The sequence below is a fragment of the Anas platyrhynchos genome, chromosome 3 (assembly GCF_047663525.1).
Source record: "Anas platyrhynchos isolate ZD024472 breed Pekin duck chromosome 3, IASCAAS_PekinDuck_T2T, whole genome shotgun sequence".
NCBI lineage: Eukaryota > Metazoa > Chordata > Aves > Anseriformes > Anatidae > Anas > Anas platyrhynchos.
In genome coordinates this window covers 74,978,645-75,260,221 of record NC_092589.1, presented here as the reverse complement: position 1 = coordinate 75,260,221, position 281,577 = coordinate 74,978,645, and the positions used below count along the sequence as shown (strand labels likewise).

The 281,577-nt window shown below is 40.6% G+C and overlaps 3 protein-coding genes and 2 long non-coding RNA genes across 15 annotated transcripts; 1 reads left to right on the top strand and 4 right to left on the bottom strand.

Annotated features, from left to right (window-relative positions):
• Window positions 1–7,885: 7,885 nt before the first annotated feature.
• Window positions 7,886–57,092, bottom strand: HACE1 (HECT domain and ankyrin repeat containing E3 ubiquitin protein ligase 1). Of its 3 annotated transcripts, none has more exons than XM_027454780.3 (24): window positions 56,830–57,092; window positions 53,904–53,958; window positions 52,709–52,798; window positions 50,982–51,086; window positions 48,252–48,327; window positions 47,850–47,981; window positions 46,723–46,805; window positions 43,883–43,979; window positions 41,316–41,417; window positions 38,257–38,363; window positions 34,086–34,332; window positions 30,343–30,680; window positions 27,251–27,319; window positions 26,723–26,810; window positions 25,545–25,656; window positions 25,348–25,445; window positions 25,070–25,157; window positions 23,819–23,968; window positions 19,692–19,888; window positions 14,985–15,116; window positions 14,264–14,362; window positions 13,878–13,948; window positions 9,247–9,360; window positions 7,886–8,810 (listed from the first exon to the last, which is right to left on the bottom strand). In XM_027454780.3, exons 1-24 carry the CDS (start codon window positions 56,903–56,905, stop codon window positions 8,708–8,710), a joined length of 2,829 nt encoding a protein of 942 aa, XP_027310581.1. In that variant the 5' UTR covers window positions 56,906–57,092; the 3' UTR covers window positions 7,886–8,707. The 3 variants fall into 3 exon arrangements, with proteins under 3 accessions (XP_027310581.1, XP_027310582.1, XP_027310583.1); XM_027454781.3 differs by having other exon boundaries at window positions 8,564–8,810; window positions 34,182–34,332; window positions 56,830–57,041; XM_027454782.3 differs by lacking the exons at window positions 53,904–53,958; window positions 56,830–57,092 and having other exon boundaries at window positions 8,564–8,810; window positions 52,641–52,780.
• A 27,710-nt stretch (window positions 57,093–84,802) lies between these two features.
• Window positions 84,803–94,170, bottom strand: LOC106018410 (uncharacterized). Its single transcript, XR_011808445.1, has 4 exons — window positions 93,163–94,170; window positions 89,978–90,049; window positions 88,930–89,069; window positions 84,803–85,811 (listed from the first exon to the last, which is right to left on the bottom strand). It is a non-coding gene; the product is annotated as an uncharacterized lncRNA (long non-coding RNA).
• On the top strand, window positions 91,236–188,736 carry LIN28B (lin-28 homolog B). Of its 7 annotated transcripts, none has more exons than XM_038177478.2 (5): window positions 91,236–91,524; window positions 100,760–100,808; window positions 105,346–105,530; window positions 144,492–144,676; window positions 183,902–188,736. In XM_038177478.2, exons 2-5 carry the CDS (start codon window positions 100,775–100,777, stop codon window positions 184,269–184,271), a joined length of 774 nt encoding a protein of 257 aa, XP_038033406.1. In that variant the 5' UTR covers window positions 91,236–91,524; window positions 100,760–100,774; the 3' UTR covers window positions 184,272–188,736. The 7 variants fall into 7 exon arrangements, with proteins under 7 accessions (XP_038033406.1, XP_038033403.1, XP_038033408.1 ...); XM_038177475.2 differs by having other exon boundaries at window positions 105,343–105,530; XM_038177480.2 differs by lacking the exons at window positions 91,236–91,524; window positions 100,760–100,808 and adding an exon at window positions 103,925–104,306 and having other exon boundaries at window positions 105,343–105,530.
• On the bottom strand, window positions 183,114–198,005 carry LOC119716551 (uncharacterized). Its single transcript, XR_005264744.2, has 2 exons — window positions 197,792–198,005; window positions 183,114–184,245 (listed from the first exon to the last, which is right to left on the bottom strand). It is a non-coding gene; the product is annotated as an uncharacterized lncRNA (long non-coding RNA).
• A 6,353-nt stretch (window positions 198,006–204,358) lies between these two features.
• Window positions 204,359–256,505, bottom strand: POPDC1 (popeye domain cAMP effector 1). Of its 3 annotated transcripts, XM_038176461.2 has the most exons (11): window positions 256,144–256,486; window positions 248,048–248,401; window positions 247,657–247,767; window positions 228,171–228,404; window positions 225,982–226,106; window positions 219,699–219,886; window positions 218,660–218,768; window positions 216,517–216,684; window positions 212,331–212,472; window positions 207,151–207,254; window positions 204,359–204,672 (listed from the first exon to the last, which is right to left on the bottom strand). In XM_038176461.2, exons 2-10 carry the CDS (start codon window positions 248,145–248,147, stop codon window positions 207,187–207,189), a joined length of 1,245 nt encoding a protein of 414 aa, XP_038032389.2. In that variant the 5' UTR covers window positions 248,148–248,401; window positions 256,144–256,486; the 3' UTR covers window positions 204,359–204,672; window positions 207,151–207,186. The 3 variants fall into 3 exon arrangements, with proteins under 3 accessions (XP_038032389.2, XP_038032388.2, XP_027310577.1); XM_038176460.2 differs by lacking the exon at window positions 207,151–207,254 and having other exon boundaries at window positions 256,144–256,479; XM_027454776.3 differs by lacking the exons at window positions 204,359–204,672; window positions 207,151–207,254; window positions 212,331–212,472; ... (3 more) ...; window positions 225,982–226,106; window positions 228,171–228,404 and adding exons at window positions 238,276–245,239; window positions 245,765–245,873 and having other exon boundaries at window positions 247,657–248,401; window positions 256,144–256,505.
• Window positions 256,506–281,577: the final 25,072 nt, after the last annotated feature.

Sequence of the window (281,577 nt, the reverse complement as noted above, 5' to 3'; positions counted from 1 at the left end):
CCCTTTCAGAAGCAGCTTAACTTGCTTTAGTAAATACTGCCCAGAAAACCTACCCTAAGGCACAGGGCAAAAATGATCAAAATGAAGAGTCAGCAGAAATCTCATTCTGGACTAGCACCAAACGTGAAAGAGAAAATTCATCACATCCACCAATCCTCCTCTAAACCCATCAATCCCCGTTGGTTTTCCCGGTCTTGTGGCAACAAACAGACCGCAGCCTTCAGATCAGGTGGGGGAAGGAAAAAGCATCACATCTCAAGGGGGCCCAGGTTCTTTTCCTACCTGCTTGCTGAATGGCATGCCTGTTGTTGGAAACACCCCTGTTATTCCATGTCTACACCCAGGACACTATGCACCTCTTTCCCAAAGATAACCTTAACTTTCAGAAGTGTGCTTCTAGTATTTATTTCCTCTTTTCTTTTCCTTATGTCTTACACCTAGAGCATTACCAATGAGTGCCACAAATCAGGGGTAAGTGCAGTAATCATCTCTACATCAGCCCACCAGGCCCAATCTGTCGAGGAATTTAGATTCCCTATAGTGCAATCCCTTCCTGGTGACACACACCTAAAAACCATGGTGCAATAACATAACCCAGGAGTCTAAATCCTAACCAATAACTGCATCACTTTATATCCACAAAGACTACATTAGAAGAATTAATCTGAAATAATGGTTATACATAGACTCACCTAAATAAGTCAGAATAAACTAACTAGCACAGACAAGCCATCTATTAGACACTTGTGTAATCTTCACCCATGTGCTTGTATACTAGTATCACTCCTCAAGTATTTGTTTTTCTTTCCAATCCACGTAATTTGTAGACAAAGGTGTTTTTATATACTGGACAACACTAAGGTTCAGTTTCCTTTTACCAGAGCTTTTAAATTTGACTAGACAGCAACAATTGCTTTTTAATCTAAGCAAACTGATCTGTCAGAGGCAATCAGTACGGTGAAGCTATCCCAAGAGAATCCTAATAATCCCGATGAATCACTCGGCACTGTATGAAACTCAATAGTTGAACTCTTGGCATAGATTGTCACAAGCACTTACTGCAGCAAGTACACACAGCTGCAAACAGCAGGCCTGGTTATGCATGCCTTAACAGCATTTGCACTCCTGCTGAAATTCTACACCTTTTTGGCATTAATCAGTTTCTACTTATATTAGCATAACTTTTTTTTTTAAAGCACAATTTCTCAGGAAAAAACCTGACGTGCATTTAGAAATGTTATTTGATATTCCTATCAACAGGTACCTGTTGCATTCAGAGAAAAAGTTCCAGAAAAATCTCAGTGAGAAAGTGGAACAGCTTGTAGGAGAAAATTTTGAAATTTAGTTGATGAAATGAGGCCAGAATGGAAGAAATATATTTCCTATGAAACTAGTTTTGATGGACTATTGCATGCCTTGTCACTGGTATTTTGAGCCTGCAGTGCTTGCCTGTCTGTATCGTTTATCACAGAACTGTAGAATCATCTAGGTTGGAAAAGGCCTTCAAGATCACCAAGTCCAACCATCAATGTGACCTAATGAATCCCACCACTAAACTATGTCCTTTGGTGCCACATCCAACACCTCTTAAATACTCCACCACCTCCCTGGGCAGCCTGTCCCAAAGCTTGACCACCCTCCCCATGAAGAAATTCTTCCTAAGATCCTGGCTAAACCTCACCTGGCACAACTTGAAACAGTTTCCTCACATCCTATCACTTGTCACCAGAGCAAGGAAACCAACATTGCTACAACCTCCTTCAAGGTACTTGTAGAGAACAATGAGGTCTCCCCTCAGCCTCCTCTGCTCCAGACTAAACAACCATTCCTCATAACTCATTTTCTAGTCAAAACCGAACAGAATATTTGAGGTGTAGTCTCAGTGCTACATACAAGGAGACAAACAATTGCTGGCCGTGCTATTTCTGACACAGCCAGAATGTTGTTGGCCTTCTTGTCCTCCTGGGCGCACTACTGGCTCATATTCAGCCAGCTGTCAACGAGCACCCCCAAGGTCTCTATGAGCTTCCCCAAGCCCACCCTGCTGCATGGGGTTGCTAATGACCCAAGTGCAGGACCACCAAATGCCATATGACTGGACTCAGCCCATCCATCTAGCCTTACCCAGCTCCCTCTGCAAAGCCTTCCTACCCTTGAGTGGTTTCAGTCCCACTTAACTTGGAGTTGTCTACAAACTTACCAAGGGTTCACTTGATGCCCTCATTCAGATCACTGAAAAGTGTTAAAAACAAAACTGGCCCCAATACTCAGTCCCAGGGAATGCCACTGGTGACCAGCCTCCAGCTGGATTAAACTCCTGTCACTTTGCGTCCAGCCACTCGTCAGTTCTTCACACAGTAAACTGTACACCTGTCCAAGCCATGAGCTGCCGGTTTCTCCTTGTGTGTGCCTTTTAAAATCACATGCTTTAAATTTTATGCCATGTATGGTAAGATGAGCGATAATGCCATTTTTCTTGCATAGTTGCATAGGAAGCCCATTCTATTTTAATTCAAATACCGTTAGTCATAGAATCAGATAATGGTTTAGATTGGAAGGGACCTTAAAGATAATCATTAATTCATTCTATTAACTCAAATTACATGCTAATTTTTATAACTGCAACTGAAACATTTCTACTTGCATTTATAAAGCAGTATTTCTAATCTACTTAACTGTATAGAGCTATTTTCAAATGAAACCGTGTATGAGAATAACCCAGTAACCTTATACTAAGTTTCCTTATGTGGTTTGATTCCTACTGTCTCTAAACTACATCTAGTCCCACAGAAGTACATTAACTCTGATATTGTCCTCAGAGAGTAAAATAATTTGTTGAAGTGGCAAGTGTCTATAAAACATATATCACAGCCTCTAGTCTATCAGCTGTGCGATTACCTATAGTAAGTCTGGGTGTAACAGATGTTCCGGATGGAAAAGTACTTATCTTTACAACTCAAGAATCCCCGAGGAAGTTTAATCCAGTTGATTTAAAGCTCTGGTTCTTTGTGTCAGTTTAGTACTTGGCTAATTCTATTTCTTAACTGGAAAAATACTTACGTATGGACACGCTAAAAATTCTTTGAAACTACCCTTGCATGTACCAGCTACTGATTTGCCAGTGATTTCAACAACCCAACTGAAAACCCACCCAGTGTTTGAAAATGAAGGTAAGGGAAATGCAAAGATGTATGCAAAATCCACGCAGCTGAAATGGAAAGCCTCCATTACTTAATCTATTAAAAAATAGCCCGGTTAGCAGCAGTAACAGAGGAAAACAAGAATTTCTAGGTTGGAAGAGACCTCAAGATCATCGAGTCCAACCTCTAACCTAACACTAACAGTCCCCACTAAACCATATCCCTAAGCTCTACAATTTCTACAGCCTAAAAAACTCTGGGATGTAGCATTCTACTGTAGTAGTACCAATAACATATATAGTTATATATATAAATAAAATCCTTTATCTAAAGCATGTATTTGAAGTAAATACTGACCATTGTTACACACTATTTATTGTTATATATTACATACAATAGGGAAACTATAAAGGAATAGAAACTAGCCTTAGAATCTGAAAAGCTCTTCTATCTTGGGAAAATGCCTTCTTGTTCTCCCACTCTTCAACATCTGCATCATGTTTCAAAAGCCTGTGGTGGAAATGAAAAGGTGCTAAATATAGCACCACTATGCCTGCCTGCTATGAATTAAGACAGGGTCACCCACTTCCTCTTAGCACAGTTCATGTTCATCAGTCTATTAATTAATCAGCTGGCTTTCTTCACGCAGTCCTTCTAATTTGCAAGGAAAAATTGCACAGCACACCACTTCTGTTTCCTTTCCTGATTTAGAATCATAAAATCATTACGGTTGGAAAAGATCTCCAAAATCATCTGGTCCAGCCATCACCCTACTACCAATGTCACCCACTAAACCATGTCCCTAAGCACCACATCCAACCTTTCCTTTAACACCCTCAGGGATGGTGACTCCACCACCTCCCAGGGCAACCCGTCCCAGTGCCTGACTGCTCTTCCTGAGAAGAAATGTTCCAACCTAAGAAATTTCCAACCTAAACTTCCCCTGGAACAACTTGAGGCCATTCCCTCTAGTCCTATCACTACTTACCTGTGAGAAGAGGCTGACCCCCAGCTCCCCACACCTTCCTGCCAGGTAGTTGTAGAGAGCAATAGGGTCTCACCTGAGCCCCCTCTTCTCCAGACTAAACAACCCCAGTTCCCTCAGCTGCCCCTCACAGGACTTGTGCTCCAGGCCCTCCACCAGCTTCGTAGCAGTCTCTGGACACATTCCAGGGTTTCAGTATCCTTGTGGCAAGGGGCCTAAAACTGAACACGGGTATGGCCTCACCAGACCTGAGTACAGGGGGACGATCACCTCCCTGGTCCTGCTGGCTACACTATTCCTGATACAAGCCAGGATGCCGTTGGCCTTCTTGGCCACCTGGGCACACTGCCAGCTCATGTTCAGGCAAGCATCAGCCAGTACCCCCAAATCCTTTTCCTCTGCACAGCTTTCCAGCCTCTCTGCCTCAAGCCTGTAGCTGCAGGGGTCTGTTGTGGCCAAAGTGCAGGATCTGACACTTTGCTATGCTGAACCTCATCCAATTGGCCTCTGCCCATCTACCTGTCCTGTCCAGGTCCCTCTGCAGGGCCTTCCTACCCTCCAGCAGATCGACACGTTCCCCCAACTTAGTGTCATCTGCAAACTTTCTGCAAAGGGAATTCATTATGTCTTACCTGGAAAAGAAGATACTGCTTATTGACTGCTTTTCTAATATGTTCAGTTTAACACTGAACATATTTGGCTTCCTGAAGTACCCACCCCAGAAAGACTTTCTGTAGAAAAAGCATCTCCTAGAAGATAATCTTGTATTGTAGGAATTCATACGAATATCGACTAGTGTAGAGAATCCTGAGCAAAGAGCTGTTCCAGTGCATCATATACTGACACCATTTCAGACTTCTAGAAGAAAATACAATCTCTCCTCCGCCCCCCCCCCCCCCCAACATCTCTGCTGATTAATCAAGAGACTTGAGATTGACATTAATCATAAACCAACAACTTCTGTGTAATATATATAAAAAGAGAAGTATGTAATACAGGGAAACCTTCTTTCCACCCTGGCTTGCCACACATTAGGCAGGTACCTGACATGCCTTGTGGAAGATGCCTTCCTTCTGCCTTGTGGAAGATGCCTTCCTTCTGAAACAAACACCATTACTGAATTTGATTTTTCTTTCTCATCTGCTTCCCCCACCACAAGGCCAAGCAGTACTCCTTTCCCTTTTATTAGGCATTATTGAGTTGTACTTGCAGAGCTGAAACAGCTCATTAGATTTCAAAAACAGTCCAACTACGCTAAAACTACAATTTTGAATTTAGTCTTTTCAATAGAGTTCACAAGCTTCCAAAGCAGATGTGGTCTTCATATTGTTTTTTACTGTACGCATGCAAGTCTCCAAGTCTCTGGAAAATTTAGGCCAACAACCTTCTCGCTCTCATTCTATTTTCAATCTTACTGACTATAGTAATTCATATGGAACATACAGTAGTAGTCATTAAACTACATTTCACAGTTTACGGTTTTAATGGTTTTGTAACATTAGATGCATAACACATTTTCAAGCATCAAAAACTAGGCTTTGCTATATAACATTTTATAAAGATAATAAAAGTTAATGAGCGCTCATGATCTATGATGTGACAAGACATCTGTTCTGTTCTTTTCTTTCCTAGATAAAACACTCACCCTGCCTTCTTCTGGCACAGTTGGAAAAAACAAATATAAACCAATTAATCATTCTAAACTATAAGCTATATTAAGTTATATTTTCTCAACATGCTTGTCATATCCTGTCGCTAATAGGGCGCAGGTGTCCTAAAAACAGTCTTTCAATGCAATAATTAAATCCTGGTAACTTCACATGGTCAACTGCTGCAGACAGTAACGTTTAAGTGTTCCAGAAGAAAATAAACAACTACTCAAAACTAGCAATAACAAAAATATGAACTCCTGGTGTAGAGGAGCCCAGCAAGCAGAAAACGGAAATACAGCTCTTATTTACATCATGCTTTCTCATTACATAAGTACTTTAAAAGAATTCGATTCTATCAAGAAGTATTTTGCACAAGTACTACAAGATACTTCATAAGGAATATGAGTAATATTAGTAAGAAGAAGTAGTCTGTTTCTGTACCATTTGTGATGCTCTACCAGGGAGATCTGTCAACAGAAAACTGTTCAGAAGATTAAAACTTTGCACTACATTACATGCCAAAATCAGCTGCAGAGCATCTTTGGCATACAGCTTGAGACCAAATTCAGCTTGCTGATACTTCTGCATTTGGACACCATGCAAGACTATGCAAGATTCCAGTTTCCTGTGAACTACTGGATACTACCACAAAACAGACCAGGTGAAATGCAAACAGAAAAAAACAAATGCAAATCGCAGTTAATTGATATAGTTAATGAACAACTGTATTTATGGTAAAACACCTGGATAAAGACTTAAATCCCAGTTCACCTAAAGAAAACAAATGCATAACCCCTGGAAAATATATTGTATTGTTCAAAATACTTTCCTGGTATCAAATCCACCTGGCAAAGGCACACAAAGAAATCGGATACACGGTCAGGGAATCAAGTACTGCCCAACCATGTAGAAAAGTGAAGTACTTCTGCTAAACTGATGAATCCAGGATAACTGGGATTTAGCACTAAAACCCTACATATCCTCAAACATCTAACCCATCTAAGTAAGCTCCTTAAGCTGTCCTAGAGGATGCTACAGAGGAACAGCATGTGCTTCTGCTGACTAAACCAACAGTCTGGCCAAGATTCACTGACTACCATCCTGGCAGAGCCTGCCTGTTTCTACTAACTAAAAGCAGAATCCTCCTTAAATTGCATGTCAGATGCAGGTTCACAAACACTGCAGAAGAATTTAAAGCACAAATGGAACAGGGCAAGAGGGGAGGGGGCAGGGACTCTACACGTTTAAAGTTTAGCCTGCAGGAAAATTACTGTGGCACCACCGAATCAGACAGTCCATGGATTTCTCTCCCACCCCCAAGAGAGGTTATATATGCTTCAGATTAAAATAAATACATACTTAAAGTACAAACAAACAAACCAAGAAAGCAGCCCATACAGATCAATTAGCAAACTTAGGCTACACCTATATTAGCACTCAGTGAGTGTACGAGAACATCAGTAGTGAATTGTTTGTTCTGAGGACATGAACCCTAAATTTATCACTTTGGGATGTTCACTAAGCCTAGACTCATTTACTTCTGATCACCTCTTCAGATCAATGCAGTCCTGCAGATGTAACTAGATGTTCATCTATTAGTATTTGGTACATTTCTGGATGCTGCTTAGTTTCAACTGGAAAGAATCCAGACTGCATTCTCTGCAGCAAAAGCATGACAAGCAGGGATGCTCAGATTCATTAAAACAAACAAACAATCCACAGAGCAAACAAAAATAATCTTAGCCTGATCCAAAGCAATAATGTAGACCTATTCTAGGGTCCCTAACAAAGTTTTGCAAATACATCATCTAACCCCACTTATCAAAAGCGCATGCTGGTAAACCACAGTTGTGCGTTTTTGCATGTTACTTGAGTAACATACCCTAATTCTACAGAAATTTTTATGTGAGATTCTAATTATTATAGTCTTGACAGTTAACCTTTCAATAAGCTCAGGTTCTTTCCATGTGCATTTGCTTATGACCATCCATATACTCTGACAATGCCTTCTCAAATACTGCTTCAATGGCAATTTAAATTACTAGCAAGATGAACGGAATCTTAAAAAAAACAAAAACACAAAACCACACACACTAGTCACATTCAAATTCTCGTAAAAATATTAAAATTTTATAATAACTTTTGAGCATACAATTATGTCAAGGAAACAGTAAAGGCATTCAAACAAACAAATGGATATAGAACTTAAATAATATTTACAAATTCTAATCTGCAAGTTGACTATAAAGTCACAAATACTTTAAATATTTAGTAGAATATAGTGTAAATTCTAATATAAATTAGATAGTAATTTCATCTGATATCCTTTCCAGTTGTAAGTCTAATCTTTACATATTATATACATTAAAATGCTAAAAAGTTATAAAACTTTATTTGTTGCTATGCAAAGAAATGGAAAATACATCAGATCTGTCTTACTGTACAATATCCAAATTGAACTTTCTATAGTGTTCTCTGAAAAAATAAATGGCACTTTCACATGCAACAAGGCAAAAAGTACATGTCTGTCCATTACCAGTATGCCATCTGAATGTAAAATAAACTATGACACAAATGTCATTCAACCATCTAGTTGAAAATCAAAAATAAGACTGTAGAAAGAGATTCTGACAAACTTCCTGATTCAGACTGAAGTAATAATGAAAAGCATGTAAACTGATTTCCATACAGACCTGACATTTAAATAAATGAAAATACAGAATACTGAGAAATGTAAGTTCTTTGACAGTATCAAAGTTACTTTGACAACATATAATGGAGAGAAAAACCTGATGATCCTGTGTGAATTCTGAAAATCAGCCCTGCCAATGGGCTGCAGCACCTAAGCTGCTTTTCTATTGACAGTTTCCAAAATTACTTCTGCCACTTTGAATTGCACATCAGTAGACAGATGAGTTTCCTGGACTTCATTATGCCATTGTGTAACCATAGCTTCCACAGTGTAATGCCACAAGAAGCCTGTCCTTTAGGATTTCTTTACTTGGGTATTCAGGTAACTTGAGCATATTGATGCTGAAAAGAAAAAGAAAAACAAAGAAAAAACATCAAAGAAACTCAACAGTCGTTTTCTGATTGAGAATCCTGAAGATGTCACATTTATGGAACAAAAAGCAAACAAATAAAACCAGTGCTCCATTACAACCCCATAAAGTATTCATGTATATTGCAGAAAAGTGAGCTTTTTTCATTCTTGTAAAATTTAATACAATAATTTAACTTGGATATTCCCTTATTGATCCCACCCCTTGTGGTTAAGCAAATGAGCAAAACAATGCAACTACCTCTAAGTAAAAACCCAACACTTTGTTGGCTAGAGAATACTCCATAAACTGTCTAGAGTTTTTTGATCTTTTTAATAAAAGCATTCAAACAGATTGTATTTTTGACTGACAATGATTTGAAAAAATGCCTTATATCAGATTATTTTAATAAGACCTAGTTAACATACCATGTGCTTGATGTTGGTAAAAGATTTGCAGTATACGGCACAGCAGCAATTGTAAAATTTTGCAACCCACTTCCACCCATTATATGGGCAAAGCCACCATGAGGCACCCTGGAACTGAGAATACTCACAGAAGTTAGATCATTGTAAGGACATCTAAAACATAATATAACATAATAAAACATATTACTGACCCTGCACATACTTTTTTTTTTTTTTTTTTTACTGTTACATGTGACCAGCTTTCATACAGGTTCTCCATTTCTCACCAGAATCAAAATTTTCACTGTCTAAATACTTTTAATTACGATATTGAATAATACATTTATTTATGTTAGACATCAAATTCTTTGAAGGCTAAGAGAACTGTGTCTGCAAAGAGAACTCATTCCTTTGACCAGTTTTTAGAACAAAACGTCATCTCAGTTTACTACAGTAATTTTACCTTATTCGATTTATTTACATTTACAGTTTAAAAAATAACTGCATTATTAAAAATTTTGTTCTCCAATTACTACCTGTGGGACAACTGACTATAGTGTTTTGATGCATCTTTTCATATAGGTTTTCAGTTTACTAATAAAACCAACATATCAGTTAAATCCTCATCTATGGCCATTCTATAGCAAAGCCACAGACACACACAAAATCAATGACATATTCAGGAATGCATTCTCACTTAATCATATTATTCAGATTTTTTTCCTTTTATCAATGTATTATTCAAGGATTACTTTAAATATAAATAGATAATAGACCTGCAATCTTCAGCATCCCTCACAAATTTTAATCAGAGAGGAATAGAGTAAAATTTAGATATAACATCAATGGAAGTTGGTATATGTTACAATGTCATACCTGTTGTTACTACAGCCCTCATAAAAAGAAAAAAAGACAGTCAAGAAACTATTAAAAGAAGGACTAAAGAAGTTGAATGTGAGCCAATAATGCATCCTTGCAAAGAACATCCTTGTTGAATCAGGAAGAACATTGTCATGAGGTGAAGGGAGGTAATCCTTCCCCTGTACTCAGTCCTGGTGAAGAAGAACTGACTCCAAACTCTCCAGTAGAAGAGAGACAAGGGCACACTGCAGCAAGACGAGCACAGGGCCACAAAGGGATAAGAGCACCTGACATGAGGAGATAGAGCTGGGACTGTTCAACCTGGAGAGTCGAAGACTCAGGGAAAAGTGATCAATACATTTAAATGCCTGAAGGGGAAAATGAGTAAGATGGAGCCCAAGTTTTCTCAGTAATGCCCAGTGAGAAGACAGGAGACAATGGGCTCAAAATGAAGCCCAGGAAAATCCATTTAAACTTGAGATTTTTTTTTATTTTTATTTTTTTTTCCTGCAAGGGCAGTCAGACACTGGATCAAGTTGCCCAGAGAAGTCATGGGGTCATCATCCTTGGAGACTGGACAAGACCATGAGCACACAGCTTCAGCTGACCCTGCTTTGAGCATGGGGTTGGATTAGGCAGTCCCCATATGTCCCCCTCCAACCTTGTCTATTTTATGATCCTGTATCTAGCAAAGAAATTGATAAGACAAAATAAACCTTCCAGAAAATATGAAAAAGCTGTTAGCATTCCAGATTTCAGATACTTACATTAAAGATAATGAAAAAACAAGATGACTGCAAAAAGCAGGAGCAAGTGAAAATCAGAATGAAGTAATGCTTCCACTCACGGTAAAATTACTTGATAAAAATGCAGCAGAGCAAAGGTTGCTATTGCCAGATGTTAAGGAGCTATGACAGAGGTCGCAACAATACTTTTTAAATATACCTGTAAGAGCTAGCTATAGTGTCCAAGAAAAAGCTATACCACCTGTCTTAATGACAGCACTATTCAGCAGGCAGTTCTAGCACTGGTGTATAAGGCAACCATCAAGAAGTGAAGTACTGATTATTTTCAGCATACTATTTCTGACACACAAATGTGATTATGTTCACAGCCACAGTTCAAAACAGTTGTAAAAGATTTTACAATGGTACCCTCTTTTATATGATGTTTTTGGCTTGCATTTCTACTACAGTGCTGCCTCCCCTGCAGAGATCTTTTGTTCTGTGAGCCAGGAGAATTCTACATTCAAATAAGCAATAAAATACAGACTTCACTCTGTTGAATATTTCTTATTCAGCCCACTATTAACTAACATTTTTACAATTTAACTTATTAGAATGCTTTTCATACAATAGGTTAAAATCATACAGAATGGTCGTGGATTTCAAAGCTTGAAAGTAACAGATGGCTGCAGCATGAGTACAAGGCTCTGAGTATGAGGTTTTATTTCAAAACAAAACACTGCCAATAACAGAAAGAGGGCCTTTCAAATATGTGTAAATAAGATCACGAGATCCTACCTTTCACTCTACAAGTGCAAACAGCCTTGAGCAAGAGCAACAATACGATTTCATAGCTTTGGAAACTTCAATGATATTAAAATGTTTAAACTTGCATCTGAATCTTGTCTACCTATTTTTCCATAGGCTATATTTAGGCTTTCAGAGTGCTAAGACCTCCAAACACATAGCATCTGCTACTCAAACTTTACATGCGATATGGAAAGTGTGCTGTTAAAAAAAGATGTCTCAGAATTCGTATTACTGCTGAACGCAATGCTGTATGCTCTGAACTACTAAAGTAAGACTTTACTACATGGAATAAAAAAATCTTTAGGACTGGGAGAAGATGAAAGGTAACACTTGAGAAATATTTAGAAATGTCAGAGAAACACTGAAGACATTGACATAAATGTAATTAATGTTATTCGACTCACTAAATTAATTTTATAGCCTTTAATTGGAAGGAAAGAATAGTACTACTTCATAAAAAAAATCAATTAAGTGGATATGTAGAAGAGACTAAAGGAAAAAATAATGAAAAATTCAAATGCAGACTACCAAGCAGCACACAGAGAATCTTAAAAGAAATTCCTCATTAAATAAATATGGAGTATTCAGTTAGAAAAAGATTCAAATTTGAAATCAGGTATACTTTTAGTGTAAAGTTTGATTTGAAATACCAGCCTGTACTAAACAAACTGGAATTTTAGCTCACAGACAACTCAGCATCTAGATCTTCCATGCCCAGAAACTATGACTTTCTAAGGCATTGCTGGATTTATGTGCAAAAATGCTAGGTGCACACCACTATTAGAGGTAATTTCTCAAATCTAAATGTTTGCAGAGAAATATCTGTTGCGTTTACCTCACTGGAGAAAAAACACAACAGGTTCTTGCTAGGTGATAGAAGAAAAAAATAATAGCAATTTGTTTCTAAATTCCAACTCAGAGTTCTTAAAAAAAAAAAAAAAAAAACGTATTTCCTACTAACAAGAAATCCTAGTAACAAAGTTGGCACATGATTTGTGAGCAAAATAATACATGTTTGAGCACTATTCAATCAGACCACGTAACTGTTTACTTGATAGAAAGCATCCCTGAGAATCCAGATTATCCCAAATGCCACGCACATAGTGAATGTCACATCAGCATCATTTAGAATGTTTTAAGCAGAATTTGAAAAATGACTTTATATCTTAAGTATCCTTATTTGCCATCTAGATTTAGAAATGGATTAGTCCATTAAAAGATGGAAGACCAGCAGCTGACACGCAACAGATGTGCAATCAGAGTTACAGATTCGTTTCCGTAGAGGACAGACAGAAAAAGATGGATGTGCACAGAATTAGCTTTTTTAATTGTCTGCGATCCCTAAAAACAATGAAATTTGTAATAAATCAAGTGAAACTAACAGAATTTGAAGACTGTGCCATTTGATGATACATCCATGACTGTGAAATTCCTTCCTATAAAAGACAAGGTTTGATGAACTAAATTTGCATTTTACCACCGCTTAATCACAAAACCTATAAACAAAGGAAAGGTCAACTGCTCCACTGATCCCAGAGTATGAAAGAAACACCAAATTAAGAAGACGGCATGATCTTTATCTGCTACCAGGAAAAAAGAAAAAAAAAGAAAAAAAAAAAAGGACTACAAAACCTAGACAGCCCATGTGTGTCACTCTGCAAAGTACCTGTATACAGATATCTGGCAACTCACCCAGCTCAAAGTGGCATTTACTGGTCAACCTGTCCCGTCCCTGCCCTGCACTGCCACCAAACCATAAAGGAAATTGAAGTGGCTTTCCCTGAAGACCAGCTTGAATTTAGGGCAGAAATACTACATAAGACAAACGGTCTTGCATAAGGTTACACTTTCATTTGATCTTGACATGCTGCACTAACGTTAAATCCAAATGAGCTTTAGTAGAAGGATATTCTATTTACACTGACTAAAATGATACCCATTTATATCTCATGTATTAAAGCCTTTATTGATTCCACCTTACAGTGCAAGGTGGCACAGCCCACCGCAGGAAGGTTAGAACTAGATGACCTTTCAAGTTCCTTCCAAACCAAACGATGATTCCTGGAGGAGCTAAGAGCCACATAAATATGCAATAGAAAGAAGAATATAAAGTGCAGTTAAATTCACTACTTCCTTGTTTAAAAACTGCCTGAAACAGCAACTTGTTTCTACGTAGGTGGTTTGTATGGCAGTCTGAAGTCTGTTAACTTATTTCAGAGTATCTAGCACATTTGTTATTACACTAGAGTTTCTCACCTGCCAGTAACAAACTGCAATAGTAATACTCTCTCTTCCTGAGTTAGTTCTTCCACAACATCCCAGAACCACTAAATGAAATAAGAAAAAAAATGTTAGTTTTCATTTTTTACTACTTACAGTACTTGAAAGGATAATGGTAAAACAGTAAGTTTGTGTTTGTATCTTCAATTATGGATATTTTCAGACCAAATTCATATATAACCAAATCATTTAATATACAAGAAGTCATTTAATATAGAAATATAGTATAAAAAAGGCTCCACAAATTTTAGTCAGTCAGCTTCCATGAAAAGAGAAAATGACAACAAAAAAAACCTTTTTGTTGATTAAATTACAATAATCTACATTATTCAAAAAAAAAAAAAAAAAAAAAAGAATTTTACCTGAATAACTTGGTCTCCTCTCTCATAGCCACTGGTGTATTCTGTATTTTTTAACCAATCATTCACATCAATTTCTGGCATGCCAGACAACAAAAGCTCCTTCAGAAAAAGCACATAGATTTGGTTAGTGCTGACTAACCATTAATTTAAAGTGTCTATGCTATTTTTAAAAGTTATTGCTTTAAAAAAATGCTGTGCATTTTCTGTTTAGTTTCAACCTTACAGTCTTGGATTATTATTACCATGACTAACTTTTAATACAAAAAAAAAAAAATACTTCAACTCGGATAATGTAACATGATCCGTCCAATTTAAACACAGAGTATCAAAGGGTAGAAATTACGATGAAGGAACTTAGAAAAAAAAAATCTGACTTTTAGCATGACTAGAGACAAAACTTGAGATATCTTAGTTACAAAAGATCAAACTACTCCAAAAACTTATTTCAATTTGATTCTCAAACTCGAAAGTGTGTCTCAAAGACAGTAGACAGCATCTCCTGACTTTAAAGAATTTTTTTTAAAGAAATGCCAGAAAGATGGCTATTCTAAATAAGTAGGAAAAGTAGCAATACTCAGATTGGGAACCCCACTGATTGATGCACAAAGAAAGACTGAAATGAAAGATACACGATTAATATCTTGTGGGTACTGAGCTTTACTTCTACATCATTACATTACTGATGAAGGGTGCTGAACAAAGTACAGGCATATCTGCTTACCAGTTCATATTCATCAAACAGCTGAATCAAAGACGGTGGAATGAACATATGGAAACCTTGTAAAAAGGCATTTATCTGAGGTTGAATGGCTCTTGTCATTCTAAGTTCAGTGACAAGCTGGACATACTCAGCCTGTAATTAAGAAAATGACATTAAGACATACAACAGCAAAAATACATCATGCTCACGCATACACAGATATGCATAAATGCAGTCCTCCATACATCACAAATATTATCTACTGTAAGGTGTTAAGAGTCCCCTATGAACTTTCCACCCACTGAAGCAACCTGAGATAATTCAGAAGACCCTTCAGAATCCAGAGCCCTTTCTGCTATTTCCCTTCCCTCCTTCCACCAAGACAATTCCCAAAAAGCAGGGTTCAGAGGCCAGTCAAAACAGACCTGGATCAAGCCCAAGGAAAATAATAGAATTTGGTTTGTCGTGCCTGCATCTAATACAGCCACCACTGGCATTTGTTGTTGCACAGTTAAGCCAACTGAACTCAGAAAAAGGTAAAATTCCAAAGCAACATTTGTGAGCCAAAAGCACTTGCTTGCTTTCCCACTGTCTCTGGAAGCCTAACTGAATATACTAACTACCCCTGCAAATTTTGTTGTAATAAACCCTTCACCACACAATTCCCCCCCCCCCCTTTTTTTTTGTAAGGTCTTAAAAGTCTTCTCAGTTTTTAAAAAAGGGGAAAAAACAAAAGCATTTATACAGTAAACATGCAAAAAGACAATAAAATAGTTTGCACGCTTGAGAGATTTGGGTACTCTGTCCCCTTTAAAGGACTCCAGTTTGAAAAGGAATCCACTAGGGCTCGGCTGTTGAAAACACAAAAGCCTAGGAGGCAGTTAAAGGAAGGCTTTTAGAAAAAGACAGACTTAAAAGTGCCTGCATTAAAGCTGTACAAACACATCTCATTTAACCTGACAGAACTTTGCAAGTCTAATAAACTTTCTTTACTCCAGAAAAGAAAATTTGTCCTCAAATAGAAATCTATTCCTGGATTATTTGAAGTATACAGTTTCAAAGTAATGCTTTTACTTCCTAATTGTGATTTCTAATAATGGAATCATAAAATATACCTCCCAATTAAACCATCTTAACCATCACCGTGCTTCAAGACAACAACCTTACAAAAACACCACGTGGATTTTTAAATTAAAAAAACTTTGATTAACATTTGGGCTTTGAACCTGCACAAAAGCAGGTAAGTATTCTTTCTCTCCTCCCTTTCTGAATAAAAAACAAACAAAAAAAAAAAAGGCAGCATCAAAGACAGCTCCTTACATTCCCAGAAGTATACAGGGGTTAGTCAACTGCCTCACGGTTGGAAGATACTTTTAAATGCATTAATACCATTCTATTAGAGTGAGAGGACGATTAATTTATGAAGACATTCCTAAGTATGTCTTCAACTGCCAAGCTGTTCCCAAATATCTAGTTTCAATCTAGCAATCTCCCTGGGTTGCTTTTAGTACCTCCCTTTTCTAACGAATTAGATGAGCAGCCAAAGGAGATTAACTGCACTAGACCAAAGTCAGCCTCTGCATCTACATTTTATAGCTCTGGGAAGAAATAAGAAACATTAGCTAGGATTAAAAGCAGTGTTAACAATGGTCTTCAATGATCAGATCAGAAATATTTGTTTTTAAGTCTCTGTTACTTACATTAGGCTATTGAGAAAGCAGGGTTGTAGAGAGAAAATTTCACAATCTTATTTTGAAAAATCCATTAGAAAAAATTATTACATACCTAAGTACCTATTTTCTGCATTACAAATATATTTACATGAAATGCTTGCTTTATGAAAAACAGTTGCTATGCTTTAGGTATAACAAGAAATCTTTAAACAGCCTGGTACAGCAGCGCATATTGACTATCAGAACTGGTGCATGCTGAGAGACCTTTACTACAAAATTTACGTAATGTATGACAGAAAAAAAACTGGTCAATTTGTTTTTCCCTCTGTTCACTTCATTTGCATTTTATTCCCTCTTAGAAGCCTTAGGAACACATTAAAAAAACAAATACCTCCAGAATTTCATGCACAGTCCTCCACAGTGCATAAAAGGTACAACTCATTCTGCATTCAGCAAGATGCACATCACAAATCTGACAACAACGTCTAGCTTGGGTAAGGGCTCGTTTTGTACTTTCCTTTGAGGTGAAGCAAGCAAAGATCACACCTCCCTGATTTCACAACCCCAAACACTGGGGTGAGGCTATGATCAATGTCCATTACGATGTTCAGGTTTAGGGGGCAGCCATATTCTAACACTGTTTGAAAAAGTTGTGTTTTTTTTATTGCCTAACAGCACAGCCAGGTCACAGACAGACAAGTCCCAAAGCCATATGACTGTGGAGTTTTGGACTACTTTTAAAAACAACATATGGTCATACTTTGTCTCTCTCTCATTTTTCCTAAAAAGTAAGTCGAAAGCTGCAGGAACATATACAGCAAAGAACAAAGAAAAACATATAGCAAGGTACTCGAAAAAGCAAGACTTCTGTTTGAGGTCTCCCCATTATCATGATAAAAGGCAGTTGAACCACTGCTATAATGGATACTTCATCTGGAACTACACAGACAGCCCAATTGTAAGATTGGAACATTTACATTGCACAAACCCACAAGCATTCACCTATTAGACAGCTGATGTAAAAAGAGAAAATTTGTTCGCTCAAAGAAAACAGCTTCTTACAAACAGCTGTTATTACCACTTCTCAATGGGGCTGGTGGCTTTTTTTTTTTTTTTTTTTTTTGCTTTTCAGTAAGAGGGAAATGGATTGTTTGGATGGTTTCTGTTGCTTTGGATTTGTTTTTTTTATCGGCTTTTTTATTTGTTGCTGGTTTTTTTAATTTATTTTTAAGGAATAAAGATTTGTTCAATTTCCTTTAAAAATATGCTGTCTTCAAACAGGTAATCTGCTGGTGTGCATACACAGCAAGTTCTTTTAGGAGCTATATTTCCTTCTCCCAGAGGTATTGCGAATACAATGAGTTTTAAACAGAAGTCTTTTATTCCTCAAGTAAAGGCAGAAAAAAAAGATATCTCTTGCAGAAAAGAGAGATGCATAAATCAGAGGATACTCTTTTCTGTTTAACCTACTAGAGCTGCACGTTAGAGAAATCCAAAAAAATTTCCCAACAGCACTAAAACCCAGATCTACAATTTTCAACAACTCAGTTCGTTGTGTCAAAATCAGCAGTATAGAGACAGTGTCATTCTTACAGATGTTTGTTGACTTTACATTTTGCAGCCTGCAAATTCAAAAATCAATGAATATTAACAGTTTAAGAGCCACCCTAACAGCTAGCTGTTTTTTTCCCATCCTTCAAATAAAAGCTACACAAACTCTAGTCCCCTCCTGTCACCCCAGAGGAAGGCTGATGAGCTAGCATGGGTGCATCTGTTCTACAGTGTTGCACAGGCAGAAGTTAAGGGAACAGCGTGAGCTAAAGATGTCTGAGGATATCCTTGCGTAGGCAAACTTCTAATTTCACGCTAACTGATAGCTGCCAACTGGTTTTTAAATGGTTGTTATGAAACCAGAATTTATTTCAAGTACATCTGTTTTATATACTGAAATTAAGACCAGAAACAAGAATCAACATCTTTGCTTTCTCTGATAGGTAATAAAGAAATTAATCATCCACTCCCTTCACAATTAGACTTGTTTTATCATCTTTACTCTTTCATGAATGATTATATTGCAGGAGACAGTGCAGAATCAGGCTAATAATATGTATTTCAGTTATTGCAATGGCACTCTGCCTTAATGAAAATGAGGATTAAGCACACAAGAAACCAGTGCCAATTGCGCCAAAAGAAACTAAATTTTTGTTAGAACAAATGCTGACACCAAGTGGTCATGTACCATTACGACAGCTGCCTATGCTAGTGATGAAGCTGCAGGAATACTGCATACACAAAGCAAGTTAGACTAGATCCACACTTAAGAAAACCAACACACGAAACAGACAAGGAACAGAAGAATCAATGATACAAAAAAAATACAGGTTTACACATGACACTGCTTTGGTTACTCAAAAATACCTAGTTATGAGCTGCAGATTTCAATTAGAATAATGTCGATCTTCATTTTCTGCATGAGTCAAAATCTGGCTGTGTTTTCCCATTTTTGTTTTTGAGTTAAAGCTGCAGAGAATTCAAGGGCTTTCCAAGCTTTTACTATTAAACTATATTAAAAAAAAAAAGAAGTAGATATATACTACTGATATAGATACATTCTGAGAAAATTGCAAATGGCTGAAAAGCTTCCTGCAGCTTTTTACTCTGCCAGTTATTCTGTATATTACTGCACAGCAATCTAGGGCCATAGACTGCCCTAGCAGGCAGGATGCTTTGTGATGTTACCTGTGGTTTTATTTTTTTAAAGCAATTGTTATCGTTTTACTCTCCTGCTATTTACCCATATCTGCATTTTTTGAAATAAACACTTTGTTTTCCTTCTGAGAGTTCTGACAGAAATAAGAATATCAAAGCTGAACACTTAATGGAGATTACTACTTCGATAACACATTAAGCTAGAAAAAGGGGGCTAAAACGTGTTGGCAACTTTTTAATGTACTTCCTTCAAAAGTGGTGTATCATTTATATTTGCAGTTATTCAGAAAGTCAGTCCAATTATTTTTCTTATACTGTCAGCTTCTGACTAAACCTGTATACTCACCTTGTTTTCCTGTGTAACAAGTATACTTGCACCCCCTGGCTTTAATGGCACTTCTTCCATTGCTCCAAACACATCAGTTTCAACAGAGAAGGTCAGCTCTAAACCCAGATCACTGATATCATTATCTAAAATCCACTGCAAGTTCTTCGCATACTCTGGATCAATAGATGCTACATCCTGATAATTTACAGGTATACCTAGAAAAAAAAATAATAAAGACAAATCCTCCAAATAAATAGGATAAAGTGAAAGGCATTCTAACTTAATTTATGGTAGAAGATTGCCCTCTAGAGAGGAACCAGAATAATGCAGTATTAGAAAAAGGGAAAAGGGATTCACCATAACTGTAACAGACCTGTACTTACTACATTTTAAAAGCATTGAAGTTTCCTCTGTATGTTTTTCTTTCCAGTGAAGCAAATGGCATACCATTCAAGCAACAACAGTTTGCACAATTTTACATAACTAATGGACATCAGTAGAAGCATCTAACCATACAGAACATACAAGGTTAAATACATTACCCTAAATAAACTCAAGTTTTCTATGCGACTTCTAGAAACTCAAACATAATGTTTTGCTATACATTATCTTTTCCTCCCAGAAAAGGATCTGGAAAAAAAGACAATCTTTCTGTACTTTGAAAATTCTTTCACCCTTCAGCTTTCTTTTTAATCCGTTGCTACAAGACCTACTGTTCAGTTGAGAAAAATAAAAATTTACAGAAATTTCACGTTTTCAAGCTGAATTTGCAAGTCAGTGAGAAGCAAATAAATAAATTTTATAATTTTTCAATTATAAAAAATAAATTAATTCAGAGCTGCTAGAAGTTTGGTTTCCAACCAAGTATGGAAACTGCCTATTTATATGCCCTTCACAAACACAGCACTCAAGAACAAATTTGAGCAAACATGTCCAGAACAAGTTGCCTAAGTTTGCACCAAAGAACTGCCTCTTCACTACACAAGAAAGCAAATCCAAATACCTTTATGAAGGCAGATAGTTTAGATAACTATCAAGATAGATAAATACTTGGAAAGAGGTTAGGGGGTGCAGGTATTAGTAGGTAAAGAGAAAAGCAAATGACTGGGAAGTACTCCCTCTGCTTCACCACCTTCCATCCATTTGTGAAGCGTTACACAAATGTTCTATCAGTAGAGGTCTTCACATGCTATGGACAGCAGAAGCAGCACCCACAACAGTTACACAGAATTCAAAGGTTAACAGCTGGTGCAAACATGTAAATGCAAAAACCATGTTACAGGATTCCACTGGAAGTTCTGACTTGTGCTGAAATGTTGCACACAAGAACTGTAAGGCATCGTTTTTTTCTGATAAAACTTTGCAACATTCCAGTTTAAGAGATGGGCAGATAATTAACTAATGGATTTTCACTGTTATCTCTCCAAAAAAAAAGTTTAATAGCTGTCTAGTAGCTTCTAAATGACTGTCTAGTAGTTTCTAAAGGACTTTCACTTTTCCCTATTATTAAGCATATGTGCATTTCACATATGAAATGTGGAAATAATGTCATCTCTGGGGAACATAAGCAAACCATGGGTAACAAAACAGACTGAAAAGCAGAAATCAGACTCCTTTAGACAAAAAAAAAACAAACACCTAAGTACAGTGTCAAGAGGAAACTACACTTGTAGTCAGCAAGTTGTGATACCAAAGCACTAAGCTCCCTCAACTGCTTGACAGATATTTTACCGATCAATAAAGACTCAAACCAGACAGCTACAAAGAAACTCCATCAGTTTCATCAGGACAAGATTCTAGTCCCCCTGAGATACGTGCATGAAGTATTCAAGGATTTATAAGGTCCCTAACTCAAAGTCCACTGACCCAGAAAATAATTTTCACTTTTGCTCATAATATTTCACAGGGTTTTTCTTAATATACTTGATTCTACCAGGAGATAGCACGGTTAGGAATTTACCAGTTACGTTCCTATGTGTCTTTGCAGGCTGGATATGGAAGTTTCTCTTTCAAAAAGGAAATGGAGCTCTCTCCTTAGAGAAACAACAAAGTAACTGGATAACAACACTAGTGAAATTATCTTCTCTTCCCATTTAAGTAGGGAGCATACAGACACAGAACAGGAAACCTAAGAGGCCTTATTAATTTCTGCCTATATTTCTGCCTTAGTTCTAGATCTGTAGTAGAGTGCAATCCTTATAAGCAAAAGAAGCTAGAAAGTAATGTTTAAGTTCTCAAACAGAAATCGCACCAACGGCATATCTAAAGTTATAAACCACATTAGCTGGGTTATCACTGAAGCTGGAGATCTCTCCTTGCCTACAAGCTATCGTGGAAAGATCTCATCAGGGTGAAAAAAGGTGCTGTCTCAAAAAGCAGGCCACATTTGTTCATGTAGGTTTCAGCTTCTACTTACGGCAATTCCACTTCACACCTTCTCTAGACACAGAGAGAAGAGTTCCTTTGAAAGTTCATAGTACTCCTTGGGTAGAGGTGTTACCACACAACAAGTGGATTCAGTGCTATCATCAGGAAAAGCAAGTAAAAATCAAGGATCTCAGTGTATGGTAAGAAACCAAAGGAAGGAAACTGGTCTCGTGCTTCAAGAGGAGATCTAATATTCGGTTACTCAGGGCCTCACAGATAGCTGAAGGGAACCTCTACTATGTCTGAAACCTGGTAACTTATATTTGGCGTGAACAACAGTAAGTATAATCCATAGCTGAGCCTGAACCAAAAAGTAAAGAAAACAAACTGAATGTACACAAACCTCTGGAGAATTCCAGGATGTCTGCTCAACAGAACAGCAAGGCCTTATTAAGAGGGACTTATTAACAGAGAGAGATCTTATTAACAGAGACTAATCACTAACGTTTGGTTTGGAATGGTGATATGCTCTGTTAGAAGACACACCGTCTTTGCTCTCAGCTGCCAACTGCTGATTTACATATTGTGCTGATTTCTCACTTCAGCAAAAATATCATTCTGCGACGTGAGTAAGAAGCAAAAGAACATATCTGGTAACCGGAGGTGACAGCCTTAAATTTCAGAAGTGGCAGACATCTTTAAATGGGGAAAATAAGAATAGGTTATTTTAGCAAAATGAAAAAAAAAAAAAAAGGAAACAGTGCATCATCTTGTTAATTCAGATACCACGAAACCTAGTATGTAATCAGAATTCAAACTACAAAAGAACCAAAATTAATTAGCAGTCATCTCCAAAAGAGGTCACAAGAGCAACACTTGACTATTCTCAAAGCATGTAAGTAAACAGCAAAAAAAATACTTTCATTTGTGAATACATCACATAGAGATTAGACTGTGATCGTTCTTCTGCTCATACACAGAAATCTCTTGATGAGAGGCCAACTCTTAAGTCAGTGCCAAGTTGTGTTATACAAAGAAATGTCTGCTTTGGAACCCTTCTCTTACATGAAGGATCAATGACTACGGGATCCTGATGGGTCACTGCCAATGTAATGCTGCTTCATGCTGGTGTCCTCCATCTCTTCTTGCCCAGTACAAGAATCACCATCCCACAGCAGAAAGCAGTGCTGAGGGAGGTAAGTAAACATATCCCTAGTCTTATGCAAGATCTTGACAAAAATGACTGCGGCTGCATCATGAGACTGCAACACTGTTACGTGAACACTTTCACGGAAGAGAAACAGTAAATCTGAAACTCCTTGATCTGTTCCAGACTCAGCAAACATCAAGAAAAAAGATTGCAGATAAACAGAGCGATTATAAATATATTAAAAAAAAAAAAAGAGACTGAGATCCAATCCCTTGAAAGCCTTGCTAAGACTTAAAGAGTGGCTCTTGAGGAAAAGCAAGACTCCTTATCCATGTTCTTCAGGAAAAGTAAAACACCACACTATCTTACACCTCCAAAGGAGATTAAGGAATAGCACTTAAAGAGAAAGGAAATTCTGCATGCTGTGGCAGTTCATGAGAGGCTCAGACTGAAATAGCAATCACTGCCATATCATGCTGTAACTCTGATGTTCATAGAAGATTAGCAAAACTTTTATTTATTTCCAAGACTTTTTCCCACTTTCAAGCACGCACACACAACTTAAAAAGGAAGTTTACTGCTCAGATGATTGTTATGACTAATAAACAGGATTAAAATAAAACCATACCAAGAATATGTTTGTAGAATGACCTAGTGAAGTAAATGTTCACCAACTGCCTGTGATTCAGAGCTAGTCCCAGGATCTGGCCTGCAAAACGGAAGTAGTTCAAATGATCTGGATTTACAGAAGAGTTGCTGTTTGGCTGGAAAGTTGTTCCTGTAAAATAAAAACATTACTCGTTTCTTCATCATCATCATCATCATCATTATTAAACTGAAGTTTGTATTTGTTGAATAAGCTAACCATCTAAAAGCACGAAGTTTTATTCTGCAGTTCTGGAAAACTGGTGTTTTTTTTTGTTTGTTTTTCTGTCAAAAACACATCAGAAGGAAATGTATTAGAATGCAATGCCATCATACTGTCACAGTGACACTGCTTAGCCACTCTCCAAGGCAACACTGAATTAATTATCATCAGCACAAGGATAACAGTCACGATCTGCTAAACTTGTCTTCCATCTTGTTGTATTTTTACATGCATTTTTTGCTCAATCTAATGGCCCACACTTTTACCAATTTGTACTCAAACAAAGGATCAGACTATATTCACTTTCTTCCACCTGGCTCCAGCCAGATGCAGACAAGAGATCATCCTGTCCTGGTCTCCTTGGAAGAGACATGCCTGAACTTTTAACTTTCAGAAACTGATCTATGCTTCTGCAGTTGACTGATATCCTTACCACTTCCTAAGACTCTGTAAGGTAGAGAGCAAAACATTTATCACTGCTGCTCATGTGAAATCTTTTATTGAGAAAGATTTGCTGTGCATGAAGCACCCAAAAGACAAAAAGTCAAATAAAAGGTAGATGCATGGAGACCAACATCTGGTTTTACCACAAAAGTGAACTGCTTGACTTTGTGGTTCTAAAAAGAAATAAAGTAATATCTCCACAGTTCCTTTACAACTGCAAGAGAAAGGAAAACATTTTCTATGCTGCTATCAAAGTGTTATGTCCCTCTAATACCAGGCAGAAATAGAATGGAATCATTAAACAGCATAGACTCATTAAAACTAACAACTCACTGTCCTCTTATAAAAGAAGAGCAAAATTATGGAATTTTCAAATTAAAAATCATTCCTATTTATAAAAATGTATGTTGAACAGCTCACTTCTCTATATATGAAAACAATTCTGTCAGTCTCACTTTTTTTTTTTAAAGTAGCAATGTTACATCCTGCAATCAATTGAGTGAGTCTCACATTATTAAGATGCTTTTATGAAAGATGCTCTAAAATCAGAGAAAAAAAAGGACATACCATCAGCTGACTGGGTAAATAAGGCATAATCTGGGTTAACTATTTCACTGGATAAAATATCAAACCACTCACGCACCACACCCTGTCCCTGCATGTCAAAAAAATAAAATATATTAGTATCTAGAACTTCCACTGGGTAGTTAAGCTAGGTAACTACATTTCTTAATAAAGCATAAAAGTTATTTTAAGCATGGATTTAATTCAAAACAATACTCATGAAAAACAAAATTAGTATTTCCATATATAGCAATAAAGGAAAACCATGACATTTTACCTACCATGCCCTCTTCTCCATGAAATCGCACAGCAATGCCTTGCTTTAGTTTTGCACAATTTGCTTTAGAGACAACTTCACAGCTACTCCTAAAAATAGAATCTGAATACAAAGAGCCAATTAATTTTATGTCTTAATTCATTTTATTTCAATATATTTCTGTATTTTTTAAGAGACACTCTTCTGTTTCTAGCACAATACCTCTGTGAACCAGAAGGATGTCATTTTCATTGACAGGCCTGTGCACCATGTCTGAATCTGGTTGCCCCGAATGCAGATGTTCATAGAACCATTCACAGCGATCTTTAAATGGCTGCAAAACAAGAGGTAAACCACATTACACAGATGCATTCAAATACATAATTCCTACCTCCTAAGCACAGCTAGAAAACACTGTTCCATCTACACACCAGGAAGCACTTTTTACTGCATGAGTGACAGAGCACTGGTACAGGTTGCCCAGAGAGGCTGTGGAGATGTTCAAAAACTACATAGAAACGGTCGTGGGCAAGCAGCTCTGGGTGTCCCTGCTTGAGCAGAGGGTTGGACCAGATAGCCTCACCTCCAGAGGCCCTTTCCCACCACAGCCATCCTGTGATTCTGTGAAAATGGTTATGCACACCACTGATGCATTCTGAGATGTGCAGAGAGTTCCTCAGTACTACCTTAGTAAGCCATACAGTTTTTAGGGAAGTGGAAAGGACTAGACTTGCTGAAGAAAGGCCAAGTGCTTGCTGAAATCTTGGATGCAGAAAGACTGGACCATCAGCTATACAGAAGTGGCTGTCAGACTACAAAACCCCTAAGAAAAAGACCACAAAACTTTCCCACATTAAACCAAAAAGTGAATTTAGGTTATCAATACATCAATATTTTACTTAAAAAAAAAAAACACAAAACACACCCATCCACAATTAACCAATGAAACGGTACGAAGTGCAACGCTACAACATTTTTCACTGAAGGAGCTGCCACTAATTAATTATGGCATAATCAACTAATAATGGTGTATTCACCCTGTGGTTTGTCTCAAAATTGAAGTCACTTAAAGAAGACTGTTTTAAAGCTCAATTTATTAGATGTAATTAAGTGAAGTTAACTTTCTATTATGAAATTTATGTACAAATTGGACTTTTGAGACACATTTAACACCGGTAATCTAAAACGAACTTGCACATAAATTTTTAAGAATTTAAAGAAGAGAAGTCTGTATGCCCCATGTCTATTTAATCTGATCTTTCAGCATCCCAGATTCAGAAGCACTGGAGGCCACATTTTGTTCTTCCATCCCCCCCAAGTGGATGTATTTACTTGTTTTTAAACCAAATTACTCTCTTTATACTCACAGAAATTTTAACTAAATATCTATTGACATTTACCTGAGCCTTTATGATGTGCATAAATCTGGACATTAGTTCAGGACACTCAAGAAGGAAATGGAAGTGATCAAAAATTATTTTGGGATTTCTGAAAGAAAAATACTTTAGGTTAGAAGCCTATTAGTCAGAGATCTAATAATAATGCTTCATGATACATTAAGTCTACATAAAGAGACAATGCAACTAGTCCTATAGAACAGTTCCAATAGACTCTCTATCTTGTAATGTTTTTTTGTTTCCAAATGACTTGTACTACCTCATCCTCTGTACACAGAGGATACAAGCAGCTCTCCAAATAGAAGACATGGTTATAAACTGGGTAGTCCCTGAGAAACTGAGAACAGCCAAGTGTGCTAAGATGGTGACTTCTCTAAGAAGTCATAAAATACATGAGGAAGAATCAAAGTTTTTATCTGCCTTGAAATAGAAGACTTTATTTGGAACAAAGAAGAAGAAATAATTTGATTATGAAGTTTGAAATACTTTGGACACACAAAAAAAAGAAACTCCCCATTCCTTGAAACTTACCGGTTAACAAAACACTTAAGGACATCATCATGCTTACAAACAAATTCTATAAAGCGAGGCGATGTCATCCTGTTCAAAGAAAATCGTAAGATACTTCTGTTTAGAGAAATTGAAAAGAATTTGAATTACATACACTATTGCAATCTCCTTTTTAATAAAATGCTATGCAAATAAAAACTGATGGTTTTAACGAGTCAATCATTAAATGAAATACTCGGCAGCATTAAGATTTCATAAACCAATGGAAAAGGCAAAAATGCCAATGATCAAGACAATCAAGCAACCTGCCAAATACAAAGTTCAAAGTAATGGAGATGCACAGCTTTGCATTGAATCATTCCAGCTTTCAGTACAACAAGGGAAACATTGTATTGAAACATATATGGAAGGACTAATATTATATGCACAATACATATTATACATTGTTCTATATTCTTGTTCATTGGGTAAAACTCCCACCACACACCTTGTAATTATAGTAAATGAGGAAAAGAGCGAGGAAGAAATAAAATTACAGTGAACTCATTAATAATGGGGGGCAAGGTGGAGTTTAATGGTTTCTTAAGGGAATAAAACTGCTTGCCATGTAAGCATCTTGTACACTAGTAGACGAGTTTATTTTTTCCTCCTATGTTTGGAGAACTTGGTTGCAAACTTTACACCATTTGTTTACATCTATGTTCTGTGCTTTTCAGAAAGAAATACTTAATTAGGTCCTTTAGTGTGTGCATGAGCTAACGAATACTTGCAACCAAGGCTAAAACCCTCTCATCCATCCAGTGCCTAGAAAGGTTGTGAAAAATGGTGCTTTAAAAAGTACAAGATAGCAATCCTAGAAAACCTCTGAAAAATTACTAGAGCTCCACAAGTTATTAAAAAAATTGACCACTAAACCAAAAAGTCTGAAAATAACTGTTCCACACATCAGTTAAGACAAAACGAGCCGCTCTTTTGTATTAAAAAAAAAAAAGAGCTATTTTCCTTTTTCTCCCTTATCCTGTTTTGAAAAAACAAAACTCAGCACATCCCTCCCCTAACTCCAAAAAAAAAACAACAAACAAGTGGAGAAAATCTTCCAGGCAGAGACAGAGTACGAACATTTTACAGACACCACTTCTGGTCTGAGAGATGGTCTGAAAGTATTGAACAACTAAGAGAGGGGTCTTCCCTGAAAGGAGATGAACTCTCTTTACACTCTGTATGGCGATTTATGGTTGAGATGCAATTTACAAAGAGGAAAAACTTTGTATGCATTCTTAGGGTTTGATGCTGAAAACATCGCTTTTCAGTATACTGACAAAGAATGCCTAGATTCAATAGCACCAGCAAAGCAATCATAACAAGAAAATAACCTTAATGTTTCTAATGCTTTCAAAGCTCAAGTGCTAACCCTCTATTTACATTCAGTAACTCGTCAGCCAGCTAATTTTCCATTTAAGCATGAAATATCTTCTTTATTTTATGAATATTAAGAACAATGGAAAACTATGGGCTCTGTTTATTCTCCTCGATTAAAACAAGACGCTCAAACTTAACAATAGAGCCATTTTCTATCTGAAAATGTCATTTGTTGGAATTTCAAAAGTTATTTGAAGATGACAGCAGGAACGACTTGCAGTGTTGTGCCATTTTACTATGCCATATTACTATGAAAACTTCAGTAAAGCGGAATAATTCTCACATTTCTACACCTCCCTACGAAGTTCTGAAAAACCCTAAAGAAACTCAGAATTTTGGTGTGCTCTACCTTACTTTCCTGCATCCCAAGGAGTCATCCCAGTTATCAATCAGTCACTGAAACAGTTCTTACTCTCCTGGCTTCTACAAATAACAACTCTCAATTAAGCCTACATAGTATTCACGTGGTTTTTTTTTCTCTAATCTGAGTGTAAAGCACACAGAGGGACAGAACTAGTGGGCAAAGCCCATTAGCAAGTCAGCATGGTAGAGGAAGACAGCCTCATATTTAATCTTGGTATAAACAGATAAATCAAGGGGAAAAAATGTACTTATTCACTTCCATAAACATTTCTGCTTTTCATTTGGCTGTCATAAATAAGCCTTTATTGTCATTTTATCTTAGTACAGTTTGATAGAGTTGTCAACAGAAATAGATTACAAGCAGTTTCTTATTTAAGGTGGAGTAAAATTAGAAGTCAAAGTACTGAGCTGTTCGTTAAATGTGCCACTTCCAGAGCATCTTCCAGAATGCCCACGGAAGGGCATACACCAGACAGACAGCACTGGCTGATTTGAGAACTTCTATTTCACTACATGTGGCAGAGAAAGTAAAATCCTTTCAGCAGCAGGCAATAACCAAGAGTTGTCATGTTGCAGGAACCTCACTTCAAGATTCCTCAGGTAGCTGATCACACCTCCACACTTCCCTACTCCTCCACTCAAGAGGGCCAAAGGATGTTTTCATTCACTTGACAAATATAATCCCTAACCAACCTGGACAGACCAAGACCTCAGCTACAGTAGACAGACACTACTTTTTTTTCCTTTTAAACCAGACGCTGATGGTATCAAACTTACATAAGCTGTGATGTTTGCTCCACACAATATAACATTTGCCAATGTGTTGCAGAATTCCAAGCCAGTGTTACTTTGAGATGAAGGGCTGCTTATTATAAACTTCTGCAATACAGGCAAATGAGTTCTGTCTCAGCTGTCATTTTCATATACAATGATAATCTGCATGTTTTCTGAGCTCAATGATAGCTGTTGTTGGATAATCACATTAAACTTAGGGATATTTTCATTTTAATAACCAATAGCGGAAACAGCTCAGTTTCAGGTGACCAAAATTACATTTCCTGCATGTATCCCACATGATTAAAAAGAGCTATTAGACATTCAATATGTATCCTGCTCCAATGCTGTTACTTTCATAGGTAGCAGCACTATGCAAAATTTGCTGTGCTGTTCGGTGCCATTAAAGCAGAGAAAAAAATAGACCTAGTGAATGCATTAGGAAGTACATCCTTGAGTGCCATTAATATCATCTGGTCAGCATGAACGTTCTTCCAAGAAAGTACATCTGATTCTAAAATCGTAATAGTTCAGTTAACAAACAAGATCTTCCTTACCCCTGAGGCATCTGACAGGAGCAGCACATATAAAATGCTTGAATGACAGCACTTAGCCTGTTTGCTGTCATGGAGATAACATCCTGGCAATCAGCACAAGCTTCCTGCTTCCCGGCAACTTCATATGTTTTCGAGTCCCCTGTGTCAGTGGATAGCTCTTTTGTGCTCTCAGTTCCTGCAGTGGCAAAGGAAGGAGTAGGAGTAGCATCCTGGTGATCTGGTCCTTTTTGCTTCAGCAAAATAGAAGTAATGTTGGCAGAGTCCCTTTTGTTTTTCATCAGCTCTGTGGCTATAAGAACTAGCCATTCATCCAAAGAGTGCCAGAGCAATTCTAGTGGCTGCAATAAATACATGCAAAAAAAAGACAAAAAGGAGCATGTTCACATTTGTTAAGACAATTATGACGTCATTAATATTAAGGCAAATAAATATCATGCACATTTAAAAGCTTTAAATGATATTTCAGAAGTCAAGTTAGAGATAAGACTCAAATATTCATTAAAAAATCTACTTGTAGCCACAGAGCACAGAGAGAGAATTTCATATATACTGAAAACAAGGTAGAGATGTAGTAAAGGTAAAATAATTTAGGAAGAGTAAAACACTGAGCTGCTTAACACAGTTTGGCCTCACTGCTGTTACACAGCACAGTACTGCCAGACAGTTGCATTCAAGCAGAGACAGTAATATACACCTTTAGTTTTAAGAATAAGAGCTTATCAGGTGTTTGTTGGGTTTTTTTTTAAGGTCTTGGTCAAAGAAGTTCACCCCACAAGGTGGATGGATGGAGCAAACCCTAGACAAAGCCACTGAGATTCAGATTCATGCACATATTCACTAAGTTGTGCTTTATGCGTGGAATAAGATCACACAGCTCTTTTTGATAGCATCCCAGATGTCTCAGGTTGGGGGGTCACTAATACCTAGCTTCATGAAATAGAAAGAATTATTAATAGAATCTCAGAGCCATTTTTAAAGTTATGCCTTTCATTTGAACAAAGTCACTCCTTACTCACTACCACCATCTTAGAACCAATATAAATGAAACCTAGCCCAACTGCATTGTCACACATCTGCTCTCAGGTGCAGACCTACTACAGACTGCAAGACCTGCGGCTTTCTTATAAGCATTTCAAAAGCCATGAGGACTGACTGTGCTGCTCCTTAACACTGCTTAAGGGGACATTTCACAAGCATACATTTTGAGTACAGGGAGACTTCTAACTGTAGTCTTCAACAGCATTTCACAAGCAAAAGTGAACATTAACACAATCCCTTTTTTATATATTACTGCTGCATCAACATTTTTCATCAATGAAAGAATTTAAGGACTTCTCAGGTATTGGAAAAAATATCTTCTAAACCTGCCTTTAAAAGTAGGAGTTATTTGCAGCATAGAGAAATCTAAGTATACAGTATTTGGAGAATTATCAGTATACCTAATAACCAACCATATGTTTTCAGTACACAATAAACGACTTCCCATAAAAGCTGTGTTGAAATGTACTGTTAAATGCTTCCATTGGAAATTTACTGTTAAATGTTTCCATTAAATGAAATGCTTCCATTTTCTCCAATAAGAAATTTGAGGAAAGAAAGACAGTCTGATCTCCAAGACTAGTAGGTTTTGCTCTAAGTATCATATCAAACTACCTTCTGCTTGTACCCCTAGTGACCTCCTGTTAATCTAGGTGATGATTTGAGTAACTCCAGCACACATTTTCTACATAAACATCTAACATACAAGATCAAGTTGGCTTCTATCTTAGACCTATCTGGTATATATGCCACAAGACATAACACAGAAGGATTTCCCTTATTTTCCAAGGGAAAATAAGATTCACTGAATATATGGAAGAATGAAGATACAGCTGTTCTTAATGTATGACAACTAGGTAGAGAAACTAGGTAGTTTTCTACTAGAATATTCCACCTCTCCAAAATGTATTTTCTTCTCCCAATCTTGTCAGATACTGTTTTGCTGCTGATATCCCAGCTTTTACTGCTAATTTTCCTACAGACTTAGTATGCCTTTCAGAATTTGCAATTCATTTTTTTTTCAAAGCTAGTTTTTCACTGATTCTGATCGCAAACTCATTCAGCGGTTTAGTCAAGAAAAAAAAGCCAGTAAGGCCTGACTAATGTTCCGCTGTGTATCTCACAAGGGTACCAGAAGAGAGAACCCCCGGCACTGCTACCCCAACAACCCCTCCAAATAGAAGTTTCTCGATCTCAATCACTCTTGAAAGGAGGCAGTATGGAGCAGCAGATAAGCATCCTATACAATAAGGCAAAGCAGTATCTGCAGGTCTTTACTTGTTCAAATAAACAGCATTCAAAGAAAGGGGGTGGTGACCTGTCTCACTTTGTGCTTTGGAAAGTACTGACGGAAAACCTTACATACGACATGAACCAGCAGTCTGAAAGACTTGTTTTCTCCCAATAAAAACTATCAAAACTGAGATTGTCTAGGACATACATCCCACAACTGAATCCTAAGATTAACAGTAAATTCCAATTTAAAACTGCTTCCCTTTACGATTTTCAATACAGATCTTAAGTTTAAATCTTTAAGTTCTGCACTGACTTTTGTTTAAATACAGATTTAACTTCTGGTCTGGGTCAGCAACCTCTATGGTTTCTCTACCAGACTGTACTTAAAAAGTATCTCTGTTCCACTGACCTGCAAATACTAGCACCAATGAAGGCATACAACAACCAGGTCTTCCAGTACCATTGTAATATTTATCAACATAATAATTCAGAGATACAGTGGGGAGTTTTCCCTTCTCCCAAAAGGAAAAGGGAATCACCAGTACCACATTTTCTTCCTTCTTTCCAAGGGAAGAAGTTTAAACAAAAACTGAGCTACTTAACTAAACACAGCTGGAATTAGAGCATCATCTTTCATCAACTTATCAATAGTTTTAAAAAAAACTATTTTTAGTTTTAAAAATACTGTAATAAAACTGTTTTAAAAATCGTTAGAAATAATCTGATAAACACACCAGACCACCAAAAAACTGCAGAAATTTCAAAATACCCTGTTTTCAGAACACCCTGAAAGAAATGCGAATGTTAAGGAAAATTGTTATGTAAACTAAGAACGAACCACAGAATCATTAGGTTGGAATAGACCTCCAAGATCACCTAGTCCAACCTATATGAACTATATAAGAACTGGCATCTAAATTTAAAAACAACTTTCAAAAATTAAATGTCTAAATGACTAAAGCCTAAGGCACATGTTTGAAAGCAGATAAAAAAACAAGAATCTTGTGAGGGTAATAGTAAGCTGGCACATTTTAAAGCATATAGTAATAAAATCAAGAATAACTTGGGGAAAAAAATCATCATCAGTAAGAAAAACAAAGAGATTAAGAATTCAATTATTTCAGTCTATTTTGCAAAGCTAGATAAAACTGAATGGTAAGAAACACCAATAAATAGCATTTTGAAGTTACAGTAATACATTATTTTATATTGCTTAATATTACCACATTCTGAGATTACTACATTCTTAAATAAAATACTACAACTTTTAAAAATCTTACCAAAATCAGCTGAGCAACTAAACCTTTAACATCTGATAAACAATACATTAAAATTAAACAAGAAATAAAAAGAAACCATAAGATGAAATGTGCATCAACGGTTAAATGAATCCAATGGAAAATATAACTAAAGAGAAGGAAAGAGGTAGGCTTAACTTAAGAAGGGGTAGGGACATCAACCAAACTTACTTCCTGTTCATGAGATGTCTGATTAATGAATGCATGCTTTGTGAAATTCATCTCTTTAACGTCTATCTTCCTAACAACATCATATACTTTTCTGACCTTGAACACCTGACTTCTTGGAGTTTTATTTCCATTGTAGCCCATGTCATTTCCATTACTGGGAGAGGATGGGCCAATGCGAAAGACATGGCAAAATATCCTCACGATCCTTAAGAGACTCTTCATTTGAGCTTCATAATTACTTGACAAGCTGGGGGAAAAAATGGAATATTTAAGTTTCTTTTCCTAGATGAAACAATGTAGTATATTAAGGAGTAAGCAATCTAATGTTAGGGTCTGATCACATGCTGAAAAAAACCCTGTTCTTTAAACCCCATTAAATTTACACTTTTACATCCTGAACCAGCCCCCAAAATCAAATATAAGCACTATAATTTTATGAACATCTACTCAAAATTTTAACTCAAAGTTAAATAAGACCAGCAAATTCCAGATCTTGCAAAATATTTTATTAGTTTTTATGCATATGTACACTGCTTATGAGCCACTGTTAAGAAATTGAGCTTACTACAGTAAGGATCTCAATACATGAAACAAATTGGGATATCCAGTTGAAATCATTTTTCAATTCAGAAAAGACTGCATGCAATGATAAATTGTACTGATTAATCAGATACGCTGCCACAGCCCATCCTGATCTAACTACTGTCCTAAACACTCATTAACTACCTTAATCAGATAAGGTGTCAGAATGATAAAGATGTTGCTGCTTTACTCAAGGAAAAACAAATGACCTAGAAGATATTATTTAAGAGTATCTTTTATTTCTAATTTAATAAATATATTAGAAGTTTTATGCCTTATTAACTGAACTGGCCAAGAATGAAATCTCTAAGAATTCCTTTACCACAAATACAGTGAAGAATCTGAGATGTTCATGAGTTCATGCACAGGCAAAACATTCTCAAATTCATCTTAGTTTTCTTTCTTTAAATCCCAAAAGGTAAGAATTCTTCAATCCTAAACACATAATAAAATCTGTAAGAAATTAAAACTACTTCTACTCAACTCTACGCAGTTCTGAGAGCAGCTCTGAGGCAAAGGACTTGGGGGTGTTGGATGATGAAAAACTCGACGTGAGCCAGCAAAGGGCACTTGGAACCCAGAAAGCATGCTATGTCCTGGACTGCATCAAAAGCTTTGGGCAACCTGCTCTGGTGGGAGGTGTCCCTGCCCACGGCAGAGGGGTTGGAACTAGTTGGTCTTTCAGGTCGTTTCCAACACAAACTATTCTGTGATTCTATTATATACATATATGATATTCATAAGGGTGTATATATTCAATTCTATCCTTAAAGTACTCACGATTTAAATGCATTCTTTCTAACTATAATACCACTACAAACCAGAAGATAGACACCTTAGAGGATGCTTTACAACTCTGATGCAATTACTAACGTGGTAATTCACAAATGTGAAATACACCTGGTTTTAATCTACCTAAAGTCAATCAACGATTTATACTTCTGAATAAAGCTCTTCCCTCAGTGCTCTACAGGCACATTTACAGAAGCAACTCAGACCTCCAAAAAAAAAAAAAAAAAGAAAACACAAACACCTAATGTAGTGCCTTTAAGTTTAGATGGCATTAGAGATTTTTAACATTAGATTAGTTATGCATAGTGTTGCTGGGCAGTCCCTAGGACAACTGTAACATCACAGTACCTTTATCATGACTTCGCTCTCCCTATGGCATGGGATAAAAAAAAGACTTGCTTACAGCACCACATTTTAAATGACTGCCAAAGAGGTATTAAAATAAAAAATAAAATAGACCCACACGGCTGCTAATATTTGTATATTCCTTACCAAACTAACATACAAAATAAAACATTCTTGTCATGATTTAGACTTAAACCAGAAAAGCTTCCAATAAATCTGGATGAGAAAGGAATACAAAGAGTAAAAATGGCAAGAATAGGAAAGTTTAATTTTTAATTAGGTAACGTAAATTCTCTGAGTGGGCCTTAATTACATTACCAGAAGCTGTGCTCACAACTTCAAATTAATGTTTGGAAAAATCTTTGCAAAAGAATCTATAAATACAGGAAATTAACTCAAGAAACTAAGTATTGGAAAAAAAAAATAAACATTTGAATTCAGGTTTATCATCAGCAACAGTGTTTTCTTGGTGTAAACTTCCCTGTTCTCTGGGAAGACAACTCATAAATAGAAAAAAAAACCCTGTTAGTTTACTGAAGTGTTTATAGCATATTTCACTAAGCCCAGCCTTCACCAGCAAGACCAAATCATGTCACATTACAATTATTTCTTGGAAAGAGGAAACAGGCAGTGTAGGTAAAGCTAACTTAACAGGCTCACTGCTGGTGTTCAAGGCAGAAGTCCTCTGACAGAACCTTATCACTCCAGGCTTCCTGCTAGAAGCATTACAAAAATTTACTATAGACACTTCCAAACTAAACAACGAACAGATCCAACAGCAGTGGTCTGATGGTTAACACGCAAGAAACTAACACTCCCATGCTCCTAGTTCAGCCATACAAGAGTCAGAGGTTTAAATGTAGGGAGTGCATTTTACACACTATTTGCTGGACAGAAAAGAGAGGAAAGAGGCCCATACTCAGATGTGCATACGCACCAAGTACTACCTTCATCCTCATTCTGATGATGATCTTTAAGGTCCCTTCCAACCTGAGCCATTCTATGATTTTATGTCAATGCTATGAACAACTGAGAAGTACTTAGCTGGAGCAGAGACTGAACCCTCTGACACACAACAGAATTAGAACAACCAGAGGTGCAGTTTTCAAAACCACATCTTGTAACAGAAAAACAAAATAATTCCATATCCCTTGTGACAATGTACCAAACAGAAGTGGGCCAGTAAGAGTCCTCAGCACACCCTAAATAGAGGCATCTCCAATCCAGTGCCCATCCAATGCAATGCAAAGCTTGTAATTTGTCTTCTGTCTGAGCTAGACAATCCACACTCAGCAAGTACAGATCACATTCAGAAACTGTACAGGTTGTTTCTACAGTCTGATTCTACAGCCATACTGAGAGAACGTTGCTCTATATAAAGGAGCAATGACAGTAATAAACAGAAACGCAAAATAATCAGTTTATTTATCTTTGAAGATAGTAAAATAGAAACAAACATTGCCTCATATGATCTAATCCAGCTGTTATGACTTCTGCTAACATCCACATACAAAGCAAGTCTGAAATCCTTTCCTGCAGAATGGTTTCGCACTTTATCATAGTTTATGTATTGGAGATCTATTGGCTCTAATGAAATCTGGAGACAAAAGGAATGTGTTACAGTAAGTTAAGCTGATTACACCCCAAGGCCCAACAACAGCTAAAGTTCTTTAAAAGTTATCTTACAGCAACAAAATGGGATTCACGTTTTCATGCTCTTGAGCAATTTCAGAAAGTAATTCCTTGGCTTCTAGTAAAGCATAAGGGTTAGAGTCAGTTCTGCTGGCTATTGAAAATGGTTAAATGTGACTGGAGTTCCAACACATTATAGATGATGTGTTTTGCACAAACTCCCTCAAGCAGATACCATAAGAATTAAGAAAGCATACTAGGAAAATATTCTTTCCTATTTTATGTGCTTTTCCAAGTAACTGGTGATTGCACTGCTGAGACAGCACAGTTAGACACAATTTTTGGTCTAGTGCAATACAGATGCTCCTACACATATATCAGTAACCACAGAAGACAATTAGAGACAGCAAACATGATAAAAGTGTCTGGAAAAAAAAAAATCCTTCTCAGACACATTAGGAAAGCATAGAGAATGCAAAGATGTGGAAGAAAAAAGGAGGGGAGCTGGGAAGTAATGACTGACAGATGGCTAAAAAGCTTCCCTTCCGAGAGCTGACATACCCATGTCAAACTAATCAAAAACACTTCTCTGCAACTCAATCTTCTAGGTGCCAGCAGCTATATAAGGGGGACACCAATTTTCTCTCCTGAAATCCTTGTGAAGACAGTGATCTAATCGGAACCTGTCATACAGAATCAGATTTGAGATCCATCTATTCCAGCATGTGCTCAACATCAGATGGTTTAGATTATTAAAATTATTAAGTGGCACTAACTACCTGGAAGCTTATCAATCAATTTATGATCCTCTCACACTTACCTAAGCAATTTATGACCATTTGTTGTAGCAACTTCAGCAAGACTTGTCAGGATTTTAAGATACTGGCTCTCGCTCTGCTGAGACAAATGTTCCAGAACTTGGCGCAACTGGGTTATTAAAAAAAAAAACACAACACAGTCATGGAGTGTCAGACCAAAATTTAATTTAGTTTATCATCATGCAAGCTAGCTGCAATTTCTGTAAGTGATAACGTATGTGCCTCTGCGCTGCCCAATGTCTAATCTAACCGCAGTTAAAGTTTCATTACAAATTACAAAGCTTACTGAAAATTTATATATTCTATTTATGCACTACAGGATATATAATATTAGAGTGCTATGAATGCAGATTGCTTAACCAGGTATTAATTCTTAAGAACAACTTATTTTCATCTGAAAAACAAAGAGGATGCAATTGCAACTTCTGAAAGCTAATTCGTAATTTACCTCTCTCTTCAGTTCATTTCATTGTTTATGAAAGTGTAGATGAACCCTGGATCCTAGAGTTTGCTCTCACTACTGTATTTCTGCTCAAGACACCGAACATCCTCCTTTGGGGAAGAAGTCACAACCTGTGAATCAATACTCATTTACCCTCTCCGCAAAATTGCCCTTTTTTCTTGCTAGTACCATCATCACCTGGCTCACAAAGCCTAGGTGTTACAAATACTGTCCTGTCTTCAACTCCTTTGTAATATGCTTTTCTCTCTCCTGCCTATTCTTTGGCAGATGAATTAACTCTTCAGTGACACTGTTCATCATGCTTTCCTACTGTCTCCTCATCTGCTTCCCTTTTGTCACTCTCACTTTCAGGAAGTTCAGCAATCCTCCTCAGAATTGTAGAAGGGTAAAACAAAAAAGAACCTCATATAGAGGTGATTTAACCCAACACTCTGCCCCAAGACAGGAGCTACTAATTACATCTGTGATCCAATATAGTTTGTCCAATTTGCCTGGTTGCTTTTTAAACTCCTTTAAGTTTGGAGTCCCTACAGTTTCAGCAAGCTTTCTTGTACAACTTCTCTATCGTTAACTATGTGAAAGTTTTTGTCAGGGCTAAGTTGCATCACTAGCTACAAGTGTCTAAGGCAAAACATCTGTACTGTTTTCTGTAAAAAAAAAATATATATTAAAAAAAAATATTGAGCAGTCTTTGACATATTTTAGATGGTCAGCAAGCTTCTTCCTATCCCAAATTTCTTTAAGCTACATAACTGCAATTCTTCCAGTCTTATGCTTCCAGTCTTCCATGCTTTCCTTGTGTTTACTATAATGCAAGGAATGCATGCTATGAAAAGACTGGAAGAATTACAGTCTTTGGAAGGGATACAGTCTTTGGAAAGGATTGGAAGAATTATATCTTTCTCTGAACATCATCTCCAAAGGTAGATGCAACTTTTCAACTAAGATAGCCAATGAGAACTACTGCAGAAGGATTGATTTGAGTGTCTTACAGGCACTTGTAACCTGCAATGAACTTCAGATCCTTTTCTACAGAGCTGATCCACAGGCAGCAGCTTCCTGCATTTCTGCTTGGACTCTGATTGTTCCAGTCTAAGCACAGTAGCATTGTACTTGTCCCTAGTGAAATCCATCCTTTCTCCCTGCAGCCTGTCAATAGTTTTTCCAGTTCACTGACATTAAAAATGACAGTCCTGACTTCTAATATACATCCAGTCTCTTCATGTCACCACTTTTAGATCGCATGAACTAGTCATTATCCAAGTCTCTAGACAGAACAGCTCAGACTTGGCCACAGAAAACCATACTTAAAATATGCTTTCATTTTTTACAATAAGGTATAATTGTTCCATGAATTTCTGAATATATTTTGCATGCACTTTCTTTCAGAACTGACTTTTGCACACAGACACCATTATTCAGACGAAACATCCGTTCTCTTTCCTTATTGTCTTCATTTCTGCAATATGAGTGTGCTGTGTCATTTACCTTACTGCAGTCATTTTTGTTCCATAGCTGTAATCCTTTAACCTCCTCCTCTATTTGAAATCATCTACACCATCTACCCACGTTTCTAATATATGCTTCGAGAATTTCATCTCTGAATCATTTTACTCAATCCTGTCTAAGAAATTTAAAGAGTTTCTATATAGACTTACAGGTCCTCAATCTTGTATTGGAAGTAATGGGATTACTGAGAACAATAAAAACTTCAAAAATCTAGCAAGCCAAGTTCAGTGAAGCAGCAGCCAATACCTTACTAAATATCTCTTTTTTTTTTTTTTTAAGCTTACAGTCTGTAAGATTGTTTGCAGCTATTTTCAAGCAAACAGTATATTAAAAAAGCTAGCTAGATTAGAATTGAAAAAGTCATCTCATACTTCCTTCCCACTATATAATCAAGAAAAAAAAGTTTGCTTGCTTTTTCCTTGCTTTAGATTGCACTACCCCACAGCAATAATAAAAGAAACAAGGTATAGAAAAAAACACTGAAAAAGGAACAGCTTAGAAATAATTTCATCTATAGCAATAGGAACCAAATGAAATTGTGGCTGCAGCCGTTTTACACTAATTGTATGTGGCAACTTCATATGAGTGAGCACTCACATTCTTAATGTTCAGTTAATCCTAGACTATTCAAGCCTTGAGACATATCCTAGAACAGGTATGCGTCGGTAACTATTAAAGTAAAACAGGTATCATCACACTAAGAAATTGCATGTATGAAATGCTCTACCAGCACCACTCTAACGAAGCTTGCAACAATTCTGTTTTTCTGTTTTGTTTGTTTTTGTTTGTTTGTTTTGTTTTGCTTTTTTTTTTTTTTATTTCTCACACTCTCTAGACTACTTTTCCAAATGCACAAAGTTAGGAGACTAAATTAAAATGGATTCTACATTTAAATCCTTTTTTTTTTCTGTTGAAAACTACGTGAACACAGTAAATTCTCCATAGATGGGAACAAATTACACAGCAGTCAATTACTTTATCAATAGTCAACTGCTGATAGTTTTTTATAATCCGGATGCTCCTATTAAGCAATATTATCTCCACAACACAGATAGTTTGGTAGCTATACAACACCTAATACTGTATTACCATGTTTTCCCGTAGATCTTCATTCTGCGTCATTTGAATTATTGTCTGGAAAAGTCGAGGATGGTACTGGATTAAGACTTCACAGGTCTCTCCATACCCACCCTAAAAAGCAATTGTTCAAAAAACATTTTTAATTAAAAAGAAATATTAAAATTGGGGTTTATACTATTATAGGCATTAAAACCTATTGAGGATTACAAACATTTAAAGAAAAACTATGCAGAAATCCAGTCCTAAAATAAACTGAAAGTCAATACTGTATCAACATTAGACATCACAAAGAGTTTGGGAGAAGACAAAATCAAATTCTGTCAGTACATCTACTCAAACATACCTACACCCTTCCTTATGTTTTTGGAACACTCTCCTACCTGAAAAACCAAAGTTAGCATACACTTGAACAACAGTTCCCCAGCAACTTACCAGAGTACTTAAACACAATACAACATTTAGCTTCTCATTCTACTAATGATGGATGACACCAGCCCACCGAATTACATCCTGAAACCAACCCTTCAAAACAAATTTTTCCCCAGAGGTTTCATAAGATACAAATCTGATTTGTTAAAGGAAAAAGAGGATAAATACATGAAAAGGTTATTTAACTTCAAAATTAATACATAAGTTTGATTCCACGTGTGCCCTAAATCAACAGCTCAAATTAACTTAAACTAAAACCTTTTCAGAAAAACATCCTTTGGGAAGAACAGAACTTGAATTTGTGGTTTCTCTGTATCAAATTGTACTTAACACAGCTGCATTTTAAAGCCAGAACATAGCAGCTGAATACACATCAAATTTTACACTGGAAAGATGCAATTTATTAAATGCTATAACTCCAGAGGATCCTTCTCTTTGCATGACAGTCTATAACTCCCTTCAGTGATAACAGATTCATTAAATTGCTCCTGTTGCCAAGAACTTAAGTATTAAAATTGAAACCATCCATAATCCTCAAGAATTAATGAATTTCAGCTCTTCAAATGAAAAGTTATACCATATTGGCAAGAAATATATCAATCTATAATTTCAATCTTCCACAAGCACACATCTACTCTGAAAAGCAAACCCATAAACAAATAATAAGATCATTGATATAAAAGAAAACATTTTCTCCCTTTTTACTCAGTATCACAAGCTTGTCTTGACAAGATGATCTCGAACACGCTATAATAATCATCACTACAAAACAGCAAACACCAGGTGTCACTACTCACAGCTTAAAAAAAGAAAAACAGAATCTTGATGTATGAAGTGGTTCCCATCTCTCTAGTTCCCTAGGGATCATAAAACTAAATACTAAAGAAGATATTTGAAACTCTGATCACAAAAAAAATTAAGAATAGTACCATTAAGTACATACTGTTATACTTTCTTACAGGTCTGTCACTGCAGGAAGCCTCGAAATTGAGCAGACTTCATGTGGTTTTATGGTAATGGTAAGTCATTATGGCATAATGAAGCAAAAAAAAACTAACTCTGAGCTTTATAGCAGAGACAGTAGTGAGAGAATGTAGTGACCTGGTACTTTTGAACAGTTCTCAGACAAATAAATATACCTCATTTATTTTTGACGACTTACATTGCTTTTAAAGCTTTGGGTTACAGAAGGCAGGAGCGAGTGATCTCCTCAAACAAACCTCACAATTTTCTAGAGATCTCCTCTTTAGAAAATGATCACTTTAAGCACAATTGGATCTACTACCCAGTTGTTCTTACACACTACAGGATAATTAAGACTTGAAATAAATTCAAAACTGTTACTTCAACAAAGGTGCATTATCCTTATTTGTCATTAAGTGTAGTGATTTTTTTTTAGTTTTCCAGTTTATAGTTTTCTAGTCTTCTGATACTACCAAAGGGTTCAAAACCTTCCTTTCCTTCCTTACATACCATTTACGTAGTAACCTCTATTTAATTCTACAGAAAACCATGCAAGTATTCACAAAAAAAAATAAAAGACACTAGCAAGCAGTATAAACAACACTGTATCAAACCAGAAGTGTACAGCAGTGGAAAATGCATCAGATTTTACAGCTTTTTCATCATCCAGATATAGCATTTGGAATACCTTTTAAAATTAAGAAAAGGCAGCACCATGTAAGTTTTGTTTGCGTTTTATAAATAGTGTCTCTCTGAGAGAAGAGAACATGTTAGTTGAGGTAATAAAACTCACTCCTTTCTGAATGCCTTTACCTCTTACTTGTTAAGATTTAAACACACAAACACCTAAACGGAGTCTATTACCACAGGACCAAGGATTCCAAACTTTCTAGTCAAACAGATTTCCACAAACTGTTTGCTTCTTGTCCTCTCCAATCCTGCAAAGTTTTCAAAGATGCTAATGATATCTACTAAAGACTTTTGCACTGAGTACCAACTGGGAACCTGCAAAAACATTATTTGTAATTTAACTGCAAAAAAAACAGATATATTTTGCAATTCTGTTTTGCCAAAGGACTACCTAAAGTCCTTCAGCCTAAAACTAAAAAGATAACACTGATCAATTGACATTGTAGTAACTGATAGAATTTCACAGGGGAAAAAAAAAGTATTGGTATCAATACCTGTACACAAAGATCTAGTGGAGTAACGCCATTTTTGTCTGGTAAATATTTGGCTCCTCTCATCAGAAGAATTTGTGCAGTGTCCCTTTGACCATGGCTATCCAAAAGAAGAGAAGTGAGTTAATACAGCGCTTTTGTTTTATTACAAGTGATAAGTTCCATTTTATTGCATTTCACAAATACAATCAACATAAACTAGGAGAAAACAAATAGCTACATTGTACAAAGCTAAGCAGAAACACAAGACAGAAAATAATGCTGCTCACATTCCTGCTACTACCCTTCCAGACCAGTGCAGAAGCACAGTACAAAATTAGATATGGTCCATTTATGCAGCCAGAGTCATCCTCATCATTCAGAAGTGAATAATCTTTGCCTAGCCTCATGAATATCTATGAGCTGCACTTCCTGCTCAAAAAGAATGCTTTCTCAATTCAAAACCCTGGTTTACTTCAGAGGAAATCTCCTTTGCTAAATGAGATCTTTGCTCACTCCTACCAGACTGGGGGGAGGAGGGGAAAATGAGAAAGGCTAATTATTAATCCATTATCTGGTTGTGCTTTAATGAACAAATCTTAATAATGGTTCACTGATATTGATAAACCATGTTTTGCACAAGAGAGAACCAAGAGTGATCTATTGAACTTACTTCTTTTTCTAACCAACGTGAATGTTTAGCTTTTAAATGTGAAGAGTAATGGTTTTTTCTTTTCTATTCAGAGTCTATTTCATAGTGTTACTGGTCTCTGTATATGGTATATAGACCAGTTATGTCTGCTCAAGTCAAGTATTTCATAAACAACTATCATAAACATCACTAACTACAAAAAATTAATACCAAAGACTATTTATATCCCTCAACACTTTGTGTATTACTTCCCATAACCTTTTTTTTTTTTCCATTTTCTTCAGGGGAAAAAAGAAGTACCAGTGATTAGATTTTGACTTAAAAACATTGGAAGTCTAGTTGACTGTTGCCTTCAACAATATTTAGTGCACGTACTAACAAAATGTAATACAGAAGTATCTAATGGGTAAAAGACCAGTACAAGGGACAGCAATTAAAGCTACAGATAGAAGTTTTTATATTAAGTTTTAGGTCATGAACTAGTTTGCTACTTGCCTCTTACAGAAATTTGTATTTATGTTTGCTGTAACGGAATACACCATGACTGGGATAGCAGTTGAGAAAGGCAGAAGAAAAGCAACAATTAACAGCTGATGAGGAAGAGATAACTTTATTGGTCATTCAACAGCCCGCAGCTGAGCTCTCCTCTTCCATATCTTTGTAGACCAGGGAACCAACAGGTTTTTCTAACGTACTGCTTTGCCCCACTACTACTGCTCAAGAGTCAGCTACCAGATCTCACCTAGGCTAAGACTAATTGCCTTATGAAGCAATTCTTCACTGTAAGTCTCTTTAGACACAGCCCATCCACTTAACACCTCAAAAAAGCATTAGAGTCAGACTCTGAGCACTGATACCCTTTCTCATCCTTAACCAACCACTGCTATCACTGCTCACCCCGTTATCAGGGTCCTTTCTTCCTGGGTGGCAGCACCATCAGCTGGCACTTCTGACAGTGAGACGTCTACTTCTACAATGCACCCCATTCACTCCACCCTTACACTTGCTCCTGTTGTTCATTTCTGCAAGAATATCACCACTGCACTGGTGATGTATTTGCTTCTCATGGAAAAGCTCCAAGCAAGGTTGCTTACTTGTTTTAAAGTGGGTGCCAATAGTCATCCCTGAAGGAAATACCAAGGTGTTCAATTAACTAGCAGCTATTTATTGTCTGCTTTCCTCCTCAACTGCCAAGAGTCAGCATATTCTAACTCCAGAGACCAAGGCTCCCACAACATAACTCTTGGCAGGCCACCAGGTCCATCCGTTTCTCCTTTTGTTTATATTAACATTTAATCCTAAATGAACTATTTAACCTATAACCAAAGCACAGGGATTACAGAACTGCAAAATATTCTAACAAATAGCAGAAATGCTCCAATTAGAACATGAAGTCATTTATCATATGCAATTAGTTTTGAAATAACACTGAACAACAAACAAAGCAGAATCAATCAAAGCAATAATATAATTTCAATCCAACACTATAATCTTACGGTATATATGCACATTTCATGTACACTATCATAATACCCATTATCAAATAGTCAAAATCGCCTTACAAAAACGTCCACTTCTGGAAAGTGATAAATATAACTATCATTAGCTTAACTACTCCTAGATCTCAACCTATGGGGTCTTCCCACGAAAGAAAAAAATATAATTTAGATAACATCTTTAAAACGTCACTAAAGTGATCTGCCTGGCAGACTGGTGGTCTACCAACGGCCTGGGAAGGTTATCAGTGCTTAGCCACCCACAAGAACTGCATGCAAAAATTGACCCAGTAGAAAGAGCTACTCAAATTACTACCGTAAGATACACTGTTTTTAAAAAGCTATTGAAAAGAGAAAAAAAATATTCCTCAAAATAACCTAAGCTGGTAGTTCTAATTTTTATTTATTTATTTTTTTAAAAAAGTTCAGTAGTCCTTGATTTATCACTTGGGCTATAACATGCAGAGCTATGTGTTTAGAAAGTCTGTAAGAAGAGGTATGTAAGCCTGCAGTACTGGAATAAGCATTTAGACATAGCTCCAAACTACATTCAAACACAAGGCAAGATTAATACAAGTCAGCTTTTCTGTTTCCTAATTTCTGTGCCTTCTCATTGCTGTTACTGCAGGGGGAAAAAAAACAAACAAACGAAAAAAAAACACACACACACCACAATTTCACTTCTAGCGTAATAGTCTAATGTTACTAATACACACCTGCAAGCAAAATAGAGTGGAGTTGCCCCTGAGACATTGGGCCTGTTTATATCTGCACCGCTGTCCAGCAAACACTGCACCGTCTGTAACAGAAGAAAATACCAGCATTAGAAAGTCAGCAGTGGAGAAGTCTAATGGCTTGCAACTAGTTCGCGTCATGCATGTCTCATTACATTGAAAGATTTAATTTCCAGTAATGTATACCAGCACTTCAAAACAAAACAAAAACCAAAAAATACTTTTTGAACAGAAGTAAACCTCTAGATAATGACAGACATGAACAGGCTTATCACAACCTTAAATTTAAACACAAAGAAGTAAAAAGGAAGTAAGCATAATTTAAAATATGACAATATTGAGCAAACTATCAAACAACTTTTGCTGTATTCTGTTCACATTTCTACAGATATCAGCTTCTCAGAATTTGGTCTTCCAAAGTCAAGATCTGTAACAGAAAGGAGCTGAGCAGAAAAAAAAAAAAAAAAAAAGATAATTTTGCAAACTGTAAGTAGTCCCAGAGATAATAATTCAAGATCAAGACTGTACATGGCTGTAATATAGCTCAAGTACAGCATCCAGACCTCTAGTCTAAGAATACATACTCTGTCCTAAAGAAAGGCCAAGACTAAAATTTAGATTTCATTTATTGACCTGTGTGAATATATGTGAACTTGTCTACTTCTCATCTTAAATAGTTATCAAATTCAACTCTGTTAATTTCTTATTCACAGTGTATTAAGATAATTTCAAAGTTCAAAAGCTCAGAATAGCTATTACAATTCTGAATCATTACACAGAACAAGAAAAATTTTGTTTAACATTGTATAAAAACAGCAGTCAACAAGGCAATACTACTACTACAGAACATCTGAGCCATCCATAGCAAGTCACTTAAACTAATAAACAGCAACAACCACTGCTATAAGAATAAATGAGTTATTCCCATGGATGGGTACACAGTCAATACTAAGAGAAACAATAGAATTCTTCACATTTCTAACCATCACCATACGCATGACTAGCTTGAGGTTTTAAAAAAAATACACAATAACACTGAAGCACTACCCAATTCTTTGGTATTTAAATTATAATTAAATTTAATGAGTTAATAAAGTTTAGAAACTTACTGTCTTGTGTCCATTTTGACAAGCTACGTGAAGGGCTGTCTGTCCCATTGCATCTTCAACATCTACGTTACTGACATGCTGCACGAGATCATGAAGCAATTCTGTTCGTCCATTGACAGCCAACCAATGAATCTAAGTTCAAAATGATGATATATTTCCTTAAGCACTGATGCAAGTATTTCAAAAATAAGATTTTAAATTGGACTGCATTATTGTCAAGATATTCACAAATAGAAGCTTTGTATATCATACACTTACATACTTTGTTCACCTTTTGATTCTTAAGAGAACTGGACACAGTAGCTTTATGTAGTTACATGTAAGATGGCAAAAGCCCAAGAAATCATGATCTTCAAATTCTGTGTTCGTTTCAAGATCGCCATGAGAATTAATAGTACTTACTGCAGTCAAGCCTTCATTATTACATATGTTGACATCCGCACTGTATTCCAGCAGCTTGCTCATACATTTCTTCTGGCTATAAACAAAATAAAACATTACAATTGAGGCACGCAAAATCATTTAGAGACCAAATTCTTCCTAAGGTCCGCTCACTCAATCTAATTCATCACTGTAAAAACCACAGCAGGTAGTTTTATTTTATAAAGACTATGGTACTGAGCATCTGAAAGAGAGAAGTGATTGTCAATAGCACTAGAGATTCACAGAAGTGTGACATATGACAGATAGGGACAAAAAAACCTGTGCAGCTGAAGGTTTTTATGGAAAGTGTAGAAGTACTCAACTACCACGCTAACAGCTTCAGTTCAGCACGAACCACACTCTCGAGACAAGACACTGGAGTCCAGCTAATGGAAATCCATGAAGTTCATCATCGTCTGTACACTTCAGTGAACACATTTATAGTATACCACTAAATCATTATTTAATGAGGTGCTCATTGTAACACTATGTAAATCTTTGGCAAGTACACAAACTGCCTTAATGAAAGTAGGAGTGTTTTTCCTACTTCATGTTTTGTTGGTCTTTTACTGCTCTCTAATGTTCTAAGTGCTTAACCCTTACTAGCTTATTCTCACTCCTTTTTATTTAGTACCTCTCACAACTTTCTCATGTTTCTCTTCCACATAACTGTCATAACTGTCTCCTGTGTTTATTTCTGCATTTCATTATGTGCCCCTTGGCCATTTCTCCTTTCTCCTACAGATATTCCTTCTGTGTACTAAACACTACCTCCCACTCACTTGCAGTACCAGCTATGATACAATTCAGTTACACATAACTCACAGGTTCTCTAAAAAGAAAAATGAAAACTATTACCATATGTGTGCTTCCACATACTACAGGTTGAGAATTATATTAAAAGATTTTTTTTTAAAAAGGCTTAGTAATTTGGACAAGTTTTACTGCAAGGGAATTTCACGTGTATTTCTTAAATACACTTTAAGAAATTTTCCTAAAGATTGGAGGAAAAAGCCATCACTGGCCTCAGAGATGGAACCTGGTTTACTTCCAGCACTGCAAAACTTTACTTTCAAAATAAAAATTACACAACTGGGAGACAGTTTATTCAGGCTAACGTTATTTTCTCACAAGAAATGAGAAAAGAATCTTTAATAAGGCAAAACAAGAAGTTGACATTTTTCACAAAAAGCAATTAGAGATAACAGTTAAGGCACATTCTATCAACACTAAGTGTTCTAATGCTATAAAAAAAATACTTTCCACAGTAAACAGCAGATTATCTCCCCTGAAAAACATTTTATTAAACATTGTCTCTTTTCATATGTGATCTCTTATATAATTAACCTATGCGAAACAACATCAGTAGTTGCTTCAGCTGACAAACTGCTCTAACTCAGATACTTTGCTCCTAAATTGATTTGCAGCAGTGGTATACTCTAAATATGAGCTAAGGGACTCAAGCTAGACTATGTCAAATTCAGTATACTTCTAGAAAGAGTTTACAGTTTCTGTGCTACCATTTGTCAACAGTAAGAATCTCTCAGTGACTTTTTTCCCTTAAATTATGTATGCAACTAAAATATTGAGAAAGGCTGAATACTTATTCTTCCATCTGCTCTATTTCACCTACATTTACCAAGTCATCTGAGAAACAGCAATGTAATAAGACTATTTGTGGAAAGTCCTTGCAAGTGAAAAGCAGTATCCTACATGTGAGATAAAGGTATGGGTAACACTCCAAATCACAAATAACTTACAAAGGAAGAAAATAGATGCTGGGTGGTATAAGAGTGGTGAACTGTGCATGCCACTATAAATCCTAAGTCACTAAACACTTAAATTATTTTTAAAAGAAACATAAATCAAGTCCTAGAACTATCTGATGTACTGAAGATAATATTGAAGACCATCTGCCACCATCATCTTCTGCAGCAATGTTTTCCTGCACTTCTAATTCTTTTGTACAGGGCTTCATGCTTAAATTGTATTCCATTCCTTTGCCAACAATCAGGTCGACCGCTTGTCATATACATGTACACTAACAACTTGCACATACTACTCTGATTCACGAGAAGTGTTATTTTCCTGTAACACTGGAGATGTCTCACAGGAGCCCTTACAACTTGGAACAAAGGCACTACAATTACAAAAGAGCAAGTAAATCGTTTTTGCTCTAAAACACTTTTTTTTTTTTTTTTTTTTAAGATACCACAGTATAACTGAAGCTCATTACCAAATACAAAAAGGTGTTTGTTTAATTCACCCTGCTTAATATGGTTTGTGCAAACTTTGTATTCCTTTCCTTGCAGTAAAACTTACCTCGAAGACATTAGCTGAGCAAAAACTTGAAATCGCTGAACCCTTCAAACCCCTTAGAGTATCATCTTTGAAATCTTACCTTATGTAGCTAAGAGGACCATACATGCACGTTTTATTTGACAACTGTTGTAAGGATTGTGGAGATGTTAAGTAGCTAAGAACCTGCTTAAAGGAAAGCAATAAAATGCCTGCCACTGAAACTGGCACTTCTGACATTATTTCTTGAATATTAAAGTAAGGATTTTAACCTTCAAGTTCCCTGTTTGCCATCCCCATTTTCAGGAGTGAAAGGCAAAGTATTTTACTGAACCATGCAAAAATATTACAGAACATGGCAGCTCAAGTGCACTATGTAAAACACCTAAAGTTTTAAAGATTTTTTCTTACCCATTCCTTGCTGCTAAATGGAGAGGTGTACATCCTGAAATGTCCTGATAGTTTGGATTTGCTCCTTTTTTTAATAGTAGAACAAGGCATTCAACTGATCCACAGCTAAGAACAAGATAACAAGGATATTTACAAACCAAGTTTATATCAATGTAAAAACAGTAGTACTATGTACAGATTGTAATCAGATAAAACTCACTAAATGGTTTTTACATCTTCATATTTCCAAGGTACACAAAGCTAAAGGGAAGACGCTTAAACATACTGAGATCTGACTGATCTGAAGTTGTATAAATGAATTCATGATAGCCTTCAGTGACTTTAAAATCCAACAGCCAATCTTTAAGATTACCAGTTGTTTAAAATATAAATCAAAATGTGCTTTATCCCTTCAGTGTTTTGTTTACAATTTCCTCTCATCTCCTTCATCCTTCATCTATTCACAGGACTGAACTTGCCATTAAATACTAATTCCAATATAATTTTTTCCTTACACTTCAGCATCTGAAAGTTGCAATTTTAAGTTTAAATATCAGAAAAAAAATCTAAGATTCATACAAATGCTTCTTTGCTATTCGATTTGAATCTGTAACTCTTTTTTACTTTTCGTAATAGGACAACTCCTCTGGACAATCAACGTCACCAAGAATATACATAATTTAGAATGTATGTTTATGTCACTTCTGAACAAGAAGAGATGAGAAGGAGGATAAAGGCATAATATTCTTGCATTTGTCCTCACCAGTTTATCTACTGTTACTGGTCTCCTCAACGACAGAGCCACTAAACACCAACACAAAGAAACTGTATAGCCTAACTGTACAGTAAGTTGCAAAAATGACATCTTGATGATCTCTAAATGATCCAATAAACAGGCAAGATAAAGGAGAATTCACAAACAGCATAACATAATTTGTTGGGTTTTGTGATCAACAGATTTAGCATTTCAAAGAAACTTTTAAGACACATGCAAAGATTTGCTTGCATTTTTTAAGCGCTTCTTTAAGTAAATTTTACAAAAGAAGCATGTCATTCGGAGATGTAAAGCTTGGGAAAAATAGTTCTTAAACAGCCTGCTTAGAAACACAGAATTTCTAACTTTATTGTGCCCAAATACCTTCTACTTATATGCAATACCACTACTACTTTTTTTTTTTTTTTTTTTAACAGTTAAAGCAGGACCCAAATGCAATGCATTTTTTCATTGAAGTTTAGTTTTTGCAATGGCCTTTCAGGAAACTATCTGGTTCATTTCTGTTAAGGATGTTAATTCAATTGTTTCTTGGCAATGAATATTTATCACATAGAATAGCAACATAAATAATAAATCCAGGTCACACATCTGAAACTTGCATTCAAGTCCTTTAACCGAGATAAATATTATTTAAAAAATACATTAGAAGAGAACGACCAAGTTATCTCCCAAGTTATCTGTTACAGTCCATGAAGAAATTTGGAACAGCTGCTTCCCAAGTGAGAAAGGAAAAAAGTATCCACCGAGGTGCTAGATATCACTAGAATTTGGAAAGCCATTTGATATCACGTGTAAAACCTGTCCTCTCAACGGACAGACATTTTTCTTGGTAAAAAGAACAAAAAAAAAATCAAAAGTAGTGCAAAAACAAATGTTAACTGATACTACAGAGTTTTCCAGCTTACATTGGTGCCTTAGATTTGTGGTATTACTTTCATTGTAAACTTCTGGTCTGGACTCTAATAAGTCTTACTTTGCTGCAATATGAAGCAAACTTCTCTTCACACGTCCAAATGCATAATTCACATCAAATTTTGAATTTGATAGCAGCTCCGAGACAGACCTTCAAAAAGAGATATAAAACGTTAATAAAAAATAGTTCACAGAATCCAAAGTATTTACTGCAACTTGTACGCGAGTACTCTATTTCATACTTGATCACAATTTGTTTCTCCTTTGACTGATTTCTGAAGAAAAGTTCCAAAAGCTTGTAAGCACCTGCACATTAACACTTTTCCACTTCTGACTTGTACATAAAAAAAATGAACTGTGACAGGGCAGAAGCCTCAAATGTGAACTACTTACCATTTCACTGGATGGCCAAATCATGTCTTCGCAGACAGAAAACAAATGTAACACTAGCTTTGGTTTGAAAAATCTACAAACTCACATCTTCTTAACTCAACACAAGCATCCTATCCAGATATCTAGCAGATTTCATAAACATAAAGTTCAGAAGGCAGACTTGTACACAAGATCACTATGATAATGTAGGAAGACTCATGATAATAGGCTAAGAAATTCAAATAAAACCCTTCAAGTCCTAACAATTAGTTAAGATAAAATATCTCAAAATAAGTCAGACTACAAGTGAACCAGTCATTCCAACCTCCAGCAATGAGCTGATCACATAATTTAAAGCCTATGCACACAGTATCAACATGGTATTATGCAGAACAAATGTTTATCCTGATTAGATAAGCAATTTACATTTTCAGCAGGAGGCACACTATCTGCTTGCCTACAAACCAGTGGCAATACCACTTCGCTGGCACTGCACAGCACCCAGGTTCCAAACACACTGAGGACAACCAAGTAAGAGAAAGAGCTGCTCATCTAAGGAATCCAAGAAGTATCACCCTCATTGTCTACATGAGACTAACAGCTTTTACATCATCAAAAAACACACACTTGAATCTATAACCTAGTTATAAAACAATGCTTTTCTTATCCGAGCACAAATTCCTCTCTATGCATCTATAGAACAAATCCCAGTTCTAGTCTAAGGTATAAAATAAAACAGGTTTCTCAGTTAAGGATACACAGTCGGCTACAGAAGGTATCTCAGTTCAGCAGCAGAACTCCTGAGAGTGCTCTAGTAGCTGCAGCAAACATGCTGTTTCTATGATCTTAAAACAAAAAACTAGGAAACGTAAAGAATTTCTCACCTGTGCTGGTCAGCCATCACCATTGGCATTAGTGTATAGACAGCAGTTTCATTATCTGTAAAGAAATTAAATGGCTCCATTAAAATAAATCAACCTTTAAAGCAAAATAAGTTCATCTGGAACAATAACACACTTTTTGAAGTGTCCATTGTTCAATAGCTCATTCTTATTACACAGGTTAAAGGTACCTGAAGTTACTTTATAAAGAAAAATACTCCATACTTAGAAGAGGAAATGAACATGACTGTAATACATGAAATTTTAACATGCTTCTCTCTTTTACAAAGTAATAATTACAGAATTTTCAATACAGCGTGCTTTCCATCAATTCTTTTAATTTTTAATTCTGTTAATTAAGTTAAAGTACTTAAGAAATGTGCATTAACGAAAATAGAACACAATTATTTTAAAAAGAAGGAAATTTCCAGTGTCCCAAGGTGACTAACAAACTCACAGGAATAACGACTGTGGAAAAGTAATTTCTTTAATCTAGGTTAGTCCACAACCATGCATATTTTTTGTCTCTCAACTTGAATACCTGAATATAATACATTTCATTTTCACCTGTAATCTGTTTCATAGTCCATGTTTGAATGCAATGAAAAAAGGCTAGGACACAATCATGCAGATCAGTGACAGAAACAGACTGAAATGAACGACACAGAATGATATTAGAAATTGAATGATACTGTTTCTGTCAGTATTACCACTTTACAAAGTGCACATTCTGTACAATTTCTGTACAGAGCTAATTAAAAGGGTTTGGGACTAAGGAGCTTTTGTGTCTATTTTTGGTAAATATTATCCCTATTCATAAGCAAACTCCTAGTGATTCAAAGTAAAGTACATCATACAAGGGAGAGAAAAAGCATCACATGCCTCATGAACTTAGAGATCGTTATTTAAGTTGTTTGCATCTCCAGTCACAAATACTGAAGGGCCTAAGACTTGCAACTTCAGGTGGCAAGGCCTAGGTTTCAGACACTGAGCCTTGAGAGCAGAATCCAGAAACCTGTGTCGAGCTCTTAAGTGCCCAGAGATTGTCTGCTGAAGGATAGTTAAGAAGAATGATAAAAAAACAAATGCTACGTCATGTTGGCAAGGTTAGCTCAGTGTATTCATCGGCATCAGACTCCAGAGCTCTTCTTTGTAAGAAAAAAAAAAAAAATCCCTTGAAATTTCATCATCCAGAATCCCGCCCTGACAAGAAGCACGTATTATTTTATTTCGTAACAGGCAGTGGCTTGAATTTGGCAGAGATCACAATCTCAAAGAAGTGTCTGCACCATCCATATAACAACTCCCTAATGGCTAGAGCACATGCAAAGGAAGCCAAATAACTAGATTTAGCACCTTCAGCACAAGCAAGTTCAAAGATACCTCTTCACTTCCTAAGAGAGCACTACAACTCTTAGCTTAAGGATGGAGAGCAGAGGTGGCATTCTCATCTTTCCAATTAAAGTTATTCAAAGAATCCTAATTGAAGCAGCCAGACACGGCACACGAGAAGCCACCAAACCACATGCCATGCTAGACTGACCAGGAGTGACATTTACTAAGCTGACCATGTCAGTACACATTTGGAGCAAAATACTACATCCCAAACCCGCTTTCACAGTTGTTTCTCAAGAACCGTTTGGGCAGGCCTGCATGAACCCAGGGAACAGGTCAAAAGAGAAGACATCTAATAAGGTGTACACAGAGCCAGATGGCACTGAACATAGGTTTACTTCGAATGCAATTTGGACCTTTAGTGCCTGAAATCCAGCTATCTCCTTATTTCAGTCCAGCCATGGTTTGTTTCACATAGTTCCTAGAGAAAAAGTAGGGCTGAAGTTCCTTCTGCACTACAAGGCAAGGGAATTATCTGTTGTGAAGGTCACAGGGCTTGCACTTGCACTGCCACAGACATGATTACCTCTGAAGAGCAAGATAATATCGCCCAAGACAGGAAGAAAACTTACGAACCCAAATTCAGCATGAATTTGCCTGCACTGGTACAGAATTTAAAATAGTTTCAACTGGTGTAGGTTGTGCTAAGTATTTTGTATTGCCATCATCAATTAGTTGAGCGGGTGCTACTATGTTATCCCTGGAAGTCTGAACTTATGTTAACAATTTTCACTGCCGCTATTCAAGGATTTATGAGAAGCTGTAAAATCCATCCGAAACGTGTCTGTCATTCCGGGTTACGTATGAGTAACTGCACAGCAGGCATCAAACCCGTCCTCAGGGGACAGCAGCCAGGCCAGGAAGTCTGAATGGGGAAAGCAGGGACAAAACAGGGAATTATTCCTCCCTTTCCAACGCTGGAAATGAAAGCTGGCAGGCTCATCTGCAGGAACAAGTCCCCGAAGGAAGTTCCCCCAGCGTCAGGACATGACTCACGAGAACTGAACCTCTGCATTTCCCAGAGCTTTCCGCAGCCGGACACAGCTGGCAGGCTGACCCAGCTGTCCCAGCAGCCTGCAGATGTTTTTTTTGTTTTGTTTTTTCCACGTCCACCCTGGTATGCGTGAGAAGTTTGGAGCCACACCAGCGGGGCTGTTACCGGTGGCTGCGACCTGGGGCAGCTTTTCAGGCGAAACTCGGCGCCAGACAAAGAAGAGGAGAAGAGGTTTGCCACCGCCAGCCAGCCAGCACCCAGCCCAGGACACAAATCCCGGCTGAAAGCCGAGGCCCGGTGCCACCGAGCAGCGGGGATAGGAAAAGGAGAAGGAAACGGGGAAACGGCCCCGGTTAGCTCAAAGCCAGACCTCCCCGGAGGGAGCCGGCTCCCGTTCTCCCGAGCCACGTCCCGGGGCTCAGCCCCGCGGGGCGCCCCCCGCCACAGCCCGGCTCCAGGCTGCGGTGCCCGGGCTGCGGGCAGCGAGAGGCGGCCGCTCCCTTCCCCTTCCCTTCCTCCTCCTCCTCCTCCTCCTCTTACCGTCCGGCAGCTCCACGGTGCGGGCGCGGCGCAGGGACCTGGTGAGGCGGTTGAGCTGCTCCATGGCTCTCTCCATCCTCGGAGCCGCCGCCGACAGCCGCCCCCCCCCTGCCGCCGCCGCCACCCCGCCGCCCTCAGCCCATGGCGGCGGTGCCGGTGCCGGCGCCCAGGCTGCCCGGGCCGCTGCCGGCCCCCGACCCTCTGCGCATGCGGGGCGGGCCGGGGCGCGCAGGGAAATGGCGGCGCGGGGAGGGCCGAGGGGCTGAGGGGAGGGTGGAGGGGTGGTGGGGTTCCTTAGCCCGTCTGGAGTCAACGCGGGGAAAGGGAGATCTAGGCGCTGTAAACTTAAAAATGATAACAATAATCGTCATTTAACGCTATCGATAACGTAGACCAAGACATCAGAAGCAATAAACAAGTGTGCATAAGTTATTGTGCCTTCCTTTTTAATTTCAGTTGTCGCTGCCAGCTGCAACGACAGATGAACACCGGGTAAAACAAGTCCATGTAACTTCGGTCCCAGCAGAAGTGGCAGAACAAGCTGCTTGTGGGCGCCGGAGCTTCCACAGGGAAACACCTGCAGCACGAGTCCGTCAGTAACAGGCGGTGGCACTTCATCACTGCACTTTATTACTTATTTCTGGCAGGACAATACCTGTTATCAAATGTGCAGAAGCATTAAAAGTTAAGTATTTCACCCTTACTAATGCTTCAGGTGTTATTTAATGTCATCTTGACAAACAAAGGAACTATGTGTTACATGAAAATGCCATGACATACATTATACTAAAAGGTGAGGTAATCACACCCCAGCAAGTTGTTATTAATGACTAACTTCCGTATGCAAGGAAGTGTATGGGAATCCACAGAGATCTATCATCTGATTCTGTGTAATTTTTTTATTGTTTCATTCTGTACAGTGTTTCATTAAGGTAATGGAGCAAAATACCTGTTACATGTTCCAATGACTCCACCATGATAAGTTGGAGAAAAAAATCTCTCAGCATTGAAAAAGGTTCAGAAGGGGTAGCAAAGACAGTCAGACATCAATTGGCTTCCAGGTAATGATAACTGAGTTAGAACTCTGCTAGCTAGGAAAAAGAAAAAGAAAAAGAAAAAAAAAAAAAAAAAAGAAGAAGAAAAAAAAAAAAAGCTGTGTCCTGCACCAGTAAGATCCCATCTCAGACTAATGTTGTGGTTGTTCAACTCCAGTCTACTCTAAGAAATTATTAGATTATCAGTTCCTTTATCAGATTCATATTTCATAGATCTTTAAAAGGCAATTGGGATGTTAATTGTGCAGACAAGACTTATGAACTGAATACACCCTGATGATGAATGAAAGTTTGTACTTCATCAAAATCAGTCTTAGTTTACAGCTAGCAGATGAAAACAGGGTGGTTGTTTAAATTCTGAAGACAGCCTTCAAAAAGAGGAAAAAAATAAATAAAACAAATCAAATGTAAGTTCAGATTTACTGATTGCTAACTTGCCAAATTATCTTAAAAAAAAAAAAAAAGATACAGTGACACTGTCTGGTCTTCAAAAATCTTCTAGCTACCCAGATGACAGCTTGAACTCCTCTGGCAGGTGATAGCTGTTGAGGTATTCTATCTAAAAGTGAGAAAGTTAAGATTTTTGAGGGCATTTAGATGGAAAGACCTTAATCGTTGGCATTTGTTGGCTGCATTGGTCTAATAGTCTGAATATCAGCCTTCAAGAGTCTTGCAAAGCCCATCTGGTTCTCAAGCCTTTTTTATTGGTGACGGAAAGAGTATTTTTTAGTTTTAATTAGGAATGACAGTATTTGAATCTGTTGGTTTTATAACTCTGTAACATGAAAAAAATGTTATTTCCACATAATATGAATGCTGACACATTGTAATTGTTCATGGTTTGAGATGATTTCTTTCTTTAGCTGTGAGTTGTACAAATATTTACATGTTTACTTTATTTTTGGCTTCTGGGGGGTGTCATTTTGTAGGTAACTTACTGGGTATCTCTACTTCAGTGACAGTTGCTTATTAGATGTGTTTCATCTCAGAAAAAAAATGCTTTGGGGCTTTCTGCAGGGTTATTTACATCACGTGCCAGTTTCTTGGCAATTAACACTGCCAATTTTCTCAGAACACTTGAGTGATGAAACTGATTCAGTGGTGTAGGTACTAACCTGAGGTTGATTCCTTTCACTTGCAAGACTTCCTGATTGAATTCATCTATGTTTACAAAATACAAAGGTAATGCTGACTTAAATGAAAGACAGTAAAACTCCAGCACTCAAGATTGTGAAAGCAGAAGATACAAGTTGCAGATCAGAGATAGGTGATACAGGCTATGAAGTATGTGACAGAGATTATGAGATACTAAAAAAGTGAGTTAATGAAAAACAAATACACCTCTGATGGAAGTGTCCCTGGATTTAAGACTTTAAGAACTTTGAAAAGAAAAAGAGTATAGTTCTATATTAAAGTAAGATGTGAATTATACACAATATTAGCAGTGACTGCATAAGGAAAGTACAAGTAACAGTAGTGCAAATCTCTCCAAAATATAATAATAGGACTATCTACTGTAGGCACACCAACTCTTATTTCAGAATTAAATATGAACTAAATATGAAGATTAGACTTAGGATGTATTCTCCGATTAACTCACTTGCAGGCATTCATGATGCAGGATGCAGAGACTAAAAGCAGTATCAGTTTTAATTCTTAAGTGCAATGGGCATCTCTTGAAAGCCTGAATGTTAGAAGGAGAAAAGCGAGACAAAGTTAATTGCTCCATATACTGTTGTTTAATGTTTACTCAAATGTAATTAATAAATAAAGCTCAGACTGTTAAAAGGATTCTCTAATGCAGTGGAAAACTACAAGTTTTGGCTGGAAATATTATCGGATGGTCTGGTAATCAAGCTAAAACATCCTGGAGATGCTTCAGCTAGGGAATGTCACAACCACAGCAGTTCTCAGTTATTACTGTAAAATCAGTGCAGTCTCGGTTCTTTGAGAAGTGCTTACAGTGGGGCACAGGCAGCGCTCAGGATGCTGCTCTGCTGCTATGTTCTAGGATATGTAATTTATAATCTATACCTCAGGGCTCACACTGACACCACCTGGCACAGCAATTTCTCTAGTACAACTAGTTGTCCTAAAGTGCCCTGTGAACACAAAGGTGGCACTTCAACTTCAGTTCCCATTATTTTAATACCTGGACAATGTCTGCTAGAGATCTTTCATACATACACAGAGGTTCAAGAATTTATTTATTTATTTATTTATTTATTTCACCAACTCCACTCCCATTTTCTAATATATTCTCTATTTTTGCTGCAAACTTCTTGTTATATTACCAGGATTCACACACACAAAGAGAGGCAAAAAAACAGAAATCATAAACAGGGTCTGAAAATTGTGACATAAAGTCCTGTGATTTAAGCAGAATCTCAGAAGCCAGGCATATCAGTATTGTTTTCTAGACAGTTTGAGAAGTATATCAATGTGTAAACATTCAGGAAAAAAATATAAAATATAGGAAAGAAGAAAGGAAAAGATGACTGCTCTAGAGATTACCAGGAAATGAATTAGCAGAAAAATGATACATATATTGAATACCGTGGACATCTCTGGGTCAGCACAATCTGGTTCAGCAGAAAGGTTTTATTCCTTCTGAGAAGCTACAAAGAAGCAAGAAGAATGGTCAGTTATGTGGAATGGCCTGTCTGTGAGAAACAGCAAACAAGTCCAGGACACTTTCATGTGAAAAGAGTAGGCTAAAGTGGATGTGATAAAGATACACAGCATGGGGAAGGGGACTAGGAAATGAAGTTAACAGGCAACAAGCTTAAAACAAATGAACTGTGGAGGCCAGTGTGTCAAGTGGATTCCAACAAAGATTAAGCAGTTCATGGAGTGCCGGGCCATCAGATTTTTTGCATGATGGGTTTCGGTGCAATCTGACTCAGTCGCTGAACTACAAATGGGAGAGGAAAACAGGTAAAGAATCACAATGTACATACCTTGCTCCATAAACTCCATCAGAGTACACGAGGGTTGGTAGGAGAACATATTCATCGTGGTTGGACACAAGAAGCCAGACAGAGACATGGTCTTACATGGCATGAAGGTTCCCACCTGGGATAGCATGTGCTCTCACCCAGCATTCTTAAATCCATGTGGGTGTTTTTCCTATCCTCCACAGACGAGCAAATGAGCCTATTGTTGTGTTCTAGAAACAATACTTTGTTCCTCCCTTGTTCATAGGGTTCAGGCACGTGGGTCTTTCTGCACTTTCCTCCTTCTTCCCTTCCATGCCTGCATGCCATCGTTGCCAGGACAATATTCACCTGCGACACTCATTCAGAGCAGTTTGTCTAAATGAGGAGGCTTAAGTGTAAGATGAAAAATGATTCCTATGCCCACTTTTTAAAAATATTATGTGAGAAATGTGTTTTGTTTTGCTGCAGATACTTCATGGAGTAGAGGAGCCCTTTCAACAAGTATGTTACCCCAGCTTGACTTTATCAAGTTTCTTCTGGCCAAGGAGAGAGAGAGATGATGGACCAAGCAATAGGATATAAAAGAGGTGTCATCACGTTATTCACAGAATTGAAATCCATCCTATGTCACAATCTACCTCTGCTGGTCCAAAATGGGTTATAACTGACCTTTTCTCTTTCTTATTTAATTGGTGTTAAAAAGGATCAAATGCAGAATGTCTTCATGCTCAAGTGTTTCTTAGAAAAAGAATCACATGGGAGTTCTTTCTAAGTAAAATAAACAGTATAAGGCAATTTTACCCTCAGTCTTATTCTGTAGAGAAGTCAGCAACACCAATCATTCAGCTTTGCCAAAGGCTGCTGATGGTGTTAATAGAAACAAACAGTATCAGCGTGCCATTAAACAGTGATGATGTGGTGATGATGTAAGTCCAAAGCTTTTTCCTTTTATTCTGAGTTTCATAGAACTTCAGGGCTAAGGTCATTCTACGTTTAGAACTTTCTCCAATTTCTAGGTAAAGGATGAATTAAATGACCTCTTGAGGACCCTTCCCTTGTGCATGTGATTCTGGATATACCTCATTACAGAATGAGGACACGTGGACAACCAATGTTTTCCTTTGCTCATCATAGTAATTGAAGCAAGGAAACTTGAGAATATATATCCTTTCTAAATAAATCTTTTATCTTTATCTTATCTTTTGAGACCCTCAATGGGTTCAGTGACTTAAATACAGGGTCTTCTGCTACCTATTTAATGATACCTGCCATCCAGCTAGGTGACTTGGACCTCATCAGGGTAGGAAGAACAAGACCCTTTTCCCTGACTCATCAGGGAAGATCACAAGCCAAGCTACCCTGACTTTAATTTTGCTCCTGCATTTTTTTGTCTCTGTTTCATGTTTTCTTACACAAACTCATTCTACTTGCCAAGACACTCCCAAACTGATAGGACGTGTTGCAGCTTTTAAGCCTTGCTCTTTCCACCATGGCAGGAAGAAGTATATAAGGAAAAGCATCTCCTGAAGTCTAACATCTCCTTTGGCTGACTATAAAAACTCAAGGAATGAAAATCCAGAGCAAACCAGACAGTAGTAATGTGATCTCAGTGTTCAGCATCAGCGATCACAAATTTCAGTATTGCTTTCAGAGGCTGCCTTAGACTCTAGATCCACCCAGCTGTTTTGAAGGGTGCGTAAATGGCCTCAGGGTCTTTTCTTTTCTTTTCTTTTCTTTTCTTTTCTTTTCTTTTCTTTTCTTTTCTTTTCTTTTCTTTTCTTTTCTTTTCTTTTCTTTTCTTTTCTTTTCTTTTCTTTTCTTTTCTTTTCTTTTCTTTTCTTTTCTTTTCTTTCCTTTCCTTTCCTTTCCTTTCCTTTCCTTTCCTTTCCTTTCCTTTCCTTTCCTTTCCTTTCCTTTCCTTTCCTTTCCTTTCCTTTCCTTTCCTTTCCTTTCCTTTCCTTTCCTTTCCTTTCCTTTCCTTTCCTTTCCTTTCCTTTCCTTTCCTTTCCTTTCCTTTCCTTTCCTTTCCTTTCCTTTCCTTTCCTTTCTTTTTCTTGTGAACTTCTTCAGTAGACCTCATCTCCCCAAATAAGACTCATCTCAGCCCTACAAGCTATTAGTGTGTCCTGGGAAATAACTAACTGAACAGTGTGCTTTGCCAGTGGTACCACTACTGTCCAGCCTATATTGACTGCCATAGAAAGGTCAATTAGGAACCTCTGGGTGGTAATTAACTCCATCTGGTGTAGAAATTGGTGTTATACGAGGAGGAAGCACCTTCTGGGGGTGTCTGAATCTTTCTATAGTAAGCCTAGGTTTCAAAACCAGAACTAACTATCAAGTAGATGAAATTACTTGAAAGTAGTAATATTAGCTAAAAATAGTTACACCAAGACAGCTGTCATCAATAATGCTTCTGTATGTTATTAATTTCCTTGGTGTCAAGCAAAATACACCATTCCAAGGAAATTTTAAGGTTCCCAGCTTACTGAAAGCCTTCGAGTCATTTATTCACTGAATGCAGTCAGCAGAGTTCCCATCAATGCCGAGATAAGCAGGCACGAGCATATCTATCGCATGCACTCACATATCTACGGATGCCATGTTCAGTCCTAAAAGCAGTTGGTGAAATTTGTCTTTCACAGCAAATGAAATCAAATCAATTATTACTCCTGTGAGAGAAGCAGTTTCCGTGAATTTTACAGGAAACTGACTGCCAGTAGCCTTCAGCATTCCCTGGGGAGAGCAGAGCTGGGCTATGTTCCTTTCCCAAAAGATAATAGCATCACAACAATTAAAGCTGTGGAGCTCACAGCATTTATTTTGCCAGGCTTTCTTCAGAGATTTTTTTTTTTTTTCTTTTCAGGATTTGGAGGATTACAAATTGTTGTCAGAAAGGGAATGCAAAACTAAATAAAAATAAAAACCTTCTGCTCTTTTGGTCTGTTTTTCCTCTGTACATTCTTGACACAGACATACCAAATTATTAAATCTCTAAGCTAGTTGGCCTACAGCATAGAAGAAAGAGAGAAATTGATATTTCTGTATCTAAATCCCCAGACAAATCTGTGGCACTATGACTTCGGTGTGACTTCAGTGAACCTTGCATCTCATTTTTATTATATCTTGAATGTCACTGGATTGTTAAGTCCTCACAAAGAGGCTTCTCTGGACAGTGCTAAGCCCTAATGTCCAATCCTAAACTGGACCTTTCTGGCATCTACCGGATGCAAAAAATTAAAGTGTGGGTAAGTGCATTTCAACTATATTATCTTTTCTCCGTTTACCAAAAAAAATATTAAAAAAAAATAAATAAATAGAAGGAGAATCTTCTAAAGTTCAGCTTCACTTCACCCTCTTTAATTATTGGCAAACTACGAGACAGGACTACTTGAGAGAAATGTCAGATCTCTTCAGAGGGAAAATATTATAAAATCTTTAAAATAAAATCTTTAAAAATAAGTAAAACAGTAGGATATTTTTTTATTTTTTGACTGCCACTCATACTGAAGGAGCAGATAGTGTGATTTGTCACATTTCATCAAGGAATAAACCAGAGGAATATGGTATTTTTAAAGGATACTCTGGATATGGAGGCACGATTGGATATGCTTCTCCCCTGCAGCTCCATTGGCCTTGGTTCACTTCAAGCTCTGCCAGCAGAGATGTTCTTGCCTGCTGCATTGCCGTGTTGGGAGCCAGCACATCTTCTGAATGTGGCTTGGAGCCACTTTCCCCAACAGCCACGTGCTCCCCGCAGGCTGTGCCACAGCCCGAGGTTGGAAACTGCCTGCGTCTCCTACTAAAGACGAAGGGCTCACAGAATGATAGCTGAGGACAGCTTAACTCAGAGACCTGCTCCTTCCTCATTCCTGCGGTGCTGCCAGGGAATATAAGACACTCATGGAAGCAAGTCCACAGGGGACTGAGGAAACCATCTCAGACCGCTCCAGACACAGAACCACGCCTAAGCCCAGTAGTGGAGGTGGTGACGAACCCATATGGACCTCTGGGAATCCCACTGCTGCATGTCTGTACGATACACGAATTCGTGCCACCACCTTTTAGTACATCTGGCTGTGTAAAACACTGCTACGGTTAGACTTACAGCAACCTAATTGGGATCTAATAGCTGTGTATCATGGGGTAGATAGGCTTTATACATATATAAATGAATCATTGCTTTTCCAGATGCTTTTCTATCACAAAAATCTATCTTTAGCTTTCTTGCCAATAGTATTGAGAATAAGAAAATGGAGCATTGAGTTGTTTCACTTTTGTCTGTTACCTTGACGGGAAATCAATCGTTTCATTTGCATATCCATCTTAAAAACAATCAATGCAGCCTTACTTTTTTGTCATTGGGATTTATAAGAAAATAGTAATAATATGGATTTTGTCTACATTTTTATGTCCACTGCCAAATGAAGTGTGAATTTGGCTGTGTTCATGTTTGAGTTCTGAGCCTCGCTGTTTGTGTTATAGGTGAAAAAGTGATAATAATAAAGGTTGTAGTAATAGCAATAATAACAACATGTAGCATATTTTACAAAATAAGGTATATTATTTCTATATCTTATCTTATTTTTGAGGAACATTGTCCTATGGAAAAATAAATAAATAAATAAATAAATAAATAAATAGTTTTATATTTCACTTAATTGGATTTCTTAAACCCCTTTTAATATTCTTTTTTAATGGATTAACTAAGTTCCCCAACAATACTGAAAGCCATGGTCTAGAAAATCACAAATTGTGTATATTTTGACTGTGTTTCTTTTCATTTTACTGTAAAGAGATTCACTGAGGAGGGAGATTTCCTCAGAGAAGGTTCTGAAAGCACTGCAGTTGCTTTGGTTCTGCCAAGTGGCAAGTGAGTAGCTGCGGGTCAGGACAGCAGAGAAAACCCCACTCATTTTTTTCAGATTTTATTTTATCTATCTGTACTCTTGAGCTATCGAATTCTATTTTTTTCTGCTGTGCTATACAAACTTTACTACCCCCTGGTTTCTCTTTCTGTGCAAAATACGGCAAAAACAGACCTTTCCTAATTTGTTTTAATTCTATTTAGAACTATTTCTGTAATAACATGAGGTTAAAATGTTATTATTTATTTTCAATATCTACATGATTTATGCTGACTCTCAACAATGTCTCTAAACTAAAAGACCATCGATTACAGTTTCCTCAGCATCCATTTCTATTCTCTGTGGAGCAGTTATTTCTACTTGACTCCTACCTGCATTTCCTTAAGGCTGAGTTGCTGGAATTTCTCTGTAATAAAGTGTCCAGACTTAGAGATATGTTTTTAGCTCTCTCTCTCTTTGTCTAATACATCCATGCTCCTGGTCTGAAGCAACTCTGACAGTTCTGTTATATTTCTCCCTATTAATTTTTCAAAAGGAAGTTTTATTCTGCCTTGAAAAAAATAAAATAAAATCAACAGTGCTCAAGGATCAGAGTGAACATACTTTGAACTATTTTTGTAATGCCATAGACCTTAACTTTGTGGGATCTTCACTGGGGATTGAAAAGATTACAACTATCTCTCATATTAAAAAACAGAATCATGTTTATTTTGGTAAAACACATCTTCTGCACAAAGCCTTTTTGAGCAGAAAATACCACAGGGTGAAGAAGACATAGGCACAACCCTTTGTTCTGCTAATCCTTGTGCTCCTCTCTCTATCAGCCTATGCGGAATCAGCGAAGAGCATATTTAAACAACTGCTTGGGCAATAAGTCTATAATTATTCTGTCCTTGTCTGTCAAACTTTGGTGATACTGTCCGTGTGACAGTCTTGCTGTCTGTCATGTCAAACGATCTGTTTTCCCTGCCACATCTTTCGTTAGTTGTGTTCTCATCTTTATTCTGTGCAGCTGCATCTGTCTACAGATGTGAGTTTTTCTTCCTCTAGATAATTATAGCAATTTCTTTATATTCTCTCATGTTTCTAGAACATGCATATTTGAAGCTCTGCAATAGTAATCATGACTTGAGGTCCTGCAATTAATGATCTCTATACTCAGCAGAGGTCACAATAAGGAAACCTGCAAGGTGAACACGGAAATGCTGTATTGCATCCTGAACAACAACCTGAATATTTCAAATGAACAGGAAACTAATTGTATGGTTGGTTTCGCTACAAATTTAGAGCTTACAATACACTGAGATTTTCATTATCTATCCCTATTTCAGGTCTTCGTCAACGGTAAAAAAAATGCTTTCAGACTGACAGTATTTGCTGTCATTCTAGAATTAATTTTATTTTGAAGGACAGCAAAATCTATTCTATTCCCTTTTTCTCCTGAACAACTAATTTCCATCTTGGAAATATATTAAAACTGGACTGATTTTACTTGTCATTCAATTCTGTCATGCAGAAAAGTTCAAAGAAATGCAATCTTTTCTTTTTTTTTTCTTTTTTTTTTTTTTTCTCAAGCAAATAAATGAATGAAATACTCATCAGAACACTCATCAGAAAACATTGGGTTGATCTTACATGTACTTAACACAGAAATAAATGAAGACAACTGATCTGTTTTCTCTCTGATACTTGCTGCTTGTGCTATGCAGGTGGACTCCTCTTGGTATCCCAAGCCTCCTGTAATTTGTTGCTGCAGAAGCTGATGATGTCTGTGAATAAGCTAATAAAGTACTAATGGGAGGCTGCAAAGCTTTAGGTAAATGCCCAAATTTCTTTCCAGCTTTGTGTCAACATAGTGAGAGTTGCAAATGCCTGTCCAAGCAAATCTTACCTTTAAATTCAGTAGAGTATGAACATTTAGCATTATATTACTAAGCCATCCCACAGTTTCAAAAAGTTCCAGCAATTATTCTACTGTCTGGACTGTAAATAATAGTATTTTGTGCTCTGAAATGGATTCTATTTTGAAGACATTGGCAGTGCATCTTTTACTCTGACACCACAATAAAATACACAACGAAACCTTAGGGAGGGAGCACCTCTGTGTCCTTCTCTTGACGAATTGTATAGAAAAGGCAGGGCTCACTACATACATTCTGCTGCTCCAGCTGGGCTCTGGTAGCTTTTAATTCCCAAGAGACAGAGAGCATCACTTAAGAGACTTCCAGGCTAAAGCCTGCTCCCTTTTTACCCTAGTCATTGGCCTTTAAATTTGTTTGGTGTACAAGGGTAGGATCTCTAAGAGTTTTAAAAATATTTGAGCTGTTAAATACCCACATGTTAAGAGAGACACGTGAAGGTGGTCTATGACCACAATGGTAGGAATGCTCTGGTATGTTGGCAAAACAAAAGTATGGAGCGATGAAGGGAAATGGAAGTAAGTTTTGATACTAGCACTGCTTCTTTTCTCAGCTCGCTGTTGGGGATACTGAGTAATTCTCAGAATCGCGTAGCTAATGCACAGTCAGTGACAGAGAGCTATTTAAGTCAAGGGAGAAATTCTGTCTTTTGTAAGAAACTCTGAAGGCTGCATACCAAAAGCAACCACAAGATGTCAGCCTTAATGAATTACAGTAGGTTATCCTGATTGGCTCTGTCCTTATAAGTAACTAGATACGGAAAAACTGCATTTATCGGGTTGGAGATTTTGTGGAGAAAATAATCTAAGAATAATATTCCTAGTCGTACAAGCATTCAGAAAAAGATTGATCAGCTCCAAATACAGTCCCTATGCACGTTTGTTTCTAACAGAAAAATGCTGAGGGTTTAACCCTTCTGCTCACAGCGAGGACAGACCAGGAGTTTGTCACTCCACACTTGCCCTGTTTTCACACTCTCTCCCTAAGCATCTGTTGTCAGAGCTGTCAGAGGTATCAAACTAGATTGAATTCTGGCCTCATCCTCTGCAACTATGTTTATTCTCCTAATATTTTTGACCACATTCCCATCCTACAGTTCTGAATGCTTGTGAGACAATGAGAAAGTCACGGTGTCCCATTTCCAGTCCAGGTCTGGAGACGTTCAAGCGACAGATCCATCGATTGCTGTTCCTGGAAGGCTTTGCAATCTGCTCCCCCTTGCATCGCCTCTGTAAAGCTGCCTAAGGAGTTGTGCTCGCCCATGCTTTTTGTGATGGATGCTCTACTTGCCTTTAGCTACTCACACAAGCAGTGTTCTTGTATTTGCTACCAATTGTTCACATTAGCCGGGTTTAGCATTAGCCACTGCCATCAGTTACAACCTCCTGCTGTTGTTCCTGCCGGCTGTTCGGCTGTTCGTGCTGTGCTGCTTTGCTCAGCTCTGTTCAGCCAGCAAAGCTGCTGACTGCTTCAGTGTCTGCCCAGCCCTTTCTTTCTGCAACCTGTACAGTCTTTCAGTTGTGCTTAAGAAGCTCAGGTGATACCCAGGATCTGCAACAGGCAAATTTCCTAGCAGTATCTCACCTATGCTTTGAAATAATAATAATAATAATAATATATAAAAAAAAATACCAAAAGATGCTTTTCCCTGGATCTGCTTTTGGTTCCTTCATTGTGAGATGCAGCGACCAGCTGCAGCACTGCTCCCTCAGCTGCCACAAATAGGTAAATAAGTTGTCCAGGACACAGTTACATGTCAACGTCAGAGCTTAGCTGAAATACCCCAAGGCACCACAAAACTCACCAGGAGTTTAAGCCCTAAGCTTTAGCTCCATCACTGGCTCTCAGCTGGCTGTGGGCAGGTGGGTTGCAGGCTCCCATCTTGCAGGCTCCTCGTGCTCTCTGTTGTTCTCCCCTGTACCTCCCACCACCAATCCGATCAACCACAGTGCTGAGCCTGGCTGACTCTCCTTGTTCAGCTCTTTTACTAAAGTTACTTTGGCCTTAAAATTTAATTCCCCTGCTGGGTCTTCAGGTTTCATAACGCATTGTTTGACAGTTGTCAGTCTCCCTTAGGGCATTTGCTTATGCTTCCTTAGGAGAACAAGCATCCTAAGATGCAGATAAAAGGTGCTGTGGCCTTGGTTCTGGGCTTTCTAAGGGTACAGAGCCAACAATGAGCAGAGACAGCACCCTGCAATGGCTTGATACTGCCCACACCAGGAACAGCCAAACAGAACATGTTCTGGGGTATTCGGGCTTGTTGTAACAATATCCTTTACTCTTACTAATCCCTTGCAAATAGCAAAATTAAAAAGGTAAATCATAGAATCACAGAATCACAGACTATGCTGAGTTGGAAGGGACCCCTGAGAATCATTGAGTCCAAACCCCTGGCTCCACACATGACTACTCAAATTATCCTTGTAATTTGTCTGGAAGCCATCTCCTTTTTGTTAGAAAATCAGTTGCCTTCCATGTACTTCCTACTCTGAAAAGCAACTAGACATATTGACCACTGCTGCTGTCACCGGGGATATAGAATCATAGACTCAGGAGTTAGCATACATTGATTTAGTACTCATCAATTATTTTGTAATGGGCACTACTGGAGAAATACAAAATGTCAGCAAGACAACGAAATAGCAGAACTTATCTAAAAATATATCTGACACAGGTACTTTCTGCAGAAAATCCAATGCTTCCAACTTAAAGATTCAAATTATCAGACCTGTCAGTTCATTGTATTTGGATTTTTCAACATTTCTAAAGGCATTCTATTAGAATTTGCCCTTTAAAGAGCTTGTTTGCAGCACAGAATTGCTTGCTGTAGATAACCTGGTTCTCACGCCAGAAGCTCCTCGAGCGCTTGGTTTCATGGGTACCTTTACATTAGTCAGTACAATACGAGCTCAAGTTTCGTGGAAGACAGCTAATAGTTACTGGATTCCATTAAGAAGAGTTTTCTTTCCTTGTCTGCTGCTTAAGTGGCTTCAGCATGACTCACTTGTTCACCTGTTCTCAGTATGTGATTTTCTAGCCTTAACATTTTAAGACAAAATTATAGATCGATGTTTCCCTCAACATCAGTTTTAACCATTGACAGTGACAATGACGGATGGTGTATGCCTTCCCCCCATTGTCAAGACACTAATTCACAGTCCATTTCCTGCCCTGCATTCCTAAGCGTACCCGTCGCATTCCTTATCTTCCTGCTTGACTACTTTATTTTTATTTTAAAAACATGCCTTCTCGCATCCACTGCCCTCATTCCCCTCTGCATCATCTTCTAGTATCACTTCAGATCTTCAGAGTATGCACTTACAGGCAGAAAACAAACAAATCAAAGTCCAGTAAGACATGCACACTTACCAGTTTTCTGATGCTGGCTCATTTTCTTCCACGCACTAGAGTGTTTCCCAGAGATCTAGATGTGGACTATTAGTGTGCTGTCAAGAGCTTGTCAAGGGACCTGGGAAGATGTACACTTAAGATATGGGTACTCTTTACCAAGGCCACAGAAGGACAGGAATCCTGGCGTGAACCTGACTTCAGCCTTCAAACAATCGCGAAATGCTGTTTTTCCCAGAATTCTTTCTTTGTTCGCCTGTACTGCATTAAATCCAATTTTGGATTTTGAAACTTTCAGACCTCTCGCCATCTTCATCACCCACTGCTTTGTCCCTGAATCTGGACACGTGACAAAGCTCCTGTGGCCCATTGCCTCCTCGAAGTAGTGGATCGGGGGACAAGGGACCTGCTGGGATGCAGATCTGCAGCAGGGGAGTCCACTTGTCCTGCTGGCTGCTCCTCAGCCTTGGGGCCTCCCTTGTCCTCCCAGCCAAGACACAGCTGGTCAAGGGGCCTTGCAGCTACACCTGGGGCATGGGATCCTGGAGCCAGAATAAGGGTGTGGGTTAGCTGGATTTGAGAGGAAAGATCATTCATTCTCTAATACTTCATAAACACCTAACAAACCTTAAGCACTAGAACACAAGCAATAATAATAATAAATGGCAACTTCATTATTCATTATGTATTTTTTTTCTTAAAATATCTATTATTCAGAGGGGTTTATTTTGGGGCATATGCCACAGAATTTAACTTTATCACGGAAAACAATTTCATAAATGAAGAGTTAATCATCCAAAAAAAGTATGGTTGGGAAAAATAGCTGTATGGAATATGCAGTCTTGTCACCCATGCTTATATCACAATCTCATGAACTTCCTCTGAGCAAGAAGGGGCTGTGGGTCGTGGGAAGGGAGGAAGGGGTGTGCAGGACGAGAAGCAGAATGTTTTGCATCACTCTGAACTATTATTTTAGGCCGTTAGTCTTTTCCCTGGGCTCTTTGGGGCCACCTAGGAAAAATCCCATTGAGATGAATGGTCTACACTTGGAAAAAAAGCCTCCCTATTTATAGGTCAGCTCTGCTGAAGACAATGGGTGTATAAAAAGATTAAACCATGGAAAATGAAGCTATGATAAAAGCAGCTCTGGTAAAATGCTAGGAGACCATAGCCATGGGCAAAAGGTAGCAAACAGCCACTGCCAATTTGGCAATGTTTTCTCGTATTTTCATTATATGTAACTTGAGTTACAGAGGCGAGGAAAAGCGATGCTCCCCAGCAAGGAGCAGCACAGCCAGCCCCAGCCGTGGGGTGAGGGCACAGGAATATGGTGGGCAGCAGCAGCAGTGGCTGTGGGGAGATGCATGCTACACAGGAGCAGAATGTATTTAATGTGTTGTCTGGAGGTCAGGAGCCTGCTGAACTGTCACGGGAAAACTTGCTGAGACAGCCTAGCACCTATAGGCTGTGCCTGGCTTCTGCCTCCCACCCGCAGTCCCCATGCAACTTTTACAGCTGGCACAGCTGAAATAAGGCTGGACCAGAATACAGCGTGCCAGATCTCACATTCACCATAGTACATAGACACAGAAAAACATGGAATATGACAGACCTATGACAGAGCGCTGGGATGTTTTCAGTTCTTGTAATGACCTTATTTCTGAGTGTACATAAAAGCAGACCGTAGCTATTTTAATCTGAAACTTTGATTTTTGTAGCATAACTAAATAATAAAGCGTCAAAACTACCATCTAAACATATTCATCTACAAAGGTACATGGAGCCATAGACACAAGATAAAGATGTTATCCTTTTGCCTCTGTCCTTAAAACAAAAAATTCCCTCGATAAAACTGGAACAGAAGTTGAATAATACTTTTTGTCAGTTTTCTATTTATAGCAAAGGCATCATAAATGAGCAGAGTATTACTCATTGTGAGTAAGGGAATCAGAATCCAACTATAAATGAATAACTATTTACATATAAATTATGTAAATGTACACACTTAAGTAAATATGTGAATAGAGACTTGGGGAGATATCTGTCCCTATACCATGTAATATTTCTAAATGAATATGTATGTTAAATATTTTTAATATATTATTAAGCAAAATCTGATTTTTGGATATGCTAACTCTGAAGGACTTGTATACTGCAATGGTTTAATGTCAGTATCTAATCCTGATTAGATCCTCCCCTCCTCTCTGCTATCACCTGATCTTGATTCCTGGATTACCTTATAAATACCTAGTTGCTCATGAACATGAATCATCCTCTTTAAATATATACTTCATATAAATAGGACATATCTTTCATTTTCTCAGTCCTAAGCATTGTTCCCATGCTATTATGTCTCTAGGTAAACCATAGAAGAAAACACTTGGAATCATCCAATTTCGGAACGCTTTTCCCCTGTTCCAAACACAGCACACAACCTCGAGGAAGCAACAGCAGAGCATCACAGAATATCCCCGGTTGGAAGGGACCCACAAAGGTCATTGAGTCCAACTCTGGGCTCCACACAAGACCACCCAAAAATGAGACCCTGTGTCTGAGAGCATTGTCCAAATGTTTCTTCAACTCCAGCAGGCTCAGTGCTGTGACCACTGCCCTGGGGAGCGTGTCCCAGTGCCCGACCACCCTCTGGGTGCAGACCCTTTCCCTAGCCCCCAGCCTGACCCTCCCCTGTCCCAGCTCCATGCCTTTCCCTCGGGTCCTGTCGCTGTCCCCAGAGAGCAGAGCTCAGCGCCTGCCCCTCCGCTCCCCTCGTGAGGGAGCTGCAGGCCGCCATGAGGAGGTGAGAAGGTGTATAGAACAGAGATCTGTAAAGTCAGGAATAGCAGTGGAAAGGTGTACACAAAGTGATGATGGACATCAAGTGCATCCAGGCAGCAAACTGAACGAAAGGAAGGATTATTTCATACAGCACATAGAAAACTGAAACTAATTGCCACAGGACGTTGTGGTATAGATGGTATAGTGGTATAGAGCATAGATGGGTTCAAAAAGGAGCTAGAGAAATTCCTTGAAAAAATTTACTCCAAGACAGTTAAATACAAAGTTGTGGATACAATTCTAGCCCTAAAATGCCCATGGATAAGACCAGGGAAAGTTCCTGGGAGCAGTATCACTATACGCTTTTACATGCTGCAATGAACCATCCTGGTCATTGCTTGAGATTCGGTTATTCAGTTGGATGGACTTTATATTTAAATCAGTGAGATCATTTTTATTTTCTGTTCTCCAACAGAGTTAACACTGTTAATTACTGCCAGACCATAATTTGCATTGCCTATTATATAAGGACTTGCCACTGGCTGTTTCATAAACTTTCAGTCTGTTTTAATGTGTGTTAATTAATGCAAATGTATGTTAATTAATTACAAATTATAGTGTAAATGCTATTTACATACTTGTCCCATGACTCAAAGATTTGGTCCTTAAACATGGTTAATCAAAAATGCATGTGTCCAGTCTATGATATAATCATCTTGGTTAATTAACGTTCATTAACTAGAGCTTAAACACAAATGAAATTCCATGTTGTCCTTCTCCAAAAGAAAACTGCTTTGGATCTTTGACTCATTTAAACTATGAGATAATTTTGAGCAAAGATGGTAGCACCCCATCAGACGCTAGCCTGCCCAATATCCAAGATATGCAATGGGTATTCACCTGGTAGGTATTATAAATGCTGGGGACAGTCTTAAAATGAAGAGAGTAAAGCTTCCATGCCTGCTAAAGGGATGTGTCATCATTACCGTAGCTCAGAGCTGGATTAACTTTGGACATATAAAAATAGCTTCAGAGGCTGTGTAAGGTGAGTTTTGACTTTGGAGATTAGTGTTTCATGGGAAGAAAAGGTATTCTAAAAAAGTCCCTACTTACAACCATGTCTCAGGAATTAATAGTTCTTCTATCAAGCTAAATAAACTGATGAATCATTTCAGTAACCACACTTAAAAGGCTTCATTTTACATAGATCTATACCCTATTTCTGCTAGACAGTGAAATTAGATGATTAATAAGTGAGTTACAGAAGAATGAGCACCAATGCAGCAAGTTCTGGGCAGAGTTGCACAAACATTTTTTATTTAATAATGATCTATCTATTCTTTCATGACAGACCTATAAGTTGGGCAATAAGAACAAGTCTGTCCTATTTCTTTCTATCTATTCATCATACATATTTTTCTCCTTCCTTCAAAACTTAGCAGAGTTACAGAGTCTGACAGGAAAAGCAGTACTCTATCTAAAAATAAAGATGTACAAATGAAGGTTTTTTATTTTGTTTTGCTTTTTTGTTGTTGTTGTTTTTGTTGTTTTTTTTTTTTTTTTCTCTGTAACCACCTAAGAAATTGGCCAATGAGCTTGTGCAGATTTGCATTTTTAAGTATTTTCCCCTCAGTAAGATATAAGTTTTAAGTTTTTGAAGCTCTAGGTAATAAGACATTACAGTTACAGAAAGGTCTACACCAGCAGTCAGTCAGCTAGTTTTCATTTCATCAGCTTGCTTTTGAACAAATCTGTCCTGTTACTGAGCTCTCAGCCCATAGTGGAATAGCCTGGTATGTGTGCACAGAGTTGTTATAAGGTGTATTAGTGCAAAATACCTTGGTGGAAAAAGTAATCTCCAAGTTAAAGAGATTTTTTTCTCTTTAAAAGTTTTGCTCCCTTCCAACCCCTACAATTCCATTCCAACCCCTACACAGAATTGTAGGGGTTGGAATGGAATTGTAGGGGTTGGAAGGGAGCAAAAAAAAAGAGGAGGGAGAAAAAGAGATAAATGTACATAAACGAAAAAAAAAAAAAAAGTAAATGAAAATGAAAATGTACATAAGAAAATGAAAATGAGAAAATTAAATGAGAAAATGAAAACGTACATAAATGAAAAAGAGATAAATCTACATAAATGTAGATCTATGAGGTTTTTGTTTCCAGATATGACACAAACTTGTTTCTAGAAAGTTATACTGGAAATGAGTCCTTCAGTTTATTCTGGTTTTGAGTTCATTTTAATCTTAGTATCTTAAATAAGCATACTAGAAAAACATATATCTCCCAAATTAAGTGCCCACAGGCACTGAGGGCAATGCCATTTTCAGTGAGGTGTAAATACTGGCTAATTCAGAGATGGGTGAAAACAACTGAACTGGCAGAATTGCCCGAGAGTACAACTACCATAGAGTTACAGAGAGCAGCAGGAGGAGCACTGAGTCTTGAGAACATGTAGACCTCCAAGGACATCATCTTGACATCCTGAAGGCATTAAGCTTTCAATTCTCTTGCATCTTCCTTCAGCACATGTTGTTTTCTCATCCCTTTGTGATCCATGATGCATAAATCAGTAGCCAGCCCTAAATGCTTGTGTGTACATGAGTCTGCAGGTGGTGTGTGCAATGGCACAAATGAATCTTCTTAACTGTGTTGCCAGGGAAGAGCTCTCTGTGAACAATGTTTCATATCCTCTTCATATCTCAAAGACCAAAGTAAGAAGCCTTCCAGGTGGTATATTGTACATGTACAAGTTTCTGAGATGAGAAGGAAAATCACAGACGAGCTGAGGAAAAAAAATTATCCTAGATTTTGTACTTGTTATATGTTTCTCAGTACTTTCCCACATAAGTTTAAATAACTAACAGGTCATAGTGCAGACACAATAATACAGTGTTTTGTTGTTGTTTTGTTGTTGTTGTTGTTGTTTTTGTTTTTGCTTTTCTATTTAATTCCTACAGGCTTACTTTCAGCCAGATCCATTAATGTTTCACTGGCAACTGCACAAGCGCAGACAGTAATATAATGCAGGTAAAGATGTAAGTAGAAATCTTAGTTTTGTTCATGTGAATTTGCAAGTGACCTTCCACATCTATCTACCTAGCTATATTACCAGTAAATTTCACCAAATCTCTAACTTCCTCTTATAAATTAAAAAAATCATGAGGAGGAGTTTTTTGTTTGTTTTTGATGAAAAAGATCTGATGACCAACTTCTAGAGTATGCAAAAATCTGAGACTACAGAAGGGGCAAGAAAGTAATTTGACAGCTATGAAACGTATTACTGCTCACCACTTCCTTTCCTGTAGAAATTAACAAATTGGTGGCTGAAAAACCTAATTCCTGTAATATCTTACTGATAAATGAAAGAGTTATCAGACAACAGCTGAACAAAAAATTCTTCAGTGCTCTCTTTGGAGAAAATAAAAATTGAAATTAGCATTGATTGGTGTCAAAAATGATGGAAAGATTTCTTTAAAAGAGAAGGGTTGGCAGCATTTCCCACTACAGACCATCCTCTTCTCCGGGTATCTGTTCTATCTCTATCTCTTTGACATAGAAAGTGTTGTCTCCAGACCTCCCTTACTTCAACTGGAGCTGTGAATTGTCCAGCACTTTACTCCATGCAAGTTTCCTTATAAGTACTTGGGTGTCTTTCATACAGAAAGCAAATGTTTGCCCCAACCTTACTTCCTTCCCTATTGTGGTGGGGTTTTTTGAGGGTCCAAGAGTAGGTCTGTCTGCTAGATTTGTTCTGGTTAGGTGGAATTTTGGGAAGAACAAGAACTGACTAGTACCCATTATGTATTCTGCATGTTCCTTGTATGATGGTCTGCCAGTTGTTTTTTTTTTTTCAAAGGACGGATTTATTTGGCAATACAGGTGAAAAGTGGTAGAAGCAGTGTCAAATTTCATTTAACAAAAAACACAAGTAGAAAAGGGCTACAAGATTGTTTGGTTTCTTCAAAGTAGAAGAAAGGCTCTTCACTTCCCTTGCCAAGTCTTGGGGTGGAGGTTTTGGAGGGCTGAGACAACAGCAGCATTGTTTGGTGGAGTCCCTGGAGGGAAGGGACAATTAGCTTTACGCCAAATTTGGAGGATGTCAGGAGCACTGTGGGGTGGGGGAGGAAAGAGGAATGAGAAAGCAGCTTCATTTCAAAGAGCCTGATTTGCATCCAGTCTACTTTCTTCTGCATCAACAGGAGCACTCATGCAGGAGAGCGCAGGTGACAGGACTGCCGGCGCTGAGAGGGCAGTGCTCTCAGATCTCCAGTGCCGACCCACACGCTGCTCCCCACTGAACCCAATTTGTGGTGATGAATTCGTTTGTTGGGAGCATGTCAGCTCCTGTCTCAGATCAGGCTATACATTGACCATTTGTTAAAATTAATAATAATAAAAAAAAAAAACTATTTGTAATTCTTCCATGCTGCTCCTCACACTCAGTAGGAGCAACTACTGCAAAGCCATTACATTACTCTTTTTCAGATAGGTCTCTTACGCTGCTTCCAAAATGTCTGCAAAAAATATGACAACAATTAGATTACCAGTGTGCTGTGATCACTCCCATCTCATCATCTCTTGATACCTTCCTAGCAATCTTCATTCTTTACACTAAGATTGTAAACTCTTTCCTCAATATAATGTTTTTTTGTTTGTTTGTTTGTCTGTTTTTTCTGTATTTGCATGAACCCTTACATAAATAGTTGTGATATTTAGATGTCTGGGCGAAAGCAAGCAAGCAAGCAAAAAAAATTCAGCATGGTCTCACATAATCTAATACACCTATTCTCTGCCTGCTCTACTCACTCTTTAAGCTCTAGATCCCCTTGAGTAAACAAAAGTTGCAGAAGACTTGTGAGTCTGCAGTCCAGCTTTCATGAAAAGAGCCTGAAGGATGAATACGTGTAATAGGATGTAGGCTGGGTTGAAAATCTCTGCTGTTTTTTAACACTTTTTTTTGACCCTAGAGATAATGAAGGGATAAAGTCTTTATCTCCTCCTTTCCTTATTTTTGCTATTTTCCCCTTCATAATTACTGACTGATTAGTTAAATAAAGAAAAAAAAAAAAGTCCTTTTTTCTTCAGACTTCCAGCTGTGTTGGCGTTATCTGTTATTTAGATGTTCCCAGGTTTGGTGTAGCACAATAGGATGGCTCTGCAGAGCTGTAGGAGACATGTCTCCCCTTATTAAGTTTCAGTTTATGGTTGAATGGCAGAGGAATTTATAAGCAGAATTAGATATACAGACCTAGGAAGGGCTATAATGAAGGGTAGAAGTGTTCTGTATCGGTATCTATTAAGGAGTTACAAAAAATACTCCTTGTTGTGGTTGTTTTCCATTTAATTTTACTCTGAGGATTTCACTATTAGCTGTTAAGTGGAATACACAGCGGGTCCTCGAATGCGAGTATGTGAATCCCAGCATTTGTCGTCTATATTAAGAAAACTGCATGCTGAGGGAGACAGCTCTCTAGGCTGCCTTGACTCTTCCTCAGATTGGCAGCTATTTTTTTAGAAAGGCAATGGGAATTGAAGCTAACAAACTGAAAAAAAAATAATAAATCTTTTCTCTAAAGTCTTTCATTAATGGATGTTTTTATTCTTGTGCTGTAAAAATGGAACAGAGAGGGAATCAGATTCCCATGGGAGAGAGAAATTTTAATAGGCAGAATAGGTTCCCCAAATTCCATGCTCTACATTTAATATTGTCACTGATCCACTTAGTAATGGTGAACAATTTATTCTTTTATGTCTTAATTTCTTATCTCTAGGGTGAGGCTAATATTTTTGTAAGTACCAGAAGTAATGCACTGGAAGGATGCCGACTGACAAGTAGCACTGCTACATGGTGGAGCGAGCACAATTAGGAGAACACTGATCTTATCTGATTGTCATCTTACAGCAGTAATCAATAAATAAAAAAGAACTTCTGAAACCATCAAAAGATTATGCAGTCATTCAAGGACTCTTGAACTACTCTCATGAGGCACTTCACATGAACATTTACTTAGGGTAGTGAATTTATTTACTTAAATTACTATTTCTATTATACTACACTAATCTACAACTTTTGAATTCTTTCCTGTTATAAATTTGACATTTTCATTCAAAACTGCTTATCTTTCCTCCCCCCCTTTCTTTTTTTTTTTTTTTTTTTGATGTAGGATATATATGCCATGTAATTACACAGTGTTTACTCCTGTTCTCTTAAGAGATCTTGTGTTTGATAAGTTTGTTTAGCACATTGTAAGTTTTACAATCTTTTAAAATACTTACTGTAAAATACGTTGGGGGTTTTACCTCAAATCAGATCATATTCTGTCTTCATGATATCCCTATAGAGAACCCAAAGAGCTAACATATGATGACTTAGTAAATGGGTGGTGTAGAAGTTATAACAAATTGTGTAAACGTATGTATGCACCTTTCTTTATCTAAAAGGTGATGAAAATTTGTGATGAAACAGCTTGTGATGAAGCAGCATCTTGTGCTTATTGTATCAGGTTAGATCTGCAATTCCCCTTGGCTTAAATCAAAACTGAATGTTTTCTTAAATGTAAAAATCTGCACATGAAGTGCACAGATGTTATCTTAGAGCAGCATTTTCAGCTGATGTCTTAGTCATATTTATTGACATCTCCATGATCTACAGTAAATCTTGATCTGTTCGGTTGTTTCAGCTTTACTAAAACCCTAAATAATCTGTAAAATTGTATAATCAAATTTAATTTGCTTAACTTTCTAAGGTTTTACTTTATAAGAAAACAATAGTCTAATGAATAGTCCAGTAGGCTAAACATGAGGTGATTGATAGTCATTCACTTCCCAGCTCATCCATATAAGCATCAGTGACAACAAGAAAATGTTTTTTTTTCCTTTATGTTGCACACACTTACATCTCCTGTCTGTAAAATTAGAAAAATAGTTTGTTTTCTTTCATGACTGCCATAAGAAATAAAACCCATTAATGGCTATGAGGCATTCAGATAGTGTGATGAGGAAATATGGTTACATGTGTAGTGGCAAACTAAATAGTGCCAGAAAATGGGTCTGACACAGGAATTTACTCCAACACTGAACCAATTAGCTCAGCAATTTTCGGGCACAGTTCAGGAGTTAGTGCATGGAGGGACCATCTTCAGTTGTGTCTTTGAAAGACAGAGCGTTTAATAACACAGACCTGGCTACCCCAGGCCAATTGGCCAAGGCACAGAGGAAGGTTCTCATCCCTGAGAAGACAAGGAGCTTGTTAGTCCTGAGATACACAGTTTTCTCAGTGCCAATAGGACTTACAAGATGAACATGTTCCCTTGTGATACAATTAGATCTACATACTGCAATATATGATATGTTACTGTTTTAAGTGAGCAGATTTGAGGAAGGGAAGAATTTCCCCCTTTAAGACTTTTTTTTTTTTTTTTGAAAGCTGTCTGCTCTGCAATGTGCAGAAAACAAAGGACTTCCCAATTTTTTTTACTTTTTTTTTTTTTAATCGAAAGATGGAGAACAAGCTGGTTGTCTCTGCTCCCCAAAAACATGTCTGAGTTCTGTTTAAAACCATGGTCTGAATTCAGCAGACCCTTGCTTATTTATTTGACCAGCTCTAATTTGCACAATGCACTTTAATTGCACTAACTCTGTATCATATTCCACTATTACAAATTCCACCCAGACAACATGGAGTTAGTTCTTAACTTAAGAACTGAAGTTCCTCTCACTTTTCTTAATTTTGAAACAGCCTTACCTGAGCACTGCTCTTGCAAACCGTCCCACCCAGATGGTCCCATGCAGCTGCATACAGCTCCAGCTAAGCTGCAGGTATCTGCTCCCAGTGAAGAGTCTGGTCCTGTGTTAAAATTAATTTATACTAGTTATACGGCCTCTGATTATATTTATGTTTAGCTTCATTTTCTAGTTTGCAATTCACTCTTTGCTTATATATTACCCCTAGCACCAAAACTAGTTTGTAATTAAGCTTCCTTTAGAAAAACGCTCCATTTCTGCATCAAGCCTCTACTCTCCCAGCTGTGTGTTTATGCTTGTTTTTTGTTTCTGTGAAAGTGCCTGGAGACCTATGGAAGACAGGCACCATATGAGTTAAGTACTTGTGTTACTGTTTCATTATTATCAAGCTATTACCTTGTGCTGACAATTACATATATCTGCTTTTGTAACACATATCCTTCTGCTGCCTGTCCTCTGCAGGACCCCTTTATTTACTATTTACTACTTGCTACATTCCATGTTTATTATAGAACAGCCTTGTTTCTACCACATTGCCTTGCTAGTTTTTTCCAACTTGCTACATCTTCTTCTTTCCCTCCATTTGTTAATGTCCTCCTTTCCTTTCTAGCTAATGTTAAATTAAACCATGGATCTTTTCAGAGTCAAACAAATATCATTCAATGTCTTCCCTTTCATTTAACTACTGTGACACCTTGTACATGGCTTGCTTTATTTCATAGATCACAGAATTACAGAATCACCGAGGTGGGAAGGGACCTGTGGAGATGATCTTGTCCAACTCCTCTGTTCAAAACAAAGTCACTGAGACTAGGGCGTCCAGACGAATTTTGATGGTCTCCAAGGATGGAGACTCCACAACCTCTCTGAGCAACCTGTTCCAGCCTTTGATCATCTTCAAAGTATGTCCAAATGGAATTTTCTGGATTTCATTTCATACCCATTGCCTCTTGTCCTTTCACTGGGCACCACTGAGAGGAGCTGGCCCTGTCTTCTCTACTTGATGAGATCCCCCTGAGCCTTCTTTCTCCAGGCTGAGCAGCCCCAGCTCTCTCAGCCTCTCCTCACATGGCAGATGCTCCAATCCCTTAATCATCTTTGTGGCACTTTGCTGGACTCAGTCCAGCACGTCTCTCTTGTACTGGGAAGCCCAAAACAGGATGCAGTACTCCAGACTTCCCTCACCAGTACTAAGTGGAGGGAAAGGATCACCTCCCTTGACCTGCTAGCAATGCCCCTTGCATCCTGCTGCCTGGGGTGCTGTTGGCTTTCTCTGCTGCAAGAGCCTGTTGCTGACTTATGTTTAAGCTGGTGTCCTCCAGGACTGCAGGTCCTTCTCTGCAAAGGTGCTTTCTAGGCAGCAAGCCCCCAGCACATGCTGACCCATTGCATTATTCCTCACCAGCTGTAGGACTTGGCACTTGTCTTAGTGGAACTTACAGGATCTGTCTCAGCCCATTTTCTTCCGGTCTTTTCTCTTAATAATTCTCTTTTCAAAAGTAAAACCAAATCTTTGATAAAATCCTACAGGCTCAAAGGAACTTAGTAGAGACCAGGAAGAAAAAATATTGGCATTGATTTAGGGTTCCTAGAAGCAATGAGTGTTTAAAGAGAAGTTAGAAAAAGCAATTCCCTGGTTACTCCTATATACGGCAGATTATGAAGCAGTGAAAGTCATCAAAATGTTTGTAAGCGTAAGAAGGGCACTGCAAGCTGCTAAGCAATGTCAAATATTTGAAGTATGGACTTATAACAGGTTATTGACACCCGGTAAAGGCATATGTTTGATGTCCTGTATATCTCTATAAGAAGTTGAGCAGCTCCAGCAGAGGGTCACTAAGATGATTAGAGGATTGCAGCACCTGTCATGCAGGAGAGGCTGAGCTAGTCATTTAGCTTGGAAAAGGCACTTCTCATTGATATTCAGTGTCAGGACATGAGGAAATGGCCTCACATTGCACCAGAGGAGGTTTAGACTGGATATCAAGAACTTCTTCATGCAAAAGGCATCGAAACAGGCTGCCCAGGGAGTTGGTGGAGTCACCACCCATGGGGGTTCTTAAGCAACACGTGGCTGTAGTGCTTAGGGACATGGTTTAGTGGTGGACTTGGTAGTGTTGATGTCCACAGCAACCTTTGATAGCTCTGTTCCCACCTGATGAGTGCAGCTAAATCGGACATACCAAATGGGGAGGCTTCCCCTTCTTCCCACTCAAATCATTCTCATTCCCTTGCACAGTGAACCACAACCAGGGGACTTTCCTAGATGAAAAATCACCTGTATGTAAAAATCATCTAGTTTGGAAAAAAAAAAAAAAAAAAAAAAAAAAGTACTTCTGCCAAGTCCATTCCCTAGGTCAATTTTCCCTGAGGGAAGGCACACATTTGTGCCAGAATCAGCTTTAGGCAGAATGTTTTTTTCCAGTGGTCCTTCCAGCTTGAAGAATATCTCAAACTGTGACTTGAGCAACTGCTTGTCCTGATGAAAACAGTTCAGACCTGGGAAAAGAACCAAGACCTACCTCTGAGGGTAGTATCATGTCATCCAGGCAACATCCTCTTCCAAACTTTACTCTTATTTATGAAAATAAGAGAAATAAATCCTCCAAGCCAGGACCAAAAGATGGTGTCTTGCAAGAATTCAGCAACTTCCCGTGCTCCAATACTGCAAACCTGTCTTTCAGAGGGCTGTTAATCTGTCATCTTTCACTGATGTTACACTTGATTATGCAAAAACAAACAAAACCAAAACTACACCACCTTGAAGTGCTGTGTATAACAGCAAATATCTTTGGCTTTGTCCAAGAATTAGTTGTTTTACTCCTACTTGCATTGTATCTCTGCACTGTTTCAGGCTGTACTGAGTCCAATTTCAAATCTCGTGAATGCTCCATCTCCTCACTTCTTTCTGGGCTCGTTTGTTTGCTGTTATGGGTTCTCCATATTTTCTCCTTTCTTTAAAAGAAAGAAAGTAAGCCTGATTTTTAATAATGATCACATTATCTCTTCTATAGAAACTATAATGCATGTATAATTAACAATGGAAGCAAAAGGTTGAGCAAACCAAAGGTCATGGTAATTGAGGCAGATTCCATGAGGCAGCACTGGTATGTTATTGTTCCCCAGCGCAGAAATCTAGGTTTAAAGGAAGATAATGCATTCATGAAACTGGGCCACAGGAAATGATCATTCTTCTGTTAATATTGGGTCACCTGCAACTATTTCTTTAATTAGGGTCACAAATGTCCACCAATAAATAACATGAAAATGATATATGAGTCGAGCCATGAATGTTTTTTACCAAAATAATTCACAGACAATTAGAGTCTTCCACACTTATTTATTGGGTGGTATTTTCCAGCATGAATAATCAATCATACAAGGATGGAAAAGTCTCCTCTCCTCCAATTTGTATCACTACCATTTTTATCTCTTGATAATAAAAGGAAATGGAGACTCAGGTCTATGTGTTTTGATAAATTAAAATAGAGCTAGGATTAGGAGGGGATACTTTATCACATGAAAACTGAAGCATGGCACTTGAAGAAACACATAGAAGAGCAGCTTTCAGCTCCTTAGATGAATGATGTATTGCTGAAGTACAAAAACTGCTTGGGGAAAGGACCGGGCTTAAAGCTAGAAGTTGCACACTTGGCTACTTAAACATGCATCAATCTCTATAAATTGCAGTATTGGGGGTCCACAATAATTGATTTGATACTTCCATTGCCTGCAGTGGAGTTTTTCTAGCAATGGATTTAGCTTTGCACTTCAGTAGCCTACATTATTAAGCCTAATAAATTCAGAGTACCTGTCACGTGGTGCCACTGCTCTGTCTCTGAGAGAGAAAATACCAGACTGTTGGACATTTTTTAACATGTTCACAGTTCATCACCCAGCCTTCCAGCTGCTGACTTCCAGCCCTGTGTCCCTTCTTTCCCCATTTCCACCTGGCTCTGGCGTGGAGTCTTCTCTTCAGCATTTTCATCAACGCACGCTACTCGGTCCTTCAGTGATTGTCAGATTTTTGACGCTCCAATTTCCCTGCCCTCCTTTTCATCAGCAGTGTTTCCTCCCTGATTGCACAGAGAACCTTTGCCTCCTTCACTATTCTGTGGCTAACTGATTTGTTCGCTTTATTTGGAGACTCGGCCGTGCCTTTGTTATTTATACTCCAGGATCTGCTGGAAAAAGTCCCGAGATCTTCCTGTTCCCGCAGCAAGCTGATCCTTTGCTTCCTAGCTCAGCTTTGGACAAGGAGAACATCTTTGTCTCTTTTTGCTCCATGATTTTTATCTCTCGCTGTTATCTTTCAACTTCTTTGCATACCTAAAAGATTAAACAAGTAGGATTTGCTAAAATATCCATACTGTGCTTCCTTCCCCACGCACATTGTTATTTAGACTCTGCCTAGTTATTTTCAGTTTAGCTCTGACAGCAAGCACACTGGGACTTAGACTACACCGACTTTTGAAGAAAGACAGAAAAAAAAATCAAAATGTATTTAATCACTGTGCTTCTATCTTCTCCTTTTTTTTTTTTTTAATTTTAATTAAAAGGGTATGGGAAATGTGAAGGAAGACTCCTATATGAAAGCATTTTACTTTTTAATCCATTTAGATTTCAAACAGTTCACCTTTTAGCAGCATGATGCACTTCTGCAATTAATTTGTGAGTAAATTCTGATTGATTCTCACTGAAGTGGCAGACGTAACACAAGAGTGAAACACTCTCATTGTTGAGACAATATTTTTGAGCACTTTAAGCCCTGCTTATCAATTAAGGTTTCACTCTTAAAATTCATGATTAACAATGAAAGTGACACTGACAATGAGCGCTTGGAAATTACTGGTCTAGTTGTGTGTTATCCTAGTCCAGTGGAGTTGCACTCCTTCTGAATCTTGTTAATTTCTCTACCTGTTTGTTTCAGTATTCACTAGAAGAGAGCAATGCTGACCCGAATGACTGTAATTAGCTCTTGTGACTGGAATAAAGGTAGATGAAAAAAAAAAAACAAAAAACAAAGTAAATGTAGAAACCAACTGTGGCTTACCACCCACAGAATCATGAAGCCGGTACTTTCACACTCTACGCCCCCAACTCCAAGCAATCATTTCCTTTCTCCACCACTGTATACTTTGAAAAATGTTCTGTAATTTTTTCTTACCAGCTAACAATTCAATTTTTTGAGCCTGCGGTTCCCCAAGGAAAGAAGTTCAAACTCCTTAAATCAAGCTGCTGTAAGGATCCAGACAGTTTGAGCTGATGAAAACTGCATACAATGTAATGCAATAAAACTCACAGACCAGTCCTGGTCATAACAAAATAAAATTAATTCCTAACACTGAGCTAACATTTTCTTAGGAATGTTATTCTTAAAGGCTATACATATTGATTTTAAAAGCATTAAAATGTTAATGTTTTGCCAAGTATATGTTGGTGAATTCCTAAAAACAGTATTTAAATGTGACTGTGGCCCTTTTAAAATAATTGTTTAAGTCTGAAAATCCTAGGCACCAACTCAGCTTTCCCGTAAATCCCTCATCCTACACCAGGAGGGGCTCTTTGCTATTGCTCTTGCTTTTAATGAGCATTAGATGAAAAGCCGAATACTGATCCTCCTGATCAACCCATCATCAGTTGATGCCTTGGCAAGTTTCTGACATCCCCAACTCAGTTGCTGCACCAACTTCCATAATGAGCATAACCTCAGCTTCCATTCCAATTAGCAGAGCTGAGCCAGAGGGCCAGGAAAAGAAATGATCGCTCATTGAAAGAAGGCAAAATTGCTACTGGTTTGGAATTAAATGCAGTCTTGTAAGGGTAGTAAATATTAGAGGCTTAGAAAAAGGTCTGAAGTCAACCATTGAGACTTGGCAGAGTGCTCTTAGTGTGCCAGTAATAAAGGTTTGACTGAAATGCAATTGACTTGGCTGCAACTAAGTAAATGTACAAGAAGGCATTTGTGATAAAACGTTTTTCTCTGATTACCATATTGAATGCTCATGGGCTTAGATATCTCTCTAGATTTGGGAACTGAATGTTCGTGGGGATCTTGTATTAAAATTTAAAGCTTCATAAAATGCTGCTTGATTTTCACAAAGCCACAAAATAAAGCAGAACAGCGTATTTTGGCACAGCTTTTCTAAACTAATAAAAACAAAACAAAACAACAACAACAACAACAAAGACACTTTCTTTAGCCCCACTGGTAAAAGCAAATAAAACAGGAGGAAGACAGAAGAAAAATAGGAAATTTTCTGTTACTAACATTTTCATTGGGTCATTAAAAAATTAGAAGAATCCCAAAGGGCAAAGAAGGAGGCTAATGGCTAAAAGGAGAAAAAAGAGAGTTCTGTAACTGCATATAGTCATTGCTAGCCATGACACACAGCCCAGTTTGGACCTTCAGTGAGGCCAGAGCAAGTTCTGGGGGAAGAAAACAGGGAACAGAAAACAAGACCCTCATCAGAGTCCTTCTATAGCATATTTTATATCAGTTTTGCAGTAAAAATGCGGGGAACACTTAACTATAGTAATTTGACTTTGTTTGAGCTTTACATTACACTTGATGTGTTTATAAAAAAAATCAGTGAAAATGGGCTTATATGGAGGATATGGTAACCATGATTTCTCACCAAGCTTGAGACCTTTAGGGTGAATACCTGTTAAATGCCTTTCCAAGCTGAGGGAGCAACCCTGTAAGTTTGTGCTGCTGGGATGTGAAGCCACAAGAAAAGGTCCACACAAGCCCATGGGATGAGGACTGAGGTCAAATGCATCACCAACCAGGCTCCAGAGCAGCAGGGCCAGGCAATGTTCCTTGTTCTGGTGTTCCTGCTGGGAACAAAGGCTGCAGCCTCCACTTAAAAACAGCTCCTGGAGCAGCAGGCCCTCACTGGGGTTTCTCCTGGCTTGCTCTTTCAAGGTTACCAGCAACACTATTGCTAAGGGGGCCCTAACCTGGGCAGCCAAACCCCTGGGAGGGGATGCGCCCAGGATGCTGACACACCAGACACGCACTGGTTCCAGTCAAGTTTCTTCCACGTTTCTGTCCTGCCTCTGTTTACTGCTGCTCCTTAACTAATCTATTTCACTACGTTTTTCAGTTCCCATTTTCCTTCTTTTCTTTCTCCACTGTGTTCCCAGCCCCTTCCTTCTCTCAGCGTATCCCAATCACCCACAAACTTCCCATGCTTCCCTCGTGGTTTTGCAGTCAGTCTCACCCACACACACTCCCCCTGTCCCTGCCCTCACAACCTAGCAGAGGAGACGCTGCTGCTTCCCACAGATGCTGGTAACATCTCTTCCAGCCAACAATAACCCAGTCTTCCGTAACTCATGCTTTGCATATTGTAGATTACACAATGCTAGCAAATAAACATGCTAATATGAGGTGAAATGTTCTTGGCCAGTAAGTCTCTAATCTCTAGACATGGCTTTTTACCTCTTGTGCTATCCCGATCTCAGGAGACCCCTTCTCTTAATATATTTTTTTCTTCATCGTGGCCTGCCATTTGTCTTTTTTTCCGTTTGACTCAAACAGCTTCTTCCTTCATGCTTCCAGGGTGCTAGCAGTAAGGGTCACTAAAAGGACAAAGCGGAGAGATCCCTGTTTTCAGTTCCAGCACAGGAACCTATTCAGGAGAAGTAGCAGCTAAAAGCATCCATGGAAAGCTTTTTCTGAGATCCTGTAGCCCTGGCTATGGTGCAGGGAAGGGGGAGCACGAGAACTGTACCCATTCACTTCAAAAGACCATTGAGTGTTGAAAGTGACTTGGGGATTCTGAGTCCCAGCCAGATCTCTGCAGATTGTAGCTGTTCAGAAAGCCTCTCTGCATGTGCAAACTGCAGTTAGGCAATGGGCAGCAGCTCAGCCAGATCTGGACAGAGCACCCACACAAACAACAGAAGGCATTTTCCTGCCTTAACACCCTTAGGGATGGGACCACTAGATTGTTTTGAAGAAAATAACATCTCAGCATGGACAAAAATATATTTTTTTTAAATCTTCCTCCTGTAAATTACTAGGAAAAATGTAAACAGCCTGCAACAGAAGGCATGGAAAAAATCATACTGAAGAGCTAGCTTGTCGAAGATGTAAGTAACTGGAAAACTGCCATACAATGGGAAATTTTAGGCATTTTTAGTAATGGCTGACAAAAACACACCCATCTATAAGAAATAACAGTTCATAAAAATATTGTAGATAAAACTATAGGCAGTCTCCAGAAGTGCCTACTCAGACCCTGATTAAGCTGGCATAAAGCACGACTAACGAAGGGGCTGGCAGCTTGGAGATGATACTGTCAGGAAAGAAAATATGGTTTGAGCAAAATATGGTTTGAGCAAAAGACTCTGCAGGATAACATGAGTGCATGCGCTCTGCTCTGGGAGGCAACGGGAATGGAACAGGGGCAACCCTCCACAGTCTACAAGCACTGGCTTTGGACCAGTCTCCAGAAACCCAGGAAGGTTCCCCAAAAAAATGTTACCTGGAACCTTGGAAATTTCCTCCCCACAATCAGCATCTCAGTTCCTCCTTTTCTAATGTTCAGTGGGAGGCACTGTTAAAAAATAGAAAATAGCACGATTTATTCAATGTTTTTCTTTTTTTTTTTTTTTTCCTAAAGTGGGCTTTAGTAATCCTCGCTAGAAAAACATATATATATTTAATGATTTTATGACACATTTTCATGTATTATTCCAGTGAATATTTTTGAGAGCAGCACAGCACAAATAAGCTAAATATTTTGTTTTGGTTTGAGTGGGATATATAGCATGAAAATTAGAAGTGCTTTTTCAAGCACTTTTGTTTTGCAAAGTATCTTTAGTGCTTTTTCACCAGTGGTGGCAGGTCATTAACAGATCACCTTAAGAAAAGATCTCGTACTTCATGAAAATTTATAGATCTGTGTAATCTGCATCAGAAGAAACAGTTTTTCCACCAAGTTCTCAGGGGAAACCCTATGAACAAGCACAATGACTAAAAGCTGAGAAATGGAACGTGGCATAAAAGCATGTGTTTGTGCAGTCCTTCAAGCTATTTGCAGTTCAGTTATTTATTGAAAGAGTTGAATTCTGTTTATTTTTAATATGTAATTTGTTTTATACAAGCTTGCTATAAAAGCAGGCTGTGCCATATAACGGGGGCACAAAAGCAAGGCAAGTAGGTAGGTTTCTTTAACCGAGAAAATGATGAAAAGAAAAAAAAAAGATGAAACACCAAGCAAGAACTTTTCCTCATCTATTGGAGATAAAGGGAAAAAATGAGAAATTAAGTTCTGGCTGTGGTGGTTTCTTTGGTTGGTTGGTTTTGCGTTGTTTGTTTTGTTGTTGGTTTGGTTTGGTTTGGTTGGTTGGTTGGTTGGTTTTCCAACTAATTTTAGGTAGCGTAGCCAAGCACTAGGAGCACTAGCAAAACACGGCTACTTCAATTTCACCTGGGAGACACTCACAGAGCAGCTTCCCAGCCCTACACCCCAATAAACCCAAGCAGAGCTGTGCTCCCCAGCCTCCCCTTGAGGCGCCTCCTCCTCTGGAGACACCCAAACCCCACCTGGCCGCCCTCCTGCGTCCCAGCTCCAGCTGCCCGGCGGCACCCACCCCTCAGGCACCCCCCGACCCCCTGCACCGCGGGGCCGGGCTCAGCCCCTCAGCCCCCACCGGGGGCCGCGGGAGGGCCCTGCCCGGCCCGGCCCCGCCCCGCCCCGCCCCGCCCGCGGGCTCCCGCTGCCCTCGAGCGCCCCCGCGCGCAACCGCCGGGCGCCCGTGAGGGCGGCGGGCAGGCGGGCAGGTGCGCGGCGGCGGCTGCGGCGTGAGGCAGCGCTGGGGCCGCGGCTGCCCGCCGCCCCTCCCGGCCGGCTGGCTGGCTCGCTGCGGCTGGCTCCTTCTCCTCCACCCTCCTCATCCTCCTCCTTCTCCTCGTCCTCCTCCGCGTCCTCCCCCAGCGGCTCGGGAAGGCGCCCGTCGGTGGGTGCCCTCCCCCGGCCCCTCCGCCCGCCGCCCCGCCGAGCCCGGCCACCACCATGGCGCGCGGGAGGTAAGCGAAAACCCCCCCCCCTCCCCTCCCTCCGCCTTCCTCATCCTCCTCCTCCTCAGCGCCCCGGCACCTGCCGGGCTCGGGCTCGGCCCGGCGGGACGCTGCGGCAGCCCGACGCCAGGGGGCGGCCCGCTGCTGACACGGGATGGCGGGGGCCGCCCCGGGGAACCGGGAGGGATGGGAGGGGGGGGGGGGACACGGGTGTGAAGGGGAGGGCGAAGCGTGGGGGCCGCCGGGCGGCGCCTTCAGCCCTCGGGGGGCAGCGGGGAGGGGAGGGGCGGAGGTGTGGAGGGTGAGGGTGAGGGGGGGGCAGCGGGAACCGGCGGCGGGGCCGCGGGGCCGGGGCGGGGCCGTGCGCGGGGTTTAAAGGCGAGCGGGGCCGCCATTTTGAATGGCTGGCTGGCTGCCGCTCCGCCACCGGCACCGGCACCGGGGGGCGGCCGGGGAGGGGGAGCGGGGCCGCGGGGGGCCGGGCTGTGGGCTCGGGGGGGAGCCGGGCCGGTAACGGGATCCGCACGGTGCTGAGCGGGAGGTGGGGACGGCACCGCGGGGGGGGACGCGTGGTGCTGAGGGGGAGAGCGCCCCGGCAGCGCCCGCCCTGCCCCGTGCCCGCCGGCACCGCGGGAGCCGGGCGGAGCCGCCCCCGGGCTGCGGGCGTGGGCGAGGCCGGCGGCTGCCGCCTCCTCCTCCTCCTCCTCCTCCTGCTGGTGCCGGGGAAGCACAATGGTGTTTTCGCCTGCTGCTTGCCTAACGGGGTCTGGCCGCGCTTCGGTGGCGAGCACCGGCGGCCCCGGGGAGATGCAGCGAGCAGGGGGTAGGGGAAAGCCTCGCAGCGGCGGGAGGTGAGCTGAAGGGAGGGCTCCCTGCAGGGTGAGCTCCGCGGTGAGCTGCCCCTGCCCCAGCTGCTGCCCGGTGAGATGTGGCCGTCCCCGGAACGGATCTGACAGCTCCAGGTTCATTTCAAATCTCTTTCTGTCTTAACACGGGGGAATTATCCACTCTGAGCTGATAAACATATTACCTAAAGAGATTTGATTCGTTTGCTTGTTTTTCTCTTCCCCGTTGTTAATTTGCTCACACCTGCTAATAAGCTGTGTGTGGCATTCTCCCAGTGATGGGGAAAGAAGACACAGTGATACTCTACCAGTTCGGCTAAAGATTTTACAATTTTACCTTACGTAAACATCCCGCTTTTCTTTTTAAATAGGCCATACGCAGGGTTGTTTTTTCCCCACCTCGCAGGCTGTTTTGGAATTTCACGTCTTGCTTGCAATAGTTAATAGTTACAGGTATAGAGAAACATCCTGTCACAAGCAAGGCATCGGTTATTAATAAAACAATTACACTTAAATTTGGTTGGAATTAATTTAAATATCTGGATGCAATATTGCATTAAAGAGCAGTAGTGCTTATCAGATTGATACCTGCAGGCATTGCTTTACAAAACTACAGCAGTGATTTATGTTTTAAAACAGACAAAAAAACATGGGAAGGAAACTCTAGGGGGGACAATGCTGTCAGGCTTGTTTGGAGAACAGCTGATAAGAGAGGCAACTAAGCCACAGTTCTTTAAGGAATTACACTGTTTTTTCCCCTCGGTATAGAGTAGTAAGAATCAATACTGAATTAAATTATTACCTTAATTATTAATACACCGGGAAGCCAAGTTTCCTTTGCTGTAGTGAAACAAACCCTGTAGGCAGCGGCAGAAGTAGTGACCAGGGCTGATGTTACCCTGTGCAGTAGGAACAGGAGAGGTAAAAATTGTGCCTGTGTTGCCGTGCTGCAAACAAACGGCTGCCTTTTGTGTTGGAAGCTCCTTCCGTGAAAGGCACGTGCCTTCAGTTTCAGCAGCGCCTCATTTTCTAATTTTGACGTGGGAATGCATCACCCGGGTGCGTTAGCGTTTCAGAAGAGGAAGAGTGCTAAACGCACCAAGGAGAAAAAACCCAGAGCGGTTCCCTCCTAGGCCCGAGCGGCTGCTGCCTGTAGCACCGCCAGGCTGCAGCGCTCAGCCGCGGAGCCCGAGGAGCAGCAGGACCCGTGCTCCCCCCCCACAGCCTGCAGACCCCTCCCGGAGGGAGGCTGCACCCAGCGGGCCCGGGGGGGCTGCACCCAGCGGCCGGCCCCGTGCCCGCCCCGTCGGGCTGGGCTGGGCTGGGCTGGGCTGGGCTCGGCCGGCGGCTGTCGCTGGCCGCAGTGCTGAACGGCGCCCTGCCGCCGGGGGCTGGGCTCGGCGAGGCTTTGCCCGGCTCGGCTCGGCTCGGCTCGCAGGGGCTGGAAGCCGTGCGCTGCTTTGAGCCGCGGGCTGGGCTGGTGGAGAGGCGCCGGGAAAGGGAACAGGAGAGCAGCGGGTGATCGGCGAGCAGCGGGTAACCGCCGGGACAGCGGTGCGAGAGAACACAGGCAGCCTGAGCAGCGATGCGAGCACAGATGCAGGCTTTCTTTCTCGGAAAAGAGGCGTTGCGTTTCGAAAGGCGTGCAATCTGGAGTCATTTTATTTTCCCGAATTCGCTCTAAGGTGCCTCGGCATCTCCGCTCCACGAAAAAAAAAAATATTAATATAATAATAAGGTTGGTTTGTTTTTGCACCGCACAGACAAGTGTTCATTTGCTGTCATTGCACGCTGCGTGTAATGCGGTTGCATAATAAAAACCGAATGCACCCCCCGGTTTGGCGTGTAGACGTCAGAAAAAGAAAAACAACCCGAGATGTTTCGTACGTGAGGATACAAAATTTAAAAACGCGTGGACTTTTTAACATGCTGCTTCTAAAAATAGAATGAATTGATATCCAGGGTCTTCAAATTAAAGGTCAAAGGTGACAAACCGGGACAAAGGTCACGCAGCTCATTTTCAAGCAATCAGTTTCTAGTTTTTTCACGGTTGAACAAAAGCTTAATTATACAGAAAAGCAAGGACTGTAATATTTAACTAGTCGGTTTTAACAGAGAAATAGAGGTAGTTTTACACAATTCCTTCCTTTCTCGAATGTGGCTTAAGCCTGACTATGTGCCACTGTTACTGACAAATGCAGGTTTGTCTAAATTTAAATATTTACATCAATTTCTTAATCTAACGTTTAATAATCTACTGTCTGTATTTAGTGAGAAGAAAAGAGTAGCCATTCTGTGTGTTTTCAGTGATCTTAGCAAAGGAGGTATATTCTAGGGATAGATACTATGATTTCAATGAAGTTACATTGCAGGTATTTGCATTTTGGCATTGCTGTGCATACCTATTGTTCATAGCAAAGCACTTCTCTTCCCAAAAATCCAGCTTTGAGTCTGCAGCATTCTCCCAGTCAGTGTCCAGTAATTGCACAGACTGTTCACTTAACTAGTATGTATATATGTGATTATTGTTTCATTATAAGCAGTGTTGTATTTTTTTGCTACTTAAGATTTGGGATTGTTAACTATTTGAAAGCGTTATTTCAGTATTTCCACTAATAGTATCACATATACCTTAAACCCAGTCTCCCTAATATTCTAAGCATATTTAATAAATATTGTGTAGGTAACATTTGATACATACTTGCACCAGGTGCAATATTGCAACACCTATGATAATGTCCACAAATTATACTATTAAAATTTGTATCCTCTCTGGTATTTTTGTGTCACATAGTAAGTTTTTACTTTTCTTTCAGATACTATCTCCTGCACAAATTCACTGATGCGTGCACTAATTTTTAAGGATTTTAAACTTTGATTTTAGAGATCATGACTTTTTAGTTATATATCACTGATATTCCTGTGTTCTTTTTTCTAATTTGAATTAATAAACTATCTACACTAAAATGTATAAAAAATGACCATTGCATTACTTTATTTGCTTGGTTGTTTTAAACAGTGACTTATAATAGGACTACTCTAAGCTCTAGTTAAAATTAGAAAAATACCATATACTCTGCACAATCCATGATTAATCCAAAAATTAATGTTGGCATTTCAAATATAGACACCAATCTTTTCTTTCACTTGTATATCCTTTGGTTTGATCATTTTATTATTTGCTAAGTGTCAATATTCATATTAGCTCATTATGATAAAAATATGACAAAAGAATCCATATGTAAATCTACTGACATTCTCAAATAATAACTAAGTGATCAAAAATAAAATTCTATGTTTTGTAGGTTAATGGCATGTAAAAATAAAACAAAGATTATGTGCAAGGGAAAGGATATGTCAAAGATTAAGGGGAAATTCCATGAAAACAAATATTTGGTAAACGTACAAAATCTCTGAGAGGAGACCATACTAAAGTTATTATAAAAACAAATAAAAGCCTGTAGAATATTTTTTCAAATAAAACTTGTTGTAGTGCAATCACTTTCGATGGGATGATAAACTCTTAGTTGCCAAGTGTGTTTTTATAACCTAAACAAAAGTTATAAATTATACAGTTTTTTTTATAGAACACCTTTAATCCTGGTTAAATAAAGGTTTTGCATTGAGAAAAAGCACATAGAATTCTGGATGAAAAACGTGATATTTCTACACTGAATGTGAGCAATACACATTCAATATGGTGTAATTAGGAACAATGGGAAAGGTTTTTCCTTTAACTAAAAAAATAAAAATTTAACTCACCTTGTTACCGTAGTGGGTGTACACGTCTTTCTTTATTTGGCCATTAAAGTATATATCTGCAGGGCTTTATATAGTATTGTTTTGTTTGCAAACAGATTTTATTACTTATTTATAAACTTAGAAATTATGTTGTTTTTCACATGCATAAATAACTACAAAATAAGTTAATGATCAAACTATGAAAAATATGTTGGTCTGTCTATGACTTATGACTTGTGGCATCCAAAGGATTTTTCCGTAACAAGTAATTGATTTAAATATTAAAAAAAAAAAACCAAAAAACACTCTAAAAACAAAATAATAAAATCAGAAGGTAGTTTCTCATAATTTCATTTGCTTAGGAACATAGAGAACACATGGTAAATCAATTAGAGACAATTTCAAAGTACCCACAGCAACTGTAAATAGGGAACAAAATACTGCAAATACAAACAAAGCAGGAAAAAGAGCAGTAGTAGAGGTGTTAATTCTTTTAAATAGTCATCCTTTTTTTTTTAAAAAAAAAAAAGTCATCTTTGACTCTTACAAAACATTGGTTTAAAGTTACTTATTCCACTTTTTAAAAAATCATTCAGTTGCTTAACCTACACACATCTAAATGCAGAGTGTATTAAATTAGATTATACTAAGTCAAATATGCTTAAGATGAGAACCATGTATCTAATTTCAATTCTGAAGTCAAAATAATCTTGTTCACCGTGTTGCTTTAATATGGTATTAAAGTTTTAATCTAAATGAATCCTAAATATTTTTAATGCCAAAATACTGCCCATATATAACAATAGTATTACATTTTAAAGAAAAACTTTGATCCTATTTATATAGTTGGCAGGGTTTCACTGGCTTTGAATCGGATACAGTGTGATTTATTGTTCCTTTTGTATTGGTCAAAAGAATCAGATTCATAACAGTGCTGGCAGCACATTTTACCTTTCTCTGTTCCTGTCCCCACTGTAGTCAAATGACAACCTTACAGGCAGCTAAAAGTTGCATAACTGTATGTTTCATCTTAAAAAGTGTGTGCTGCCTTTTTTAACAACTAGGCTATGCTTAGCCTCTTCTTATATCTGGGTAAAGCATACCTCAGCTATTACCAAGTGATTTTATTTACTTCAAACCATAATTACCACTTCAGAGCAGTTACAGAACAGGGTCCAGTTAGAACAGAAAGACCAGATTTTCATTTGCTATTGTTTAATGGATTTTCTTGAATCAGCACTTTTGAAATGTTTCAACATCGATGCTTGAAATTCTCACATGCACTTGCTTTTATATTCGCTTGTTAATACTGTAATGGACTAAGAAGTGTGGAAGAAAACAAATTTTGACTAGACTAAATGAAATTGTGTTTTTTTTTTCTTTCTGCGATTATGTAAGGACACTGACGCACAAGTGTCCAACTTCAGAACCTTTTTTCATTCTATTCTAATTATTTTACTTAATGAAACAAAAACAGGAGAGTTAAAACAATGAAAACATCTCAGGTGCAAATCCATTATTTAGAACTGTACATTAGAAAAAAACACACATGTAAATATTCTTAAAACAAGTTTAAAAGTTAAATCAAGTTTCAAGTTTTTTGTTTGTTTGGTTTTTGTTTGTTTGTTTTTGACTGTTTCAAAAGATAGACAACAAAGATTATTAATTATAAAATGTTAATAGAATATAAAAATATAAAGATTATTTTATGCTCTTTCTATGCTAGGGTTCTATATAAAGAGGTTTTCAATTTTTGATATACTTTCCAGCATTCATCATTTTAAGTCTTCACTACTGATGAATTCTACTAAGGAGCTCCCTTAACATTGGCATGTTTCCTCCTGTTCCTTTCTTCTTTATAATGTTGTTGCAACATGAAGCACTGATGTTCTTTTTTTCTCAAATTCTGCACACTGACGGTTCTTAGAGTATCCATTCTTAAAAAAAATACTGGTGGCTTTACTCCATGGAAGAAATTAGTCTCCCAGCTACCACTGCCTGCAGAAGGTTTAACATCTGAAAAATTATTTTGACTTACTTTTTGAGAAAATCATGTAACTTATTTAAAGTGAATAAGTGTTTGTTTTACTTTCATCCAAGCAATTTTGTTTCTAAATCTTTTAGGTAGCAAGCTTGCTTTATCTAGTAAGTTTACGATCTGAAAATCAAAACACTGCTTATTGAAGAGATTTTTTAAAGCAAAATAGGTATAAACTTACTATGATTTTCCAGTGACCAATAAGATGTTGTCAAAAACTTCTTATTGTCAAAAACGATGTAAGTTGTTAGAATTGTACAATGTGCTATCTGTAATGTGGTGGAGGTGCACTACTGTTTTTGTCTGTCAGTTTGTCTTTAACTCCTTTCATTGTGTTTCCTATCCTGCAATAATTCCATATGGTGTTCAGCTGCATTATTTGTTGTGCCTGTTGTCACAGAATCCTTCTGCACACTGTGAATGCAGTTTGGATTGCTTTCAAAGTTACCTTTTCTCTAAAAATGTCTTGCTGTCCAGTACATAATTCCTAAATAGTTGTTTATTATTTGCAGTTGTAAAGTTAATGTAAATGCCAAGATAGTTTCGAAACTAACATACCAAAATACTTTTTTCCATTTTGTGTAGTACAGGGAGGCATAGGAGAGTTGACCAGCAGTCGTTTCATAATCCAAACTTGCTTCCATTTATGTGTGACAGACTTCTTATGCCTTTCAGTAGGAAAGTACTGAAAATAAAATACATGCCAATCAGTTTCCCATTTAAACTATCCGGTTCCAACATGAGTTCAGGCTTTTCTATGCTAACATCCCTTGTGGCAAGTTTTGTGTGTCGTATTGGGAAGCAAGTTATTACAACTACTTTATAGTAGTTGTAATTTGTAATGTACATGTAACATGTACATAATGTAATGTAAATTGTAATGTACATTAAAAAAATGCCCCCTTCTACTTAATAATAATAATAATAAAGAATTACACCCCCTTCTACTCACATGTTTATGGGTGTTTTCAAATATGCAATGCTTAACATATATTTTGGAAGAGTGATACTGGAAATAAGAATAACTTATTTGTGCTGTTTTCTGCTACAGTTATTAAGAACTGTGCTTTACCCCTTCGAGTCCCAACACTACTCCCCTAAATATTTATTTTTAATCCCTTCATAAACTGAAGCAGACTACATGTCAAAGCCAAGAACGGATCCTTTACTCTATGCTTGCATATTTCATTATGTTGCATAAATAATGCAAGTAAATCCGAAAGACACAAAAGCCACATAGCCACAGGTTGGCAGAACAAAGAAGTAGGCACAGAGATTGGGCTTCAGTGCTTGAAGGTGTAAAAGCAGGGTTAGGTTCAATACAAAGCAAAAGTCCACACAATTCTTGTGGAAAACTTAGTTATTAGGAAAGAAGAGGAACAGAATTCACTTGCTACAGTTGTTGCACTGAAAGATAGTACCATCCCATTTTCCAACTCCTGGTGTTTGTAAAGGACTCAGGATAGCTGGCTGTAGGGAAAAAGGAAGTTAGAGAAACTTGATTCTCATTTGTCCTTACCATTCATCTTCAGGCTTTGCCAAGTCCTACTGGGATATCCTATTTTTTTAGGAAAAAGGATAAAAAAAAAGGCAGAATAACAGTCGGGGCATGCTCTTAAAATGCGAAAAAGACAAATCTCAGATTTCTTAAAGAGAGTCAGGCTTACATCAAACAGGAGGATAGTGTGTGCTTTGGATGGGTTTTAGTTAAAGTGGATTAATCAAAAGGTAGCAGAGGGTGATGAGGACAGGCTTGTAGCAGGTGAGTTTGTGCATGCTCCTATCTATTCATCTTTCATTTATTAAACAAACTGGATATCCAAAGTAACAAGCTGACTTCAAAAATAAGGTCTTTTCCTCCATGCTTCTTACCATCTGTGGCACTCGCTTTCTGTGTGATATTTGTACAGTTTGATATTTGTACATAATTAGACCGTTCTTAGCTAGATCAAAAGTACACTTTCCATGGAGTTTCAGCAAAGCCAAACATCTGTATTTTATGACTAATTGCTTTTGTTCTCCTGGAGACTTAGCGTGTAGCATTATCACAAATTATGCTCTGCGATTCTATAGCTGATGTAATTGAAAGCATTTTTGTGTTGATACTCAGAGATTCGCAATGAGTTACAGTTTTGACCATGGAAGAACGCCAAAGAATAATTCTTACCACTTTTTAAATCATATACAGCGTATGACTGAGTGCTTAATTTGTACAATTTAAGCGTAGTAAAGACAAGAGTCGCTAGTTCTTAAGTTACCTATTGCGATTAAATATTGATAAAGGAAAAGAACACCTTCCAATATCCTGCAAATCTGTGTCTCTTCCCTCTGCTGTCATCAGCTGCAGAGCTTTTATAGTAGGACAATGCTTTTAAGGATGCTTTAAAAGAAGAGGGGGAGAGGGAGTCGGCTGGGGTTTATGCCATGTCTCGGTTATCTCTTTGTGGTTCTGATGAGCTAGGTAAGTCTGGCACAGTTAATAAGTTTACAGGTCACTTCACAGAGTCAATGCGCTGGCATTTTATGGCCTTTTAATGAGCCGTTAAACTGGAGCAGGGGTAATTAAATATGGTACTCGGGTACAGCGTACACGGCACTGACTCCGGCTCTCTGATTTTAGGTTCCTCGGCAGACGATGAGGTCATTCAGGAAGGTCTCCTCAGGCTCAGGTCAGTCTCTCCTACAGCTCCTTGCGCGGCTGACTTTGCGAAACCTCACGGCGCACCCCGCGCGATGCGTTTTCCTGGCAGGAAAAGCGAAAAATGGTTCATTTCCCCCACGGGCTTCGCAGCTCGGGATGTTCCCTGCGCGGCGTGCGGGGCACACGCGCCCTGTGAGGGGTGCCCGTACCTGCCCCGCGCCCTGACCGACGGCTCAGCGGGGCCCCGGCGCATGCGCGGGGCGGGGGCGCGGAGCTGCCCGCGGCGAGGCGCTGCGTCGCCCCGGGAGGCGGCGGGGCCGGTCCCGCGGGGGCGGCTCGGGGCGGGCGCTGCGCCTCGGGCACCGCCGCGGCCGGGGGGCGGGCGCTGCCCAGGTGAGGGGCAGCACCGGGAGGCGCCCCCCGGGGCTGCCCGCGGCTGTCCCGGCTGCACCCGCAGCTCCGCTTGCAAGTGTAAAGCAGGCGGCTGGGCGCACCGACACGCGGGGGGTGCCCGGGGGGTGCCCGGTGCTGGGGGAGGGAGGGCTTGGGTTGTGTTGTGAGGAACGGAAGGCGTCGGACTTTGGGCTTTAAAAGCGCTGGGAAGGTGCCGGATTGGAAAAGCGGCACTGCTCGGTTACAGAGTTTCAAGTGAGCTCTTCCTGTGCGCTTGGAAGGACAATGATCCAGCCCCGTGCAATTGTCTTTGCCGAATTAGCGTCCGCTGAGCGAAACTTAAGAATAGAAATAGCTCTCGATAGGTGAACTGTTACCGTTCAGCCCGTTTTGGCTTGGCCTGGCTTGTTCCGTGGGATTTTCCCCCTTTATCCTCCTGCTCTCCCCTAACTCCCCTGGAAAAATGTATGGCTGATTCTTAGTGATTGAATTTGGGGATTTTTGGTAAGATGTTTGTGCTCTTTGGTTTTCTTTCTTCTTTTTTTTTTTTTTTTTCCTTCTTTTTTTTTTCTTTCTTTCTGTCTCTTTTTTTTTTTTTTTTTTTTTTTTTCGCGGAGAGTTCCCAGCTGGCAACAGCTCTCTACCTTCCACAAAACTTGAAAGGCTGATGTCCCTTGCAGGAAATGAATGAGTCGATAACATCTGACACCAGTGACCAGTCCAGTGACCCCAACCTTAATTCCACTAATACTGGAGGCCTGGAAATCTCAGTAAAGACCCTTCGCAAATCCCCCCCTCCATTTTACAAAATCTCCATTTATTTTACAGTGCGAGTACACGGCAACAAATATTTTTGCAATCAAATAATTTTGCGATCAGTTTTCTTAGTTTTTCATTTATCACGATATTTTCTTCAATGAATAAATTTTAATTGAAATGAAACTTGCTAACAAAAGACTTCCTTTCTTTTAAATGTAATGAACTCAAACGGCTTGTTTGTGGCTGTTTAACTAAAATTGGAGCCTCCGAGGTATTTTTCTACCAAAGGTTGGTGGAAGAAATCCATCTGAAAAAAACTGAAGACCTTGAAAACGGTGTTGAGCAGGATGTGCTGCCTCTTTTTGAGGGGGTGCCGTCCCGCACGCCCCCAGCAAGCGGTGGGCGCAGTTTTATCGCCAGGTAGCCTCGGTTTTGCGTTCACGGCTGGGGTTTCACGCGTGTTAGCGTCTCGTGCGTTCATTATCTATTAGAAATGGGCACGGCCGTAGGACCCGAGCCTATACAATTACTGCTGATTGAATATCGTAAAATAATCGCCGAGGCGAAGGGGGGGGCGGGAGGAGGGAGGGAGGCTCCGTGCCCGGAGGAATGGTGTATTGCCGGGCGGGTCAGCGTAGGAAGTCGACCTCCTCTGTTGAAATAACCCGTAGGAAATTTACGGTTGAGGACTGCGGAGGAATGCCAGGATTTAGCGCCGCTGCTCCCCTCGCCCGCCCGCTCCTGCGCCCACGCCGCTGCCCACCCGGGCGTGCCTTGCGCCCGGCGCTGCCGGCCGGGGACAAAGGGCGCAAACGGGACCCGGGGGAGCCGAGGAGGGGGATTTCGGGGGGTCCCGGTGCCCTCCCCGGCCGCGCCGCCCCCCGAACACAGCAAGTGCGCTGCGGGTGGGTGGGCAGCGCAGGGGCGGCTCAGCCGCAGCGCCTCGCGGCTCCCTTCACACCTTGACGGCAGCGAGCGGAAAATAAAGCGGAGCGCCCTGAATCGGTGCTGGAGGTGGTCGGTGGGTTTTGTTTTCCACGCTCCCACAAGACGGCGGGGGCTGGCGGGCTGCGGGTGCCGCGGGGGCGCGCCCCGGGCAGCACCAGGCGGCCGCGCCGGGCTGGGCCCCCCCGCTGGTGGCCCGGCCCCGAGGCAGCACCGCCCGGGCAGCCCTGCGCGTCTTCTCTTTGTCTGCTGCCTCCGGCTTGCTTTTTTTTTTTTTTTTTTCCGCCTTCCTCCTCTCTAGCAAATCCTTTTCTCTGGTAGCGCCCCCTCCTTCCTCCTCCTCCTCCTCCTCCTCCTCCCCCTCTCCTCCGCGCTCCCGGGGAACAATCGCCGCCGCCTGAGGTTCGCCCCAGCCCTAGGCTCGAAGACCGGGCTCCTATTTAGGAAGTCATTAATCACATCCCCTCCCCCGGAAAGAGATGGCGGAGAAACCTGTGAAGTGCAATTCCTCGCCCCGCTCCCCCTCCCCCCTCCCGAAATGTCCCGAAGCGCGCCCCCGGCCCGCGCCCGGGCCCGGCGGAGGTGATAGCGCGCACCCGCGGCGCGCTCCCGCCCGCACGGGTGGGCACGGCACGGCCGGGGCGCGGGCACGTGGGGGCGGCTCGTCCGCGCGCACCTGGCCCCGCGCGTGCCCGCGCCGCGGGGTCCCGCGGCCCTCGCTAGGGGGGTTGGGGGGCTGGGAGGGGGCGGTGGGGGGAGCGTGAAGAAGCGAGCGGGTAAAAGGGGAAAGGCAAAAAAAAAGAAAAAAAGGGAAAAGGAAGAATAAAAAAGGGGAAGGGAAAAAAAGGGGAAAGGAAAATAAAAAGGGAATGGAAAAAATGGGAAAGGAAAAATAAAAAGGGAAAGGAAAAAAAGGGGGGGGGAAAGGAAGAGAAAGGGGAAAGAGGAAAAAAAAAAGGGAAAGAAAAAGAGGAAAGAAAAAAAAAAAAAAAAAAAGAAAAGAAAAAAGGGGAAAGAGGACAAAAAAAAAAAAAAAAGGAAAAGGAAAAAAAAAGGGGGTAAGGGAAAAAAAAAAGGAAAGGAGGCGCTGGAAATTCGGCGTTCATTCATAAATTACCGCGGCGTGTCAGCCCGCTTGCAATGGCGATTGGCTGCGCCTGCCTCTCGCCAACCCCTCCAGGATCCGATGCGAAATTAGTAGCAAGAAAGCATGTAATTGACAAAGTCACGTGTGCGCAGGGGGCCAGAAACCGAGCGCGAGAGAAAGGGGAAAATCCAAAGAGGGAACGCACATTAGACCATGCGAGCGAAATTTGGGATCGTTCAAAATCAGGATGTTAGGTTAATGCAGAAGACCGCTTCGAGCCAAAGGGAAAGTTTTCATCTCACGAGTTTGGAGCAGAGGGCCCGTGGGGCAACATGGCCGAAGGTTAATTCTCTCTTTTTTTTTTTTTTTTCTATTGTTTTACTCTGATTTTCGCTCGCTGCCTCGCTCGCTCTCCCCCCCTCTCCCTCCCTCCCTTCTCCCCCCTCCCCGGCTCCCCCCTCTCGCCGTTCCCCCTTTTCTTTTTTCTCTCTTTTTTTTTTTTTTTTTTTTTTTTTTAATCGGCCCGCGCAAGGGGGCTCGCTGCAAACCCATTGTTACGGCTCTCCAAAACTGTTCCGTACCGCCCACTCCGATTCAGGGCTCGAGAAGCTTTCAGGGGGCTATTGTTTGAATTGTTCCTGTTTGATTAAGCGCAGCCGCGGTGCTGGGATGAGAAAACGCTGCTACACCTGTCCCAACTTTAATCGAAAGTTTATTCCGAGGAGGGATGGATGCGCGTTGCAAAATAGTGGTTTCCGCGCGGCGTGTGCAATAGGCAGTTGTGCAATCGCCCCAAGTTGGCTTCTCCTCTCCCTTCCACCCCTCCTGAGCCGGCCTCCCCCCCGAGCCCCCCGCTCCTGCGCCCTGCAACGAGAGACTAATTTGCCTGCGAGTTGCTCTTGAGCTATGGGATCGGTCTTAAAGCAGCAATACTCAAGTAAAGTATCGCCTTCTGCGCTGTAATGTGGCTGAAAGATGGAGTTAAATGGAAAAATACACGTATGTAGCGAAACGTGGGCTGCTGCCCTGTGCGGGGCGAGAGGGAGAGCCTCCGCGCACGGGGTTTCCTCTCCGTAACCTCTGGTGATTTTATTATTATTATTTTTTAATTATTTTTAACGCGTTTTGGGGAGAAGGTTGTTTACTTTTGAATTTAGGGAAAAAAAAAAAAAAAAAAGCTCTTTTCGCAGTTTGTTTTTGATTGCGTTGTGTTCGCTTTTTTTTTTTTTTTCTTTTTTTTTCTGTTTCCTCGGAAGTAACTCCTTTACACAGTGGCCAAAGGATGTTACCAGAATTTAACTCTGCTTTGCATCTTGTCCCCCCCTCTCTCTTTTCTCCCCCCCCACCCCACCCCCCTCCGCCTTTCCCTCTTCCTCAGCAGGGGCGAGTAAAGGTGGAGAGGAGCCCGGGAAGTTGCCGGAGCAGGAAGAAGAGGAGGAATCCCAGGTTTTGCACGGAACCGGCCATTGCAAATGGTTCAATGTGAGAATGGGATTCGGGTTCATCTCCATGAGTAACCGAGAGGGAAGCCCCTTGGAGTCTCCAGTTGATGTCTTTGTACACCAAGTAAGACCCATTTTTGTCTTCCATCTCTGCCTGCCGCTTCTGGTTGAGCTCAGTGGGGCTCCGGTTTCACGTGGAGAGAAGTAACCTGTTTTTTCCTAGGCATTTAGGTACATCTGTAATTAAAAAGTCGCCTTAGGTAATTGTTTTGTTGGCAGCACACAATTGGAGTAAATAAGATCGTTAGATTGAGCTCAGCCTCTGCGGCCGAAGATTTGTGCAAAAGGATGATGTTGTTTCCTCGTCTCTTACTCCTCAATTTAAAACATTTCCCGTGTGTTTTATTTATTTTTAAATGCTACATTTTTCTCTTTAACCACGTTTATAATTTGTCACCCCACTGGTCGGGAGCAGATACGCTTTTCCTTGGAATCTGCTTAAAACTAAAGTCAGAAAGGGATAAATAAAGATCTTTTCCTTTAGGTAACGTTTGAATGCATTTTAAACGCTTTTCTTGTAAACCTCGAATTGTTTTTTAAAAGCTCGTTTGAGATTAGTTAGTGCAATTGAGGCATAATTATAGTGTTATTTTGCAGTAATTCAGGCCTGAGAGTGTCCCCGTGGTGATAAACTGAAACACGCGTGTGGTTTGTTTGGTTGATTTTTAAATATTCCTGCCTAGAAAAAAAAAATGCAACGATTAAGGAGTCAGACCAAAAGCATGGTCTCTGTAGGGCTGTTAGACAAGAAGCCTGTGGCCATTGTTTTTATTTTTAAGCATACCAGCATGAACGGTGTTGCTGTTGTGAATGTGGAAGCCTGTATCTGAATGCCTTCAGGTGAAGGAGTTTCAGATGCAGGCGGCTTGTAAAATCGTGAGCTGAAGGGAGCTTTTCCCAAGTTCTGCAGCGTGGTTTGTGGGGAAGGCGCGTGTGTAGACCTCCCCTGGTCCTTGTGTTAGTCTCCAGTTGCAACAGCGCTGTTTTGAATTTCACCGCTCTCCTCTGCGATCAGGGAACAGAGGAGCAGCATCTGATAGGTGAAGAGACCATTTTGGGCTTGGCTAGGGCCATGTTAGGGAGGCAAAAAGGCATCTTAACTTTTTACGTAGTTGTCCATTTTCTATGACGTTTGCAACGCAGGAGGGAGGGTTGTTGCATGACTGCACAGGGAGCCCGTTTTTCTGTTCCATTTGGTGGCCCGGCCTCATTTTGTGCTAGCTTTCACCAGGCTTTTTCGAGCAATGTGCTTTTCATGAATTAATATAAAGGTGACTAAAACTTAGAGCGCTTCTGTGGCGTGTGGTCTTGCTCCTTGTGGTGGTGGAATGGATTTCTGACCTCGGCGTGTTAAACATCCCCCATGCCTAAGGGCCTGGCCATCAGTATTTGCTGTTTGCATTTGGAATTACAGACAAAGTGTGGAATTAAGTAGTGAATTTATTGAATTCTTACGCTTCTTGCTTTGTACTGGCATAGAGGTGCCACCCGCCTTTGCTACTACTTTTTTTTCCTTTACGAATTGAATTAAGTAAATACTTACTGAAATAGGATTGTTTGTCCTCCTGTTTCCCCCTCACCGTCTTCCCCTCTTTGTACACTTTCAAGTCATGACATTGCTCTTTACAGTTCTGTAAATTTACTTTATGGATTATTAAAAAACAAAACAAAACTATTTTTTCATCTAATTTTACATTAATGCACATTATTCTTGTTGCTTCTCAAATAATAGAGGACAAGCATTTAAAGTACAGCAGCATTATTAATAAAAAGATACGTTTGGAAACAATGATATTAGAACTGTGGAAATCGAAAGGTGTTGAACTGCATGATGAGGCGATACATTTAAGTAGTATTAGACAAGGTGTTGGGCCACAATTGAAAGTAGTCATAGAAAAAAATTGGGAAAGTCCGTGGTAAATTTGGATTTCTGCTGTGTTGTGCCCCCTCCGCTAAAGGATGGAACCTTCTACGTGAAGGGAATTTTAGAAATGTTTGTTAACAATTCAGTAATCTGCAATTTGCCAGTATTTTTAGGTGTCTAAGATATGTCGTGGTGTAAAATGCACTGAAAACCAGCACGTTTTGTTGTACAGGAACTGTGCGCCTCAGTCATTCTGAGTGTTTCTTAGAGCTATATTTTACTGAGCGCATTGATTAATATCCCGTAATGGATTACTCCTAGAACAAAGCAAGTATGTTTCTTGCTTTCTTCTTCCTGATGAAACCTGCAATGTGCATAAACTTCACGTTGACATTATCTTCTTTCCATCAGTCCAAAGCAGAATTTTTCTGTTTAAAGAAATGGACAGAAGCAGCATATATTTTGGTTCAGAGTACGTTTTGGATAATTCATCCTGGTATACAGAACGCTTTGTGTTAGCTGACTACCTGACCGATGGTACCAGTAGCAGCCAGAGCATAAAAATGCCTTTAAATCAGTAATGATATTTAACAGTCGGCTCCTACAACGGAGTAGGCTGCTTGATTGGACACTATTCTTATTAGTCTCATTTGTTTGAAAAATTTAGTCATGTGAAAGGTTCCTTTCAAGGCAAAGACATTAGTTTATTAATCTGTCGAAACAAAATATTGCTGTTTAAAGCTGCTTTGAAAAGAGTTCATCGTTTAAGTGTGCACGTTTTTCTGCGTGCGATCACCCATTCTGCAATGTTTGTAGCTACTAAAATCATTTTATGGAATCAGGCGGTCTAAGTAGAAGAAAGAAGCTTCCACCTTACTCAGTCCAAGTCTGGTAAAAGCTGGTTTGAACCTAGCGACAATATTTTTATTGCCTTATCTTACCTTTCCTTGGTGAGGTTATGCTCAGTTTATGAGATCTTGCTGTGAGCAAAAACATCTTGAATGTGGAGTCAAAATTCTTGTAATAGTTTAAGCTCATTATATCTAGTTTTTAAAGCTTGCAGTGAATGATTTTTCTTTCTTCCATCTTGGAGTTCTCCTTGGTTGTGTGCAGATTGTGGTCATATTTTTCTAAAGTCAGTGCTTCACTAATTAAACAATTATATTGATATCTATTTTTAGCAGACAATGCTTGTGTTTAAGCCCCCTCCTTCACTCAGTGAAAATTCTGTTCATGTAACAGCTGCAGTATTGAGTTTTTAACTCTCCCTTTTAAGTCCTTCCTACAGCACTAATCATTTTGATTGATCTACTCTGAACTACCTTTAGGTTGTTGTTACCCTTCTGGTAATGAGGTACCTAGAGTTACAAGCATCATTTCAGGCAGAAACATGTCAGTGATTACATATGTGCATCTGCGTGTTTGTGTAATGTAAATAAGGTACACCCATACATTTACGCTCCTGTCTTTTATTATTTTTTATTTGCTTTACTCTGATGGTTTGTGTCATTGCCATGTACTGGAGTCATTCAGTATCGTATAACAATTACAAGTTTTTGAGACAACCCATGGCAAATCCAGCAGCATGCCTAGTCCAGTGTTTCTTCCACCAAAAAAAAAAACAAAAGAAAGAAGTAGCAATGTCAGTCCCTTGTAACTCTTAAATACAAGGACTGTGCACCTTACTTAATTTGGCTCAGTATTGTATTTTGGATTTTTAGTAGGTTAGCATGGAATAGGTAATACAGATTAATTCTCCTTTATGATGTGAATTTTGCACATAGTTATGTGTAAACAGCTCTTGATTTTTTTCTTAAATTTAACAAGGGGTGAAACAGACTGGAGAGGTGAAGTGAGCGAAATCTCTTGTGATGCACATGGGAAAAAAAGGGTTTAATTGCTAAGAACTAGTAAGAGTTTGAGCTTTAATAAAATCAGGATGTTTGCCTTACTGCATGCTCAAAATTGTACACGCAACTTCTCTACAATGCTTTTTGAATGCTGGTGGTAAAGTGTAAATGCTCTGGATTCTTCTTTCTTTTGCATATATTTTGCATGGATATGTCAGAAACCTATACTTTACTTTGTTAAGCATAAAGCACATACGTTAAAGGTGATACTGAAGGGAAGGGTACTGTGTAAATAGATGCGATTAAATACATTTGTGAATTTCAAGGATTATAATTTCATGTTCTGTGTTATGTTCTTTCAGTGTGAGATTGGTTGATCAGATTAGAAAATGTTTGCTAGGACCTGACTGCAGTCCAAAATTCTTACCGCATTCAGGGATTGATCTAGGATTTCTGAACTGGGACCTTAAAACGTGATCCTTCTTTGGGATGCTCTTTTATGAGATGGGGAGAGGAAGGAAGGGAGGAGCAGCGTGCAGGAGTTGGTGTATTTTGTTTTCTCATTAAAACGAACATGGCTGGTTTGAAATTTCTCACTTTCATCTAACTTTTACTGTTGCTGCAAGTTACTGTTGTTGCAAGATCTGATAACGATAGAAGAGAGCCTTTTCTTTTTGCTTCTTCTTGCAGTGAGTCTTTCCTGCACTGTTCTGAACTGCACTTTAGTTTGTATATTGTAGATTTTGCTCTTACAGGTACTTGCAGCAATAACAGAACAAAAGAGAGAGGGAAAATTACTGAGACTGTTGGGGTATGATTATAAGCACAAGAATAAAGGGAAAATTAGACTCCTGAAAAGTCTTTTTTTTCTTTCTTTTTAATTTGGCCAAACATCCTTTTTGATGATGAATCAGGTGCCTAGTCTTTTAGATCCTAATGTTGTAGCTATACTACTTCTTCTAGGATAAGGTTGAGCACGGCATAACACATTGAACGCTGTTTCTGATGCTGTGACATGTGATTCTGTGCTTTCACAAGGATGAATTCATTCATTCAGCACATCTTTTCCATTTTTGCATTGCTATGGTAGAAGCCTGTAAAAGCTACTTAGTTGTTCAGGAGAACTGGAAGTTCTGGGTGAGCAAGTGAGATCAATATTGCTTTGCTCTTTGTTGTTAAATGGCACATACCAATGCCTGTTTGAAGTACACAAGCCTCCATGCAGCGTGTGTTGTTCCAAACTTGCCTCCCTTGACTTCTGCTGGGGACCAGGCAAACCCGGTCCTAATCAAAACAAAAGTGGCTATCAGGATTTAGACAGGGAAGCTGAGGAAGGAAGTGAATGTGGAATAACCGTGTCTGCAGTGAGCATGTATATAAGAGATCTGGCAGAGATCAGACCTGTGCTGAAGACGTGGGTGTTGAAGTGCTCGGCAGCCCCACCGCACATAGTCTATGGTGCTGGAGGTCAGGGACAGGCTTTGGCACTCAGCAGCTGTGTTGAGGCATACAGAGAAAGCTGATGTTAAATTATGGGGACTGTGGATTTGTGGTGTACTGCAGAGCAGCCTTGTTTGGGATTTTAAAAATTTATTTTAACTACTAAGTAGTCTAAGCCCTACATTTTAAGTCCTACCTGTAGATGCATAGACAGATGGCAAAATACTTCCCTAAGAGCTTGAATATTTAAGACAGTTGACTGAAGAAACTTCTGGTATCTAAGTTATGGAATTGCCATCTGTGAAAATACCTTCCAGATTTCATCTATTTACATCTAAAACCAACATTACAGTGCATTTTTATCTGTAGACATATGTAGTATTTAAGCGAGAAGTCCCATTAAAGCTAAATGGTATTGATTGGATTTTGCTGAACAAGTTTAAATGTTTACCAGCAAAAATCATGAATGCTCTAATGACAGAAGCCTGCAATGGGACTATTTTGTTTTAAGAGAGGTCTCCCTCTTTGACAGAGCAAACCCTTCCAGACCATGCTGTCCTTTTCTCCAAGACTGAGGAAGTTGTGCACAGGGGTTGGGATACTGGAAGGAAGAGGATATTTTGTCTGGGGCACAAACAGAAGATACCAAAGCAGATACATGAACCTAAGCTAAAGGAAATGAATTGTCAAATTGGGAAAAATGTTATTGCTTGTCCTGGTTTGCAGCTAGATTATTAGGGTTGTAAGTACATCTAAGCCCGTTCTGAATTTTGTTTCAGATGCTGTACAAATATGCTCTCATCTAAATACTGTTTAATCTGTTATCCTTACATAACCCATTTCAGTAAAGGCCTGTTGTCTTTTCCCTACTGATGCCAGTAGAAGCAAGATCAGGCCTGTGAAGTTTCATGAAAGTATATAAAAGAGAATTTAAAGGTTTAATTTAAGATCTTAGAAACCATTTATGATGTTTCTTAAATGAACTCAAATAAGGATATACAGTTTATGTCTTTTCATTCCCTGTACGTAAGGTTGTTTTTTCCTTTCTTTAAATCAGCTGAAAGTTATCATTGCAGATACAAAGTTTTTATGACTGATGATTAGCTCTTGTTAAGGGATGGTTGTCCCCCTGGACTAGAAGCTTTTGCTTGCTGGTTATCCCTGGTAAAAGCAGTGAATCCTTAAATTGCTTTTATGTTAGCAGAGTATCAGTCATCGCCTCTGCGTGGGGGGCTGGGAAGTGCTTCTGCTTGCGCATATTTAGTTGGAGTAATTGGTGTCCAGAGTTTTTCTCAGGTTATGCTGGCTGGTCCTGACTTAAAACGAGGGTTAACTCCTTGGGAAGTGGCTAGAGTGAATTCCAGATCCCCACCCCAGCGATGGCTCAGCTGCTTGCAGAGCAGCTGTGGAAACTGCTGCAAGTTTTACAGTCTGCTGTATTAAGGAAAACTGGCACTGATTTTGATTTCTCTTAACATGCAAAGCTGTAATGTGCAGCAGGTCAGCAGCTGCTCTGCAGGCAGCTGAGTTGTCTTTGCAGTAGCAGTGTGGTGAACAGGTGGAGGTTGAACCTCCTACAGCCACCCTTCGTAGTGGGGGTCCTGCAGCCACGGTTTTACATTTGGCAGCAGTGCCGCTGCTTAAATAAGCTTCAAGAGCTTTTATAGCACTCTCGCTGTTGGACTAGCATAAGTGTTTGTGAAGCTGCGCGGTGAACCCAGTTGGGGAAATTTTGTTTTTCCACATCTGAGTTCCATCAGTTGTCCCATCTGAGAAACCACACGGTCCCCACAAATAAGTGTGGGCAGTGCTGGCACTGTGGAAGGGTGGCCAGGATGCAGCCATGCAGCTGTGAGGCTAAGGTGAAGATATAGGAGGAAAGAGAGTTTGAAGCTACCATAGTAGAAACGTGAATGAAACAGATGTAGTGACAGTGCAAGGCTTACTGGCTTTCAAGAAAAGGGGCACTTTTGGGTAATGGAAGGAGTGCGAGCTTCTGAGTTCACCTTGCAAGTGGAATATTTCAGGAATCATTTTTGAGCCATACTTCAGTTCTTTTTTTTTTTTTCTTCTTACTGTTTACAATCAAGCTATGGCTTTGAAATGTATTTAATTGTGGTTTTAAACAGCATTATAAAACAAAGTGGGGATTTTTCAAATTATGCCAAAAATATGTGTTTCTTCTGAAGAACAGAAATTAGAATATAGGGCACGTAAATAGAAATTTGGGTATATCTTTTTAGCAGATAAGTAAGAGCTGTAGTGAAATCAGTTATGAATTCATTGATACTCTGAAAGGATTAGTGTCCTAATTATCCCATGTGTATAACTTTGAAAATTAACTTTGTCAATAATTTGAAAAGTTAATTCTCTGAGAGTACGTAGTATATCCTTGCTCTATTATCAAATTGGTATTCAAAAAATCAGGTTTTTTTATTCCAGAAGTCTAATCCAGTGCTAGAATTACATTTTGGGAAGGAGGGAGGGAGGTGGGAGAAGGATTTTTCAAAGGTTTGTTTTGGTTTTGTTAGCATCATAGGGTAGTATTTATCAGATACAACTGTATTTGAGTGAGTGCATGTGTAATCAATTTTTGGAGTGTATGAATTTGTCTACAAAATCTGAGTGACATTCCATGGCTACTACAGAATTTATGATGCTGTATTAAGAAACACTAATGTTGTTATAATTACACTCGTAAGTGTGTACTTCTCATGAACATAGCCAAACAGTGGCTTTCCTACCAGACAAAGATAATCTGTTCTCGGAGAGAGGTCTCATCTAGTTACTCATAGTAATTTACAGGTATGCAGTGTTGAGGATTTTTTTTTTTGTTGTAGATTGCTTTTATTTTAGTGTCTCATGAGGCTACTTTTAATATTTGTGTTATAACTTTCCTTGTTTATGGTTCTATAAACTGATGTACCAAAATAATCCTTGGGCTGAAGCTCAGGGTAAAAAGGATAGTCCTTGTGTTCTTTAAGTAGACTAGAATAAGGAACTTAGTTGTTTGCAAAATGCAGGTGTCTTCAAAATCTCTTAGTAGTGTGTCTGTGCTATAATTTTTAAAAATGTTTCATTTCATTTTACAACTGCATTTTTCGAGCTAGTAATCGAAGTCTTGTTTGGTTTTATGAGCTATTAGTAATAATACAATTGTGGTGGAAATACAGGGTTTTTAAAAGCCTCTGCTGACCATGTGTGGTGATTTCTGAATATCCTTAAACTTGTTATTTTGGAAGTGTAAGAAATAGGTACATTTTAAAATCTAGAATGCATCTAAAAGACCCAACCTGGCTTCTTTAGACTTTGGACACACCACTAACTACTTCTAGTATTTGAGGGGTATTGCTACTTTGCATGGATTAATTACTTGGTTTAAGACAGATTGCACACTTTGAGAATTAGCCATTTGTTGACAGTGAAGTTGGATTAAGATCAAAGAATTATTAACAAACTTGCTTGCTGTCACCTCTCCCAGATATTAAATATTATAGTCAGGTGAATGGAAATTCAATAATGATTTCAACAGTAGACAAAAACTCATCCTTAATGTAATCAAGCCAGTACATCCCTTGTTCTCTCATGGGTACTACCATGCTGATAGGCCAAATTCCACTCAGTCTTCTCATGTGAAGTAGTCCCACTGACCTGTGAAATTCATTCAATAAACAGGACAACATAGAGTGGATTTAAGCCTGTTACATGGATATTGTTATGGGAAGTATTTCATTTACGCTCTTTTTTTTCTCTTTATTTTTTTGTGGGTTTGTTGTATATTTAAGTGCACTAAACTTGCTTTCATGCTTCAAAACTTGAGGGCCATCCCTGTATAGCGCCTAAAATGTACAATAAACTAGGGCTTGGTTCAGTTCTGCTTAATTAAATTATATAACTTAATGTGATGTGTATACATTAACTTAAAAGTTTTGTAATTTTTATGTAATTTTCATGATATGCTGCACTTTGGTACTGTGAATATATAGTAGTTAATGTCTTACATAGCTAAATTGACTTGACCAGTGGTCTGCAAAGCTTCTTCAATGCAAAGCTCTTGGACTGTGTTCACAAGGAAAAGGATGGGCACTCTTGGTGCAGACTCCTTCACAATCTTCCTCTGCCCCAGGCCCCCTGTCAAACACGTAGACCTCCTGCTGAGGTGTGAGGCCGAGTCCCCTGTTCAAAAAGGAGGGAACGAACTGTTTACAAATTTAGGGTGATAATATGGTCCTCAAATATTTGTAAATGAATTTAGCCAAAAAGTTTCCATTTCACAACCATGCTTAATAGTTCTCCACTGCAGCAATTAAATTCTCATTTGGCTGTGCCAAATGTGTTTTGTTTGTCTGTTTCATTGTTTTTTGTGTTAATTAATGAAAGTACGTAATTTTAATAAATGTTTTATATGAATCAAAATCAAGTTTGTTTAATGATTTCATACTGGAAGTTTTGTTACAAAACTGATTAATGGATAGGGAATATATGGTAGAAGTTAACCCTAAAAGGTGAGGACTATGAATGCAATACATACAGTGTTCCTTGTACGGAGGTCTGTGCCTGTAGCATGCACATTAATTTTAACTAATAGGACATTGAGCATCGCATCCTGTTCATTGTGTGTGGTTCTGGTTTAGAAGCTAATGGAACACAGAAACAAAAAAAAAAAAGTAAATTTTTTAAAAGTGTTCTTAACTGACTTGAGGAATTACTGATAATGATTAAAGATAGACGTTAATTGTAAGGTGATTGATCTGGGTTAAAGGCAGCTGCATGAACAAACAATATCAGAAATCAAGAGTTTCTTTATATAGATCCTTTATATAGATCCAATGTCTCAATTGACTTTACCAGAACTATGCATGAAGAAAGAATTGTGGGGAATTGGACTGTAGCTGGTAAGAGAGTAAAAGATTTCAAAAGGTCTGCTCAAGATGAAACTCGTATTCAAGACTTTCAGACAGAAATATAGTACATCTGAAGATAAAATCTTTGGACTAATTTGAAGAGGTTTTTGTTTGTGTTAACTCATGCTTCTGCTAACACTTAATGCAGCAGTAAATATTACATCTTCCCTCATATATGCATGAGTGCTTAGTTCTCCTGGACTATACGTGATAATCTGCACAAAGAAAGTAGACTATCAGACGATTCTCTCAGCAGCAGTGCTGCCTTTTCCTCAAGAATTAAAAAGACTACTAAAGAACCTAAAATGTGTTCTACCAGATTTGAAAATGTTTAAAATTATTTAAATTCAAAACACTCAGGTTGAGAAGGTTCCTTAAATTTGATCTGTTGTCTTCAGTAGAAGTTTTATACAGAGCTGTTCGCTAACAAAAAATGCATTTTATTTTCTATTTAATATGATGTCTTACATTTAATGACTGTGTAACTTTTTTGGAAGACGGCAAATGTTTATAAAAATAGATCTGATGTATACTTTGAGCAGTAAAATCTCATTATTTTTAATAATGTAATTGGTATATTGTTTTTCCCAAAGAATCTTTATGTTCTTCATCAATTTATTTATATTATTTATATATAATTATTCATTAGTTTATTTATATTTAGCAATTATGTGGAGTTTTTTAATGGCAGATCATTTTACTTTTGTAATAGTAGTTTCTTTTTAGCTGAAAACTATCAAAGACTTACTGTAAAGTGATAGTCCATCCATGTTTTTTGTGGTTTTATTGCTAAACTTTGCACAGATAAATGGTCATCTGAGGAAGAATTAATCTTTACGTAAGAACTGTAAATGAACCAAGATTAGACTGATAAAATGGCCACAGTTGAAGCAATGTCCTTTTGCAAAGACTAATTGTTCTAGTGTTTGTTGTTGGATAGTATACTCAATGTTTAAAATATTCTAAGATCTACATATTAATAGCTTTTTCGTACACGGATCAGAAATTGTTTATATATAAAACAATATGTTTTTTTCAGTTACAAGTAGATTTTATGTAATTTAATACTGATTAGTTAGTAGTAGTATGTACCTTGATTAGAAAACAAGGGAGTTAAAATAAATTTGACCACAGTGGGTGCCGTGAAATGTGCTTATACTATATTGCATTCTCTCGAGGAGTATTGAGGTAATTGGCATAAAATGATTGCTTTTGTTTTTAGGATATTTGGTTTTAGGCTGATGAATGTAATCTACATAATAAATTGTTAAGAACTGGTAAGCCTTAGTTCAGTTTTCGCTTTCTTCTCCTTCTATTTGAATTGCATTTGAAAATTAATGGCATGTTTTAACTATACTTAATCTCTTTATTTTAGTAACATTTGAATCTTTAAGTGTTAAGCCTGGTGAAATCAGTGGCAAAATGGTCAAGAAAGTTCAATAAGAACATTTTTTGTCAACAATTTTTTATGATGTTTTCATTTGGGAGCTTAGATACTTAGAAAAGATTGATCAAATAAATACAAATTTTTTTGTGTGTGTGTATATCAACTATCATTGAGTATATTTGCTTTTACTATGTTTGTTAGTGCTTCAGAATCTTTAAAATGCCTCCAAAGCTAATATATGAGTTTATACCATACTGTATATTTGTATTAAAATATACTGTTATTAAAAATATACTGTATTAAATATGAACTTACATGAACGCTCATCTAAATTTCATGTAGCACATTCAGCTGTACATGTACATTTAGAGAAATGTGGCTACTCTTTATTTATATCTTACATGGCAGAAAATACTCCAGTGGCTTCCTTTGTTCACTTTCACCAGGGTCTCGATTAGCTTAAGTGGAGCTTTGCATTTTGTGGACAAGTTTGAAATTCCTGGCATTTCAGGTCTAAAAGAGGAGTAACTTGAAGATAATTATTTACTGACAATATGTAAGAGAATAAAAATGTATGCAGGTGTCTGGGTTTTTCCACATTAGTGTTAGCAAGTAGAAAGTTTAGTATGTCTTTTTTTTCTTCTTCTTTTTCGTTTTTTTTTTTTTTTTTTTTTTGGGGGTGGGGGGGAGGGTGTAGAGAGATAGGGTAGGGGGTTCATTGTTAAACAGTGGTTTTTTAATTTGGAATTAATCTGATTTATTTGAATTTGTAAGCCTTGCCAGCACATTGTTCTTCTGGGCATACTTGCCTATCATTGCTACATAGCGTAAGATGAGGTACAGAAAATGCAAATTATTTCCTTTCATTTAATCTGTATGGATTAAATGTTAAACGTATGTTTTCAAACAAGGATACATGCTAAATGTAGATGAAATGTAATAATCCTTGCTCCTTTAAAAAATCATTTGTTGATACTCTTTACATTATTATAAAATTTTGGCATTTATTAGACAATATTGTCAAAATTTGCTGGTCAGATTTTGAAATGTTTAACTTCCATCATCTGAACAATTTTATAAAGAGATTTCTGGTAATAATGTTGCTATTAAAACATCACTGTTCTGAAGGTACATTCAAGCTTTAAGAAATCAGCTAAATGAGTTTGAATACTATGCAAAAAACAATAAAAATATTCATTGTGAATTAATACAAAATCTCTTTTAAATGAGGCTTGTATGCAAGCATATATCTTTTACAGTGTTTGTGCCTGTTACAAGAAATATTTTTAACAGTGTTGGTCAGTTTGGGTTGTGCTGCATAAAGGAATGGCAGAAACCAATGCTTATTGTCACAGTGGTCTTTAGAGTTGTCAGCTCTCTTCTCAATCAGTGCATTCCAAATCCACACAATGAGAATCTAGAAGGGGCCAAAAATACAGATTGTGGGCCTCAGTTTTTCTGCCGATGACGTTTGCCAGTCAGCTATTGACTTCTCTGCTGTGCTGCCAGTGGTGTGGATGGAGGAAGAAAGCCTTTCATCTTGCAAAGAATCAGCTGTGGCTTTTCGTGCTATGGATGTTTTATTGGTAATATTCAGGTAGTGCAGGTTGCTTCTGACAGCGTAGAAGTTGTTTGTCTCTGCTGCTTTGGTAATGAAGGGGCTGCAGGGTAAATGAATGGAGACACTGCAAAAGTGAGGGTTTTTTTTTGTTGTTGTTCTTACTCCTGTTTTTATCGGAGATCATCACTGTGACGTGTAAATAACATCAGACCATTACCAGGTACAGTGTCTAAAACCCAAGATGTGAAGGAACGGGCCGGTTGATGCACAGCCGGGGATGAGCCCTCCACTTCTGCTCCTTTTGGTGCCAATGGCGAAGCAGACCCCAAGGCCGGGGGGAGGGGTGGCGTGTTTGCTTTAACCGACACAACGCGACCCTACAGCCGGTTTTAACGTTTAGCCCACGGAATGGGGCCAGATTAACGCAGCTAGGCCAAGCAGGGCCGTGCGTAGCCCTTTTGTTGCCCATTTTTCACGTTTTTAGCAGGTCCCGCGGCCCAGCTCCCGGCCAGGCCTCCTCCAGCGGCAGCTCCCCGGGGGCCGGGCGGGCGGCGCGGAGGCGCCTCGGTACCGACCCCCCACCCCCGGTACCAGCCCCCCACCCCGGTCCCGGCTCCCCCCCGGTCCCGGAGGCGGATCGGGTACGAATTGCTCCCCTATGGCTCGGGTTTTGCGGCCCTCCCGAGCAAACTGGGGCAGGCAGGGCAGGGCCGGTGCCTGGCGCTTCCTTGGCTGGTAGTTAGCCTAGCGACTGGCGTGAAGGAGTCCAGGATTTTATTTTTTTTATAGTCTCTCAACGCGATTTCAGTGCCTTGTTTTAAAAAGAAGCTGATTTAGCACGTGAGGCAGAGCTGGAAGCGGTGTTTATTGTGTTTGAGGCTGTGCTCGGTGATGGGTGCCGCTGTCTGGCAGCCGGGCCGGGCTGAGGGGCAGCGCCTTCCCTCAGCAGCCGGACCCCGGCTCCCTGCCCGCTGCCCTCGCCTTCTGAAGACCAATTTACGGCTGCAAATCAACCCGCGAACGCGAATTAAACAATTGACGATCAAACACTGCGTTCTTGAGCATTTATTTTACCCGAAGGCTTGCCACTCCTCCCGCCGGCGCCTAGCACCATGGCACCACACGTGTTGAGAGGCCACCGGGGAAGGAGCGAGGCTGGCTCCGGGACCGGGCTTGGGACCGGAGCCGGAGCCGGGTCCCAGCCCCAGCCCAGCCGCCCCGCTGCCGCCCCGTCCCCCCGCCCGGTGTGCCCATGGCGGCGGCGGGGCTGCCCACCAAGATGGCGGCGCCGGGCCGGGCCCCGTGATGGCGACCCCGGGCCCTGCAGGGCGCTGCGCGGCCCGTGCCCAGCTTTGTTCCGCCGGCAGCCGGGGGTCCCCTGCCCCCTTCCTGCGGCAGAAAGGGAAGAAAACGCCGCTTTTTCTTCTCCTCACGTGATTTCCCCTTCGCCACTCACGGGGGCGAAGGTGAAGGGGACCGGGGGCGGCCTGCCGGTAGTGTGGGGAGCGGCCCGGGCTCGCCGCTCGCCTCCCTTCCTCCCCCGGCCTCTTCAGGAGCCAGAGGAGGGTGGTGGCCCTCTGTGGCTGGGGGTGGAAGGAGGGGTACTTAGTACAGGGGGCATGGTAAAGGTTACAAACGCGGCCATTTCCTCACGGCACACAGGTAGAGAGATTGCCTCTCAACGACCATGCGAAATAAAGTACTAAGCAGCTCCTCGCGTTGAAGCAGTTGCGTTTACAGAAACACACGAAATGTTAAAACGGGCGTTTTTACCGAGATCCATCATTTTTAATGAACTTTCCGTTTGTTTCACCTCGCGGCTTAAAATTTCCCTTTAATTTAGCTCCAGAATGTTGTAACATGACAGCACAAAGGAAGGCTTTGCAAAATACCCAGCAGAACTATCTGCTTTTGTTTGCTCTGAAGGAGAACACAGTCCCCCGTGCTAAAAAGTCATTCAAAAAGATTAATGATGGCAGGATTCCGATCTCGCAAACACTTGTTCTTTAAAGTAAGAACTATTCCTGTAAATAAAGGTTTCGAGATTATGACCTTAAATGTGCAACTTTTATAACTTCACCCCTTAAAAATGGTCTTCTGCTTTAGTCTGGCCTTGGGCAACGTTTCACATGGACTCAATGTGGTGTTTCTTTTTCACTGTACAACAACTATAATTTCACTTTTTTCTTTTTTAAATTGAGGGATTGTTAGTCTAATAGTTATCATGTAAACTAAGAACCACAGAATCATTAGGTTGGAAGAGACCTCCAAGATCACCTAGTTCAACCTATATGAACTATATAAGAACTGGCATCTAAATTTAAAAACAACCTTCAAAAATTAAATGTCTAAATGACTAAAGCCTAAGGCACATGTTTGAAAGCAGCTAAAAAAACCAAGAATCTTGTGAGGGTAATAGTAAGCTGGCACATTTTAAAGCATATAGTAATAAAATCAAGAATAACTTGGGGGAAAAAATCATCATCAGGAAGAAAAACAAAGAGATTAAGAATTCAATTATTTCAGTCTATTTTTTACTTTTAAAAATAAGAGCATGCGTATATGTATCTGTACTTCACATACAATGCATATCTAATGTATGTATTCTACATCAATAGTTTTGCTGGAAATGAAATACAATAAAGCAATCTTTACTAGTATGGGTCTCTGTGTTGGGTTTTCTATCCACGCCCAGGAGCTGTATCAAACTGTTCTGCAAGTTATCTGACTGTAGTTCATGATACATTAATAGAAAAATAGGTTTTATTTTATATTTGAAAATCTAAAATGTACTTTTAGACTTTGAGTGGTGTGTGGTTCGCTGCTCTGGGACAGTCTCCCATGTTTGGTGTAACTCCATTGCTCACCATAAAATTGTGTCAGTTGCTGCTTCCTCCCCCATCAGCAGAGTACCCAGCTCTCTGTAATCTCATCTTTTCCTTCTGATAATGTTTTTTGCTTGCAAATGATTTCTTTAGATGCGTATGCTATCAAGGGAGTTTTTACTGACAGATCCCTAAGGTCATTTTGGTTGTTTCAAAATAAAGTAGCTCAGGGATTAAAGTCTACTTTACTTGTTTTGTTAGATCCAAATAGGTGAAACATGCTGTTTGAAAGTGTTTGTCAAGCAGAAGTATTTCACATTTCAAATACAGATAACTGCCTCTTTTTTTTTTGTAGTTTTAATTAACTTACCTGTGCTGTGGATTTTCAGTTAAACATAGGGTTGTTTTACAAAATGCACATTTTTTACTGCACGTGTTGGATAACTGCAATATTTAGATAACATTTTCTTTGGGGTTGGCAACTTATTTTAACCTTCCCGTGTAAAACTTTTCCTCTATTTTTTTAATACTAATGTTAAACGTTGGTTTTACAATCCCCAAGCAGTAGAAAAGCTTTTCAAAAATCGCAAGCTAGTCTCTGAAAGCATGTTAATCATCACTATATTCACCAGTGCTTTGATAACATTTGTAAATTAACTAAGCATCTTCATTAATTTTGAAGAAAAAAAATAAATACTTGCCAAGGATGTAATACCATTCTAGGGTTTTGTTCTGTTTTTCTGGGCAAAATCTTTGAGTGTTTTAACCCTGCAGTTTCTTTATTGCCTTAAGCCACCTATCTGTGGCCTTGCACCAGAAGAGGCGATCCCACCCCTTCCTCCACCCTGGCCACACATGCCCAGCTCCTGTGTCAGCTCCAGCGCCCTGTGCAGCTGCAGGAGGAATTGCAATCCATTGCCATTTGAGCTGAAAACTAGTCATGCATTTGGCATGTTTAAATTTTGTTTGTATCAGCAAGCTCATAGGACTTTTCCTCTTACTACACAAAGACTAGAGCTAACTTGGGGAAAGTGGTGGAAGCTGCAGCTTGAGAAAATGTCAAAACTGCTCCATTTGGATTCAGGATGGCATCAGGGTGTGGTTTTCAAGTGATCAAGCCAGTATGTGGGAGATCTTGGAAAAATTGAAGTTTTTATGGGTACCTTTCTGGACAAATGAGTTATTCTCATTCTTTTCTGGAAGAATCTGAGGAATGAAAGTCCTAGGTGAAGGCCAGCAGCAGGGGCCAAGCGAAACTGTGGGTGTCAGATGGTGTCATGCAGCCTGTGCTGATCTGACCGTAATGCTGCACTTCGTGTCAATGCTGTGCATTGGCTTCCTCAGAAAGAGCTGTTAATAGGCCAGTCCTGCAAATAGCAGGTGTGTCTGTTTATATAATTTAAATTATTGTTGTTTTTAAATAGAAATATTTGGGACTGACTTTGCCATTGGCAGCTTTCAATTTGTGAGTGCCCTGCTGGTGTGTAACTAGCAGGGATAACCAAGCAGTCTCGTTTGCCCAGCACGCCATTTGCTTAATATTAGAGGAGAATCAAGTTGCTAAGTTCCCTTGAAAAATATACATGATTTAAACTTTTCTTTTAAATGACCAGTACCATATTTAATAAGCCATAAACAGCTTCTCTCCTGGTGCCCAAGCTCTACTTCTCAGCGCTGTAGCAGAACTCACAGCATGTACAATAACTCCTTTAGCATTGCTTACCACTTCTGGAGCCAAGTGCACCTCGGAGCTGTGTAGCTGGGCGGTGTAAATGCACTTAGGAGAGAAACTTTTGTTTCTGTTTTAAGAACACTTGAAAAATATTTTCACAGGAATATACCACTGAAGTGTTATGTATGTTTTTTTAAGATCTGTTTATCTATTGTGTTATAGCTGTGAAGTGGTACGTATGGTCACTGAAGTGACCTGTATGAACTGAGGAGTGTTTTCAAAGAAATATTCTTACATGTGTGTTTTTGTCTGCAATGGTATTTGTTCAGTGCTGCAGAGCACTGGTTGTCCGTGCTGTAAGTGCAAAGTTAAGTTGCTTTGACTTTGTTGGACCTGGCTGCTGCTGATGAAGGTGCTGCACTGAGCTCCGTGCAGGAGTCCCTTGTGCAGCAAGGACTCCTAAATTGTCTGACGGTTATGTAGGGCTGGCTTCTGTCTGTGTTGCAATGACGTTTTGATGGGGGCTGCATGTGAATAACATGGTCAGGTGCAGTGGGTGTACTGAAAATTGTAAGGTCCGGTTGCTGCTAACGTAACATGAAGTCAGCAGGATACTGTAGTTAAGAAAAAGCAAGAGCAGTGATCTTAAAATCATTTATTGACTGACCCAAGTTGCACAATTTTGGCTAAGGTGCAGCAAATGCAGATGGTGTTTTGCTGTAGTGTAGGTTAGATTCCACTCCCCCCTCCCAGGGGATCCTTGGTGAGGAGGTAATCCAAATGTATGTGCATTAAAGGAGTTTTAATTTCTAAATTTCGACTGTGCCACCCAGGCAGCAGAGGGGTAGCCTCTGCCCTTCAGGTAGCAAACCAAACCACCTCCAGAGCCTGCTGGGGTGTGCAGAATCGGGGCATAGGAGCTCTGCAGGAGGCACCACTGTGTGTGGCTGTTCTTAACTGAGGAAAAAACATGCTGAAATTCTGGGGATTGCTTCTCTTCTCTACATGGATTGCTGCTGCTGCTGAGTGGAGCCTATCCTGTGTGTAGCAAAGCTCTGTCTTTGATGGCATTTGGTTAGGATCCTCCTAATAAAATGGTCTTTTGTATATAAAATTGTATGTGGCTTGAGTGTGTGATTGCTTTTCTTGTAGGAGCGTCTAAGTATTTATTTTAAAACGAAAAATTGCTATATGCTACTAAAAAAGTTCCATTCAACTGCAACATATAAGTGTAAGGAAACAGTTAAACTTTTCAGTAACCCTTTTTATTGCATAGGCTATTGGTTGATTAAAGTAATTGGGAACTTTTCTCTTGCAAACTGTATTTGTGCGCCTTGTGCACTGATGTTAAGCACCTGCTCTAAGTGGATCACAACTGTAAAGAGCTGCCTTAATATAATGCTGACCAAATAGGTATGGCATTTCTGGCAGACAGGTAAGAATGAGGAGGATGCCAGTGTTGGTTATTGTTATAACAAATTGAATTATTTGGCACATTATTCTAGCAAAGGCTGAGTTAAGTGAGCAAAATGTCATTTATCTTTATTTGTAGGTTGTTCTTCAGATCATTATTGATTTCCAAATTTCAAGTTGTTATAATATGTAATCACAGTGACATTAGCAGTGAATGATTTATCCTGGTTTTGTTGGCTGGAGGAAGATGCAATGCAAACAAATTGAAAAATCTAATGTAAGGTGGAACAAGCCGCTTACAAGGAAATACTTCTTAAAGGAAAAAAAAAGCTGTGAAAGTAATGTTTGAAAAATGTATGTAAAATGTACATTTAATTACCATTTAAAAGGTATCTGTGTGGCACGGAGTTTTTCTTATTTTATCAAATGATACAAATTCTACCTTTTCTCAGTAAAAATATATAAATCTCTAATTTCACAAAGAAGAAACTTTATATATTTTCTCTCTATCAGCATTTGTGGGTCAGCATTTCACCACTTGATTTCTTCACAAACAGCATATAATCTGTAGTAAATAAAATATTTTAGAAGCGCCCCTGGAAACCTTGGGAGTGTGACCAAGGAAGACTTTTTTTCCTTAACACCTTTTTTTTTTTTTTAAAAAAAAAAAAAAAATCTCCACTAGTGATAAGGAAACCCTGCCTCAGTCAAAGCTGAACAAAATGCATGGTATGCAGTAGGCATTTCTGCTGCCTTTCTTTCATCTTCTGGGGGTGCCCCTCCTCCATTTTGTTTTTGTTTTCCACAAGTTTTCTGGTTTTGCTCTCTCCTGACCCCGCGGTGTGAGCTTGTAGCCACACAGGACACTGGTAAGATCAGAGAATGCCAGTGTTGCATTAAAGTGTGGTGCAGAAGTCAGGAAAAAGACAGTGAAGTTAGCAGGGTCCATTGTTTTATCTTTAAAATAATACAGTGGTCTTAAGCTAGGGCTTGTGCCGATCGTTCACCTTTTAATTTTGAAAGATAGCAGGGCTGTTTGTAAAAGATCCCACAACAGGTTTTTTTATTATTTTTTTTTATTTTTTAAGATCTATATTCTGGTTTATTATCACAATTCGGAAAACTATAAGAATAGGTAAAAGCACTCTGAAAAGGTCAGCGGGCTCTAAATAGAATGATTATTTCAAATTTTCTTAGTGTCAAACAAGTTTCACTAAGATGAACCCTTGAAATGCCTGACACAAATATCAGTATTAATTGGTGCTTTCAAACAATTGTAGAATAATAAATTTCAAATAAATCCCTTTTATTTGTGCCTAAGAACAAACATCTTTTATTTATTCCTTTCTGATCTGTGCACAAACTTGCTTTTTTCATCCAGAAGTTGAACTTAACTTAGTCTTTTGTAATAATGACATTTAGAAACTTTATACAAACATACTTAACCTGTTTCTTGGCATTAGTAATTTGGGCTCGTTATTCTGTAGAGCAGTAGATTCGCTTACAGAATGTAAGTAAAGGATAGTTTATCATGCAAAGTATAATTATACCTGGGCATCTGAGTAGATGGGCAAGGTATTATTTCAAGGTGTTTTAGAGAGAGCTTCTTCAGACAAACAGGAGAAATGTATGTTCCTGTTGTCCTTGTGTCGTATTCATCTTTCGTTTGGCTTTCATCTTTCCTTTGATAAGATTTCAGCACTACCATTTGTTAACCATGTGGTATACCTGAATGCCAGAGGGTGTTTCTGCACTTCGCATTGAATTTCCATCCTTATCAGTCATGAGTCTCCCTGTACGATGAGAGGAGGCATTTGCAGGTTTTGTAAAGCAGGCACAGTATCTGTGCCTAGAATCTCCTGAAGACTGAGCTGAGTGACTTAAAATAGTCTGTGAAGAGGAAATGAACGTGTTGCATTAGTTTGCTATTTTCTGTACCTATGGATCTGCTTTTTTTACGTGGCTGACCGCAAATTCAGTTTCTTGGTAACCGCTTGCTGATTACATTTAAAAGTTGTGCAGAGTTCTGATCCAGGGGCCGGACAGGATCATTGCTGAGCTGTGCTCCCAGCACCAGGGCACAGGTTCTTGCTTAAACGAAGTCATTGAGCAGGCTGAACGTACTTGCTGCAAACATGCGCATGGTCAGTACCAGAACATCTCCCTTATTTCCCGAACCAGTAGGTTCTGCAGGCTTTAAGACCATACGTAGCAATAGATAAGCCACGGTCAGGAGCAGGCTGATGTAGTGGTGTCATCCCTTGTGCTGTATGAGTGGAAGCACGGCGGTGGTCTCTGTCACTTTGCTTTCCCCCAGCCACCGCCACTGCACCTGGTTTTGTTGTGGTGGGCATCTGAGCACTGCTGCTCTGCTCTGGTGTGGTGTGAGCCATGGTGGGAGGATGGCCACGGACAGAATTTCACCCAGTGGGTGCTGCATGGAGCTGTGACACTTCGCTTTGCAGTCAGGAGTCCGCAAGTTGCGGTGTTTTGTTTTTACTATCATTATTTTTCATCTTCTCCTCGCCTTTCTGTTTAATAATAAAAGATTGCAAAGATAGCCCATGGGTATTTTTGTTTCTTCTCCCCAAAGAGTTAGTAAATAGTCGATTTTAAGACATGAGGCCCTACAGTGGATATGTAAACCCATGCAGGGTTAGTTTTTATCTGTCTGTCAGCTCTGCAGTAGATCTACCCCATGCAAATGTGATAGAGGCATTTGGGGAGGCAGTCATGACTTTGGCAGCCGTGTGGTTTCATGTTGGCTTGAACCACAGGTGAAAGTGTCCTGAGTTGCAAACTGCTGAAAATGATTGAGTGAAGTACTTGTGCAACGTGGGAGGTAACAGCAGTTCCCTAAGTACACGTGCAAACGCCATGTGTGGATGCACTGACTCATGTTAATGTAATTACCTCATTGTAATTGAGTTAAGTACAATTGATTTAACAGTAGTGAAGATGAGCCCACAGTTACAGCCTAAATATGTGAGCTCTTATTTGATATCAAGGTTACTGGTTCTTGCAGGAGGCTGGAAATTTTCTTTATAAGCCGGTGGATGAAAAACACGCTTAACTTGAGCCACATCCACAGGCCAAGTGGAACTTACCCAGGATGGTGATTTTTCACTTCCTCACGTACGTTTTCCAAATCCTGTGTGAGCTATAGATAATAGGCGTTTTGCAGAGTGGGAGGAAGCAGCACGCTGCATATAGCACCGCTGTGTTTGGTTAGCTGCTCTGGAGGCTGAGTCCCGATACCGATGGAGAAATTAGCTGTTCTTGTCACTTAATTGCTGGGGGGGATGCATCTCGATGCAGTAGTTTTTAAAGACCTGCGCTTCACTGCTCAGTAATCTTGATCTTTTCCTCAGAAATCCTTTTCATTCCTACTTTATATTCGTTCCCAGCTCCGAGGAGTCTCAGTTCTTTACCCAGACTTACCTCAGTGGTAGTTAGCATCTCTAATTAGGCGTGTTAGCATTTACAATACCATGATTTTAAGGCACTGGATATATCAACTGCAGTGTGGCGGTAATAAGAGAAAGGGATTTAAAAGAATGAGCATCTTGATTGGCTCATCTGCTAATGAGTAAAGAAATTAGGACACTTGATCAGATGTGAATTGTACAGATTTGGTATACTAATACAGATCTGCTTTCCAGTGAAGTGTGTTTTTCACTTTGAAAAACTCTTACTTGTTTGTACTAGGCTCTGTAGTTATTGATAGAAAGGTTTTGTCACAAATCCCAGATTTTCCATGAACTGTTCCTTTCTGTCCCTTTGAGTTCTGAACATAGTTTACGGCTATTTCAGTGAAATGTCCCACAAATAAAAATGTTTTTAAACAGTTACTAAACGTCGTTAGTCCTTTAAAGGTTTAGATGACTGGTACTCTCAGGGTAAGATTTGACATTACAGTTCAGCCCATTTAGGTTGACTGCATCGTAGGAGCAGTCATACGTGCTTTGCTCTTTTTGTACTGACCCAGGTTCTGTCATGAGTCAGTTAGGCAAGCTAAGCCTAGTTAAAAAAGTTATTCATAGAATTAATTTTGAGCTGGGGTAGCTATATAAGCTAGTAACAGCTCAGATAAATGCCAGAGCATGTACATGGGGTGGAGGAAGGAATCTGCATCTGGAGCTGGGAAAAGCAAAATGGGGCTGCTCCTTTTTCCTGAAAACATCATTGTTTAAATTATAAATGACACTAATGAGATATATGAGTAATTCTAATATTCTGTCTTTATTGTCAGTGTAGAAGTACTCTGTTTCTGAAATTAGAGCACCCTGTTTATATCTGCATAGAGATACCTATATCCCTGTCTTTGTCCACATGGAGTCCTAGGGGTTTAGTAAGGTCTTGTAGATTTGAACCACTGTATGAAAAGCCAGGGATTTTTGTTTAACAAACATTTTTTGTGTTGTTTGTTTATTTTTTTTTTTTAAGAACTTAAATGTCATACTTAACAAAAAAATTTGCCTGGATACCTTCTCATAATATTAAGTGAAATGGAGTAAAAACCAATAGCAGTAAAATCAAAATATTACAAGCAACTGTGAGTAGATGTTATAGCACAGAAGATAAACCAGTATATGCTATAAATCTCAGCACGCTATTGAGCATGTTGCCATCAGAAATTCCAGTCGAGCCCTGAAGTTGAAGCATGTTAAGGAAGCTAAAAATAACCCCGATAATTAGATATAATATGATTGAGTCAATAGGTTTTTAAGATTTGGAAGCAGGCTGTGTCAAAAACTATGCAGTGTTACTATTTGAGGTAGAAAAAAAAAGTACATGAAACAGATGTAACATGTTTATATATGTCACAGATTTTTAATAATGTATTGTGGTAGGTGAGACTTTTTCAGATTTTGGAAGAACATCATTTGATGGCTGTCTATCAAGCAGTAACTGTTTGAACTCTGAGATTTGGTGAGTGAAACTCCTGTCAGTTGGGCAGTGTGTTAGAGAGCACTTTGTTGGGAGAGCTGCCTGACAGGTTTCCTGCTCTGCCCTGGACGTATGCTTACTTACTGATCACACATAGCTGCTGCCACGTCCTTTCCACCAGGCACCAAATGATTTTATTACTGGTTTTGACGTTTTATGTGATAGACCTTCATTCTGTGTGGTGTCAGACAAGGAGCAGTGGTAGGACCCTGAAGATGGGGTAAGTGAGAGGGAGCTGTGACTTAGGTGTCTGAGCACAGTCACAGTACACGTTTTCTTTGATGGCAAAACCAAGAAACATTTTCCATCTGCACCCTCTCAGAAATGGTGCAAGGGGATTATTAGTTTTTAAAGGCTGCATCTAAGGGACAGCAGCAAACCACAAACATAAATCAGCATAAATACGTGGAAGAGGAAGGCAGCAACAAATAGCAGGGGAAGCTGTGAACTTTGTAAAGTAGTTTGCTAGCACAGACAGCATTCATGGAACCACATCTTTTGATTCAGGTAAAACAAAATATCTTGAGATTTTTGACTAAGGACTGACCTGGACAAGTGTCCTTGCCAACCTAAGTGTTTCTTCTGTGATTTTATGATTCTAAATACTGCAGTACAACGATAACAACACAAATCCGTCCCCATTTTTACTCTCTAAGAGAGCTTTTCAGTCAGTTTAGGTTATGTCAATTAAGGCTGAGAAAAATACCACGTAGGCTGTGCAGGAGTATCCATTTGGTAGTTTATACCTGTTTAACTCTCTTCTAAATCTGCAGTTGAACTGAAAACACAAGTATTTTACTGATACAAAGCTGATTCTTACATATTCAGCTGTTGCTAGTTTCAGTCACTTGCAGAGGAGGGAAGCATAAGGTCTTGAGTAGAATCGTGCATCCTGCAGCTCCAAAGCTGCTGTCATGGTGTCTCTTTTCTGCACATTCACACGTCCCAGCTTTCTGCCAGGAGCTGTCCCCTGCCTCTCCTTTAAGTTTCTCATCCTTATTGCTAGCCTTGGGGGCTTAATTCTTTGGAAAACATCAGGGTGATTAATCAAGCTGATTTGTGTTCTCCTTAAAATAAATAAATAAATAGCAGCTTGCTTCAACTTTGTGTAGTCCTGACATGCTATTTTCTTGTTAAACTTTTTAAAATTTCTTACCTCAAAAGTATGTTGCCTGTCTACATAACAGACATTTACGCACCTGGTTAATCTGAAGTTACTTCTGGGATGGCATGTTCCTGTGTCCACAGAACAAAGCTGGTCCATGAGAAATCCCACGTGGAACATGAACTGCAGAAACTTCATGGGTGACTAACTGTGAACGCGGTCCTGTGCTCTCCTTGCATTCTTAACGTATCTATTCACATGGCTCAGTGGTCGTGTCTAAGTGGTCTGGGAGGTGCAGAAGTTCTACATAGCTATAAAGAAAAAAGCTGTTTCGTTAATTTGTTCTTGAGATCCAGTGAATTGAAGAAGGTATGTGTTTAAGAAAGTGAGATTGATTATATAGGATTGGTCTCAAAACAATTCACATCTGTTCACCTGACCAGATGTTTGTAAATTTCATGAGTCTTTTTTCCACTACATCACTGCTCTGGTCATGAGCAGAGCAGTCACAGAGCCCGGGTGATGCCCCAGAGCACGTTACGTGTCTTTTCCCTACTGCACGGGACAGCGATCAGCTTCAGGGATGAGGGTGCTTCTTCATGGATACTTCCATTAGCAGTGTACCTTTTGAGCCTTCAGAACACCAAATACATTTACCAGGTTAAATTTGTCTGCAGAGTGAACAGACAGCAGTGTTCTGTGTTTTGTGGAGATGGTTTTTGACTGAGCGAACAAAATCTCACTCAGTTTTAAAAGTGAGTGTGGAAATAAAGCTTGGTATCCACTCTGTTTTCTCACCACCGGTACTTTTATCTGCTCTACTTCTGTTTTACAATGCTTTTAGGGGTCTAGCTGGGGTGGAGCAGCAACGGCTGTGCAGGTGGGATTGCTGCTTGTGTTGAGAGCAGTCTGCTTCCTACTACTTGCTGCTGTTAAAAATAATTTTGGGAAGTGTTATGGTGTTTTTGGGTGCGCATATCACAGAGGTAACAAATCTCTTTCTGTGTTGCTCCTGAGGATTTACCATGTTCCTACTCAAGGTCTTCGGGTTATTTCAGTTAACAATTCCATCTGCCATCTTCCAAACCCCACTTAGCAAAAGCTGAGTCATTCCCCTGCATAGCTTTTTGTCTGTTTTCCCTGGTAAGTTTACTACACTGCATCTCCACAGCAATTTGTTGCTAGAATTGCAAGTTGAAGACTGCACAAATGGATGCTGACCCCTGCTCAGAGGAGAGTGTTGTTAGAGTTCATTTAACCACAGCTTGAGTAATCACCGAGTGGCCTTCCTTCTTCTCTGCCTCTTCTGGTTCTTGTAGCTTCCTCTTTCTTTTTTATCAAGCTGCCTTTTGGTGGGCTGAGAGCTACTCTAGGACTCTGCATGGTGGAGCAGGGAAGTGGTCAGAGCTGTGTCAGGGCCTACAGGCCTGTGGGCGCATGTCCGTGCCCACATATCTGTGCTTCGCCGTTCTTCCCCTGGTCCCTAGAGATGCCTCAAGTCTGTCCTGAAACGTTCGTGTACAGGGGAGGCCCCTTGAGTATGTGTAGGGTCTGGGCACACTCATCCAGGCGTAGGCAGTGCCTGGATGAAGGAGCCTTGTGGTTACACACGGCAGCGTACCTGTGCCCCCTCAGCGTCACGGGTGCGAGAGGCACTCGCAGAACTCAAGTTACCGACAAGTAATTTTTTTCTGTCAGCAAGAGCTTTATAGCTAACCTTTTATTATACTTTCTAATGTGCACCTTGTGTGGCCTCGTGTTTAGTTTGGCCTCTGTTTGATTAATCTGTTTGATCAAGGCAGGTTATGGAGCTGGCTTTAAATTACACGCATTTGCATGTGCACACACATGCTCACAGGCATGTGTATAAACTGTGATAAGGGAAAGCTGAGGTGGTACCATCAAGGGGAAAAGGCTTAGAGACCCCTGAAACTGAAGTTGCACTTAGAGCTGCAACCCCAACCCCTTTTTCTTTATCTCACTTTTTGTAATAATAATATGATCACCCCCCACATTACACATCATGCTTTCAACCACAAATGCTTGCATCTTACCTAGCAGCCAGTAAATAAATGTTGGTGTGCATGTGATTGTAGGATATGTCACTGAAGATAGTGCAAACAAGGAAATAATATGCAGAATTTGTTGTTTTTCACAACTAACTCAGTTGTGCTTCTTGCATCGTAGTTACTATGTGATGCACCTCTGGTTTTAGCCTTTGGAGCTTTCTCTTTCAAACAGTCCAATAAAAAAGGAGCCTGGAATTTGTTTACTTCCAGTATTAAAAGCAAACAGTTTAGGGAGCAGGCAACTTTTATTGGGCCCATAAAGGATAAAGGCATAATATAGATGGTAGAGATTTCAGGCTGGTTTTGTTTCTTTGTTTTCTTACTGCGGGTTACAGTTTTTTTGGGGTACTGAGCTGTTGTGGGGGGATTGGCAGCGCTCACTGATGCTAAGCAGTCTGTGAGAGCAGACTGCACTAATGCAGTGAGTGGAAAAGACTAGTGAAAAAAAACTTCAATATTTATGCAGGTTTTTTTTTTCCCCTCATATACAATGTATTACTTTTAGAAGGAAAAATCTCCAGCCAGAACTGAGAAGAATAGTATCCTTAAATAAAGAACTGTTTAATGTTATTACCAATGGGTGCAATAGAAATAAACTTAGAAGTTAGGAAAATGTAACTACTGCAAAGCCAGTATCCCTGGTCTTTGTGATACATTGGCCTGAAAAGAGTCTTTAGAAGAGAAGATGCTTGGACATTGTTCTCTCTCTGTTCACAAACAAGAATTTTGTTATTGGAGCAGAATCTGCACTTCTGGTGGTGGAGACCCGCGTGTGCTGCACGTGGAGCCAGTACCCACAAAACAACAGGCTTTTAATATTAGGAAGAATGGGGGAGCGAGCATCTGCAGCTCAAATCATGACATTGAAAGGGTATTACTAGATGATGCAGTTAAACCATAATTTTCTATTTGGAAGGACCTCTGTTTTGTAATATTTGCTTTATAATTACAGCAGAACTAGTCACCTGTCTATTTCTTAGCGTGATGCATGTGTTACGTTTGATGTGTAACAAACTTAGAAAAGCAAACAAATTCAGAGTTAAAAGGCTGATACTTCTGGGTCTTCTCTTCCCCTGTTAGTGTTGATGGGAGCTGTGTTAGCAGATTATGAGAGGAGTTGTCCTTAAGGAATCCCTTTGTGTTTTTGTACTGCCACTGGTCTGACCTTCCTTCAGGAGACCATAGGAAACATTTATGTTCTCTGGATTAGTTTAGTAAAATTGAATCTGTCAATTTTACACCTCAGTATTGGAGTCTTAAATAATATTTAAGTAGTCTTGTGTTGCGTAATTTGAGCAGAAGCCAACCTTACAGTTATTTTGTTGATGTAGTCTGTGTGTGATATTCCAGTTTCACAATTCCTTCTTCACAAAATATAATTATATAGTGATACTACTTTAAAAGGAAATTTTTAAAGCATTTCCGAGTACCTCCGCCGTACCTATGCTAATAAATTTAAACAGTTTATCTTTGATAGTTAACTTTTGTCCTCTTCAATAAAGAACACTTCAATCTATCTTTCATTGGCCTTAAATGCTGTTTTCTCATTTATGTTATAGTAAATTCAGAGGTGCTTTGTTGAATCCTGAGATGTGTCCTCTAAAAGAAAATAGCTTATGCATTGGTAACAAAAATATCTGTGTACCAACAACTTCTATCAGCTTTTAAAACGCAACTGTTTAGAGAATTATTTCATAGTAGAGTTACAAAATAAATAGTCTTCAAACTATTAATTTAAAGTCATTGCTAAGTTCAAGTAAATTTTCCAGTCATCCACACTACCTCCTTCCACTACTATGTATTTCTAAAATTAATATGGTTTGAAGTCGTCCACTCAGTTTCTGTTAGGTCCAGACAGTTAGATGGTTATTCCTAGCTTCACTGCTTCCTAGTACCTTACCTGTGATGTATTTAGATGATCTACCACTCTCTCCTACAAAAGTTATAAAGGTTGGAAGTGTAAAATAAATTTATGCTCGTACTTCCTCCAACACAACTGTTCTTGTATTCAAACATGTATCTGAAGGACCCAATCAACATTTGTGTGTCCGATAAAACAGTATCTAGTTAAGAAATACTTGACTGGATCTGTAAGTTGCTAAAACTGATAGAATACTATGGAAAGTACTTGATTAAAAACACAAAAGGTTAGTAAACGTATGATTTGCTTTACAAGAAGAGCTGAGGAGGATTAACCATAACAAAAAAAAAAAAAAAAAAAAAAGGTATACTAGAAAACTTGAATCCAGCATCAGGAATTGTTAAGTAATAAGTGCTGCTGCTTAAGTTTGCTTTTATAACAAATGAAAAAGTACTTTATTTTACAGTATAGGTAATGTTGTGAAAGTAACTTTCAAAAACAAAAAACAACCCAACTAAAAAATTCAGCCTATTTATCATCTCCCAGCTTTATGAGCACTTACATTCCAGCCCCACCAGTTTTGTCAGATACTTGTATTACTTTTGTATGTATAAAGTCTTGTTGGCGACTTAGATTTTTAGTAAATAAATATTCTAAACAGTATTTTATTTTTGTTTCATTTGTATATTGGCATTTTAATTTAATTGAATAAAAATAAATTGTAAACGTACATTCTGACCTCCAAATATTTTAGCAACATCTTTGTGTCGCCCATTGATAAGCCATGCCTGTATAATTTGTGCAGGACCTTGCATGGTGCAGGGTGAGTCCTCGGTGGGTGCCAAGGACATCTGCACTATAAAAGTAAGAACAATGTTTGCCCAAATGCTTGAGAATAGTTTGAGAGAGGTTCCTGTTTACAGGACAATGGATTTTTATCTTTGCATTGCTCAAGGCATAGTTACTCCCAGTTGGCTAAACTGTAATCAGTGTTCACTTACTCCCTGGGTCCCCTGCTCACAGTAGCTTTCAAAAGTGGCTTTTTTCTTTCATTTTTTTTCACAGTGGCTTTTCACTTTTCACAGTGCCTTTTTTTTCTCTCTGAAGTTAGAAGAGGTGATGGAAGGAAGCGTGGAGGGGCTTTACGCTAGTGTAGCTGATGGTGGCTTTAAGAAAGCATCCTCCTTGGCAGGGATGTCGGGTTTCTGAGGCGAGGACCACAAGGTTGGCACCACAGCACCATGTGAAGATTGCAGGCTCTATTGCTCAGCACAGGACCCAGGAGCAGTGAGGACATTTCTCTGATTCTCTGGGCTCCAGCCCAAGGGTAGCTGGAGCTGACTGGGGGACAAGAAGGCGAAGGAGGAGGTAGCAGGGGTGGACTGCTTGCACAGTCCACATCAGGACTGGGCTGTAAACCCTCTTCCTGCTTCCAGGACTTGAGCTACTCCTATGTTTTCACAGCCTGGGAAGAGAGGGCAGTTTGCTCTTCAGCAGCTTTGACACCCTGTAGCCTCTGTAATAGTCAGCCACTTCTTTTTTGAGCTTGAACCTTCAGCCAGGCTGATGCCACAGCTCACTCCTTGTGGGCCATCATCTCTCATCGGGGCCTTGGCCTTCCACCGCCCTGTGCCCCTGCCTCTTGACCATATCAATATGTTGACATGGTCAGCAGTGTAACAGGAACGTGCCAGCACAGTCCAGCCATGTTCCTCTCACTTAGCTCCATCCTTTCCCACTCCCTCCGGCCTACCCCAGCTCACCGTTCAGTGGTAAGACCCTTTCTGCCCAGGGCATGTATTAGCTGGTACCCACCAACGTGACCCAGCCTCTCCTCATGGCCTGATGTCCCTCGGTTCTTGGAAGCTGCCCGTTAGACCATGCTTCTGGAAGAAGGAGACAAATCAGTATAATCAGGGTATGCTTTGCCAAGAGAACAGGGTGAGCTGAACTGGCGTATCCAGGTTCAGGACTCCCTCTGTGCTAACGTGCCAAATCATGTGTCCGAAATGCCTTTTTGCATATGTCATCCCATGGCTGCTGTACCTGCCAGCATGCTTCTGTTTGCACTGAGAAGTGAACCACTCAACTTTCTCACGTAACGGTAAGACGCAAAAAGGTGGATTTGTGTTTTCCTCATATTATTTTTCAATACTGGTATGCATTTTAAAGGTTAAGGACGGCTTCCCAGAGATCGATGTTAGGGGTTTGCAGTAGGAAAACATGGCTCTTTTCCAGGCCACTTCTGTGCAGGAAAAGGGGACGGTGCTTGTGCGGAGAGATATCCTGCTACACCTGAATTAGCAGAGCACAGTCTGGGCCTAATTTTTTTTTAATTATATGTAGTCTCTTGGGATGATCAGAGGTGGTAAGGGAGGTGGATAGGAAAGCTTTATATAGCTAAAACATTTCCTGATGCAGGGATTGTCGTTCCTGTGCACGGGGGGGTGTGTGTAGAGAAGCAGAGGTACGAAGGCTGCAGCCATAGTAGGGCAGGCATGGAAAATTGAGGTGCTGCAGTTGCTTCTGAAAACACGGTTAACGACACTAGAAAGGTGTAGTAAATCTGGAGGAAACTGTGGTTTGGTTTTAAGTGAAATAACTCTACCATTGACTGTGCTTTCTACCAGAGTAAATTCTCAGTACGTGGAAAACACAGCAAATTATGTGGGCTGGAGATTGTGCCTTCCCATGCTCTTGTTGTTCCATCTCTGTTTATGGGACTCTACATTGAAATCGGCTGATTTTTAGATCTGTTAGGGGACACTGCACCACGTGCAGTGTGTTTTTACAAGTGAGTAGTAGCTGTGTTGTGTGCTATCCCTCACAATTAAACTCACGCGACAGATGCCAAGAAGGAGAAGGCTCAGTTGCCATGCGGGTTTTGGTGCATTTATATCCCTTGTGGAAGAAATGAGAGAACCAAGCTTGGTGTGACACTTCCTTTCTTCTGATAATAGAAATAAAACTGCAAGAACTGCCTGTCTTGACCTCTCCCTGGAAGGCTTGGGTTTTTAGCAGGAAGAAGGCTTGAAAAATACTCTGCCCCGGTGGTCACTAAAAAAGTATGCAGAGGTCACCATTGCCATGAGTTTTTTAGAGTTTAGGTACAGTGTGCCCACGGACTGGCCATACTGGCTTTCTCCCAAGTCTGCACTTGACACTTACCTAAAATTAATTGCCTATCAGGGTGTCTTGGAGACCTTGCTAATCTGGACCTCAGGCCCTTGTTTCATGTGAGAAGTAAAACTCAAAAGACACAAAACCAAACAAAACCCACAAAATCAGAACCTCCTTCTAATGAAAATTCTAATGAAAATAAAAAGAGGATGATCTGCCTGGATGGTCATGTTGACTTGTTCCTGATTTTTGTGGAAGGATCCTTTGGGTTTCAGCAGAGCTGCCCTGCAGCAGACAGGGGTGTCAGAAACAAAAAAATGGGGGCAGCTCACGTCAGCGAGGAGCAGCTCAGCGGCAAGTCAGTGAAGGGAGCAGCAATAGGGCTAGGGAGCTTGTGGGGGTCCCGAAAGTGGCACGGCCAGGCAGCAGTGAGGGCACTGGGATGTGTTCAGCCACTGGGAAAGAGGCAAGAAAAGAGGCTCTTCTCAATGTCCCGGCTTCTAGGATTCATGGCGTGGTTTCAGGGTATCATGGAGGCAACGTAAGTGACAAGGCGGCAACATAAGTGACAAGATGCCACCGAAAGTCTGCTATGTGGGGCAGTCCCTCCTTACATGCCATGGCTGCACACTCATGCAGTTTCTTTTGAAGTGTCCTGGTGGCTTTCTGACTCTGCAGAGGTCTGATTCACATGAAACGCAGCAGAAAGCCTTACGCTACCAAGAACAGGTAAACGGTTTTCTTCCCAGGTCAGTGGGTGACTGAGGGTGGGGAGGAGGAGCCACCCCTTTGAACCGGCTGAACTGCGTCCTAAAACTGTTATCTTGTGCCTACTGTGACTGGTGAGGATATACATACACCAAGAAATGGGAGAGGAGGCTGGCTCAGTTGTCATGCCTGGTGTTAGAGCACAGGGGAAGGAATATGGGGTTAAAGAGAACTGCACACGTCCTAGCACAAATGTCCTGAGCAGAGGAAAGGCAAAAACTAGTAGAAAACTAGTTGTGTGGGTGCTATGCTGTACCAGAAAATTATACTTATTATAGCTAGAGAGCTGGGTGAGGTCAGGGAGAAGCAAATGAGATGTTTATTATCCAGATTCTTTTCATTAGTATACAAAACTAGAACAGCTGGTGCTGAATGTGTAACCAGATATAGAGGCAGCGGAAACACGGTCAAATAGCATTCATGGCCTGAACACAAATACTGAAAATTACGCAGAAAATTAGCAAATTGTCATGAATGAAGTGGCACTGTGGAAAGAAATAAACAATCGTGGATACAATAGAATATGTTTGGTGCAAATCACTTTGGGAAGTAATTATAGCAGACCTGTAGTAGACTTCTGGTTTAGGATTTATATACAGATAGTATAGTAATACTACTATGAGATAGAAATGCTAATTGGAATAGTAACATTATAGTTAGGCTGTGTATTAGGCTAGATTAATATCGAAGCACAAGTGGTATTAGAATTATGTTCTGTTTCTGGACATGATAGGCAATGCTTTTCTTCTCCAAACAGTAATTCAGAATAGGAGGCATGTCATTTTGGACTTGCAAAGAATTGATGAAATTATAGTAAAACTGATTTAATAAAAAAAAATAAATCAAGATAAAACATAGACTGGGTTAATTTGATTTAAAACTGAAGATAAAAAGTCAACAGCTTAATATTTTAAGGTCTAATTTTTGTTAAACTAGTAGAGCTGGCAAGTGGGCTTAGGTGAGCTGAAGTACTGGAGGCTTAAATGGAGAAAAGATTTAACTTGAATCTCAAGTGAAGAAAAAGGTGGAGAGTTGTGGGAAATCACATAGCTCTTTCTATGTGAAAAGGTACTGTGAAAGGAAGGAAGAATACATAATCAAAAAACACTCACTTCTCAGAGGTCATAGAGGAACAAGACCTGAATGTGTTAAGTGATTTAGAATTTATAAAGTTGTTAAGTTAAAGCCGTTAGTAAAGGTTTATTTAGTAAAGTGTAAGAAAAGGGAGGAAGTAGTTCATCTCTTGTACAGGGAGGGTGGTTTTGAGTTAGAGAGCCTTTTGTTCCAAAGCTAAATAAATACCTTTGCATACTTCACAGTAAGAAGAGTAACAGTACGGGCACAGTGACAGGATGATGAATGGGCATGAGGTTATGAAAATGACTGCAGTTGAGGTGGAAATTCAAGACAGAAACAAATTCCAAGTAAATAGGGATGTGAAATTGCAGTGTACCAGCTGCACTGCAGTACCTGCCTAAGTATCAGTTCTTTCCATACTGTGAAGTTGCTTGAATTAGGTTACCCATCTAGTAAATGTTGTATGCATGTAGTATATGTGGCTTTTCAGTGACTAACACCTGGAAGGCAAATCTTTGAGAAATGCAAGGACTTCTTCATAGCTCTATTTTTAGAGTAAGCTTTGAAGTATTCTTTGTAATCAAACTGTGAATTACTGTAACTAGTACCACTTTTTTTTTCTTTTTTTTTTTTTCTTTCACAAAATACTAAGAAGCACATTCTAATTTCAATAGCTGCAGTTTCCACTATGTGTGCCCTGGAGCTCATTGAACCATTCTGTGAACAGATTTAGCTCACTGGAAAAACAGAAATCTATCCCCATTTCCTCTTCCTCTTACCCTCCCCCTCCCCTCTTTTTTTTTTTTTTTTTTTTAAACTGAGTTTGTTTCCTGTCAGATTAGTGGGTTAAATTGGCTTATGGGGAGGACTGAGAAGTGCCAGATTTGGTGTAAGATAAGCCTCTAGGAGCAGGAAAAAGCCTTTGAGGTCAGCAGGAGCAAGGGATGGGAGGGAGCAGTGGCGAGAGGTTAGGTTGTCGCATGGGCGCGTGGCCTTTGGTTTCTGTGTAAATGCAGAGCTACACGTTGCTCTTCGAGAGGCTGTCGTTCTGTGTAATGGACTTCTTGTTTGCTTTAGCATGCCCTCTGCAAAAATGTATTAACTTCACAAACCTCCTAAAGTGAACTTTTTGGTGTACTCTTGCAGCAGCCCTTGTATCATGCAATTTACGTTGTTTCACAGCACTTCCCCTAAGATTTACGTTGTACAGCAATTCTGTTCTTGAGCAAGTGTGGGTGAGAGCACTGGTGTAGGTCCCGTGTAAAATGTTTCACCTCTGTCTCGTCTTACTCTGTGCGATAGAAGATTCAGAAGCACTCCAGAGGTTGATGACACTGGGCAAGGATGTTTTGGAGAGAATTTCTTAAAGTCTTTAGCCTGGCGGGGCTTCAGGATATGCTTTTCTTCATGTCTGGATTTAATTGTAGATAATTTTGGAGGGAAAGCCGTTTTCTTACTTTGTGAAACCCAGCGTACTGGTGGCATCTGGTCATTGTACCGAGCAATCAATCAATCACTAGATAAAAAGGGGCAGAAATGAGAGATAGAGAAAATAAATGATCTAAGCCGAAATGCCACTGAATAACGCCACCGCTGACACCCCCCCAAGAATTTCATGCCTACAACAGCAGTTCTTTGCAACCCCAGCTCGAAATGACAAAGAAGCACAGAGGAGGTGCTTACTGGGAACCTGTTCTCCCATCCCTCTAGACAGGTTAATAAAAGTAATGCACATGTATCAGAGGAGATCAGACCCCTGTAATGAGCCTTAATTCCAAACTTCCTTTCTTTTGTAGAGCCGGGTGAGTGTTTCAAGCACTCCCTGACACTACTGAGGAAATGGTATTTTTCTTTGGGATTGTCTTGATAATACAGTTCATAATATTTTGGGATTTGCTTCATACTAAGAAATGCTTTTCAAGAACTTGTTATCATGGGTTTTTCGTTCTTATTTTTTTTGTTGTTGTTGTTAATACTCTTAAGAAATTGCCAGCTCTCTGGGCCAAGCTGTTGCTTGTGACAATGATGTGTGAGACTTCACATTACAGGCTAAAACATCAAGAAATAATTGGATGGCTTTAAAAAATACAGAGAACTGGCACTGTTATTTTTTATTATTTTTTTTTAAGAAAAAAAAAAAGCTCCTGTCTGAAACCACTGTATTGACTTCTGGTAAAAATAACAGCAAAGTCTGTGACAGTTGAAAGAGAGAAAGGGGGAAAAGCATGGTGCTTTTAAGTTTTTCCCTTTGTTCATTGGCAGTGTGCCCAAACACCCCATTCAGGGCTCTAGAAATGGTTCACTGACTTGAAACTCTGGCTGCTTTTAATTGTGTGTGTTTTATTTGTTTAAATAATGTGAGGAAAATACCGAGTTAGGTCTCCCAACGTTAAATTATCAACTTTACAGACATTTTTTTGTCCAACTCTTCAGAAAAGTTGAAAAGAGCTCTTAACTTAAGGGGTCTAGATTTTTTTTCCTCTGGTTTTCAAACAGCATTTTTTTCATGATGATTTTGAATTGTTATTGCACCCAGAGTATCTCCCCATGAGCAGACTGACAACATAGTATGTGTTTACACAATAAGTCAAAGAACACCAAATCCATCTATTAGCATTGATAAGCTGTTGAGGTGTATTAAAGGAGGGTACTGGGCAAGTCATTTGGACTGTTTTTTTAACCTTTTCTGTTGAAAAAAGTGCTTGAAAAAACAAATATTCAAAAAAATGTACACTTGCATAACGCATGACTTATGAAAGCACGATGATTGTTCCATAATTTTGGCTTTTAAACATACTTTCCATAAAACCCTCTTGAAAGTATAGTGCTTTGTTTGGAAATGAAAGTTTCGTTGCTAAAAGTGAAATGTGAAAAAAATAAAAACATTTAAGAAGACTAACACATACCTTGTTTTAGTATGAGGTTGGATAAGTGCTTTCTTTTGAAGTAAAATAGAAGACGTAATGTGCATATCAGATGTCAACCTCTTGGTGTTTGTTTTGTAAACCATGAGATTTGGAAAGGAAAAAGTCTTAATGTAGACTTGACTATGTCTTCATTAAGTTGTAATTAAAGAAAAAGACAGAAATATCTATGTCGTATTCCGTATTAGTGAAAAATACAGGATTGTGTTTATCTGCTTGAAATAACTGGGTAAGGAAAAAATAGCCTTGCTCTAACCCGTTGAGCTGTGTTGTTGCTTACATTTGACTGCTGGAAAAATTATAAGCAACTGTGTCCCTCTGTCAAGCGAACCTTCTTAATTTCATATTACGAACAGTTGCTGCTGGGTAGACTGTGAGCTGGTCTGGTACATGGGTTTTTTGAAGTGAAGATGTGTGTGTGCTTTGACATGGTTTCATTAAAATAAATATTCCCAATTACTTTGTAATATTTAATTAGAAATATTTAATTTAGTCTACTAGTGCTATGGGAAATGGACTTTGTAGAGATGTCCCAAGAGGGAAATCTCTTGGGATGGAGAGAAGTTGACCCAAGTTCCCCAAGGTAACTCTGCTGGAGGATGAGGAAGAGGAATCCTGTTTTCCAGCCTTACTGGATGTAATTCAGCTGCAGATTAAGACTTCTGAATCACAGAAGAGTCTAGGTTGGAAGGAACCTCTTGATATAGCCTGTGTAACTTCTGTTCTCAGCCCCTTTTGTCTCTGAGAGACTGCCATGCAGACACCAGGGCAATGGCCCTGAACATCTGGGTTGAGATTTGTAAGGCAGCTTGAGCTCAAACTGCCTCAGAAACCGTGTCATGGTGCTGCAGACCTCCCGTGCCCATAACATGGATACAGGGTGTCCGTGTCAGGGATTGCAGCCTGACTTCAAGACATTCCCTAGTTGGACTTGGGGGGAATAGATGTGACTTACACAGTTTAGTGTCACTTGGCTTGTTTTGACGTGTAATTGAGTGGGACAGTACCTGCAGTGAAGGCTCCCTCCTTTTCTCCACGATTCAAACGTATGAGTGCTGGAAAGCTGAGTAAGAATCAATCCAGATAAATTTTCTTGCTATTAAGAGTTCAAGAGCAAAAGAAGATGACGTGTTTCATAATTCTTGTGCCAAAAAAAAAAAAGAAAAAAAAAAAAAAAGAAAAAAAAAAAAGAAGAAAGTATTTGGAAATGGACAGGGATTTGGCAATATTCTCTGTAAATCCAGTTGATCTCACTCATGTAATGTGTAACTTCTGAACTCACTCATGTAATGTGCAAATTCTGATCTCACTCACGTAATGTGTAACTTCTAAAATAAATGTGTAGTGCATCCAGTGTCTACTGTTTTTTCCCATAAAATAAATTGTCTAACTTAACTTGATGATCATTTTATTTAATTCATCACGTGGGTCCTGGGATATAGATTTATTACTATACGTAATTTATAGGAACTGAGGGGAAATTTTTCTTTACATTAAAATCCGTGGTGAGCTCCTGTTGATTACAGCTCGTCCAAGATTTTGCTGCAGTATAGTTTCAGAAGATGTATTAGTATTTATTTCACTTGTTCTGGTGACGATGATTTCCTTTTCTGTGAATGAAAATACAAATCTATACCTGTATCATGATAACTAGGTAAGATTTTTGGGTAGTGAACAGAAATTTAGCAGCTCAGTAGGGATATTTGAATTGCCCTTTTCAGTTGGCCAATTTGTTGCCCAGAATGCCTTCCTCCTGCCTTTGGTGTTCATTGTATATGTGATTTGTTTTCAGATGGGCAGAGCTGTATCACAGATATAAAGAACACAAATGATGATAATTTTGATCATAAAATGAATTATCTCTGAAGTGAACAGTTGCTCCCTTTCCGTTTCATTAAAAGAGCCTATTCACTTACAGCTGCCTTAGGATTTTAAGGATGCAGCATTTTCTCTGCCTTTTTAGCTCAACAGCATTCAACACAGAAAAGGAAAATACCGTTTCAGTTTTGTTTGTACTGAAAAAAATTTCTTGTTACTTGTTTAGCGCTGAATAGTGTTTTCAGTGTATCTGGGACTATAATTTGCAGTATCATCCACTAGCTCACGTAGAGGAAACTGTTGTTCAACCTGCATGTATTCCAGGATAGTAGGCAGGAGAAAATTTGTCCTGTTGATTATGAATGTAAATATTGTTTTGAAGGCAATGGTAACCAAGAGTATTTTTCCTATTTACAGAGCAAGCTTTACATGGAAGGATTTAGAAGCCTAAAAGAAGGAGAACCAGTGGAATTTACTTTTAAGAAATCTTCCAAAGGCCTTGAATCAATACGGGTAACAGGCCCTGGTGGGAGCCCCTGTTTAGGAAGTGAAAGACGACCCAAAGGGAAGACAGTACAAAAAAGAAAACCAAAGGGAGATAGGTAATTACCTTACTTTGCCTTTTTCTTTTTTTCTTTTTTTTATTTGCAAGTTTTTCTTGAAGTTATGTTTTCAGCATTTATTCATTTGTGAAAGGAAGCCCTTCTATGTAAATTTGGCTTTTACATTCAGCCTAGTGATTTGATTAAGGTTATTAAGCTGTACCTATACAGCTACATAAATCACCCACTTGATTGGTTTTCCTTGAGAAGGTTTCATTGAATTAGAGGGAGTCTGCAAAGGAATGTAATGCTGTTTTGAAAACACTGCTATTAGACTGAGAAGACAGGTCAGTCTGAATACAGATGAAGTAATGTCATGTTTAGTTGAGAATTGTGCATGCTAAAGAGACTATTGTGTGTGGTGGGGTTTTAAATTGTGCATCGGTAGTTCTGTAGAGAAAAAAGTATAGGTACTGCAGTTAAGGTTGAAAGTAGTAGTTATGAGATGTGTGTGTGTTATTTGATGAATTGTTTTTACTCAAAAAAGAAAAGGATATCAAGAGTTTCTGAAAGTCGTAATGGCTGGTAGTCTGAACAAGCGTTGTAATAAAATTTTACCAATTACAGTTTAATGACCAGAGATGCACTTATTTACACAAGTGCATCAATCTGACTTTCTGCCCCTGATGGCTTGAAGAAGTTCCATATTCCTTTTCACTGTGAAGTTACCTATACCTGGTTCCCCAAGGACAGCCTTCCTGCCCCAAAACTCTGGTGTTTCAGTGTGTCTCATCTTTACCTGAATCTCTTTTCCTCACGGCATTTCCCAGCCCAATAGCTGTCATGATTGATATCAGGGGGAATACATAGCTTGTGAATACGTAGAAGATCCCAACAGCTGAGTTTCCCCTGCAGTGTTGGATTTACAGCATGACTTAGAGGTAGCTCTTTTCCATTGCACATTCAGAAACAAATAATAGCTTGGGAAGGAGGGGGTCACCTGAATTGGAAGCCCAGCCCAATCTCTAGAAACAGGATCAGAAGCCTTTGCTTGATGCAGGTGAACTCCACTTGTACCCACATCTATTAAAAAGCCTGTTTCTCTTTCCCCCGTTTTTCTCTTTCCCCCTGATTTATTTATTCATTTATTTTTAATTAAGGGCTGGAAACAACATGATAGTTGTCCTTCTTTCACCTTCTTTGTAAAAGCTAAATACCATGAATAAAATTTATTGCTGTGTAACAGATCAGAGTCCATAACCATAACAAGGGGAGACTTTGTAAGCAGGACAAAGCTTTCTATTTAGTTGGTCACCATATCTGACCTCTCAGCATTGTGTTGCATGCAGTGGCTGTGAAACCTTTTTCTTCTTCTTCCTTTTTTTTTTGGTTGTTGTTTTTGAAGATAGGCTTCCAATATTCATAGCATTATCATTATTGATGTTTTGTACCATGGCAGTAAATAAAAGCAGCAGTCATGCAGTCGTGATACTGTTGTTCTATTTGTTGCACATGTATATATGAAGGAAGACAATCCCTACTTCAAAAACTGCAAATTTTCAATAGGTTGTAAATAGACCAGGAAAAATAATATGTAGGAGATATTATTAAGGAGAATATATTAAGGAGAGAGGGATTTGAACAAATTGCAGAGGAAGCAATACTTTCAGAATGTAACTCATCCAAGGTAAGCATCTAAAATATATGGGATGAGTCTTGCCTTGTTGTTGTTTCTCTTCATGGATTACAAAAGGATCCTAGCTCCAATGCTGTAGATACTTCCTTTACAAGTCTCTAATGTTAGGTGAGATGAATTCTGCTTTTGGTGACATCTTTTCACAGCTAAAGCATAGACAAAATTGAACAGATATATCCCAGAAAACATCATTGAGGGGTAATCCATGAGACAATGTACCCTTTCATGTTCACCTGCCCTTAAAGAAGGAAAAAAATAAAAATTACACTCAATGAATTTGAATATGAAAAGAAGGGGAAAAACTCACTTCTGCCTTAAAAGTTTTTATGCTCAAGTTGGTAAGACACCAAAGAAGCCTGAAATTCGAACTCCCTGAGGTAGCGCTGATGTTATCAGCTGATGAGGAGCAGTGTCTTTGCCTCAAGGAAAATAATTTTAATTGAATGCCTAGCCAATAACAAAGTGCATCTCCAACGTGTGTAATGGAAAATTTCTTTAAGATTTCTATTCTGCTATGAAAACCACCTCCATTTATAAAAAGTTAATTCCGTGTTCTGGTGTTTCTCTCTGTTCCACGTGATCAGTGTAACAGCGTGCAGGCCCAGCCTGGCTGCATGGTTTGAAGTGGCTCCTGTTAAATGGCTCCCATGGTTGTTAATGGTGTGGGCAGGATTTAGGGTAGAAGGCAAGAATGGCAGAAGTGGTTAGAGAAATCAAAGGAGGGAAAAAGAAAGGGAAAAGCAGCAGTGTGTGAAGGGAGGGAATATAAAGCCATGACACTGAGGTTACCAAATACTGCTGGTTGGTAGGTTTTGTGGTATTTCCCCAATAGACTCGGTCTCTCTGTAATTTACAGCACGTTGTTGCTGTGGGGACCTAGCTATGTTAATAGTTCCCCCTCAACATTGCTGTTGGCCACATGAAGTTTATAACAAGGCAGGGGAAAGGTCTGTAATTGCTGACAGCTATACAGGCCGCTGAGGCATATTTCTCAGCCTGCACGTTGACACGTACCGGGATGGAGAAGGGAAATTCTCTGCAGCCTGCATGAAATGAAACTGTGGCCATAAGCAGCCTGCTGGCCTCAGGTTCCCAGACCTTACTGTAAGCTTTTGTAATATCCATGTGTCTTCTGTATAGTTTTTTCACGATACCAAGACTAATCTGGGCTGGAGGGGAAGCATCTGAACAAAACCCAGTCGGGGTTCAAGTCTGGCAAGTGCCAGGTTCAGAGCTCATGGATTGCAGCGTAAATGTGAGGTGGCAGCTCTTGGGGCTTGTCTACCTAAGGCAGCCAGGGGTTGGATGTGCAGCAGTGTGTTAGGACAGGCTGCAGCTCCCTCCCTTCCTAGGAACCCTTAAGACATGCTGAACACAGTGCATTTTGCTTGGCTTTGACAGTGAGCTCACTCAAAAGTATTTTGTGCTGCTCTCCAAGAATGAGCGCCGGGAGCTGATGTGAAAAAGATAAAGCACTCTGAATTCACGCCTTAATCAGCTGCTCTGTAACTCATAGACAAGTCCATGAAATCTTGATTTAGAGTAGAATAAATGAAATCAGAACCTAGCCAGCCATCTCAAAATAAGGTTTGGAAGAGGGGCAAGAAAAGTATGATTTTCTTTTATTATTTTTTTTTTCAAACACTTCAATGTTTGTATGTGACCTAAAACAAACATTTTTTTTACAAATAGCTGGGAAAATATTCCTTACCGTGGTCTGTATTTAAGTAATTTTTATCTGCAGATCTTTGGAACCACATTAAAAGATGAGTTATGTTCACAGGACTAGAAGCTAGGGTTATCTTTGGAACCTGGAGGTATTACTGAGTATCTGGAAATATTTCTCATGGAAACTCAGATCTGGATACTTCTTCAGCAGAGTGCCTGTAATGTTGTATCCACTTGGATTGGTACTTAGTTCAAGTGGAACATTTTGGAGAGGGAGGAGGATGACAAACTTTTTTCTTGTTTGAATTATTAACAACAAAATGGAAACAAGAAAATCAAGCAAGAAGGTACAAGAAAGCAGTAATTAAGGGTGTAGCTCTATCTCCCAATTCAGTTATTGAAGTTTCAGTCCTATGCTACCCTCTACTAACATCACACTTGTGGCGGGGATGCTATCTGGCACGGGTGAACTGTACCAGCAAGTGGTTTGGACATAAACTTGCAGTAAGTTGTATGTTGTGAGATTTTGTTTTTGATGTGAGATATTTCACTGACTTGTTTTACAGCGTGGCCCTGCAAGTAAAGTGTGAGGAAGGGAGTTGAGAGCTGTTGGAAATGAGGGAGCTTACTGAAACATTGCCCCTGAAAAGACTGTAATGCTGAATTTTGTTCTAGGAATATGGCTAGTGAGGTAGCCACATAATTCTAGCTCTGTTGGCTATACAGTAACGAGCACTGCAGCACAGATGCAACGCTTCAAAAACTTTTTCCAATGTAGACGTCTACTAGAGAGAGGCAACAAGAAAATAAGTGGTTTTGTGTTAAGATGTAATAAGTGGTATTTGCCAGTAACTTTTAGACATGACAGAAAGCATATTTTCAAACAGAGGAAAACATACTTCTAAACCTCCAGCTGAAACACAGCCACTTGAGGCAGGGGGCTATAGTCAAATAATAAAATGCTTCCCTGATGAACTGTCACTTAAAATTAGCTTGTGTCTGAGTCAGAAAATGGATTTAATATCTGAAGACATTCTGCAGATGATCTGAAGTTAGATTATAAAAAGATCATACGTCTTTCTTGCATACCATGACATCTTTAAAAGTTTATGGTCTGCACCGACAGCTGTTAGGGGCCATGGCACCGTGGTGTGCTGTTGGGAGCATTTAGACTGAAGTTAGCAGGACTAGCGGAGCTACTGGAAGAACAAAAGTTACATGATACAACATCACTTCAAACTCCAGATTATATCAAATTCCATCCCCGCTGGATAAATCGTACTCGAGTGTATAATTTAATTTTTGTAGAAAATCCTTTGATGGCTTGAGCTGAGCAGATTTTTGTGACGGATACTTGAATAATCAGGGTGGTACAGGCTGTGAAGGAGAGCCCCAACCTGGTAGGAAACTAGAGAAGCTCATAAAACCTGCACTTAGAAGACAGGGGGGCAAAGGAGGATGGGGAGAGCCCTTCAGAAAGGGGCACTTCCACTCCTGCTCTTGTCTGTGCCCCCCTGTGAGCCCCAGGAGACATCTGTCCCACGGAGACCCGCTTCAGGCCCTGCTGTAGCATCGAGGGGCACTGGCGTGAAACGGGGCAAAGGAAGTGAGAGAGAAAGCAGCTGTGTGGAGAGGGGGTGAAAAGCTTGGAGAGCTGTTCCCTCCGACAAAATGGTGTCAGCACCCAACTGTCACAGGGCTGAACTTTCCTGTTTCTCTTCTAGGTAGACGGTGTTTACAGTTCTGCCCTTTTCTAAAGAGCAAACTGGCAGGGAAGTCATGCAGAAGTAGCATTGCTTTCATGCACGTTTCTTTAAAATGCAGCCTTGCAAAAGGATCTTACATGAGCGTGGCATTTTGGAGTTTAAATGTGAGCATCTCCTCCTCTCTGTCTTTCACCTAATTTTAGATCATAAGAATTTCTTTCCAGTATATATTATTCCTTCTGCCATTTTTCAAGTGTAGGGTATTTTCTTGGCTGTTTGCTTTTTCCCATCTTCCCAGAGATTCTGTTGCACGTTTAGTTTCTCTTTCCAGTGCTGTCCGAAACAGCTCTTAACTTCAGGGGACTGCAAAGACCACCATGGTTTTTGTTCTCTTATATAAAAACTGTCATGTGAAATGAGGTCCCTGTGACCTAGTATGTTTTTTCCAACAGGAGCAAGTACTTACGGAGAGACTGCAAGAAATAGGGGAGCCTGGCATTCCATCCCTGGCATTTGGTGGCTTAGGCATTTCTTCACTATCGACAATCTGCAAGAGATGATTAGATGGTACTTTAAGTACCTGAGGAGAGCTGGACGCAGCTTCCTCTTAGAGTTTTATACAGTTAAAAATTCACACATTGTCAGACAATGAAGGAGAATAAAGACCAGTCTGAGATGTGCTTTCTAAAATGACCTTCTTTTTGATACTTGCTAACTTTGCTATAACAAACCACCAAACTAATATGAACTGCTCATAGCAGGAGCAGCAAGATACTGCTAGATTTTAATAATAAGAAGAATAACAATAAAGACTGAGAGTTTTGCACTATTGGAACTTTTAGACAGTTTTATGACTTTATTGGACTATAATCATTAGGGACAAAGTTTTCCATATTTGCTCCTTTATTCAGGCTGGCCGGTCTTTTGGAAGGTTTAGCAGCAGTCCAGGTTTTCACAGGACTGGGGTAAAACCAGAGGGCTTCATTAATGGAGTCAAAAAAATAGGAAACTTTCTAAAATAGCTGCCAGTTGGTGTTCTGGAGCAGAGGCTTGAAAGCTGGCATGGAGATGGATCTTTAGGGCAGGGGGATAATCTTTCCTCGTCTTTGTGCAGAGCCATCTAAGTCTAAGTTACAAGCCTCTGAGAAGTGTTACTGAATATATTCATTAGAAAGCCCTCGTTAAAATCTCTAAAGCATCCATCTGTGTTTAAATGAGCTCAGCAGCCGCAGACTTGCAGCATACCAAATACACAGGCATGCCTCCAGGACTCAGTGTGTCCAACACGATGAGAACAGAATTAGATCTCCAAAACTGGGTATTTTCTTCATCAAAAGACAGGTGGTGGCTTAAGGGAGGAAAGACAAAACAACTGGCACTGACCAGTGCATATAGCACACAGCACCTATGGACCATACGTTGTAGGGCATGATTTCATCTCCAGCCAAGGGTGCTAGGGTGTGCATAAATGTCAGTCTTCTGGAAATGCCAGATGTAGGAGCTGTGGTAGACTAAGTACCCCAGAGCAAGAGAACAAGCCGGAAACCCTCAACTCTCAGAAGCAAGAAAGCCTTTGCTTGCCTCGCTTCTACCCCCAGATCTATCACACAGCATCAGGAGTTGCTTCCTCAAAAGATGATGGCTTTCTCTTCCTGCCTATTTCCGTAGCTCAAGCTGTTGCAAGCCAGGATGTTGAGCCAAAAGATCAATATTCAAATGTTGAGCTAGGTGTAGGAAGGGTTACAGTTGTACATGATAATATATGCATTATAACAATAAACCGTGTTGTTTTTCAGAAGACACTTAGGAAATAGCATTCCAAATTTCAGATTTAGAGAACCTTATCTAATTTGCAAAGCCCAGTGCCCACAGTTAGATAGAGGCTACAAAATTGATTTGGTCCTTTATCAGCTACAATGCCTCTTAAACCAAGGTGAGCTAGAGTTATTTTGGGGTACCCAGGTACACAGCTGCAGTGTGCTGGTTGGCAATACAGGCATTTCCTTATTCATTCAAAGGGCTGTTTTCTCGTGTTACAGCTTTTTAACTACCAAATTCACTACAAGGCAACTCAAAAGCAAGGGCTGTTTCAGATCCTGGGCTGCTCTTGAACTTCCATGAGGGCTTCAGCCTGATCTCTCAGGTGAAGGCAGGAACTGGCCTTTGCAGGTAGACACAGAAGTCAACAAAACACACTAAAATACACGCTTCCTTTCCATCCTATATGCCTTCTGATAAGGCTATTCATGTGCTTCAGGCAAATGCAAATTTCTATGCTGAAGCAAGAGCTGGCAACCTGGTGGCAGGTTTGATCAATTTTCACCAAGTGATATCTAAACCTAATTTTCTTCATTAGAAGCTTGCAGTAAGAACAGAATAGAGTCTGGATAAAGTTGTCTGTGGTATCTGTTTGTATGAGTGTACAGTTAGGAAGAAACAGGCCCCAAATTTTCCATAGTGTTTGTGATAAGAAATCCAAATTTGATGCTAAAGTAAGTAGATACAATTCCAAAAATGTACAAGGAACAGATGCAGTGAGTAGGATGGTGTCATTTTTACACAGCCTCACGTAGAGTAAGCTGTCCCTGCACAGCAGATGGGTTTCTTAAGTACATACACTGTTTTCAGAATGCAGAATATTTTCTGTAATTGGATGTCTTCTCGGGCCTTGTGTTTTTGTGAGGATTTTACCCACTTTCATCAAAGGATGAGCTGTCTCTCATTTACAGTAAAATACCAGCATATATCCAGGCGTTTGCTGTGGTGTACAGGTACACCACATGATGATCACACTGGAGTCCTAACTTCAGGTCTGGGCAAGCAAGTCACCACAAAGAGTATTATGGACAGTCAAACTGTTTTAATGTGCCAGGGTGCAAACTATGGTAGGCCTGAGCCTGCTTCATGAATGATGAAGTTGCAACATGTAGGAGAACAAAGGGGGTAACCTTTTTGCCCATCCCAATTTATTTTTTCTGTTTTTATGGTCAGCTGCTAAGATCCTGTTGCAATTGAAGGATTATGATGATATTTCATACCCTGCTCACCTTTTTGGAGTGTAGCACGTGCTTGTTCTAATGTTAGTGGGACAAATACATGCATTACTGGTGATGGGTTTCTTTGAGGGAATTTTGAGGCAGAGGGGAGAAGCTAACTCACGTAACTAATGGGTTGGACACCTTATGCAAGCAGAAGATTTAAAAATGTTTTGGTTTTAGATTTTGTATGTGTTTCAAACAACTTCATAAAAAAATAATCAAAGAACTCATGTTTCTTTCAATAAGAAGACGCTTAAGATCTCTCTACTGGAAAACATACTCTTACATACTTCCCTGTCATCTCATGAGAGCTCATCTTGCACGGAGCATAGGGCATAATGCTGTTAATTCAAGAAGAAAGGAATGAAGATTTTACAAAACAGATAACAACTGCTTTTCTAGTCCTGTAGTAGTGATTCTCTGTATCTCAAGGAATTTGGAAGCAAGAAAGAATTGGAAGAGTTTGGGAATTTTGTTTAACTTAACAGAGATCAGGCATAACTTCCTTAATTCAAATTTCTCCGTTTGTCTTCTTACTACTACAGTAATGTAAAACTTTCAAGCAGAATAGAACAAAGGAAAAAAGTGTATGCATTTTCAGGGGTCAGTTCAGTAAATACTTGAGCCTGTGCTTTGAAAGGAGTGGGAAAGAGGGTATTATTTGAAAAGATTTTCCTAGTTGTGGAAATTTCTCTTTAAGTTGATGCTGACCCTGACTGTACTAATTTTTGCTCATGTGATCCTCTATAGCTATCAATGAGCTGAGAACAGAACTGCTTGCATCAGGACAAACTGTCTTCTAAAAGATTCATACAATCTGCTATATTTCACTAGAAAAAAAGATGTTCAGTGTAAATACTGCAGTCCCAAATCCGTTTTATTTTAGGAAAACGGTTGCATTTCCGTGCTCTTCTGGATGGGTTGCACTGCAGCATCACCTGGTAAACATACTCAAAGCACGCAGTTAGTATATAACAAAAGGAAAATTATAACAATGGTTCCAGATGATGGGGGAAAAAAAGCCATGTATCTTGGCTTGTTTAGTCAGGAACTTAGAAGTTGGACAAAACTGAATTATAGCCTACCTGCTAAATGAGGTATTCCCAAAATGTCGTCCTTTGATTTACCTCTGTCGATGAATCTGAAGCTCTTCAGAAGGAATAAAAGTTCTGGAGCCCTTTAATTTCAAATTAATAAAGTCTGTGCAGTAATATAATTCAAAATTGCTGCAGCTGTTTCTTTTATTAGCTGTGGCTTCATGTTTCTGTCCTTGACACTTAAAAATCAAACCTACTTAAATATGAATCATGTAAAAATGTGCATTTACTTCAGTATCTTATTTTGTCAAGAAGCTCAGCAGCTCATTATGTAAGATGAATGTGTCACAGAGGTAGTCATCTCGGTAGTGGTGGTGCAGTCACATTGCTGTTATTCCCTCTGTGCCCCCCACCTTTATGAGTGTGCCTACAGTGTGCTGGAGTGCTTCTCAAACAGGTAATAAGGCACATGTCATGAAAAATGAACAAAACACATGGTTTTCAGGGCATATTTACACCAGGAAAGGTAAGCTTATTTTGGCCAAATAAAAGTACCAGGTTAAACAACCCCGGCACAAGTTATGTGGCATTATCCATCCAGAAGTAGCAGGAGTAAATGGGAATTTGCACTTGTGTCTTCTGGTTATGGGAAAGTGGAGCTGAAAAAGGGACTCTCCTGTGTTGTCTGATCCTTCAAACTGGGTGACTGAGACAAAATGATGTTGCAAGGACAATGAATAGTGAGGAGATTAGGAAGGAACAGGGACGTGAAATCAAAGTTAGACTTGGGGGAGGTCAGTAACGAGAGGGAAAAAGAGCTCAAGGAAGAAAGGACAATCTGGGATTCTTGGGCAAGGGGCCAGACCACTGAAAACATTGTCAATATGAGAAATACAGGTTTTCTGAACTTCCAAATTGTCATCTAAAAGATGATAGGGAAATACTCAGGGAGTGCAAACAGGTCTGATTTGAATCAAAGTTTCCTCCCTTTTTGAAAGATTGCTGTAAGTCAACAGCTCATATGTAAGCAGCTGAAGCTGAGGTGGGAACTGAGCACCTGCTTTGTAGCTGAGGAGGTTTCAGCATATCTGTGAGTGTTGATCTGAAATGGGACTTCTTGCAGTAGTCTGCTTATTGTGTGTTCCTCATTTACCTGGTAACAAATGTGACGCATCTGGATTTTATTTTGCAGCACCATCAAATACTCCCAGCTGTAAAAGTTGCTTGATTTCAGCTTTGCCCTGTATATAGTGGGTGCTATAAAACAGTGTTCTACAGCCTCTGTAGAACATTATTCTCTGTTTCAATTCGGGCACCTAGAATAAGGCTACACTGGAAAATGGTTTGGGGTTTTTTCTTGTGCTCCAGAATCCTGTGCATCTCTTTGAGACCAATTAAACCACACAATTTCATAGATGCATTGCAAAATGATTAATATTTGCAATACATGAAAATAGAATCATCTAGGTTGGAAAAGACATTCAGAATCATAAAGCCCAACCATCAACCTGACCTTTGGAGTCACATCACTAAACCATGTCCCTTCGTGCCATGTCTACACAGCTTTGAAATCCCTCGAGGGATGGGGACTCCACCGCTTCCCTGGGGAGCCCCTTCCAATGCCTGACCACCCTCTTCATGAGGAAATTCAGCCTGATATCCAGTTCAAACCCTGCCTGTCACAACTTGAGACAGTTTCCTCATAATTTGTCACCTGAGGAAAGAGACCTCTTTGCTGCAACCTCCTTTCAGGTAGTTATAGAGAGCAATGAGGTCTCCCCTCAGCCTCCTCTTCTCCAGACTAAACAGCCCCAATTTCTTCAGTTGCTGCTCATGACTCTTGTACTCTTGTTTTCTATTCCCTTCACAGGCTTTTTTGCACTTCTCTGCAGACACTCAAGCGACTCAATATCCTTCTTGTAGTGAGGGGCCCAAAACTGAACACAGTATTCAATGTGCAGTCTCACTAGTACCATATACAAGGGGATGATCACTTGCCTAGCCCTGCTGGCCACACCATTTCTGACACAGCCAGGATGCTGTTGGCTTTCTTGGCCAGCAGGGCAGACAGCTGGCTCACGTTCATCTGGCTGCCGACCAGCACCCCCAGGTCCCTTTCTGCCAGGCAGATTTTCAGCAGAATTTCCTCTCTTCCCCAAGCCTATATTGATTCACGGGGTTATGACCCAAGTACAGGACCCAGCGCTTAGCCTTGTTGAATGTCATGCAGTTGGACTGAATAAAGTCAATACTTCTGTATTGTGTTATTTAGGTGGATTTAGGTATGAGTCCAGGCATTGAATTAAGTAGGCTAGACGAAGTAGTCAATGACCATCTTCCATTTCATGCAGTAAATGAGAAGAGACCATGTAGGAGACCTAGTACATCATCATATAGTTCTTAGTTACTACAATATAAATTATTTCTTGCTCTTTCAATGCTGAATTTGTACATAACAGGTAGAAGTTAGCATGAATGCCATTCTGTCTAGCAGCTAGGTTTGGGGATTTGGGCTGGCTTTTCTTTGAAACCATACTGTGGCACTGTAGGAGAAGGATGAAGGGACTGGTTTCACTGAAGAAATTGCACATATGCACGAAAGAACAAAGGTGTCTGTGGAAGAGCTGGAGAAAGAGCCAGCCGAGGCTGGCAGTATTGATGAAGTAGATGGAGCTGGGTTTGCTCAGTAACAGACCCGTGGAATGGTTAAGGAGGAAAGAGTTGTGAAGGGTCACTGTGAAATATGGGAGTGAGCTAAACAATTTCTCTTCTTTGATCTCCATTCATTTATAATCTTACTGGTATTGAGTCTCCTGGCACTATATCTTTTACAATGAATAGTTGAAAGTAAAAAAATTGATTTAAATTGCAGTGGTCTTGTGCTGAATGGCTTTCTTTAGCCCAGAAGTTACTTGGAGTTTTACTCTTTTAGCCGTTGGACAGCTTAAATGCTAAGCATTTAATTTACTTCAGGCGGCTCTGAAAACAATAGCAAACCACAGACTGCTCTTATTTCATTGTCTGCAATTAATGTTGCAACAGCCTTTGCATCAAAGTTTAACCAGAACGCTTTGATTTCCTCAATGATAAATTGATATCTTCTGACCAATATAGAGAGTTGAAATATTTCAAGTTTCAAATTCAACTTCAGATTTTTTGATGTTGAAAATTAGTGCCTCTGCCTTTTTGTTGTGCTAAACTAATAACACAAAACAAAGAGAATAGTGTGTGTGTCAGTGTGTCTGCATAATGAGATTAATTGTTCTCTAAAATTAGGCAGTTTTGTTTCTTCCCTCAACGGGAGGGAATCATCAGTGGTTGTCAAAAGGATTAGAAATTGTACATAGTTCATATGTAGAGAAAAATCCTATTTATTTACCTTTTGAAAGGGTTAATTTTATTTACATTATTGTTCCTTAGTTGTCCCAAATCACCTCTTTCTAGGAGTATATGAAAAATCTTTAATTTCTTGTTGATCAGGTTCATTTTTCCAAGTTTTTGTATTGTGATGTATTTTGGGGGGAATCATGGTTAGCTGCTTGCATAGTCAGTGCTAGGAATGTGTACCTACATCTTCTATTAAAATATGCTAAGCACTTTAGTTTTTCTAAGTCAAAAAAAAAAATCCACAGAATTTTAATTTGCTTTTTATTAAGGATTTCAGTGGGATTTAATTTTATTAAATGTGCAAGTATGATTAATCACTTCAGTTTTAGAATTTTTGTCCTTATGTACATTGTGTAACTTACAAATTTAACTTGGAGCTCGGAAATATTTTTATCAAATGGATCGTTCTTGCTACCCTTGTGTTTCTAACTCACTGGAGCCTCCTGAAGTTATTGTTTTTCCCTTACAATCTACACATTTCATTTACACATAGAAAAGAAACGTCTGGCATGTTGTTTTTTTTCCTTTTTTTTTTTTTTTAATGAGAGCTCTATGCTCATTGTCCAAACAAGCAGCAAAGAATCTGTTGTATGCCAAGAAAATGAGGGAGTAGCCTCTCTAATAATCAGTACATTCATATAAACTGGTGCTATTTAATTTTCTCAGTTAGCTATGCTATACTTTCACCCTTACAAGAACACAAATTGTGTTTAAAAATGCCTGCTGTGGAAAAATGTTACTTCAGAATGTTAAGATTACAACCACTTAAAACATATATCCATGGTTAAAGATGCTGACTCTCAGTTCTCTCCTGTCTAGAGCTTTCCTTTTTTATCTTTGAAGTTAAAATCATTATTCTGTGTTGGTGCCATTGGTTCTGTTTATTTTTTGTATCTCTCAGAAATGAAAGATCCAGTCTTTTTTGGAATAGTTATGAGTGTAACATATCAACAAGTTTATATTTTATACGGCTTGTGGAGCTGGATTTTGGAATTTGCTTTTTTAGTGGTTCTTTTGTGGAAGAGAAATCTTTCAGGCATGAATTGATAGTCCAGATCTTTTGAGGTCTGTCTGTGCTAACCTATGACCTCTGTTCTTACGAGGTCAACATCTGAGGGCAGGAGATTAAGGCAGTTAAAAGATTGGAATGGGAACTGGAATGGAAAAATTAGCCAGCACATTTTGGGTGGAAAACATCAAAGTCATCAAACAATTTGCTTATTTTAAACTCAGTTTAAGGGTAACAAGCTAATTGTACTGTGTTTGTTGATGCAAGCAATTTATATTATTTGAGGAGATTAACACAAGAATTTTTTTTTATCAGAGAAACATAATGTATGCTCAGTGTAAACGTGCTATGTATTTTGTATTGTAAATGCTTTTGTCCGACATTTTTAGCATAATAATTCAAGATCTGATCCTACAGTCAGTGCACTTAATTAGCTCTATTTCTTATAAGCAGCAACAGTAAGTGTTGCAAAATCTGAATCTTACTTGAATCTGCTGAAGACCCCTCACATTCATTACAGAGTACAGGTGCTCTCCGTACATGAGAAAGAGTTATTCCCATTTATATATTTCTCGACTCTGATGCTTAAAAAACATTTGCAAGCATCTCTTTTTGTTCTAGCTTTTCAAATGTGAATTCCTTTTCAATGCAAACTTGTCACCGAGGAATGTTCTTTCATAGATTATAAATGGATTTAAAAGAAAATGGTCTGTTTGTTCTTGTCTGTCATAGTTGAAAATTCATTAGTTTGTTTTAAAAGAATGAGGACTTAATCTTTCATTTGTACAATTGCTTTCAAAGATGATATTATCTAGAGAAAGACAACTTTCCACATCTGAAAATTATGCGAGTTCAAGGATATGTGTAAGCAATCATATTTTTTGTCTTGCTTGTTTGAAGTGCAAATAAAAGTGGTTTCAGTGTCACATGCAAAAAGAAAGACGAGTGGTTCGGTGTGCGGTCCCACCTTGCAGGGGAAAAAAAAAGTCATGGATGTTACAGCTCCAGCTTTGACTAACAGAGTATGGATTCTGGTATTTCTCTATAAGTAAATCAAAGTACTGTAAAATACAGCTAGACTCAAGCCTCAGTCTGTAAGTCTCAGTCTCTCATCTTCACACATTATTATTGTTCTTTTGATAGTAAATAATATGACGTACGAGGTTTGGGTTTCCATTCTCAAGCTTTTAACTTCCCAAATTGTTCCTCTAAAGGCTTAAACCTTCCTTTTGCATTTTTTGCCTCTGACTTGCACCTGAGGGAAATTGAGAAAAAATGCTTGCCATCATCTCTCCCTCCTTGGCGGAAGGAAAAGAAAGGAAGGCAGGAGGAGCTGTTGTGGGCTGCAGCAGCCCTGGGACTGTTCCCACGGACGCAGCCACCCTTTGGTTTCCTTCCTGCCATTTCACTGGGGTGGCTGGAGAAGCTGTGCCAGCTGCAAGGGCTGCCACATCCCTGGGGCATGGGGGAAACGGAGTGTTCGAACAGGCAGGACCAATCCCAAAGGCTGCTATATCCTAAGGATCAGTTCCCTGGTTCAGTTCTTATGGTAAAATGAGGTAGTTGCTGATCAGCCATTTTGTGACTCTGCCTTGCCAGCCCTCGCTGTGGCTAAATAAATAGGCATGATGGATGGATGCGGAGCTAATTCTGTCTTACAGAATGACTTTGCTTACCTGCTTGTGGGAATGTGTAATGAGAAACACCAGGAGTCATTGTGAAGGAAAGAGTTGTTAATGAATAAAGGAGAAAAGTTAAGCAACTATGAAGATAATGTGTACGACATGACTTAAGATAGCCTTCTTGTTTGCCTAGGCCATTTCTGTACCTTCCTTCTGTTCTGTCTGTTTAGATAGTAAATTCTTCAGCATAGAATTGGTTTCCTTCTTAGTCCATAAAATCACTTAAAATCACTGCTGCTTTTAATTGCAATAATAATTGTCATTCGTGGTCATTTGAATTATTAGAGAGCAGTGAAATATACTTTTTTTTTTTTAATCTGGAAGACTTGCTTTCCCAGGAGTTTTGTTGAAAGTGTGTATCCTCTTGTAGCAATTCAAACATCCTGTCCATGATCCTGCTTTTCTTAGTTATCTTTTGGACACTGTTTAGAAGTAGTTTATAGATAACTAAGGTCTCTGTAATGAAGAGTGGGGTGCAGGAGGTTTTGCGTCCCTTAATTGTTGTTGCATTAGTTCTAAACATACTAAGAGCAGTCTCCAAGCTTGGTATGCAGTAGCTTGCTGGGCAGAGAAGACTGCTAAGTTTGAGGGAAGGGGAATTCAAAACTTAAAGAAATTATAGTACAATTTTTGAATGACTTAGAGATTGTTCCATGTGAGAAATAGGTAGAGAATATATCCTCAGTTCCCTTGTATGTCCTTTCCACAATAAAAATTTGCTGCTTAGCCAGACAAAACTCATCAGAATTACTGCAAATAATATTTTCAGGCTTACGTGCTTGTGAAGGTTGAAATTTCTGCCAGTGCAGCTGCTCCAGTAGATTTCTGCCTGCAGTCCCACCGTGCTCTTGGAATCAGTGTTTCCAAATGGACTCTCTAATTTGCCTCAGATGATTCACTTCCTTGCCACGAACTGCCATAAAGAGATAATTTCTTCTGCTTTGCTTTCTGGGATTTAGACTCTACTGCCCCCCTTCTTTTCAAAATAAGAACTCATCAGAAAATGCCTTTTGTAGTAATGCAGTCGTGTTCAGAGGGATTCAGAAATCTGGATTATTGGTGATCTTTTAGTTTAGTTTAGGCTATTGTTTGTTGTGTTCCTTCTCTGTTTCTAGTTGCTAATTTGAATGAAAAGCCAGCAGAGAATCGTGTTGCTTTTCTTTATAATTGGTGGTTGTAATTATTCCTCAACTGGCAAGTGAATTTGAATGTCTGTGAGATGCTTTAGGTCATGGCTGCCCTTAAAATCTTTAGAAGTACATGTTAATATATATATATAAAAGCTGTTATATCTCTTTTCTTAGTGACCCAAATTTCTTGCTTAATTCTTGCATAAAATATGATTTAATCACATTTGAAAGCTTTTGAATTTGGTAGAATAATAATAGTCTTTATTGTTAAGATGTATTTTATAGAAAGTTGACTTTACTTTTGGAAAAGAAAAATCTATTAACATTTATATCTATTATATGTATCCTATATATACGTATATTGTATGCTTTCTCGTACTGTATACACATTTATGCATACACAATAGATTTATGAAAGATTGCCTCAGCTGCATTAAAGGAAGTGGGTATGAAAAGGAAGATGACTCGATCAGTTCAGTTAGAATGAGATAAACACATTGATGACCTCATAATTAAAACAACAACAACAACAAAAACACAAAAACACTAGTCTTAATAGTTGTGAGGAAAAGCTGACAGGAACTGATTGATGCTTCTTACGCTGGCAGTCTTATTCCATTTCTATCTAAATTTTACTAGGTAAACTCGGTACATGTAGTCGTGTGATAAAGTGATTCTGTGGAATGTGTTGAATCCTGATTTTGTAACCAGGTTTAGTTTATTGCAGTTGGTGATAGCTAAGATCGTGCCTGACTGGCAGCTTCTAAAAGGTGCAGCATGTGCCTCATTAGTAGGACATCTAACCAGCCAACAGTCTCTGATTTGTGCCTGTATAATTAGTGTGGCCATAGTGTGTGCTCCATTCTCCGGTTCTCTCTGCTGGTGTAACCTAGAGTGCATTATCGTACGTTAACCCTGTGTTGCAGTATGTGGTTTTAGGCAAAACGAAGCAATACCAATGTATCTGCATTAGCTTACTCTGTTAGGCCAGGTAACACCATTGTAATGACACGGACTTTTTCCTTCTTGCCTGTGTAAGGTCAGCTGAGAGTTTTCACAAACCTGCAAAAAACTACTTGAACTACCGATTATGGTTTAGACTGTAAGTGAAAAAGTATATGAAATATAAGGTGGTGTTAGTACTGGAAATTACTCACGACACTGTATACACACTAATCACTGTAGTGGAAACATCCAGCTGCTATAATGAGATGCTGTGTTGGGAACAGGATACCACCATGTTCCCTTTCTGTGGTAGCAGGTGGTAAATTTGCTTAAGCTTGCATATTTTGTTACACTGTAGAGGACTACAGTTTGTGTGTGGCATATAAATCCATTTTCCAACTTGGAATTGTTTTTTTTTTCTGGTGTTTTGTTTTGTTTTTTAAAGGCACATTCTCATTTAGTTAAGAAAAAACTTCCCCAGGGACTGGTTTATATGTAAAGACTTAAATCTGTTAAAAAAAAAAAAAAAAGGGCACTAAAGGATAGTTCAAGTTTGTCTGTTTAAAAATGCTTATTTCCTTGAAGTATCCAGCTGTGACCTCTGCAATGGGTCATGCATATCAGTCTGTAAAAACTAAATGTGATGATTAGGAGCAGAATCTGGATGGAAGTGACGGGGGGGTGGTACTAGGGATGAGGAGGAAATGTGGTAAATGGGATCACTGGATATGAATCAAGTTGCTTGTGCAGTTAGAGCTGAGTGGATTACAGAATAGCAGAGGCAATGCTCACCTCTTCGTGGCAGGCAGTGGAGGCAGGACTGTTCCTGACCTGATGCTTTCATGAACTGATTACTTCAGTGTCTGCCCAGAATCAGGAATGCTGTAGTTCTCACTTCCCTATTGTCCTTTTTTTTTTTTTTTTTTTTTTTTCCCCTGAGAAGGTTAGGAATAGTTTGAGAGGCTAGTTTAACTTGTGTATTTTCTATGATTCAGAAGAAGTAAAATGCCAAACGTGGTTAGCTGTGAGCTGACCAAGAGACGAAGGGTAACCAACCATGGGTTGTCGCTGGGTGCTTTGCACTCGTGGTCCTGGGTGCACAATGGGCCAAGGCTCTCCCCAGCTGGGACACAGCTCTCTGCCAGGGCAGCCTGGTTTACCCTGATGCCCTAAGCTTGGTGTTTACTTGGCTATATCTGCCCAGGAGCCACAAGCATGCTGCACACGTCTGTAGGATGCACAGCGTCTGTGAAAGCCAGTGCAAACGAGTGTGTGTCTGAGAGGGGAATGGCTTTGAGCCCCTGGAGGGGAGCGAGGCCTTGCTGGCTGTGTGCTGACTGCTCAAGGAAGGGAGCTGCATGGTGTGGGTTCTGCTGCTGTGGTGTGGGCCGACATGGGCAAGCCCAGGGGTCCTGGGAGGGCTCTCTGAGGAGAGAGCTTTTCTCTCCTGGCATTTCGGACAGCAGTTGTGCTGCTGATTGCTGCCACACGCATATGAGGGCTGGGACTGCCAGCATGGCTGGCCAAGGGGCTCTCCTGAGGACGCTGTAATAGATACAGCCCTGGAGACCTGTTTGGCAGAGTCTGCCAATAACTTAATTCTGTCTGTACTGCAGGCTCTCTCTGCAGAGGAAAAGAGCCCCAGTGGAAGAGAGATGCAGGGCTGCAGCCTGGCCAAGTCAGCATTTGCCTACCAAGTGCAATTAGCTTGCTGTGTACCCCTTAGCAGATGGGGAAGCTGCAGAGATGGCCCTGGCCCTGACCCCAGGCTGTGCCTGTCCTGTCTCAGGGGGAATTCGAGGCAGATTCCTTCAGATTTGGGGGTTAACTTAAAAATTTCCTGTGTCTCTGGGGACACAAAGCTAGTCTTAAACAATGTCTAATCCAGGCTTGCCACAGCTATCCTGGTGATTTTTCTCAAAACTCTTCAGCCAGAGACTCAATTGCACTTCACAATCCAATTTTTTTTTTGATTGAAATGATGCCTTTTACTCTAAATTTCAGAAATAGTTTTTGGTATAAAGCATACCGTGTATGTTTATTTGTCTCCACTGTGCTGAATATGCTGAATCATAGAATCATTTAGGTTGGAAAAGACTTCTATGATCACCAAGTCCAGCTGTTAACCTAGCACTGCCAACTGTCACTAAGCCATTTCCCTAAGCACTGCATCTAGTGATCTCCCAAATACTAGACAGTATTAACAGATTTAATTGCCTTTCATTATTTTTTTTCCAGCAAGGGAACTGTGTCTTTAAAAGAAATGGATGCTGCCTCTGATTCGGTAGCATACTCTCCACATGGGTACAGTTTCACATGATGGAGAACAGTCCCCTGCAGCCCTAAGTGCCGTGATCTTCTCCCTGTAGGGTGGCTGGTGCTGACCGAATCCTACAGAGAGCCAGCCCCTGGAGCATAACGTAAGGAGAAACTAATCCTGTCACAAAAGCATTGAGAAGCACTGAAAACAGGGGATGCCTCGCGATAGCAGCATGGCACTTGGTTGGTTTATCTGCAGTGGGGAGACCCTGCGAGTATCAAGGCATGAGGCACCTTGTGCTCCCTGGTTGAGATCTCCCCCACAGCGTGGTGGGGGCTCTGCGGCCCCGTGCTGGCAGTGATACGTATCCTGCCATTGCTGGAGGCAGGGGGGTGGTGAAGGAAAGCAGCAGGAGCACAAAACACAACAGGGAGCTGGTTTGGGCCTCCAAAAGGCCGGAGGTGCAAACGGGCACTGGCAACACCTCACGGAGGGTGTGGGGACTGTTCCAGACAAGGCCTGTGCTATTCGAGCTGTCCGTGTCGGACCACCGGCAAACCTGTATAAAAGATCCCATTGCACATGGTTCCCTGCACGAACGATGTGCTGTGTTGTTAGCAGGGCTGCAGCTTGTGGTTTTCCTGATCAGGGAAAGAAAACAGGGTGGGAATCGCAAATCTACCCATTTTAGATGCTTTGGTGCCACCAGACCATTAACTCATCTATTAAACTGCAGCATGAGGTGGGGAGGTGAGGAGAACTGAGGCTCTCAGAAACAGATTGCTTATTTAAGATTAACCAGGAAGTCTGTGCCTGGCTGGGAATGCGAGCAGCATTCCTCAGCCCTGCTTCGGACATCCCTGTCTGTCCAAAGGGGAACCTTTCAACACTGCAGTGGTCAGGTTTAATTCACTGCCAACTTGTAGTTGGAGGTTTAGTATGAATGAGCAGCGCATGTGTAATGGTTATTTCTCAGTTCCTTTCCTTCCTTTCAGCAGCTGCTCCTCAAAACTTGCAAAATCTGAGTGGCAGGCTTTGAGGAGTACTGCGTATCCTGTTATCACAGCTCTTCCTTTCCTACCAGCTTCCTCTAAGCAATCTGTGTTGTTTTTTTTTTTTTTTTTCTGTCTCTGTTGCATTAGTTTGAAGTGCTGTGAATGATGTGAAGACAATTGGAGATAGGTATTAGAAGTAGCATTTCCTGTTGTTTCTGGTCTGGTATTTCATATCAATCAGAATATCGTAAGCATGGTACAGTTTCAGCATTCTGTTTTGGAACTTAAATGTGCTAAAATCATAACCAGCCTTTGTGACAAGGATAGAGCTGATAAAAAATAAATAAATTTCACATGCTGTAACAGAAATCATACTATTTTCCACTAATTTTTCTATATACATCAATTTCTTTGTACTGTAGAGAGAAGCTCATGGTTCAGGTTTCTTAATGACAGCTCTTCAAAGGTTTTTTTTTTTCACTGAGTGAAACAGAAGGATTGTATAAAATCAGGACTTAAAGCTAGTAGTACCGTAATGCTGAAAGGTACACTTAAGTATCAGTAATATATAACTTTTGAAACTCAGTATGTAATCCATTAAATGCCATGTTTTCTAGGCTTCCAGGAAAAGGAAGTGATTATTCCCTGATATTTCCAGACATGCACATTTTCTTAGTTTTTACGATGAATCAGTGAATTTTCAAAAAATACTGATAATAACTATGAAAGCATATTAGGAAATACTAATTTATTAAGTTGAAATATCAAACAACTTTTACTACAAATCTTTCAATTACTCCAGTTACCAGACAAACAAAATGAGTATTGACAGCTCAAGTCTTGAAGTTTGGATGACCCCCCTTCTTTAAGACACCTTAAGGTTTTCTAGTTGTCATCCTTATCAGAGGAGAGTCACCAGCTAGACTAATTCATGCTGCAAGGCTTCATAGGAAAATAGCTTTGCAGCTATTTTTGTGATACACATGTGATACTAACTCTGTGGGCAAGAGGCAGGACAAGGTACAGAAATGCAAACTGCTGCCTCTGAAGGAAACACAGCATTAAGGAAGCTTAACATGCTGAAATCAAGGGAAGTTTATCATCTTCATCCTATAGTATTGAAGTGACAAACAGCACGGGGTTCATAGCAGCTGTTGCATGCGGATGTTATCTTATGGCTAAAGAGAGCTTGTAAAAGAAGGGCGTAAAAACTGCAGGCAGTAGCCATCTAGCCAGTCAGATCTCAGAATATGTATTCCAGCCTTCCATCCTACTGATAGAATAGACCTGGAAAAATTGGGAAAAGTAGGTAAAGTGCAGTGGTAGTTTACCAGTTACAACTTGTGTCTTCCCTTCATTATTGCAACTTACCTAATACTCGTATTTGTCAACTCGGTGGTTTTCTTTTTCTTAGACAATGGAAATGTGCTAACGGTAATTTGTTTGGCCTTCAAAAAGGATCTGTTGTAGTGCATAAGGGATAATTACCAAGTAAAACAAGGTTTAACACATGAATTCTGAAATTGGCAAAATTAGTTTGCTGAGCCCAAGAGCTTTACTTCTCCTTGAACCTCTTCTGCTCCCCTGTGAGTTACAATTTGGAATTAGAAATGTTTTTAACAAGGTAGTGATTATAAAACTGCTGCATCTTGTGCAGTATATCCCCCTGAGCCACTTGGTAGCATCTCGGCAGAATGTTGTGGCCTTTAAGAACAATCTTACTAAAGAAATGCTCAAGTTAAAAATAATTTGAGTAGGTTGCACCCTGCTATTTATGTAACAGATAAAGGGGGTGAGGGACAGGATTGATGTAAATTGGCCTTCCTGTGGGGAGAAAGGAGAGGTTGCTATGTTCTGCTTTTCCTGCTGATATATCTTTCCTCAAGTTCCCTGATTCTTCATTATTCCGCATCAGCAAGTAGCCTTGATCATCCCAAAACTTTCATGTCAGATTATAGGAACCCCAGGAAGAAGTTTGGCTGGCATTTCTTCTGCTTTTGGGGGGCACGTAGGAAAGGAGAAGCTGCTCCTTCTGCTAATATCTGGGTCAGCTTGGGGAAAGAAAAAAAGAGAAGTGATCAAGTTAAAGATTGCCTACCCCAGTCCATGCTACAGCAGGCTGAGTTTGCACTGCTAAGCTTTGGGTGCCTCCTGGCTGCTATTGCCAAAGGCACATAGACCAGCTGGGAACAGCAGGAACATAATAGATTTCCTTTGGTTGTGTGCCTCCTACAACAGATGAGGCACTGACCTGAGGATCTGCGGGTGGGGTGGGGGGGGTGTCCTTCCTTACACTGCCTAGTGCAAAAGCAAGTAACTTCAAACACATTAGGGAATTTGCTCTGAAGTATTGACCATGGCTGCTCAATCTTTTTAATAACCTAATCAGCCCTGATGTTGCAAAAGCCTCTTTGCAGTTTGCAGCATCCTTCTAAAATCATTCGCAAGTTACGCTGTGTTGTCTTCATGAGCTACTCTGTCAAAGTCTTCTCCCAAAGAGGCAAACAAATTATCTGGTACTCGGTGGTACAATTCAGACATTTTTGGCTGCAGTCTCCTCTTTGTGTGGTGCAGCTCGCTTTTCTGATGGCTGGCCCATTGGAGAGGAAAGGCTTTGTACTTTTCTCACCATGCTCATAGCAGTGTGCACCACATCTGGAGTAAACAGGGAGAAAGTACTCCCATCTCCCCACCACTGACCGTGTTCCTTCAGTGCTGCTGGAACCTGTTAGAAGGCCAAGTGTAGTCTTGTGGGTTTCTTCACTACCTGCACTGCTGTTTTTCATCAGCAATTGTCTTTATGTTGCTGAAGCATTGCTCAAGCAGTGTAAAATGTTAACTTTTACACCACACTGTACATATAGGTCTTTGCAGGTAACAATTTGCAAGTTTTCCCCTTGTTTCTCAGACTGATGAGTCTCTTGTGAGCTGTCGTTACTCAAAACTCTTCCTATATCCATTCTTGTCATAGAGATCCAGTCGGTGAAATTTGACTGAATCTTCAGAAGGTGATGACAAGTAACAAAAACTGTGCAGGCACAGCTTGTCTGGGTTGGGTGGGACAGAAACTGTGGCCTGACTGTTGCTGAAGTCAGTGATGATTGTTGGTGTGATTCAGATCTGCTGGGGCAGGGTCTGAGGCTGCAAGGAAGGAAGAATCTGAGAATTTTCAAGGAGTGTACAGGGAAGCGAACCTGAGGTAACATATGATGTGCTTCGTAGGACACGGGGCTTGGTTTCACTCAAGGACTGATAGATCAGGATTTTAAGACGGGCAGGGGGAGAATGGGGCAATAGAATGGACCTGCTGCTGCTGCTAACAACCATTAAAAAATACAAAGCCAGCTGCTCTCGGAGCAGAGCTTGATCCTTTCAGTGCCTTTAACAGCACAGTATATATTCAGAGGAGGGGAATTCATGAGGCCCTATGGACCTACACCATGGCATTACACAAAAATGCAAACCCGAACAATGGGTGGCCTCGGAGGTTCCATCTGGCTCACCATTAACAAGGTTGAAGTAAAGTGGGCTGCCGTGGCTGTGCCACACACAATTTACACTTCAGATGCTTTAACTTTGGACAGGAGGGAGTGCAGTTCTGAGCGCACATGGCAAGGGCCTCGTCACGTGTGGCAGAAGTATTCAGCACTGATGCTCTTTGAAAGATACAGGAGTATTATTTAGGTGATTTTAAAGTACTACGTATAAAGTGCAGCTCTTTTGAGTAAGTCATTAAATATATAAATATGTATATCCTGTCAACAGATTGGAATTACAGTTGAATCTTGTTTGCCCAGGATATTTTAAGGACATAATATTATTAGTGGCTGGATTCAGCCAGCAGCATAGGTTATTAGAGGAAATGCTGCAACCAGCATTTCTGGTATGATAACCTGAAAACTACAAGCCACTTGTAGGCTAAAAGAGATACTGGCACACAGACATGTATTCTGTTGTAAAGCATTGAGTTTTCAGAGCTACCAAAATACTCAGCTGATAGCATAATTAACCATGGCAAATAATGACCTTTTAAAAATGTTAGATAAAATGCATTTTCACACTTGAGTAGGTTTTAATAATGCTGATCGTAACTGCAAGCATTAATAAACGTAATTCTATAGGCTGTCCCATTCTTGAATAAAAATTTGCTTAATCTCTGTGAATGAATATTGAATTTTATAATTCAATTATGAAGCTGCTTTATGATCTGTAAGACAGGCATTGAGCAGTTATCTCTGTGGTAAAGATCTAGTCTAATTTCCAGAGGGAATACATCTCATGTCGCTACAGAGGTGCTCAAGGCAAACCACAGAGAAACGTGTGTTTTGCACTGAATGACAAGTATTGCAAGAAACCTTGCTGTCTTGATTGTCTTTGACCCCAAACAATGAGTTTAACAATTGAGCAGAACTTCATACCCTTCCTCAAGTTAAGCAATTAAAATTGCATACAGTGAAACCAGCAGAAGTTAACTACCAGTTACCCTTGCCATGTCCGTAGCCTCACCCAGGAAGGCCCGGAGCAAGCAGCCCAGCATGGCGAGCTTCCTTCACGGTCTGTGCAGTGTCACCATGATGGGGCACCCGTCCTCTCGAGAGCACTGCCAAGTGCTGGGCTTCAGGATGCACCAGTGGTACAGCACTTGTACGTGTGTAGGCTGGGAGATGCCCAACCTATGCTAGATGTGAGCAGTGGGAGGGCTCACGAAAAGAAGAGTTAGTGTTAACCTCAAATAGGGTTGGTTGATTTTATGGGGAATGCATAAAAGAATGGTGTAAGTTTGTATTTACTTAGCGTAGGGTAAACGAGCATCTCTGCACGCTGTATTTAGCTTGTGCTTAACTCAGAGCATGCTTTGCAGTCAGCTCAGGTACTTTTTTGTCAGTTAAGTTCTTTTACATCTCACTATCTCTAATTGAAAGGGAGTTCTGCCACAGCCATCCTATTTACAAAACCAACTTCAGCATCTGTATCTTGTATCTGAGCTTCTAATGTGTGATTCTCTCATCCGTCCTTCACATAGCAGATTAGATAAATGAAATATTTTGATTGGTGTATTCACAAACCCAGGTAAAAATTTGATGTGAATTTGTGTAAAGACAGATTTCTATAAATAATGTGCACAGTGCCAAGTTTTTAGTCTCTACTCCCCTCTGATTTGACAGTGGAGAAGACTGTGCTTCCTCTAACCTGTCTTTGTGGTTTTGGAAAGCTGTGTCCATGGGCATGGCTAGGAGAATACGACTGTAGCTGATTTTGAGGCTGATTTCTGCTGAACATGTCTTGTGACCACTAGGAAGTCCCAGGTGGAGGATGCGGTTTCACACTGCAGTTTCTCTGGCAGCAGTGCTTGAGGATGACGGGAATCTCACTGCTTGGTCTACTCCCTCCCACCTCCTGCCAGCATTTATCACACCCGTGGTTATGCCAATGCAGTGGCTTTGTGCCTCAAAACTGGAGGTGTGATGTGAACCAAGCTAAACAAATACTAGAAACTGGAAAAAAAAAAAAATAGATGAATTGTCTGAAAACCTTTGCTGTGGAGAATTGGATGGCAGTTTTAGTTATCAAAGTGGATTCTTCCTAGGAAGTTTTGAAAGCAAATCATATGTCTTTGGAGGTATTCTTGAAAAGAGGGATATTTTCTCTGTGCTTATCTTCCATTTATTTTCATATTACCAAACCCCAAAACAAACAAACAAAAACTATGAATGAAATGCAAAGTAGTTGAGCTGGAGTCCTGGAAACTGCTTACGGTGCTAGATGGCTTGTGCAGTACACAGCCAGGATCCCTGGCAGTTCCCTGCACCCTGCCTGGCGTGGCCTGCTGATGCTGGCTTGTTTCACAGTACGGAGCATGAAAGCAGAAGGGCCCCCCAGGAGCTACCACTGATGCTGCTGAGACAGCAGTGGTGGTACTCTTGCTGTGTGGGAAGCTGGGATGAAAGCTATGTAAAGTAGTTTGTCGAAGGTGTTCTGATTCAGGCTTCTACATTGTGAAGGAAGCGTATACTTTCCTCCACTGATTCCTGGTTTTGTGTTTCCTGTCAACACAGATTGAAAAAGACATGTGAAGGGTTTTTCTGCATTTGTGCAAAGTGCAGGTTAGCTCTTGGTAGCCCTCCTTTTCCATTTAACATTTGGGTTGCAGGCATAAGTGAACTGACTTTTTACAACTTGCTTATAACTTTTCATCCCGGTAGTTGGGCAGCAGTAAAGGTGCCACAATAAGGAGGACAAATTCAAAGTTGCGTATTTTCCATGTTGTCCAGAATATGCCTGGTTCCTGCTCTAGTGCAGTGAATTCTGATTAATTTGTGGCCTGGTCCACCATAAGATTGCACAATGTTGTACCACAAATACTTTTTTATTCACCAGATATAATCCAGAGCAGCACAAACTGGTATCCTCAAAGCTATGAGGAACCTGATTGCTTCTGAAGTCAGTGTTATTTAGGCATTTCAATATCTGTAAACATCTGATGGTACATGACAGAGTCACACAGGCCACCTTAACAGAGAAAGAAGCCACTACCACATTCCCAAGTCTGGGACAGGTACCTTAGCCAGTGGGCCATTTCTGCTCTTTGGGTTGCACTAGGAAGGGGACAGATCCATCGTCTTAGTATTCTGCAAACTGTACCAGCAGTTCAAGGAAAACTCCTACTCAGATTTCCAGCCACTTTGACTTCAAAAAACCATAAACTCAGTCCTTTGGAAGTCTGTTATCAGCATCTGTTTTTCAGGTTTAGTTCCCCAAAGGTTCCTTCTGTATTTTCTCTCTCTGACTTCCATTACTACATTCTTGGTCACCAGTTTCTAAGCCTGGGAAAGATTTAAAAAAAACAGATTGTTCATGGAAAGTATCCAGGAATACTGTGGAAAGGGTCGGACTTTTAAAGGTCTTCTAAGGCCAAAGCTGTGTAGGTTTTGCAATTCTCAACCACACAGGAGGCGTTTTGTACCCAGATGAAACATTTGGGTGCTGTCAAGCCCTCAAAAAACTAATTTATGTGCTGCCTATACGCCGTTTTTTATCAGCAGGGGTTTCTCCAGGACAGCCAGTCAGTGCTCTAGCTTGCACTGGAGCTCCACAGAATTACCAAGGTGGCTCCTGAGCCCCTTGACTTGTGTGGCCCAAACTAGCGAGCACGCTTTAACCTACACAAAAGGCACCCGAGGGGTCACCACATAGCTAGAAGTGCTTACGCTGTGTGTGTCTGAATGCAGGGCTCCCTCTGTCAGGAGTCTGCTGTGCTCTCCAGATGGTGGCTGTTGAGCCTTTTGAAGAAGGATTAACAGATCCTTCATGTGAGATAAGAGACAGGGGTTCCTCTTCTCCGCTGTCTCGGGGGAGCAGGGATCGCTGAGGAGCTCCAGGAGGACTGCACCACATGGTGGGAGCAGGGACATGAGGTGTGGGGAGACTGGGACCGAGGAGGGGGCAGGCAGGGCTGCAGGGTCTGGGCAGTGCAGCGTGACAAGTTCAGCTACAAAGCATACAGCAGCTCGTAAGGCTGGTGTCGGGGTTTTTACAGCAGTACAATACTACAGATACCTAATGTTGGCACCTGATGTGATTTGTTGTTGCACAGGTGTGGGTTGTGGTACCCATATGCCACCGCTCAGGAGTAACTGAGGAAGGCTCATGCCAGCTGGGGACACAGCCCGGTGCTGGGAGCGTGTCGCTCATCTCCCTCCTCCCTCTAGCTAGTGATGGATGTTCATCCAGGGTGGCAGAAAGATAGATCCAGTTCTCTGCCTACAACTTAAATCCACTGCTCCAGCAGGTTCAGCTGCAGTATGTTAGGGTCTTGTGGGAGGGTACTGGCAATTTTTCCTCTGGAAGATCTATCACTGCAATAATTAACTGTACACTGAAGAGTAAGAGTTGAGTACGTAACCTCACAGCAGTATGGCCAATAATCAGTAAAACGTGAAGAAACTGGATTTCAGTCAGCATTTCCAATAAGGGCTAATCAAATCCCATGGATTCCAGCGGATTTGATGTGACGTGTTCCATTCGTAACCACTGCACTATGTCCCTGTCACCTTTCCATGTCTTCTGGCCTGCTCCCAGAGCCTGGGAGTGAAGGAGAGCACACAAGCTGCCAGCATAACTGAGTAATCCTCTATTTTGCTAGAAGTCAGGATTTGCGCTCCAAAATGGAAGAACTCTTAACTATCCCCCCTTCGGAAATTTGGTATCTTGCTGGCCTGTGCACACACTGCAGCTGTAGAAACATAAATATACATCGTCTTATATCCCCAGCCAGAAGTCATATTCATCACCAGCAACTTCACGGCTTGTATTCAAAATGTGGTACTCTTTCTGCCTCGGTGTGCTTTCAGTCTTAATGTATGGTTTTCCTGCCTTGCACAGTGAATGCTGCTGGATAACTGGAAGGTTGTTTGTTTTAGAGTATAGATGAAATGTTAAGGCACAGACACAATGCTGGCATTAATCGCTGTTCTGCTTTGTGACAGCTTTCAAAATTGTAAATTCGGGGCTTCCATAATGGAAGTTGCAGCTCAGGTATGAATTGCTGATCAGAACTACAGAGAGCTGGTTATGCTGTGCTCAGCAAGCATATCCATTGCATCTTCCTGTTTTTCTAAGTCTAGGCTTCCTATTTTATCTAAATCTTCTGATGCAGAGTTCGTTGATCATGGTAGGAAAACAGATGCTTTGCCTGTAAATGTCCTTTCTTTTGAAATCATTCAGTCATTTTTTCTTAACCTGAACCTTGGCCATAGTTCTTTGGCTTTTATAAAAAATAAACAAACAAAAACCTTTGTGCTAAATTATGCTTTCAAGGGCTATATTAACCAGCAAATGCAGATTTAAAGGTGGAACTGGGAGGCTTCCTCATGAGACACACAGAGGGAGAGTTACCAATTTTTTTCTGGATTTACAACTGTGTGATTGAGAGCAGAATTAAGACCATTAACATGATTTGTTTCAGGATGATACAATCTTTTCTAAAAAAACTTTGTTTACCTCATTGTTTGCATTTTACTGTAGTAATATCACTTAACGTACCTAATCATGATGAAGAGGGATAAAGTGATATAATTTACTAGGTATTGTAAAATGCTTTCAGTTATGGTTGATTATTTGTAACCCTCCGCAAAATTAACAGATTTCAGAGAAAGAAGTATTAAACTCAAGCTCTTGCATGAGATTTACCATCCTGAGGCTAAGCTAAGAAAATTGAAACACCAAATTTTGAATTAACAATGTTGTTTTTTAAATTTATGTGCACAAATGTGTGTTGTTTTTATCAGCCTTTTTTTGTTTTGTTTTTGTTTTTATGTACATAACTGTATAGCAAATTAACAACCAAGGTGGTAGTAGAATAGTAAAAAAAAAAAAAAAAAAAAAAGAATTGTTTCGCTTTTAATTCTCAGGCATCAGGCAGACCAGCAGAAATACCTGCCTCAGGTGGGAATTAAAAGCTTTAACATTTGAGGCTTAATCCTGTTGCTGCTGAAATCCTCTTTTCACACTTTAATGTTGCTTCTGCATTTTGATGTGAGAAGCTTCAAAATTAACATTTTTCTCTAAGATGTTGAAAGCCTTTTAAAAATATTATAGAAAATAATGACTGCAACCACTCTGTAGTAATGTCAATGTACGGCACTCGTCCGTTTTAAGCGTCTTAAGATGCAAGTTTGGAAAAGTGGATTAGGAACTGACTGCTTTCTTCCTCAGTCAGTAGGGCAGAGTGATACAGATTTCCCTTACAAAAATGTGACTTTGGAGCATCTGAGTGACCTTATTCCTGCTGCAGGTGTTGGACACATGAACTGACAGGCACAATGTCAAGGAAAACCAGCCACTACGTTTGTTGGCCTTTTGTTACAGAGCTGGAGAAAGAAGCTCTGCCTGTATTTCAGGTGGCATGAGTTGTTCCATCTGTTCCATAGGAATGCCAACAGAGATAACTGACTTGGCTTCTAACAGTGAATGTGACAGGAACAGTCCCTTTATTTCTGAAGAGTGAAATGAAGATGTGAGGTGCTGGTCACATCCTGCAGTCCTTAACACTTGAGAAGACAATACTCATGCATGTCATCTAATTCACTGAATGAATAGAAATTTTTGAGAATCCACTTCAAGGCTGGTGTTTAAGTCAGTCCGTACTCCTGTTGTCAGGTATATCTGAAACTGTGTGCGTGATACTGATTTATAAGGGATACTTGAAATTATATGACCCTGAAACTGGTATTTAGGGAAGGAGAATGGGTTATGAACTTCACCAGGAATTGGAAGGCTTGTGATTCAGTTGGCGTTATTTACATTTGTTGTTAATGTTAGTGACAAAGTAAGGAAAAAAGGGGAAATGGCAATTTTATCAATCAGTTAACAGTTACTGCCCTTTTTCCTGAAGCCTGGAGTAGCTGACTTGTGGATGTGGAAGCACTGGAAGTGGCTCTGTGGAAGGCAGCTGAGGTCAGGCATGCTTCTTAGCTCAGGACCAGCACCTCACTGACCCAGAAGGAGCTGAGCTAGCTTTTCACAGTGCACATCCCTACCCACACAGCCACCTCTGAGAAGATTTCTGGTGTTTCCAAACCATTCTTGTGATAGGGCACCAAGGAGTGGGCTCAAACACAGCCAGCCAGGGTCTGCCCAGCTCAGCACCCCACTTGCGAAAGGCTTCCCAAATGCGGGTGCACACTGCAAGGATACCCACAGTAAATTTTTATGGCAGCCTTTCCCCCAGCATGGGCTATGGAAAACATTTATTGTTTTAAAAATTGCTGCATATAGAGCTGCTGCGATTTAAAAGCTTTGTATCTTTTTTTAAATTCCCACAAAAATTAAGGCTTACAAATATTCAGAATATTTGTGTGTGTGGTTTCATGATGCAAAAAGATTAACAGCAGTATTGTATTTGAAATCACAGTATAGCATTTCATGTTTGAAATGCGTGATATGCAACTGTTTAAACCATAACTTAAACCGTCACTGATCTTGTATCTGCTATATCTGAATGGGTTGGAGCCATTAAAATATACTCATTCTTTCCACACCATATTGATACTATTGGAGCAAACCCATCTTTTGTGTTATTTAGGAAAAAAGACCTTGTTTTGTAAATTGTTATTTCAGGAGTTTCTAACTCTCACTATAAAGAAAACCCTTTTGTTTTAAAAAATGAATAGTATATCCAAAGCATTCCTCCTTGAGGATACATTTCATACATTTTTTTTTATGTGATGTGAAAATTTATGTAATTTTCCTTCATGCCTCTGAAGAGGGACGAGTGGATAGCACAGATAAGGTTTCATGGAAAGGAAGAAAGAATGGAAATGATATAGTGGAGGTTATTTTTCAGAGCTGATGTCTGCATCGTCCCTTTCATTTTTGTGGAGAAAAAAGACTGCGTTTGGTATATTTTGAGCCACCTTCCCATTTCATTGTTGGCCTCGGTTCTCAAGAAGGAAAAAAAATAAAAAAAAACAACCAGGAAAGCCATCTTCCAGTAAAATCGTATTAGCAGATTTTAAACAAATTTGTTTCCTCATGCACTTCAGCTAAATAGTATCCCGAAAGGCCTGATTTATCGGACAAATGCCCCGCGTTGTTTGTCAGCGTCTTTGTTGGGGGGTGAGGGGGAGGGGAAGCCCACGCAACAAAAGACCATAACCTATTGATATTACTTCTAGATGCACGGGGGAAAATAGATTGATTTAGAGCTAACCACAGAAAACTATTCGATCTGATGAGTTTACGATTAAGCATTTTTATTTATTTATTTGTAATGAGAGTAAACATCATCAATATTCTGCCCTGTGTTATTGGAAGCCTTGCAGAAAGTGGCTTTGTGTCAGCGTGCTGGGGCTAGCTGCAAGATGAAAGAAGGCAACCTTAAAAAAAAATCATGGAGAGACTGTGTTTTTTTTTTCATGAAATTGAATGTGTTCAATCTGATACATTATCACAGGTTGTAGGATTTGGCAGAAAAATAGACAAACATTTTTACTTTATTTCACCTTTATTCTTTTAGAAGATTACCTTGGTTTTAGAAGGTGATTTTTTTAATCTCAAAAGCCAGTAAGGCACAGTAAATTTTCAAACCAAATTTTACTGAAGAACAGCAGCCTGCAATTAACTTTCCCAGCATGTCGCCTCTGCACAGCGTTTTGCTTGAGTGAGGGACTCAGGGTAGCACGTAGTCACAGGATCAGGGCAAATCTAAATTCGGTGCCGATGTACCAAATTCTCAATTGATACACACCATTTTTAAGCGTAGTTGACAGAAAACAATTAGTTTTATTTTTTTCTTCTCGTGGATTAAAAAAAAATCAATTGTTGGAAGTTTTCTGCATTTTGCTGGGCACATCATAAACACTCTGATGAAGAAACTTGATGCTCAGTTCTCTAGTTTGTTTAACAAGATAATTTCACATGACCTTGAGTGATTTAAAATACAGTCTTTTGAATGCTAATATTTTGTTAGACCATTTTCAGAGTTATCTGTATCCCCACTGCATTCAAAAGCAGCTTAAGAATTACAGGTTAACGTACAAAATGGCATAAAAACTAAAATGAACGTGGATGTGAGGAGGAGCGCTCCAGAAATTACCCCTTGGCCTTTGTGGACATCACGCATATGCCCAGGGCATCTTGTGCCCCTGCAGCCATTCCCTCCTTCAGAAAGCAAGAAGCCAGGCTGCCTTAATGCACGCCTGGTGTGGGGGTACACACACAAGGCTCCTTCCTGCCCTGTGCTGCTTTAAAAAATACCAGCCAGCATTATTTCCCCTGAGATTTAATGCTTCTCGAGGCGGGAACAACCTTCTCCCAAAACAATGGCTGCAAGGGAATCCCCTCGAAATGCAGCTGAGGAAGGAGGGAAATGCCTGAGGAGTGCTGGCCACTGCATGGGGTGCCTGGGGTCCCCAACAGCCCCACTGCAACACGCTGCTGCTGCACGTGTGATCAGTCCTTTTATAATGCAGTAAGGTACGAGAGGTGCCCTGTCAGATGCAGCCACTGGTGATGCTGTCAGCCTTGGGAGAGATGATGTGAGAGATTTGCTATCCAGGATTTACTTGGTCCCTGGAATATTCCATTAATCTATTAAAATATATTTGTGCTTCTCCTGAGGAAAATTTCAGTCAGAAACCTCTGCCAGCCTTTCCGGGGTGCTTCTAACCCTGCGTGGCCAGGCACAGGCCAAGCATGCACCTGCCTGGGCTTCCCTGCACCCGCGGCCTGCCTTTCACGGCTGAAGCCTCTGAGGCCCTTGAAGAGTAAAACATCCTCTTTTTGTCTAAAACCTCTTAGATTGGGCGTAGCTGAAGCTGCCTTCACGGCAGAAGGGGGTAGATCAAGCAGTCTGCTGCGTGTGCTGTTTGCAAGAACCAGCCTCCCTTTGCGTTGTGGTGAAAGCAGTGACTAAAAGAGACAGCATATTTAGGTACAACTTGAGACATTTCCTCGTAATTATTCTCTGCTTTAGCTGCTGCGTTGGCATTCAGCATGTTGTAAAAACATCACGCTTGCACATGCTGTTAGCAAACCAGGCCATTTTTCAAAGCATTTAAACTGCTGGATGAAGCATTGTTCACCAAGATGTGGGGTTTTGTTCTCCGATAGCATTCAGAAAGGAAAAACAAAAAGGGAGCTGGTGCAGGGCCTATCTTGGTGAATTATTTCTCTGACTACATCCCTTTGCTATCCCTGTCAGATGTTAAAACCACCACCCCCAAGAAAAAGTCAGTCATTAGAGCAATTCTAAAGCTTTTTCTCCCAACGGATAATAGCGTGGAGCCATACAAATGATTCTCTCCTTGTCATATATATTGGATTATCATCCAAATCATATTATGAAGCAGCATGAAGAAGCAAGCAGTTGTCCTTACCCTCCTTACTGCTTAGCTCAGCTGAGCTGTTGCGGGGAATGTGTTTGCGAGACAGTTGTGTCGTCATTTTAAGAGTGCTGGGGCTAGGGAATGCTTCCTAACTATGAAACGAGGCGACTGCTGGGACAATAAAAAACAGCTGAAGACTAGAGGGTATTTTATTTTGTGTTTGCATTTGGTTGGGAATTTGAGTACTTGTAATGAATTTCAGCCATCAGCTTATTGTAATTACTGCAGCATGGTTTGTGTTGGAATCTGTACGCTTCTTGCTTGTTCATCTATTTCCACTAATACGTCTAGTTCTGTGTAATCACGAATCCATAGTAAAGGAGGATATAGAAGTATTTTTAACCTTGCAGTATACTCTTTCTTTGTTAGTAGGTATTAATGCCACTGTTTTCTGGAGTATACTGAAATACAATATTAGGTAAATTGCTCAAGGTATTCCTTCATTTACATGTTCATCATTTTTATACCAAAAAACAGTCCTGATCCACCTTCCCACCAGTGCCCTAACAAAGAAAGGATTCCCCTTCAGGGTACCTGCCATCTCTTTGTTTATTTTGTTGCATTATTTTTTGAGCCTGAAGCTACCCAGTAAATAATGAGAGCCTTCTGTGAGAAGATATTCCTTTTTTAGTAAACCTTTCTTGCTGTTTTGTTTCTCTAAGGGTTACTTATACTATCACTGAACTTTTAAGGGCTTTTTATGTTTTACCCATCTCATGATGTAAATTATCTATGATGCTTTATGTTGTAAACACTTGTATTTAGTATAGTTGTACTCACCTAGAGTTTCTGAAAACGTTATTAAATGAGAATTTGCTAATTTTCTTAGCAGGAGCCAATTTGTGTAGAGTTCTTCATATTTATGTGTATATAGATGTAGCTATATAAACCTGTGTGTGCGTATCATGCATTATCAATTTTCATTATGTTGTAATGTAGGTTTATGGAGCAGAGGCAAGCAAAGAGCTGAAGCCTTTTGGACAAAAGGGTTTAACACCATACCTTAATGTGCGTGGATGCTGCCATGTGGTGTCATTTGTGAGCTCCTGAGGTGGCTGACCATTTCCATTTTGGTGTAAATCCCTTGAGAGGGAAGGCATTTCAGAGCGGGGTGTGATCTCTTCTCCTGGTAAGAGTGATTGACAAGGAGTGAATAAATAGTTAAAAGAAGCGAGTGAATACCACCCTCCTGTTTAAGTCCAGGCACACCCAGGCTGGCACATATATATTCTAATGAGATACTATAGCCAGATGCTTGGGTTGGTTAGTCACAAGAAACATTCCTGAAAAGCCAAATCATAGTTTAATTACAACTGCTCCTGGTAGAATTTTATTTTTACAGTGACATTTTACAAGTGATTTGAATAAATGCAGGGAATTACAATATTTTGCAAGTAGGATGTATTGATGAATATATATGCAAAAGGTGACGGAGGCCTCTTGAGTGGAAGCAGGGGCTCTGACAGCAGGTTCTTGGTCAATTGGTGAGGTGAAATGGTTCAGTGAATTGGATAACACAGTGCATACCATAGTGACTGATTAAATTGATTTGTCCATGGCTACCGCCTCCTCTCCTACTGAAGCCCTTTAACCTATTTTCAAACTTTTTTTTTTTTTTTTTTAAAATAATGATTCTAAGTAAATGTGTTGTTAGGGAAAGGAGCCAACACAAATGCGTTCACAGCTATAAAATTCTATATTCTGGTTCTGGATTAAGTTAAAATGCACGATTCCCAAAATGTCTGTTCACTCCCATGTGATACTATATTACACCATCTTAGATAAAAAGCTTAGGAATGAGTACACTGCTAGAAACAGATGTGGAAGATACTAATAAACACCATTCTTTAATATAACCTGCATTATAATGAATACCACATTTGTGAAGTCCTAGGTGTATTTATTGGAGGCAGAGAAAGTAAAATACTTCAGGGGTTTTGTTCTTTTTGTTTGCTGTTCTTTTTGTTTGTTTTTCATTTTTTTTCTTTTTTTTTTTTTCTCTAATAGCAAGTTTTACTTTCTTATTATTTTATCCAAAAGATGTTTAGTAAACTTGTCAGGGAGACATAGCTGAATGCTGCTGTTAAACGGGAGGTCACTAATTTGAAAATACCTGTAATGATATGGAAAAAAAGTAATCAGATTGACAGTGTTCATTAACTGGAAGTTTATCAAGCTTTTTTTTCCCTAAAATACAATGTTTTGGTCTTAAATCAGGATGTTCATATTTTACAACATACTTAGTATTGCCTTGCTAGGGAGATCATTCTAAAGACAATGGGGCTTGCACGTATTTTCTTTTTCATTCAAGCGGAGCTTTATATACTTTATCTCTTCATGGGTTATTTCATGCTATATGCAGGCAGACTAGTATAGGCATAGTCTTCAAATTCCACTGAAAATCAAATAAAAATTATGTGCACTGGTGACATAAAAATGGAACCAGTTCACCTAAAATATATTATTGCGGTTGTCATAAAAAGTGCAGAGTTCAGTGTAATGGCTTTGGTTTCTTGTTTGTTATTAATTTTTAGGGAAGATATGACAATTTAATTATAATGTTTTCTGAAGGGATAATGAAGTTCTGTGTATCATTTAGCTTCTTTAAATTATAAATCAGTCTTGGGGAATATGACAACATGCCATGGGCAACTTATGCTTTCTTTTTTTTTCATTCGTCTATTAAAAGAAAGATAATGGTTAGTATCTTGCTAATAGAGAAAAAGAAATATTGAGAGGGAGTTTCTCAGGGATTTTTTCTTGGATGGAATTTGCAAACGTTCACAGCCATTTTGTAACCTTTCTATAAACTACACAGGTTTTATCAAGAACATTTTTGTGTAGACAATGTATATTCTGTAATTGAGACTACAGCTATACATACGGCTTTGCATGGGCTAAACATCTGTGTTGTGTGTAGACTAACAGCGATCACGTTGTGGTTTAACCCGGCAGGCAGCTAAGCACCACAAGCCAGGAGGGGACAGAGCCAGGACAGATCACTAACTGCTAGCTCAAAACAGGGCTTTGTTGCTTTCCAGGAGTCTGAAAATTTTGATGGGCGCTTGAGCCAAAGCACATTGCATTGTTTTATACATACAGTTGCTTGCACATGTAGTTGTCTTGAGTCCTTCAATCCACTCTACTAGGCATGGGTGTTTGCAACTGTTTTTTTTAATTAGTTCATATAGTTAAGGGGAAGCAAAAACAAATTGTCATTATGGGGTTAGTTCTCTTCAGTGGAATGCTAGATTGTAATAGATTTAATCCATACACATTTGGTGCAAACATTTGTGATACAGAGAAACAGACACCGTAGAAAAATAGCCAAAATAAAAAGTGATGGATATGATCAGCATAGGATCATCAGGTAATTGTTCTGTATCAAGTGTTAGACTGATGTAAGTCAATGATTTAAGTTCCTGGTGTGTGTGTTACAAAGTAAAAGTATTCAGTAAGGAATTGTTGGGTTTCTCCATGATTCCCCTTGATAATAAGATTAACACAGGAGTGTTTACATTTGGGCCATTTTAAAGACTTGGCGAAAAGGTCTTGCCTGTGGCGCTTGGAAGAGGTGCTCTGCCGTTTGTCTGCTTCTGGGCAGCCCTGCTTTTGAAGATGACACCCAGGGTCACCACCACTTGCATGTGGTTTGAGAATTTCAAGAGAAAACAAACAAACCCTGTTTTATGACTCTTGCTAGGGCTTTACTCATTTTGTTTTGAATTGAAACCATAAAAGCCATTCCTGACCCTCTGAAACATAAGCATTGTAAAAGCTCAGCCCCCACCCTTCCCTTGGCGTGCCTTAACGGAGCCAGAAGAGGCAAAGTTTCTGGGCGAGATCTTTTACGTGCCCAAAGAGCTTTTTGGAGCACTTGAAGACGTGGTAAAGTCCGAGGCAACTTCCTTAGGGAAAGCCAAATCTCTTCTCCCTACGCGTTTCTTTACGGCCTCAACCCAGCGACTCACAGGGTGAAGCCCACCCCTGGGTGAAGAGGTCGGCCCTGGCGGCTGCCTCCTCCCCACCCGGCTTTGAAATGTTAGTCCTGCCAGGCATTTGAAATGCTAGCGCCCACGGGGGTTTAATGCTATAAATACTTGAGCAAGAAGCGATGCTTGCCAGGGCAGCGGCGTCGGGATCTGCGAATATTTGGTGCCCTCTAGCGGGGCCGAGGCTGGCTGAACCCCAGCATCATCCCTCCTTTGGGGAGAGCCAGCAGGGTAGGGGTGGTTGGGGGTTTTCTGTCTGTTTTGAGAGGTTTTATATTGAAAATTTTAGCCTCCTGGCGTTGTGGAATTGGTGGAAATCCCAGTGCAGCGGGGTTTTCTGATGTAGTTGTATGGTGCTGGTGACTGGCGGGACCCTCGCAGCATTGTCCCGATGCTGCACAGGCTCCTCTTACTGCTGAGGGCAGTGAGGCATCCCAAGGCTGTCACGAAAGTGTGGTTAGGCACCTGCCTACATCTGCAAATGCTTCCGATTTGGCTCTTGGCAGTCAGTAGAAAGGTCCCACTGAAAACGTGTGAGGATCTGTTTTAGAGTGGTCTTTACTTTCAAGCAGTACCAAGGGTTTTTGTAGCAAGATACTGATAAGGATGATAGTAACAGAATCTATTCCTAAGTAAGAGGAATTTTTTGGCACCAGTGTGACGTAGGGGCACATTCCAAGTGCATTACTTAAAAAGCAAAACTCACATATATATTTGTCTGTGGCAATGGGATATTGTCGCAGAAGCTCCTGCTGTCTCACCAACAGACCAAGTGCACAGTCAGCTTCTGACACACAGAAAATCTTACAGTCTGATGCTACATTTTATAACCAGCTGTCTCTTTTCATTTTTAGATGCTACAACTGTGGTGGCCTTGATCACCACGCTAAAGAATGCAGCCTACCTCCACAGCCAAAGAAGTGCCATTACTGTCAGAGCATCATGCACATGGTGGCTAACTGCCCCCATAAAACTGTTTCGCAACAGCCCACTAGTTCTCAGGGAAGACATGAAGCTGAACCACAGCCTTCCACTTCTGCTTTCCTGAGAGAAGGGGGAGGAACGTACGGCTATTCGTCTCCATCATATTCTCAGGAGGGAAGGTCAGAGATCTCAGAGCGTTCAGGCAGGTCACCACAAGAAGCTTCTTCAAGTAAGTTATCTGCATCACCCGAAGAACCAAGCAGAAAGGGGCCTTCTGTTCAGAAAAGGAAAAAAACTTAAAGCATTTTTCATAACTTTCCATTTTCTTTATCCTCTCGGGATGTCTACCTCATGCAAGTACAGGGGAAATAATTTCATTATCAGTAGCTGACCTGGAATTTTAACTACTGTTGAGGAACTGTGAATTTTTTTTTTCTTTAATAGACAAATCACTCCAAGCAAAATACATTTGAGCAGGGTGCGTTACGTTTTACCTTCTGTATATGTGTGTATGAGTGTGCACGCGCGCGTGTGTCTGCATATCTATGAATATATATTTTTTCCATCAGAACACTCTCCAGATCCCACAATACATTACTGTGAAGCAATAGACACAGTACCCGTAAATGTTGCTGAACTCATTCCTAGAATCGGTTTTCAAACACGTTCAAAAAAAAACCAAAAACAAACAAGAAAACCCAAGAAATCTCACCAAACAGAAACAAAAACACCTGAAAAACCACACACAGAACTGAGATCAAGACTGTTACTTCTCTTGTGAACCAAAGGATACGTTCATATTTTAAAGCTGCCATATGGTACTAAAGATACTAAGACATCCCCCACACCATCAATTTGAGTTATTTTCTTTCCCTCTCTACAAAGCATCACTTCCCCACTTCCCACCCCTCCACCCCCCATGCCTGTGAAGGGCAGTGTCACGACTAAGCATGGCTCTCATCACCACCATCCTTTGTTGGTAAGGAGTTAATAGCTCCAGAAAAGACAATGAATGTGTAGTTTCTGTGCTGGTTTCTCAAAATGTTTTGTTAAATTAATATGGGTGTAACTGTAATTTAGATGACCGTTGTGTAGGGGAGACTGTGTAAGTTGTTAAAGAGCAAACAAACCCTTTTGAGTGGTATCAGGATACCATCCTGCTTCACCCTTTGTATTCTGTGAACATTTAGGGGACCTTGGTGGCAGTAGTAGCAGCAGCAGCAGCAGCAACTTCTCTTGGTCCCGAGTAGTGCCCCTGAATTTGAAGGGGCTTCCCCCTCGTTTACTGTTGAAATGACGTGGAGAGAATTCCTTAGGGATTTTGTTGTTGTTGTTGTTGTGGTTGTCTGTTTTGTTTTTTTAAAGAAAACAAAATGCAAAGCTATTAAGATCCTGGGATAAAAAGTTTCTTGAGAATAAAGGTAGATGGGTACTCGTGGTTGCTCAGCCGGCCTCTCACCCTGATGATACTGCACATGTTCATTAAAGGACAGGTGCCTGCTGCAGATGAGCCTTAGTGAAGGCACCTGCAAGCCTGCCCTGGGCATCATCAGCTTCTTGTGAACGGGAGACTGCTGCTGACCAGCCATGGTCTGGTGTGTGCTGGGACCACACACTTGTGCATTAAAGAGAAAGATTGGTGGCCTCAGAGTGAGACTCCCTGGGCTGCAGCCTTTGCTTGGGGTTAATAGAGTTGGAGCCTAGCAAAACTTCAAGTCGCTTTCCATTTGAAACGTCTACATTACCAAGTCATACGTACGATAACATACTTTGACAAATCCCATTGCAGATGTAAGTTAATTAGAGAAACTTGTATAATCCTTAGCATTGGCAATAAACACAGGCTGTTAAAGCTTGAAGGAGTCAGGTAGGTTTAAGCTCAGATAATCAAACTGGAGAACCAAGCCTGCATGAAAGGCTACGGTGAGCCCAAGCCCTGTCTGCGGTAACTCTCGCAGCCGACAGTCACAACAGGTAGGCAGCTGGCTCGTTGCGTGGCCCTCCCCTTCCCACTTGTCCTCCCAGTTGAGACTTTTACTGTTGCTGCTGCTGCTGCTTCAGTAAACAGGTTATAATCAAAAGCCTCAGCGAAGGGCACAATTTTCCAGAGCATTATTTTGTGTGAATTCCTTGCCAGTGTTTGCGAGAATCTCGATGGTTTATACTGAAGTTCTCAGTATGCTAATGCAAAGCTTACCTTTGACGATATTGAATGTGATATATCTATAGAGAAGAACTTCCTTGCCTTACGTAAGGATAGTAAACTTATTTAAATTATGTAGACAAATCAAAGTGGCATTGCTTAACCTTCTAGCCGGTGTAAAAACCAGGTTAAACAGCAAAGATGCAAAACTTAGGTCACTTTGAAAAATTTAAACCAAAGTTCCTTATAGAAATAGGCAATTGCGGATTTGAAAACTGGTCATTCCCTGTTTATATGTAAGAAGTTCAGAGCTGAGATGAGAAAATATTTTCAACGTGCAGATTTTTATTGGTGCTGTTTGAAATCAGTGTGCACCAAAGTCAGACTGAACTGCAAAGAGCACATACCAAACCCTATCTTATTGTTGAAAGCTTAAGGTTTTATTTTTATATATTAGAATGTTATCACTATTACATAACATACTCAGGACAAAGAACTTTGCTCAGGGAATATACCATGTGATGTTGTTTTTACTTTACAGAATAGTCTACCGACCTGCTTACTCAGAACAAACCAAATAGACTTAGCCCTTTTTATCTCTATATAAGTATTATGTACTGATATTAGTAACTACCTCTGAGTTGACATAGACCTACATTTGTGATAATCAGATTTCAGCGTTTTGTATTATAAGTTCCTGTGAAATGAAAAAGTGGTATTCTGTAGTGGTTGCTTATGTGAGCATACGTGTCTTTACATTCACAGGGTCTGAGTTTTCAGAGATGCTGGGCAACCGCAGCTCCCATTGACTTCCAGTTGGAGTTACTGGTGCTTAGCTTTTCTAGAAGGGGAGGGATGGGGGGTGGAGGGGAAAGAGAAAAAAAAAAAAAAAACACAAAAAAAACACAAAAGCATCAAGCCCACTTTGTTTACATAGGTGACAATAAAATTATTATTCTGTTTACAGCAAAAGGCTACCTCATATTTACTGCATAAACACACCTTTGTGCTGCTCTGGCCTTAAAGGTGGCTGTTGATCTATGGTACATGCTATTTATCTGTACTGACTATGTAACTGATAATTCACCACTGCATAGGTTATGGCAAATACTTGTTTAAGATGAAGCATCCATCTGAAATTATGAGAAGTTTCCAAACATTTCTTTAGAAGTTTTTTATGTTTCTGTCTAAAGGAGTATGGGCACTGTTCACAAAAATAAATACATCTCCGAAACAGACAAAAAATATACATGCCTAAGTTAAACACAGCAGCGCAAGCTGTGGCAGGTAACTACTTAGCACTGAGCTGCAGTAGAAAAAAATAAAATAAAAATCTAATGATACTCCTTCAATAGGCTGCTCCAAATAAGCAAAGAACACTTTAAAGGAGGAGATGCAGACCTGAGTTCGGGATTCTTCCTTCTTATGCTACAGCATTGGCTCAGCCTTGATTTCCCTTATTCACCAGCCTGTCCTTGCCAGAATGCCTCCCAATACAACTCGCTTCAGCAGAGGTAATTCAAGTATCAGCTCAGAGGGATGTGTTTTTCTCCAAGCAGTACTGGAGATAGGCTTAAACCTGTAACAAGAGGTTCCCTCCCAACCCCTCACTCCAAAAAACTCAATTTGATTTAATCATAAGGGACATTGTGAGATATTTATATTCTTCCCCAAGGAGAGTTAATGGTATTTATTTCCACACTACAAAAAGTGAGCCATGGGGAAGATTGATATTTGGAGGAAGAGCCAAATAACTTTTTTTGCTGTAGCTAATTGTAAGTCTGGCATTATAATACCATCTGCAGTATTTTGCTTTTAGCTAGCTTTCAGGGAGTGCCAAACAACATACTTGACTCCTACCTTTTCCCTTTGTAGGCCACCTTTTCCAGCCCAGTTTTGTTCTGCGCCAGTGTTATCCTGAAGTTCCTGCTTAGTCATACATAGTTTTGTGAATAGAGCCCCATAAAAAGTGTTTATAGATCTTGTAACATTCTTTGTAAGAAGAATTATAAAAGAACATGGGAAATCTCATTGAGTCTTAAATTTAATTTAATTAATTTATCTGTAAGAAATGTTTATCATAAAAAAAATATATATGTATTCCCCTGTGCTAGATATAAAAGTAATTGGGAAGATGTGTACATGTGCAGATGCACTGATTTTAATTTTCTAGAAGTCTTAATGAGATTTGAGTATTGTTTTAGAAACAAGCAGAGCCTTGTTAAATGCATCAATCTAATTTTGCTGAGTATATCAACAGCCTCTTCTTTAAGATACGTTGGTTGTGTGTTACCCCTGTTACAACCCTTGAGTAATAACAAGAGGTTGATCTATGAACACACACGTCTTTTTTTATGCTAAAACAGAGCTGTAAATTAGCAGCTTTGGTAGTGTTTTTATAAGAATGTTGAAAAGTACCAAGGTATTTGCTACCATTGTCGTTGAACCAAATGTAAGAGCAACCAGCTTTACAAAGGATAATGGTTTTGACTACCTCTTGGATTACTAAATTAAGCAACAACTGGCTGACAAACATCACCAGACTGGCTTAAACTAGTATGTGTTGCTTGTGGTAATAATAACAATAACCATACTAGAGACCAAAGTGAACACTGATTTCTATATGTCTTTAATACTGTGTCTTATCTAGTGTTTTTAAATTATCTTCTGTAGTATAGATTACCTCATTGTCCATTTTGACTTGTATGTTGTTTACAAGGTGAAATTAAAGAAAAATCACTTGAATTTTATGTTTTAAAAAAAGACTGTGAGTTGAAGTTTTGAAGGTCATTTCACCTGTTTACTGTCTTGAGGGACTAAAGCACTGATTGCCTTTCTACATATCATGTATTTTATATTCTCATTTCATGCCTAATGTCTTTTTTTTCCTGTCAGTCATGGATATTGTGAGGTTTAAAAGAATTACTTGATTAAAAATAAAACATAACATTGGCATTTACAACAGGCCTTTGAGTTTTTCTTTGTTTGCGTGATAAAAAAAAAAAAAAAAGCAATGTGCAGTCAATGTTCACTTAGTTTTAAGATATTATCTTCAGGAAAGATAAATTGTTATATAAATTGTTGTTGGGTGGAGGAGAAAATAGAAGGTTAGTACATACCTGCAATGCTGCAGAAATTGCACCCCAAACTACATTCAGCTATTGAAATGAAACTGCAAGATTACAGCTTTTGGTACTTAATCTCTGTGAGAATACACTGGTCATTTAAGTTATCAGGCATTTGGGCTAGTCTCTGGGATGGAAAGCATCTGATATTTAAGTTTCATCCTATCTTTATTTAGTCTTCCATAATCTGTAAGCTTGCATATATATATTGCATGGTAATTTGAAATGATTTGCGGAGTTGTTTCATTTTTTAGAAAGGAAAGTGCTGTTGTCTGCCATTAACTGGAAACTCCATCTCAAAATTACATAAAGTGTATTAGTGGATTCAATAGCATTAGCTCATCAATCTCTATTAAAAGACTTAGAGGCTTGAATATGCTACCTACATGGCCATTGTGTTTCAATACAAGTCTCTCTATACAGGTGATTAATAACAAAATTGATCAATCTCTGCCAAATACAATGCTTTTTTTTTTTTTTCTATTTGTATAAACATCTGTGTGAAGGGTTACCATCTCATTCTAGCATTCTCTACTCTTCCAGTTGCATAAAACCTCATTTGCATTTTCTTTTTCTCTCTAATGTGTGGCCTCAGTAAGAATGAGTTATGAACTTGTTCCTCCTCATCCACCTCAACTTGTAGCCTATTATTCACATTACTTTTTCTGGAAAGGGCAAGATGTGACTCTGAAGCTACAATCTGCTGCCCTGATGCTGCTGACCTCCAGGACGCCAGCAGGTTGCTCTGCACTTGTTTTTGCAAATGCTGCCCATTGCATGACTGCAGAGCGGCTGCCACTGAGCCTGCACACAGCTGCTGATGCTTCGTTAATATGCAGCTGGTCAATTTTTGCTTTCTGGCTGTACAATACTTAGCCCCAGGTATTATTTGTGCTGTACAGCTCTTAGCCTAGATATTCGGGGCTGGAGCAGCCAAAAGGTTCATAAACCAGATGAACTGGTGTCATTACTGCCATTATACCAACCAAAAAAAGGTGGACAAGGTGAAAACAGTAACAAGGACTGAGCTTAGATATCCAGCTTTAGGTGCTTACAACCCCTTTTATTTTTTCAACTAAGTAATCAAAAATTCAAGGCCAGGAAGTATCAGTAGTCTGTGCAGTTTGACCTGCTGCATGTCAGACATTAAGTTCAGGGCAGTTACTGTTGTATTGAATTTTAGCACTCAGCTTCAACTGCTGCCTTGCTTGCTTGGCGGTTTTAAGCATATTTTCCGGTTGGGCTTCAGATCAGGCCTGAACACTCTTGAGAAAAAAGAAATGCTCCGCTCTGACAGCCTGTTTTAATCACCTCACTGTTAGCAAGTAGTGTCTAATTTCCATTTCCTCTGGCTTCAACTTCCAGCTAGCTGTCTTTTCCCACCAGGGTAGAAAGCCTGTACTACTAAGAAAATGCAAATACTTTTATTTTTATTTGTTTTGTTTTTTTATAAAGGACAAACAAGACCCAATATCTTATTAAAAAAAAAAAAAAAAGTGGTGTTGCCCTCACCCTTATCATCATTTTTCAGAAGCTTTCTACTCTTCTCCCCAGCCCTGGCTTTAAAAACAACCAAAATATGGTTCAAATGCTGGGTTACCCAAAGCAGTACCTGGCCAAGCTGAATACAGTCCTACTAGCCATGGAGGACAAAAGCAAAGAGCCTGGTCCATAAACTTGGACATTTTTAGTAGTGAAGCTATGAACCAGCAGAACAATCCCCACCAAGGCACAGGGCTGATCAACATGGACTGCAATTTCTTTCCTTTGGCTTCTTTAAGACCATCTAAAGGTGGCTGGTTGCTGGAAAAGAACTGATGGACTCATCTTGGCCACTACAAAGTGTATCTGTACTGGCAGTATTATGCTGAATTCACATTTTTCAGTCATTCCAGACTTGCTACACAAATTTATATGGCGGGTGATTGCACTGACACACTACCAGTCTTTGATATTCTAGAAAATGAGTTCGTTTCTTTTTCAGAAATGTGCTAGATTGTCATGTCCTAGGTTGTCTAGTTTAAGGAGCAGAATAAAAGAGACCTTAGTTGGAGCATCCAGAATACTTGAGGCAATTAAACTAACTGGACACTGAGAAATACTGCCCAACAGTTACCAGGGTAGGAAAATAAGTTGAATTTGGGAGTAGTTTTGGAAACTGCCCGTGAAATAAAGCAGAAATGCTCTTTCTTCCCCAAGGTAGCACAGCAAGGGCAGAGGCTTCAAGTGCAGCAAGTTCCCTTCAGTCCAGCCCACATTTTCGTGCCTCCTTGACCTATGCTGACAGCCGTGACAAAAAGTCACAGTCAAGCCTGCTGAACCAAAACTTCTGGGGAGTTTCAAGCCTGATTGATAGTTTCCAAAAATGTAGGTGCCTCACAAAATGCTGTGTGGAGAGGAGCGGAGGCTCCTGCTACAGAGATCCTCTGTCAGTAAGTAGAGCCACCCCAGCAGTTCCCAAGCCCTAGGATCTGTTTCTGTGTTACAGCAGAGAGAAATTAAAGCAGAACTACAGGAACAAGCGTCTAGTTCCATTCTCTCCCCCACGTGCAATTTCCTTCTCCACTTCCCTGTACCACTTCCAACCACTTCCTTGGGTGCTTGAAAGCTTTTAGTGTCGCACCTACCTTCAAGCACACACTGCAGCTGTTCCCCAGGACACAGTGTGGCTGGGTGTTACTTTGCACCTCTGATGTATGTTTAAATGTGGATGTATGCAGATAAAGGTGGGCACCCAGGCAGCTGGTAAGCTTCAGGGGCTGGGAAGGGCAGCAGACTGACCCACCTCTGATGCTTAAACAGAGATTTTTCTCTACAGGCACCAAAAATTCCTCAAATCAGAGGTACTGAGGGTGCTTCCCAAGGAGCAGGCATCAGGACTGATTTCCAGCTGTCTCCAGAACCAGGATTTCAGAAGCTGCACCCACTCTTGATGCTAGCAGTTCACTAATGCCAGCTAACCTGCCATCTTATCCATCTTTGCTGTGCTCTTGAGATACCCTAGAAAACAAAATATTGGAGTTTGGGTACTGTGAGCCTTACAGTTAGTCAGTATTGGTGTGTTTAAAGAGAGTGGCTTGCTGCACTTCATTTAAATCCTAAATCTAATGCACAGAAAAAAGCCTACCTGCCTCTTTTTACACGGGGAACGGGTGTGCAGGTAGATGGGGGGCACAACAGCTACAGCGAAGGGAACGGATGGAAATGCACTGCTCAGCACAGGCCCTGAGCCCCAGCGTAACCTGAGGTACATTTTATTCAGCTAACAGCCACAAGTGGTTACCAGAAGCAACCCTGTGAGTCACACGAGGACACACCGGGCTGGTTCAAAACAAAAACAAAATCACCCATTTGCTGGCACACCACCACCACCACGAAGAGCCAGCTAGAAAAGTGAAGTGACAGGATATGAGAAGGCAGCCCAGTGGGAGGACAGAGAAGGCTGGGAGCCTCCTCCAGCTGGTTTCCTCTGCCCGCAGAGAGGTGCCGGCAGGACATGAGGGCCCTCACAGGTCCTGAGCCCTGCCACCAGCACCCTCCTCATCCAGCACCTCTGAAGCCTGCACCCAAGCTGCTCTGCATGGGTTGGGCGCACTCTGTTGCCCTGAGCTTGGTTTTGCCCCCATCAAGTCAACGTGGGAAGGATTTGGGTCACTGTGAGTTTTTGTCGGAAGGGTTCCCTAAATTAGCTCCTCTGCTTGAGATGAAAGGAAGAAAGAGGTCTGTCTTTGTTCTCCCACCGTAACAACCCTGTCCCACCCCTGTCTCCATTCACCAGCTCGCAGCAAGGCCCTGGCAGCCGGGTCACAGGTCAGCGTGGACGGCAAGCCTCCGTGTCCCTAAAAGGGCTGGAAAGCTCTTCATTGCAACTTCAGCAGCCTCCACAAAGCACCCAGCCTTTCCAAAAAAATCAGGCTCACAGAGTTGTGCTGCCAGGAGCCCAGAGGCCAGGAGATGTTCTCCTGCATTTCATCCTTGGGACACCGCCTGCGTTGTCCAGGGTCCCTGGAGGACATCTAATGTACCCCTGAATTACTGTGCATTGCCTCATTCCTCCAGATTGCATAGCAAGGCCTTTGCCATGCGAATATTCAGATCCACTCATCTGCCTCCTCTGTATCTTCAACTGTTTTTAATTTAAAGCATAATTAACACCAACGTCCCAGCTGCTCGTTGCCATTTCCAGGCAATTCTCACCCCTGCCCCTCCACCTGCACTGCCTCCAAGCATCAGCTCTAGCAGCTGCCGATGCCCTTCTGGAGACCTAAGATGCCACACAGTCCAACCCCTGGCACGCACATACCTCAGCCAGCATTTTCTGACACTCTGCTGCATTTATTTTACATGATGTTTACCGCCCTGTGCGGGGATGCTCATTTTGGAGGTGTGCCGCCCAACAGCAGGATCCCCTGAGCAAAGAATGCCCACGTGCATCACGCAGCCCATTCAGAAGCAACCTGAAGACACAACAGCACAGGGTCACTGCTACAAGCATCATGTAGTGCAGGAGAACAGCCTATGAAAACTATGAAAAATGTGAAAATCTTATGATTTTTAGCTCAAGTAGAAGCAGGATCATAGGGGTTATATATAGGCAGGCTGTTGATTTGCAATTATTTTTAACCACCCCTCCCCAGCCTGTGAGCTGGTCTTATGATTCCCAGGGGCCAAAGTCAGTTTTTGTCCAACGGATAACTTGCCAGTGCCCATCTCCTTAATGCACTCGGCTCTCCTCTTGCCAGACAGAAGGAGCTGGCGCCTGATGCACCACGATCTCTGCTGCTGCTCTTGTTGACAGCAGAAACAAGAAAAGCCCAGATGCCCCAAGGGAGAGATCTGCAAGGAGGAGAAGGGTTTGAGAAGCTTTCCCAGCTACCCTGATGACACAGCATCACTGTGCCAGAAGGGCACAACCACTGCTTCCCTGGGGGCACAGCAGACCCATGGCTCATATCCCTGCAGAGTGAGCCTTTGGCTTTCACTTCCACAGTTTACCTGTATGCCAACACAACCAGCTTTCTCTCTGATGGAAATGCAGAAATTGCAGGTGGCATGAAGCTAAAAGGAATGACTGCAGGATTGGGAGAGAGCACACGATTTGTGGGGTGGATTTCAGCAGTGCCAAGCAGAGCACAATATTTACAGAGGCCACAGTGCACCTAAAGATCACTTGGCAGCACTGGAAGAAAAATATAAAAACTGTGCTGGAGCAGCTGCTGAATATGTATCGACAACAGGCAACTGTTGCTGAAAGAAGTTTGTTTGAGAGTGTATGCCCCAAAACGTCGTATAAGCAAACATTTGAGGGAATTTGCTATTCTGGCATCGCTGCCGAGGAGCCAGCTGGAGTAGCTTTCTAGCTGAAGGTATTACACCAGAAGGTGACAGCTTCTGGTGTGAGTAATAAATGCAAGAAGGATGCCAGCTATAAGGATGGGCTGAAAGAAGCAAATGTGTTTCCCTCTCTTTCAGCAGCCTCCTTTTACAAAGAAGGCTGACTCAAAGGGACTAGCAAACAGTCCAAAGACTAGCACCAAATCCAAAGCCGAAGAAAAAAGGGGCCACTAGAAGCTGCTTCTTTCTGCAGCATTTTTACACAGGTTAGCTGTATGCAAGCCCAGGACTCCCACCCAGTCCTCATATGAACAGGGCATTCCCCAAAAGCCATGCTGCAGATACCAAAGTGCCTTTAGTAACAACTCAGCTGATGTCATCTTTTTCTCTCCACAGCACAACCCAGAGCTGGGCTTGAATATCAGTGTGTTAAAGTTAATGTACACAATATTTGGTCTACAGAGCTGGTAAAGAAAACAGAGTGTAAGAAAGCAGGTAGAGGGCTTGGTTTTCAAAACTGACATTTAGCTTAGAGCTGGAGAGTGCCAGATGACAGTGGAAATTCTCCAGAAACATTTCCCTCTGGAAAAGAGAAATCATTTCTCCCCACACTTCACAAGCTGTTAAAATATTTCCTGTACCGTTTACATGCATCATCTTCTTTTTCAGCTTGACTCTGCTGGGGATTTCCATTACTTTCAGCAGTCAGCACTTTTCGCTGCTTCTAAATGCACCATGCACTGTGATGGATGCGATGTTGGAGGAGAGCAGTGCTCAGACCAACTGCTCCATGACACAAATAGCTCAGTGATCATTCCCTCCAGGACGTGATTAAGTTGCTGACTGCACAATTGATTTTCCTGTGTCTTTCTTCCGTGCACTGTATTGCATTTAACTCAGAGATGGAGAAGGCATCTCTAAGAGGAAGACAGGAATCAGGAAGAGAGATGTGAGCAGTGTTGTCACCCACGGTACACTTGTAGCTTTGTCCATCTTTAATGGGAACAGCCATGTGGTGAAGTTATTGCCGGGATAGCTACAGATCTACCAACATCAATGTAATTCTGCTTGTTTTTGTAGTTCCTCCTCTTCCCACAAAAGTCTGTGGTCGTAACTACACTTGATACTTACCCAAACCTAAATAAATGTTCCCTCCATCACTTCCTTTGGGCTCCGTGAGGCACACTCTGAGTTCATCTAGCTCATCACCAAGCCTGAAGGCTGCATGCGCTTCCACAGCCTTCCCCAAATCAATGTCTCTCTAATTAACTGGTGTTTGTGGCGTCCCCAGTCATATTGACAGCATCTGCAAAAAGCACGCAAGTTTCATCCCCAGCAGAGGCTGCTGTTTATCTGCATTTCCATCTTTTGACGCGAGAAGTTTTTAGATTCCTCCTCTGCTGAGCAAAGCAGCACAAGTTTCAGGGAGCCTGCATACACAACTAGTTTCTGTCAAATAGAGCTCAGCCTTAGTTGTGCCATCAGACTGCACTGGAAGAAATGCCTTTGTGCTGGATGAGTGCAGTCTGGAAGCAGTTTAGGGACAGACTTGAACACAATCTCTAACATGAGATGCTGCCTCCAGCTCCACCTTCCTGAGACGGACAAGGTACACGTGGTGGAGTTACTAATTCAGTCCTCTCACTGCTTCCATCTTCAAGGTAACATTTGCAAAGCAGTACATCTTTAGAGATGTTTATGATGAGTGGACATAAAAACTAAAATCTAGCAGTGTCCACACAGTAAGACAGTCAATGCAAAAAAATAAACTGATCTGAAATTTATATATCGTTAGCAATTTACAGACAAACTGTAATTAGCTCAGATTGACCTATTTAGATGGACAGAAATACAGATAGAAAAAATACAACCAAAAAAAACAACCACATATCCATGGATCTAGAAAAAATACAACCAAAACACCAACCACATATCCGTAGATCCTCTAGGAAATTAACTAAGTATGTCTGTTCTGTGAGGAAAAAATTTAAAAATCAAGATGACAAAACAGGGTTCTCATCCTGTTAAGACAAAAGCAAAATTAAAGCCAAGCAAACTTTATTATAACAGGCTTGCTTACAGACTATGATGCTCTAAGAAGTTTCTTAGGGCTCTTTATTTGTCTGTTTGCTTCTCACCTGCAAAGACTCAGACCTCCTATTTCTAGAAGGCAGCTGAAGTAGCAGATATTGGCTATGGAGTCTTGAGAAAATCCTAACTGCACCATGAAACACACATTAAAAAATATCTTTTCTTGGTCTTTTACTTCCCCTGCCCTCCTCAAAAAGAGCTCATAGTACTAGAGCTATTGTAATTGAAGGATACTGAAGGCAAACAATAGGGGAATAACTTCTTAAAGAACTTTTTTTTTTTTCTCTAATTGAGTGACATGATTTTTCCCTTTGACATTTAGGCAATTATATGTATTTCTTCCACATTCTGTAGGGCATTTTACAACACACCCTCTGCATGAAAAGAAAGAGTGCGTTGAACATAAAACCTTTAAGTCATCAGAAGCAGTAATTTATTACATGGCTGGCTTTCAAATATATTGCTAGCTGATGTCCATGTGAGTTTTTCAGGGACTGTGATCAGAGTTGCTGTTGCTAATTATATAGGTTACAAATGAATATATCAAAGTCTACAAATAAGCAAAATAAAGTTTCCTTTGATAACTCTCCCTACTGCCAGATTTTGATGAAAGAAGGAGGAAGGGAAGAGAGCAGGAAAGAGACAGCCAGCCAGGCACCCCAACAACATATGTACGAACTTCAGAGGGTTTCCAGAAGAGGAACTCAATTTTATAGTCCTCATAACAGAGCTTTTCATTATAGACAAAACTGAATCATTGCAATTCATCCTCACACTTGCAAAAATGAAACACCAGCTAGAACACAGGAGTAAGTCTGGCCTTACAGAATCATAGAATCATTAAGGTTGGAAAGACCTCCAAGATCATTTGATCCAACTATCTCCCTACCACCAATGTTACCCACTAAGCCACATCCCTAAGCACCAGCTCCAACCTTTCCTTGAAGGCCCCCAGGGACAGCGACTCCACCACCTCCCTGAGCAACCCGTCCCAGTGCCTGACTGCTCTTTCTGAGAAGAAATGTCTCCTCATTTCCAACCTGAAAATTTCCAGCCTAAGGACAAGACTACATGAATATATAAGCCTCAGGGGCTACACAGACCCTTTATGCTGCATTTGTGCTCACCTGCATCTCCACAACCTGCAGATAAGAGCACACAGACAGGCACCACAGCAGTACCCACAGTTTAAGTACCCACACACACAACTTCAGAGGGTTTCCCCGAGCATACAGGGAAGCCGCAGGAGATGACCCAACTTAACTCTGAGAAGACACACCCACACATTGACTTGCTTTTGCTGTTTCCATTCACTCTTCTCTCCTCACACCCAGCCAAATGGGTGACCCATCTCCACCTGGGCTTGCCCATTGCTGCTGGTCCTAGAGCAGTCCCTGTGCTGAAGGGAAAAAAAAAAAAAAAAAAGAACAAAAACCTGTTTTCCCCACCTAACTCTCAGCTTGCTCCCAGCTGTGCTTTGGCACAAACCAATGGTTGTGTGCTCCAGGAAAGGGAAATGGTGGTGGAGCTGTGATGGGAAAATATGAACAGAGTGATAATGCTGCGTTTTTAAGACATTTCACTAATGCCTAACAAGAGCTCTTCAGAGCCCTGCCTCTGAGCAGAAGGAAGGAGCAAGTTCCCACCTCACTCCCTTGGAAGTGACTGCATGCATTATGCCCCCACGCTCATTGCAAAGCCTTTAGATATCAGGACAATGTCACAGTCGTGTCCCACTTAGTGAGGAACAGGTGTAATGCATGTCCTTTCTAGGTCCAAACGAGCAGCCTAGATGAAGAGCAGCATCACCTGCAGCTTTCCTGAGTACCCCTGTGTGGAATAATTGGAGGTCATCCATTTTTATTTTTTTTTATTTTTTAAATAAAGGTTTAGTTTGTGTTTAGCAACACATATTATAACTGTTTCTCAGCCTTTTCCCATTTACCTGGGCTCCTGCAGTTTATGAACCTTCCCAGTCCGGACAAATGCAATCAGATAGCTGCCTGGGTTTTATTTTATTTCTATCTAGACACATCTGTCACCATAAGTCACCTCCACATGAATGGAATAAGAACAGAAATATATTTTCATTCTGTTAGAGCATTTAACATACTATCATTTTTGCTTCTTCCCTTCATCGTAAATCATTTTGCCTTCTGCTTGTGAGTTTCACCTCATATGGAGGGAAGTCCACGTATGCTGAACAATAAGAAAAAGCACAGATTGCAGAGGGTGGTGTCATTAGGAAAATTATTTCTAAGAAACTGAAGGAGAGCATGCTTTCTTCCGCATTTAAGAGTGTAAAAGATTCATAATACTTCACAGCATTTTTGGCAGGCCATGTCTATACCATTATTAAACTCCTCAGTTTTCTGGAACAGAATAAAGCACTGAGTACCACTGAACAAAACGGTATTGATGCAATAGCATACAAGTGGATGCATTTCGAGAGGCATTGCTTTTGATCTGCTTTTGCTACAAAGGATGATGGGGAATTGTTATCCCAAAAGCACTTTGCACAGGAAACCAGGATGTGGCCATAACAGATATTAATCCCCAAGGAGAAAGTTAAGGAGGAACGCGAGTACGGTAAATTGCAAGGGCTGAGCAGTGTTCATTTGCGGCATCTGATAGCTGAGGTAGGTGACTGGAGACTGCAGCCCAGCTTACGTCCATCCCTGTGCAAAGCCCTAATTTCTACTCAGGTTATGGCTTGTGGGCCTTAAAGAGGTTTCTGAAAAAGAAAACAGGTGTTCTCAGGCTTCCAGAGTTATTTAGCAAACACATACCCATGCCACATCTGTGACTTAGATTTGTAACACACATATTTTATATTCATTAAGTGCTAAATAAGTGTTCTTGTTAACCTAAAATTCATCTAACGCTTCAGCTTGCTGAAAATGCTTTATTCTAAATGACTTTATCAACTGAAGTAATCTGTTCGGTTAAACAAGAGCCCATCAGCTTTTGCCACCTTGTTGAGGCAGTCAGTCCGCAGTGCTCTCCTTTTTAGAAGTGTACAGACAGGTTTCCAGTCAATACTGAATAATCCTGCAACTTTTGCTTTGGTATTGCCTCTCTGTAATCTCTAATGACCCTCATATTATCATCATCATGCTCTCAGGAAGCTTAAATGTCAGGACTAATTAATTAAGATGGTTTGTCTTCTTTTATTAATCCCATAAGTACTGAGAACCCATTCCCCTTTAATCAGAAGCAGCTGTGACCAGCATTGCACAAGAGACAGAAAAACATTTTATTCAGAGGTACTTCCTATGACCACATTTCTGAAACAATAATTAAAGTAACTGTTGCTGTTATTCCAGTAACAACATTAAAACGTGTCATGATGATTTCACTTCCCAAAACTCCATCAAAATGATTCACCAATCTATCTGTACCAAGCCCAATCTAATCTACATCAAGCCCAGTGCTGCTTATGAAATTGCTGCCTTCCACATATGAAGATATGAGACTTTACCTTTGCAATAGGCTCTACCTAGGTGCTAGAAATTTACTGAAGAGCTGAGCCCTTGCCAATGCCTCAGCATTCCCACTCTTCAATGTATTTACTGAAGTGCCTATTTTGTAATATTTGTGCTTTATAATGCATCTATCAAATGAACTAGCCCATTTTCCACAAGGAGATTATAACTGAGTTGTGCTTATTTCTTAAATGGAAATACTATAGGAAAAAAACAATGTATTTAGTACTTGCATGCCAGTTCATCATTTTATTTTAAAGATTAAATATATTTATAAAAATATACATACTTATAAAGTCTACCATAAAACAAACAAAACAACAGGGTTATCTGAACTACTTAGATATTATTGAAACACCTTTAATCACTAATCATTTTGATCAGTTTTAAGCGTACTATTTCCTGCAAGCATCAGCCATGGACTAGACCTTGGAGGCTGTTTCCCCAACTGCAGCAATGCAAGGTGGGAAGCACATAGCACCCTTCATTACTGCTCACCAGGTGCTTTGGGCTCCCCAGCTCTCCAGCTGGAGCATGCTTCCACCTGCCCGTCTGCTTTCTGAATCCCCTGAAAATGTCCAAGTTATCTTTTCCAATCTTTAGACAACTCCTTCAATGCAGATGTACCTCCCGGGGTAGGAGTATGCATGCTCTTATGTGTACGAGTCACAGCTGAGGAGCTGCTGGGTTAACTCCTCATGAAGTTCATGCCACACAATTTCAGCACAAGACACCACACAGCACTTGACTGGTGAGAGCAGGACGAGCTCTGAAATGGTTCCTTAAGATGGTTATTGATACAGCTGATGAACACTTTGTGACCCTGAGGAACACGACATTTAATGTACGTTGTACTACAAGCACCAAAATCCAAGAATTCTCAAAAAAATATAAAAGTACATTGGTACATTGTGATGAAGTACTTTTTCTTTTTTTTTTTTTTTTCCTTTCTTTCCCCACAGGTATTCTGGTTAGTAAAATGAACTATTCGCCCATATAATTCACATCTGCTGCACAGTGAAAGTTCTGACCAACCCGACATGATGTTATGATTTAAAAGTACACGTTGTTTTATGTTTGATTTACCAGCCACACCTCGGAATGAGCCAGCAATGGGTTTACAGCCTGTCCTCTGCCCATGCACACAAACACTCCTTTAAATCTGAATTATTACAGGATGCATTTACTTACCTTCTGCAGCAGCAATGGAAAGGGGTGCCTCATTAAATACAGAAAAGCAGGCTATAGCCTACTTTAACCTCTCTGTTGCCTCGGAAACATCTCCATTTGAAACAACAGGAAGAAAGGTAAATAGACTTCGCAAGTTGTGTACATCAAGCAAGCATTTGCTATTCATTTTACCCCTTCACCGGGAACTTTAAAATATCCAGCCATATATTTTTACGTATAAAATGTACTGCTTCCTGTAGTCTAACACCGCTATTTGCCATTATTTGCAACGTTATTGCTGTAGTGTCACTAGCATGTGTGATGCTTTGTAGGCACAGAGATGGCCTGGTTCCTACCCCCAGCTCCTGGCACTGAGGCTGGGACACGCAGCCTGTGTGCAGAGCCCTGCTCCTGCAGAGCCTCTCTGATCCTTAAAACAAATTCTGCTCTGGAGATGCAATCTCTCCTGGCATTGAATTTGTAACAATACGTAAGAAATGAGTGTGCTGCAGAGGGAAGAAGAGGAAAAAAAGTGATTATTTTTTATATCAGCCAGTCTGGGTTTCCTGGTTATTCGCTTATTAAGCTATATGAGGTCTATTCCAGTAGCTTAATTTCCTCCTTAAAGGAGTTTGAAAACTGGCAGAATTTAGAGAAAATTACACCGGGACAAGGACACGGCTCCCTGCATCTTCTCCCTAGTAAGTAAAATAGTTCCTGTTTTCTCTCTTGCCCTCCCTGTAGCTAAGAGGCAACCTCAGAGATAGAGCCACGCTCTTTCTGACCTTCAACTGATGCTGCACTTGCTTCTTGTGTGTAGATCTACTGGTTTTAATCCAGAAAGATGGGATTTGGTTTTTGCTTGTTTGTTCTTTTCATATTTTTACCATGGTCAAATGACCTTGTTATGTGATTTTATTTATTTATTTATTTATTTATTTATTATTCCTAATCATTAAAAATCATGCAGCAACTTCTTCCAACTGGTGTGTGCTATTCATTTGGATGATTTTATCTGGAATGGGAGTAAAACATCCCTTCTTATGCAGAGCTTGAAGCTGGTGCATGGAGCAAAGAAGCATGCCCCTAACCAAGCCATGAATCTCACACCATTTTGTTACTGACACAGATTTTTAATCGACTACTTGCAAGTAAAACCTGCAAATATATGCAGAATTGTTTTATTTACGAAGTCTGTCTGTGTCGTAATCCAAAGGAACGTAAGTGTTTTAGGCATGCGATACTCACGAGCAGCCCGGTTCCTGTAACAGCACCTGTTGATGGTTTTGTCTCCCTCATTCCACCATTTCCACCCACGCTGAAGTTGAGCCTGCTTTGGGCAGGAGGCTGGATCAGATGATGTGCAGGGGTCCCAGCCTAACTAACCCGCTCACTCCATAATTCATCCCACAGACTTGTTATATAATTGCTATTGTTTATATTAAAAGAAATGGGATATCACAAAACTCAAAACAGACCTCCAGCATCTGCTAGAGTTATGAGGATAAGTATTTCTCCTTTACTATGCACTTTATTGTATAGAGAATACTTCATATTTCTTTCTGCTGTATTCAGTTTTCTTGTCTATTGTATTTTTGGTCATGGTATAATTCGTTTCATTGCTAGTATTTAACAGTTAGCCACTAAAAACATGGCACACTTGACTTACTATACTGTAAAGATATTTTACATCTATTTACACAAAGTAGTAACCATGTCTCGCCTCAGTGGGACATTTTTAATAATGTAAAACTGAGCAAGCGACAATACACATTGATGTAATGTTAAACACCGGATTTAAACTCACAGAAACAAGAACATCGACAATGAAGGTCAAATTTCCAGTTGTGTAAGCATGCATTTTGATGCTGCAGGAGTTTTTGGAACAAATGGCTTACATAACTCAGATGCAGGATGATTCAAGGATGCTTTGCCAGGATAAATTTTAGAATTAAAACGGAGTGACAGAAAACAGAGCAGAAACAGACGCTTAACACCTTGTACTGCTTGCACATGTACACTGAACTTCTATTATTGTATCTAGTGGATTTTTGTGCAACATGCTAAATGAAATACTATCTGTATTCTGCTTAGTTAAAATATACTACTTGTTAAACAACAAATTGCAAAGCACAGAATGACAGCTACCATTTATGCATCCCCACTTATTACAGGGAGGGCTGCTACAAGTGCCTCTGACAAAGCCTTCCCAATGCCACCCACTACGACACTGTGCTTCCCTTTACTTGCAGCAGGCTCATTTGGACAGTTGGAGCTGAATTTCCTGCACCAACCGTCATCTATACCTCATGTATTGTTGTGTGCAAAGATTAATCCAGAACAAATCAATCATAGATAAGACTAAGGAAAAGCGTATATTTTTGCCCATCTTAAAAAAGCAAATCGAGAAGTCCCTTCCTGGAGAGGCACTAGAACCGACACAGCTTTGTAAAAAGAGAGGCATGTTTGGCACAGATGGGCTGATGTGACTTCATTAGACTTTGTTAAACAGACTTTCTTCTGTGAAAAAAAAAAAAGTGGTTGCCCAACTGAGACTTCAGTATTACAATACACATACCTAAAGAAGAAAGTTAAGGTTGGAAACATTACATTTAACATTAAATCTAAGAATTTGGCCAAAAGAAGAAAAAAAAAAAAGAAAAAAAAAGAAAAAAAAAAAAGAAGTCATTATTACAACTCTGGAGTCAAGCAGTCAGGTTAGGAAATGCCAGAATTTGAGGCAAATACCTACCAATATAAGCAGAATAGTATGTCTATTGTTTCACAGGAGACTCACAATGATGAGTTAAAAACAACACAGCTTTAGAAACGTAATTTTAAAATCTCCTACAGTATTTTTCAGCACTAAAATACAAGCTTCTAAGAATCTTATGGAAATAAAACTTTGGATATTCTGCACCAAGTTAGTCTTTAGAAATTTCAGGCTAGTCAGCCACTGTATATTAAATTAATAACAGCAAGAGCCAAAGTAAAAACAAAGCAAATACCCATGTCCAGAAAACAAAAATAAAACCCATATGAGATTGTTTTTATTTTTATTTAGAAGTAAAATAAAAGTGTGGCACTTCTGTCTAGAAGCCACTGACATGCTGTGGTAAATTCAATTGTGGGAAGATGTTTTTAGCTTCCAGACTCCTTCCCATTTAAGCTTCTTCCTCTTGCTCTGGAGCTTAGTACAAGCTCTTGCACTTCTGAAGACATATCTGTTTAAGGCAGCCGCTGGACTTCAAGCTTATCAGTTGATGGTGCTTCAAAGACATCATCTTCAACGCTTTCTTCTATTGGCTTCATCTTTGCCGAAGTTCTCAGGTAGGGAGATGTCCGGCCTGGGCCTGCCATAGTTCCAAAGAAATTTTTGATTAATTTCACAATTCACACCTGCTATTTATACCCATTTGTGACAAAGAGTACAGAATCTGATGATCCATTACTAATTCCCTCCTAAGGGGATTTTATTTCTGAAAGTTTCTTTATTATTCGGCTACAGGCATCAGGAAATCCTGACATGCACCAGTAACACCTTCAGGGTTCAAATTCTACAGCCACTTTAGTCACAGATTTCTCCCCAATTTCAGTGCAAATCCTGAGACTGCATGAGAAGCACAGTACTGTGGCCTTGACATCTGTTTTCTCATTTGTTAGACTCACCCACAAATTATTCTCCAAAAGGACACTAAGACTGGTTACCTTATGTACAGATGGTATGTACATCTGCATACTTGCCTTCACTGGGAACCAACTCTTACATTTACTGGGAAAACCTGAGGTGTGTATGTTATCGTAGTCCCAACTGCCTTAAAAACACGATAATGTAAAACTTAAAGAAAATACAATATCCCCATAAACAATCACAAAGAGAACAAGACAGATTAGGAGATGAAGGCCATACAACGTTTGACTGACAGAGATGTCATTGCTCTAAGACAATCTGCTAGGAAAGCAGCAACTCATAAAGCCTGCCAGAGCAGAGCATGCACAAAAGCCATTGCTGGCAAGACATTAAATGGAGCTTTTGTGCAAGTTGCCACTGCAAACTACATCTGTTTTAGCTAACCTTTCAGCTTGAGCGTTTCACCATAGAACTCCTTTAACATTAGTCTAACAGGTTTATTTCCCATCGTTCAAAGAAATGATATCTGGAGCTGCACAGTTCTTTCTCTGTGAAGAGTTAACCACAAAGGTACAAGGTTGTAAACAGTTAGCATATGATGACCAAAAAGAGTAGGGATATCTCTGAAACACCACTTCAGAAGAGAAGAGCAAGAGGTAGTGGTTCTGTCTGACAGGTCATCTGTATACAACCTAAAAGTTTTCTTGAAAAAAAAAAATACTGGTAGCCATCACATACTGCTTCAGGACTATTCTTACTATTTTTTTAAATAAAGTTTGTCAGACACACAGTAAGTGCTCTGCTAAGGAAGTCTTCTTATGAAGGACTCCTTTCTGAGGAGATTGGATATTAGGAGGAAATTTTTTGCTCAGAGGCTGGTGAGGTACTGGAACAGGCTGCCCAGAGAAGCTGTGGATGCCCCATCCCTGGAAGTGTTCAAGACCAGGCTGGATGGGGCCCTGGCAAACCTGATCTAGTGGGTGGCACCCCTGCCTATGGCAGGGGGGTTGGAACTAGATAATCTTTAAGGTCCCTTCCAACCCAGGCCATTCCATGATTCTATGATTCTGCTGCGTATTTTACACACAGAGAACAAAACACTTGCTACACGCAAGACCAGCAGGTGTTACATTACTGCACTTTTAAGTCACATTCACACAAACATGGTTTGGAATTAGCGGTTTAGAACTTTTTGTGTTAAAGATGTATTAGTATTTTATTCTAGCATTCAAAAAAAAATTAACTTGTGATAAAGGGATACTCACATGCATTTTTAAACACTGGAAATGTTAAGCACTTCTTTCCACACATGAGCTTTTACAACCTCTGTGAGTGATGACTGCTTTTAATCATCAAAATCCAAGGTTTAGATATAAAACAGACTTTGTTGGAAGACATTAACAAATTACACTCAAAGGTGAAAGGATATCTGAAAATGCTGGATTACAGTTTCATCTTTTTTACATTTTTTTTTATTTCTATATTAGGATACTTCGGTTTTAGAATGTTTTTCTTTTGTTTAAATGTGCTTACTCCTCTGTCCAGAAATCTGAAATAAGAATCCATAACTCTGCTGAACAGGATCCAATATTAGGTCTAATACTGTTAAGTTGTTCGGTTCAAAGCCATGCCCTTGTTTCCTCCAAATACAAAAAACTTTTCTATTCATGCCTCCACCCAGCATTGGACAGATGTTTGAGACTCAACCAGGTCTCGAACGCAGGCCTTCCATACACTGCTCTTGTATTTTCTTTAGGTCCTAAACTAAGATGCCTATTAAAATGGTATTTCCTCTGAAACCCAATCTTGCTGTTACCCACAAGCTGGGTGTAACATAGCCAGCACACACAGGGAGATAATGCTGATAAAAGCATTACCAAAACAAAGCCTTTCTACATTCCTGCTTAGCTCAGAAGTTCACAAATTCAGATTCATAGCAAATCTCAATGATCTAAACCAAGTACCATGGAAAAGACCCGTATCATTAGTAAGTATGACTATCAAGCAATAGAATTATTGAATAGAAATTAATATTGAAATGTTTCTTAAAGGACTTAAAGTTCTGATTGCATTGAACTATTTCTGCTTATCTCATATTTTGGGAAAAGAGATACAAAAATTTCATATACTAATAAACTACACCTGAATGGATAATGTACATCAAGCACACGTACCACAACACACAAATTCCACTTTATACCTTTTTGAGGATGCTTGCTGAGTTAATGTGATGTTATCAACACAAAGCATCATGCTGCAAACGACCCACTCCGTAAGCATTACAGAACTCTTGTTGGTTATTTCCTTAACATAAAAGCAAACAGTTAGTTGGGTTTCTTAGTTAATTCATTTCAAAACACAGTTTTGTTATCAATTGTAGTTTGGGGCCTACTAATTCAAAATTTTCACACTTTCACAGCAAAACACTTTGAAAAAAGCCTTTTATCAGTTTCTTTAGAAAATGAGTTAAAGCTGATAAGGTATAGAACAGCTAAATGCATAATGCAAAAATTTTATTAAAAAATAATAAATGCTTATTATTTCAAGAACATGGAAATTAGGAGAATAAAGTTTGCTTTTATTGTGGCAGACAAATATCATATCTGTACTGGGAAGGTTTTTGTCCACACAACTGATCACCTAACAATGACAAAACAGAAGTCCTCCAGAATTCCTGCACAGGTATGTTTCTCATTTTTTCTTCTAAAAAAAATAAAAAATATATATATATAGGTGTCGGTTCCATATGCTCTTCACTATATCTTCTGTTTGATTTTGTTTGTTCATAATAAACTAACGCATGACTAAGAGGATCCAGGGGAACACAGCTCTGGGACTGTATGCCTCAGCACATACCTCATACTGCAACTTAAAAGCATACACAAAAGACTGGCTATGCTGCAGTTACAGCACCCAGAAGGTTATTGAAAACAGAACAGTGGGAAGGTAAATGGCAGCTTTTTTTTTTTTTTTTCTGTGATCCAAGAAAAAGTGCATAAATGGCCACAATCCGAATTCAATAAAAAACTTTAGACAGAGCTCACCTTGGTAGAAAAACCGCCATTGGCAGTGGCATTACACAGGACAAACAAGTTGGCAAGATATTTTGGCAAAAAGACAGACTGAAGTGTTATAGTTTAGTTAGACAAATCACCTTTTATCAACTACAGAGGTCAGAAATTTCATATTAATCAAAATGCAAAGAAATAAATGATAGCATTTCTTGAGGTGTCTTACACACTGCTCTAGGGGCAACCTCCCCACCTCTACAAAAGAGAAATACTGGACTCCAGGGGCTGCCACCACACCTAGCAATGGTAATGCTACCAATGGCATGGTGGTACTACCAGCTACACCAACCGTTGTCAGAACATAGAAGACATTTAAACCTCCCTCTCCTCTCTCTTGGGGAAAGTACACACCATACACCAGAAAACACGGTACATAAACCAGGAAACGTACAGCAGAGAACAGTGTTTTTAACAAGTATATACTAAGAATGGATGCATCTTAGGGATTAATGTAATTACAGCTGAAAATGTCAAGCATTTAGATTACTTTCTCCCAAAGCTGAAATACTGGTGTTAGTGTTCTGATGCTAGGCCTTGGAGAGAATTTTAATTTTAGCTAATTGCACAAACACAGTTTTACAATTTCTTTCAGGCTTCTGAGTGTGCCAATTTGTACAAGTGCCCTCTATGCAGAGGAGTGGCTTCAGTGAATGGAGCTTTGCCTTGGAACAGGTGAAAAGCCAGTTGAGAGCTTATGGGTAATGATCGGAGAACAGACCAACATGGGAGACTTCACAGCAAGTATCTGCTACAGGCTGCCTGATCAAGAAGAGCAAGTAGTTGGAAGCCTTCTTTAGACAGCTGGATGAAGCCTCATGATGGCAGGCCTGGGTGCTCATGGGGAGCTCTAACCACCCCCGTAGCTGGTGGTAACAGGGCTGGGTTCAAGCAGTCCAGGAGGTTTCTGGAGGCTGTAGAGGACAATTTCTTCACACGAGCAGTCGATGAGCCGGCTAGGGGAGGTGTTCTGCTGGACCTGTCACTGACGAACAAGGAAGAACTCATCAGGGAGGTGAAGGCTGATGGTAACCTTGGCTGTAGAGTCCAAGGGCTGGTGGAGTTTAAGAAACTGAGAGAAGAGTGCAAGACAAATAGAAGAGTTACAACCCTGGGCTTGAGGACCGTGGACTGTGGCTTGCTCAGGGATCTACTTGGCAGGAACCCCAGGGTCATGGCCCACAAGGGCAGAGAGACCCTAGGACAGCTGGTTGATCTTCAAGGACACCTTCCTCTAAACAGAAGGACAGTCCATTCCAATGTGCAGAAAGTCAAGCAAGCGTGGTAGAAGGCTGGCATAGATGAACAGAGAAGTCCTGAAGAAGCTCAAACACATACACATAGTGAAAGCAGGGATGAGCTGCTTGGGAGGAATACAGAAACATGGCCCATGCATGCAGGGATGGAAATGGGAAAGCCAAAGCTCGGCTGGACTTGGATCTAGTAAAGGGCAACAAGAAGGGCTATTACAAATACACAGGCAACAAAAGGAAGACCAGGGAAACTGTGAGGCTACGGCTCAGTGGGGCACAGGACCTAGGCAGAAAGCAGATGGAAATGTCTGAGGTACTGCATACCTTTTTTGCCTCAGTTTTTACTGGTAAGGTTTGTCCCCAGGCCTCCCAGATCAGTAACTCTAGTGGCAGAGACTGGGAGAGTGATCCTTTACTTACAGGAAAGGTGGACTGAGTTAAGGACCACCAAAGCCAACAGGGCATACACAAGACTGTGGAACCACCTGGGCTGCATCCAAGGGTGCAGAGGGCTGGCTGAAGCAGTTGCAAGACCCTTCTCTGTTGTCTTTGCAAGGTGATGGCAGTCAGGGGAGAGGCAAATGCCATGCTTGTTTACAAGAAGGGCAAGGAGGAGGATCTGGGGAACTACTGTTCCATCAGCCTCACCTTAGTCCCCAGAAAGATTATGGAGCCTATCTTCCTGGAAGCTGTGTGCAAGCACATGAAGGACAGCAGGATTACTGGGAATAGCCAGCATGGATTTACCATGGTCAGATTGTGCCTAATCACCCTGACCATGTTCTGTGGAGAGATGACTGGCCCCTGTGAACACAGGGAGTGGAGTAAATATTGTTTACCTGGACTGTAGCTAGGCCCTGAACAGCCTGCCATTAAATCCTTCCAGCCAAACTGGTGAGAAATGGACAGGATACATGGACTACAGTGAGTTGTAAAATGGCTGGATTGCTGAGTTCACAGGATGGCAAACAGCAGTACAAAATACAGCTGGCAGCTGGTTACTAGCAGGGTCCCCTGAGGCCTGTAATGTTCAGTATATCTTTATTAATGACCTGAAAGATAGGACAAAGTGCACTCTTGCCAAATTCATAGACAACACTCAAGTAATGAAGGAAACTACTGACGGGCCACAGGGTGAGGCTGCCAGTCAGAATGGGCCTTCGGAGGCTGGAGAAAAGAACTGACAGAAATGACACGAAGTTCCACAGAGTCAAATTCCTGCACCTGGGACACTATAAGCCTATACAGCAGTACAGGCCAGGCAGTGACTGGTTGGAAAACAACTTTTCAGAAACAGACCTGGGAGCCCTGGTGGACACCAAATTGAGTATGAGTCAGCAGTGTGCCCCGGCAGTGAAGAAGGCCATCCATATATCGGACCATATTAGCAAAAGCATAGACAGAAGATCAAAGAAAGTGGTTATTCTCATCTACTTGGTAATTGTGAGGCAAGATCTGGTTTGGGCTCCCCAGTACAAGAAAGACATGGACATATTGGAGTGAGTGCAGTGGAGAACAACCAAGGTGGTCAGGAGCTGGAGCATATGGCATACATGGAGAGGCTGTGAGAACTGGGTGTGTTCAGCCTTATGAACAGAAGACTCACAGAAGATCTTACTGTTGTTTTCGGCTACCTAACAGAAGGCTACAAAGAAGACAGAGCCAGACTCTTCTCAGAAGCATGCATTAAAGAACAAGGGACAACACTCATGAGTTGCAGTAAGGGAGAATTTTTTCACTGTGAGAGTGATAAGGCACTGGAGGGGGTTGCACAGAGAAGGTGTGGAAATTTAAACCTTGGCAACACTCAAAGCTTGACTGGACATGGCCCTCAGCAACCTGCTGTAGCTGATCTTGCTTTGAGCATGGGGTTGGACTAGACGATCTCCAGAGGTCCCTTGCAACCCTCAACTGTACAGTGATTATAAATGTTCTTTCAGGAAACAGAGGATAAATTAATAAAGTAGCACTGGACATTTCACCAGCCTTTAACAACTATGTCCCAGCTGTCACCCTAGAATTCTAGCAGGGTGAAATATTATCAGGGCTTTTGCTTCCATCTCTCAGGAGATGAAAGGAGTGAAAACAGACAGGCTGAAGGAGTCTGTGGATGAGAACTGTGAGGAACACAATGGAACACAGTAAATAGTAGAGTGCAAATACTTTAAATCACTTCTTCACCTTAGCAGTGTGGTTAACCACAATAAATAACTGGCTGTGATTTTTTCATCATAGATTTAAATTCTAACTCCCAAAGAATAATAGTTCCCAAATCAAAATAAATAATTCTATGTGACCCTTTTAAATTGTTAAACTAACAGCTTATGCCAAAGGAGGCAATTGAGCTTCTTCTGTTTTTTGTGCTGTTGTTCAAAAGTGGGTTTCAGAGTTCAGACTACTGTTGAAACACAGATTCAGGGAAATTGGAAGTGAACAATAGAAAGCCTAGAAAGTATTGTTTAAAAGGCTTCTATAAAGGAATAAATTCTAAGAGCAAAAGGTCAGATACGGCTTCACTAACTTGATCTGTACTACTCCCATCATACAAAGCACAAGGAAGGAAATTCTGACAGGATATCTGGAGATTTTCCAGGGGGCATCAAAAAATTAAGTTACACACCATATCTTTCCACACCCTCCCAACGCAAACTACCTTCAGAGGAAATGCAGAGCTCCCAGTTGATGAGGGGAGGAAATGTTTTGCTTTGTTTTTTTTTAATTTCTACAAGCTCTAGTCACAGACCAAAGGAGATACTACTGTGACAAGCACTGTGGATTCACGCTGTTTTGCCCCTTTGCTATAAATATTCTATATTATGTCTACAGATTATATCACAAATTATTACTATATATGCTACTTTTTCTAGTGCCTACTTGAAGTAGTTTCAGTTAGCATAGAAATCCTTAAAGCAAATCTATGAGATTCTGTACACTTAATTTACAGCAGCAACCCAAAAGCTACACTTTGCTCCTACTGAGGACTATAGGAGTTCTACAATCATCTTTAGTTATCAACCAAATTGTGTCCAAAATTGGCATGGACTATTTTGAGCACTCACGTAGAGAGGATGCAGAGGAAGTCCCACGAAGAAACATCTGCAAGCCGTCCTCACTGTCGCTGGTACTGGCCATACTGTTTCTCATCTGCATCACAGATAGCTGTGAGCAAAGACTAGGCTGACGATCAATCTTTTTGGAGGCCTAAAATATATATATATTATTTTAAAAGAGGTATCAAGTGAATTCAAAACAAAAATTGAGACTTTTTTTCTCTGTAGTTAACACTCTGGTCTCAGCTGTGACTATTTATGAATCAAGAAAGAGCAGAAGATTCTGTGCAGTGTAAATTGATTTAAATGCAAATATAAGATGCCAGTAATATATTGGAATTAGAACATCAACAAGCATGAATTATTAAATTTTTCTTCTGTGTTGTACTGGAATTTGCAGGTATTTTCCTACAGGTAGATTTATTTTTATTATATGGTAATCCATTACTCAAGTATGATGCTTGGTAATCACATACAGGCTTCATGACAGCGTGGTCCTCCTTGCTAAGAACTGGTTCTTGATTATACTGAGGACAAATTAAATGCATCATATGTACAATATTCTCTATCCAATGATTTTAGGGTCTTCTATTTGCTTGCAGGACTTTTTCTGAGATGTCTTTGTACTATCATATTTACTTGAAACAATGCATTTTATCTTATTAAATATTACTGAAAATCAGAAAGCAATTGCAGGTTTATTTGAAAGGTGGTAATCAATGGCATATGTATAATGAATAACTCCATTTTACTGAACTTTAACAGTCAGGAATTGCCACTCTGTTTCATGTAGAGAAGAACAACTATTTTCCCAAGAGTAGTGAAAATCTCCTTATGTAGAAGTCATAAAGTTCCTTACAATTAAAATGGTATTTTTTCTGTTTTCCAACATACAACAAATAGACACTCTTCTCAGCTACTATCTTGATAATGAATAATCTACACCGGATTTGTTTTGGCTGCTCTCCTGTGTGTCCCCTGTGTACAGAAGTCTACTACAGAATTTTCTGTTGAGATTGTTACCAGATGAAAAGTACAAAAGACATCAGGAATATGTACATTTGACAATGAAGCTTGTGAGAAGTGACATATGCATAGGGTTCTGACAATAAGGAAATTAAGCTGGTTTTACTTGACAGAGCATTTCTGTCATGCATTATATAGGAAGGGCTTGTGAAGAATTTCATTTGAGGAAGAATAAAAAGGTACTACAAATTTTCCAAATGCTCACTCTTGCTGTTTATAACATATATTTTCCAAAACTGTTGAGATGCAAAAGTTATAATGATTTTGATTTCAAATGACTACTTTCACTAAAAATAAGGACTGGGTACAAACACAAGCGAAAATGAAAATGTAATTAAGAAATATACATAAAATTGTGAAGCCAAATATATGTATATGACGTTAACATTTTAAATGACTTTTGAGTAAAATATATACTCAGTGTATGTAACTCAAAAGTGTTACTAGCTGTAGTTAAATGGACCTTTTCTGTTCATACTGATACATCTGTATATTATAGAGCTATACCTTTATAGTTTACTAGTAGCTCTACTATATTTACCAAATACCTCTATTTAGCATACAGCAGTAAATACAGACAGGGTAAATACAGAACTAGAAAGTACTTTCAGCATTGATCTCATCTAGCTCAACAGGCTCAACAGGTTGGGTATCCATTGGATTTTCCAAGCTCTGCATACCAAAATAAACATTTCAAACCTCAAGGACTGCCATTTGATGACAGCAATACCTGTGGCAGCAGAATTAAAAGGGAGGAGGCAGGAGCTGTTCCCACAAGGAAACCTGAAAGGAATATGCTGATGACAAATCCTTGCACTACTGTTTTCATAAAATGTGCAGATGTTGTGTTAGTCAAAGCATGAAGGAAATCAAATGGATAGGAAGGACATAGAGAATGGGATAAAAATTACCTAAGCTAAGACAGTATGAGGGAAAAAAAAAAAGGATAAAGAGAAAAAAGTAAAATAAGAGACAGAGAAGGAATTTCTTCTGGCAATGAATATATTCAGATATTCAAACTGCATCTGTTTCAGACTTTTTGGAGGATAGCATGAACTCCTTATGAGGTGAAGTTGCAGTGTCCCAGCAAATCAATTTTCTAACATATTTAATTCAGCAATTCTCTTCCGCCAGATTTTGGTAGCTGGACTCTGTTAAAGTCTAACCACCTTCCTGTTGTTGTTTTTAACATTTTGAAGGTATGATAAGGACTTTTTACTTAAAAAAAAACAAAACAACAAAACAATTTAGACCTTACAACAGTGAGTATTCCGTGTGGTATTACCAGAGAATACTGACACTAGTGCTGAAGTTCTACTGTGCAGCACAAGTCAGCAGCATAAGTGTGTTGCAGATGAGTTTGTACGCTATGCACAATAAAAATACCTCAATGTGCCTAGAGTCACCCACATGTAAGAAAATAAAAGAAGGGAATGAAAGAAAGAAGGAAGACAAGAAGAGAGAAAATTAAATTAAATTAAATTAAAATAAAATAAAATAAAATAAAATAAAATAAAATAAAATAAAATAAAATAGGAAGAAAGCAGAAAAGAGGAAAAAGTCAAGAAAAAAATAAAAGAATAGGAAAAAAAGAGGGGAAAAAAAAGGAATGTAGAAAACAACTGTCCCCCAGGAGATGCCTGCTGAATGCAATTCTTAGCACAAAAAGAAGGCATGCAGTTAGGTGTTCCTTCCAGATGCCATAGTTCAGAAATGACTTACTGTCTATACAGTTTTTTTGTTTTGTTTTGTTTTGTTTTTAATACAGTACATCTCTGTACTCTGTAATTCTTGCCCTTTTTTTTTAAAAAAAAAAGAAGAAAAGTATTAACCACATATGTTGTAAGATGTACTTCATAGATGGCATATTCCTGCTACATCACTTTTAGTTTATTGCACTAGTAAGACTCACAACCTCAGATGATCAATGAAAACAGTGATCTGAAATAGTTTTGATGATCTAATTGCAAGACAGGGTAATCCTCAGCGTCACTGACCACTGTAATCCCCTTTGTTATTGACCAGAGGGCAGAATAAGCAGTATTTTACTGCCATAAAATTGTTTCTCCGACAATTCTTTTTTTTTCCTCTCCTTATAACCAGTAGAAAATTGGGAAAACTTACAATGTCTAATTATCCATAAATACCTTACAAGTGAAGCATACTATGTAATTTATATGGTAGCAGTGGCAGTCATTCTTTTTGGATCTTTTTCCAGTAAATTCACGACTTTGAAGAACTGACTATTTAACCTCTATGTATTTACAGGCAATCTGACAAAAAGGATTTTTGCTCTCCGTTAGTGTGATTTAAGTCAACAAAGACAGAATATGAAAATACTGTATTATAAATATCCTAAGCTTTTCATAAATGATGGTGAAAGTTCTTCAAATAAATTACATGAGAACCCTAGCCACTATATAAAGAATAGAAAAATCACTACTAGCAGCTGAGTGGCATACCTTCCAAATCTTGAAAAGCCCTGTAACTAAGGAAGGAGACAAAATGAAAGTAAAACAAGATAATCAATATATCCATGGCTATGTCCAGACCACTTACCATGACACCTAAAGCATACTCCCTCTACACACAAAGAATGTAATTACAGCTGAAAATGTCACACAGAATGAATTATTTTCAGACTTCTTAGCAAAGGTATTTATATGGATTTCATGCCTTCTTCCACTGATTATACTGTTATCAATTCAACACTGCCTTTTTTTCTCATATTGGCAACACTCAAGCACATGTTGAAATTACTCATTTTGGCAATCAGTGTTACCCAGCAGTCTGATCACAACAAGTGAATTCTTCTAAAATACCCTGAAGCTTCTCTGTACAAAGGTACACATTTATTAGTTAGAAACGATATCCAAGAAGAAGCACCTTTTTAGCTACTGCTCACCATGTCTGCCAGTTGGCAGTAGCCAATCAGTTGAGAATTTGTTATTCATCTTTCTTGCACATTGCTGTGCTAACATCAACCAGTATTGATGCTGACAAAAATGTTGTACTGACTCATATTTTGGCACTAAAAGGCAATATGAGTATGAATTCAACAGCTGATAGCAGTAGATAGAAAAAAGGTGCTTTAAGATGATTCAAACTTGAAGTAACAATACATTTGTGTGAGGCAGGAAAATTCCCAAATGAAACTTCAGTTGCTTACCTTGTCATTTAAGGTTGGGTCATTCAATGAATACAGTTTATTTGTAATATCTTTGCCAATAAGATACTTAAAGATCTCATAAAGAAATGGTTCAGATTCCAGAAAATAAGTCAGCCTTTCTCTGGACCAGCACAGGAACTTGCAATTATCATCTGCGATAATGGTGACCTGAGAAAACACATACTCAGAATTAGCCTTTCTCTTTTGCCTGCAAGTAAGTGTTACCATTTTATTTGTGCCTCTATTTAAAACAATTCTTAAATCCATTACACTTGCTGTTGTCCCCTAGAACATGATATTTACAAATTTAAAACAGCTCACATGTTTATTATCATCATATTTTTAACATATAAGCACGACCAGTTTGATTTGCTGAAAGTCTGGTGGGAAATAATATGAAGGGGAAATCTCTGCTAAGTTCTAAAACTTTAAGTATTTATGTTACAGGAGATTTACGTGCAAAGTCAGTCCTGTGTTGATGACACTTCTCACATCCCAACAGGCCTACACATTTCTTGGTTTTAGTTCATATCACTGTGACCAAGCAGGAAGAATTGGTGTAATCCAAAAGTTTCAATGATAGAGTTTTAAAAGGAGATAAAAAAAAAAAAAAAAAAAAAAAAGGAAAAAAAAAAAAGTTTAATCTCTCTTTCTTCCTTGTCAGACCTTTTGATCTTAAAAGCACTACCTTCTAGCACGTGAACCAGGGACCTCTTTGCTTAGTTACTGACAATTTTGCTGTTGATAGCTGCAGCCTAGCTTACACCCTCTCTAGGCAGGCTGTAGCATTTATAAACAACTTATCAGATTTGTACAGTTGTGCCAGTGGAGGGCAGTGCCACACAGAAATAAGCCCTGTGATGCTGCAGCTTGTTTTACAAGATGAAGTCAGTCATCTAGAAAGAAAAGAGGTGTACTGTACTATCACAGACTAACTTTGCCTCCTCAAAACAAATATATAAAGCCTAAGAGAAAATAGAAAGTCTAAGGAAAACTGTCAGATATACTCAGGTTTTAACTTTACTGTCTGATAACAGTAAAGTAAACATGCAGAGAAATACAAGCTTGGGAGGAACTTGTCAGCATTGCCAGCAGATGGAGTCCCTAAGACGAAATTCACATCCTGCTTCGATGGCACTCCCGAGAACATTTATATTACAGCACGCCGAAATGGCAAACAGCTAGAAAATCTCAAGAGTGAAGGATGTGTACTGCACTAGACTGCAATAATTTTTCAGGCAGGCACAGCTTTGAGTTTTTTCCCTTTGGCAGAACTGATTCATATCTAGCCATTTATGAGAGAAATAGATTGTACCAAGAGGTCCGCAGCCCTGCAGGATGCCTTGCTGCCGTGAAATGAATACATCTTGACAAGTATCTCCCTTTGGCATTAAGCCTAGTATTTGACTGGAACATGTTACATCAGTCACTGACTTTACATTCCGCATTACTCTTCTCCCTCCCTTTCTGCCATGGTATCAGCGGGGATGTATCCAGTCCAGCCACAGTCCAGTAATTACTACATAGACACTGTTAAAGAATATCAAATAAGAGGCAGCAAAACAGTGATTTCAATAGTACGTGAAAAAGAACACCTTCTCTAGTAATAGTATTTTTTACTACAAGCTATAAGATATTCATTAATGTACTAGCATAATTAAACCACTAAAGATATATATCCTTACTGCTCCCATATGAATATTTTAATTCTAAGCAGTATGATCACCTTCAGTTAATGCTGCTTTAACAATTTTCAAGATGATAGAAGCATTTAACACCTTTAGATAAATACCAATTTCAAACTATTAGTTCCTGCATTTTATAAATCTTTCATTTTAGTAACACCAAACTTTACTGTAATTAATTTTCTCTTTCTGGTTTTTGAACTAGTGAAGGGACTGCTTGCATCACCTTTTTCTCCAGTAAATCTCTCTCTTAAATAATTTCTCCTGAATGATATTTTAATACAAAATAAACTTGCAAACAATAAAAAGGGAGAACAGAATATCAAAGGACAAACTATTCAGTAAACACCATCATAATACTGTTTTGCAGCATTTCATTGAAAAAAGTTTTTCTTGATATGGGCCATCACTAAACACCAGTACTAGAAAGGCAGCATATGACTTAAACCAAAATGTACCTGGAATTTCTCACCCCGGTTCATCTGAGTTGATCGAAATTCAGGTGAATCTATAAAGGCACAGGGGTAAATATTATGCAGAAAATGCCCTCGATAAGAGACCTTCATTCTGGAAATAAAAATGTACGAAATATCACTTTAAAATCACAGAGGTCAATTTATTTGATATCATTTGAATATGATTATTGACAATGCTAATGCAGAAAGTAACAGGCTAAAATATATATTTATTCTGGAGTTTCAGCCAAAGAACCAACCTGTTTTCTGCCTGAATCTCCTCTGTTTCCAATTTTCCTGGTTGCCTGATGTGGTATGTAGCCTCAAAACACTGATTTTCAAAAGGGAAAAGGTCTGAAGGGTAATGACTCCACAGTCACACCAGAATCAGGCTTCCTTTAGATAACTAGCTTCACAGTGATGAGCAGCTCATGACTTCAGAGTCAAAGAAAACCATAAAACCTGATGTCACTGTTGCCATCTACAAAGACTGGTTAAAATATTGGCCAGAACTTAGCAAGACCTTCAAGATTACAGCCTGGCCACGGGGATTTATTTTACCTTCTCACCTGGGTTTGTGAGCCGGGTCTGGGCAGTGCACTTGACCCAATTTCAATAGGCTTCTTGGTTTACAGTCAGCTGGAGGGTTAGTCTTCCCCTCCTTCATGAAGAATATTCTTTAACGTTAAATCCAGAGGATGCACTCAGGATAAGACTAAGGATAATGAAAATATCCAAAACTGGAACAAACTTCTTGCTTGTTCTGGAAGACACTTTCTCTGGTATTGTATGAATATAATTTCCATTAAAATCAATACGGCTGTACACACACATTGATGCACAATGTATTTTCAGTAGGACACATCACTGTCATTTGAAAATAGTGTCAGAAAATAGCCTATGGCTAGAGGCTATGTGGCTGTAGACCATAGCATGCAAGAAACAGTAACATTTACAAAACTAGCAAGCAACCAAACAACTTTGTAACGAAGTCAACCACTACACAATACATAAGACCATTCCCGAGCTTTATAGCACCTACTTCCCCTTCAGCAGGATGCTCAGCCTATCATCAACTGATGTTTTATCCTCTGCAGCATAAGCTTGACCTGTCTTTAAAGTCTGAATGTTGCAAAATTGCCCAGTTAATCTCTGGAACAGCTCTGGAGGCACATGGAGTGGTTCAAACATTCTCTTGTAGAGGCTGCTGAGCTCCTTCTCTATCTTGATCTAGAATGCAAACACAAATGAACATAAATACAGAGACAGACTGGTTAAAAAAGACTGCACGCATGCTTTAGCTGTTAAATCTGAGTAATATCTTTGTCTTTCATATGTTTAGTCAAGAAAAGAAGTAGCCAATGTGTGACACCTATCCACAATGCTGCCTGTGGCAGGGTTACCAAAGCCTTAGCTAAAACCAGCCAGGCTGGCAACGTGGTGCTTTAGTATGCTGTTCTCTGCAAGTGGCATGGTAAATCAGACACAAGGAGTCTTTTGAGACTTCTTTTCATCTAACAGGGAATAGAACTTGGGTGAGAATTACACAGAAAAAAAAATGAGGTTGCCTGCATTTTTCACACCATATCCACAACACATTCTGGCCATCTCTCAGACTCTCCTGGGAGCCTCTCATCCCTTAGCTTCTTGGCTGACTTGCAGTAGAAAAGCAGGACTATGAGTCCTGAAAAACAAACCCATCATATTGAAACCACGTGCGATGAGGGAGGAAAAATGCAATGCCAGCTGAACATCCCACATCTAGGAGCCCACCCAAACTCAGGCAGCGGCAATGAGGGAAAGGAAGCTGGCTGAAATCCCAAGCCTGGAGATCTTTCCTGAATGAAGGCGGCAGGGAATGAGACAGAGTCCTGGCCTCCCCTAAAGCAGAGGCAGCTTGAACAAACAAATTAGAAGAATGAGCAACAGATCATGAAAAAATAATGTATACATAGAAAAGAAAAATGGAAAAGCAACAAAGAAAAAAGGTAGAAAAAGAAGAAAATGAGTCACCACTTCAACAAATGAGAATATTCCAAGTTTCTGTATTTTTCTATTTATTTATTTATTTAATATTAGAAAAAGGGAAAGATAAAATAAAGCAGCACATGAGTCCAGGAATCACTTTTCAGCTGATGGTAGCCAACAGCACCAACTGAGAAGCTTCTGAGCACCCTGTGGTTGGAGGTGGAAGGGGTCCAAAATGATTGTGGGAGGCCCTGGGTTGACTGAGGCCCATGAGAGCTTCCAACTGTCAAGTATATACTATTTCCTCCCCAGAAGACTATTTTAGGGCTAAAATAATAGTCTTTAACTCCTACAAAACCTATGTATTCCGTACCAAAAATCCTCCCTGAGCTGTTCTTCATAGAATTACATATGAGTGCTGAATAGTGAATCAAGCATAACAGAGGTTTTTGGAAAATTCATTCAGGTTTATATGTCTTTTATTTAAATCTAGAACAAATTGAGCCGAAGCAGAAACTTTCCAGACTTATGGAACCATATTTGAAGCTTATCACCCACAAGCTCAATCACTGGATGCCATCCATCCCACAGATGGGCCACTGAACTCCATGGGAATCACTCTGGAACTGACAATCAAGAAGAGATGGTGGGTTAATCCCAGAGAAACAGGATATAGCTACTTATTAAATTTCTGCACAGGAAGAGATAAGGCTGCTTATGTGACCTTGACATTATAATTTCATAACCTTTCAGGATGGTCTTTGCAGCCTTTATTTTTCTATAAAAGCTCAACAAGAGCATCCCAAACCTGCAGTCTTCACTTTTCACCCAAACATCCTCAAAATATGGAAAGTGGAAGCAAGTTTATAAACTTCAGAGATTTCTATGTGGCCTTGAAAAACAGACACCAATACCTATTTCCAAGGGCTTAATACAAAAAATTCTTCTGAGAGCTCCTGAGAACTTTCTTTTGCTTATACATAGCTGAACTTACTGTTAACTTTGTGTACATTTGCCACCCACAACAATATTAAAATATTTTATTTTTGTTTAACTTTTTTGATCTGTCCATACATACACCTCCATCAACTGTGACTTACTGTCTCCTCAAAACATTTAAATGGATCATTCTATTACATTGCTTTGGCGGGATTTTGTTACATGTCTCCCTTCTCCTATAATACCATCTCTGCCACAGGACTGAGAAGAGGAGGGCTGGAATACAAATGTTCAGACAAGATGATCAATAAAGTCACAGAATAATTGAGCTTGGAAGGGACCTCTGGAGGTCATCGTGTCCAAGCCTCTGCTCAAGCAGGGCCACGAAGAGTAACATTGCCCAGTATCTTGTGCAGACAGATTCCGAACATTGCCAAGGATGGAGACCCCACCACCTTTCTGGGCAACCTGTGCCAGTGCTCCATCATCTGCACAGTAAAAAGTGTTTCCTTATGTTCAGGTTTCAGTATGTGCCTATTGCGTGTTGTTCCATCACTGGGCACCACTGAAAAGAGCCTGGCATTGTCATCTTTGCATGTTTGCAACCTCCCTTTAGGTATTTATACACATTGACACGATCCCACTTGAACTTCTTCTTCTCCAGGCTGAACAGTCCCAGCTCTCTCAGCCTCTCCTCATAGGAGAGATGCTCTGGTCCCTTCATGATCGTGGCCCTTTGTTGGGCTCCCTCCACTACGTCTATGTCTCTTGTGTTGGGGATTGCCCTGAATTGTTTGATTTCAAAATATGTTCCATATACATGTGAAGTTGGGCAATTTGTTTGGTCCATAGCTTCTCCAGGAACTCACTCATTTTTAGGTCCCATACCAATTTAACTTGTACCTCTTTCTATCCACGAGCACTGCAAGTCAAAGAGAGAGAAATTCCTTTCCCTGATAAACATACAGGTAGCTCCCAAGACTCCTGAATTCAAAACAATAAAGACATGAGGAGATAACTTGGCCCTAGAGTGCTAATTCACTCCCTTAACTAGCACATAATTCAGATTTCATGATCTCCCTTGTGTGTTTAATACTTAGGAAAGAAAACATCCGCAACTACTTTCCTAAAGACCGATCAGGTTGGACACTGTAGATACACTTCAGATAGCCCTCCTTGTAACAGATTATTCACCCTCTGCAAGCACAGTTGACTCCTTCTCCAGTCATGCTTGTGGGTCATATTCCAAATGAGCCATATGGGTAGGTGTAATGTTTTGTTCAGCAATGGTTGAAATATTTTGGGATCCTGCCAAAGCTCCGAGTCAGAGCTCTGTAGAGACACTGATTAGACTCTTTCAGCTTCCACTCAGACTGGAAAAGCCAAATCTGTAAAGCTCCAAGGAGTCAAAACTGCAGAAATAATCTTTTGGTCAGAAAAGAAATTCACTGTTACTTAGCATGCCATGTTTAATAAAATAAATATTTAACTGAAAATATCAATTATTCATTTTGTAATATGGCTAACTTGTAATTATCTTCCATTCTTTTATTTCCTTAAAAATGTGATTTGTGAGCATGACTAAATAAAATTGATTTTGTGATGGGCAATATAATAGATGCAGACAGAAAATCTAATTTAAAATCTAACTTCTTCTTTTTTTTTTTTTTGCATCCTCTAGCTTTTTATAGAAAAACACTAAAAAAAAGAGCCTGAAAGTTCATAGTAAGCAGAATCTGTATGAGAGCTAAAAAGACATATGTGACTACCAGGCATCATTTCTTCCAGTAATCTTGCTGTTCATAGCCTGTAAAAAGGCAATTTATACATTGCTTGGGATACTACCCTGCTTCCATATATTTTCCGCTATTTAAATTCACACAATTTACTAAGAATTTAGAGCCTAGTTTTCAGAGATGCTGAGGACACAGACCACTCTTACAGTGGCAGGAATAAAAATATTTCAAAAACCAGACTCTGGACTCCAGTTCTCCTTTGTGGTACAATTTAAATTAGCATGAAGTGAATTTTTTTTCCTCATACTGCTAGAAAGCAGCAATGAAATGCATCTCACTTAATTGTGAGTATATAAAGGTAGGTTAGTAGTTAGCAATGGTTGTGCATGCTCGTTCTCTAGTCACTGGAGACGGATGGCAATATCACACCTTCAACAGGTATTAGGTAGGTGGCTTGAATGACACCGGATAAACTAGCTTAAACTAGATGTATAACCCTGGGACTGGTACTGTTTAATATCCTTATCAACAACATAGACAGTAGGCTTGAGTGTACCCTCAGCAAGTTTGCATATGACACAGGTTGCCCAGAGAGGTTGTGGATGCCCCATCCCTGGAGGTGTTCAAGGCCAGGTTGGATGAGGCCCTGAGCAACCTGGTCTAGTGTGTGGCATCCCTGCCTATGGCAGGAGGGTTGGAATTAGATGATCTTTGACGTCCCTTCCAACCTGAGCCATTCTATGACTCTGTCAAAGCGAGACAAGATGACTCCAGTTCTTCATTCCTCTTTCATAAGGTAAACTTATTGTCTCAGAAGTAGAAGCCACAACACATTATTTGTACTCTTTGAAAGTGCTCTTAATTGTTAGACTCAAGTGTAATCTGCTTCCTCTCAGAGGCCTTTCATTTCTGGAAGTGCTTATGTCCTGAACTATGTAATATTTCAGTGTCAGTATGTGACAGAGACTACATAAGAACGCAGCTGATGCCTGTGTAGAGCACTTCCCAGTTACAAGTATTTGATATTCCTCCTACATTTTAACATTTTTGTTGCCTGAACATTTCTGTCTTTAGAAAGCAGTTTAATATTGAATAAGATTGAGGGAAAGAGAGATTTAGTAAAGGCATCAGTGGTGGTGGTTTCAAGATTTTAATTTGTTCTCTGTCCAGGATTATAGAGAATGTCAAGATGTAGTCATTCATTCTTAAAGTCAACAGAACTGACATTTGTTTTAAGAATGCTCTTCCTGTAGTAATTCTAGTCCCAGCAGAAAGAGCAGCTAGAAAGTTTTCATAGGGAAGACTGTTTCTTCAAGCTCCCCACTTTTGTTCCCTGGATCTGGTTGAGATCTGGAGTATGCAACTCTATAGGCATCTATCTCAACTAAGTGTTGCAAGCTTCATCACTACAAGAAGTATTTTGAAAGATGAGTGTACACATCTACAAAAATCAGGGTTAAATGATTTCCTATGATATACATATACAGACGTGCCAGAAGGGTTTTACGTGTCCAAACAAGAAAGAGCAAACTTAAAATTCCACCATGTCACTTTCTTTGGTCATGGAATTGGTGGAAAACCACATTTGGATCATGGTGGAATGTGTAGAGTTAGCATATACACGCAGGAAACCATTTTAAATACAGCTGATTTCAACTACTTATTATCTGTCACTTGTTAACTTTAAGAACTCTCACTGTCCAAGACAGAATTTAATCTTTACCCTCTTTTCAAATGGTGTGGTTGCCTAAGTCTGCAAGTACCTGTGGACTGTCAAAGTTTGTTCTGCAGTTGTTTTTAGCCGTACTGGTAAAGATTTCAGCCTTTCTACCATCTCTCATTTTTTGTCATTTACTTTAATTCTTCTACTGACAACTTGTTCTATTTATTGAAATCCTTAACTTGCACAACATTTTTTGAAGATGTACACAAAAGTCTATCTTTCTTCCAATGTTCTCTGCCAAGAAGTATGGTTTATTCTGTATAAGAACAGATGTGGTCTTGCACCACATTTGTACGGTATACAGTCTGAGTTCTGAGCACCTTCATTCTGTTTTAATTCCACAGCTAGTGGGAAAGGTGTACAGAAATGGAGAGAAAAGTTACAGCCACGACCTACAGTCCTTTCTCTATTAGTGTTACTTTGTGTGGTGCACTGGACAGCATGGTGATGGCTGAGTAGCAGAAATACAGTGCAGTTTCGTCATCTATCTTGATGATGACATATAAACGGAATGAAAATTGTTCTAAATACGAACAAAAGAGGACCTCACTCTTTAACTGGGAAGATTACTCTCCGAGATAGAAAAATTTAAATGACTATGCACACTATGGATGCGAGGGTGGGGAAAACGAGAAAAAGACTAAAACACATACAGAACCCAAGCCTGTCTCTGCAAAGAAATCCCATAACCCCTTCCTTACTACCAAAACTACAGACAAAACCAGTAACTTCTAAAGTCAAATCACTTTTTGAGAATATGGATTTTGGGAAAATATTTATGTACTGAATCTGACTGAGCTAAGAGCATACTCATGGTCTACATCCTTACTGAAGTAGCTGGCTTAGTTCAAAATAACCCCTGTGGAATTTATTGATAGGTTTGTACAGCAAGCATGGTAGGAACGTCCTTTTTCTTGCATCTTACCAGAGTGCTTGTGCAATTTAGCTGTTATACATACCGGTCTTCTCTTATACACTAGGTATATGAAATGTAAAAGGTTGACAACCAAAAATACAGAATTCCAGATCATTATGTCCAAGGCACAACGGTACAGGGTAGCCCAAATGATGAACAATGCACATCCTGCAAAAATTAAAAAAGGAAGTTAACTGTCACTGACCAATAAACACATTCTTATAAAGCCATCAAGATTTTGTCCACTGTGTGCAATTACACTCAGAAGCAATATATTCTACAGGCTTTATTACACTTAGGCTCTGTGGATCAATGCATGCAAAGGTAGCAGGAGCTAATCACTGCAATGCTACCAACAGGCACTAGGAACATACTGACAGCCGACTGCAGTCCTGTTGCACAGGACTACAATACCGGAGCAACACAAATTCAGGTCAGGACTGGGGAAAGCAGGAAGGCGCTGCCCATGATGGTCTGTTACTAAAATGCTGTAGAAATGGTAGCTCACAAAACTTGATTACTTGTATTGCATTAATTAGACAAACAGCAGCATAGAAACCATACTCATTGTCCATATCAGTGACAATCATATCTAACCAGTGAGCAGTAGTTGCACAGAAACCTCCTGAAGTTATACATGGATATTTTTGACAATTTAAAGGAAGTGTGTCATGACTGCATTTTGACAAAGTCACAGCAGGATCCAGAATTCTCTTCAAAGAGAAAATTTCAAATGCTTACTCTTTTTTAGTTACTTTACTTTGAATAGTGACAACTGCTCTACAAGATAAATTATGCTGTATGATTAGGGATACTATTTTTAGCCTACAAAGACAGTACTTATCAGATGATAGGTTATGCATCAGTGAGTCCCTCTCAGATAAATGTGAACCAACTGGCCAAATTCAGCCATGTCCAATAAAGGTGTCTGTAGATGTCACAAGTTTTCCCTTTCCTCTTTTCTCCCTGAAGACATTGCTGAATATGAGCTCAATATTCTGTCTTTGTCTGACAGGTGAGGCAGCACTTACATATGGATCAGAAAAATCAACATGTGATCACTCTTGATCTGCTGCTAATTTAGCCTAAGATGAATAGGAGGACACTAGACCTGGAGGTACTGAAGAGGAGTAACACTGTGTGGTTATCAATGCAAAGGACACAGATCCATCAGAACGAGACCTTCTGCTGCCCACAGAGTACATTTGCTTCCAGCTTCCACCTCAGTTTGACGAATTCTGATTCCCTCTTTGCTCAAAATGCAAGATGACCTACAGTCCAAATTGGCATGCTCAGATTGTGCAGAAGTCCAATTGTTTTTAAATGAGAGCTACACAGACAAAAGGTTTTACAATACTGAGACCCTTGGTCATTACTGCAGTCTGTTTTGATAAACTATCCTATAATTGCTATAAAAAGGGCAAAATGAAAGGGTAAACTCAACCATCAAAGTTTTATCATAAAATAGATCCCTGCTATTATACAAAGCATTTTCATGTAGAAAATACTCAAGTATGCCCTGTGTTGTGAAATACCTGGGTTTATCTTTCTTACACTGTAACTGTTTAGTCTCAAGCACGCCAAATTCAGTTTTTCCTTTGAAGCCAAATTTTTGTACTGTCAGATGCCTGCAGTGGTGAAGGAAAGAGGACTGACTATGAGAGAACTGACTTCATCCTGTATTGACAGCTCGCATGTCTAAACTGGTAATGAAAATAATGGTACTGCAACAACAGCAAATGCCACGTGTTTGAACTCCCATTTAAAGAACGTGTGCCCACATCATGCTTTTCAAGGAAAACCCTACCTATTACAGAGGTACTAAGCCAGTGTACCAGCCAATGCATGGTCCCAGTATTTACCCGAAACCTAAAATGAAGCTCTTAAGGATCCATGGAGTTAACCATGATTTGGAATTCAATGAATTTTAAGCAGCCAGTGAGGTTTAACATGAATGGGGTTCACTTGTTTTTAAATCAACATCTACATAGTTTTGAAGTTTTAAGTTGCAGCTCTGGGAGATTTTAAGAGCCCAATACATAACCTTATTAGAAAATGTCTGTCTGGGTCAGAATGGACCCCCAATTACACCAAAAGTACCTTCAGCAAAGCACAGTGACCATGAGTATGTGCTGGAATTTCCCTGTAATCTGAAGAGACCCAGAGATCTCCTTGTAATGTTCACTGTTTCTGCCACAGGTAAGTTGCAAATCTCCCAAAGAAGTCACCTACCTATGGTGAGCAGGCCCCGCAGGAAAATCATATGAAAATTCAGAGTAGTTGGAATAACAAGTCCAACCGCAAAGCAAATATTTGCCACATGGAAAACAAGATGATGAATCTCTTTCCAGTTTTCACATGCAGTCTCATTGAAAGGCACAAGGGTGGCATTTTTTAGGTCTGGAATAAAACCTAGTGGAGTAACAGTGAGTGGGCTAATCGCTGTAGTGTTCATCTTGAAGACTCCTGCAAGGAGACAGAGAGAAGAAAAAGAAGACCACGCGTTAAATCAAAATGTATTAGACACACGCACGGATTTATTTTTTTTTTCTCTCTTTCTAGAACTTATTATTAATTATCATTCAGGCAAAAATCTTCAAATGCTTCAAGAGGGCAAGCTAGACCTAGTTCTGTAATACTTTACTATCTCTTTCTCGCCTAAATGTTAGGCTTGAAGCATACTATACTTCAAAATTTGGACTGTATGCAAACAGCAACCAACAACGTTTGAATGCTAGCTACTATAACTTTGGTTGCTCAGTAAAACATCCAGAGTATTCCTCCTAGTTCTACACAAATAACAAACATATTTTGGTTTCCCACTTATTGAATGAGCCCGTGGTCTTAGGCTAAGTAAGTAAGTAAGAGAACTTAACAACCTACGTAAGAACTGAAAGTTAAAAAAAAAAAAAGAAAGGCTTTTGTAGCGTAAGCCTCCGTTAGGACACACAAAGCTGTTCTTCTAAATAAGGAGTGGAAGGTCCTCAAGGAGGAACAATGCTGTCTGGTTGATTAAAAAAGACAACCACACAAGCGAAAAGGAAGCAAACAAAAAACCACCACCACCCAGCAAATCTCTTTCGAGAACAGTAAATAAATATTACTTTTTCTCCTCCCAGTTGATCAGATGCTACCAAATCAGAAGCGGAGGCAGCCAGAGTGCTAAGTTTTGATGAAGTTGCTAGTCTTTCAGGGAAAGCACTTGGTCTACCTAGCATAAGCAAGCTTGCAAAACCTCTGTTTTTTTTTGTGGATATCCTGGAGAAAATGAGACAGTTAGAAAACTCTGATTCCCAATCTGAAAATACATAGGCTTTGTTTTAATAGCCATGATAATTACAGCGTATTTTCTTTTTGCACCAATTAAAAGACGATTTCTGTGGGCAAACATCTTCCCCAAAGAAAGCAAAAAACACCCTATTAAACTGCAAAGAGAACAGGGGAGGATTCAGGACACTACCTTTAATATCTTAGAAGCCAGTCCCCGTAAGGAACTCGGTGTTACAAGTAGTCCAGGGGGTCTTCTGAACATGGACCAGTTTCCAGCTGGAATAACACTACCACCTCTAGATAGGCTGCTTCCAGCCAAGTACGTGTGATCCCCTGCTGCTGCAGCAGGAGAGCTGATAGGGAGCCGTGCTTGACTCTCACTAAGGAAACACATGCCTGTATCACTGAGCAGACAGACTCCATCATGCCTAACATGGTGGGATTTGTGTTCAAATAAATTCTGTAGAGACGGTGCCTGTCCCCACCTCGTGTGGTTGCTAACTGCCTGTAACTCAGCTGCTGAGCAGACTTGCAGGACACGGTCAATGCACCCCACGCTTCCTGCCGACAGGAACATGGAACATGGAACTCAGCATCTTTCTGACACTTGCAAGTGCTTGTGTTGCCTCAGCTCCATCCGCTCTTTTTATTATTTCCCCCCCATCGACTTGTGTACAGGGCTCATGCAAGCCGGACAATTCCTGAAATTAACCAGAAATTAACCATGAAATTAACTGCTTGAAATCCCTTTTGAAAGCAGTGGGAAGAAAGAAATCGGGGAGAAAAATTCAGCCCTCTTGCAGCTCCTCTCAGAAGCCCAGAGCCTGTCACAGATAAGGCACACGACAGAGTACACAGAGACATTTTGCAGGATCAAACACTAGCAAGGACATAGTGTACACAGTCCCTGGAGTGAAATGGTTTTCAAAGAAAAATAATATCTAATTTTTAACCAAAAAAACATAATTCTCTTATTTCTGTTCTTAAGAGCTTGTTTTCCTCCTTTGATTCCTACGTTAGTCATTCAAAAAGGCGTAAACAAATTTAACACCAAATTGCTACCCATACCCTGGATGTCCAAGCAAATTCACAGTGCAGTTATTAAACACACACCATCCACACCTGCTCCTGCACATGAAGTTTAGCAACAGGTCATGAGAGCAGCTCTGCCGTCGGACCCCAACCGTTCACACTGCCAGTGCGAGAGTGCGCCAGGAGGAATTTCAGCTGCATCTGATTACGAACCCACAAAGCTTTCCAGATGCTCGCTTTTTTCCCAGCCAAATTTTGTAGTGCGTCCATGAGAACAGAGGCTACCTTACTCTTCTAAGACCTGGCCGTAAAGCGTCACACATTTGAAGACTGGAAACCCAACCAGGCCTGCCAACTGTATGGCACGTGGCAATCGCTCTTCTCCCAGTCCAGCCAACCCGAAGCTCCCCGTAAACCACAGGTGCTGATCCCGCTGGCCAAGAATTGGCATAAGGAAAGGTGTTTCTCCAACACATGTTGACCTGTCACTTAGCAGCTTTGACAATATAGCATCCATAGTCGCAACAAAAGGATGGTCAGTACTCTCCAAAATCTGTGCCACCTGCTTAGTTGCCCAAATTATAACCTAGGAAGCTAAATCTACACACATTCAATTTTTATAAGCTTTAATACCTTCAAGTCTTCATACAATTACATTTGATGTTAACTTACTACTTAGAGACATCGCAGCACCCCTGCCACACTGGAGAATGTCAGAAAGCTGCAGAATTTCGAGGTGGTATTTTAAAGCCGGCAGAAATAGACTTATCCTATCTGCAGGATGACATGAGGACAGGCTGTGACCCTGGCTCTTACGGAGGAATTTCAATTAGTGAGCTTGTTTGAGAATCAACAAAAATCCAGCACACGTGGTTACAAGCTCTACCCTAAAATGCTATCCACAGATAACACCAGGAAATCAAATATCCAACTCTGGAGCTTTTAGATCCAATTCTTTAGCCTTAACTTTTACTACTGTCAACTAATATTGAAGTATTAGCAAAAAATCTGCTGTTCAACAGGTGAACTGCAGAAGACCAAAATTTAAAATTGGAAATACAGAATCACACCTTTAAAACTTTTATGTAGGGTTACTTCTGCTAAGAATACAGCGTAGGATTTTAAAGGGGCATATATCTTAATATGTAAGTTCAAAATATAAATAGTACAGTCAAATCATTTGGAAAAATAGCGGAAATAGCATCAAGTGAAATGTAAGCTTTATGGACCATATGACAAATACTTAAAGGAACACCTTAAATATCCTGTAAATTTTCCTCCATATGGATTTAGATTTACTAAAGAAAGAGTTTGAAAATTCAGCTGACTCAAGCAATCTGGTTGTCCAGAAAAAAAAAAAAGAAAAAAAAAGAATATTGAAAACATGCAGTGCTGCGTAGTATTAAATTAGTATTAAATCCACAGAAGTTAGTACAGTTAGCAAGAAAACCTATTAACAACTTCTTGTGTGTATGTTACGGTGTGTAAGACATTGTGCTTTTAGGGCTAAAAATCCAAATTCTCAGAACATAAAGGAACACCTGAGGTGGGTTTACTCTAGGATTTTCCTTTGCTCGGGACATCTTCACATGAGACCAAACTTTTGAAAGCCATTCCCAGAAGTATTTAGTCCCCGGACGGTCACACACACAGATGCCTTCAAAATAAGGGTGGTTTGTGGATACGTGCACAACGTTCACAAATCGTGGACGTAACAGAAAAGATTTAAGCACTGTGTTGCACTATGAGAACAGGCTTGCCAAGCTGATATGGGACAGCGTAGAGCATCCAACTCCTATTGTCACTCACTTTCTTGAGAGTATTTGTATCCCACAACTTTACTGAACAGCACTATTCAAGTCAGCTTCTTAGAGCTTTGTGCAAGTATGTTTGTCCACGTTTACAGTCATTGCAAGCTCCTTTACGTAGACGGGCTTTGTGAGTCTAAAGCAATAGCCAAGCTCAACATTTTTTTATCATACCTGCAGCTCTTTAACTACTTTTCTATGGTCTCCTAGCACAAAAACTGCATAGAGAGTCTTGACAATCAATAATGATTTCTGTGCCTTTGTGAGCTGAAGACAACTATAAGAGCTAGCACAATTAAGTTAATTACAGGGTAAGTTACCAGTTTCCTTTTTATAATGAAGTGGATGGGAAAGTGATATAAGAAAAGATGGATTTCAGTACGCTCTTTGGGGCAAGTTCATTTCTATTAAACGTGCCGGCAATGACACAAATTTGTCACCCTCATGTTACCCAAAATTTAGCGGTGTTTTTGTCCTGCTTAGTTAACAAAAACATCCATCCAGTGGCAACCACTCTTGCATAGGCTCAAGGTGGTACCACCGGGGACGCGGGATGGAGCTGGGGACGTGTTGGCTGCGTTTGCTCGCACCCTGCTTGGGTTGCGCCGCGCACAAAGAGCCCGCCGAGGGCTGCGACCGCAGCTGTCGCCCTGCAGCCCTGCTTCTTATAACCCCTGCCTAGGAAGCCGGGTTTTAACCCACCATTAAAAACTGGAATAGTGAAAAAAATAAATCACGTAAGCCGTCCCTTTCACCCCAAAAAGGGACATCTCCAAGGTGGTGTCCACAGTGAACGTGCCACCACAGCAGCACAGCTTGGAAGACGAAGAATATATATATAATATATATATACATTTGTTTTGTTTTGTTATTTATAAGCACTACAGAAGGCTTTTTTGTGTCAATTTCAGTACTACCAAGACACCGAGAGACCCGACCCGAGGGGGACACGCGGTGCCCGGGGCAGTCGGGTGCGGAGCCGCTCCCCAACCCGACCCCGGACCCGATCCCGGTGCCGGTGCCCGATCCCGCTGCCGCTGCCCGGTGCCCGGCCCCTTACCTGTCCCCGTGCCCCCTGCCGGGCGCCCTCGGCAAAGTCTGGCGGCCGGTTCGGGACGGGCCAGACGGGGCGGCCAGAGGGGGGTCGCTCCCCGCAGCCCCCGGCGGCAGGCGCCGTCCCGGCCGATCCGATCCGATCCCACCCGATCCGATCCGGTCCCGTCCCGGCCCCCGGCCCCCGGCCCCGCGGCGGCCCCGTCCCGGCGCTGTGACTAAAATAGGCAGCGGCCGCCGCCGGGCTGCGGGCGGCGCCAGGAGCGGGGCCGGCACCGAGCGGCCGCAGAGCGCAGGCGCCTCCCGGCGGCCCCGGGGGGCTGCGGGGTCCCCCCGCCGAGGGGCTCCCGGCTGCGGGCACGGGGGGCGCTGGGGGACGGGCTGAAGGGACGGGGCGGCAGCGAGCGGCAGGGAGGGAGGCGCTGGGGCCGGCCGGCGGTGGGGCGGATAAAATTAGCAGCGCCCCGTTCCCCCCGAAACGCGCGGCCGGCGGCGATTCCCCTACATGGCGAGCCCGGGGCCAGCTTGGCACCTGCCGCGGCCGCCCGGTCGCCGGCGGCTGTGTCAGGCAGCGGGGCAGGGCAGGGCAGGGCAGGGCACGGCACGCTCCGTCTGTCGGCGGGCAGACGGAGGGACGGCGGGACTGCCCGCCCGCACCGCCGCCACGGCAGGGCAGGGGCTTCGTTTGCAGGGTGTTGGCATCCCAAGCCCGTCCCCGTGGGGACCTGACAAAGTGACCGAAGTGAGGGGCTGCAGTGCCTTCCGATGCCTCCCAAAGCAGCCCGTCGGAGAGTTGTGCCTTTTTATAGCATCTTCAGGCTTCTCGCACTTCCCAACAGGGTTTGGGGGGGGCACGGTGATGAACAGTGGCTGTTCGGGGATATCCATACAGTGGATCTCTATATGGGTATCTACATAGTGCATACGGATCTCTATATGACTGTCAGTATGGTTATAGAGATAGCATAGATAACATTGTTTGAGTAGAATGAGCTCTTCCAAGTTTATTCTCAAGCCAAGGTCTCACGTGCCGCAGGAGAATGTGGTTTAAATCTCTTCAATGTTCAACTGTTAAACCAGTGTGAAGGCACAAAGAGTTGTTTTAACCTCCTGTCTATGCCAATAAAGCACATCTTCATCAAAGTCTGCAAATATAAATTAACCTGACAGAGGTCAGACACAAAAACTATGTGCTCCACACGTATGAGGGGTTGCCTTCACACAGCCAGATCGATTTTTAGGTGTGTGTTGGATTGATGCATTGAGTTCGTAGAGACGGGTCTAAGCGCTGGCACTACAGCTGCTCAGTGATGCAAACTTTCCCTCTGTTGTGTTTCTCTCGTTTGCTGTTAACTTGATAGCTTGTGTACTTTCTCCAGTTGTTTAGTTATCTTCCCCAGTAATGGCCCACAGCAGACAATGTCAAATGGGGGTTGCAAGTTACCCTGTTTTGTGCCTTATCTCCATTGCTCTGCTTTGTGATCTGCGACAGTGTAAGTGAACCTTGGGGCTTGGCTGTTTCTTACGCATTGTAAGGAGACCAAAATGTGCTTATACACAGGGCAATGCAGCTCGGCAGAGGTCCTGCGTGAGGCCAGGAGCAGAGGTGGGAGCCGAAATTCCTCCTTCTGTGCCTGGGCTCAGTGCAGCGAGGTTTTTTACTACACAGGCTGTTGAGTAGCTTCTTCTAAGATCGCAAGAGCTCTGCCTCTTCTGAATGAGCGCCTCCGATTCCACGGCCTTTTTTAGGCAAAGTTTTTTCACTAAAGAGAACAAATGCTTTGTATACCTAGCTGCTCTAGCTCTGGATCCCAGATGTGCCAAGCTGACACAGCTATTTTGAGACAATGGCAATGATCTATGAAACGTTTCCATTTATAGTTTCAGGAAATGTCCCCAGCATCTGCAAACCCAGAGATCTCTGCTCTAAACTAATTTTTTAAGTCACAGAATCACAGAAGGGCTGAGGTGGGCAGGGACCTCTGGAGGCCATCTGCTCCAACCCCCCCTGCTCAAGCAGGGACACCCGGAGCTGCTTGCCCAGGCTCACGTGGTGGCTGTTGAGGATCTCCAAGGGGGAAACCCCACAGCCTCTGTGGGCAACCCGTGCCTGTGCTCCATCACCGCACAGCACAGAAGTGCTGCCTGGTGTTTAGATGGAAAAAATTCCCCCTACAGAGCATGCAGGGGGGCTCACTCAGGAAATAATTAATCCTGTATGTGTATGTTTGACAACCGTCTGAAGGGGGGTGAAATACGCTGGCCGTGTGTGGTGGCTGGAGGAAGCCTGGATGTGTAGTTCAGAACTACCACATTTCAGTGAGACAAATCCCATTACAGACGCCAAAATTACGTGCCATGTGACTGAAATATTGCACACATTTTCACAGAAAAATTATTGATTTGGGTTTTCTCTGAAAGCATCCTTGAGAATTACATTTTATTACAGGGAAGTTTATATTGAAGGGGTTTTGAATGATAAATACTCTCTCAATTCTTCAATATTCTGGAGGGTTTCTTATATAATATATAGGAGGAGCCAACACATTCTGGCACATCTTTACCCCATCCCCTCTGACAGTCACTTTCTGATGCATCACAGCATAGTCTGGCCGTGTTTCCCATGGCACGCCTGCAGCGAGGGTGTCTCCTCTTTCCACAACAAGGGCTTTCTTTCTGTGAGCTGTGGGCTTTCGAGTGTACAGTACAGGAATCGATAGCTGCAAACCTGTCAGCCAGGATCCAAGTGTCTTCTAAAACCATCTTTCAAAGTATCCAAGTTTTAGCAGATGCACAGGTTGTTGTCAACGTTTATCCAAAGGGTACATGGTCATGAGGTACAAAGGCAGAGTGAAACTGTTTGCTCTCGAGGTTATCCAAACTATGCACTGTAAACAATTTATTTAGTCACGTTTAGCAGTTATCCCTGTTCCTCAATTATGTGTGATGCTGACAATTTAATTTGTATTTAAGTTGCTCAGGGAACAATTTCTGTGAATGTAGACAAGCCTGTGGTCTGCTCAGAAGTGCATTTTCGCAGCCTGATGACTGCAGAGCCTGCTATGCTACACTCTGTCTGCCTGAATCACACGATGACCAAAAAAATAAAAGGAGACCTGCTATAAAAACTTACCATGTATCACAGTGCACCCGTCACTGCTAAGGGCAGTGGGGAAGGGCAGGGGGTCCATCCCAAAGGGATCTCCCTGGTTCTGGAAATAGAGGGATACTGGGAATACTGGGACTACTAGGTCCGAGCACATCGTGTGTCCAGGAGGCAAGCTGCTACTGCTATTTACCACAAGGCATGTGTGAAGCAATGCAGCAGTTCCCGAGCTGGGCACCCAGTCCTGAGGGACGTGACAATACAGAGATGTCTGTGCAAATCCTCATGTACAGCCGTCTTTGCCACAGATCACAGCGGAGGTGTGTGAGAATGTGTTATCCTGTCTGGCTGCCCGAATAAACCAAAGGAATTGCAAACGTTGGCAGGGCATAACTACGAACATACTTTTTGGTGTTGGTACAATTGCAATTCATGTTTTGTTGCAATATTAGTCCTTTTTAGCTGTGCCAGTGGCTGGTTTTGAGAAATGAAGGCTAGGCTTGAATTTCCAGGACTTCGTAGCTATGCATCATTAAAAACTAGTTTTCTAGGATCTTTTTAATTATCATTATTGGTAAGTATTTACAATTTTATTTCAAGGCAAAAAAAAAAAAAATAGATGAGAAGTGCTTAACATGTCCAGAAGGATTGACAGAACTCAAAAAAGTAAAAAGGAAAGAAAAATATTTAAAAAGTTAACAAGTACTCAAGGAAGAAGGAAAAAGAGGAAGTGAGGGGAGACAGAAGATGAGTCTACTGCTTTATTTAAACAAATGACAGAGAAAGCATGTAGGATTTGAGAATGAAAATACCCCACACTCTGAGGGGGAAGAAAAAGTAAACAGATTAGCTCAGAAGAACTGAGAATGGGCATGAGATAGCTTTTTTTAAGGTTACATTTATCTTTACAAAAAGATATGATGAGATGAGAGCAAGAGTGGGGACAAAATGCATAATCACTGATACTTGGGAAGAAAGTAAGCTAAAATAAATACTAGGAACGAAAGATCAAAAGCACAAAGCAAACCTGGAATGCACAGATTTGGTCCAACTGCACACAGAAACACATCGCTGTAGCTCAAATATCAGGCAGGAGCATTTGATACACTTGTTCAGACTAGCAGTCCTAAACAGGAGTCTTCGAAATGCATCCTGTTTTGAGCATAAACCTCAAAAGATAATAAACACCCAATTTCTTGACTGAGTTAGCTGCTTCCTCTGCTATTTCAGTCAGCATTGAGCAGCTGCTGAGGAGGGTCTGGTCTGCATTTACTGAACTCCTCGGCTGTAGGTCCAGATGCTGGACCTCAGTTCTGCATCTTGTAAATGACTACCAAAAAGCGTGCCATGGTATGTCACACTGCAGCTTCTTCTTGCTACTGTTTGAATGATCTTCAAGAGTCAAACACAGAACACAGAATTATAAAAGAAAAACACTCTTATTTCAATGAATAAATAAGACCAGTCTTCTGATTAATGTTTATTATATTTTTTGTTCTGTAAAGAAAAAAAGCAACAAACAGAACCCTATTATATAGGGTTAAAAACAGGGATACATACTGCAGTAAACAAACATAATATATATATATGGTTATTGCTTTTGCATGTAATATTAGCTTAAATACGCATACCACCGTATAAAGCAGATTCAGAACTAAAATTGCAATGTCTATGGTAAAAGTAGTAATAATTTATAACAAAAAATATAAAAAATGTTTTATATTCCATATCATTTTAAAATATCCATATATATTGTGTGTGTGGTTTTTTTTCCTACTAATAATTATTCATTAATTCTTTAACATATGAACATATATATTTAAAGGATACTGCATGTTTTGAAAAGCCATAACCAAACAAAAAAAAATGTAGACCTAGTAAAATTCAGAGGATGGAGCAGTATGACTGGTGTTTAAGAAGTCCCCATTCACTTCACTTGGGAGAGCTGCTTAAAAAGTCATCTGAGAGAGCCCTACCTTTCTATCAAGGAAAACAGGACACTTTTGCTTCATATTCAAAATAAGTATTCAAAATATTTTTTATTTCTAAGCTAAATCTTGTACTAAAATAGAGCATCTGCTACTGCTGCATTCACTAAAAATTGTAGAGATTTTAACATGAAGGTAACAAACCAAGCACGGCACAGATTTCTAGCACAACAGCTATGTCGCACTAACTGCTGATACCCATACTCATGTACCCTAGCAGACATGGACTAGACCACCTCACTTTTTTTAGGGGATGTTATTTCATGTTTACCACGGTGTACAAGAATGCACACAAGCAGATACAGGGATTACCTGATGGGTTTTCATCCCATCTCATAGCATACCTGCCAGCACCCCACCATGCAGACATGTCCTACAGCTGGGTCTCACCATCCCAAACCTGCAGCTGGGTATCTAGATATTCCCATGTGCATCCTGTGGTTCACTAAAACCCTCAGGTGGGAAATGCTCAGCATGTGTGATGCCCATCTCAGCCTTGCAAGCCCAGGCACCAGGCAGGTCTCTGTCTACTTGGGGTCACAAAGCCCAAAACCCTTCCCAAAGGGTGCCCGCACACATCCCCTCACAGAGCAGCCTGCTCCAACGCCCCCATATAAAACATGGTTGCTGGAGAAGATGGTGGGGCTGCCTGCTCCTATACAGCCAAGTCAGAGCACTGAGCCATGAAACGGGACTGCTGGCCTTCTCAGCCTAAGGGGCCTTTACACCTTACTCCTGGAAAACTACCGCATCCCCCTGGCTTTAGACAAGTTCAAATCCACCTCAAAGGGAGTGCAGGGAGACGGTATGACAGGAAAGAAAAAGGCTCAATGAGAGACATTCAGCCATGTCCCAGGAAGCAAGGCCTCAACACACGTAGAGGTTGTCTGGGAGGACAGACATCTTCATGACGAGAGCCCCTCCTCTCCTGCCCCTTTCCCACGTGGCATGGGACATCCCTTTGGTCCCTTCAGGTCAGCTGCCCTGGCGATGTCCGCTCCCCAGCTCTTGCCCACCCCAGCCTGCTGGCTCTGGGGGTTTGGAGGCAGCCCTGGTGCTATGCCAGCACTGCTCAGCAATAGACACAACACCGGCATAATAACAGCGCTGCTCTAGCTCAAGTGCAGAGCACAGCCCTGTTTGGGCTGCTGCAGGGCGAGTTAACTCCATCCCAGCCAGACCCAGGACAAATAGTTATTTACCACCATTATTTTATTGCAGTTGTTTATTCCTTTGACACCAGTGAATTCTTAGTCTTTTCTGCAAAGACAAAGAAGTAACAGTGCTATCCCCACAACACACCAACAGTGTAGTGGAAGAGACAACTGAATAAAACTACTTGGGAATCCACAGCAGGACAACAGCTGTAAAATCCCGCTCTGACAGGCTTTTGGGAACATCCCACCTTCTCCACAGTCCATGACAATGTTTAACAACGTTTGTGGCTTGCAGAATGATGACGGGACAAACCCCTCTGCTGGCAGAACCACCTGCAAAGCTGCTCAGCAGAAGGGCTCTGCCAGCCCTGGCTTTGGAGGTGGCTCCAAATCTTGCACACCATCCCCGTGCCAGCGTTCCCTGCAGTTCCAGCTGCTCGCGGAGCCTCCAGCAGTGGCCGGGTGCCTCACATGATGTGCTCCTGACGCTGCTCCTACACACTGGTGCTTACAGAGCTCCACCTACACCGCTTGATTCACCACGAGGAGGTGGCATTATTTCCAGGCTAAGTTCAATTAACTCCCTTGACTCACACAGAGCATGCGGTGCAGACTGCAAATGTTAGAGCAGTACAGTGAGAGAGCAAACAGTCCTTCAGCACGTCTGTATGTATGAATTTCTGGCATTAATAATCTGGATTATTACAAACTATTTGCTCACTCTACTCTTAACACACGATGTGCTCAAACCCGTAATCCAGATTATTAATACCAGAGCATTCAAGCACTACTCAGCTGTCTTTCTCTTTTTTAACCAATTCTGACAACTTCAACAGAAGGCATGCTGCAGCCCGTACTGCCTCTGCCCTCTGCCCCAGGAGATTAAGCGGAAACTGCAGAGCCACAAAAATCTACCAGACAGAAAAGTTAATGTGATTTGGACAAAGAGTGAAAAAAATGAAATGGCTGCTTTCCCTTGGAAAACCCAAACCTATTATAATTTTATGCATACTAATAAAAGCACAATAAGTATTTTCAAGAGAGATTAACAAATCAGCTTTATAAAGTATTTACTTTGTTGTATTGTAAAAAAAATCTGTGATGCCGTAACACTTTGGGGCAGAAGAATATGCACTCAAATATTAAGAGGAATAGAGAGGAAGAAAAAAATTTAATCTGTTAATGTGAATTCAGCAAATATATATTTCTTTCCATTTCTTCTGTTTAAATAGTTTTATCTAAATAGCTTATGGATTCATTTAATTTTTAACAGATGGTTTGCAAGACCTGTTTATGTAAGCAGTACAACACTGTATTTTATTTTTTTCATGTATATTGAGCCCAAATATGTATTATATTTATCATTAAAAATATTTAAACACCATAAACACCATAGAGTGTTTTTTTTTTCTTTCTAGAAATTAACATCAACATATTATTTAATTACTGCAAGCATCTGCCTTTTTTTGAGGTATGGCAAAACTATATATCATCCAAGCATGTATCCAGTTTTCCCAGCATTATCCTAGCAGATGTCATATAGATGTGTATAGTTTGACACAATTATTTCCATTCCATTATTGAGTTCCCTTTGAACCCTCTGCCACATCTGCTGGTTTGTTGCGGGGCAATTAATTCTTGAAAATGTAGGACTGGGATGGACCTCCTTAGCTACCACGTCCAGCCTCCGTTAGAACAGGCAACCACATCAAATAATCTTTTTCATTAAGCATTTACAATTTGCCTTGCATAGCACTATTAGTTAAAACAGTACATAAGGATACATCCTGTCTGGTATTTTGTAGTTCTGAGTGGAGTTACATGCTAGAGCAAAAACATTTCTGAGGTTCTGTTACCTGTACTTACGTTACTGCTTGTTCAGCAAGTAGTACCTAACAAAAGAACTACAGGGTCAGTCCTATGCTTATTTAAGGCATTTATCAGACGTGCATTGCTCTGCCAAAGGAGTGCAGGCAACCAGCCACTGGGGCGCCCCCAGAGAGGGAGGACTCACTTTGAAGATCTCACAATATATTGCTGCATCCAATAAATCGATTTGCCATGATCCAAATTTTATAAAAGCCTCTCATGGATAACTTTTTTTTGGCTCCTTGGACTGTCCTGGGCCATGTACTTTTTTTGGCTTGTGCAGTAATATGAAATTTGAACCTTTCTGCAGGCTGGAAGGGCAATTCAAGCACAACGTTCACAATCCTAAAAACTCTGGAGGATGAACTGCTGCAGACAAATGAGCAAACAGCCATGTGCAGCAGATTCTGACACTCTTACCTATAAAAACATTCACATCTAGACATAACCCCATAGAAGATTATGGAAATGTTAAAAACATAAAATGTGAGTACTGGGAGATCTGCTGATCAGAAAAGGATTCACGATAGTGTCTTCAATTCACAAGGCAGCTCTGATGCAATTATGCTTTCACTTAAACCGATTACTAGGGAGCCTGACCACCTCTCTGACAGCTACTCCTGAGTAATAACATGGACATAACTGGGATGATGTTCAAGTTGAAACTTCATCTTGCTCCAGATGTTTACAAACCTACAAGTGGGTTCATATGACATCATAAAAGATTGTATTATTTCACAGACATCATTCTGAGTACTTCTTTACTGAGGTAAATTAGATAGATCTCCCAAAATACTGTTTTATGAATCACATACCAGCATGTATTCTCTATAGAACATTTTAGGAGCACTGTCAAAATAAAAAAAAAAAACAAACAGGGGTGTAGAGGGCTTGGTGTCTCACTTCCCGTCCTTTGTGTGCACATATTTTATTGTAGATATGTGCCCTGAATTCTACAGCTGAAATGTTCTGCCAGTCGTGACTCAAACAGATGCTGAAAAACTGGAGATGATTTTAAAAAAGTGACTCAAAGCCCAAAAAGCAGAGTATCAAAAGCTAAACAAGATTACTTAAGAGTATGTTCAGATATTGACTCAGTCATGTCCTAGTAGAGATTTCTGACAGTAACTGATTCAACCAGAGAAAAGCATCACAAAGAGCAAACTGTGGCTGGAAAGAATGCTGAAACTAAGGCACACGCTAGTCATGAGGAAGGAAAAAATTACCTAAGGATGTAATGAACCACCCATCACTGCAGAACAGGTCCCTCTCTATGCAGAAAGCTATAGCTTAAATGGAATACATACACTTAATACAGAAATTGGGTGGGCACAATTCCTTGGTCTTATCTTGAAGGTGACAGTGATCATAGCGGTTTATTAAATACTGGCCCTATTTAAGTTAAGGCAAGCTTTCCAATGGACATATACAGGACAAGTCCATATATTCAAGAATACTGAGAAGAGCATTAGTTCATGCTTTATACTATGCCTTAGTCCTGAATACCAGTTTTTATGTTTCTAGACTATAACCTTTATATGCTTGTAGGCTGATAACACATAAAATGTCAGGTATAAACTTCATCTTGGTCCAACACGTTTTATAGCAAAAGAAAGTTATAAATTCTTGCCATTTTATCAGGAGAGGTTGGGGGGGGTGTCTATTTTTGAATCACCTGTTAAAAAGGACCGTAAAAGCTCCTCAGCGTGTGGAACGGCCACCAGCAAGAGCTCGGCTGGTTGAAGCAGAGGCTGGATGTGCAGCACAGAGCATGGGTGGCCGCATCCGTGGGAAGGGATGCGCTCTTCACCCACTGCAGGCAGTGAGCTCCGCCGACAGGTAGGCCATGATACTAATCGCAGTGCTGAAGTGATGTGAGAATACCACTCCCGAGCCACACCAAAGGGTCACACAGCCTACTGTGCTGTCTCTTCTCCACCACCTAAGGAAAAGACCAGGGTGCACAGCTCTGACCCCTAACACCCTCTCCCAAACTCTGGTACTGTGTGCCTTAGGTATTTCCTGAGCCAGTCTTCAATAACTGTCAATGACTTCTCCTTTCACATTTTACCAATTCTCTCTTGACCAAGACAAAGTCAGGGACTTCACACAGTCGGTAACAACCACGGAATACATAATGTGGAAGGGCTATTAGCAGGATTTAGGGATTACCGCGTTACATGCTGTACTAATGTCTGTCAGATTACTAACATCTCTGAGAAAAGGATATAAAGATGAAAGCAAAGCTTAGGAAACACTTTTCTACATCGAAGGCCATTCAAACAGGGCTGTTTCAGATCACTTCTAATAGTGTTGTTAAATGTCCACTGCCTGATTACCTTTCGAGAATGAGGTTTTAGCATTGTTTTACGCCCTCCAGCACCAGCACTCAAGATCTGAACTCATATATGCACCTGCACACACACAAGCACGCAGCAGTTGTCCTACCAAACAGTCCAGCAATTTTGGATTTTAAATATTAAAGATGTGATCTATCTCAAGATCTATCAAGCAGCAATATGGTTTCATAAAATAGTAATGCTTCTTATTTTCTGATTACTGGCATGCATCTGGAAGGTGAGTTAGAAAAGACATTCAAACACTTCTCCCCAAAGGCACAGTGACCTCAAGGTTCAAAACCAGCTTTCTCCCACTGAAGCTTGAGCTGGTGCTCCCTTATGTTATTAAAACACCACAGATTTTCAGAGAGAACACATTTTAAATGAAGAATTCATAGGCACAGAGAAGTGACTCTGGAAGCTAAACAAGAATGCTTCAGCTAAAGATGGTATTTGTAGCTGCAGCTGTTTCTTAATTAATTTCTATCTGACAAACCTGGCTAAAAAAGGATATTGTAAAACAAACTCCAGTAGTTTGGCAGTTGATTGATTAACAGTATTTATTGTACATGTTATGAATGGCACTTACACCTTGGAAGTCCAGGTTCTGTAGCATTACATTCTGTTAGAAACAGTGCACAATCATTTCCCTAGCATGTATTTGCAGCAATTATAACTGCGATACTTTTCCAGTGCCAGCAATTACACTGGCATTTGTTTTCACACGATGTCCTTTTAGAACAGCCTGAGAGAAAGCAATCACTCATGGGACAGGATTTGTTGTTGTCTCTTGTTTGTTTGCTTTAGGAACCTTGCTGTGCATTTCAAAATCACTTCTTCAAAAAGAAGAACAATACAATTAGTCTCTTCCTGTAATATTCTTCATGTTAATTGAGACAAGGTTCACATGGCATAAGTTGAATGTTACAAGCAGGTTGCTGTGCTTTGAAGACAGCTTACTTGTTTGCATTAAGGTAGAACTGTGTATTTTAATGGCAAATATTTTTGAGAAGGTATAATCACAGATACTGTGTTGTTTTGTCTTAGTTTTTAACACAGCACAGAGGCTGCCACAATTACAATAAAACTTCAGCCTATTGTGATTTGTTTTCCTCCCAAAGTAACAAGGTCAACAGAAGAACCAACAGAAACTAAACATATTGCACAAGTAGTCAGAATGCACAAGCCAACCAGCTGGCTCTACAGGGGGAATCCAAGCTACTTCAGCTAAAGTAAATGGCACTTCTCAGTCAGTTTTGGCGTCGCTATGTCTCATTCTGCTTCATCCTCCCGCTCCACCGCGTCCCCTCTTTGTGCTCGGGGTGGCTTTGGGAATGATTAGGGGAGCAGGTTCCTCCCTGCTATTGCTTCCTGGAGGAGTTGCAGTTTGGGACCACTGGCCGCAGCCGCCTGGGGGACCTCCTCTGCAGGCGGCGTGGGGGTGGCACTGGGGGCGTCTCAGGGAGCGAAACGTGGTAGAAATTTGGCAAGCGAATGTCGTACCTAAACCCCTTCCCCACGTGCACTCTGTCGTTCAGAGCATACAGTTTTTCGGCAATGTCGCTCCCGATTAAAATTGAGAAGAGGCGTGAGATGAAACGGTGCTTAGCAAACAGCAAGTACAGCTTCTTTCTCCTCCAGGCCACATACCGACAATCTGTCTCTGCTGTAAGTGTTACCTACAGAACAGAAAATTAAAATTAGCTAATTCTGATGTTTCGTTGCATCTCCTGCAGCTAAAGCCGGTTTAATCCAGCTAGTGAGCTGTGTGAGGTTGCAAATGGCAAGCCAAAGGGATGACTGGGAGGGGATGCCCACAACGAGGCCTCGCTGGCTGTGGTGAGGAGGACGATCAAGCCTCACTGTACTGCGGGCACAAGGCTCCCTGCTGTCATGCTCTGAATTTCACCTCCCGTGGGTGTGGGTAAAGCATCTCCTGCGTGGTTTCTCAGGTATTTTAGCTATCTTTGCACAGCAAACAAGAGTCTACCTCTTGGATTAGCTTGTAGGAAAAGCTCGTTTGTTGTAACAACGAGATGCAAAGAGGATGCAAACGGCATGACCAGTCCACTGGGTAGAGGACATCCCTCCCCAAAACAGCGGAGTGCCAGATGTTTGATTTCAAAAACAGCACCCACAAGCAAAGAAAGTTATTTCCAGATTTTTTTTTTTTCTAGTACTCAAAAAAAACCCTCCACTTTTACCTGGAAAATTCCCTCTTCTGTGGGCCTCAGTGAATCCCATTCAGGAGAATCCAGAAATTGAAGAGGAAAAATATAATGCAGAAACTCCCCATCAACTGTCACTCTGATCCTACCAAGATAAGACGTGTTAATTTGTTAGTACTGTGTGTACAGCAGCAACGACTGCAACAAGAATGTGTCATTACTACGAGGGGAGGAGTTTAAATGTAGCTTTGATAGCATGAAGAAACAACCACTGGCCAACACTAATTGTATTTTTTGAACCAAGCTGGATCAGACTAGTGGGGTGAGAATACAAGGCAATTGTGCAGCTGAAATTCAAACCTTTTCAGGTCACGTTATCCTTTCTGGGACAGGTTGGTGCAGCAACATGCAAGCTTGATCATGAAAAGGCTAGCGTGTGCTTGCGAGGTGAGAGATCAATGCACAGAGCACCGGTTGCCTCCTCCGCTTGAAAGCCACAGGATACACTTCCAGCTATGGCAAACACGCGTTTTGGAGGGAACAAAGTGGCAAAGGCAGTATGGTGTGGGAGTTCCCCATGTGTTATGCAGGGCTCGGTGTTGAAGGGGAATTAAATTGCCACATAACAACTGTCTCTGGAGCCAGGAGCCAGGATGGACATATGGCATCTCTGTGTGGCCTTCTGCAGATGCCAAAGAAAAATTTTCTTTGAACTTTTTTCTAAGACCATATTAAAGTTTGAGGGCCACAAGCAGGAAATGTTTGAATCTCAAAGCAAGCTGTAGGTGTCCCCTTTTTACATCTGCTCTACACCAAGATCAGCGTTTCTTGCAAAAGCACAAGCAGCAGCCCTACACTGCATGCAGGAGCCTAACAGGAATTCCCCGCATGGTGACTGAGCAGCTGGGCATGTAGAAGGCTCAACACCTCCCCTTCACTATGACCATGACCAAAAGCAACCTCCACATGGTGCCTTCTAGATAGCTCCCAAGAATGCCCCAAACTCGGGTTCCAGCAAAGCTAACTATTTAGGATCCATATTGTTCACCGCCAGTCGTACTAAATCAGCTGAGTTTCAAGCTGCTTGCAGATGCCTTCTGTTTATGCATGAAGGCTGCCAAAATGCACCTACAAAGTGTCCCATCAAGCCTAGACCACAGCCATCAGTGCTGGGTATCTCATATAGTGCTGGGTATCCCATCTACCCTCGTGGTGGCCCTGAACCACTCTGCATGCAGTATGTCAGCGAGTATTTCCCCATCAGCAAGGTCGCTAGGAGGGTCTCTGGTAAGCAGGGATAGAAGCAGGTGGATTTACTGCCTCAGGGTCTAATGAAGGGTCGCAGCACACAGTAACTGTAGAGTTATGCATGTCTGGATGGGGCCCAACTAGGTCCCACTGCCCTGGCAGGGTGCTATCAGACCTCCTCTCCCTTCCTCTCTCCCTTCTCCCAGACCCCGGAAAGCAGCCAAGAACAATCTAATAACAAAGTCAATACACTCTATTAAACTGTATTTACCTCAGTATATTCAGTTTCATAACTACATTTTAGTCCTGCTTCAGATGATATTAGCAGAGAAAACAAAAACACAAAGGAAGATGCTTTTTTCATCAGCTAGGTGATAGATGGCAAAATGTAGCCTGAAGACTACATTTGGTCCCTTTACCTGATACTGTGCTCTGACTAAGGATGACTTTAGATGCTTTTCTTTAAGCTATTACAGATTTTATGCTTAGTGTTTCTATGTTAGTGCTGCCCTAGACGAGTGTATTTAGCCCATTAATATTTATATTACTTGCATTAATATTTAATCTACTGTACTGGAAAATGAACAAACAATACACAAATGAGGCATTTTTGCTTTCATTTTCAAGAAGGGGTGGGGAAGATATTTGCAGTAAGTAGGTCCAAACAAACTGATACCAACCTGCCTGATACAAGCAAGGAGAGTTTATCGATAGGTGTTTTGCCTTGCATAGCGTAACAGTGCTCCTTCTCCAGGGTAACCACTTCTGCATCACAGCACAAGACAATCTTCCTATAAACAGTTAAGGAAATTCCTAGAGGCTGGAAGAGAGCACTGTAGAGTTCCTGGAATTCTTTGTCAAAGGAAACACTCCGAACTTGATAGGTAACATAAATGAACTGTACGAAGCATATAGCAAACAGTATAAAATTCCAGGAGAATATATCAGCAGCACAGACATCCAGCCAAGCCCAAACAGAAGAGCAGAGAAAGCCCAATCCAAGCAAACTGAAGACATAGAGAAGCCCAAAGAATCCACTTCCACCCATGAAGCCAACAACAAAGAGAATACTAGCTAGGTGGTAGATAGATCCCTCTGCCTCTTGCTTCCAGGTGGCGCATGTAGGGTGTGCATATATCAAGCTCTCCCAAAAACTTGCATTTTCTCCCATGGCTGGACTAATTTTTCGATTCGGCTGAATCTCTGAAATTGTTATTTATGCGATACAGCCAGAGGGGTCCTTTGCTTTTCCATTCTTGCAAACTCTGCTCAATGATCACATAGTGCCAGGGTCTCTTTTGGTAGAAAAGTTGCACTTAGGATCTCCAGCAACTAGGAAGCTAATGTTCTCAGAAGGCAATGTTGTTTCTCATCAGTTCATGCGTTGTCTTGACTTTGGACGTGTCATCTGTAGTTTTATCTGATCTGGACAAGTGAAGAAAAGATGAATTACTTATAAAATGATTTCCATCAATTAAACTTGATCAAAGCTTTTATTGTCTAAAACCGCAGACTGCATTACAATCATTCAATTTCCCCTGTAACCCTGTGATTCCAGGATCAAACCTTAATAATCACTCTAGTAGTGAAGATCATGTTTTTGTACACACGAAGCCTGCAGAAGCTGTCAAATTGCCACTGAATCCACGTAAACCTGTACATAACATCCAGGGCATCCCGTGACAAGTCTGTCTGCAGCCTAACTGCTGAGAAAGTGTTTGCATTTTCTGGTCCTGAACCTGCTGCCTGCAAGCCCCATCTAATGCCCTACCTCCTTTGGGAAAAAGAGATGATGAACTTTTGTCCCTTGCTCACTTCCTTCATGTCATTCTGGATCTCTGTCAAACCATTCCCTTCCCCTCTTTGCCTTTCTGTTATTGTTCATGAGCTCAGCAAAGCTGTCCCTGGAGATGGCAAGCTACATCCCCAAACATCCCAGTAAGAGAAACCCAAGCATCATGGGGGATGCTCTTTTCTACTCCAAGGATGGACAGCAAAAAGCTGTCATGTATAAGGAAGACTATGAGATTTAAAGGCAGCTTTACACAGATTGTGCTGTTGGAATGTGAAGCAAGTCATCCAGCAAAATACTTCTCACAAGGCATTTATAGAGCTGTTTTACAACAGTCAAAAGTTCTACTTTATGTAATTTCATGCTAAGAGCTACAATTTTATTGTTCAACACTGTAAAATGTTTAAAATGTTACTTTTTACCATATTACAATGTATTCTTAAGAGTTTAATAAAACCTAAGATACACAACTGAAAAACATGAAAAAAAGAAAAAACACAAAAGCAAAACAAATAAATAAAATCAAGCCCAGCTTTCTGTGTCTCTCTTTTAAAGCAAAAATAAATATTTCACTGTGAAATTAGAAGCAGTAGAAAGTGCAAAGCCAGCTCCTAAACCTTTCAGTAATGTAACCAGAGCTGAAACCCACCAAGGTCTTCACTGTCTGTTTCTTTTCCTGGAAGAACCGCAGGGAAGCTAGCATAATCTTGCTATCTAAATTATTGGATTCTCCAGAATATCAAAGGCAGCTACTTTTTTTTTTTTTCCAAGAGCCACTGACATCAACACGTAAAAGAAGTACTACTGCTGCAGTGAAGCATCCAGTATTGTTCAGCAAGGCTTTCAGTGCTTTTCTTTTTTTCTTTTACAGTGAACAGATCTAAGAAATTCATAGAGCAAAGCCATATCAGGAGTCGGACTCGATGATCCTTGTGGGTCCCTTCCAACCTGGTTATTCTACGATATTACATTTCCTAGCTGCTACAGCTTTACTTCTTTTAAGTTTATTCAAAATTCAACACTAACTCCATAATTCACAAACATTAATGCTGGGAAAAGACACAAAATCCCAAACAACCAGGAAGCAGTTTAGAAGAGAAGGTTAGGAGGAGACCTCTCCTGCTTTGGGAGTAGGACAGGGTGTCACTGATCCATCAAAATGTCACAGCTAGAGAGAAAGGAACCTTTCCAAACCCAAGGTGCTCTATATCCTACTTTGGTGGAAGAAGCAGATTCCCAGGAACAAGGTACTTTGTAGCTATAAGCTTTGGTGCTTGTCTCTTTACCCAAACACCCTTCTCTGCAAACACAATCGATACAGGATTCCCCCTGGGAGCAGGATTTAGCCGTTGGAGGATGGGAGTTCAGAACCAACTGGCCTCAAAGCAGGTACCTCGGCGTGGTAAGAGTGCTGGGAATTTTAGGTAGCACTTCTATGACCAAGGGGTAAGATTTCTGAATGAAAAGTAAGTGCAGAACAAGCAGTGGCAGGCCTCCAGTTCTGAATCCACTCGGCCTTTCCATTGCACAAATTTTTGTTCTTTTGAAATACCATCACTGGTAACAGTGATTTCAGGTTACTGTTAATACTTCTCTATTGCCAACATTTTGCTTCAACCAGTTGTCATCAAGATCCTACTTTCTACACAAAATTCAGTGTTTTGAATGGGATCGTGACTGAGATATTGCATGGGAGCTGCGTGCATGACACAAAGATAAACACCGTGGGTATGTACTGCAGTCTACCTTCCATTTCCAACATCTTTTTTCATGAAAAGTTGCATGACATTGCAATAATTTCACAAAATTTATGTCCAATTTCCAATCCACTCACAGCATTCGCAGCCTGCCGGCACTACAGCTCGGAGCACTGCTATAAAACATCTGCTTGTGACAAGATGGATCAAAAAGAAATCCAGGAGAACAGCGTACCACTGGGACACAGACAGGGGGTCACTATACACAAAACCAAAGCCCCCCAAAAAACGTCCTGTATTTATAACTGTTTATTTTATTAGCAGTTTATAAGCTGTCCCAGCTATGTGGCTACCACTTTCAGAATAACACAGACATGGTAGCTGCAGGCTGCTGGAGCCAGAGAAGCCTGGATGAGATCTCCCAGCCCAGAAAGACGCCATACCCCGTGAGCACAGGTGGGATTGCTGAAAGGTTTCTGGGTGTTTTACCCCACCACAAGTCTTTCCTTCTCAAATGTGGAGAAAAATCAGCCCTGACTTGAGTTGGGAGCAACATTCAGCAGCAAGGACTTGCAATAACCAACAGCTTCAAGGACTAAGCTGTCCTCAGACAGAGATAAAATTAAGGGGTTTGCTGCAGCTTCAAGGCAGTAAATGGAGCGTCTCAAGTATATTCTCTAAGATAAGTGCTAGCCAGCAACTGAAAAGTTTGTATGAACAGAATATTAAAATAGACAAAGCAGAATGAATTTATGTTGGAATTTGCAGGCACATTGTATGATCTCCTGAAATGGGCATTTCCCCCATTCACTGCAGCATTCCCACAGAGAAACACCAGTTATGTAAATTGCAATTTACTTGAGAACCACGTACTTCACCCTGTATTTGCCATCGACGACTCAAAGTCAATTCTGAGAAGCACTGAGTGTTAGTTGCTGTGTGTTGAGTCACAACCATTTCTGAAACAAAAACCAAGCAGACCCAAACCACCCGAGGCCACAAGCAAGTCTTCTCTTTGGTCTCTTTAATTAAGTCGAAAGTGAAGCTGTCCGGAGCTGGAACACCCTGCTCCTTTGCTGCCTTACCCTCCGTACTCGGGCAGGAAGCCCTCAGGATGCACACTGTATGAGCTGGCCAGAGGTGGAGCTGCACATGCTGATCCTGCAACCAGCCCAGCTGATCCACATTGCTAGCTACAGCCTCGCCACCAAAAGGGAAGATGTTCCAGCATACACGCTTCTATGTTTACATACATAAAAGGGAGATATGCTGCGTTTAGTAGGCTTTGTCTCACCTATTTTAGCCATCTACAGCACAGACTGGTTCTGCAGTCACAGCACCTGCCCCAGCCATACAGACAAGAGCCGGGGTCACCCCGAGCTGGGGCAGGAGCACCCATGGCCCTGGCTTCAAGAGGGCCGAGCCCTGAGCATCCCACCCGGGCTGGGACATCTCATCCCGTCTGGCCATCTTTTATGCGTATGAAGAGAAGCTGCTCTTTAATTTTAGCAAGTGCTTCCTCCAACATAACGCAGTAGCTCTGTTCAGCAGCTCTATTAACGTATCGCTTTCTTCCAGTTCCATTAGGCTTCTGGAAACCACTCTCTGCTCTGCTACTGCCACGCATTTCTCTTGGTGGTTGTTTAAGTAGCATGCTTCCCCCAGCTATTTTCCTTCAGCAGTTGCTCACCTAGGGTTAGATGCCCAAAGGGACTGAGATGACCAAACTTTGCATCGCACTGCAGTGTCTAACTTGTGCCAGGCACCTACAGACAGGCTGTGCACCCACAGGCAAGTATGGGCAGACAAACACACTGCTTTCAGTGATAAACAGCCCCTGAAGCATGCATACAGCAATTAGGACAGCAACTAACACCACAAGCTCACATCTCAGCTTACCTCACACTTTGTGGGTGTCTCTATCCTAGAGAAAGCAGCAACTATAATACTGGAAAACACTGTTTTCCCAAGAAAATGCAGCCTCCGCAATGCAGAGAAGGCTACAGTAACTTCATCACAACTGATAACATCTATTTGGGAGGTAGAAAGGGGAGGAAGAAGGATGAGGAAGAAAAGGACTACCTGATCTGAAAGACAAAGGTACCAAGATAACCAGTCACTATAAAACTAGATATATTCAGATGACAAAGATATGCAAGTACAGGTAGCAAACTTCATCATTGGAATGACTTTGAAAATTCCCTTTGCTTACGAAAAAAATTATGAAATTAAAGAAATCAGGATTCTGACTGACACCTAAAATAAATCTGGATGTGCTGTTAGTAAAAAAAGGAACTGATTTACTCTAATTCCATTTTTTATTCTACTGAAAGTCAGACCAGATGATTGCCATGATGTGGAAATGATGATTGCAAAGCTGTGTAGCTGGTCTTGCTACTGAAATCTTGAAGCCTACCTTATATACCAACTACGTAACTACCTTAGACAATCGAAAGCACTGAGCACAGGTAGGTCTATGAAATTATTCCTCATGTAGACCTTCTAGCAGAAACTTTCATCCATGAGGAGCCAGAATCCCTCCCTGTAGCTATGTTTCTTCAAGAACGGGACCTTTTACCACTAAATGCTTTAACATGATACATGCACCTGACATCCAACCCCCAGGATCCTCCTTTCCAGGTGAGCACCCTCATCACAGCACAAACTGTGCCTGCAGCATGGTTCTCCCTGTCTCAGTCCCTTTTCTGCACACCACCACAGCTCCAGCAGGACGGGCAGGGAGCGCCCCACCCGTGTGAGCTGCTCTACATCCCTCAGGGCTCCCCATGGGAGCAGGGATGATGGATTTGCACTCTCTTGAGCTGAGGAAGGCATCCTGTGTCTCATCCCTGCCTGGCCTGCAGGACCCAAACAAGCAGCTGGGGCACTTCCAAGCGTTTCAGTGCCTTCTGAGAAACAAGCACCGGCCACGTGGGGCTTTTCTGGGCCCAAATCCTGCTCCAGCCTGACAGAATTTAGGTTCCCACAGCCACAGCTGTCAACCAAAAGTGACAATCAGTCGGCTGCCACCTCGCTATGGCACCCAGGGGCTCAGGTGGATGCTTGAGGCTGGCGGCTGTGGGCCCCTGGCACCTTGGCCTGGTCGCTGTGGGGCTGAGCAAGAAGGAGCTCTCCCTCAGCAGCCCTTCGGTGGGGCTCAGGGTTCATTCAGCTGGTTCGGCTGGGCTGGCAAGGCCTGCTTCTGCTTACAGTTGGCTCAAATAAATCCTCACTAGTCCTTTTTAGAAGTGGAAAAAAGCTGGGGGGGGCGAGGAGGGAGGGCAGCAAGAGAGAAAGGAAACCCACAGCAACACAGAGTAGTTTAAGGTTCATTAGGAGCACTGCACACAGTGAAGCCGCTATTATTTAGTCTTTAAATATTTAAAGGCCAGCCTACTATACACAGATTACAGTACTTGAACGATCGCTCGTTTATCACTGTAAAATACACAACGCAATCCTCTGTGGCTGCTGAGCCAGTACCGAGGATGCTATCTATTTTTTGCTCCAGACAGTATCTGACGTGGAAGAAATGACAGATTTTCTTCCAATCTGAATCAGAACTGATGAAAAGTAAGCACATGTGGTATTCATGACAAATAATTTCCCCTCCTTTCTCTTTCTCTCTCTTTTTTTTTTTTTTTTTTTCCTAAGTTCTTCAGCTCCTAGGAAACATGAATATGGAAGGGCAGTTGGAAAAATTTTACATTTTAACTATAGATTGCTGGCACTTGCATAGGTTTGTGCAAGACTTGTCTGCTGCTGAGCAGCACTGGACAAGCAATAATTCAGTGGTTCTCTTTTATTGCGTTTTATAATGAATACACCCAAGTGAAGCACAAGTTTAAGATTTTCTATGGTTCAACTTTTAAATTAATAATAGAGGAAACAACCACAGCGCGTATTTCACAAGTGCTTTAAAACTGTGCTAATGAACTGCAGTTGAACCCTGCAGACCTCAGCATGAGTGAGTTTGTGCAGCAGTGCCCTTGGCCGGGAATGCATTCCCCTGTAACCAGCCACGTGGCATGGACCTCGTTTCCCAAAAAAGAAATAAACACAAGGGCTCGCTCCGTCACACTACACCTGGGCGTAAAACTGGGTTACAGAGTAGTGCCATCAACCACGCATTGAAACAGATACACAGCCGGCTAAGTCATGAAACTGTACATAAAACAGAGTGAAATGGTCCCAGGTAGCAGAGCTGCTGAAATTATTTATCCCTACTGGAGGGCTCAGGGTCACGAGTGACCAGCCCAGTTTGTGCTTTACTGGGGCAAGCATCACGTGGCTTTACAAGTAAAACAGCGCCGCAAAACAGCAGTGTGCCCAGAGCTCTGGCTTAGCACCACTTCCATCGCTCTTCTACCTAGGCGAGTCTGAATGCTCTCAGTCTCACAGAGCAACCTCACCACAAGCTGAGGCTGTGCCCCCCACACAAGAGCAGCAGAGGCGTCCCCAATTACATGCACTACGTGATCACCCAGCAGCACCGATCCGAGTTCACTTTTGCAAGGCTGTGTAACGAGCTCTTAGGGTAAAATAAAAATCTCATTTCTGAAGAGCCTGCACACTTCATGCAATGATTAAATGCAGTTTCAGCTAACAAGAGTTTTCCTGAATCCTTAAGAAACTTTGCTCTCAACTTTAATCATACAACACTTTCCTGCAACAAAATCTGCCTTCAAAATTAACCAGTGTCATACTTCATTCTGTTTTAACACCTATTCTCCTTATTACAGCATACTTGCTATTTTACAAGCTAGACATTTTCTTAAAAACACGCACTTGGAATTTATCGAGTTTGTTAACTGGCTCTGTGCAGAACTTTGTGCAAAGCCCGAACAGCAACAGTTCTGCGGACACAGAGACCATTTCTTACCTTGCTGTGGTCAGTGCAGACATTTTCACTCGTGCATACACAATCATTTTGCTATTAATCAACAGAGCAGCACGCAGCCCGATTTCTGGAAGCCAGATTTCTTCAATGACATCTTTGTAACACTACCAGGTGGTCCATGATTGTATACTACACAAGATCAGCTACATCAAATGTTTGCCCATAAAGTGATTGACAGCCTAAATGCACGCAAAGCTTTACGGAGCAGCTGAAGAAAGTGTGGTAAAACATGATGGTTTGGGAAAAATATGTTTGGAAAAAAATATTATAAGTTGGGGGGAAAAAAAGTGTTTTGTAGGTTTTGTAGCTGTTTCTGTGCGAAGAAACTACTGCACATACAAAGCAGACCTTAATTTCAGGGCTCATCTCTTCTTGCCATTTGGTGACGGGGAGCGAGCAGCATCAAGTAGCTGCAGGCAAGGAGGCAAAGCAAAAGCTGAAGAAGTCTCCGGCCCCCGAGCTGGTTTAGTGGAAGTCCGGACAGTTCCCGAGCTGGCCGCTGCCCGAGCCGGCTGCAGCCGCACCCCAAGGAAACCAGAAACCACGCTTTGTAAGGAATACCCCCCAAACCCGGTATATGACGAGGAGCCTTATTTCGGGCAGACCCCTCGGGAGACGACGAGCTCTGCACACCGCCCTCCCAAAGCGGGGACGGGGACGGGGACCGGGGACGCGACCCCCGGCGGCAGCTCCGCGGCTGCCTCCCGCCCGCCCCGACGGCTCGCCCGAGGGCAGCGCCCGCTGCCCGGTGCCCGGTGCCCGGTGCCCGGCCCCTTACCTGTCCCCGTGCCCCCTGCCGGGCGCCCTCGGCAAAGTCTGGCGGCCGGTTCGGGACGGGCCAGACGGGGCGGCCAGAGGGGGGTCGCTCCCCGCAGCCCCCGGCGCCAGGCGCCGTCCCGGCCGATCCGATCCGATCCGATCCCACCCGATCCGATCCGATCCGGTCCCGTCCCGGCCCCCGGCCCCCGGCCCCGCGGCGGCCCCGTCCCGGCGCTGTGACTAAAATAGGCAGCGGCCGCCGCCGGGCTGCGGGCGGCGCCAGGCGCGGGGCCGGCACCGAGCGGCCGCAGAGCGCAGGCGCCTCCCGGCGGCCCCGGGGGGCTGCGGGGTCCCCCCGCCGAGGGGCTCCCGGCTGCGGCTCCGGGGTTCCCCCGCGGGGGGCTCCGAGGGGCTCCGGGAGCCGCTGGTGGCGGTGTCCCCGCGGGGAGGGGAGGGGAGGGCAGGCTGTGCATCTGTTTGTCCACAATCTGCAGTTATTTCATGTAAAAAGAAGCCCATGCCTCACCGAGAGTAGTACGTAACCCCCCCGGTGCTCCGGCCATAAATTCGTTCTGGCGATCGCCTTGTGGCTCGGGGAGATGGAGCTTGTTGATTGAATGAGACCGACTTACCCAGTCGGTAATGCACGTAACATCACAGCCCGTCCATCGCGTGTGCAGCTCCCGGTGTTGCAGAAGCTGCCCATCACTAGCTGCAGCTGGAGCAGTGCGTGTGTTTCAATAAGAAGCCTGGAGGACCCGGTGCGCTTGTTGGGTGCCAGTACTGAGGTCCCCGGTAGCTCGGAGCAGTGCTCCGACATGAACCTCTCCAGGACTAAAGGGACGGAGCAACCTGTTGTGCTCCAGACAGAAGGCTTAGGGTCCTCCTTAACACCTTGGCGAGATTGCTTTCCCAGGAAAGCTCTTTATTTATGGTTTCTGGATCTGTGTTTTCCATGGAAGAAGATGCATCAGCTTTTGGGACAATTAATTCTCTTGAAACTTGCGAAAACAAACAGCCAGAACAGTTTAACCCACTGCTATCCCGAGTTTCATATATTCAAAACTTCATTACCTGGTTGCAGCACTTATTTTTATATCTATTACTTCAGAGAGAAAAATCTTTTTATAAATCTGATCAAGTACATATGAAGGTTCTTGTAGTTAATTAAACAGGTAAAGGTTTTTTTGCAGTGACACTCCAAATAATTACCTTTCAGACGTGCTCTGCATAGGGTGTTTTACAACTTGTCTAATTTTAGCTCTATCTTCTGAGAGATGTCTTTACTGGCAAAACTAAGGCAATGCTGATTCACATTTTTTTCTCTTTTTGCTTTTTGTACTTAGGCAGAGCTGACAGTGCCCAACCACTTCTTACTCATATTTATCCCTGATTTCCTTAGGCATAAATTAGCCCACTATGTTTACTCTGCATTGGGACAGAGAAATATAAATAAAATGAAAGAAGAATTGATAAAGTTTTGTATTTGATCTATTTGTCTGTCAAGATTACATGATTCTAATAAATCAATATTAGATCACTTAAAATAGGTTCCCCCTAATCTTCATCATAAAAGACGGAAGAAAGTGAGTACATTTTGATGGCATGTCTCTGAGATGCTTTTTGAGTTGTACTTAGTTACAAGCCACAGTCAAGTCATCGTAATTCTCCAGAACATACAGGTCACCAAGGAACAGTTCTGATAGCATATTTTTTATTTTAATTCAATAAACTCTACATCAAATATTCTCTAGCATTGTCAGACTGAGCCTACAAATGACCTTCTAAATCAGCATTATGAATGTATTTAGTGCTGCACTTTACAGAAGTATATACATGTATTTGAAGCATGGCATAAAAAGGCGAAATGGTCAAAACTAAGACCCCGATCCACTGAGAGAAGCAGCCTAGCTTTGAAATCCTTTTTAATAAGCCTTAGAAAAGCCTTAGCGTAGGGAATGACTTAGGTAAAGATTCTTAAGTTGAAGGCAATTTTGTTAGCCTTAATTTTTAGCTTGCCACATGGCAACTATACAGAGTGTAGTCTCATTTCTAAAAATGGTTGGCATTCCTCTTTCAAAATCAGGTCTGGATGAGAGATTGAAGTGAGACAACACTAAAATGACTAAACCACTGCATGTTGAGGGGAGGCAAGTGCTGGCTTGCATGTTTTGAATCAGCCACTCGAGCAATCAGACCACTCCAATATATTTAAAATGATCTGTGGTATCTATATAACAACTATTTGTAAAAGGTCAAATGACATAACAGATGCAAACCCAGATTTTAATGACAAAGATATAATGACAAGATGTAAAGGTCAGACTTAAAGGTGAGCTCACGAAAGAGCCAGTGGCGAGGCTCAGAAATCCAGCACCAGACCTGAAGAGCTGCAGGAGGCTTCGTGGCCCTGGACCTGGGAAGGGGCCAGTGCTCTGCCATGGCACCTGGCCACACAACCAGCAATGGCCAGCTGAGAGCGAGCAGCACAAATGCAGGGTTTGCTCCGGCCGAGCAGGGCAGGAAGCTGCATGCACGCCTTGGCCGGCATCTCTGGGCTTGACCCAAAGCTCAGCTGCAAAACTGGGCAGCACGAGCTTCTGGCTGGGTGTAAATAACCCTCTTATGCACACTGCTTGATTTATGGGGACACCTTATATGCACCTATCTCAGGGCATGATCCATCCCACAAGAAGTCTGACAGCTCCATAAAACATTCAGATTGCTTTGCTGCCTGCCCCTCAACAGCCCACTCTCCGAACACCGCTCGCGGCTACCGCTGCCATCCTGGCAGGGTGACCCAGGAGTGCCTCAGGACTGCGGGCAGCTGACCTTCCCTGGGTGTGCAGACAGAGGAAGAAGAAAGCTCCTGTACTGTCACAGTGTCTAGGAAACAGCCCCTTCTATTTCCTCAGCAACTGCTTGAGGAGGGACTTGCTTGCAGCATCAGATGGTTGCCTTCTCCCTCATCTCTGAAGTGAAGTGATGGCGTTTCTTCCCATCATGCTGTACTCTAGGAGTTATCAATAACTATGTTTAAAGGGAAGATTTTTTTATTTTCTTAGACTTTTAAGATGCTTAATAAATCTCTACTGCATTTTTTTTCTCTCCCTGCATTGTCCTTGGTCAATAAAAATAACTTATGGAGCAGGGGGATATGGTAGCAGGTGACATGATGAATTATCTCTTTAGGAAGTGATGTACTTTTTCTCTATGGATGTGATATTGTACTTTCTAGGTAGTCACAAGAGGGCAATATGTAGGAGCTCTTAGTCATTTTGGAATGAGAATTAAAATCTTTATGTACTTTGAAAAGGTTTTAGCAGACTTTTTTATAGTCTAATTCTTCTACAGACCCCCTGTGCTCCTTTTGTTGTTGTTGTTGTTGTTTTTTGTGGGTACAGCTGAAGCAAGAAGAAACGGCATTTCATTTGGGTAGTAAACTAGTTTTTATTACCGCCTTTGCCTTTTACAAGTAAGACATCGGCCAAGTCATGTCATAATACAATATAATCCTGTAGTTCGTATCATATGCAGCCTGCAAGGACTGAGCAAAATTCAAATTGGAAACATTTTTCAAAATGTCATTCAATTAACAGCATTGCCCATCAGGTACAGATAAAATAGTTTTAATTTAAGCAAAGGGCTTTTTCAGCCAAATAACATGCTAAATAGAACATTTAAGTTTTTATCTTTTCTCTTTTAAAGACTTCCGGATAATAGAATTAAAATCAAGTGTCCCCAGCTGCAGTTAAGGTGGTGAGCCTCTTCTGCACCCAGGTTTTCATAAACAAGAGTGTGAGGAATATAATTGCCTGACTTAGTGACTTCACACCCTTGAGACAGATGACCGTGGAGAAGAAAGGGGACTTCTCCTGGAAACTCGTTCTTCCCAACCTGACCTCTTTTCAGACACCAGCACCTAGAAGAGGCGGAAGAAGTGTTTAACACAGGATTTAGCTGTACTGACATGCAAATCCCAGTTTGTGGCTGCTGTGAGTGTTTAAATTCACTCAGTGAGTTCTTTCTTGGCTTTAGGTTTGTAGAGGGATCCCCTCTATGGACTGGGGCAGAGACAAGGAAAAGGTCAGAGCCTGACTTACCCATCCTCAGAGATCTGAGCACTGCGGATATATCAGCTGTTGTAAATGTAGAAGCCAGATGTTTCTACAAGAAACAAGATGTCTTTGGACCAAGAAGAGGAGTGCCAAAACCATGCAGGTTGAAAGCTCAGCACTTAGGGCACTCACATGGAAAAGGAAAGAGCCACATTTTTGATCTCGTTCTCAAGACTGTTTCCATACTGCAGCTAAATACAGTTCAATGCCAAGCACAGAAACAATTCTGAGAGTTAGCACTGAAGCTGGACCATGTGCTATAACCACTCCACCAGGGAGTTTCTGCCTTGCTCAGATACACCCCGTGGATGCTGAGCATCTCCAGGTATTCAGAAGCTGGGAAGCACAGCAAGGCAAATGCTTGCATTGCAAAAAGAGATTTTGATTTGAATTGTTCCTGACCTCCAGCTTCTTGGATGGGTGCTTTCACCACGAGACTGGTACGAGAGGAGGGATGTGGCTAACCTGTGGCTCTGTCACCCAGGGTGCCTCACGGGGCTGGGAGCTGTGTCACTGCAGAGCTGTAGGGCGCTTCGTCCCTGCAGTAAGGTGTCTTCTTAAGTGGGAATATAAAGTTAAAAAGAAGGAGTGTAAATCCAAAGGCTCCTCAAAACATTATGTAACCATGATAGACATCAACTGTGAAAAAAATTAAAGGGTGTATTATAGTCAGGCAAAGAAAGCAGATGCTTTCCATCACAAAAGTTTAAAGACTTCAGGCAAGGAGATAGTTTCTGTTATTGGTATCTGATCCTCTCTCTTGCTGAAGTTCTGAGTTGTCATCAGCCTCCTACTAGATGTTGTCAGAAAAAGGAAGGAAACCCACAATTTCCAGCCTAAGTTTTCATGTCAAATATCTCAGTAGTTATATAATGCTTTTAATAGTTCTTAGATTTGCACTCCTAACTTTTAGCCCTATGTATTCTCACTGTTCATTTTGCTTTTTCACCTCCTTCCAGCTCTCTTAATCTCCTCCCAGAATCCTGCTCTCTCAGTCCATACCAATCAAGCTATTTTCACAAGCATTGTTATTAAGAACAGATAAAGATCTTTTAAATAGATTATTATTGCTGCTCAGGGAGATCCAGATGACCAGTGTACCCACCAGTGCAAGAATTCTGTCCTGCTGGGGAAGTCCATGTTGATGTTACAACAAGTTTGGACTGACTCAAAGCTACACCAATTCCAGCTGACACAGGCTTGCTATCATTTAACTCATTTCACCTACTGTAGCTCTCATTCTCAGTGTTCAGAAGACGTATCTACATCTTATCACATTAATTGCAGTTGGAAACTATGGATAACGTATGTCATCAAGCACCAGCAGTGTACAGAAGCAAGGCAAGCCCTAGTGGACAGACTTACCATAAAGCATTATGGAGCTTAAAAAACACTGCTCAAATATTTTATTAAAAAAGCCTCTTTTTCAAAACAAACTTCAAAGGGGTAAAAATCACAAAGCACATGAAAATCCTGCAATATATATATATACATATATATACTAATAAATAAAAATCATCACAAATACCTGTCCTTACCTATTGTACTTTTTTAGTTCTCGACATATCTAACAAGTTTGTTATCAGCAATACTATAGTGTGGGGCTGAATTTCACCATCCATATCATATTTCTGGTTTGAGTTGGGGTTAGCAATGCAAAAAGGACTTCACTCCTGTAAATGCAGGTTCCCAGTATCACTAACTATATCCACCACAATCACTCTTCTTGCGTTTTGCTTCAGGCACAAAGCTTTGCAAAGAGCTGCAGATAGCAAGGAAGTTGTTATATTTAATTCAAAGGTATAAAAATAGGAAATGGATTCCTTTGAGTGTTCACTTTATTATGTTGCTAATGAATTATAAAATGTATATCATCAAAATAAATATTCTTGAAATTGCTTCCTAATGAATCACTTAGACAATGTGCCTATTCAGTTGTGTCAATGATTAATTATATTCTTGCCTCCTTCCTGGAATACAAATGCTTTTATTAAAGCAATCCAAAGACAGTAAGACAACAGACTCATTCTTATGGTCATTCATTCATTTGTGGATTGATGGAGTATTCCTTTCAACGTTTTTAGAGTGTATCTGAACAGCTGCAAGTGGCGATGACATAAATGAAAGTTCATGTCACCTTAAGCAGAATGAGATAGAAGACGTTCTATTCATCCAGTTTTAGCTTATCAGTGCACAGTCATTAAATACTAATATTATCTGAAGCACTGTGATAAATGCAGAGCGAACCGTGCCAGCTAGAGGCGTCATCAGATGGGAGCCTTTTTACAACATTCTGATGCATGGAGGTGAATTATTCCAGAATATTAAACATTTCATTAGTTTTCTGCTTTGAGATATGGATTTAAAAGTGGCCAGCCTCACAGCAAAAAAGAAAAAAAAAAAAACACACAACAAAACATTACCACTAAACGCAATACTTACAAATCGATATTTATGAAGTTCAGCAACTGTCACTATTAAATAGCCTCAGAAATCTTTGTTTAGGTGTCATCATTTCTGCAAGTCTGAAAAGCCACTGCTCATTTGCATAATGGCATTCACATCGTTGTTGAAAGCTTAGGATTGATTTAATGAAAGTGGCAATGAGCAGAGAAAAATGTTTTTGCAGTGAATTTAAATAAGCAAATCCTGAGTTTAGGTATTCCTTCCTGGTTTCCTAGCACAAGACACACAGAAAATGTTGACTGCCACCTGTCCTTGGTGCCAAGGGGCTTCACTTTAGTGAAGACAGTTAATGGTGTCGGCTCATGTACCCAAATATTCAGGTGTCAGTAAGCAGATTACTTTAATCTACTAACTCAACATGCATTTACACGGAAAGAAAGAAGCACTGGAAAATTAGCTTAACTTGGAAAATTTGTCTTGCATAATGGGAAGCAGCCTGTTTGCAGTGATGGGGAATGAGGAGGAGTAAAAGTAAGTAGGGAACTACCACACCTGGCTGTCACATGCAGTGCCTTCAGAATGTGTGGTTTAGCTGAAATCAATGAAAGTTAAAAGAAAGGCCAAAATGTGATTCATCAACTGTGAAGATCATCCAGACATAAAGGATCCATCCTTTATATACTCTCTGTATTAAAAGTATTTGATTCAAGGGAAAGTTTTGTAAAAAGAGATATTTGGAGATACCTTGCACATAGGCTGTAGGAAAACAGTCAGTAACCTACAGAAGAGGACAGAAAGAGTTTTTAAAGTTTGAATATTTTGTAAACGTTCTGGATGACAAAGAAAAGGCAAGGAGTGCCCAAAGCAAAGCTGACTGAATTTGATAGTGCTCTTTTTCTTCAAAGTGAAATGTGATATGTGCAAAAATAAACACTTTAAAAAAGAGAGCAGCAAAGAGAATGTTTCACTGTGAGGCAGGGCAGGGGTGGGCAGCTGCAGGTGGTGCCCTGATCTGGTGCCAGCTCCCTGTGAGGAGCAGATCTTGTGCGAGCTGCTCACACACTTCCTGCAGAATTCAGTTCCCCCTGTGCTTGCTAAGAAGCCTCTGGCTGGCCAGGCTCACAAGCCTAAAGGAGTAGCTCTGACCTGCTTACTGAAACATGAATTTGCTTGAGCCTTGCTTATTCATTCAAGTGCAGATGGAAAATGATCTAAGCAAAGAAGAGCAAGAGCACTGGCTGTGTGGTGCGGCAGCAGGACAGCTCAGCTGTCTTGTCCTCCAAAGTTTCTGAGCTGGGCTTCCTGAACACTGGGGAGCTTCTGGCTTCTAGACCCTCTGCACAGGTCGTTCCCTCCTCCCCACCTCCAGATGTTTGCCCAGGCTCAGGACCAGACCAGCTGAGTGCAACAGCCATCAAGGAGGTAGTTACTGGGTTAATGAGATCCATGGTGACTACGAAACCATATTTCTATGTCATTGAAGTCAGCAGGAGGGTGCAAATGCAACAGAATATGAAAGATGTGCAAGTATTCCTACTTTGGGGCTTGCAGGGCTCTTTTCCCCAAACAGGATGTGTGATGCTGTTCTCACTGAACTGAGGCACCTTTTCTATGTGTTACTGTATATTACCAAACAAGCACTGGGGGAAAGAAAATGAATAAAATGGGGGGTGGCATTCAGAATACATGTACTCATATAGGGCACACATGTACAAGCATAGAAAAGTAAATGAGCAACAATCAAAATTCATTTTGGAGACTTCACAAATGGCTTATTCTGGGAAGTGTCATCCACTACAACATATTCTTTTATCTTGTTGTCCCTTAATGAGAATATTGTCTTTCAATTGAGTTAACTTTCCTTCTTGCTTAATGACTCTGGAAAGGTGTTTCAATTACTCCTTTCATAATCTGTTTTCAGGCAAATAAGTCTTCACTTATTTATAGCATCTGAGAATATTTTTTTTCTTTAGTCTTTTCTGGCATTATCCTTACAATTTGCAGTGTATGTTTTGGCTAAACACACTCAGCCAAAAGAATAACACAGAGAAATCTAATTGCAGACAGGCTAAAATCCCACACTAGTTTACTCTCAGAAATTAAGCCGTCTAGAAGTATTTAAGAAAATGATAACTGAGCTGTGCTCTAGAAGACCAGACATTTTGGAAGGTCATTCTACTTGTTATGGTAAATCACCTGCTGTAACACCAATAGGCTATTACACATCTGTAGCACTGCACACAGAAAGAATAGACGCTACTAGAAATTTAATGCTTTTGCATTAATTATATACACAGAAAATTATGTCAAGAGTGTCTGAACACGGATAACATAATCAGGTACCACAGTGATGGACTGCATGTAGAAATCAGTGTAGTAAATAAATAGTATCTTGTGTTTTTTTTGTTTTGGTTTGTTTAAGAAAGATACTTTTCTAAATAAATATGTGTGGACAGATGTGTAACAGAATATCCCGAGTTGGAAGGGAAACACAAAAAACATTGAATCCACACAGGACCTTGCAAAAACCAGACCATGTGTCTGAGAGCGTTGTCCAAATGCTTCTTGAACTCCATCAGGCTCGGTGCCGTGACCACTGCCCTGGGGAACCTGTCCCAGTGCCCGACCACCCTCTGGGTGCAGACCCTTTCCCTAACCCCCAGCCTGACCCTACCCTGTCCCAGCTCCATGCCGTTCCCTTGAGGACATAGCTTTAGTTAGTGTGAAGCTAACTCAGTACCATCTGCATTAGCTTGGTCCTAAAGGCATGTGGATGTAATAGAAATCATAACTGGATATTTTAGAGAAGCAATGTGGAAAATATAGGGTTAATATTTTACCTTTTGTTATTATTTGCACTGGATACAAGATGTTACACAGAAAAAAAAAATGAAAACATCATTTAACATACTGCCTTTTACCACATAGGCTGTGGAGTAAAAAAAAAAACAAAAATAAATAAATAATAATAAAGTGACACAAAGCAACAGAAGAGTGTTATGTCTGCAGAACACCAAAATATTTCCCAATCTGCCAATCAGCTTTTATGCTTATCATTAAGAAATGCGGTAGAGAGTCTGCAATATATTAAATATCACAAGATCCAGCTTGAATAGTGTGAGAATCTCATCCTACTGCAACTAGCTGGGAAAAGAAGGGAAGGGAAGGAGAACAAACCTATATGAGAAACATACCAAACATAAACATTAGCCTGGGCTTAGGAGTACTACCGGTTTGATGAGGCTTATAGATAGGATATTTTGTCATTTAAATTAAGATTTTTGAGGTCTCAGTTTGTATTATCATGTACCTGTCAGCGTTTAAAATGAAGATCAATAAATTGTTGAAAAAGCTTCACTGATAATTTAGTCTTAGTCTTTATTCTCATTTGCAGTCAAAGCATGTGAAATGCTGATCTTTACAAGTCCAGCTATTTTTCTAGTGCTTTTTGTAAAAAAAATCAATTCTGAATATTCATTACTTCTATAGCTTAGGAGTGCCCTGTCTGCCACCAGAAGAAAAAAAAAAAAATGCTGTCAGTTTATTTTCTGGACCAAAGTAAATTAATTGCGTGAGCTCTGGAAAACTTCAGAAAATGTTGAGGTCTGTCTGTGGTGCTGTAGCTTGGTGGTCAGCAGGACAGCAGTTCTTCTCAACATCTTGCTAGCTGCAGTCCTGTGCCTGATGAATGACTGATTCGCCTCCTAACATATCCTTTCAGTGTTATGCTTCTTTCTGTCAGATCAGGTTCAAATGAAGGAGTATTCAGAAAAATAAGGGGATCATCTACTAAGCTTCATTAGTTTTCTTCCTGATCTTTTATATTGAGGCAATCATTTAAGTCCTGATTTATGAGTTTCAATATCCCTTCCTCTATCAGTGGAAAACAAGCCAGGAGAGCTCTGAATGTAGTTGCCCAACATTCATCTGAAAACTGCTGCCTTCTTGGCCTCAGCAGTTTCCTCCAGAAATGAGCTCTGGTTTATATGTCAAATGAGAAATATTCATTTTGCTGGTGTTGGATTCCCTGCACTGTCATTTCCCTGAGAAGGTTTTCCTGGCTGGAGTAACGGCAATCCTGTTTGCTAGGGAATAATTGTTATAGCTTTTATAGATGAATATCCCCTTCTCAGTCATTCAGGTCCTTGAAAATGCCAACAGCAATCGAATAGGATAAAACTCCTATGCTGCCTACTCAAATTTCCAGAAGGCTTTCAGCAAGGTCCTTCACCAAAGCTTTTAAGGAAGCAAAGTGGCCATGTGGCAAGAGGGAAGGTTCTTGCATGGGTAATAATTTATGAAAAGAAAGGAATGAGAGACCATGAGCAAGTGGTCTTCATGGTGAAGAGAGATTGTAAGAGGAGTTCTGCAGGAAAATCTGTCCTAGGACTCATGCTATTCAACACAGTCATATATGACAAAAAGAGGGGTGAGGAGTGAGGCTTGCTGATGATATGAATTTAGTCACTCATTTAGGATAGTAAAGATAATGGTGCAAAGCTGCAGAACAAGCTTGAGTGAGCAATAAAATGACAGATGAAATTTGATGTAGACAAATATGAAGGTTGGAGAAAAACAATTCTACTTTCATATATAAAAAGATGGGCTGCAAAAAGGCCAAAAAAACCATCAGAAAACGACAACAAGGATGATCAAAAGCATGAAACTGCTTCTGCATGAGGAACAAGAGAGGGGATGAAACAGTCTGCAAAAGAAACAGCTGAGCAGAGGGGCTTCACATACATTTAGGAAATCATGAAAGGCATATTGGAAGAGTGCAGCACTGCAGTTCTTTCACCACTTGACTGTAGTACAATGCAATGCTACTAAAGCATTGGGTTCTTTAGTAAACATGGGACTCCTTTAGCCAAAAAGCCCACATTAAACATGAGACTGGATAGAGTTAGGGGCTATGAAAATATCCCAAGGGACTGTTAAAGTGTTCCAATCATTCTTATCACTCCTACCCAGCTCACCTCATGGCACTATCTATCCTTTAAAAACGGTCAAGTAGAACACAGTTATTCATTAAACAAACAAATAAACAAAACAAAACAAAAACAAACAAAAAAAACACACCATTTCAAACTACATAAGAAAATAGATAACACTATGATTTGGAGTAAAGCCAAAGCTTTCACTTAGTACTAAAAGGAACCTAAGGCTAACCCAGAGCTGGTTACACTAAGTGCTAGGCTGTGCTTACTACTGTGTTTTAGCTGACGTGTGTTGGCCCAGTACCCTTCCTTTGTGAAGATCGGCTCTGGTCTGATCAACCCATGGCTGTTCATGATGGGTGAGGGATTTTAGAAAGCATCCCCAGGGTACAGACAACGTTGCTGCTTTGTTTTCCTTCCTCCCCGAGTTTTCTTGTGGAAGGGTACAATAGAATTCTTTGTCTTCGGTAGTTAATTTGCATCTGTTGCCATTTCTCATCAGTTGTTTCTTATCCCACATTCCTGAGAATATCATACGCTGTCCCTGGCATAATGGCTTTCAGTGAGTGTGTCTGATGTCACAAGGAGGATTATTAGCTTCTAAGTTATGACAAGCAAGAGCAGATGAAGTCTTCAAGCAAAATATCTTATTTCCTTGAAAAATGAAATTAAATCAGAGAAGGAATTAAAAAGTAAGGAATATGAGGTACAGACAGAATTGTTTGTGATTAGCTTGTTGTTGGGTAGTTTTTTGTCAGTATAGACCAGATGCTTTTTACACTATTTGTTAAACAGACCCACCATTCCTCTGTGCAATAATCTTTTTGAGAATAGACAAAAGGCCTTCTTGTAGGTCACTACTGTATGAAGCGGCACCAGAATAACCATACAGGGCAGCAACCTCAAATAGCAAACTGATGAGACCTCTGACTTCTCAGCACCTTCTCAGGCTGGGGTCAACCCTGTGGATTCACAGAATCACAGACTGGTTTGGGTTGGAAGGGGCCTTACAGATCCAGTTCCACCCCCTGTCATGGGCAGGGACACCTCCCACCAGACCAGGTTGCCCAAAACCTCATCCAGTCTGGCCTTGAGCACCTCCAGGGATGGGGCATCCACAGCTTCTTTGTGCCAGGGCCTCACCACCCTCTGAGTGAAAAATTTCTTCCTAATATCTAATCTAAATCTCCCATCTCTTAGCTTAAAAACCATCCCCCTTGTCCTATCCCTACACTCCCTGACAGAATCCCTCCCCAGCTTTCTTGTAGGCCCCCTTTAGGTACTGGAAGGCCACTGTAAGGCCTCCCTGGAGCCATCTCTTCTCCAGTCTGAAAAAACCCAATTCAAGTTCTTCACGCTCTGCCCAGGCACCAAAGCTGTCCGGAAACCCACGGGTGGGCAACCACCTGCCCCCTGCTGACACATCAGCAGCCACCCACGGGCTTGGCTGACACAGGGCAGTGGGGGAGACAGCAGGTTACTTTCCTTAAGGTCTTCTAAAAATGTGCCTTTATTGTTTTCAGTGTGACATAGAGCTATAAAATGCACACATTTCCTAGCTGAATTACATCTGAACAGGGCTCCCTGGTAGACTTCAGGTAGCCTCCATTCTCTGGTTGGTTTATCCGTAACTCTATATGTGTGTTTGTTTTTTCTTCTTCACACAATTTATGAAATAAATTGCACTTAAAACACTCCGGAGAAGTGTAAATCATTGTAGCTTGCTTGAATTTCATGAAGTTAGGAGAATTTATATCAGGGCAGGATTTTATCTTTTCATCTTCAGCTGTCAGGGACTCATCCAGCTCTCTTTGCTGCAATGCCCCAGGGGTACAAAACTATGTGCTGAAGCAGTATCATGTAGTTTATTAGACAGCTAAGAATTATCTGTTTATTATAACCCACAAAATTCAGTTCAGAATTTATTAGGTTTAAAGATTTTGATTTAAAAAAATGTATTTTCTTATATTGTGGTATTTTGATTGATTGTGATGTGATAGGAAAGTCATTGCGTGTCTTCCAGAGAACACATTCTTGTATGATGTGAATGAAAAACTCGGAGGGAGGCAATGTAAATGCTGTCTGAAAGTAACTGCTCTGGTGTGGAAAAAATATGCTTCACGTAATCAGCACTGCAGCCTTTAAGGCATCATTTTTGGGGGATGCAAAATAGGAGATCACTCTTCCCTTTCAATATAATGGATTCCTGTCAGGAATTATGAATGACAATTTTTCTTTTTCTATTTTAGGTTTTAGCACACGTCTAAAGAAATGGAATTTTGTGCTTTTGACAGAATGCAATAGCTAATACTTTACTATTCATGAAAATAACACTGACTAAGTTTGGACAAATTTGCAAAAGACATTATCAACAGAGCTGTTAATGTTAGCATTTTTTCTGCTGCTGGCAATCTACAAGCCTTTTTCCATTTCCTTCTGAGTTTGTGTCCATGAGATTCATTGTAACACCATGGTAAACGATCAAGAATATACTAAAAATGGGATGGTGAAGCCTGCTTTGGCCAAAAGGCTCCACGCAATCGCCCAGCTTCTTGAAAACTCCTTCTTGAAGGTCAGAGCTTTACCTGCTGCCTCTGCCTGTGACCACAGGGGAAAGGGAAATCAAAACATGCAGAAGGGAGAGAGGAAGAAAGCGTGTTGCTCTTGCCATAGAGACCCATTGCACAAAATGTCTGGAGAGGGGTCAAAGCCAGTTTTCATCCACCGGGCAGAAGCATTTGAAGAGGAGAGTCACAATGGGGCAGAAACTTGCAGACAAATACGAATTTAGGAAGACTGAAATTAAGCCGCTGGAAATTCAGCAGAGGACACATGGGTAAGTCCCTTGATCCAGCAAAACTGTCACTGAAGCAAAAATAATAAGAAGAGGTCACTGATTATGAATGGAAGCTAAGAAATATTTCCCCAAGTGCTACTCTGAGATACTGGCAAGAGTTTTGTGTGTGACACTGATAAATGATATTGTGCTCTAGCTCCTGTTGAAGGTTTTATTTTTTTTTTTAGCTGCATTGTTACAGGAAAAATCAGAGGAACAGAAGCAGACCTGCTCTTTGAGGAAGCTTTATAAAAGTGAAGGTGGAAACGTACCAAAAACCTCTCACACTCTCACACATGCTTTAGAAAAAGCTTGGAAATGTTCTGGTAATGCAGGATTGTTCAGTGCATGAAGGACTGTGGAGGGCAACAATAGGAGCAAATAGGACCACACAGTGATGTGTTCATGACAAATTCAGTGAATTGTTGGAAAAGAATCTCACAAAATGTTGGCAAAGACAAATCATTTCATTTTTCAAATTGCTTCTCTTTTGGGATAGAAATGATTTTATTTTATTTTATTTTTTTCCTGGATGAATGAGGCATTTTCTTCAACTTAAAATGAATTTTAGGGCATGTATTTCAGTGAGAGAAAAAAAAAAAAAAAGAGACACCAAACTCATTACTTCTAATTTTTTTTTCCAGAAAAGTTAAAAAAACATTTTGGACAACTCTAGCAGGGATTGGAAATGGGAGTTAAAAGGCACAGACCAATACTGCACTGGCATCAGTGTTCGTATAGGTAGTGCAGTCAGTTAAGTTAGAAGAAAGAAGAAAAGTAAAGGGAGGAAATCACATTAGTTAGATGTCAACTGTCAAATGAGCTTACAATTAAGTGCAAGTAGAGCACAAGATGTGTAGGTGTTTAAAGGCATTTCCAGTAACAAGAGCTGGCTTCAGAAGCTTAGCTCTGTCTTGTTCAGAAAACAAAGAGCTCAGGAAACTTCTTGACAGACCCTGCATAAATGCAAGTGGTGAGATAAGAGTAATGTGCAGGGATTTACATAGCCCCGTGCATGAAAACATCTCTGAGCATTTCACCTGTTCCTGCTTTTCACAACACTGATTTTCTTAATCTTTCCAAGTGCCTGCAAAGCTTCCACGGGCGATGAAGGAACACAAGGACTGAGCATAGAAGTGCAGGTCCTTTGGCTGACAAGTCTGATTGGTGAAGGGACATAACATTCAATGCAAAACTGGGGCTTACTCCTTATAATCTTAAACGTTAAGTGGCTTCAGTTGTGTTCTGCGATGGCCCTTTTATCCAGGAGAGATTACAAGGGCTAAAAAAGGGTTTTCAAAATCAAGCAAAACATTTCCCTCCTTTTCATAACCTCCTCACTTTTCTCACACCGTCTCTCCAACCTCACAATGCCTCGTGGAGACTTGAGAAAGCTCCTGTGTTTTTTCTTTTTCATCGCTAAATCAAAATAATCAAACAGCTCAGGGAATTCCCTGTGGTTACTTCCATGGATCCACGCAATGTGTCCTGCCTCCTGGGCTTTCCCTACAAAATCTGCAGATTTTTTCCCTAAGTTTCAGCTGTTACAAATGATTGTATATTTTTATTAGCATGTAACGTGTCTATTATTATTAATATTTTTTTAATCCTGCACTCAACCCCAATAACATCTCTGTGGCGGTGAGGGCTGCAGATTATGCACACATTGCATACTCTTTATCAAATTTCTGCCTCTTTAGCTTCTTTTAATGTCTTTTTGTTTCTACAGAAAGCCCAGTGAGGATGAGCAGCAGGGAGCCAGCCTACAGGTTTCCAATTCTGGGTCCTCCCTGTGCAGGGCTGGGGGAGCCGCTCTTTTGGGAAAGCCCATGGGACACCATCTCCCCATCCTCCTCCCCAAGGTGCAGGCCCTGCTCCTTCATCCCCAATGACATTTGTATGAAAATTTCCCTGATATTTTTGGGTCTAATCTGGATGTTCGTTGCCTGAAAGGGAAGACTGGTGCTGATTGTTGTGTTTTGGGTGAGGACTGCAGATAGTTTTTGGTTTCCAGTACTGAAAACCTGTGGTGGAGGGATAGCAGCGTGCTTTTGTTCTGCTGGGTTTTATTTCATTTAGACCTGTGTGGATTTGATTACTTGAAATGAGAACAGGGAAACATAAAACCAGACAAACATATTCTCTATGACAACACAAAGGATGGAATAATGAAGACTGCGTGGCGTTTATAGGAGAAGACCAAACTGTCTCCGGGGTCTGCGCATCCGAAACAATTACAGTGACAAGGATCTGCTGTGGAGGCGAAACCACTGCTGGAGCTGAAGCCCAGCGAGCTGCACGCCTGCCAGCCGGAGGAGCGAGTCATGCAAAGTGCTTTTGTTGGCAGCCCCAAGGAGTGAGAGGAAGGAGGCGATGCACAAGAGGAGGCTGCAGTCTGTAGGGGCAGCTTGCCCTGGTGCAATGAGGGAGGAGGGTGCAGCACGCCCCAGTGACAGGAGCTGGTGAGAAAGGGCGCTGCTCAGAGCGGTGCTGCCAAGTGCTTGCTAACCAGGGACAGGCATTGCTCACAGAAACACCTGGGGAGAAGGTCTGCCAGAGCCAGGGCAGCTCAGAAAGTGTTTCTGCAAAAGACGACTGCTGGAATTCGCAGCAGATGGTGACGGTGAGGTGAAAGCAGGGATGAAAACCGGAGGGCTGAAGGGGGACCATAAGGCTGGTACCAAACGTTCCCGATGGGTGAGAGCCAGTCATTCATGGAAAACGAGCACGCTGCCTGGAGTCCCCGTTGTGTCCCAGAAATGAGATATAAGTGAAGCACAGCTCTTTGGAGGACCACGTATACGGGCGCCATATGTCACCCAATGGGTACAGCCAGTCTTTGGAAACTGGCTCGAGGGATCTCTGAATTTCTAACGAGTGATCAGGAACAGAGTAGAGAGAAAATTAAGCAAAGCCCCAAGGAAAGGTCTCTGCATGTGTGTGAGATCCTACAGCATGTTTGTTTTTGCCAAAAGCTTTATAGTAACTCCTGCATGCTGAAGCTCGATATAATTCAAGGAGTAGACAAGGCAAGACAGCAAGGAGGGTGGAGAATGAAAAATGAGCAGGCATAGTGTAATTAGGAATGATGAGAGCACCTTGTGGAGTTCAGAGGAGGTAAGGAAAACAAGGTATTCCTGCAATGTATAATACAGTGCAGAGAGAAGGGGATGGGAGAATGAGGAGGAGGATGAGGCTGCTGTCGGATACAGGCTCAGAGTCAACAGGAGGAGGATTTACGAACCTGAAGCTGTGAGGCAGGCACTAGGTATTTAAGCCTGAACCTGTGATTCTGAAAGCCCTGGCAATTTACTGCTTCTCCCCCGTGATGACTTCTGGGCAGGCCAGGAAGCTCCAGAGCTCTCCATTGCATGCAAGCCCTGGCCTGAGCTAGGCTGTGTAACTAAAGAGATGGACTGAACACCTGGCTGTGTTTATTCAGTGGCAGAATCAGGCTCTACTTGCCTTGTCTCCTGCTACCCTTACTGTGCGGGTCACACAGCCATGGGTTGCCCAGAGAGGCTGTGGGGTCTTCCGCTTTGGAGATCTTCAAAAGCCCCCTGGACCAGGTTGAAGTGGCATTTCCAACAAAATTCATGCTAGAGAGAAGGATGACATGAGCTCCCAAAAGGCTTGCACAGCCTTCTAGGGCTTGAACATGTGAGTGATTAGCTTCTCTAGACATCTGTTGCCATTCGGAATAGTGGAGAAAACCCACAAATGAGATGAGTACATTTGGAAAAAAAAAACAGCTTTGAGTGCAGGAGATGTTTATACTTAAAGGGAGAAAAAGGTTGCCCCTGCAATTTGGCAGCACTCAGGCCTTCTGCTGAGGAAGAGCAGGTGGTCCAAGAGACCTCATGCTCCAAACACATTTCCTGAGTTTCTGAAGAAGTTGAGACCACCGTCAAGCATTGGCACTGCTCTGGCACAGGCACAGAGCATGAAACATGCTGCCGGCAGCAGCAGCTCTCCTGCCAACCCTGGCAGAGGGGCCGTGGTGCTGGCAGCCTTCCTCCCAGGAGTCCTCCTCCCAGGGCTCTATGTCTGGGGGCTGACACGAGCCTCACACGGCGTTTTGCCCACCCAGGGCTTTGCTCACACAGTGCCACCACACTCTTGTAGGGCTGGGCACCTCTGGCCCTGCAAGACCCTCCTCAGTTTTACAGCATCAGTCAAGCAAAAATGATTACCACCCGACTTCTGCCTCGGGGCTGGCGTCAGCTGGAAGAATATCACATCTGGGGACACATGAGAGGAAGATTTTTTTATTTTTCCGCCAAGATGATTTATCACCAGCTGTTTGAATCTGACCAGATGTCTGCAGTGCTGAAAGCTGTCTTGAGTAAGAGAGATTTATTTATTTAAAGGGGTACAGAACATTTCATGACAGGCCACATCAGGTAAAGATGGGCTCAAGGCAGGAGCTACAAACCACAACCTTTGTCCGCCTGGCTGGATGAGCAGAGCTACGTGTGTAGCAGATCCCCCTCCTTCCCTGTCCTCAAGAAGCCTCTGGCCTGAGTGACCCCAACTTTGCATTGGTTATTCACCTGGAAATGAGAGATCCCTGGAGCTTGCCTTAGCCCATGTTGGCATTTTGTATTTACATCATGGGATAAACCAGAGACACAGTTTTGGGTGCTGGTGCTGGAGCCCAGGACATGGCTGTGATCCCTGCAGCTGTACTCTTGTCTGTCCCTTGTCAACCAGGGAGGAGGCTCTGTACCACTCAGCCCCCTCCTCATCTCCAGCTGGGGACATGGCCCTCGCCAGGGGCCACTGCTCTGCTTGTGAAGGAAGGGCGGGGAAAGCTGTGTTTCGCAGGAGCTCTGCCCTGCTGGACTGTTTGGTCAATGTGCTCTGGAAGCGTCTGCTGAATCACATCACCCGGACACTAAGGCAGAGCAAATACCTCACGCCTCAGCCACATGAGGTACAGTTACCTCAGCTGAGTCTACAGAGCCCCGGGCAGAGGCTTCACTAAAAGCCTCTGAAGTGGAGACGCCTTGGGCTAGCCAGCCCTTGGGTGCTGACTCCATGTTGAATGTGAGCCTGTCTGCTCCGCTGCCTTTCTGCACCCATGCTGGGCACAAACTGTGGAAGATGGCAGCATGCAGGACAGCAGGGGCTCCAGTGGTGACGTGCCTCCCTTCAGACAGCTGAGGCCTCTGCTCGCTGCCATGCAGGAAAGCCGGGCTGTCCTGAGGGAGTCAGGGTCCCTGAGGGGAGACCACACCGCCTGGCATAGGTGAGCAGCTGCCAGGGAGGGCAGGCACAGAGCTGAGCTGCTTGTGCCTGGCCATTTGCAGCACTTAGAGCTGTAAGGTTTTTGAGATGAGGAAAAAATGGCTTGTCTGGAGCCAGTGAGCTCTTCTGGGGCCTCCCTCCCACAGGAAGTGTGAGGTGTCCTGACCAAAACCTGCCCTCAGTGCTAATGCAGGCTGCCCCATGACAACCCAGCACCTGCATCCAGCCCACAGAGCAGGGTTAAGAGGCTGAGCAGTGAAATGATTCAGGCTAGCACATCCCCCCCTCAAGTCACTTGTACTCAGCTCCCAGAATAACAGCCCAATAGAGGACGTTCACGGTTCAGTGACTGCAGCTAAGCACCAGCGCGATGGCTGGTGTGGGAGCTTGGGACGAGCTACAGCCAACACGTCCCAAGGCCAGCCTCTGACTGCTGGGAGAACAGCTTTTCCTTCAGCTCCAGAAGCATGAACTCCATAGGGCCGAAAACAAAGATATACAGTTCTCGTCCTGGTCCCCACTGAGACGTGGCAATTTTAGATTTGGCTGGTGATTGTTCCCTGTGTTTCTGACAGGTCTTGCTGCAGTAACTCTTGCCCTGCACCAGGGGTACGGCTGCTCTGAGGGGCTGAACAGGGTACAACACCCCTCCGCAGTTAATATTAAGGCTATTCCCTTGAAAAGAACCTGATTAGACAAGTACAGCAGAAATCAGTACAGTTTGTTGTTAAACCCTAGTGCACAGAAAGCATCTTTTCCAGAGTGCCTCTCCAGGTGATGCGTCCCATCACAGCCATTCTTCCTCTGACCCAACTTTGCTGGCCCCACTTGGCAGGACTGGCCGCCTGATTCTCACCAAAGGGAATCAGCATCAAAAACAACAAATGCTGTTCAAAACCTCTAATGAAATGGTCTCAACAGGGTTTCCAATTCATTAGCTGGAAGCAATTTTGCAGCTCTGATACCCCTCCCCCTCAATCTACTTCCTCTGGCAAGCGTGAAGGCTTTGGACGGCTCCACCAGGCAGGAAGAATGGGCAGCTGGCCCACGGCAGCAAACTGTTTAATGACTGGGTTGTTGTTGCGAGTGACTGTCATCTGTGAGAGGAGGATGTTTTCCAGTTTGTCCTTGGCAGCCAACGCTCTGCAAGCTAGTGCTGGAGGGTAACGACATTGCAAATGCAGGGAATTGCAAGAACGCTTATTTTGCTTTTAAGCGTTTTGAGCGATGGATGGTATTGCGAAGATCAGATGTGGATCAGCACTTACTGGAAGTTCAAGAAGGCCTGAGCATCTCTGATGAGGAAAAGTCATCCCTTTACTTTCAAAGTATAGCTGGAGGTTTGTTTATAGTCGACAATAGAGGCTTCCCAAATACCGCAATTTGCAGGCAGTGATCATGAAGTTTTATTACACTTTTTTGCCATAATGCAAAGTTTTACTAATACCCATGCCTATGTAGTGAAATCAAGATGAAAGGTAAACAATACATGAGGTGAAGCTTGGGTCCGTATGAGCGATTTTAGGTCTCCACTCTTATGTCAGTTGTAAAGAATTACATTAACTGGTGTGTAACTAATGAATAAATTCATCTGTTATTTACTGTGCTCACAGTTGTTCAATGGCTGCTAGACAGCAAAGCAAACATCAATTTTTTAGCTATTGCTCTTGTCTTCTGATGCTTTTAAGGTCTCACAGAAGAGGAGAATATATTTGATAGCATCACTGAAATGCAATATATCTTAATGTTCATCTGTTCTACCGAGGAAATGTTAGAGGTTAAGTACTCCTCTTCACAGGGAAAGAAAAGCACTGTGAAAATGATGGTGTTAAGAACTAAATAGAATTACCACCTACGAGTTCAGGTGCCCTGATGAATTAAGGTATTTTGTACAGCTCAACCTACTGCTGGTCTGTAGCTTCATGGTTATGTGATCTTACATTTCTACTATAACTGTGTTTGCTAAAATCAGGAAATTCCCCTCCCCTCCCTTTCTGGGGGAACACTGCAAACCATGATGTTTATTTTAGAACCCATAAAGTTAACGTCTTTCTAATCTCCTGAAGCACCGAAAGGGTCAAAACAATATGGACACTAGAATATTAAGACCTTTCTATTGCTTTTCATCTGATTACTTCCACTATATTTTGACAGCAATGCTAAGATGAAAATTATAGATAATATTTTGGGCCTAATAGTGTTCCATTTATAGACAAATGTCTACTTTATTGTTCCAGTTAGCACTATGAGATGCCTACCTAACATGCATGCTATTTAAAATAGCTTGCAACACCATCCCACACGCGTTTGAAGCGGTTCAAGAAGAATGTCTCCTTCCTTCTTGTACGCAGATGCCTGATACGCATTGAAAGTAGTAATGCACAAATGGTTATCTTCTGAACAGCCTGCACCAGGCTAGAAACATCACATTTGCAGACACTGATCCATTGACTCCAGCGCTCATGTTGCATTTGCTGTGGAAGCTCAAAATCTTTAGTGGAAATCACCATGAAATGATTGACCCTTGCTCTTCAGACCTTCAGCACTAAACTTACCTTGCTGTGGGTAAGGATGTGGGCACCATGTTTGTTCCTTGACTCTGTTACTCCTGCTGTCAATGTAGAGGGCTGTCTGCAGAGCAGAGATTCTTACTGACACATTACCACTTAGCTTTGGTTTTAAATGTTAAATTTTCAGTTAGTCTTCCTATGAAAAACAAGGAGAAAAGGCCAAATCACAGTTCGTCTCCTAGTCCAGAATTTCAGTTTATTTCTGCAGATGCCAGTAGCTAGTCTAGCTTCCACTCAGGGACTCCATCACTGAGATCTCTCTGCCATGAATAAACTGAAGACATGAGATTATTCAGAAACTGAGTGGAATTATTCAGGAATAACGTTATCTGAGAACACACCTTGGTTATCTTCACAGACACAAGTACTGGAAGACCTCCTCTTCCTTCAAGGGTAAAAAAAAAAAATCAGAGGAATGCTTTTTCTTTTCCTGGCAAGCAATAATAGTAAGGCAGAAATAATTAAAAGAACACATGCAGAAATGAAAAAAGTTGCCAAACCTGGTTGTTCAAACAGCATGGACTATCCAGACCCTGAGAGGTCTGCACAAAGAGGCAATTGCACAAAAGCTGTCTACTAAAGACTTTCAAAGTAGGAGAGCTTGGCAGAAAATTGGGTGGTTGTTAATTAGCCAGGCTTCCAAGTGCCTCCCTTGGCCCTCCCCCCTAAATCCTCCTCAGCTTGGAAAAGCCCTTTCACAGGAGAGGCTGTCATGAAGAGTCTATAAGCAGATCTTTAGGCAACCCTGAGGGGCTACCTCAGGCTAAAATAAATAAATGACCTGACATAACCTTTCAAACAGAGATGTTTGAAAGCTGTTGCTTGCCGTATCGAATCCAAAGTACTGCTGCTCATATTTCTGCCTTCCCACAGACAGACAGCGAAGTAGAGCCAAGTCAAGAAATCCTGGTGAAACAGGAGAAGCTCTGGGTGCCAGGAACAGCTGTCTCCAAAATCTATCTTGAGCGTCCCTTATTCTTGTATATCCACCAGTCAGCTGCCCTTCTTCTGCCCTTAAATGTTGGTGGTTATATGGCTGGGGAGGGAGCAGCACCTATCTAAATTCAGGATTTTTAATTTTTTTTTCCAGACACCAAAATTTAAATCAACTCAAATATGAGGGAATTCAATTGTCTTTTTCTGTGAAGAATATGAAGACTTTAAACTTTTTAAAAACTTCCAACCCTTTTCACATATATTAACACTGATGCAAATGTATTCTCGTGGGGGCAAAGATGACTACAATATCTTTACATTAGCTGTGAAGAATATCACAGCTAATCACAGCTGGAATGGCATACAAAAAGTTCATTTATTTCCACTTAAAATCAGATTTTTGTTTATGTAATATAAGCCTCTTACAGGACTTTAAAGATTTTTCTAGTTTTGGTCTTGGAGCAAAATGTTGGTATCTGTTTTTCTAAGAAACGAGACTTTGAAAATGTACTTAGTTGTGATGAGGTTACCACACACTGCACCAATCCAGTGAATTGTGCTTCATCCACTGGAAATAAAAGGCACAGAATACGGAGCCCCTCCATGAAATAGCATTTCCACTGGATAGAGAAGAAGCTACCCTTGAAAGCGGATTAACTGAGATTTCGTTATCATTTTATACACCAGAAATGGTTTGGTTCCAGGTCTATTTAATCCAGATCTTAAAGGCTTAAATCCTGCTGTATTACAAGCATATTACTAGCTCAGAGTTAATTATGGATTCCATTTGGGGCCATAATCCTTTCTGTACTGAAAGAAGCAATGCAGCCAATAGGACACCCCTGCAACATCACTTTCTGGCACCTGAATCCTGTACTTGGCATACCTGATAAAGATCAATTAAAATATTGAAATTAAGACCTTATTAGGGAAACAAAGTGCCTTGCTAATAGAGATACCAGCATTCTACAGGGTATGTTCTCTTGAACATTTATTTTTTGAGTGGTGTCTCCAGCAAGCTAAATCCACTTTCAATACTATTGATTGCTACTCAAAGAGCAATGATTTTTCCACCGCCCCCATTACTGGTCATCTGGCCTGATATGGAGCCATTCAGGGAACTAAGCTTCAGCAGAAAGCTTTGGCAGGAAAATGAATGATTTTTATCCTGTGCCAGAAGTTTTGTGTTTGAGCAGCTGAGTAAAACAAAGACCTGAAGAGACGATTGAGGTAGCTGTGCCCAAGGCATTGCAATTCAAGGCACCAAGACAATTCACCTCAGTTTCAATGTCCAAGGAATGTGCTTTTCTACACACCCTGTCCTGAAAAGCTCTTGTCTTGGAGAGGAAGTTCTGTCCTCTTGATGGTACTGTAACATTCAATAAGAGGCCAGATGCTGCAGCCCTTGGGTGTTACCACCAGAGATGGCACTGCTCATGTCCTTTGTTCCTGCCACTACAGTGCAGCTGTTAGAAATTCCACAATGATCTTAGAAAATAGTTCCCGTGCCTATGGGAAAAGGGTGGGGAAGAGGGGCTGAGCTGAACCTGAAGCCTCTTTTCACAACCTGGAGGGAAAAAAAATCCCTGACCGTTTGTCTGATTGTTTAATACAGTGCTGTGATCAAAACACATCAATCCACAATATATCTGGCAAAACTGCAATACCCATAAACAGGCCCCAGATGACATACAGGGTTTCGCAGTATGGTATTTCATAGGAGAGCAGACTTTTTTTTTTTCCCCTTCCATAAAATCAGATTATGTATTATAAAGGCCTTGGAGGCATGATCCTTCCTGGACTGCAGGGGAAATCAGGAGAATTCTGAGAGCGTGAGAGAAAGAGCATGAATCTGGTGCGAATAAACGGCAGCCTACTCCACTTTTAAATACCACTCCCTCTTCTTCCTGAGCCGAGACATCATTTGCTTAGAGATAAAACTCTTCAGCCCAGAGTTAAAATACCTGTCTTAGGGTCCAAGCACGAATATGACAACAAGCATGATTGTGGAAGAGTATATTAGTTTATCCCAAACTGGAAAGTGGCAGTATTTTCTGTAGGGGCAACAAGACTAGTAATTGGTAGAATTCCTTTTTGCTCCCCAGATCAAAACCTAATTTGCTGCAGTGCATCAGAATTTAAACAGCTAGCAGGGAACATCTACTTACATCTACTTAATCGCTCTACAGCCCAAATCAAAGTCAGGAAATGGCAGCTCAAATACTGTGTGTGTCAAACCACTAAGGCGTCTGCCTATGTGCTTTTGTTGTTCTGCAGCCAGGACTAGATTATATACGTATCTTCAGATTTTGGCTCCTTAGAAAATATTCTGTCAGATGCATCTGGAAAACTTAAATTTGAACAATCTGAACAAATGAGTGTCTGGTCTACTGTTAAGAA

Coding starts and splice junctions, on each gene's coding strand:
- HACE1 (XM_027454780.3), bottom strand. CDS start 56,905: ATGGAGAGAGCCATGGAGCAGCTCAACCGCCTCACCAGGTCCCTGCGC. Junction 38,364..41,315: donor AAGATCTACGGGAAAACATG/GTAATACAGTAT, acceptor TTAATAACCCAG/TTGCGCCAAGTTCTGGAACA. Junction 27,320..30,342: donor TCCTGTCAGATGCCTCAGGG/GTAAGGAAGATC, acceptor TTCTTTGAACAG/GATGACATCGCCTCGCTTTA.
- LIN28B (XM_038177475.2), top strand. CDS start 100,775: ATGAGGTCATTCAGGAAGGTCTCCTCAGGCTCAG. Junction 105,531..144,491: donor TTGATGTCTTTGTACACCAA/GTAAGACCCATT, acceptor TCCTATTTACAG/AGCAAGCTTTACATGGAAGG. Junction 144,677..183,901: donor AGAAAACCAAAGGGAGATAG/GTAATTACCTTA, acceptor TTTCATTTTTAG/ATGCTACAACTGTGGTGGCC.
- POPDC1 (XM_038176460.2), bottom strand. CDS start 248,147: ATGGGAGAAAATGCAAGTTTTTGGGAGAGCTTGATATATGCACACCCT. Junction 218,769..219,698: donor AGCATCCTGCTGAAGGGGAA/GTAGGTGCTATA, acceptor TTTTATTTCCAG/AATGAAGGTCTCTTATCGAG. Junction 212,473..216,516: donor ACCCAACCTTAAATGACAAG/GTAAGCAACTGA, acceptor TATATATTTTAG/GCCTCCAAAAAGATTGATCG.